The sequence below is a fragment of the Malaya genurostris genome, chromosome 2 (genome assembly GCF_030247185.1).
Source record: "Malaya genurostris strain Urasoe2022 chromosome 2, Malgen_1.1, whole genome shotgun sequence".
In the NCBI taxonomy this organism is placed as follows: Eukaryota; Metazoa; Arthropoda; class Insecta; order Diptera; family Culicidae; genus Malaya; species Malaya genurostris.
Genome location: NC_080571.1, coordinates 26,181,091 through 26,424,883, shown reverse-complemented (window position 1 = coordinate 26,424,883; position 243,793 = coordinate 26,181,091). Strand labels below are relative to the sequence as shown.

The 243,793-nt window shown below is 38.2% G+C and overlaps 11 protein-coding genes and 2 long non-coding RNA genes across 19 annotated transcripts in view; 7 read left to right on the top strand and 6 right to left on the bottom strand.

Moving 5' to 3' along the window:
- The first annotated feature begins 448 nt into the window (after positions 1-448).
- LOC131432587 (transport and Golgi organization protein 2) lies at positions 449-131,049 on the top strand. Of its 7 annotated transcripts, XM_058598940.1 has the most exons (5): positions 104,883-105,075; positions 105,135-105,375; positions 105,435-105,903; positions 122,108-122,286; positions 130,665-131,049. In XM_058598940.1, the coding sequence occupies exons 2-5, from the start codon at positions 105,228-105,230 to the stop codon at positions 130,685-130,687; spliced, it is 819 nt and encodes a 272-aa protein (XP_058454923.1). In that variant the 5' UTR covers positions 104,883-105,075; positions 105,135-105,227; the 3' UTR covers positions 130,688-131,049. The 7 variants fall into 7 exon arrangements, with proteins under 7 accessions (XP_058454922.1, XP_058454918.1, XP_058454920.1 ...); XM_058598939.1 differs by lacking the exons at positions 104,883-105,075; positions 130,665-131,049 and adding an exon at positions 449-766 and having other exon boundaries at positions 122,108-122,324; XM_058598935.1 differs by lacking the exons at positions 104,883-105,075; positions 130,665-131,049 and adding an exon at positions 449-775 and having other exon boundaries at positions 122,108-122,324.
- Positions 14,211-48,431, bottom strand: LOC131432586 (uncharacterized). The gene is made up of 4 exons (XM_058598933.1): positions 47,992-48,431; positions 24,498-25,146; positions 15,127-15,379; positions 14,211-15,062 (listed from the first exon to the last, which is right to left on the bottom strand). The coding sequence occupies exons 1-4, from the start codon at positions 48,180-48,182 to the stop codon at positions 14,875-14,877; spliced, it is 1,281 nt and encodes a 426-aa protein (XP_058454916.1). The 5' UTR covers positions 48,183-48,431; the 3' UTR covers positions 14,211-14,874.
- LOC131432588 (uncharacterized) lies at positions 20,263-20,885 on the bottom strand. The gene is made up of 3 exons (XR_009229903.1): positions 20,746-20,885; positions 20,606-20,675; positions 20,263-20,396 (listed from the first exon to the last, which is right to left on the bottom strand). It is a non-coding gene; the product is annotated as an uncharacterized LOC131432588 (long non-coding RNA).
- LOC131432585 (uncharacterized protein K02A2.6-like) lies at positions 108,664-111,165 on the top strand. Its single transcript, XM_058598931.1, has one exon. It carries the CDS (start codon positions 109,840-109,842, stop codon positions 111,163-111,165), a length of 1,326 nt encoding a protein of 441 aa, XP_058454914.1. The 5' UTR covers positions 108,664-109,839.
- On the bottom strand, positions 122,354-140,381 carry LOC131432584 (RRP12-like protein). The gene is made up of 8 exons (XM_058598930.1): positions 138,308-140,381; positions 136,063-138,239; positions 135,841-136,000; positions 135,499-135,771; positions 135,153-135,445; positions 134,942-135,093; positions 122,653-123,181; positions 122,354-122,591 (listed from the first exon to the last, which is right to left on the bottom strand). Exons 1-8 carry the CDS (start codon positions 138,791-138,793, stop codon positions 122,477-122,479), a joined length of 4,185 nt encoding a protein of 1,394 aa, XP_058454913.1. The 5' UTR covers positions 138,794-140,381; the 3' UTR covers positions 122,354-122,476.
- A 7,760-nt stretch (positions 140,382-148,141) lies between these two features.
- LOC131430798 (uncharacterized) lies at positions 148,142-149,668 on the bottom strand. The gene is made up of 2 exons (XM_058596010.1): positions 149,510-149,668; positions 148,142-149,446 (listed from the first exon to the last, which is right to left on the bottom strand). Exons 1-2 carry the CDS (start codon positions 149,526-149,528, stop codon positions 148,230-148,232), a joined length of 1,236 nt encoding a protein of 411 aa, XP_058451993.1. The 5' UTR covers positions 149,529-149,668; the 3' UTR covers positions 148,142-148,229.
- A 13,447-nt stretch (positions 149,669-163,115) lies between these two features.
- On the top strand, positions 163,116-163,518 carry LOC131427876 (uncharacterized). Its single transcript, XR_009229317.1, has 3 exons — positions 163,116-163,165; positions 163,299-163,394; positions 163,462-163,518. It is a non-coding gene; the product is annotated as an uncharacterized LOC131427876 (long non-coding RNA).
- Positions 163,519-167,776: 4,258 nt separating this feature from the next.
- Positions 167,777-169,238, top strand: LOC131432044 (uncharacterized). The gene is made up of 3 exons (XM_058598084.1): positions 167,777-167,833; positions 167,909-167,958; positions 168,019-169,238. The coding sequence occupies exons 2-3, from the start codon at positions 167,940-167,942 to the stop codon at positions 169,176-169,178; spliced, it is 1,179 nt and encodes a 392-aa protein (XP_058454067.1). The 5' UTR covers positions 167,777-167,833; positions 167,909-167,939; the 3' UTR covers positions 169,179-169,238.
- Positions 169,239-180,316: 11,078 nt separating this feature from the next.
- On the top strand, positions 180,317-183,666 carry LOC131429480 (squamous cell carcinoma antigen recognized by T-cells 3). The gene is made up of 5 exons (XM_058593620.1): positions 180,317-180,549; positions 180,609-180,826; positions 180,902-181,240; positions 181,301-183,241; positions 183,310-183,666. The coding sequence occupies exons 1-5, from the start codon at positions 180,511-180,513 to the stop codon at positions 183,455-183,457; spliced, it is 2,685 nt and encodes an 894-aa protein (XP_058449603.1). The 5' UTR covers positions 180,317-180,510; the 3' UTR covers positions 183,458-183,666.
- Positions 183,658-185,154, bottom strand: LOC131429481 (something about silencing protein 10). Its single transcript, XM_058593621.1, has one exon. The coding sequence runs from the start codon at positions 185,064-185,066 to the stop codon at positions 183,672-183,674; it is 1,395 nt and encodes a 464-aa protein (XP_058449604.1). The 5' UTR covers positions 185,067-185,154; the 3' UTR covers positions 183,658-183,671.
- A 4,555-nt stretch (positions 185,155-189,709) lies between these two features.
- On the top strand, positions 189,710-191,718 carry LOC131431989 (zinc finger protein 429-like). Its single transcript, XM_058597996.1, has 2 exons — positions 189,710-189,921; positions 189,984-191,718. The coding sequence occupies exons 1-2, from the start codon at positions 189,805-189,807 to the stop codon at positions 191,196-191,198; spliced, it is 1,332 nt and encodes a 443-aa protein (XP_058453979.1). The 5' UTR covers positions 189,710-189,804; the 3' UTR covers positions 191,199-191,718.
- A 28,508-nt stretch (positions 191,719-220,226) lies between these two features.
- Positions 220,227-220,862, bottom strand: LOC131427212 (uncharacterized). Its single transcript, XM_058590200.1, has one exon. It carries the CDS (start codon positions 220,860-220,862, stop codon positions 220,227-220,229), a length of 636 nt encoding a protein of 211 aa, XP_058446183.1.
- Positions 220,863-227,040: 6,178 nt separating this feature from the next.
- Positions 227,041-243,793, top strand: part of LOC131427529 (cryptochrome-1-like) — a 23,863-nt gene continuing 7,110 nt past the window's right edge. The window contains exons 1-3 of the mRNA XM_058590794.1: positions 227,041-227,194; positions 227,475-228,412; positions 235,551-235,819. Of these exons, the coding sequence (XP_058446777.1) occupies positions 235,641-235,819 (179 nt within the window). The 5' untranslated portion in view covers positions 227,041-227,194; positions 227,475-228,412; positions 235,551-235,640. The remainder of the gene's footprint in view (positions 227,195-227,474; positions 228,413-235,550; positions 235,820-243,793) is intronic.

The following is a 243,793-nucleotide window of genomic DNA, read 5'->3' as shown; positions in this document are numbered from 1 at the left end:
AACATACGTACTGTAGAAAACCGCTAATCGACATCAAAAAACGTCGACAAACAATTTAAATTCATGATTGTGTATGCCTGTGTGTGTACGCGCGAAAACGAGACAGCTAGGGAAAGAAAAAGAATGTAAATACTTGTGTATCGAAGTAGCCGATACTGGAGCGGACTCCGATAGAACGACAAGCACACACACCGTCGGATGCGTACTCATGCGATCATGACGGTATGCGTGGACCCCCCCCTCGCCAGTGGCAAATTACTGACCCAACCGTCGCGCAACAGTTGCACCCATCGGCTACCATTTCTATCGGATTGCAACTACCACCTGCAACCCGCACGGCATAACAAAGCGAATGAACCACGATGAACCGAGCCCCGAATGTCACGAACACAACAGAGAGCGCCAAGCAACGCGAACGCTTTGGCCTGGTCCCGACGGTCATTCAGTCCACTATAGCAACTAACCGACTTTGATCCGGTTGACGGCCGACTTTGATCCGGTTAAGGTGTGTACGGATCGTAGTGTTGACCAGAAGTTACGGTAATCTCACGTGCGCTTCTTTGTACAGCCCATTCATTTATTGTTATTCCGCGAGTGGCAGTGTGCGTGGATTGAAAAGCTTTCCTCCCGAGATTCATCGGAAAAGGGAAAACAAGCATAACCGACGGTGTGTGCGTGTGTTGAAGTACTCGTTTGGGTTGCTTTGTTTTTTTTTCTCCAACGCCTCAGTCAGTGGAACCCATCGCCACAACCGCTTCCATACAGTGTAAGTGAGGTAAGTACACGTGGTATGCTACAAGGTTGTGTGTTGGAACGATTCTATGCTCGCTTGGTTTTTGGGCGGGATGGGGGAGGTGATTCCGCAAAAATTACGATTGAAAAACATCGTGCTGCGATAACGTCATGACGCGAGTCATGGTGTATGTGTGCTCTTTTTGTGATCTACCTTATGCAAGTCAAGTTTCACCACTCGCAATTCGCAATGTAGCACTTTCAGGGACAACCGGTACCGCAATCGTTGCTTATTTATGTTGAGAAATGATGGTCATCGAGTTTTCCCCGGTTTATGTCTGTGTTGCTGGTGGTGGTGGTGGTGCCTTGCGTTAGCTGATTCGCAAGAAAAAGGGCGTCCGTGTGCCGTCGTGATAAACCATCGGATGTGAATATTGTGGTAAACTTGAACAATAAGCAGGAAACGGTTGTGGTACATTTATGTTGGATCTTGCATGCGATGCTTTTGAAGGTTGTGTAAACTTCATATTGCATTACATAGAGACATATTAATTATCTTTTTCTATACTTATTAACTGTACTGTTGCATATGAATATGAATAATATTTATATTTTGGAAAGATTTGAACATAAATTAAATGGACACAAAATAGTAGCATCATATTTGCGTTACTATTGCTACTATAGTATGTGACAGTTTAGAGAACTAGCTTGTGAACTAGAATGCCCAATTAGGATCTTCACTTACTTTGCGGCAGTCATCGCAATATTTTTTTGTGTAATATTTGCAAGCAACAGTTTCAGTTTACTTAACATTAGCACGCATAAATCGTCGAGTTTTGGTTGAGTCATGAGCGAAATGTGTTCATTGGCTTGTCAAGCCCATAAATAAACAAACCAACAGCTGACGTACAGAAAAGAGAGCGAAAACGAGCAAGTTCATTTCAGTGAGAATCATTTCGGAAGCTTATGCTATAACGTAATATAAATAAGCTCTCAGCGCTTGGAATATATTATAGCAGAATGGAAACTTTTCACTCGTACGTATCTGAGCTTGAAAACTGCGGTTGCCAGTTATACAGCTTTTCATAAGCACACGTAGATTCGATGAGGATTTTAGATTCATTACAGATACAGGGTGGGCCATTTAAAGTGGAAGCATTTGTTTCTGAACAAAATGTACGAAACAAACATTTTTATTTATTTTCATTTCAATTACAATTCATTTTGATTCCTGGAGATATTTAACAGCTATTTTTTTAAAATGGAAATCTTTCGAATTTCGGACGTAAATTCAGAAAGTTAATTCTGCACCTGGGTTCTGCAGGATTTCGCGGATTTCGCGATTTTCGCGGATTTAGCGCGGTTTCTGCTAAGATTTTGATGCTTTGGTGCGGATGTCGCGCGAATTTCAAAAAAACATCATTCCACATTCTTTGCAAATGATTTAAGCTTGTGAGTTTTATGAAACCCTAAAAATTGAAGATGGGCGAACGTTTCAGCAATTGGTCGAGCTGGCCGAATTGATGAATTTTCACCTTGATAAAACTGAAATTTACTAGAAGGCGGTTCTAGCAAATGTTTTCTTCAGTGGACAAAATTTCGATTTTATGCTTTTCGATCTCGAGTGATACAAGTTACTATTTCAACAGAGCTGTTATGAGGAATTACAAAAACTTTTCAATATACACTAAGGTCTCTTTTTACACGGTTTCTTTTCGCACGGTTTTTTTATACACGGCTTTTTTACACGGATTCCGGAATTAACACGGTTTTTATTTACAGTTTAGTTGAAAATGACTATTAAGATCGCTAGTGTTTACTACACATCACACCTTCGGAATTGAAAACTTATTCTCAAGCTTTATTTGCAGTGAAAGTTTTTATGGGTAATACCACCCATACCCTACCTTCGACTAAAGAAGTGCTGATAATACCATCAGCACTTCTTTAGTCGAACGTTATAAATTGTACGTACTATCGTTCTTTTGAACACGAATTCATTAAACAGAAAGTATGAGTCATTTAGATTAATTTGCTTATCGTACAACGTGTTTCCTGAGTGTTCTAATTTTAATTTGTCATCCAATGTGTTTTATCAAGTATGACTAGCCTCTTCTCGTAACCTCAGGCTGGTTTTCAGATTTCCTTTTTTATTGTGAAAAAACAGTTACATTTTATCAAAAACAAAACAAACAAATAATCAAATCTACGGTTTTTGGAATTATTACGTCAAATTTTCCACGCAATTTTTTTTGCACGGTTTCCGCAATTAACACGGTTTTATTTACACGGATTTTTTTTAACACGGTACGTAACCCCCTTGTAAAAAGAGACCTTAGTGTACGTTGTTGCGTTTTCCCATTCCATTGCGGAAATCGAAAGAAGATTTTCGCACTCAAGGATATTGATGTCTGGAATTTTTCCTGAAATATGAAAGAAATCCAATGTGAACAAGGGTATAGTATCCAACTACCGTGGAATTGATGCTTTGGGCGCTGTATCGAAGCTGTTTTAAATTATAGTTCTGGATTTTATAACACACAGTTGCTCTGACTACATATCTGAGACTCAGCTTGGATCCATGCCAAAGGTTTCAACTTCCTCTGCTGCGTTCGACGAAATCAATCATCGCATATCATAAGTTAAGTATACTGGGATTAAACGGATCATTTTTTAATTGGCTTCGATCATATCTAACTGGTAATGAAATGATAGTGAAAATAGGAGTCTGTACAACCTCACCTTCCTCAACCTTCCATTTATCACGTAATGTTATCAATAAATCGTTTCTTATATTACTGTCTCATTAGATTTAGTTACCAGAGAAGCACTAGATTTAAGGAAATGTATCATTTGGATGGTTTTAATCTATTGATGCAAAAGATGAGGAGGTTTTATGCCTGCTGGAGAACAAGTTTGACAGAAACTAATTCCAGTGGGCTTTTCCCTGATCTAAATAAAAGAATAAAAGATGAGGAGGAAAAGAAAGACATTTAGAGTAAAATCTGATAACATAAGAAGGCGCTATTATTATAGAAACTGAATTTGAAAAGAGTGAATCAGATCATCCTGATGTGGTCTATCTTAAAATTCTTCTTACCAAGAAGGGAATGTTTGCCGAGCAAAAAGATGTCGAAGCAAAAAAAAAATCTTCGGTGAAATCTGTTTAACTTCTTTCAAAATCACAAGTGTAAGCATTTTTATTTCTACTGTAACATTTTCCGTACATCAGAGAGTATTAATTAAGAATCAAGAGTAAACTAAGTTAACTTGTGTTGGTAATTTGTGTTTTACGTACATTTTATTTGGTACGTATGTCATAGATCTATGTATTCATATATGCAGTGCAACGAGTTTATCAAAATAACTTGCAGGATTGAGTTTCAAACAATCTTTTTTGACAATAATTCATTCTCAAATAAATGTTAAGCCTGACATTTTGTATGAAATATCAGTTTCGAACAATTTTTCACCAACGTTCGATGGAAAATTGCTTACATTTTATGAGTGTAGATTTTATTCCCTAATAAAAAGTTAGCAACACTGCTTCAATGCATTTGTATTAGATTGGCACATTGTCGCAAAGCTGATGTACCGGCAGCGACACCTGCCAATGAGAAATGGAACCAATAAAAGGAGGATTCTTTCGGAAATTTTCATATCGGCATTAGTGATTTGCAACATTTTTATTGTTTATTCAATAGTACAAATAGATATCAGCAATAAAAGTACACTCGGAGTAGAAGAAAATCGATTTCAAAGTGATTGCTAGTACTTTTTTTAGTGTAAACTACGATTGAACATGGAAAATCTTCAGAAATATGTGGAATTGGGTAAGGTTAGGTGTTTTCGGATCAACATTTTTCAAACAGAAACCAGTGTAATGTTGATTCTTCAATGAACTAAGATCAACATTACCACCTCAGAGTAAAAACATTTTCTTCAACTCCTACTATGATTTTTAAATGAATTTGCCCGTTTTCATAAGAAATCGTTGAAAAGATGGAATAATTAGAAATTTTCCTACCGATTTGACAGCTCTTGCTGAAAGTATCATCTCTAAATAAGCAGCGCCTCTACATTTCAGTTTTGCGACAATATGCCAATTGCGCTACACAAATAAGCAAAACTAAACATTTTCTGTTACAAAAGCAGTTTTCCGGAAAAAAAATAGTGTTATGACAACATTCCATATCCATTGCCTTTCGCGTGTTAAATTAAAGGTTCCTATTTTACGGGTTTACTTATTGAAGCTACGAAAATCTTTATATCGCAATAATTTCTGCAAGAGGAAATCCATATAGAAATGTGTTTGTTGCTAATCAAATGTGTCAGTGGAAGTAAGCTAAAACTAATTTTTTTTTTCGAGCAATTTTAAGAAAAACCGAATAGTCTTAGACTAAGACACTTTTCTTGAATTGCAATTTTAAGCAGAATGAACTGATTGGTTTATTTTTCAACCATATGGAAGATTTATTGATTATAATCAGGAAAAGAAGCGCCGGAATTTGTTTTTACGCACACATTGTTGACATTACTCATACGCTTGCAAAGAGTCTTGCTCCTTAACTAAGGACATCGAAAAAGATGGAGAATAAAAATGGAATCGTTTTCATGGTGTTTCTCGAAGTGACGTGCTGTATGCGGACTTATTTATTGTGTTCATATGACAAACTTATGCAGATTTTTAAATTATATTTAAGTGAATTTTCAAGTACTGCGGAAGGTATCACCTGCATAAAAACAGTTGTCTAACGCTTCGCTCGAATATCGCGCGTTTTAGTTTTTAACTTCGCGCGGATTTCACGCGTTTTGATTGTGGAATTTTTCGTAACAACCCTGGTTCTGGACCTTGAATCTGGATTTGAATTCAGGACCTGAATTCTAAACATGTACAAGAAATTCGGATCGGAATTCTGCACTCGGAACAGGATTCTGGATCTAAATTTCGGACCTGGGTTCTGAATTTGAGTGATGGACCTAGATTGCGGACCTGAAGTCTGAACCAATATTCTGGAACTGGATTCTGGATCATGGCTCAGGACTAAAATTCTGGAACTGAACTCAGGGCCCAAATGCAGATCCTGAATTTTGAATATGAGAAAAATTTTTGAATCAGAATTTCAGATCCGGATCTGCATTCTGGACCTGAAAGAATGGAGCTGAGTTCTGGAACTGAATTCAGAGCCTAAATTTTGGACCTGAAATTTTAGTATGTGCATAAATTTTGGATCAAAATTTCAGATCCGGATCTGCATACGGAATCTGAAAATGGAGCTGAATTCCGGAATTGAATTCTGGATCCACATTCTAAATCCAATTTCATGAGTGAGTTTTGATTGTGCGCCTTGATTTTTAGTATGGACTTGGATTTCGGAAATTTTTGACATGAACTCTGAATCTAGATTCTGGACTTAGATTCCGGATGTGATTTCTGCATCTAGATTCTAGATCGGATTTCTACAGTTGACAAGAGAAACTGAATCCTGCTGGATTCTGTATTTGGTTCTAAATCACGATTCTGTACCCGAATTCTGCACCTAGATTCTGGAAATTAATTCTGGATTGTGGTTCAAGACCAAAATTAAAAGCAAAGCAAAGTCCTGGCATTACATTCCTTTTGTGAAATTTGGCCTTTCTGTTTCAACAGACTTCGCAGCCGATTCTTAGTGTGCAGAATCATTGCATGGCTGGTACTATGGATCCTACTGACACTACCCAAGTAACAATTTTTGTTACGCTAGCTTGTTTGTGACTAGTTTGCAACCAGATATTTGAGTGATTGTTACTAACATCTAACCACTTGCATGACTCAAAAAGCGCAGTTTCTACTAGTTGTTAAGTCAGCTAAAAATAAGTTGTCGTTACGTTGTAATGCCATACTGAAATAACTTATCTTTTCATAACTTGAAAATAACTTGTTTTCAAGTAAACTAGTTGAATTTTAGTCACCATCGACATTATAAACATTGAATCCAGAAAACTTTTCTATCATCAATAAAAAAGCAGAAGAGTACTTTAAGTCACAAATTTAATACAAGGTACAAATTTCACAACGATCCAAAAACTGTCGAGCGGAATTTAATTTTACTTAACTGTTTTTTATGCGCCTTCAATCAAAATTTGTTTATAAAGATATAAAAAATAAATAACAAAATAACCCTATGGTCAGAATGCTCAAAATTATTCCAAGTAGAGTGATTTCTCATCATTTTAAATTCATATATCATGAGAATTATAATATTATCACAATCGATGTTCAATCCCTATATTATTTTCTTCGTGTTTATGAGAGTGCATAGAACAAAAATGACTATTCTGCCTTTCACTATTTTCGGCAAAAAGTAGTTTTGAAAAAAGTAATATCCTGGTTTTATTTACGTTTCATACACTTCTTGAGACTCCATATTGTGTTCACCATATTCAAGCCAAGAAAGGTTGTTTTGTTTGCATTTTCGTTATCATAACGTTGGGAAAACCTACCGATAACTATCTGAATCAATGAAGAAATTATGTTATAATCTTATAATATCTAAGTTATCGCTATATCAATTCACAGTAACGATTCACATATACGTTAACGTATTTATAATGGTTTCACAACGGAAAATAAACCTTTTTTCAACTAGTAGCTAAAAACATAGCTGTGATTAAAGATATGTTAGAATCAAGTAATTATAACTTATAATTGATAGTTAGTTCAATGTTTACGTTATAAAGAAACACTGCTGTCACCTTGTTTTAACCAGTATAACATAAAAAACATGTTCGTGCTCTTGTTGCAACACAGTTGGGCTAAGTGGTATCAAAACTTATTACGGGTTGCTACTATTGAAATCAAATAAACTTATTTTCAACTAGTAGCTAGAATCATAGTTGTGATTAAAGATATGTTTGGATTAAGTAACGATAGCTTATAAATTATATTCAATTCAATATGACACAAAGATTTTATGATTGGAAACCTAAATAACTATTTCGTAACTAGTTATGTTATGATGAAACATTACTGTCACCATGTTTTAACCAGTATAACATAAAAAACATATTCGTGCTCTTGGTGCAACATAGTTTGGACTTTGTCGTATCAGAACTAGTTGCGAATTGTTACTTGGGTAAGAATCCTTCCAGGTCGTGGCTCGAACATACGACCAAAATTCCAGAACTAAATTCAGGGCTCAAATTCTGAACCTGGACTTTGAATATGTGCATCAATTGATCAGAATTTCGGATCTGAATTCAGGGCCCAAATTCTGAACTTGAACTTTGAATATGTGCCTAAATTTTGGATAAAAATTTCGGATCCGGATCTGAGTTCAGAACCAGAATTCGGAACCTAAATACTGGAGCTGAAATCTGGAATTGAATTCTGGATCTGGATTCTAAATCCAAATTCAGGACCTGGGTTTCAATTGTGCGCCTTGATTCTTGATATGGACCTGAATTACGGAAATTTTGGGCATGAACTCTGAATCTCGCTTCTGAACTTGAATTTTGGAAGTGATTTTCGCATCTAAATTCTGGATCGAAATTCTACAATTGACATGAAAAACTGGACCTAGCTTCTGAGACCTGGTATCTTCGTTTGGATTCTGAATATGGATTCTGTATTTGTATTCTATGTTTGATTCTAAATCAAGATTCCGTACTCGAATTCTGCACCTAGATTCTGGAAAAGAGTTCTGGATCTAAATTCTGCACCTAGATTTTAGATCAGGATTGTTAACTTCGACTCAGGACCTGTATTCTACACCTGGACTCTGATTTCTGCAGCTAAATTTGGAATATGAATTCTGGACTTGAATCCTGGTTCTGAATTCTGTACTTGAGTTCTGGGAGTAAACTCAGGGTCTGCGTTTTGGATCTGCATTTTGAACAATATTTCTAGATTTGGTCCCAGATTTTTTAGGCTTGGATTCTGGGCATGAATTCTGAAACTGCTTTCTGCACCAGGATTCTGAATGTGAATTCTGGACCTGGATTTCGGGTCTGATTTCTGTATTGGGATCTAGATTCTAAGATCAGAATTCCAGATTTAGATTGAGAAAAGGATTTTGGCTCCTGGATCAGGATTTTGGATCCTGGATCTGGATTTGGAATTGAATTGAATGGACCTAAATTCTAAACTGGATTACGAGAAAAGACCAGTATTCGAGATTGAAATTCTAGACCGGGGTTCTGTATCTAAGTTATGAACTTGAATTCTGGACCTATATTCTGAACCTGAATTGTGAGCCTCTAAATTCTGTATCAGAACCTGAACTTAATCCTGGATCTAGATTCAGGATCCGAATTCTGAGCCTAAGACTTGAATTCGAGGCCAGAATGATAGATTTGAATGTTGGGCTTGGATTCCGAACCTGTGTTCTAGAAATAAATTCTAGACTCAGATCTGAGTTCAGAAACCGAGAGTCTGAACTTGGATCTGGATATAGGACCTGAATCATGGATCATAATTCTATACTGGGGTTCATGTTCTGAACTTTGATACTAGACTTAGGAACTGAACTAGAACTCTGCACCTGATTTCTGAACTGCAATTCTGGGCCTGTGTTCAAGACCCTAATTTAGGAAATGAATTTTGAATCTGGATTACGGATCAGAATTCTGGGTCTATATTTTGAATTTGAACTCTGGTCCTGATTCTGTATTTTAGGACCTAGATACTGGATTGGCCCTCGGGATACGATCCTTAATTCCGAGCCAGAATTCTGTAATAAAGTTTTGTACCTGGATTCTGGTACTGGTTCCATAATCCAGGTCTAGAAATCAGTTTCAGATTCCAGGATCTAAATCTAGTTCAGGACCAGCTTGAACCTGAATACTTGACCTGGATTCTAGACCAACCAAGACCTTCAAGACCTCAATTTAGAAAATAAATTTTGAATCTGGATTCTGGAATTATATTTTGGATTTGAATTCCTGTTCTGATTCAGTAGGTTGGGTTTATTCTGGATTGGCATTCTGGATTTTGCACCTAGATTCTGGATTGGCATTCTGGATAAAATCCTTAATTCTGAACCAGAATTTTGGTACATCATTTTGTATCTGGATTCTGTTACTAGTCCTGAACTTAATTCTGGACCTGCGTACTGAAACTGATTTCTAGACCTGAGTTTTGGATCTGCAATTGAAGATCTGAGTTCTGGAAATGAATCCACGCCACGCATCCTGGAACTGGATCTGAATTCTGCAATCGTACTCTGAACCGAGATTCTGAACATGGATCTTGATTTTGGGTCTGAATTCTGAATCTGAATCTGCAATTTGAACTGTAATTCTGTACTGGGATTCTGTACTGGGATTCTGAATTGGAGTTCTGAACCTGAATATTTGACCTGGATTCTAGACCAGGATCTGAACCTTGATTTTGAACCTGGGTTCAAGATCTCAATTTAGGAAATGAACTGAATTTGGATTATGGACCTGAATTCTGGGATTATATTTTGGATTTGAAATCTGGTCCTGATTCTATACTTTGGGACCTAGTTTCTGGATTGGCATTCTGTATACGATTCTTAATTCTGAACTAGAATCTCAAAACAGAATTTTTTGGCCTGGATTCTGCTACTGGTCCTAAACCAAATTCTGGATCTGGATGGTGAAACTGATTTCTAGACCTGAATTCTAGAATTGAATTCTGGATTCGAATTTCATATTTAGATTTAAGAAGAAATAAATTCTGGACCCGCTTTCTGGAATTGGATCTGAATCCTGGAATCGTATTCTGGACCGAGATTCTGAACATGGATCTTGATTTCGGATCTGAATAGTGTACCGAGATTCTGAACTGAAATTACATACCTGAATACTTGATCTGGATTCCTAGACCTGAATTCTGGGGTGGAATCATGTAAGGTGATTATCACCAAGTGATTATCACTTTTGAAAATTTGGAATCATGTAAGGTGATAATCACTAAGTTCTGTCACCACTGCTGAAAGGCTAACATCACTATCAAATGTTGGCATTACGTAAGGTGATAGTCACCACGATTTAATCACCTTCATGTCAAAATGAAGGTGATAGCAATTTAGTTATCACTTTTAGTAGTGATTTGATTTTTCGAGAAGTGGCTTTATAAATTATTGTCCGTTAGGTGAATTTTAAGCCACTGATATAAACATAGCCTACCAAAATTGGTCGGAGAGGATAATTTTTCAATAAAATTCGTACTGATATTGTGTCAAAATTAAATACCAAAATAAAAAGTAACTTAGTTTGTATAGTTTAAAGAATTCATTGAATGAGCGGTAGTATTTATCAATTAAATCAATTCATTTATGTTAGTATTATTATTTGATGGAATATAATTGGGGTATTCGTAGAGTCAAAGATTAATTGCTTTCTGGAAAAGAGATAAGTTTATGAATGTAGACATCTCCTGTTGCACATAATGTAACAACATAAAAATTCTATGCTAACATTTTCAGTAGAATTAGATGGTCGTGACTTAGTGAGCGACATATCCGTCTCGTTCAACTGAACGAGTAAAAAAGATTAAACTGCGTTCTTAATTTTCTTCTTGTGAGTTGAACTAAATAAGGCAATATTTTTGGACAATTAGTTGCTGCTAATCATAGTGGATGTCCGGTGGGTAAAATTTCCAAAATGGAACTAGCAATTGAAAGCTCTGTGAAATGCCATTATCGTAAAGTGAATGAAAACTATACACAAAATTATTTAACGGATCTTTCTCATTGGAGAGGAATGCCATCCGTTGTGAAACATCAAGAAGATCTAACAATTCGTGTCATTTCAAAGCTAGCAAATTAATCCCAAAGAACTGACTGTGACATTGATTTCCATTGATAAATAAAAATCGGTACTGAATTAAACCAACAAGTGAATTTTTTATTTGTTTGTGCGCAGTTTGCCATACTCGTCGGGCAATTTTTTTCAACGTTACTCTTCGATCCATACAAATCATCATTGATAAACATGACTCGAATTAATGAAAGGGATTGAAAACTATAGGAATGAAAATTTAGATTTTAAAATATTATATGGGTATACGCCACTTTCATATGTTACTTCTCCTAATATCAATGGTATACGCCACATTCATATTTTACTCCTGAAAAATTGACGTTTCTTGACAGGTGATAAATGGAGTGAAGTTGGCTCAATCACCGGTGATGGTGATAGTAAAAGTGATCACCTTCGGTGATTCCAAACATTCTGGTGATCACCTCTTTATCACCAGGAGGTGATAGTCACTTATCACCTTACATGATTCCACCCCTGGGTTTGAATTTGGGATCTAGGTTCATGATACGAGTACTGGAAATTAATTCTGGATTGTGATTCGGGATTCTTTACCGTGATTCATGTCCGGGACTTGAATATAATATCTGGATCTAGATTCTGAACTAGAATTTTGTACCGGGATTCTGAACTGGAGCTCTGAACCTGAATACTTGACCTGGACTCAGGATCTGAACTTTGACTCTGGACCTGGGATCAATACCTCAATTTAGAAAATGAATTTAGAATCTGGATTCTGGACTTGTATTCTGGAACTGGATCTGCAATTGAAGATCTGAGTTCTAGAAATGACTTTTGGACACGCATCCTGGAACTGGGTCTGAATTCTGCAATCGTTTTCTAAACCGAGATTCTGAACATGGATATTGATTTAGGATCTGAATTCTGGATCTGGACCTGAAATTTGAACTAGAATTCTGTACCGGGATTCTGAACTGGAGTTCTGAACCTGAATATTTGACCCGGGTTCTAGACCAGGATCTGAACCATTATTTTGAACTTGGGTTCAAATTTAAAAAATGCATTTTGTGTCTGGATTATAAGCCTGCATTCTGGGACTATATTTTGCATTTGAAATTCGGTAATGATTCTGTATTTCGTTACCTAGATTAACGATTCTGGATTTGCATTCGGGATACGACCCTCAATTCTGAACCAGAATCCCGGAGCATAATTTTGCACCTGTATTCTGGTACTGGTTCTGAACTGAATTTTGGATATTGATTCTGAAACTGATTTCTTGACCTGAATTGAGGATTTGAATTTGGGATCTAGGTTTATGATACGAGTACTGGAAATTAATTCTGGAACCTTCTGGAATTGATTCTTGGAATCTGGATCTGACCTGGAATCTGGATCTGACCTGGAATCTGAACTAGAATTCTGTACCGGGATTCTGAATCTGAACCTGAATACTTGACCTGGAATCTAGTCCAGGATTCAGAATCTAAACCTTGATTTTGAACCTGGATTCAAGACCTCAGTTTATAAAATGAATTTTGAATCTGTACTTAATTCTGAACCAGAATTTCGGAACAGAAATTCATACCTGGACACTAGTTCTGGTTCTGAACTGAATTCTGAACCTTTATTCTGAAACTGATTTCTAGACTTAAATTTTGGATTTGAATTTGGGATCTGAATCTGAATTGTGGATCGGAATTCTTTACCGCGATTCATGTTCGGGACTTAAATACTGGATCTGGAGCTGGAATCTGAACTAGAATTCTAAACCGGAGTTCTGAACCTGATTACTTGACCTGGACTCTGCACCTGGATTCCAGATCTCAATTTAGGAAATGAATCACGAATCTGGATTCTGGACCTGAATTCTGCTGGATGCTATTCATGATCAAAAACTTAACGCTTTCCTTCAGGATTGATTCTGAGAAGGCACCCTAAGCAGTGGCGTAGCAAAGGTGGTGGCGAAAAAGGCACTCGCCCCGGGCGCAACGTTTTTAGGGGGCGGCAAACTAATCCTTGGGACCTTTTTTTTTTGATCGACCAAGTCATCTTTCCGGAGATGGAGTTCAGATGAAGTGTTTTCTTTGCTCACTAACCAAAGATGGGGGCGGCAAATCTATTATTTTGTCCCGGGCGTCAAATTTCCTCGATACGCCACTGACCCTCAGGCAAAGCAAGGTGTATTTGTCGCACATAGAAAAGACACGTCTGTTTCGATCACAGAATGGAAAGAATTCTTGTTTGCACCAACAAAACCCTCACATGTTCGTGTCCATATCAACGAAATGCAATTGTTTATCATGGAAATAACGGTTTCCATAGTTACGCTAACTTTGATTTTCAGTGGTATCAGTTTCATCAAAATAAACTATAGTAAACTTTGATAGTATAGAATCTAAAAATTATAAATTTAGTTTCATCAGGGGACGGGTATAGCGTGATGGGTAATTCGATGCCTTTCACGCAGCCCACCTGGGTTCGATTCCCAACCCCGCACATAGGGTCAGAAAGTTTTACTGGCCCGAAGAGGCGAATGACCTTAAGGTTAAAACCTCTATAATCTAAACAAAACAAAACAAACAATAGTTTCATCAAACAAACAGTTTCCATTAATCTGAGTTGGGTGCGCACTTAGCAACGGAAGTGTTGACAAACCCGATAAATGAATCAGGTTCAAAACTGACTCAAATTTCACAAAGTTTCATTTTCTCATTATTGACAAAATGTTAATTAAAAAGCAAAAGTTTGCGCCTAAAACTATCTTTATTTCGGCAGTCGTGTTTTACTACTCGATATAATTCTATCATCCGATAGGCACCGAATACTGGTGAGATACACGCCGTCATTGTAACATGGTGTCTGCTTAGAATCTAATAAAAATAAAGTAAAATATAGTAGTACCAATGCGGGAGTTGAGTATATAAGTGCTTTGTAAATGGTGGTGGTGGTGCTGTAAGCTATGCTAGTACAGTTTTTCAATATCCGCATTCTAATTTGTTTTGTTTTGTTTTTTCGTTTTTAGTTTATTCCAAATTGTACAATCCAATCACTAAAATGTGATGATAAATGCCGATTACGATTCGTAATTTTCCGTTTCTAACGTTTGGTTCTGTCTTAGACACTAATTGTAATCCCTGCATCAGAAGTTCCTTTCTTCATTGAGAGCTTTGCTCTCCGAGGAAAATGTAAAATGTTTTGTTTTTTTTTGTTCAAACACAATCGATTTAAAAAAAAGCTGCCGGTTTAAAATACTGCTTTCAAGTGGTTTGCTTTTTTTTATAAAAAACGATATAATCTAAGTACGGTTGGACCCCATTCTGGTTTTGGAAGGCCTCCTACAGTAGCTTATGGTGAATAATAAAAACTCAAACACTTTGTGTCGCGTTTTTTTGGTATGCGCGGTTTCGCCTAAAGGTAGCCTAGTCTAACCATATCTCGACAGACGCCGGTCATCCGCTTGATGTAGGCTGGGTTGTACAGCAAATCTTTGGCGTACTTATCCAGATCAACCAGTTCGGAACTCTCCAGGGCGGCCGATATGTCCGGCAGGTCCTTCTCCACGCAGCAAGTGGTGTGTAGGGTCATCAGTGCCATTCCTGCAATGCAAGTGGGTATTCGATTAGCTTGCTTCCGCTGGGGTTGGGTTTCTGCCAAACTTACCGAATCCAAACCGGGCAAACTTTTTCAAATGCAGCTGCAGTGTCTCGAAGGGGAACAACTTTCGGCCATCGCTGCCCAGTTCATCGATTCGCTCGAGCAGAGCGGTGTGATATTTCCGCAGTAACTCTGGCAACCGGGTCCGTAGGTCCGTGTCTGTGCAGCAGAACAGGAAGTAGGATAAATCGATCACCGGAGTGCCGCAGCGCGATACCTGCCAATCCAGGAATTTCAGCTCGTTCGGGATTTGTTTGTTCTGCAAGAATAGAGAATGGTTTTGCTATTAACGATATAAATAATAGATAAGAAAGGTCAGATTTGATTGAATTACGTTTAGAGTGTAAAATCACAGTAGGCAGCTGTTGTTAGGACAAGCAGCGATGTCAGATCTACGGAAATCTCCGTAGATCTACGGATCTGGACATTTTCTACGGATCTACGGATCCGTAGACAAAATCTACGTAAATTGGATTTTTTCTATGGAAATCTACGGAAATTTAAATTTATCAACGGAGAACTACGGAAACTAGTTTTGTCTGACGAGAAAAAAAAATTAAAATTAATAAATCGGAAAAAGAGCTTCCGAGAAAAATGCCAATCTACGGAAATGACACTACTACTATCTAGCATCGCTGAGGACAAGCCAGTTTGATTACATAATGCGATCGGATTGTGGCGAATCGATTTTACACGATTCTTCTGTAATGCAGTTCTCGGACTCACGAAACCAGGAGTTGGTTCAACTATAAATGATCCATTTACACGGAGTATTATTTCTTGAAACGATTTGGAGATCATTTTGGGAAATAATAACCAGAGGAATTAGTTTAAAAAAGCATTAAAGCTCGATTCAATTAATCTCTGGACGAACGAAATCAGCTCTATATAGAAATATAAAAATTGAAATATAACATATATGTTTTTATGCACTAATCGCATCTGAAATAAATTATCTAGACATTGTTAGGATAGATTTTTGATCCATGCTTTTGAAGGCGCGGTATTCAATGAACAAGTTGAAAGACGGCGTTTTCAGCTATACAATTATTCCTTCAGAAAAAGGACTTTCCCGACCGCTAAAGTCAATGGATCATTCTTTCATTTTTCATTTCACTTTCATTTCATTTTTCATTTTTCATTTCATTTTCACCGAATAATCTAAACTAATTTTCTAAGAGATTGTCAGTTGGCTTTTTGATATTCGTCACCAATTCTGAACAAATCAGATGTAAAGTGTGAAAATAGCCCTCAAGAACAGCCTAAAACACACTGGCCTCAGACCTTAAGCGAATAAGACATTGGTTTGGTGTTGTTTGCAGGCCAATAAAACTTTTACCGACTATCGTAAAAATGTTTTCAATCTGAGTGTAAAATTCAGATCACGATTGGAACATCGGAATATCGATCGAGGAATCGATTAATAATCCTGATTATCGACTAATATTTAATAATTAGTTTGAAATTTAATTTGATTATTGAATAATAAAAAAAATCCAAAAATCCAACACCCGCTTGTGAGAAATTCTGGCAGCCGGCAGAAGCCTGGCAAGATTCCGGCAGCTGTCAATGTTTTGCAGGCGACATTGCGTCATTCTCTCGCCACGTCACGTTACGCAAGATCGCTCTTCCTTCTTTTTTTCTGTTCGACTTCATTTGATATTCGTCAATACTGCAAGCAAATCCAAATGCAAATTGTATGGCAAAAATCCGACCAAAACCGAACCGTTAATAACCGCTAGAAGAAATTCTCTGCCGGAAACGGTCGTTGCATTGTTACCAGACTCTTGTCAGAATTCTGCCAGCATTCGCTGGCAGGCGACGGGGGGAAATCTACCTGGCACAAGCAGGCAATTTCAATGTGTACCAGTGCTGTCAACTGTTTTTTTCAAAAATCTGTATTTGGCGAAAAAATCTATCTGTACAATATCTTTCTCGAAAAATCAACAATCGAAACTGGTTTTGCGACCAAAAAAAAGGTCGCTCGACCTGGTTTACCCCTATGGAATCCAACACAAAAACTGAAAATCGGTATTTATCTGTATGAAAATTGAAATATCGGTATTTTGAGAGAGTCCAAAAATCGGTATAAATACCGAGAAATCGGTATAGTTGGCAGCGCTGATGTGTACACTTCCTATCATGACGCCATCTTGATGAGATCTTAACCGGAACATCAAAACTAGTGATGGGCAATACGGCTCATTTCAATGAGCGGCTCTGAACCGAACGCTCTTTCGTAAGAGCCGGTTCAATTGAACGGCTCATCGGTTCTTTCTCAATAAATGTCAATGTGGAGAAGCGGTTCGAGAGAGTGAGTGTAAGAGCCACGAAATACACGAGCGGAATGGGCGATCTAACGTTGTGTTTCACAAAGTGTACGTGTGCGAGGATGATGATTGCAAGTTTATCTTTCAAAACGCAAGAAAAAAAAATTTCCACTTATAAAATCATCTATACATCTTGTATTTACAAAATTATTCACTTATGCGAACCGTTAATTTTCGTGTGAGAATTTCATCCATTTTCTACCTCTGTTATTTTTTCAGCACCCAAGGTTCTGTTTGAAACAATAAAAGTTAGAACAGAAACTTTTCAAATAAATAAAAAATTACGGAAGAATAAATTTTCCTGTGTATTTTGACAGCTCCATTAGAAAACATCATCGTTAGAAAGCTAATATTTTAAGGCTGACTGACATGGATCTTTTTGAAAGCCGCAGATCTTTTGAACGACTCGTGAGCATTCGCCCATCCCTAGCTCAGACTACACGAACCATGGTTGTTAAATTTGAGCGGGAGCACGGATGAACCGACGACACGACCTGACACTCCGAAGAAAAGTCAGCATTAAAAATGTTCGTAAACGATTTACCACCAGTTACCATAAATTGAGTGACCCCTTACTAATGTTAAAAATGATTTTCTTGAGCAACACTGTTCTAGTTGCTATGAACTAGTTACCAAGGTGTCCTTATTCAAATAAACAAAGTCTTTAAATGTATCGGAATCGTTCTGAATCGTAATTTTGAATTCCGGCCCAATACACAATTTCAGAGCAAAAGTAAGTTCTGAAATTATTGAGTTGCTAATAAAGACCTATTTCTATTCATTTTCATTCAGCTTTTTGCCATTGTTACTAAAACGCAACCTTCATCTACATCAAGGGAAAATAATTTTGTCATACCCAGGATATACCGGAATATGCCATCACTGTAAAACACACTCAGATATCAGTAATGACGTACTATCAATTATGAATTAAGAAAAGCATCCTAAAAACCCAATAATTGAGTATCAAGTCTATACCTGAGTTCGTGATACACAGGGCTGGACTTTCTAGAGCACTTATTGACTCTTAGCGTGGTATCGGGTTCATTGCAAACATTTGCAGCTTAAGAATAATTTGATTCTATAAAATCACTTACAAATTAGTTTCCTGATAAAAATTGTCAGAATATTATGAATGGTATGATGATGTGATTTTTTGGATGGTACTTTTAAATGCATAGTGAAAAGTTGTAGGATATGCGCGCAAAAAAATGCTAATCGTCATTCAAATAATAATTACTCAAAAAAGGTTCAAAAACTTTAAAATTATGTTGAATACAATCTCTTGTTATTTGATGGTCAAACAAACTAACCTCCGGGTCCTCGGTTTTCGATTCCCGAAGCATCAAAAGTATTGTTCAAAACACTCCACATACAAATTGAATCGATGTCTCATGTATACGATAATAAAGTAAGGAATCGGTGTTATGGATCCGATTTACCTGGTTTTTGTTTTTAATATAATTAACTCATTGTAGTTCGCTTTCTTTTCCTAACATTCGTTTTTTAATATCATTCGTCATTAGGGGTTCAGTTATTATTATCTCAAAAAAAAAACTTCGGAGCAGTCATCGATAGGAGAGGTTCTAGAATAATGTCTCGATCGTTCGGGCTTGCTCTAACTGGTTTAATGCGACAGCGGATGGAAACTTTATTGGTAGACAAGTACAAGACGCAATGCAGCAAATTTTAAAAACGAATTTTCATCTGCCATCATCACTTGTTACAGGATTTCCCTCTGGCATTTGTTCAAATTTTCGGCGTGTAAAACGAATTCAAAATTTGTTTTGTTTACATTCCAAAATCTAGTTGAAAAGCAGTAACCAAGGTTACGGTAACTGTTATTCAAAATCAATAATTTATCAACAAGTGTAGCCAGTTTAATTTTTTTTTCAGGAAATTTAATTTTGACATTCCCAGTTACTGAGGGGTAGTTAAATTTGCGATACAGATTCGATAGGCGAGTGGCAGGTCGTGTCGTCGGATGAACCGACGACACGACCTGCCACTCGTCTATCGAAACTGTATCGCAAATTTAACTACCCCTCAGTAACTGGTAATGTCAAAATGAATCTCTTGAAAAACTATTGAAACTGGCAACACAGGTTTATGAATTATTGATTTTGAATAACAATTACCAAAACCTTGGTTACTGCATATTGAAGACTTGAAGAATGTAAACAAAATAAACGACCTCGAGTGGAAGATCTCATTTTGCGGCAAATAACAAGTTCTGCAGCATCACCACGCGTAAGAGCAGTGGATCGATTAGTTCAGCTGGGGCTCGAACTTACGAAAAATTTCTTGTAGAACCGATGTATGTGCCAAAATCTTTTGTATTGGATAATTTTATTGCGTTGTCGGTATCGCATAGCGTTCCAATATCCGTCGATGTTTGGTAAATAATTTAACATAATCAAACTTCAGATCAAATCTTTGGGGGCTGTCTGCTATGTAAATGAGTTTTAAGATGGTAGTAAACTGCAAAAGTCAATAAACCGTTAGTGCGAATCCTTTTATCAATCTGATCATCAAAATTTAGTATCAAATAATGAATGATAAAGCTGAGTCGATCAGATAAATCAACACTATTCTACTAGATGCAAGTAAATCGTTTGCAACAAATGCTTAAATATTTGAGGTTTATTTCTAATCCATTCCAGAATCGCACTTCATATGCAGATACGAATAGACTTATAAACAGAATTCAAATTTGTTCTTTCATAATGACTTTCTAAAATATTCGTCATATTTTTGTATTTCCATTACTTCTGATTTTCTACCAAATCATTGAATCCTAATTGCTAATCAACGTACATGTAAAACATTACGTCGTCATATTTTGGACATTCCAGGTACTCCTTTACTTCGGAAAACGGGTGTAGAATTTGATGAACCTGAGACAGTTGAGAACACGGGAATCCAGTTTCTGATCAGAATTATGACCTGTAAAAATAAATTTCCTTAAAATAATTTGATACACATCATGAATGAGTTTCATGACTACGATACAGATTGAGCTCCTTGATAGCCCTTGAAGATGATATAGCATGACGCCTGTTTATCGCAGCAATACATCTAATGTCAAATTCGCATATTGTGCACCCAGTTCCGGTTGGCGCAAATACAAAAGGAACGTTGTAACATTAACTTACAAATTTCTAGTTCTTTCTGGTACATGTTCAACTATTGAACCTGACTCTGGTGCAAGATAATTCTGTAATTCTAGATAAATAAAAATGTTCAGTTAGCCAAATTTTGTTCTTCGTAATTAGGTATTGTGAAAGCGTCTTACTTCGTCGTATTGATAATATCATTTTTCAGGGGTACCAGTTCCCGGCCTCGCGCTTCCTCGATCTTGATTTCTCCAGAACTATTTAGAGTTTTTAATTTTGGCACTGATGGCAAAAAATTTCAATTGAACTGTTTCAAAACCTTTTCAAGTGGTTTGTTTATTTATTATGGGGTTCCTTGGTTACCAGTTCGTAGCAACTTAAGCAGTGTTGCTCAAGAACATTATTTTCATCTCCATCAAGGGGTCGCTATATTTGTGGTAACTGGCGGTAAATCGCTCACGAACACTTTTTATTTTGATTTTCCTTCGAAGTGTCTGGTCGTGTCGTCGGATGAACCATGGTTCGTAGCTTGGCTATCTTTTAATGTTGAGAGCCGCGGCTCAATTTTGAAGAGCCGTGGTTCGTTCGCTCATTCTTACGAGTCGGTTCAAATGAACGGCTCGTGAGCGCTCGCGCATCACTAATCAAAACCAGCTAATTGCAACGTAAATAAACAATCAGTAATGCAATCGTTTTATGGTTTACCTTGTTTATTGCACGAAAATTTGAGATTTTTTGACCGATTCTCTAACAATAACTTGTCGGTTTACCTAAAATACAACAGATAGTGTTTTATGACATCGAATGAAGGTAATTTTTACAATTTGAGAGTCGCGACCAGTACCAAAACATCGCAGTGGGGCTCAACGTAATTAATGTACTTTCAAATAGCTGGTGCTAACATACCGGTTTCAGATGGCTGGTACACTCAGATAAAGTCATAAGAACGAATTATGACTTTCACGCATAAAGAATAAGGATTGTAAATGAATTGATAATTTTTCATTTCATAATATCCGAAATTTCGCTCAGTAATTTAATTCAGAACATTATTTTTTTACATTTCATGAACCAACTATTCAAAAGTATTCTGAAGATATTTTCATTTTAAACCAATCCATACTGAAAACGAATCACAACACATACATTTGTTGTTTTGACGACTTGTGATGACTACGGTAAACAAATTAAATTTCGACAACCATTTTCGTTTTGTTATGACACATACAGATCTCCAAAAAAATCATCTCCAAAATGAATTTCAACACTTGGTTTCAAGGCTGGAATTATAAAATTTGCAAGATACGCTCACAAACGAATTTCCAGACATGACAGTCACGATCTTTTTTTGGCGCACATCTACGGTCCTCCATGAAATTGGCAACAATGGTAATAAACTGGTTACACTGTTGAGTTCCCATCATCACATTTATAACACAAATGTCAAATCGTGAGAACCTTTCGATTTGTTAGCTCATTTTTTTATATTGAGATTTTATGGTACACTTAATATTTTGTTTGTTTTGATGTAATCAGCTATCATATCGTGTATTTAAATTAATAGTGAGTGGACAGTTTACAGCAGATATGAATCATAGCAGTTATATGGAAGTTACATCACAAACGAATTTCCAGACATGACAGTCACGATCTTTTTTTGGCGCACATCTACGGTCCTCCGTGAAACTGGCACCAATGGTGATAAAATTGTTGCACTGCTGAGTTCCCATCATCGCATTCATAATGCAAATGTCAAACCGTGAGAACCCTTTCGATACGTTAGCTCATTTGTATAAATTGAGATTTCATGGCACACTTTGGTCGAAATGATAACAATGCAATTAATCTCGCGCTCCACCAAGCGGTGAGTGCGGTCATTTTAGAAGGTACCGGGAACGGACCACATTTTTTTTAAATATTTGTAAGCACATACATGTCTTTATTATTCATCTTTGGTTACATTGTATACTTTTCGCGTTGGAAGTAAAGGTAGCTCGGAAAGCTCGGAATTCCAAGTGCTAACACAGTAGATTTCCGACATACCATTATGTACTACAAAAAAGTCAGAGTAGATTGCATAAATGTTAAAAAATCAAAATCTACGGTTCACGAGTATATGGAAAAAATGAGCATGATGACCTGGCTTTGGATGCCCATTTTTCGTGCTTTTCCGTTTATTTTCCTTTTGCGATTTGTTTTGCTTATCTTGTTGGTTATTTTTAACAATTGTCTTTTAATATTATGGTATCGAAATAAGTGACAATGTTGACATTTGATGATGACTACTCATGGCACACTTTAATCGAAATGATAACAATGCAATTAATCTCGCGCTCCACCAAGCGGTGAGTGTGGTCATTTTAGAAAGTACCGGGTACGAACCAGATTATTTTAAATTACTGTAGGCACATACATGTCTTTATTATTTATCTTTGATACGCTCATTTATTAATTTTGACTGTCTTGAAGTAACAGCAAAACTAGGATTCGAAGTTTCTTTTTCGTTCGCTTTTTTTCAATGTTGTAATCATAAGACATGATTACGGACTGTTTATGAAATATTTAAAGCGAATAATTCTACCATACATAGATAACAATTTGGAAAATCATAAGATTGTTTATGAAAATCTCTACCTCCTAATCAAATTGATTTCCACTTGCCAGTCCCAGTCTTATGAAACTCTTAATTGCTTCAGTGTATATCTTGCTGAAGGAAGTAAAAAAGATCGATCGTAGTAGTCGTGCTCTTTCGGTCCTCTTCCGTCAAGCATAAAAATTGAAATTTGTTTTTTCGACGAATTTCGCTTTGCTTCGCTGAAAAGTCGATGTTTTAAATTCGAATGTTTTTTTTATAGAGCCGCGAAAATGTGTGTATAAAGTCCCGTTCGGACTGGACGACTGTAGTGGGAAAGCAGTGCTACGAAATGAAGAATTCCTATGGTAAAGTGCAGTGCTAGAAAATTATGACTATAATTCCGGTTGACAGATCATAACGGTGAGTTTGTTCTTATTTTCATTTTTGAACGATATTGTACATGCTTCTTTTCGTTTTCAATTGTTTGGTGTTCAGACTCCGAGCTTAATCTATTGGAAATTGAGCTCAAATACTTCTGGCATCTCAGAGATAGTCAAAAGAATATCTGAATGGCGTTTCTAGAACAGATAGTTTAAGGCGAAGTTGCTCGTATTTCACAAAAAATTTCTTTGTCTTTTTGCTTGTAAGTATAATGACGACATCTCGACGACATTTGAAAACAATTGGCCCAAAAGCCAATGACTGTTTCTCTTTGTTTACATTCTCTTTCGATCATTTCTGCGTTATTACCCCTAAGAAAAAAAAGACGTCCAATGGAAGTCCTCCGTTGGTCCAACGAATGTCCAATAATTCGTCCAACGGGAGACTGATACGGGACTTTTGTATGCCGACTTTAAAACAGACCATTGAACCGGGTGCCACTTTTTTCGTTCAACAAACCCGGCAAACAGAGGTCCATTGTTGAGGCCATGTTTAATATGAGAAGTTGGAACCCAGTTGAACTAATTTTTCTGGTGAATTTTGAAAGTTTTTAACTTTCGACAATTCGATTGTACAGAGTGTCGTGCTTCTCATGGTCAATATACATCGGCATGTGGTTGCTGATAACCAAATAATAGTTTTAGGAAAACCGGTTAAACTATCCCTGGAAAATCGAAGTCCGTACGAAAAACATACTCCAAAATCATGCGCATAGGCAAGAATCCGACGGTAACTGTCCGAATTTCGATTTCAGGTTTACAGGGTGACGGTAATTAGTTCTATAGACACCTTGTGCATTCCAAAATAATTAAAACCGCGAACTAGTCCGTAAACAAAATCTTGAACATCTGAGTCATATTAATAATGTATGATACACTAAAGAAAATCATACACATCAAAAAGGATAAATCTTACCCGCTGTCTGAACAGAATATTGCTGATCCAGCAATCACCGTGGCAAATGACCACATCCGCTCGATTCTCCACACACTCGACCATCGACGGACCGTACTCATCCCGGAACTGGAACAACCGTCGGCCCACATCGGCATCGCCCTTGGCCGGACAGTGTTCCAGTGTTTTCATCGCATAGTCGACCTGCCGCTTGAGGAATCCCTCGAACGAACTGTGCAACGGTGCCACGAAAATAGTCTCCCTCAGTTGATCGATTATCTTTTCGAATATCTCCGGTGCCTGGTCCTTCATGGCAAACGAAACGGCATGAAACTGAGCCAAATAAACCAGAATTTGCGACACACTGTCATAGTCCAGTGGTTCCGTCCGCTGGAAGTTGTGGAAACCTTGTCCGGACAGATCTTCGAGCAGGATAAACTCTCGTCCTTCGCTGCAGTCGGAAGCGATCACCGTCGGGTAGTGGTTGAACATCCGCGACGGTTTGAGGCCACGGGTTTCCTGAAACTTTTCGAAAGTTGGCAACACGATATCGAAGATGTACTTTTCCCGCTGGAAGTGAGCCGAACTGTTGTACAAACTCCTCCGAAGCTGGCTCGTTGGCGCTACCTTGGCAATAACGCTAATAACCTTTGGAAGTTCGGTGATGGCGCTGAAAAGACAAGCAAAAACAAAAGAAAAACCATTAAATCAACAAACACTCATTAGCTCAGCACCCAAGCGGTTGCAACAAAGCAACCAGGAACAACGAAAAAATCAGGAATCGCACGCTTGTTTGTAAATAATGTACCAAATTTGCCCATGCCGCAGTAGCTTCAAACATCTGTTCACAACCCGCCGAATAAGCAGAAACCGATATGCCGAGTGGACAGAACGGGTAGCCAACCGGTGCCCTAAGAGAGGTGAATCTACGTAATCGAAAAAGCTTCCTTGACGAAATGCCGACTAAAGTACAAAAACAAAAAAAAAACCGCATGGAAGTTTCGGTGGCTCTTCCGAAATTTGATCGCGTTTGTCGTAAGTCTGTTTGTTTGTTTGTTTGCTTTCGACCTGTTGGGTAATAATAAACCACACAACGCCGGGTGCCGGTAACAAAAAAAAAAGTGCAAAATTGAAATTCTACCGGTGATTTCCGCACTGATTGTCACCCGTTCTTGGGCAACTTGGGTGATCCACTACCTAATCAAACACAACCCAGTTTGACCGGGTTGTCCAACGAGGCGTGGGCACCGGGTGCTAGGGGGAAACATTGGATTTTAAATCACTAACGAGCATATGAAGTTTGAATCGATACGGATTGCGTGATTGCGATTCAGATGGTCCAAACTTTAAGAGAGTTAATTTTTTTGAGCTTGTGAATTGATTTTTAGATGATGTTATAAGACAACTAGCGATGACAGTTTGCTGTTGTGTAAAATTCACAGATTTTCGTATTCTTATTTCCAGTTGAACAATGTTCTTTACTCGAACAACCAGAATCATTTTTAGATCGTTTTATACCGAGGATAGAGAAACATGTTAAACCTGTCATGAAGAGCATCTGTCCGAACAGTAAAAGCAGGAATCACAGTGTTCCGATAGAAAGGTGAAATATCGTTCGGGATCGAGGTCACATAAAGCGGAAACCGTTTGAAATTAAACCGACTAGACTGAATTTGACAACATTATCATGGTCTCGACGATATTTTTATTTAATATATACCATAATTTTCGTTTTGAACGTTAAAACTAATGCTTTACAGATTCCAAACAATTTTGATAATGTTTTGAGACTTATTAAATACTAATGAGAAATTGATTGAAATTAAAAATAAACTTATTTTGCAAGCAATTAGAGACTGTGGTAAGAAAAGTTTGTCTTTTGTCTCAACAGGCAAAATCAACAATGGAAAACGCTTGCGAAAGCAGTTTATCTTGTCCCATAAATACTGTGAAAAATTGTTTGTTTGTTTGTTCTTGTCTCTTGTTTCATCCGTAATTGTGCTGGTAGTAAGGCAAAGCAAATTAACTTCGAACTAGGAAGTACAGTTTAACCCGGATTATTCAAAGTTATACTCTAGCATAGAGTGCAATATTTGTAGTACTCCCAAGAAACCAGAAAAGGGAATGATTTGGCTTGAGCAAGTTGAAGTACAGAAAGTGTACTTTCAAGCTGTGAGGAAATTCACACAAAGCTTGTTCTGTAAGTTGCCAAAATATCCACGTGTACTTTAAAGCAAGAATTCAATCAGTTATTACGTGAACTAGAGTTAGCAGATAGAATAATGCATTCCATCAATTTTAAATAAAATGAAGCTCAGATAACACGTCTTAACTTAAAAATTGTGGAGATTCCGATGAAATCAATTTTCAAACCTTTTTACAATTCATAGTTTTGCCATTACAATTAGCACTACTCGTTTTACTGTATGTACTCTTTCTAATTTCTACTCGCTTTACTGTCTCTACTCTATTTATTGTTCTACTCTTCCTTCTGTCTCCACTTGTTTTACTGTTTCCACTTAATGTATTCTCTCTACTCAATTTATTGTCTCTACTCATTTTCTTTTTTATACGCGTTTTGCTGTCTCTACTCAATATACTCTCTGTTCATTTTGGTTTTCTATACTCTCTTTTTATTGTCTCTACTATTTTACTCAATATACTCTTAACTATCTGCATTTTTTTACGATCTCAACTTTCTTTTTATTGAATTTACCCTATTTACTGCTTCTACTCTTTTTTTTTCTACTACTCCTTCACTGTTTTTAGTTTTTTTTCAATGTTTACTCTTTTTACTAACTTCATTCTCTCTACTGTATCTACTCTTTTCACTGTCTGTATTCTTTTTACCGTCTACTTTTTTCATTGTCTCTACTTATTTTGCTGTCGCTACATTTTTTACTGTCTTTTCTTTTACTACTGTGTCTCTTTTTTCTACTATCTCTACTTGTTTTACTGTCTCTATTCATTTTATTATATCTACCAGTTAAATATCTCTACTCTTCTTACTATCCCTATTTTTGTCTATTCTTTTCAATGTGCCTGTACATAGGGTAGGTATTTATTTTTTATACTCTTTTTTCTGTTTCTTCTAGTTTTATTGTCTTTCCTTTTTTTACTGTCTTTACTCAATTTACTGTCTCTACTCTATTTATTGTCTCCAATCTTTCTTCCGTCTCTACTCGTTTTACTGCCTCTACTCATCTCTCATTTGTTTCCTATACTCTTTGATGTTTCAACTCTTTTTATTCTTTCTATTTATTTTACTGTCTCTACTTTTTTACCTGTCTGTAATATTTTACGGTCTTAACTTTTTTTAACTGATTTTACTCTCTTTTATTACTATGAGCTTTTTTACTGTATCTATTTTTCCTGTCTATTTTTTCACTTTTTCTACTCTTCAAGATCTTTACTCTTTTACTGACTTTATTATTTATTTTATTCTTTACTCGTTTCATTGTTTAAACTCTTCTTACTGTTTCTACTAAATGTATTGTCTCTACTCATTTTCTTTTCTATACACGTTTTGCTGTCTCTATTCAATTTGCTCTCTACTCATTTTGTTTTCCATACTCTCTTTACTGTTTCAATACTTTTTATTGTCTACTATTTTACTATATGTACTCTTTTTACTATCTGCATTTTCCACTATCTCAACTTTCTTGTTATTGATTTAACCCTATTTACTACTTCTACCCCTTTGACTGTATCCATTTTTTCTGTTTGTTCTGTCACTTTTTCTACTTTTTTCAAAGTCTACTTTTTTTTACTAACTTTATTCTCTCTACTGTATCTACTCGTTTTAGAATCTCTACTTTTTTTGTTCACTTTTTTTACTGTCTGCATTCTTTATTGTCGCTGCTCTTTTTACTGTCTTTATTCTTTTTACCGTCTACTCTTTTCATTGTCTCTTACTTTTACTGTTTCTTTTCGCTATTGCTACTTTTTTGACTGCCTCTACTCTTTCTACTGTATCTTCGGTTACTACTGTGTCTCTTCTTTTTACTGTCTTTACTTGTTTTACTGCCTCTACTCATTTTATTGTCTCTACTCGTTGAATGTCTACTCTTCTTGCTGTCCCCATTTTTCGTTTATTTTTTCAATGTCTCTACCCTATTTATCACTGTTTCAACTCGTTTTACTGCCTCTACTCTTTTTAATGTCTGTGTTATTTTGTCTACTAATTTCAATGTCTACTCTTTCTATTGTCTTTTTTTTATTTACATATAAGTCCTTTAACGACTGGTTTTGAATTATTGTATTGTAATGGGCGGCTTTTGTCAGTCTAAAAAGTGTGGTAGACGATTTGTTTTTTTAATTTGCCCGACGGCCGTTTTTGATGGTCTTTTTCAAGGGAAAACTACGGAAGTAAAGCTTATTTAAGATTTGGTTGTTAAAGAAAACATATTTTTATAATAGAAATTTTGCATTTTGGGAACTCACTTAGTCTTGTCGTCTTTGTCAGTCTCGTTTATTGCAAACGGTAAGAAGTTTGTTGTAGTCTGTTTTTTTCTTCAAAATAATGGAACGGATTCTGTATTTTATTTATTTATTTCTCTACTCTTTTTACGTTCTCTACTGTATCTACTCTTTGCTGTCTACTCTTTCTACTGTCTTTGCCATTTTTACTGCGTCTAATAATTTTAATTTCACTTTTCTTTTATAAGTCGCTACATTTTTTACTGTTCCCACCCTTTTTCTGCGTCTACTCTTTTGTCGTGAATACGACTTACTTTACTATGGAGCGCCTTTTCAAAATTAGCCATATGGAAGAATGGGCAGAACTTAATCGTGAATATCTCGACTTGTATTAAAGGCAGCAACATAATTCTTTCACTATTTCATCAAATATATGATCAGGAACTTAGCATAATATTTTGAACAGTGTGAGATAACCACAAACAACTCAAAAATTAAGTTTTCTGAAAATTTTAAAACAACGCGGAAAACTCTTTACTTTTGCTTGGGTTTTTCGCGCAAGGACGACGATTTTGAGGTAGTCAGGTACATATCTTCAACTGAACGTTATAAAAGGAGAACCGTGGTCGAAAATCGATCATTTCTTCTTGTGCGTTGGATGAAAGCAGACGTTGGGGCGAGAAGATGCATTCAAACAGCGGCATCGGAGAGCGCACCTTGTTTGTGGTTAGAAACCTCAAAAGCTCAGGTCGTAGTTCTCATTTGCCTTCCGGTCGTCAAGGCGAGAAGACGCATTAAACCCAGGCCTTCCGAATGCTCATGCGTGCAAAAATGCGACAGCGAGAGCGCACCGAAAATGTGTGTGTCGCATATTTATCCTGTGAGCGTGAGCACCGACTCAAAGAGCAAACCAAAAGCAAGTAAGAGACGCGTAGCGGGCACATAGAAACGGGATGTGCTGCTTGAAATTTCAGAGCATCGCATTTTCTTCTGCGCGCGACTCGTGCGCTTTGGTCTCAAGAGACAGCACACGAGATTTTTTATGAGCGCAGCTTGTGTGCTATGTGAGCCACAGTAAAAGCTGCTGTTATTATTATTTGTTCGTGCCTAGAGCGGTTCGTGCGACTTGTGTCCTATCCTAATGGAAGAGATGAAGAGGATGAAAATAACGTACAAACCACTCGTAGATCGCATGAAGCGAGCGCGCCGCGCTATCTCATGCGACGAAAGCGCTTGAGCCTCGCTCTTGGCAGAATGCGATGAGACTTTACAACGAAGCGTGCATCAGTTTCTGGTGCGGTACGTAAATGTGCCAAAGAGTTCTCTTGAGAGCGGCAAAAGTACGTCGCATGCGCGTGGTTGCTTATGAGAATCAGAATTTATTTGTCTCAGCGCAAAATAAAGAGCGCGCGTGCATAAGGCCTGATTAAACCAGTTTTGCATCATTTGGCACTGCGAGCGGATGTGTCGGTTTGTACGCAAAGCTAGTTTCAATTCAAGCAAGAAAGATTGCATCAGCTGCTGGTGCTTTGCATTGGAGAGAAAGAAAACAAGAAACAAAAAGTGGACAACATTATATAAAATCAGCCGTTCTAATGGCTTTAAATGTTATCTAAAGAACTATTAAGATTACTTCTTTGCAAATCAAAGGTAGAAATCATCAGTTTAGTGAAAATCCAAAACAATTTGATTTGCTTCGTGCACTTTTCGCTGTGCGAAAATCGTTCGAGAAAACGGTTCCGAACTGTGCTAAATATCGTAGAGAATTCCACAATTTGGTCCTTTCTAAAGGCAGAAATGAATCCTGTACTGCACCTTAATAGTTTCTTTCATTGAAATATGCAAATCCGAAATGAGATAATCGACGTCAAAAATCGTTGGAAATTTTAGTAGTGAAAAGGGGGAAAGTTTCGCAATTCACACAATCAACTATCAATTCGAATTCGAAAAGGTAAAGAAATCTTGTCAGTTTTATTCGTATTCACGACATCCAGTTATGTCTTCGACATTACATACCCGTACTTTTTATTGTCTCTACACATTCTACTGTCCTTATTCTTCTTTTGAATCTACTCTTCTTATTCCCTCTACCCATTTTACTGTCACTACTTATTTTATTGTATCTACCTTAATTACTATCTTTACACTTTTTGCTATCTCAACTTATTTAATTGTCTCTGCTCATTTTGTTTTCTATACTATTCTTATTATCTCTATTCTTTTTGCGGTCTCTACTCATTTCACTGTATGTACTCTTTTTACTGTTTTTTCTCTTTACAGTATTTCTATTATTTCTGCTGTCTCTACTCATTTTTTTATATCTGTTCTCTTTCTACTATCTCTGCTGTATTTACTATCTCTTCTCTTTTCAATGATCCTATTATTTTTACTGTCTACTCATTCTACTTCCCTTACTCATCTTTCTGTCTCTACTCTTTTCTGACTTCTTTTTTGAATATCTACATATTTTAATGTCTACATAATGTTTCTGTCATCTTCACTCTTTTCACTATGTGTATTATTTTTGCATTTTTTTTTATTTTTTCTACTCTTTTTACTGTTACTGCTCGTTATATCCGGTTAATTCTTTTTACTTTATCTTGTTTTTTTTTACTGTCATTACATTTATTGCTGTTTCTAGTTTCTAGCCACTTAGAAGACGTAAAGCTCAAACTCAACGCCGAAGCGCATTGTCTTTACTGACGTTCCTAATGTAAACTTATAGTACAATCACCCTTATTCTGAATAACGACGTATCGTCTTTTCGATCGTATTTCATTCGTATTCCTAATAACGCTAGCAAAATCAAAAGTAGCTAGGATTCGACCGAACCATATTCGATCGAAAAACCAATACGTCGTTATTCAGAATAAGGACGAGTATTTCTTACGTTTCGTCTTCAGCTGTCACTGCTAAACAGCATAAACGTTATGCACTGATGAGACGAAGACGAAACGTGAACAAAACTGAACTATTACTTTACCAAAACACGAAAAATTTACCTCTCCACTCTTTGTACTTACTTCACTCTTTTTATTCACTCTTTTTTACTCTGTTCTTTTATTCTTTAAATTATTTACACTCTTTAGTCTCTTTGCTCTTTTTATTTTTTCCATTCTCTATTTATTAACTGCATCTCTTCTTTATTCCACACTGTTTATTCTTTACTCATTAGTCATTTGTTTCTTTTAATGATTTTCCACGCTTTAGTGATTAATTTTTATCCATTTAAAACACTAAACACAGAGCCTGTGTAGCAAACAAAATTTTGAGTAATTTTTTTCACTACTGGATCTCGTTGAAACCTTTTCACGTGGGGAAAGTCAATCTTATTATTACCCAGTGACGGTAAGGGAGCTATTGGTTCACTATTCGCCTCATCTTCCTTTGATTCGCCGTCGGCACTATAGCGATGTGCTTTCCTTGTCTTGTTTTTGTCTTGTTGAACATTGGTCTGGGATTAATCGTGACTTGCATAGACGAAGTTTCACTGTCTTTGGGACCAGACATTTTTTGTCCATTTTCTCATGAGGCTTGCCATAATGAACGATTTGCTGATAATATTGATAGTAGGTGATCAGCGATCTGCATGGCCACTTTCTGTCGTGATCGAAATTAGAACAACGTTTCGTTTCGACAACTGGGAAAAAAATTTCCCCTGTTCACTTTCGATGGAGAGGATCTTTCCGTAAGGCGATAAATTCTTTTAAATAAATATCAGTTCAGCTATTGGAGGAGATCACAAAAGCGCAATTCGATAGGACCATCTTTCACACATACTGGGATGCTTTAACTATGTTCATGCTGCTATTGTCAGCAGAGAATTGAATGTATATTGCACTATCACCTTCGTTCAACTGAATCTCAATAATTTGCTTTAGGTCAACATATGACAATTCTATTCCTTCTTCATGTCTGCTCTCTATTTAATGAATGTTAATTTTCACTGTTCAATCGTTACTTTTTACTGTTTGATCTTAACGCTTTATTTTACTCTTTACTGTTTGTCCTTTACTCTTCACATTTTTGTTTCAATTACAGTTTTTTCATTATTTCGATCGGTTCAGAAAATCTCAGAGATTTGTGTTTTTTAATTTAATCACTCAAGCAACATTGATATTTTCTGATAAAATCATGAACGAGTAGTCATATCTCGATTTCCTCGGTTTCGTAATATGGAAACCATCAAATTGATTACTTATTTATGTTTACTATAAATAGTAAGTACAAATAATTACCGCTTTACCATGTATCGCTGGTGACAGGCGATCGCAGCTTTGCATATTGCATATCGTTATTAACTTTACGCGACAGAAAGCTGCTTGACCAGTACGAGTCAGACGAAATGAAACAGCCGATTTCGCGTACAATTTTGGGCTTAACGAAATTCGTCCACTGACTGGGGTTCACCGACCGCCCTTCTTTCCGGCCGTATGTGTGGTATGTACGAAGTTTAGTTATCTCGCACTGACGACGCAAACTGAGCCCCTGTACACCCTGGCTGCTGCTGGGCATTGTCGCGAATGCGATTAAGTAACCTCGAGAAATCAGAAAAACAAAAAACAAAAAAAAAAGAACAATATACGAAATCGATGCACGAAATAGTAGTACCCAATTGTACCCACACTTGCAAGAGCATTGCTTTCACACCGCACGTCGGAGTTGGAGGTGGGCTCCCACTTTGTTTTGGGTAGGTGACTGACCAACCACGTGACGAAGCGTCTGGACCTGCTGGCACGTCCCAGAAAAACAAAAACCGATGGACTTGTTAATTCACAGTTGAGTGAAAATTGATTATTGTCGTCGAGTAGCTGCCAAACTTAACGAACTGGACTGGAATAAAAAAATCACAACATAGAATAAGAATGTTTCCGATGAATATTTCGGACGACGATCGATTCAAGAATAAACGAGATCCTCAAATAGACAAATGACAAGATAATCTTGAAAATAATGACAGATAAATGTGAAAATAATGTGTTTTTAACAGAAGAGAAAATAAACAAAGAGAAACACTCGTTTGTTTATATGACCTTATGAAATGTTCACGGCAATTTGATTAAAGGAAGAAACCCACTTTCAAAAAGGTTTTATCATAATTCATCAAAGTATTAAAAAATCTTAAAATATTGACTAACTTTCTTTAGTGTCGTCTAAAAAAGTCAATCTAGCCAAGACACAAGTTCCATCGAATCTTTGCATGCTATGCTTTATTCGCACGGTATGAGATTTATGTTTATTATTGTTTAGAGCAAATTCAGCAGCTGGAAGTTTAATATGGGCGATCTATGATAGAACTGAAACTGAAACAAACGTATCCCCAGCAAGCCGTTCTAGTTATATTTATTCGAACAGTTCTACTGTCAAATTTAAAACTGGTATACGTTGCCGTTCTATTTTTTCTATATCTTGGTTGATTTTTCAAAAGGCCGTAAGAGAGCGGTTTTCACGATTATCACTTAACTCTTTGTATAAAATGATACTCAAAACCTTCAACTTTAGAACAGAATTGTAAAATCCATGAAAAATTTTATAATCACGTCACAATAATCGAAAGAGCAAGTGAACAAAGACTTAGTCGGTGTTGAACAGTCGTTCGCACCGCACGCGAATAGCTCTTGGCTCCTGGAAAATATTTCTGGATACCTAGAGTTTCATTGATTCAAGGCTTCAGTCTTTTTCAAGGCTACCTGAATCACTAACAGTCTGTTTTGAAGACTAACAATTAGTCAGCCTTTCTTAAGACTATACAAAGAGTGATATTCTAACATAATCAGTCTTTTTCTAGACTAAGAAATTAATCAGCCTTTTTTAAGGCAAGCCATCCAGAGAATTACTATTCGAACTAATCCGTCTTTATTAAGAATACTACACGGAACGACCGAAATTAGCTCTGCGCCTAATTCGTATTACTATTTTTGAATTAGTTGATTTTAACAACAAAATTTCCAAAATAACTATAAAATTAGTTAAAATGTAGAATTTACTGTGCTGAAAAAAACTCTTATTTTTAGAGAAAGTGTTTAGTTGGCGAATATTCTGGACACAAACCAGCAATATTTCAATCCAACACGAAATTCTCATTGACAACTAATTTCGTTATTAAAATCAGAAACTTTGATTCTATTTATCTATCACCGTCATTACTGAAGGACAGCAGTGTCAAAGCAAAACAATCCATTAAAAAGCTAAAAGGGACAGTCTTGTTGAAACTGCTCGCAAATTGTTTAGATGTTTTTCGCATGTGTTACGATATATCCCTATATAATTTTCTAAACCGATATGTAAAAATGACGTAAACTGTTAGTGGAAAGTGTATTTATTCAGAATTTGTGCGCAGTTAAAGCGATTGTGCGTAATAATGTTTTTACGCGAAACAGTGAAGTGAGTTTCGAATGTTGCACTCTGATTGTACACGTCAAATGATTTTTTTTTTGTATCTTCTCATTCCGGGCTACGCCGTCCGGTGTACTACTTGTATTCGGTTTTTGTTTTCCGAGTGCTCAAAGTTTTCAGTAAGAGAGTCGATTTCGCGAAGTCGAATGAAGAAAACAGCGATTTAGAAGTAAAATTTTCAAAAAGAAGTTTATGTCTCGCTTATGTCTTTTTCTCCCATACAACATCGTATTTATACCTGCAAATATAGAAAAGATAACCGCGACTGAAATTTTTTTCGGTAGTAGTGTGCCATCTAGTGGCTAGTAGTCATTACAGTGCTAACGTTATTTCGGTGACAGAGCGCCATATAGCTGCGAATTGCAGAAACCAATTCAACCATTTATGTTGGTTGAAAACAACGTTTTATTTCTCTAATTCAACTAAAAAATTAGTTGAATGGATATGAAGCGTGCCTTAGCTAAGAAATGACAGCACGTTTCATTGGTGAATTCAACTAAAAAAAGAGCCATTTCAACAAATATTTTATTATTATTAAGAAAATTAGAATTAAAAAATCTAAATTAGCAAAAGTAAGATTTTTTTAGTTGTCTCAAAAAATAACTAACTAAAATCAGAAAATCAACTAATTTTTTCGCCAAAATGCTAATTTCGGTCTTTCCGTGTACAAAATCAGTCTTTATCAAGACTTAACCAAACTAGGAGTCTATTCGAAGACTAATTTAGCCTAGTTAATTTATATTCTTCAAAAATGCCTGCGTACAACCGGAAAGGCAATAAGCCTAAGGCTAAAAATAATTCAACACGGAAGAAATCTCAATCTCTCAGTGGTACTTCTAAACCACGCTCTGGAATTTCCCATGAACTTTGCCTAATACACTTCAATTGAAGTGATGTAAACAATTTTAAAACTTTAGAAAAAGTACGTTTCATTTCCCCAATCTTAAAATTCATTGGGAACATTATAAACGGCATAATCCTATTGCAAACTTAACGCAATGTCGTCGTTGCCAAGGCTTCGGCCATGGAACATAAAATTGTCATATACGGATATACGGTGTTTGAATTGTGATAAATCGCATTCGAAAGACCAATTGTCCAATAAATGAAACCACTGATAAATTTTCATATTCTAATTGTGATGGAAATCTTAAATCCAATTATTCGAAATGTCCTGTCAGGGAAAAAATTTAAACGCTCGTTCGCTTAAACAACAAATCAAATCAACTACCATAAATTTACAGAACATACCTAAAAATAAAAAAACGATACAAATGCCACGCCTAAGCCTTCTGTAGCACTTATTTCTTCGGAAGAAAAACAGGTACGCCTTCCAATTCGTCTTCTAACGAAAACAATTTATTAACAGGTACTTCGGTTACGTCATCTTCTTCAAATGACAGTTACGCTAGCGTATCAGGTAGACAACTACCACTTAATTCTTTTAATGTAAACAAACAAAAAACAGAAATGTCTTCCAATTCGTCTTCTAACGAAAACAATTTATTTACTTGGAAAATCCATTGTGAAACTCATACATCCGCCACGTTACAAATGCAGCATTAAAAACAAATAAATAAACCTTTTCCAATTCATCTAGTGGTCTAATGATGTCTTTCTCATATTACTTATATTTTCACAAACATCGCTAGAATATTCTGTCTACATTTTTTTTCAAACTTGAACGAAATGAAATGAAAAACTTTCTTGGGGTATAGACTTTCATAACCATTTCAATGTTTAAACATCTATGTCAAGATAAAATAGATTTAAATGTTTAATTTGAATCATGATATGTTGCTGAGAAATCGAAGTGAGTTCCGTTTGTAGAGCTTTTTTCAATATTATCAGTGCTTTCGGAAATGGAAACCGGGACTAGTGGTCCCAAAGTAGACTTATAACTAATAACTAGATGAATTTTCCAGAAATTTTTATAAAAATTAGCACCTCTTTTCGCCATCACTCGTGCAAAAATACACAGGCAAATGAAAATTTTTCACTTTAAGATCTAAGATCTTTCATTTGCATCTTAATTTGTAGACATCGTCCGAGAAAATCGAGTTCGCATTTTCTCATAGATTTTGACATATTGCCTTGTGATTCCGGAAGCGAAAGTTGGATAAAAATAAAATTCAATAACAAGCTATAGGACCATAACACCTTTCGTTTGAATCTAAGTTTGTGAGAATCTGTTAAGCCAAAAAAAAGTGAAAAAAAGAAAAAGTGAGTGACAATTTTTTTTTTTTCAATTTTTTTGGTGCATATCACTTCGTCATTCAAGATCCGGAAGTCGCATCGGGATAATAGCAGTATATGGGACCATAAGACCTTTCTTTTGAACCTGAGTTTCTAAAAATCGGTTCACCCATCTCTAAGAAAATGACATACACACAGACGTTTTGTGATCTCGACGAACTAAGTCGAATGGTATATGACTCTCGGCCCTCCGGGCTTCAGTTCAAAACTCGGTTTTCACCGTGATTGCATAGACTTCCTATATGAGAAAAGCAAGTCTTCTTTTTCTTGCAATCGATTTGCCGGTGTTTGTCTACTGTAAACAAGTACATTTCGTTAAATTGTATCTTCTCACCAAAAAAAACTTTTATGTTTGAAAAATCACCACTTTTGAAAACTAAAATCATTTCATTCAGACAAAACAATGCGTATCTCCCCGGCAATTGTGACCATTAGATAATTTCATTAGTAGCCTGCTTATCAAACACCAGAGAAATATTTCATTTGTTTGCTACAATATCATCTCATATATGTCGTTTTCGCTTGAGAAAACTGAAACTGACCCAGGATAGTTTCATCAAACAAACTTTCCTGTGATGTTGCTGGTGCGAGCCGAAATGGAGAGATTGTGGAGCTATATTATGTTCTAGTAGTAAGATCTGTTCCAGATCAGAACTCAAAAATCAGGCTACCACCGACCCAACCAATTTTAACGAACCCAATGTACTAACATTTTCAAGCTGACCACCGGAAAACTGCGCAGACGGTACCCCGTCAGCAAATTCCTCATGCCCACACCCGCACGATTGTCCGCGGTGAAGTCAGCATTAAACAAGTGTCTCAAATTTACATTTGTCTCGGTAGGTACCATTTATTTATTTGTTGTCCCACCGATACTGGGGGCACAACAACAACAACAATAACAACGAACAACAAAAAAACCGTCGCATCCAGTAAGCAAACGAAAGGCCATTAAACTTCGAATCCTTCTCAGGCACTTTCATTCGATTCGGGTCCCTCCCACCAACCAACGTGACGGCGACGTGACGCGGAGAAACTTCGAACCGTTTGGCGTAGGTCAGTTAAAGTCATACAAGCAGTCACCGTCGTCAGCTGGTGAACTCCAAGCGAACCGACCGACTGCCGGCTCCTCATATTACTTGCCGGAAGGTTCGCCTACTGCGTTATGTTTGGGGTTTGTTGTCGTGTGTACAAAATCAAATACCATTACTCATTTTCGCGTTTTTTTGTTTGCGGTGCAGTGCGTTGGTTACTGTCTTTCTCGATTTTTTCTTTCGATGTGATATGAGGGAATTTTTTTATTCGATGTAAGCATATTTCGGTTCGGGAGAGAAATTCTAAATTATTGGAGCACGCACTCCAGAACCTTGTTCCTAACCAAGAAAAATGGCAAAAGTGAATACATAAAAATCAATGAATTATAACGAATCAATTTTTAGTAGTTGATGTGTGCAATTAGCACAAAATTAATTTAAACTGTGAGTTCAGTTAACTTTTAGGCTGTTTAAAAAACATCGATGCCTAAAAGTGTATGAAATTATTTGTCACAACGAATCACTTGATCTCTCAGAATCAAAACTAATTTATTCGTTGTTTTCTAATGCTTGAAATCAATAATGATCAAACTAGGTTGCGAGAACTTCAATTCATCATTAGGTTCAATGATCACGAAATCGAAATATCACACCCTTTATCCTTGTCTTGACCATTCCCATCATAAGCGGTTGTCCATCGTAAGTTGATCATAATTAATTCCAATTGTATATCTTCTCTTAGGACTTCCTTCTTCATGGTAGTAGTAAAATGACCTTGGACACTATGGCTTTCCCTATGCTGGATACTAGTTGTAGGGGCAAGTTGTGTAAAATGACGAAAATTGAAGACCATTTCTTCAATTGTTGCATCATTGACGTACAGTGCGCATTCAAAACGAGCACGATATAGACAAAGAAGCATCCTCCGCTCGTCTGGAATGGACTACAGTTATAATTAAATTATCGAATTAATAATAAAAATTAACGACCTATCTTGACTAGATTTTCGATACCAGACCAAATTATTTGCATGACGTCAGTATTGTTTTTACCTATCAACCTCTCTTTGCAGTGGCGTGCCGAGAAATTTTGGAACCCACAACGTTGGTATAGGGAGCAAAAAAAGTTTGAACTTTATCTGCGGGGAAATCGTTTGAACGAGCAAAGTTTTTATCGTTCAGTAAAGAATTGTAAAATTCTCTGTTAAATTGATTCTTCTAATTCTTTTCAAATATCCTTGCCCTTGACAATTGCTGCGATAAGGTTCATTGTATGTCAGTTCAGATTTCAGTATATATTGAACTTTTAGGGGGATTAATAACATGAATGAAATTTACCAAAAGATGGTGTCTATAATTCTAAGCAAGTTTGCTGAAAATACTGTACCTCGAAAATCACGTTTTCAATGAGTTATCAATTAAGAGCGTGAAATTTGGCGTTTGAACCACTGTGCACTATGTCATTTTTTGTTCTGAAAATTCAAACAGTTTTACATAACATATCCCAAAAATTAGCAATGCGTGTTTTGATTTGTTTTCGAGTTCAATTTTTTTGAAAATTTCACGTTTTCGTTGTCTCTGTATTTTTTTCAATTTTCTTTAAAAAAGATGTTGATAAATGCAAAATTGAAAACCGATTGCGCTATTACGTGGATATTTTGTCAAGAAATGTATGCAGTTTTTGTGAAAAATATGTGAATATTAAAAAGTTGGAGTTTTGTGTTTCAGAACGTGATTTGTATACCCTTTTAACGTCCATTTATTTATGGTGATTATGATATGAACACATTTGTACCTCTTTTAGATTGTCAAACAGGCTATTTAATATAAACCTTTATGCTTTACAGCTTTGGCTAGGGCAATTTCCAAGATTGATTCAAAATGCACTATGGATATTTCTCAGAATTAGATTATAAGGAAGTATAAAGATAAAATAAGTGAAACAAATCATAGTTTTAAGCCAGAAAATGCAAATCATATCATATTGAAACGATTCTCATCTCGGAAGAAAAACATTCTGTGAAATTTTAAAAGTATTTTTAAACATGTTGTATACCTCTAATAAAAAAGTGTACTAAAAATAACAAAAAAAAGTATAAAAATTACTATGTTTCACAATCTAAAAGAGGTAAGAATGTGTTCATACCATAATCACCATAAATAAATGGAGGCGTATCGTCGCAAACAATGAAAACTTTAAATGAAAAAAAATATATCAAAAACAAAAAAACAACGCATCCCTAATTTTTGGATATGTTATGTAAAACTGTTTCAGTTTTAAGAAAAAAAAAGAAATTGCATAGTGCCCATTGATCGCAAACCATGAAAACCGTTAAAAAGTTATGCAATAGACTTTGTCAAACAGAAAACTTCAACTTTACAATATTCGCATATTTTTCCTAAAAGTATCAGCATTTTTTTGGCAACATATAAAAAAATTGACGGAAGTCGAGTGGTTCAAAAGTTATGATTTTTGTATTAAATATCTTTTTTGAAGCAAATAGAAGAAGAGAATATTCTCGATATTCACAAATTTGGGTTAACACAAAAGGTTTAATGGTCCCATAAAAAAGGGATCAGGGTCATTTCGCCGAAAGCCGTTTCGTCGAAAGCCATTTCGTCGAAAGAGTCATTTCGCCGAATCCTGAAATTGTCTTAATATCGTAATTGGAATTGATTTAATATAAAGACAGATTAGAGATAACAGCATCAACGCCCGTTTCGTTGGCATACAATTAAAATAAAGGTAGATGATTTTGGTTCGTGTGCTGTCCGACCTCGTTCAAATCTAACTAAGAAGCAAAGAAACAGGTTTGTATGCGAGAGGCCACCGTCTCCGAAATGAGCTATTCGGCGAAACGACTTTCGGCGAAATGGTTTTGGCGAATCGACTTTCGGCGAAATGGCTTTCGGCGAAACGACTTTCGGTGGAATGGCTTTCGACGAAATAACCCGCTTCCATAAAAAAGTACTGAATTGTTTTTCCGGTGCGATAAAATTTATCGTCGATACCATCGTATCAAACCTTTTGAGTTTGATGAAAAACCAGTAGATTTTAAAGGTCATGTTAGTTGATGGTTGAACTGACTTCGATTATACCGGTTTCGCTTGTACTTGCAATAGTTGGACTCATTTCGTTTTCTCATGGGCAGGCGATCTGAGAACTGTTTCATTTTGTAGGTTATACTAGCTGATTAACGAACAAACCTTTTTTTTCAAAAATCTAAAAAAAATATTTTGAAGAATACCAAAATATCATGTATGAGAATTTTCATTAGTAGCTTTCAAATAAGCCTAGGCTTGTTGAAATCGGCTCAGCCATCTTTGAGAAACTTGAGCGGTAAAAAAAAATGTGTTATGTCAGTAATTTTGTTCCTGGTGGTTTCAGAAAATGAGTTCAGTTCCAGAACTCTAGAACTAAATTCATGAACTGAATTCTCGATCTGGATTCCGAACCTGAATTTTGCAACTGAATTCGGAGCAAGCCCTAGGTTTCGAGTTGAGCTCTTTAATTCCATTCCTGTTCCTGGATGTCCAGCAATATGATATAATGGTAATTTGATCAGTATCTGACGGGGATACCAGATTAGAAAAAATGACATGTGAATGCAACTATGTAATGAAAACAGTGAAAATGTTACCGCAGCTCCTAACCAGGGAACTTGTTTTGCCAATTGAACTACTGACCATAGAAATAGGACTATACTTGAATGCTGTGGTGGCCAAGTAAAGCGAAGCATGCTTGGTTCCTCTAGTCAATTATGTTTTCTCCTCATGTGTTTTCATTTGCAGGGTAGTTGCAATTGGTAAAACAAATAGGGACTAACTACGGGCTCGAGTCCCGTCTCCGCGGTAACATTCTCGCGGGTTTCATTACATACCTTATGATAAAAAAAGAACCGGAATTTTCATTTTAAAATTCCCGCGCTTGTCCAATCGGTAAACTTTTATTCTCTCAACGTTGGCAACACTTTTATACACATTCTGTCAAATTTTGACGCATATCGTACGATTAGTTTTTGTTTGGCGTCTATACAAAGAAGTTGAAAAATTTTTGTGTGGCGATTTTTAGAATGGATGAAAATTTAGAACAACGTGCGTGCATCAAATTTTGTGTTGCAAAGGCCTTTGGTGAATCGTGTCTAGGAAAAACACAGGCATACGAGTGGTATAAACGCTTCAAAGGTGGTCGTACAAGCTTAAACTGAAATAAATTTATTTGGTAATCGACTATCCAAATTTGCAAACCCGATAAACCTGATTAATTTATGTGAAATGGACATTTTTATACTAATCACCCTGTATCTCCTAAACCAGAAATCGGATCTGACTAATTTTTAAAGGATTTTAAGACCTCTCATTTGAATCATAGATGATTCTTAGATTTCATTTGAATCTTAGATTCGTTCAGCCATCTACGAGAAAAATGAATTGCATTATTTTAATTTCGTTTCACATGTCATCCTGTGGTTCCGAAATCAGAAGTCGGATCCAAATTTGGAAGTATACTAGTTTTCATTTGAATCTGAGTTTGTAGAAAACGGTTTAGCCATCTCCGAAAAAATTGAGTGAAATTATTTGTCACACACGCATTTGCTGATCTCGACGAACTGAGTCGTATGGTATATGGAAGTTATGTTCTTCCAGCTTTTATTGCTGTAAGTAGTTTAAATCAATATAATTATGGAATTACTTTCAACTCGAAAATGCTGATATCATCTGGTTTATAAATGCCGTATTCGAACGATTATGTTGCCAAAAACGAACCGTGCTTAAATCGGTCCAAGGCAAATTGTCATGAAAAAGGATGTTGTACACAGTCTTTTGGGCACTTAGAAACAATTGTATGTCACAGTATAAAAATCGTGTTTTCCGTTGCTCCCAAGCATTTCTTTGTCATACAGTGCTCAAAACTTCTACTGCTGGAATAAGGGGAAAAGTCGTTTACACAAAAATATTGATATCTCCGTTAAAAATGGACGGATTTTAACAAACTATGGCTTGTTGGATAGCTATTACCGTGCGGAATCTAAGTCTAAAAACATATTCTGTTTTCAAGGTCAATTGTGACAGATACTGTCAAAAAACAAATTTTGACATAAAACTCCGTATAACTCAAAAAGTAAACATCCGATCTCAAAACCATTCAATAGCGTTTTGGGTGACGGGGAGACCTTTCATTTGCGACTAGTTTGATCAAAATCGGTCCAGCCATCTCTGAGATCTCGACCTCTTAGTTGACAACACACATACAGACACACACATACACACACACACACACACACACACACACACACACACACAGACATTTGCTCAGTTCGTCGAGCTGAATCGATTGGTATATGACATTCGGCCCTCCGGGCCTCGGAAAATTTTTCGAAAGTTTGAGCGAATTCTATACCTATTTTTTAAAAACCCTTCTTAATCCACCTAGTGGTGTGATAATGCCTTTCTCTTCTTTCATAACAGTCTCATGAAAATATGTTTCATACTTTTATTAAATAATTTTGGATACTAATTTTGACACCAATTGATTCAGATTGATTCGAGTAGTTCACAAAAGCATGCTTCAGAGTTTATGTCACACAGTCAGCATCATTTTTCCAAACTAGTGCTTGACATTTGCGTTGCCTATTTGTATGAGAACAGTGATGCTAATCTAAAAAATCGAAAAAAATCCACCTAGTGGTGTGATAATGCCTTTCTCTTCTTTCATAACAGTATCATGAAAATATGTTTCATACTTTTATTAAATAATTTTGGACACTAATTTTGACAACAATTGATGCAGATTGATTCGAATAGTTCACAAAAGCATGCTTCAGTGTTTATGTCACACAGTCAGCATCATTTTTCCAAACTAGTGCTTGACATTTGCGTTGCCTATGTGTAATCAGTGATGCTAATCTAAACTAGCCTTCTTAGTCCACTTAGTGGAATTTTCATATATCTTGAAAAATCACCATAGGGGGGAGTACATGAAATTTTCGAAATCGAAAAAAAATTTTTGATGCCAAAAGGCTTAGAATTGCATGAAACGTCGAGATTTAGTGTCATCTCGAAAAAAAATTTTTTTGAAAAAATCGACTTTTTGGGACTTAGAAAAAGTATGAAAATTTTTCTAAGTCCCAGAAAGTTGATTTTTTCAAAAAAATTTTTTTTGGAGATGACACTAAATTTCGATGTTTTATGCAGTTTTAAGAGTTTTGGCATCAAAACAAATTTTCGATTTTGGAAATTTCATGTACTCTCCTCTATGGTGCTTTTTCAAGATCGAAAATTGCCAAACCTTTACCACCGGGCAGCACCCCTTAAGCATGTCCGATTTAGGTCAAATTTTGCATGAAGACTTTTTTCGAGAACTTTACGAAAATAGAGTTGATCCCAAAATTTTGGCACCCTTATATATATAAGAGCGGTAAAAATCAACGTGTTTTGTCGGTTACGTCACTTATACCATCATATATCTGGAACCAAAAGTCACAACCATTTGATCTTCGAACTTGATCAACGGCCTGACAGTAGCTTTCAAACGAGCCCAAGTTTGTTAAAATCGGATCAGCCATCTCTGAGAAAATTGAGCGCGTTCAAATACAACGCTTTTTGTCGGTTACGTCACTTATACGATCATATCTCCGGAACCAAAACTCACAACCATTTGATCTTCGAACTTGATCAATAGCCCGACAGTAGCTTTCAAACGAGCCCAGGTTTGTTAAAATCGGTTCAGCCATCTCTGAGAAAATTGAGCGCGTTCAAATAGCACGATTTTTGTCGGTTACGTCACTTATACAATCATATCTCCGGAACCAAAAGTCACAGCCATTTGATCTTCGAACTTGATCAATGGCCCGATAGTAGCTTTCAAACGAGTCCAAGTTTGTTCAAATCGGTTCAGCCATCTCTGAGAAAATTGAGCGCGTTCAAATACAACGCTTTTTGTCGGTTACGTCACTTATACAATCATATCTCCGGAACCAAAAGTCACAGCCATTTTATCTTCGAACTTGATCAATGCCTCGATAGTAGCTTTCAAACGAGCCCAAGTTTGTTAAAATCGGTTGAGCCATCTCTGAGAAAATTGAGCGCGTTCAAATATCTTCGAAAAGTGCACATACATACACACACACATACACACACACACAGACATTTTCCGATCTCGTCGAGCTGAGTCGAATGGTATATAACACTATGGGTCTCCGAGGCTCCGTTCGAAAGTCGGTTTTTCCAGCAATTCTAATACCTTTCTATAGAGAAAGGCAAAAAAGGTAAAAATAGGGAAGTTTTTATGCTTTACGCGATAGTATTGCAAATTTTTCTTTAGTTTCCTCGGATAAGATCTGTGAATCAAGACTTGTTGAAACGTTCACTCGGGATGTCAGTGAGTTTAGTGGTACATCCGAGCATCTTGAAACCGAAACATACTGAGTCGCGCGCGAAACCAATACTAAAATTTGTACTAACAAATATCCTTCTCCCGTGACACTTGTGGAGTGCGCAGTAGTATATACGGCCTCTAGTAACAACAAGTGTTGGACTAACATCCCTTCCCATTTCTTAGACGATCTACGTTCGGGCCTGGCCGGCGCCGGTACTGATCAAAGAATTCTGGGATTACCAGAAGATGTACATTGAAGGATGATTTACCAGTCCCAGGTCGGATCATCTAAAAACTCCCTGCACAATTTCAGCTAATCCCGATCAGTAACGGAGTAGCAACCAGGGGTGGTCGCTCAAGCTCAAGCTCAAGCTCACAGCACCGATCATTACCAGACTGTAATTTTTGTTTAGGGACCGTGAAAGATTCAGAGTATGAAACGGAGCGGAAAAATGTAGAAAAATTCACTCACGGTTAATGCATTGAGCGACACGAGTTCTTGTAGAGTCTTCTACCGGATTGAAAAGTTTATATACAATGTAGAGAAATATCGAGCAGCTTCTGTCAAATTATCGGCAATCACCAACGCTGGCTCTGCTTCATATCTGCCAACCAAAACTTTATTTGTGTTTTTGGTCAAAAACTGAACCCACTTTCACATATTTTTCCTCGAAAAAGGTTCTGTGTGTAATATTTTTTTTTGTATTAGTTAATAGAGACAAATCAAGATTCGAATACCTAAGCAGTCGATAATTTAACTTGTTCCAGTTCTGCCGGTATGGCTGCTTCGAATCAAATTAAATGATTTACAATCCCTTGGATGAATTTCCGAGTTCCAGTTCCGAAAATATCGGGAATATCCATCATTTTCTCAAAGAAGCAGTTTGGAAAATTAAAATGTAAGAAAGTAATAGCTGCAATATTTTTTAGACCTTTTTCCAGCTTTAGGTTTCTGATGAAAAAGAAAAAAATATTGAAACAATAGAATTTGATCCTACATATAAAAAGCAATGATTTTACTCATAGCTGTAAAATACTAAATTTCAGATTTCTTAATCGATATTGAAATGAATCCATCGAAACTGTGGATACGAACTACTTCGGCACTGTTATAGAAAAAATTAAAAATAATTTTGATGAAAGCTTTCAGCGATTCAAAGCCGACATTTTCAGTAAATCCTACCAACACAAATAGTAGCAGTAACTTAAGAACTATTTATTGTTGATAAGAACATATTTGAGGGCTCTTTAAGTTGTTAGAAATTTTGAAAATAGCGTTCTTTCAAATTCTGAAAAAAAAACTGAAACTAGTTTGTCAAGCAAATTAAAAATATATGCTCGAAAAAACTAGACTATACTTCAGTATTTCGATTGACATGTTTCCGTCGGAGGTGTAAAGTTGATCAGTCAATATAAAAAAAATCAACGTTGCCAAAGGCCTAACAATATTTTCCAAGTGGGAAGAACTTCACTACCAGTGGTATGAGATCAAAGAAAGCTATGGAAACGCATGGTAATTCAGTTACACGAATATAGACCGTTGTTTTTTTTATTCACTGCGTCACATCACAGAACCACCATAGAAGAAACGTAAAAAAAATTAGCCTACTTCATTAGCCTTACGCGTGACGTTCGTGAACGACGGTATGGCGTTTTTGGATTGAAGTCAACTTTATTGATTACCAAACACTTTAATTTTATTGGTGCGATTTAAAAACACATTTCTGCGTATAACAATTATTTGTTTGACACATAAAGAGAAGCTGATGAAACACATTCCCCAAAAATCCAAAAATCGTTCACCTGTTATCTTCTGTGACGATTTTTTTGTTTGTTATTTCGTCGCATCGTTCTTCTAGCTCAGAAATTTCCAACCGATAAGACCGACCGACACCTGTGGCCAGTCGTGATTGAGTTCACACGAACTCAACCAATGAGTCTCGCTGGGCTGATCGAAATCAAACTCAATGCGGAAACCAGTTCACTTCAAACTCACAAAAAACAACCCCGAAAACAAAAATTTATCCACTTACCCGTCAACGTTATTGTTGCGACAATCCTCGACTTCCTTTTCGTCCGGCGAAACTACAATACGATACACATCTCCCGAGTAGCTGTCTCCGTTTCGGGATCCGCTTGAGATATCAAACTTAGGATCTTTCATCCCCAGAGCAGCCACATGCTCCTTAATGGCTTCGATCACATTGCCCGGTAGAACCGACATGTTCAGTAATCGTCACTTTCGGAAATTTGTCACTTCAAAAACACCAAACTGAACGACCAGCCACTTGTCATCGACAAACACACAACAACAGAAAGAAAGAAAGAACAAAAAAAAACAGCGACTGATTTCGACCTGACTGCTTATGGATACCTGTCCTGCGTTCGACTGACTGACTGACTGCCCAGCTGAACTGTCAAACCCTCACGACATAGCTCAAGCGGCTCGCGTTGCTCTACTGACTGAAATCGCGTGAATTCGCCGATATTTAATATGTGTACATAAACAAGCACCCGGAATGTGATCAAGCGCCTCCATCAACGAGTCGTCACTGGTGCTGTGCGGTGCGGTGCGGTACGATGCGGGGAGCGGTGGTGTGTTGTGCTGAGCGCTTGGATACGATGCGATGGGCTATGCGCTCTTCTAAGCACAACCCTTTTGCTCGCGGTTTCCGACCGAAGGAGAGCGCACCGCCGCGCGCTCGTTTGCTACTTCTGTTTGAAGCTAGAGCAGGCGGCGGTCGGTCGTCTCTCGTCTATTTACCTACCTGACCTGATCCTCCGCGCACTATCCTATCCACTCACGAAAGCGGCCGAAATCTTGCGCACTCACATAAGCGCATCTTTTTTGGGGCCAACCGCACTCGTGAGTGGATTTGCTCGACTTCGCTGTGGCATCCAACCAAGCCAAGACATCATGGTAGGCTATGTGCGCGACTACGGCTAGTGTTCGTTCAGGCAGGATAGCTGGCTGTAGGTAACAAGGCGCCGACTTTGATGCGCAAGCTGTGATCAGGATACAGACCGCGTGGTCGAGAAAGCTTCAAACCGAGGGGGGGGGGGGGGGGGGGGTGATATCGGAAACTCATTCAATTATGTCGATAAAAATGTCAAAAATATGCTAACGTGTTGGTTCAGAGCCCGGTTTGACCTTGAACACTTTGATTTCGGACTGGTAAACCATTCGAATTCCCGAGAGAAGTAGCGATGGTAGCATACGAACTACGTTGAATCACGTGGTTTTTTTTCTGCGATGCGAAATAAATATGTGTTCATTGATGATTTTCCATTAGTTGTGGAATGCGTACCTTGCGTAAGGGGTTCGTTCTACCTGTTCGGCAAACGCACCAATTATGGAGCCAATTCATCTTGCTATGACGTAAAAAAATGGATACGCAATGTTTTTTTTTTGCTTTAACATGTTCGGGTTATGAGCAATTTCGCATTTATTTTACGAACTGTGGTATTTTATAATGGTTGCGTTTGGTGGTTTCTGAACTCATAATTTTGCTTACTCAGTTAGCTTACTATTTAGTTCTGAAGGATCCGTTTCACTTAATCAGGGATGGGTTTCGATACTGCGCATTGTTGAATCGTTCAATCCGAAAACAACACTTGCTCAGCAAGAGGGGAAATTCAGTGAATAACAAGCACTGCTTCCTTACACCTGTTTTATCGCAAAGACAGTATAATTTTCTTATTTTTCGATCTGGACCCACGTTCCTTAGGAAGTAAGTGAACTATCAGACACCCATTTCAGCTGAATAAGTATAAAAGTTCTGGTTCACCTTAAAGCCGTTCAGTATTGAGCAATTCCAGGAATGAGTAGACGAAAATGTGACAAAATCAGAATCGACCTTCTCCGATTTAGATGAAACTTTGCACATGGCTTCAGTATGGCAAACCATAAATTTTGAACCGATGGAGAGGTCAATCCGACTCACGACTGATTTTTAAAAAGGGCGTATGTATTTCTTCAGTTCACAAAAATTGCCTATTTCAAATCGGAAACCGGTAATTGTACAAAAATGGCGTTCAGGAAAAAGTTGTAGGAAATCGACTGAACACTCTAAAAAAATATACACTGAAAAAAAAAATGTTGGATTTTTTTCTCAATAATTACAAAATAATCCGAAAAAGTTAAATAAAAAAAATCAGGGTTTTAAATTTTGTTTGATAATTTTTTATTTTAAAGCTGTTATTAAAACCTACAGATTGATGGCTATTTCATCCGCGCATTTTAAAAAATGAAGAAAAAGCAAAGTTTTACTGAAGTATCAGGATTTCTTTCAAACTTCTAGAATCATGATCAATTTCTCCAACTTCTGTAGCAAACATACCAAATAGTTTTGCAAACTGTTGTTCGATGGATCCCGAAATGGAGAAGAAATGTAATTATTGTAAGTGTTAACTTTGCTGTATTTATTTCATTCATGCTCATTAAAAGATGTCAAACTAAAAACGGTAAGATTAGATAAGATGCAAGATAAATTGACTGATAGTATTGATTGTACTCTTCTTAACATGTTCAAATATGTAGGTACCTCAGACTACGTACAAACTGAGCATAAGAAGCAGAGTCTGACTGAAAGCTGACATTAGCAAGCGCAAAGCAAGACAAGTAGGTACTAGTCGTTTTTTATTCACACACTAAACTTTATTCGGTAATTTTTTCATCTTTCAACGAGTTTAGAACAACCGAATTACCGAACATTCTCATTCAACCTGATATATCAGCACAAATAAACATTTGTTGACAGCAGTACCTTAAGATGAAATGTTAATTTTACTGGAAAAATCATCGAGGTTTGAACAACTGAGATCGGTAATCCAATTTAAGTGTGCACTCTGTACGCAGCATAAAGTGATTCACTGATGTGATATCTGCCGATTGAAGGAAGGAGTCAAGTTTTGCGAAACCATCCCAAGTAACAATTTGAATGCCTTATGGTTTTGACTATAATTTATAGGAGTTTTGTAATTGATTTTTCAATCACTACCTGTTTTATGACAACTATAATAAGTGTCTCGTCTAACCAGTAATATCATAGTTTTCAAAGCTTCTATAAAACCCACAATACTTTACTGTCGTCGTTGAAGAGAATGTGAGCGATGCGGACAGGTCGATTCAAGTGGAGAAATTTGGTCGAAAGGTACTGGTATGACAAGCAATATGTTCCTGTGGTTTGAAGTCAACCATTTTTTACACTACCGGAACTATAAATGCAGAAATCTATCGATCTGAGTGTTTCCAGAAGAGATTGCTGCCTTTATATAAGAAGCATAGTACACCTCCACTGTTTTGGCTGGATTTGGCGTCGGCTCACTATGCCAAAACCACTCTCAATTGGCTTGCGGAAAAGGGTATACATTTAACAGGGCTGAAAAGTCACCACTTGTGGCTGAACACCCAATTTAAATCTTAATAATTTAATTTTAACTCATATTCCAATAAATAGTTATTTTAAAAAAAAAAAAAAAAAAAGGGTATACATTTTGTTGAGAAAAATATCAATCCACCAAATTGGCCTCAGCTTCGACCCATCGAACGTTACTGGGCAATCGTGACACGGGCTTTAAGAACATGGGCTGGGAACATGCAGGAGTTCAACAAAATTTGGGCTTGAGCATCCAAAAAATGCGATGCAACACTTGTCCGGAACTTGATGAAGAGCGTTCGATCAAAAGTTCGAAAATTCGTGAAGGAATAGCTTAAATTTCATCCTGTTTTCATTATGCTCAAATTTAACCTCATACAATAAAGGATCAATTTTTAGTTCGAATAAAATATCGTTTTTTATCATAATTTTAAAGAATAATTTGTGAGTAGCTTATTTCCGATACTCTCCTTATGAAACCATAAGAAGAATTTGGCCTTTCTGTTTCAACAGACTTCGCAGCCGATTCTTAGTGTACAGAATCATTGCATGGCTAGTACTATGGATCCTACTGACACTAAGAATCCTTCCAGGTCGGGGCTCGAGCATACGACAACTGGCTTGTAAGACCAGCGTCCTATGCATTGAACCGCCAACCCGGGACAAATGAAGAAGTTACATCTAAAACAATTTACAGATATATTCGAAATTTCAAGTTCTCGTTGAAAGATAATAATTTAAACAGTAGAACTAACGTAACTACGGCAAAACGAATAAACACATTTAGAATCAAAGAGGTGTGCCAGTTGACTACTTACTGTTTACAACCAACGTATGTACCGGTGAATTGCTTACCTAAATTCACCTAAAACCTGTTTCACATATAAATAGCTATGCATCGTAGAACAGATATCAGTTTATAACAAATCTCTTTCGAAACAGTTACAATACTACACTATGGTTTTCCCAAAGTGTTGTAAACCTTTTTCTGGTTTTGTGTGTTCCGGAAAATTTTTCCAATTAACAGAAACCATAATTGGAAAATTAGAAGCTCAAAAGTGCAAGGTTAAATTGAATACCACGTTAAGCATTTGTGATCGCTGTCGTAGGCGGGCTTATAAGGAAAGTCATACGTCGAAAACAGAAGGGCAGTCAACAACGGAACCACAACCATCCACATCGCAATACGATTTAGAGGAAGTACCTTCAGCAGCTTCAATCAATTCAGCATCTTTTGAAGCATCAGTCGCGGTGGAGTATTCAAAAGCACACAACATTGAACTCTTCAACAAGGGCATCGCAGGAATCAACGTGTCTCCGATATCAACGAAGAAAACCCGACATGTTAATTATCCTCGAGAAAAATATTTGGATATTTCAAAAGGGTATAAAAAAGCAAATATTCGGGTTCCCGGCGGATGAAAAAGATCCAGAATTACTCAAAACGAAAGCTGCAGAGTTGGATGAAGTGATTACTAAAATGATAGTGCAGTTTGCTAAGTCTGATTGCACTAGGAATGAAAAAGTACGTTTGTTGTCAGTCTTGCCAAACTCGTGGTCAAAGGAGAAAATAGCCACCCAATTCAAGGCGAACAAATACATTGTGTCGGAGGCAAGAGAATCAACGGACGAAAAAAAAGCCAAGAAACAAACGGGACGCAGCAGGAACGATACGATAGAAAACGAGGTGCTGCAATATTTCAACAGCGATGACGTCAGCAGAGTAATGCCGGGAACAAGAGATTGCGTCACAGTCAAAATGAATGGTAAGTGTGAACGCAAACAAAAACGATTGCTTTGTTCATAATTGAAAGAAATTTATTAGGATTATAAGGAGGAGTTTCCATATCGAAATATTGGATTTAGTACATTTGCAGCATTAAGATCAAAACACTGCAAGTTGCTTGGAAGTTCTGGTTCACATTATATATGTGTTTGCACAATCCATGAGAATGTTTCATTAATGATTCATGCTGTTGAAAAATATTTCAAGTATGATGATAAGAATTATTATTTAAAAAATCTATTATGTGACTCATCAAAAAGATCATGCTACCTCCGTGAATGCAAAAGTTGTCCAGCGACACAAGATCTGGAGAGAAGCGTTTTAGACAATTTCGAGGAACGTGATTTGACTGAGATTAGATTAGAATAATATTCTACTGTTTGAATGATTATCTTTCAACAAGAACTTGAAATTTCGAATATATCTGTAAATTGTTTTAGCTGTAACATCTTCATTTTTCAAAAGACACGGATGGGATAGCCATCAATCTGTAGGTTTTAATTACAGCTTTAAAATTAAATTAATTAAAACCCTGATTTTTTTTATTTAACTTTTTCGGATTATTTTGTAATTATTGAGAAAAAAATCAATTTTTTTTCAGTGTATATTTCAATCGATTCCCTACAACTTCTTCCTGGACGCCATTTTTGTACAATTAACGATTTCCGAGTTACAACAATTTGAAAAAGGCAATTTTTGTGAAATGCAGAAATACATACGCCCTTTTTAAAAAATAGGCGTGAGTCGAATTGACCTCTCCATCGCACAGTGGTTTGAATCAATAAAAACGTGGACATAAATCAGTAGCTGCCAAACCGTTCTTTTAATGCATATAGTTGCTTTTAAGAAATTATTTACAAATATATACCGCGTAATTTGATTCTATCCCTAATTGTTTATGGCCTACTTCGACAAAAAATATAACCATAACTTTTTATTCTGAAGAGATAGAATTTTTTTTTCTTCTACTAAGTTTTAGAACTATTGAAAATAATTTACTTTGTCAAATATACCAAAAGTCTAGGTCGCACCGTTTCGGATATACAAAGCGTTTTTATGGCAACCCCCTTAAAATCAGTTTTTTTTATTTATAACTTGTTTCGAGTTATTTTTTATGCATATTTTCTTTGGAATAATCGAAGAAAATAAAAAATTCCATATTTTTGTTGAAGGTAGTGCATAGGTTTGTTGTTTCCTGGCAAAGTTATACAACATTTTACCTTTTTTTACTTATCATAAAACCTCGCACCCAAGCGCAGCTTATTTTTACAACATTTATAGGAAAAGATATACCCAATACTATAAAAAAAATCTAAGTGGAACTCGATGGAACTTTTTATTGAATTATGACAACCCCCTAAAACTAGTTTTCTAATCATAATGTGTTTCAAGTTTTTTTTAATCCTTACTTTGTTTGGATTAGTTGTATAAAATATAAAATTCCATAATTTTGTAGAAGATAATGCATAGGTTTATGTTTTTCTGGAAAAGTTATACATCATTTTACCTATTTTTACCTAAGAAACCTTGTGCCGAAGCGAAATATGCAACTTAATGCAGCAAACTTTTACAATACTTATAGGAAAATATATTCCTAATCCAATTTTTTTTCCAATGAAAATATCCTGAGTACTATTAGTGTGATTCTTTTTCACTATGGCCATGCTGAAACCATGAATGGTTAAGAAACGGAGGGCGTCACGCGTCTGCTATTTCTGTAACTCACTTTTGCAGTGAGCGTAGAGATGGGCAATTCGCTCCTGAGCTATTCCAGTGAATCGAATCTTTAAAGTGAGCTGATAGCTCACAGCTATTTTTAAAAGAACCGCAGCTTACCAGTTTTCCGCACCGGTAAGCAGGGATGCCAGGTTCAGAGATTAATCTGTGTTTCACAGATTTTCAACCTTTTGCACAGATTTAAAAAATGTCACAGATTTTCACAGATATCTGAAAATGGTCGCAGATTTACACAGATTCTGAAATCGATCACAGATTTTTTAAATTGATCAAAGTTCAGCATAAAAAAATACAGAGCGCTAGAAAATAGTGAGACCTTTTTTTTGCTCACCAAAATGATTCCGATCAGCTATTATGGAAACGAGGAAACGTGCACAGATTTTGCACAGACAGGTTTTTGGCTTGATTACAGATTTTTGAAAAATGATCTGGCATCCCTGCTGGTAAGGTGGAAACAAACTACGAGCTGAACGAATCTTCGGCTCTTGGAGAGAGAGTTATAAATAAGAAGAAATGTGTGCATGAGCTCTTGTCAGTTCTTCAAAATGTGCATCTATCCTTCTTTAACAGATTAAATGAGCCATTGACAATAAGAAATCTTACCTCTCACTCAGTAGGCTAAGGTACATTCAGGGATGCCACTTTTGCAGACATTCTCAAATATGTTAGTTCGCGTAGCATTTTTTTTTTTGTGCATCAATGATTTCGATCATGCATATGAAAGAAAAACGGTGCAAAAAAACGGCGCTCAAAACAAACCTTCAGTTCTATCTAAATGACCTGATGAGCTGATATATTGAATCGATTCCCTTTAGTGAGCTGATCGGTTTGGAGCTGCTTCGCACATCTCTAAGTGAGCGTCGCACGATCAACATATCGTCTTAAAAAACGTGTTACTTTGCAATAACTCAATTTATTTACACGTTTAAAAATGAAATCTCTTCGTAAGGGATTGTATTTTTACAATACTTTTTCATATTTTGTTTGCAAAACATTTTTCCATTTTATTAATATGTGTTGAACTTTTGATAATTTTTCGAATTTTCAATATTTAAAACTAACTTTGCTTGTTTTGCGTGTTTACGCGCACTTTGTAGTAGTAGTAGATAGGTAATAAAGGGAGATTCTTCGTAGATAAATTAAAAAGTTAAAAAGTTAAAAAGTTAAAAAGTTAAAAAGTTAAAAAGTTAAAAAGTTAAAAAGTTAAAAAGTTAAAAAGTTAAAAAGTTAAAAAGTTAAAAAGTTAAAAAGTTAAAAAGTTAAAAAGTTAAAAAGTTAAAAAGTTAAAAAGTTAAAAAGTTAAAAAGTTAAAAAGTTAAAAAGTTAAAAAGTTAAAAAGTTAAAAAGTTAAAAAGTTAAAAAGTTAAAAAGTTAAAAAGTTAAAAAGTTAAAAAGTTAAAAAGTTAAAAAGTTAAAAAGTTAAAAAGTTAAAAAGTTAAAAAGTTAAAAAGTTAAAAAGTTAAAAAGTTAAAAAGTTAAAAAGTTAAAAAGTTAAAAAGTTAAAAAGTTAAAAAGTTAAAAAGTTAAAAAGTTAAAAAGTTAAAAAGTTAAAAAGTTAAAAAGTTAAAAAGTTAAAAAGTTAAAAAGTTAAAAAGTTAAAAAGTTAAAAAGTTAAAAAGTTAAAAAGTTAAAAAGTTAAAAAGTTAAAAAGTTAAAAAGTTAAAAAGTTAAAAAGTTAAAAAGTTAAAAAGTTAAAAAGTTAGAAAGTTAAAAAGTTAAAAAGTTAAAAAGTTAAAAAGTTAAAAAGTTAAAAAGTTAAAAAGTTAAAAAGTTAAAAAGTTAAAAAGTTAAAAAGTTAAAAAGTTAAAAAGTTAAAAAGTTAAAAAGTTAAAAAGTTGACTCTTTGACTCTTTGGCTCTTTGACTCTTTGGCTCTTTGGCTCTTTGACTCTTTGACTCTTTGACTCTTTGACTCTTTGACTCTTTGACTCTTTGACTCTTTGACTCTTTGACTCTTTGACTCTTTGACTCTTTGACTCTTTGACTCTTTGACTCTTTGACTCTTTGACTCTTTGAAACGATTCTTAAGGTCAGTAAGGTCTTAGTACTAGCCATGCAATGATTCTGTACTCTATGAATCCGCTGCGAAGTCTGTTGAAACAGGAAGGCCAAATTCCACAAAAAAAATGCAATGCCAAAACTTTGCTTGCTTTAGCAATTGACGAAAAAAAATTTAAATGTTTGACTTCATGATCATCGACAGAGTGTAAAAATACCCAACAAATAGGAAACTTTACTGATTCTGGAAACTGTAGAGCACATGTTTGACTGCGATTGCACCATCGAAACCAGAAATTACGCATTATGAGACCTGTTGCATAATTAAAAAAACAGGATCCAAAGAACTAACGAAACACCTCGCTTGTCAGCACATTTGTAGCCAAAATATGCAAATCGATCACCGCACTAAACCGGCTCCAAAAGAATGCATCCCCAAGAAACCGAACGATTCAACGAAGATAAACATGACAAAAAAAAAACAACAAAACATCTCTCGCTATTCCCACGAAAAGCCAACGTACGACACAGGAAAGAAGTAACGCGTAAAATATTAGAATCATTAAAGAGCGGCTCACAGAAACGAACGGAGAAGAAAAAAAAAACTAGATGACCTTGAACAATAAGCTGAATCCACGAGCGCGGCCCCTCCTGCCAAAACCCGCAACCATCCATTCATCGCAGAAAGCCAATCTGAATCACATACTCTATCAGTGAGCGGCGGTGTGTTTTGTATATCGCAACGCATGTATGCACGTAAATATTTACTAACAAACATGTTGAAGCAACGCGAGCATGAACTGCACTGACATATTTATCACTCTCTGCCTACTTGCACACATTTTCATAATACCCGGCAGAAGCGAAGAAATAATAATAAGACGAAAAAAAACACATGTGTGCAGCAGACCCGGCAACATGTTGCTTGACTCTCACTGCTCTCACTGTTTTCTTCGTACTCACACTCTCTCCAATTTCTATTTCGCGGGGTGAACGTTACTTTCCGTTATATAACTCGAGATCGAGTGCAAAAAAAAATAAAACAACAAAGAATATTCAATAATTGTTTACCGAAAGACAACGATTACTAACCATTGTGATTGTGATGATTGAAGATCATGCTTTTTTATGTTTGCGGCACGTGGTGATCCTCGGCATGCGATGCTTGCGGTCCAAAGCTTTCTCAAGCTTTTGTGAGCGTAAAAGGGCCACTCATCCATCGCAGTAGCCGGTGCTCTTTTTCTAGTTCTCTTTGGTTACCGTTTCGGATGCTTTACATAGGACGGGGCGCTTCATGGAAACACGTCCCTACCCTTACCGTTTCCGAACCGAGCCCACGAGCGGTGAGCACTAGCGGCCGGGACATTGTTCCGCTGGGGGTCACATTGATTGTGAGCCCCCCAATCTTCGATGTCTCGGGCGGTCGTTCACTTTCGGCATATATTTTCAGTTTCGGCATTGAGCCGGTATGGTAATTTGACGGCATTCCTCTCAAGTGTGTGCGCCGGCCGTTAGTTAGTTTGCTAGCTAGCTAGCTAGCTGGCTGGCTGGCTGGCTGGCTGGCTAGCTTACTTTGCCACCGAATGGAACCATAATACAGATAGATACCTAGAGTGCCGTGCGTTGGCTAGACGACGAGAGAAAAGGTTAACGGTATTCGTTGTAGGTTCGGTTTGGGTTTAACTGAAAAGATGCCGTAATACCAGGTGACCGCCTAACCAGGCCCTTGGACTTATGAAACTGTAGTTTATGATGCCACCTTAGGATTTGTCAGTTCGTTTGATTAATTGTTCTTTTTTTTGTTTTGTTCCGATAAGGTCACCAGTGACCCGTATAAGGCCAGTGACCACAAATTCGGATGCCAGTGATCTGAAGGGTAGATCTGTGCGTCGTTTTAATAATATGACCAGTGAATGAGCAGGAATCAACAGTTATGTTCTCTGCATGCAAACCGAATTTTTCGATAACCATTTCTAGATTCCAAGATTCGACATATAAATAAAAATGATGAATTTTCAAAAAAGCTGCGGTTCTCAATTTTTAAATTACCTATTCTTATTTACAGACATTAGTTTTACCAACAGATTTGTTTAAAATTAACCTTTTAAATTTCAATGCCAAAGTTTGACGAATAAAAGATTATTTTGGCAGTGTTGTTTCTAACTGATTTCTATTTTTGAATCTCGAGATCTAAAATGGTAAATTTGTCAAAATTCTAAATGAATCTACAATCATTTTAGGCAACACGTATCGATTGAATCAGTAAACATGTTGTTTTGTTCAAGCAACGTCAATTCTAGAGCATATGATAAGAATTACGGTGCCCTTAAGACTAAGGCTTACCGTTTTATTTCGGATATTATGATTGAGTTTATTGATCTACTAGTGTTAGGTAACATTAAACATCTTTAAAGACTGTCCCAGAAAGTATGGACGCAACCAAAAACCGCTGCCATTTCGCAATGGTTCAGAATCTGTCAATTTTTATGGCTGCGTCCTGTTGTTTACACTCTTCTCTAACCACTTGTGCAGTTGTTTATTCGTTTTCATTAGTTTGTTTCGAAATGCGTGGACTTTCAGCAGAACAACGTCGAAAAATTGTGTACAAATGGTGCACAGAACGCGGACTGTCACTGAGAAAGATAGCAAAAATGGAAGGAGTAAGTGAAGAAGCCGTGCGATATGCAATCAGGAAGTTCGGTGAGGATAAACCGAAAACGGGTCTAAAAAAAGGTCCTGCTAACCCTCAGTTGGATAAACTCATACTGAAGGCGTTCGAGCAAAAGAAGGAGGTTTCAGTTCGGGAAGTGGCCAAAAAAGTGGCCACTTCAAAGTCAAATGTTCTTCGTGTTAAAGAACGTTTGAATCTTCGCACCTATAAGAAGCAGAAACAACCAAAACGTAGTCCAAAACAAGAAGCATCGATCAGGCCGAGGGTTCGAAAGCTGTACAATACGATTCTTGCTGGAAATTTGAACTGCATAATCATGGACGACGAAACCTACGTGAAACTCGATTACAAATCCTTGCCGGAACCACAATATTATACGCTGCTAGAAGAGCAAGTGTTAAACCAATCCGAGACATCGATTGAAGTCGAAAAATTTGGTAAGAAAGCTATGGTCTGGCAAGCAATTTGTAGCTGCGGTAAGATTTCGAAACCCTTTTATCACCACTGCTTCAATGAACAGCGAAATATACATCAAGGAATGTTTACAAAAACGACTTCTACCCATGATTCGAAGCCACAAGGATCGTGTTGTCTTCTGACCAGATCCTGCTTCTTGTCACTACTCAAAATCAACGGTAGAATGGTATACTACCAAAAATGTCACTTTCATCCCAAAAGGACATGAATCCACCAAATTGCCCACAACTTCGACCAATTGAGGAATTTTAGGCATTGACGAAGGCACATCTTAGGAAACATGTCTCGGCAGCCGAAACCATTCAACAGTTCGAAAAAGATTGGAAAAAAGTGTTAAAACTTGTCGCCACGAAGTCTGTACGGAATTTAATGAGGAACGTTCGCAAGAAGGTGCGCCAGCTATTCTACAATGGCTAAGTAGCAAATGTAGAAAATAATATTCTGTTGTTGTAGTCTAATATTATCAGTATATCGAATAAAATTTGAATATTTAACACTTGTGAATTATTTACAGTGAAATCAAAGTGCGTCCATACTTTCTGGGACAGTCTTTACACAGTAAAAGTAACCTACGCCGAATGATGCCGCCGTCGCTAGAAGAAATTTCTAGAGAAGTTTCGAAATTTTCAGTGAACTGTGACTTTTTTTTCCCATAAATACGTTTATTTCTTAAGGCAGTTTACATAAGTTTTTCTTCGCCGTAGCATCACTTTTACATAATATTCTTATCCTAATTTAATTCTAACATAGTCACAACGTTTTGAATTTATTAAAACATATTCTCTTATAGCTTAAATATCATCTTAGGTAACTCGTCATTAATTATGAAATCTACTCGGAAATATTATTTGAACCAAACGATTACCTTCTATAAATTATAAAATAAGCTGTTATTTTCAGACATATTGTTGACAATTTCATAAACTGTTTCGAGTTTGTTTGTATCATTACATAATTTTTATTCTAATTTAGCTATTGGTTGAACTCATGGACGCAGCTGGGATCAGAACTAAGTCTTAAAAGGGGCCTTTATTAAATTGAAACTCCAATTTTCTTTATGAAATGATAAATAAGTTTCATGTATGAAAGGTCACGACAAGCAAGAATGTCTCGAACTGGGATATTGGATAGTTTACCTTGGGTACGCAAAGAATTTATTAGTTGAGATCTGACATCACGATACTCCACGCATGTCCAAACGACATGATCAATATCCCGATAACCTTCTCCGCAAGCACAATGATTAGTCTCGGAGAGCCCAATTCGAAGGAGATGTGCATCTAACGTGTAGTGATTGGACATGAGTCTGGACATCACACGAATGAAATCCCTACTCACATCCAGTCCCCTGAACCATGCCTTTGTCGATATTTTCGGAATAATTGAGTGCATCCACCGACCCAGATCATCTCTATCCCAAGATGCTTGCCAGCTGGCAAGTGTTCTTTGGCGAGACGAACTATAGAATTCGTTGAAAGCAATCGGTCGCTCATAAATTTCACCCTCAATAGCACCACGTTTGGCTAAATTATCGGCTCTTTCATTGCCTGGAATGGAGCAATGAGCCGGGACCCAGACTATAGTGATTAGATAATTATTATTCAATATGTCGTTCAGACACTGTTTTATTTTACCCAAGAAAAACGGTTCATTTTTGCCAGCAGCGATTGAGCGAATGGCTTCAATTGCACTTAGACTATCTGTGAAGAGGAAATAATGGTTTGGAGATAATGTGACGATTACACTCAAACTATAATGAACTGCTGCTAGCTCTGCTATATAAACAGATGCAGGTTCTTGAAGCCTAAATGAGGCCGAAACATTATTGTTGAACATACCAAACCCTGTCGCTTCTTCAATTCGCGATCCGTCCGTGTAAAACATTTTCTCAGAGTCAATATGCCTGAACTTACTTGAAAATATTTTTGGGATTTCCGTCGAGCGTAGATGATCCGGGATTCCACGCATTTCACGCTGCATGGATGTATCGAAAAATAAAGTTGAGTCAGGGGCACTTAGGATGCTGACACGGATAGGAATATATCTTGAAGGGTTGATTTCCTGTGACATATGGTTAAAATATACTGTCATAAATTTTGTTTGAGATCGAAGCTCGACTAGTCGTTCGAAATTATTAATTACCATGGGATTCAGCACCTCACATCTTATTAGCAGGCGTGATGAAAGCTCCCAAAATCGATCTTTTAATGGAAGAACTCCCGCCAGAACTTCAAGACTCATTGTATGTGTCGAGTGCATGCAGCCTAAGGCAATTCGCAAACAACGGTACTGAATTCGCTCAAGTTTGATAAAATGAGAGTTTGCAGCGGAACGAAAACAAACGCATCCATATTCCATCACTGAAAGTATCGTTGTTTGATACAATTTTATTAGATCTTGCGGATGAGAACCCCACCAAGATCCTGTTATTGTTCGAAGAAAATTTACTCTTTGTTGGCATTTCGTTATCAGATACCTAATGTGTCCTCCCCACGTGCATTTGGAATCGAACCACACCCCGAGGTATTTAAAAGTTAAAACCTGTTGGATCATTCTTCCCATTATATGGAGCTGAAGCTGCGCGGGATCATGCTTTCTTGAAAAGACGACTAACTCTGTTTTCTCCGCAGAGAATTCGATACCAAGATGAACAGCCCAAACGGACAAGTTATCTAAGGTATCTTGCAATGGTTTATGCAGATCAATAGCTTTGGGCCCAGTAACTGAAACCACGCCATCATCTGCCAATTGCCTTAGTGTACATGGGGTTACTAGACAGCTGTCAATGTCATTCACGTAAAAATTATAAAGGAGCGGACTGAGGCATGAGCCTTGCGGTAGACCCATGTAGCTAATTCTGAATGTTGCCAAATCGCCATGTGAAAAATACATGCACTTCTCTGAAAAAAGGTTGTGCAAATAATTATTTATAACCGCTGGAAGTCCATGTTGGTGGAGCTTGTCTGAAAGAACATCAATGGAAACTGAATCAAATGCTCCTTTAATGTCTAAAAATACAGATGCCATTTGTTGCTTTTGAGCGAAGGCAATTTGGATGTCAGACGAAAGTAATGCAAGGCAATCATTCGTCCCTTTATTTCTACGGAAGCCAAACTGAGTATCTGACAACAAACCGTTCGTCTCGACCCAAGTGTCGAGACGTCGTAGAATAATTTTTTCGAACAATTTTCTGATGCAGGACAACATCGCAATGGGTCTATATGAGTTGTGATTGGAAGCTGGTTTCCCCGGCTTTTGAATGGCGATAACTTTCACTTGTCTCCAGTCAGGCGGAACAATATTTTGCTCAAGAAACTTGTTGAACAATTCCAACAAACGTCTTTTTGCGAGGTCGGGCAGATTCTTCACCAAGTTGAATTTAATTCTGTCCAACCCAGGGGCGTTATTGTTACAAGACAAGAGTGCTATAGAAAATTCCATCATTGAAAATGGGTTATTAATAAAACCATTATTTGGAGGAGATTCCCGTATAATGCTCTGCGTAGGAACAGAATCTGGGCAAACTTTCCTAGCAAAGTCAAATATCCATCGGTTCGAGTATTCATCACTCTCATTGCCCACGTTACGATTCCTCATTCGTCTGGCCGTATTCCAAAGAGTGCTCATTGAGTTTTCTCTTGACAAACCTTCGACAAAATGTCTCCAATAGCTACATTTTTTGGCTCGAAGTATGCTCTTGTACTTGGTTTCTAAAACCATAAGTTTTTCAAAATTCTGAGGAGTTCCTCCTCCCCGTTTTAGAAACGACTTGCAAGCATTTTGTTTTGCGAGTTTAGCCTCTGAGCACTCTTTGTCCCACCAGGGGTTGGGAGGCCTTCTGTTAGTCGTTGGCCCAGGAAAGCGTTTATTTTTATTCAATAATATAATATAATATTAAGGCACACTGCTTAAGCTCTAAGATGCCAAGGGTATTTACTAATCTTAATTATCGTCTAACTTAAAACTAGAGTAGTATCATTATGTAATATAGTATCTGGCGATCGGTAGTGGCCGGTGAATTGAATTTAGGATGAGATGATTCCAGATGGCGATGGTAATTTTCTATGTTGGCCGCATTCTTCGGTCCGTGAGGGTCCGCGGGAAACACCCCCAGGCTACGAAGGCCCGGCGGGTGGCCCGCATGCTGGTCAATGACTGGAGCGGTCTTCCGGTGATGGTGATGTTACGGAAGAGAATGAAAAAAAGAAGTAAATATTGTGGGAAACGGGGTAAAAAAGGGGTGTGGGAACAAAATGTTTGAAAACGACAGAGATCTAATTAGTTGCCATCGAGATGGTGAAAAAACAGGGAAAGGGGAACGAAAAAGTTAGTGACAAAAAAAAAAGATCTTGTTAATTCCAATGAAGATGGTGGACAGGGACGGGGATCGAGAGAATCGGGCGGATGTTAGTGTCGAACCTGTAGGTAGAGATTATATTTTCTGAGCGAGGAATAACACATTACACTTGTATATCAATGTGTTTAAGGTACTGGTATATGAGAAGCATATATGAACTATCCCGACTCGCCAACACATCCCGAACCGGCACCTCAGGCGGTCTACCTCGGGCCCTGAGGGATTCCAGTAGCTTCGACCTGGCGTCACGATACTCTACGCACGACCACACGACATGCTCGATGTCCTGATAACCGTCGCCACAGGTGCAGAGCCCGTTCTCCACGATCCCGATACGCCGGAGATGTGCGTTGAATGTATAGTGATTTGACATGAGCCGTGACATAACGCGAATGAAATCACGACTCATGTTCATCCCCTTGAACCAAGGTTTCGTCGATACCTTAGGGATAATGGAGTGTAGCCATCGTCCCAGTTCGTCATTCGTCCATGAAGTTTGCCAACTTTCGAGAGTTTTCTGACGAGAAATACTGAAAAATTCATTGAAGCAGATTGGTCTTTCATAAATATCACCTTCCAATGCGCCCACTTTAGCCAATAAGTCTGCCTTTTCATTGCCCGGAATGGAACAATGCGAAGGGACCCAGACTAACGATATTAAATAAGACCGTTCAGATAAAGTTCTCAAATGTTCCCGTATTTTCCCCAGGAAATATGGGGGATACTTTCCTGGCTTCATTGCCCGGAGAGCTTCTATTGAACTTAGACTGTCCGTGACAATGAAGTAATGGTCTTTGGGCATGGTTTCAATGATCTCGAGGGTGTACTGAATAGCAGCTAATTCTGCGACGTAAACTGAAGCCGGATCACTGAGTTTGTAAGAAGCGGTGATGTTTTGATTGAATATGCCGAAGCCTGTGGACTCGTTGATGTTTGATCCGTCAGTGTAAAACACCTTTTCACAGTTGACTGTTCTAAATTTATTATAAAAAATATTTGGGGCCACTTGAGGGCGCACGTGATCCGGAATTCCATGAATTTCTTCTCTCATGGATGTGTCGAAAAACACAGTAGAATCAGAAGTATCCAAGAAATGAGCACGGTTGGAAACAAACGAAGAAGGATTAATATTCTGAGCCATGTAATCAAAATACAAGGACATAAAACGGGTTTGAGAGTTAAGCTCAACTAACCTTTCGAAGTTTTCAATCACCAGAGGATTCAAAATGTCGCATCGAATGAGCAAACGATATGAGAGATCCCAGAACCGGTTTTTCAGTGGAAGAACGCCCGCCAGCACTTCGAGGCTCATCGTATGAGTCGATTGCATGCAACCCAAGGCAATACGCAAACAACGATACTGAATTCTTTCCAGCTTGATGAAATGAGTGTTCGCCACTGATCGGAAGCAGAAGCATCCATATTCCATAACGGACAATATCGTTGTTTGGTACAACCTGATCAGGTCTCCTGGGTGAGCACCCCACCAAGTTCCGGTTATTGTACGAAGAAAGTTGATTCTCTGCTGGCATTTTTGTTTCAGATACCTAATGTGACATCCCCAGGTGCCTTTGGAGTCGAACCAGACCCCGAGATATTTAAATGTGAAGGCCTGAGCTATGGTTTCACCCCCTAGTTGAAGCTGTAATTGTGCTGGTTCTCGCTTCCTCGAAAATACAACCAGCTCAGTTTTCTCCGTAGAGAACTCGATACCCATTTGAAGAGCCCATGTCGACAAGTTGTCGAGGGTATCTTGCAATGGTTCTTGGAGATCGGCAGCTTTGGGTCCTATAATAGACACAACGCTGTCGTCGGCAAGTTGTCTTAGCGTGCAAGATGTGTTGATACATTCATCGATATTACTTACGTAAAAATTGTATAAAAGGGGGCTTAAGCATGAGCCCTGAGGAAGACCCATGTAGCTGAATCGTATTGTCGACAAATCACCATGCGCAAAGTACATGTGTTTCTCAGACAATAGATTATGTAAAAAGTTGTTCAAAACTGGCGAAAGACCATGCTGATGCAACTTCTCAGATAGGATATTTATAGAAACTGAGTCAAAAGCCCCCTTAATGTCTAGGAAAACTGATGCCATTTGTTCTTTACGAGCAAATGCCATTTGAATTTCTGTTGAGAGCAACGCAAGACAATCGTTCGTTCCTTTGCCCCTGCGGAAACCAAATTGTGTATCTGAAAGTAAACCATTAGTTTCGACCCAATTGTCTAGACGAAACAGAATCATTTTTTCGAACAATTTCCGGATACAGGAAAGCATAGCAATCGGCCGATACGAATTGTGATCGGAGGCTGGTTTCCCTGGTTTTTGAATGGCGATAACTCTGACTTGTCTCCAGTCGTGTGGGACAATATTACCCGTGAGGAACTTGTTGAATAAATTCAGCAAGCGCCTTTTGGCGGGGTCAGGCAGATTTTTCAACAAGTTGAATTTTATTCTGTCTAATCCCGGGGCTTTATTGTTACATGACAAAAGTGCAAGTGAGAGCTCTACCATCGAAAACGGTGATTCGTTTGTATTTGGTGTCGCGGCGCGGGTGATCTTCTGTTCCGGAACAGAGTCTGGGCATACTTTTTTAGCGAAATCGAATATCCAGCGGTTGGAGTATTCCTCGCTTTCATTCGTGGTGTTATGATTGCGCATTCGTCGGGCTGTGTTCCAAAGAGTGCTCATAGATGTTTCTTTCGTTAAGCCGTCTATAAACCGACGCCAGTAACCGCGTTTCTTGGCTCTAATCAAGTTCTTAGTTTTAACGTCTAACGCCGCGTAATTCCGGTAATTATCAGGTGTTCCATTTTTTCTGAATTTTTTATACGCGGAGGCTCTCTCCGCGTTTAAATTTGTGCACTCTTTGTCCCACCACGGGTTGGGAGGACGGATGTTAGTTTTTGCGCCGGGTACACGTTTCGTCTGAGCTTGAATCGCAGTATCGAGAATCAAGCCAGCCAAAAACGTGTACTCTTCCTCCGGAGGAAGTTGTTGAGTTCTTTCAAGTTTCTCAGATATCGAGGTCGCATAGCTATTCCAATCAATATTTCGTGTGAGGTCATACGAAACATTGATTGTCTTCGATGGTTTTAAGCCGCTGGTGATTGATATTACGATCGGTAGATGATCACTACCGTGGGGATCAGGAATTACCTCCCATGTGCAATCCAACCGTAGCGATGTCGAGCAAAGGGATAAATCCAGCGCACTTGGTCTTGCTGGTGGTGCAGGAATCCGTGTCATTTCTCCCGTATTCAAGATTGTCATATTGAAGTTGTCGCAAATATCATGGATCATAGCTGATCTGTTATCGTCGTGAAGACAGCCCCATCCCGTACCGTGTGAGTTAAAGTCTCCTAAAACCAACGTCGGTGCGGGAAGGAGCTCTATGATATTACTGAGCCGCCGATGCCCAACCAAGGCTCTAGGGGGAATGTAGATGGAAGCAATACAAAGGTCCTTACCTTTGATTGTAACATGACATGCGACAACTTCAATACCTGGTATCGAGGGGAGGTTAATTCGATAAAAAGAATAGCACTTTTTGATCCCTAAAAGTACTCCTCCATAGGGATCATCTCGATCCAGGCGAATAATGTTAAAATCGTGGAAGTTTAAGGATATTTCAGAAGTTAGCCAAGTTTCGCACAATGCAAATGCGTCACATTTCAGATTATTTACTAGAAATTTAAAAGAATCTATTTTTGGGATGATACTTCTGCAATTCCACTGTAAAACAGTGATTAGATCCGTGACCTCGGTGGATGATTTAGCCATCGAAGGATACAATCGCTGAGAGAAGGGGCCAATTTGCAGTCAACTGCTTCAAATATGTTTTTACTGTTGGCATGAAAGCAATTAAAATGCTTCTAAGAGGGTCTGAAATATTGAAAGTTGTAAAAATCCAGTCCACAACATCAGAGAACTTGATAAGTCCAGCACCTAGTTGGTTCTCTGGTAGATTTTCTGGGACGCTTGGGGATTTTGTAGTCCCGGGAAGTCGTGGGAATTCCATCTCGGAATTGAGTTTTCCGAGACCAGGAGCTTTTTGCTTCGGTGTTGTGTCCCGATTCCCGTTAGCTGTAACTTTTCGAAGCCCTTCGGAAGACACCTTCGAACCCTTACTAGGTAGCTTATGAGAGGATTTATTTATTCTTTTCCTACAGCTATGAGGGACCGCCGAAGATGGACCTTCCAAAGGGTCGTCAGAATCGCTCTCGTAAGTTGACAAGCAGGCATATGGGTTCGTTGTCTGTTTAGGAGGGGTGGCACTTTTAAGCATCTCTGCGAAAGAACGCTTGGAGTGCTCCTTTAGGGAACGCTTCATTCGATCACCTCGCAGTTTGTAAGCGGGACAATCAGAGAGGTCATGCGGACCCTCCTTACAGTAGAGACACTTTTCAGCATCCTTACCGCAAGAGCCGTCCGCATGAGCTTCCCCACAGTTAGCACAACGTGGCTTATTGCTGCAATGGGTAGCTGTATGCCCCAGTTTTTTGCAATTAGTACAGTTCATTACTCGGGGTACGAATAGGCGAACAGGCAAACGAACCCGGTCCAAGAGGATGTAGTTGGGCAAAGCAGAACCGGCGAAGGTCACACGATAAGAGTCTGATTGGGGATAGGACTTTGTTCCATCCCCGGCGATCGATACTGAATGCAATCGCTTGCAATCCAGTATCTTGACATTCTTAAGTGAGGGGTCTTTAAAACAACCCGCCCCGTACTTAAGAACGTCCTCGCAAGTCAAACTCGAATCGGTGACCACACCGTCGATTTCTACTTCGCGAGCTGGCACGTAGACGCGGTACTCCCGCGTAAAAGGATCATTTTGAACGAGCTCATTAGCCTGTTTTGAACTGGTAAACAGGACCCTGAGCTTGTCTGGACGTATCTTATCAAAACTTTTTATAGTATTGTATCGCGAGGACAGGTCCCGCGATATTTTTAAAATATTTAATTTTTTTTCTTTCGATTTGGTCCGGAAATAGACCGCATAAGGACCGGCCGGTAGTGCGAGCCCATCCGGATAGCTCTTTATGCGAGACTTTTTATAGTCAAGGGAAGTCTCCATTTGATCATCGGGAACGAGGGGGTCAGAATTTAGACTAGACATGTTGCGGAGCTACCTCCGCACAGAATTAAGTGAATCGGGGAGAAATAGAACAGTCGAATGCAGGAAGGAAAAAAAAACTAAATAATGATACTTAACTTAAATCCAACGGGGGCCACCAAGGCCTAGCCCTCGTCGATCGGCGTATCGCCGCTGCGATGGTGTGCAAAAAACCTCCGAGAGGAAAAAACACACTTATTTTTAATCCGCACAGTGATATCACGTACACCGCTGGGCCTGTTTTGATCGATCGAACAATCACCGGCTAACGGTACTGTTTCGATCGTCCGCTCACAACAATACACTGCTTCAGTATATAATGTGCATAAAACCTCTCACAGGAAAAAGCACTATTGTCTATTACACAATAGCGATCTAGTTTTGATCGTCCGGTCACTTTATCACACACGGCACTGGTTTTCAACGCTTTCGCAGTAAACACAAAGCACGTCCGTTCACTCGGAAGGTTGAAACGGCAATGTGGAAAGCGTTTAGTTTGGGATTGTTCTGCTGCCTCCAGAATCGAACAAATGAGGAAGTCATATTCTTCAAGTGGAGGGAGCTCTTCCATTGAATTCAAAATACTAGAGATTCTACTTTGGTATTTAATCCAGTCGATATTTTTTGTCAAATCATATGGAATACTAGCTGAATTAGCAATACATTTGTTACAGCTAATTGAGATGATGATTGGTAAATGATCGCTACCGTGTAAATCAGGCAATATTTTCCAGGTGCAATCTAGTCGAATTGATGTTGAGCAAAGAGATAGATCTAATGCACTTGGGCGTGCAGGAGGTCTTGGGATCCGTGTCATGCTACCCATATTTAATACCGTCATGCTAAAATTGTCACAAATGTTTTGTATTAAAGATGATCTGCTATCATTGTAAACGGAACCCCACATCATTCCGTGCGAATTTAAATCCCCCAGAATCAATCGTGGAGCAGGAAGGGCTTCAACCATTTCATTAAGCTGTCGCTGTCCAACTTGTGCTTTTGGAGGAATATAAACCGAAGCTATGCAAATATCTTTGCCTTTAATGTTTATTTGGCAAGCAACAACTTCTATACTAGAAGTTGAAGGGATGTTTAATCTATAAAAGGAATAGCATTTCTTTATTCCCAAAAGCACTCCACCATACGGAGAGTCTCTATCGAGACGTATAATGTTAAAATCATTAAAATTTAAAGCTATGTTTGAAGTAAGCCATGTTTCGCATAAAGCAAATACATCACATTTTTGACTATGCAATAAAATTTTAAATGAATCAAGTTTTGGCATGATGCTTCGACAATTTCACTGCAGGACAGTGATTGTATCATTTGCGGCGGGTGATAAATTATCCATCAAAAGATACAAAACCTGAGACAATTGGCCATTGAGCTGATAACTGCTTCAAAAAATTTCTAGCTATTGGAAGGAATGCCATTATGAGGGTCTTTAAGGGTTCAGATATATTGAATGCTGAGAAAATCCATTCAACAATTTCCGAAAACTTCAGTAATCCTGTTGGTGGCTGTGAAATGGAGCCCACAGGATTATTACCTTTTTCTGTGCTAGATCCTGGATTGGTTTGTGAATTTGACAAACCAGGAGGCACAGTCTTTGGTTTTGATTTTTTTTTGTTTAACACGGGGATCTTTTTTTGAAGATGAAACTTTAGGTGTCTTTTTTGGTAATTTGGAAGAAGACTTCTTTCTCTTAACTGACCCTTGGGTAGTGATAAACGAATTACCTTCACTATTTTCGTCAGAGTCAGAGTCCTCTGTTTCCTCTAGATTTGAAAACCCGTTTTCGGTTTCCAAAGGGGGGACATCAATGACCGTTTTAAGCATTTCTGCATATGTGCGCTTAGATCGTGCTTTTAAAGAAAGCTTAATTTTGTCTTTGTGCACTTTAAATGCAGTGCATACTGAAATATCCTCATGAGGACTTTCCCCACAATAAATACATTTTTCAATTTCCTTGTTGCAATCATTATCTTTATGAGGTCCTTCACACTTAATACATTTTGGTTTATTACTACAGTAAGTAGCTGTGTGGCCGAATTTTTTGCAGTTCGTACAATTCATTACATTTGGAACAAAAAGCCGAACAGGGAGGCGAATTTTATCGACATAGACATGGGACGGCAACGCAGACCCGGCAAATGTCACTCGAAACGAGTCTGATGGGCGATAAACTTTTTTTTCCTCTTCATGAACTACTGAGTACAGTTGTTTGCACTCCAGTATTTTCACACCCTCAAGCATAGAGTTCTTGAAACGACCAACACCATGCTTGAGTAAATCATCTACCGAAAGACTCGCTTCGGTAACAACACCGTCAATTTCGACATCTTTGGAGGGTATGTAAACTTTATACTCTTTAATGAAATGTTCCGAAGAGACAATATCATTCGCGTGTTTCAAATTATTTACCACAACACGAATTTTATCGTTATTTACTTTTATGATCTCTTTGATTGAAGAGTATCGTGATGTCAAACCTTTAGAAATTTGGTAAATGTTTAATGGCTTTGATATACGTCTAAAAAAGACTATCCAAGGCCCAGAAGAGCTCTCCTGATATTTTTTCGTTCGTGGGGGTATAGGATTCATGCTAGGATTTACGTCCATGGATTCATCCATCACATTAAAATTTTTTTAATCAAACTTTAAAATAACAAATGAAACCAACACTACACAGTACTCAATCAAAAGGAAAAGAAAAAACTTCTACCTTGAAATTGTTGTCTATCTCCGTTGCACTGCCGTGTAGATCCTCGTTGCTCTAGATGTTCTTGTTGGATGCTGATTGTTGGATGTGATGCTACTGCTACCTGACATCCAGCACCACTCGATTTCCGATTTACTTTTGTCTTCGCCAGCTGCAACCAGCGCAGGTCACCGGTGTATACCTGCGTGTTGTATGGCAGTGGAAAGACCGAGTTGTCTTGTCTCCTTCTTCCTTGTGCTCCGCACCGATATGCTTCTGCACCGAAGTGCCTTCGCACCGGTGTGCTTTTGCACTCTCCTGCTTCTGTGTGCCTTTGCACTCTTCTTCTTCAATGTGCCTTTGCACTCTCCTGCTCAGCACTTGTGGCTGTATATTGTGGCCTGGGTAGAGCTTGGGAAACGCCCTTTGTTGTTTCCTTCACCAGCTTGGCCCAGCACTAGGGCTCTCTTATGCAGCACGATTTTACGTTTTAACGGCTGCTGCCAACAGGTCTCTACCTGTAGTTCAACCGTTGTCGTATTTAACGCGTGTAAACTAACCAGCGTTATTAAACTGTACGCTTCTATACACAACCTTCTCGGTTGAACGGCTATTACTGAATCTAAAGAGAACACGTTGTTTTGGTTCAAAATTAACTTTATTCATCAATGTAATCGCAATCAAGAGCAACGCAATCATCCCGGTGCCGCTCTAACATTTCAATACCACTTTCGTAGAACGATTTATCTGTTGCCTCAAAATAGGCCTTAGTTTCAGCGATAACCTCTTCGTTCATGCGAAATTTCTTTGCAATTTGCAAACAGCCAGTAGGAGCCAAATCTGGGTAACACAGTGGATGTGGGAGCAATTCAAAGTTCAATTCATGTAGTTTTGCCATTGTTTTGATTGACTTGTGACACGGTGGGTTCTCTTGTTGAAACAAAATTTTTATCTTTGCCATATGCGGCCGTTTCTTTGCAATTTCAGTCTTCAAACGCTCTGTTAATGGTATTTCCTTTCTCAAGGTAGTCGCCAAATATTACACCACGCACATCCCAAAATACCGAAGCCATAACTTTTACAGCCGATTGTTGTGCTTTCAGGCGGTTCGGACGAGGTTTACCAGTTGCTGTTCACTCCGATAACTATCGTTTTGATTCCGGAGTGGAGTGATGAATCCATGTTTCATCCATTGTCACATATCGACGCAAAAATTCCGATTTGTTACGTTCAAACATGGCCAAACACTGTCCAGAATTGTCAACACGTTCTAATTTTCGGTCAACAGTAAGCAAACGCTTCACCCACTTTGAACAATGCTTTCTCATAGTCAAACGCTCATGCAATATAAAGCCAACACGTTTTTTTGATATCTTTACGATGTCTCACACCACTTCACTTTTCGATCATTCAAAACGATTTTGTGGATTTTTTTATGTTTTCTGGTTTTATCGTCTCATTTTGGACGTCGACTGAGTTCTGCATCATCGGTTTCTCTACGACCACGTTTGAAGTCAGCAAACCATTGTTGTTTCTGAAGGAACGAAGTCTCCATAACACTTTTCAATCCATTGATTTGCTTGAACGATATTTTTTCCCATCAAGAAGCTGTGTAAAATTGAAACACAAAAATGTTTTTCATCCATTGTTCTGAAAATAACAAAAGTGGCGTCACTCTTAGCACAATTACTCACAAGCTAATGAATAGAATATCATGACATTTTAACAGCTGTCTTTTACAGATTAGTATTAACTGAAAAAAAAAACGCTTCGCCGAAAGTCGTTTCGCCGAAAGTCGTTTCGAGGAAAGTCGTTTCGCCGAAAGGGTCATTTCGCCGAAAGGGTCATTTCGAATACATCATATTATTATTTTTTGTGTTATCATGTCTTCTATCATATTAATATTTTTGGGGTGCTCATCCGGAAATGCTTTTAAATGTCCCTGACTCAACTCTATTTTTCGACACATCCATGCAGCGTGAAGTGCGCGGATTCCCGGAACACCTAACACATGGATCAATAAGTCCCGAGACTAACAATGGAAACAACATTTTTTTGCACCTTTTAGGGTGATACAATGGTTCCAACGTTTTTCCAATTTTTCAATACCATGTTTATAAAAAAATTATATTTCGCTTCAAAATAAGCTTCAGTTTCAGTGATTTCAGTTACCCCATTTGAGCCAAATCTTTTTCCCTGGAGCATTTTTTTAAGATCAGCATCAGTTCTTACCCATTAAAAAACAATGTTATATCAAAACACGAAACACGGTTTTTTCCATTTTTTAAACAAACTACAAAACGACTTTACTACTTACTTTACTTTACTCGATAACTCAGCTGTTTCTGGTCGGATCGACTTAAAATTTGACCCGTTTCAAGCAAAGGTTAGTACTGTAGAAAGTTAGTAGTACTCTAGAAGGTTTCTGGTTTACTACGAGCGCCATCTCTGCTTTAGTCTCGAGACTTATTGATCCATGTGTTACGCTCGATGGAAATCCCAAAAATATTTACAAGTAAGTTCAGGCATATTGACTCGGAGAAAATATTTTACACGGACGGATCACGAATTGAAGAGGCTACTGGATTTGGTATATTCAACAATAATGTTTCGGCTACATTTAGGCTTCAAGAACCTGCATCCTGCAATATATAGCAGAGCTAGCAGCAGTTCATTATAGTTTGAGTGTAATCGTCCAAACCACAATTTTCTCTTCACAGATAGTCTGAGTGCAATTGAAGCCATTCGCTCAAACGCTGCTGGCGAAAATGAACCGTTTTTCTTGGGCAAAATAAAACAATACATGAACGACATATTGAATAATAATTATCAAATCACAATAGTTTGGGTCCCGGCTCATTGCTCCATTCCAAGCAATGCAAGAGCCGATATTTTAGCCAAACGTGGTGCTATTGAGGGTGAAATTTATGAGAGACCGATTGCTTTCAACGAATTCTATAGCGCGTCTCGCCAACGAACACTTGCCAGCTAGCAAGCTTCTTGGGATAAAGATGATCTGGGTCGGTGGATGCACTCAATTATTCCTAAAATATCGACAAAAACATGGTTCAGGGGACTGGATGTGAGTGGAGATTTCATTCATGTCATGTCCAGACTCATGTCCAATCACTACAAGTTAGATGCATATCTTCTTCGAATTGAACTTTCCGAGACTAATCATTGCGCTTGTGGCGAAGGTTATCGCGATCATGTCGTTTGGACATGCGTGGAGTATCGTGATGTCAGATCTCAACTAATAAATTCCTTGCGTACCCAAGGTAGACTATCCAATGTACCAGTTCACGATATTCTTGCTTGTCGTTACCTTCCTTTCATGAAACTTCTTTATCATTTCATTAAGTCCATTGGAGTTCCAATTTAAATTTTATGTTAGACCCCTTTCTCTTCCATGAGTTCAACCAATAGCCAGCTTTATTATATGAATAAAAGTGATGAACTGATACAAACAAACCTGAATAGTTATAAGACCATATACAAAATAAATGTATTTTGTTTAATATAATTTATAATAGCAAATCGTTTGATAAAAACAACGTTTAGATTAACTAATGAATACCATCATACTAATATGATATTCGGAATGTATTAGGTTTAAAGTACTATGTATTGTGGATGCCACGGCGAAGAAAAACTTATGTATATTGTCTATGAAATAAACGTATTTATGAAAAAAAAACTCAAAATTTGTGTTAGGAGTAGCTATAGAACATAAAGTTTCACTGTGAGACAAACCAAGGATCACTAAACTAGAACGATAGTTGTTCGTAAGACTCGGATCATTCGAAAATAATCGAATATAAATTTAAATAAGCTAATTATCATCTTCTTTTATTATTATCATAGCACCTCAATTTAAAACAAATTGGCCGTTAATTAAAATAACTACATGTTTCTCTTCCGGTTACCGGCTGCTTAGAGATTGAAGGAAAGAAAACTATAAAGCAGACCTCGCAAACGTTCGATGCTGGATCTTCACCGCTTTGTGCACCAAGTTCCAGTAATGCAAAGCGCGTTGCACTAATTGCTTATTTTAAAATAGTCTTAGAAATTGAACTCAGCTGTTTTTCAAAGAAAGGCGAATCTTACAAAAATAAACAAATCGAGTTTCTTTTTCATGCGTATAAATGCTTTAAAGTCCTACAATTTTGGCTAAAAATTCGAATTCTACCAAAATCTCAATCTTAGTAATACAAAGTAGTAAAAAGGGCGAAACTGTCATTGCATTTGTTTACGTAAGTTTCGCCCTCCATGTTTCATGCCAACAAACAGGGTGATACTTCAATTGCTAGAAAGGAAGAACGGAACTATTTATTTTCGTTTCTTTAGATGGCTTACGAACTTTTTACTGCTGGAAATAGTAAATCAGACGATAAAATTACCCATTTCATAATTCACATAGGGAGCATCGAAAAAAGGGCGAAACTCTTTCTATGTTGATTTATTCAGTGGATATAGCGGAAAAGTGCATACCTTTTGAAGAAAAACCAACATCATATCGATTTATCAAAAATTGATCTGAGAATATACGATAATTTCTAAATAGTAATTGAAACCAAAGTCAAAACTTCATCGATTTTTTTCTCCCTTTACTGTCAATGTTAGATTCACCCATCTTTAAAAAAAAACCCGCTGAACTTACACCTTTCCCAATCAGTAAATGTAATCAGCATGGATTGAACTTCTCCGTAACAAACTCATCGAAGTAGACCACGCTTTTCTCGAACGGCAAGAGAAATTGAAAAAAACCAATGCCGCTGGAACTATTTAGTTTACTAATTACTATCCTATAGATTAATAGATAAAGCGCCTAATTGACTTGTTCCTCAGTTGATAGAGCACTAGAGAAATTAGCAATAAATGACGCACAGAAAACCCCATCCCTTATTGTGATCAAACAGAACGATGACACTGGCGGTAACTAATATTGACCAAAGCTCTCGAGCAACCGAAGCAAGCCCTGGGAGCGATGAACTCGTTGAAGTTCAAGTTCTATGCCACCCCTATTAAATCTAATCACGCTAGTCGGTGCATTTAGCTGAATTGTTCGAGGCGCGTGCAGTGCCAAACAAGGAAATGCAACTCGTCATACTGCGTGAAAACTTCGCGCCCCAAACGTTGCGGGGTGGTTTGTAGATGACGTCCACCCCTGCAGCACTTTCGGCAGGATGAATCAATGATTGAAGGGGAGTGTCGTCATTCCGGGATGATCCCCGCAGAAGTGGGACTAGTACGACAATGTTGCAATATTTACCATTTAGCTAGGTTTATTTCACGTCAATTATAGATACCGCCTTAGGTAAGTACGATGAATTTGGAACGCATTCCCAATGGGGCTGGCCGGGAATTGGCAAGCACTGTGCAGTTCATATATCAATGTAGCGCTGCACACCGCTGGCCAAGGTTAGTGTGTCACGTGCACATCGCCAGGGCATTCAACGCGCATGACGAATTTTCTATTATTAATGTGTGTGGATATAAATGTGTCTATTGCTATTACCTCTATGACTTAGAACGCGATCAAACATTTGTTCACAGCTGATATATAGGCCTGTTAAATAAATAAAACGAACCGGTCGCGTTCGTTGAACCCGCCTCGAGTCCGAGCAGGCGGTGACGGCAACGCTATTGCATAGTTCTATAGATATTAACAGCATGGGAAATGTAACTATTATCTATCGCTCGGACATCGAAGCAGGCCTAGGCCAAACACAAAGGGGTCATTTGTCGAACGGTCATCCGATCAGAGAATATCGAGTTGTGGTATTCGAAGCTTGATCAATAGTTGGTTCTCCAAACTCCGTGCACATTTTTTGCATTTCCGAGAATGTCACTAATTGAACAATGCGATTTAGCTGTGCGCTGCGATTCATTTTGTTTCTAATCGTAGGAGAATTTATCGTACGTATCTTTTGTTTCTGTATAGCAAGTGTGTCTAATAATACGTTGATTGTAAATAATAACATGAAGATACTCTAATCAAAGTAGTTGTCTTCGGAAGCTATAAAATATTTGTACACCTTTCCTTTGACTCACGAACTTTCCAAAAGAAATAAACTTTTAAAGCAATTCAGCCGTGAAATCATTTTCTCATATTGCCATAACTAATGAAGCTCTGCTCAGCAAGTGCATGAGACATCGAGGTAAATAAATAATAGTCGAAAGGGGCCAAATTTGGGGAGTATGGCGAGAGTAACACAAGTTCCCATTTGAGACCAGAAATGATATGTTAGATCACTTTCTAAGTGTGTGCGGGGGCGGCTTCTTGCTGCACCCATGTCTGGTGAAGTATTCTGGTCGTATTTCGAGCAATGCTTGATTCAACTTCATCACTCTGGTTAGATAAGAGAAGGTGCTGCTAACATTTGCACCATTCGTCACATTCGTTCGAATCTCATCTTCTAGTACAAGAGTAGTATAGAATCCTCAATTCAAATGTAATCAAGCATATTAAATTCAGATGTGCTTGGCAAAAATTCGAAATGGGTAAAAATGTTTTCGAACTGAATAAGACAAGCAGAACCCAATGTCCTTCATACGCGCCGCACTTTCGGGAAAACGAGAATCGCAAAAATATAATGAAAGGGAAGCACATGAAACCAGATCGCTTTTTTTGGCGGTACTCCCCAGTAGTAACCCTTTCAAAACTATACAGCTGCCAAAAAAGAGGTTTAAGTTGCAGGCAAACAACCGAGGAAAAAAAAATAACATAATAATTCGGGGTTCAATGACCGCCAGGTGTCAGGTTTTGCACGAGATTTCTGCTGTCGCTATCTCAAAGGGGACCTACATTACTTAATAGCTATTGTTACCTACGAGCGAATCTACGAGAGAGCATGTGCTTCACACATATGCAAGTCGTTTATGTAAAAATTTGCGAATGTCAGCTAACCCCTCCGTGACGAAGGGTGATTGGTTCTCATTGTCGTTGGTCGTTGACCCTCGGCGGCGTAGTAGCAGAGATTTAGGAGGTAAATTTTGGCAATGAATAGACAGGCACTTCTTTTGCTTCTTCGCCTGCATCTAGCGAGAGAGGCTTGAACGAAACGAAACTAGTCGAGAGAAGAAAGGAAAGATCGGTCGGTCATAGCGAAATTGAAATTTCCGGCTAGCCGACTAACCTTTTGGTCCTTTCATTTGTCATTTGAGAGCGCTGGTATTTATTGCTTCGTTACTCCACCGCAAGAGGCAGAACTAGGCAACTATAAATTGGGGGCAGAGGCGATTGTCGGCTCTACCAGCTGGACGTGCGCGCAACATCAAAAGACTTTACCATGCAATTATTGATGCAAACAAAAAAAAATTGGCCCCGGTGTAGATCGTGGGAATGCACTAGATTTGAAGCGTGATAGAAACTACCACGTCGCTCCACTGTAAGTATTAGTCTTATGTTTTTGTGATTTCTAGGCTGTTTGATTGAGACTCAGAATGTTATTGATGATAAATTAGAACAATTATTGTAGAATAAAAATATAAAAAAGCCGGCTTTTTGTTGTTTTCAAAATTATAGAGATACCCGATATCCCGATATCGATCGATAACATATTCTTTCTCTCTAGATGTTCGACTACCTAGTATTTTTAAACCATTGTGAAAAATCGGTTCTAAATTTCGAAAGAATAATTTATATTAAATACTCTCATTCTGTATTTAGTTCAAACGATGGACAAAATGGATCTGAAATATCTATTCGGAGTAGGGCCGGTGAAACATGTCAAGCCCAGGTGGGTAATTTTTCGTACCAAAGGGAAATACCCACTATTTCGAAGTATTCCTTAACTCTAAATGGTATTCATCCCTTATAATCTTTTTAGGTCTTTTTTATAATATTTTGTTTTGATAGAACTTTGCATACAACGCGTATATTCGAAGTTTGGTTTAAGACAAAACTGTGCATTTAAGGGTTAACTGCGACATAAAACTACTGTGGGATTGTTCGAATTGTTGACGTAGGAACCTCCTGGGATGAACTAGTTTCAAAATGACTGCTAATTATTGTGTCGAATCGGTTTTTTGTGTCTTCAATTCTTTGAGAATTTCGGATACCCTGACTATACCTTATGATCAAAAAAGAACCGGAATTTTCATTTTAAAATTCCCGCGCTTGTTTAATTGGTAAACTTTTATTCTCTCAACGTTGGCAACACTTTTATTCACATTCTGTCAAATTTTGACGCATATCGTACGATTAGTTTTTGTTTGGCGTCTATACAAAGAAGTTGAAAAATTTTCGTGTGGCGATTTTTATAATGGACGAAAATTTAAACAACGGCTCGCCTTCGAAGCGCCATTCGGTCGATTGTTGTGCGGTTTCGACGTCATATTCATAGATCCACACCTCATCACCAGTTATGATGCATTCGATGAATGTGGGGTCACTATCTGCGTTGGAAATCATTTCTTTGGCCACATCAACACGACGCTGTTTTTGAATTAAATTCAGCTTTTTTTCACCAGCCGAGAAGCGACGCGTTTCGAACCCAAAACATCAGTTAAAATGTGTTCGGCTGATCCATAAGAGATACCCAACAACACAGCAATCTCTCTAATCGGTACAGAACGATTTTGCAACACGATTTGCTTCGCCGATTCAATGTTTTCTCCAGTAACAGATGTTGTTGGGCGGCCAGGGATCTCATCATGATCCAAGCTTGTACGACCACCTTTGAAGCGTTTATACCACTCGTATGCCTGTGTTTTTCCTAGACACGTTTTCTAACATTTTCAACGTTTCGGAACACTTAAATCCATTTACAACACAAAATTTGATGCACGCACGTTGTTCTAAATTTTCATCCATTATAAAAATCGCCACACGAAAATTTTTCATCTTCTTTGTATAGACGCCAAACAAAAACTAATCGTACGATATGCGTCAAAATTTGACAGAATGTATATAAAAGTGTTGCCAACGTTGAGAGAATAAAAGTTTACCCATTGGACAAGCGCAATTTTAAAATGAAAATTCCGGTTCGGCTGAAAAGTTCGTATCGTTTCTATGAGAGGGCGCCACTAGAATTAAATCCATACCATTTTCAGTTAGTACCAACCTTCAAAAGATACGCGTATAAATTTGACAGCTGTCTGATTATTAGTTTGTGAGATATTGCATTTTGAGTGAAGCTACTTTTGTTATTGTGAAAAAAATGGAAAAAAAGGAATTTCGTGTGTTGATAAAACACTACATCCATGTGATTCCTTATTTCGAACTACGTGCTTAATTGGGATTAAAAATTATTGCTTACTAAATGGCAATGCATATGACTATGCGGAATGCATATGACTATGACTCAATTTTTGCTTAACAGATGTATTTCACAACTTCACATTAATTTTTGGTGATATTTCTATTTGGGCTAAAGCGAATGTGTGTCGAATTCCGTTGATTGTAGGTTAAGTAATCAGAAAATTAATAGAGAAAAACGTTAGCCACTTAGCCGTTTGACTATTTTGCTGTCCGAAAACATAAATTCGAACTTATAATTTTTGGTCGAGACGAAGTTCGACGGGTCAGCTAGTAATGCATGAAATTGTACTGGACGACCGGAAAGAGAAAGTGCGCGAGCATACCTTAGTTAAGCAAGATTCTGCAGTTGAGAAAGATATCCTGCCGCTGGATCCCGCACATACTTATTCAGGGCTAGAAAAACGAATGCAAGTGCACTTCGAGTACATGTTTGGCTGAATCCATTATTGTACTTCAGAGAACAGAATTTATTACCCGACAATAGCCTTACATGAAGCACATGAGCATCGCGACTATGGTTAAAATCAACGTTTTAGCTTTCAATTACTTGGGCATCACCTTCGCTCACCTGATTTGGCTTCCTCGTACTATTATCAAAGCTTGTATGACCAGGACTAATATGACCTATAAATTAAGAAGATGTTTTCCGTTATCAGCGAATCAGCTGTGCTACTCTATGCAGTGAATTGTTGTCATTTTGAAGTAGGAATACAAATGATCTCAGAATATATGGCATCTCACAAGTCTTATGGATTGTTGCGCTATATAAATATTTCGAAAGTCCTAGACATTTTTCAATGGAATAACATGACAGTAAATGTAAAGACATGTAATACAATAACCTTCTCTCGGGCATAGTCACTAATTTTATTTGAATACTTCATAATGACAGTTCCAGTTTCCTAAGCTTTGTTTCTTAAGCTTCCGCTTCATTATTACCGAAAAACTCTTGATGGGCCGGAACTGCGGGTATTTGAGTGGATTTATGTGTTTATCGATGAAATCTACGTTATTATCGCGATACCACTGGATGACTTCCCGGTTGTAGTGGAAACTCGCCAAAACTTCACGGGACCTTTATGGGCTTCAATGAAAGGTAGTACGCGGTTTTTGAGGCATTCTGCCTTGTACAGCTTCTAGTCCATCGTCTTATTGGTCACGAACACTTTGGTCTTTGCTTCGCAGCTGCATATCCCTTGCCAAATCATCAGTTTTTTTGTCAAATTCGTCCATAAAAGCAAACCTAAACTTCGCCGGAACATCTCTTCGTGCCGAATTTTTGGCCAGGAAGCTGTCCGAAATCCATTTTATCTAGATTTCAACGTCAACTTCCGAGCTCGAGTTTTGGTGACGAAACTTTGCTTCAATGTTCTGCTTTGTTGCTTGCTGGCTTGATAAGAACGATAACCTGCTCGCGAATAATTCCTTTAAGGCTATGATTGGTAGCTCCAAATAGAATAAAATTATAATTAAATTGTTAAATTTATCGATCATTTCGTTTCAATTACTTCATGAGAGACGGGTTCACTGGTATAGTCTTACGATCATTTATGAGATGCTCTAAGTGTTGAAATGAGCTGTCATCATTCGTACTGCATTCGTGTATAACTATAACACATAACTTTCTCGGGAATCGAACAAATCCTTCCATGATTGGGATTTGTGGTTTTGTTCCACGAAAAAGCAATCAAATGCACAAATTTTCCTATACTCATTCCGGAGTCTTCTTTCCAACTTATCTGTTTCGCAGGAATACAGTAGAAAAAAGTGCTCACGCTGTGCAATCTGCTCCAAACAAAGCCTCTTTCTGCGACGAATTGGATATCCTCTTTCCTAGTGGCAAAACGATGCCAAAACAGAATAGAGCTGCACTCTCCGCTATCTCCACCCGGCCCGACCCACTCCGGTTCCTGCTCGCATCCTGTGCGGTTCGTATTTTGAAGCTGTTCCCAGGCGGTTGATTTCTAAACAAATGAGCGTTCGTTTATTATTTAGGCATCAAACGAGTTCAACGTACCCTAAATAATCTGAATAGCGAATGACCTTCTAGCTGCGTTTTTTTGTTGTTGCCGCACGGTACTGCCTAGCAAACCTCTCCTATCGACTATAATTCATTCAAGCACATGCACACACACACACACACATGCGCCGGAGAGTTCCGTTGCAGTCAACCTACCCTGCGCTGTTAGAGTTGTCCGTGTGGCTAACTTGGAAGCACAAAGACACCGAATTAGGAGCAGAATCTGTTCAATACTATAAAAAAGCAACATTTGATCGAGAATTTCTAGTAGCCAGTCATGCACAAACTACAAACTTTATAATAAAATTCTGACAAAAATCGAATGGTACAAATTTCTCTCACCGATCCTGGCAAATCATAGCAACCATATAGATTTTTTTCTTATTAAATATTTAACTCTGTTCTGACCAGTGTCTGCCAGAGCACTGCGACTGGGTAAAGTTAAACAGACTGCGTAACCCATTATAACCCGGGGGTTTTAAAATTTGAATCAAATGAACTGATATCATCAGTTCCATCATATTATGTGTTGAAGATTATGGAAAACGCAATCTGTTCTAAACGAAATTACCCCACCGCACAGTGGTTCAAATGCGCAATTTCACGCTCTTAATTGATAACTCATAGGATCGTGGTTTATGAGGTACAGTATCTTCAGCAAAGTTGCTCAGAATGATAGACGCCATCTTTTGGCAAATTTTATTTATGTGATTAATCCCCCTAAAAGTGAGATAAAAATATTATTTTAGCTCAGGGCCAACATAGGGGCTAAGTTGCTTCGACAAAGTTGTGCAGAAAGTTATTTCAAACAAGTTTGCTGAAGGTACAATTCCCGTAACTTGAGTGTAATTCATGATATAATGTATTTTCTGAAAAGGGTGTCCAAAAACCACTTTTTGTAAGAAAGCATATATATTTTCAATTTATATGCAATTTTTCATGTTTTTTTAAATAAAATTCTAACTTGTCTATTATCAAAAGGCGCAGGAAGGTGCAGATGAGACTACTTACATATTAAACTACTTCCAAAGAGCTTTCATACCGTGGTTGAATTACTCGTCTGCGATCGTTTGCAGGCGAGATATGTTCTTTTCAAATATCTTTGTCCTTGACATTTGCAATGATAAAGTGCATTGTATATCAGATCAGGTTTCAGTATATATTCGTTACCATGGAAACTCTCACAATAAAAGGTGTTTATGGACATCGAAGTCTACAAATAGAAAAGTTTAGTTATAATTACAGACGTTTTTTGAAAGTAACTGTCCGACGTTTTTTGCAAGTGAGATAAAAAGCCACGACTTTGAAAAAAGGCAATCATCATGTCGAATTACGTTATGTCATTTTTTAGTAAGTTTTTTTTATAGAAAAGCTCTGCGGATAAATATCCTCTATTCATCAATTAAAATGGAGATCGATAAACGCTTGCTATATTGTATTGTTCATAATGATTAAGAAGTTTCTTTTATACAGATGTCGGGAATATTATACACGCGAGCAATCCAGATACATACAAATCGGGATGCCATGAATTGGTAGTTTCATTGGATCCTTTGTTTACAAATATTTGTGAATGGCCAAAACAGTCTCAGAAGAATTTGTCGAACGATGCTAAGAGTCTTTTAGCTAGTAGAGAACATGATCAGCTATCATAAAATGAATACAAATAATCAAAATTTGAGTTTTGATAATACTTTTTTCTACCAGAAGATGACATAACTTAATTCGATTTGATGATGGCTTTTTTAAAAGTCGTGTCAAAACTTGTTACTAAACTAATCAATTTCTAGACTTCCATGTGCACAAAAAAAATCATATTTTGTGGCAAGTACCATAGTAATGAATATATACTGAAATCTGATCTGAAATACAATGAACCTTATCATTGCAAATGTCAATGACAAGGATATTTGAAAAGAATATATCTCGCCTGCAGACGACCGCAGACGAGTAACTCAACCACGGTATGAAAGCTCTTTTGAAGTAGTTTAATATGTAAGTAGTCTCATCTGCACCTTCCTGCGCCTTTTGATAATAGACAAGTTAGAATTTTATTTAAAAAAACATGAAAAATTGCTCTATTTCAATAAATTGAAATGATAGCAGCATAGTATGTTTGCGAAAGTTGTGTAGTTTTTAGAGATGGAAAACTTTGTATAACATGAAAAACTCATATAAATTGAAAATTTATATGTTTACTTACAAAAACTGGTTTTTGGACACCCTTTTAGAAAATACATTATATCATGAATTACACTCAAGTTACGGGAATAATACCTTTAGCAAACTTGTTTGAAATAACTTTATGCACAACTTTGTCGAAGTAACTTAGGCCCTATGTTGGCCCTGAGATAAAATAATTTTTTTTCTCTCTTTTGGGGGGATTAATTACCTAAATAAAATTTGCCAAACGATGGCGTCTATCATTCTGAGCAACTTTGCTGAAGACACTGTACCTCGAAAACCGCGTTTTTAATGAGCTATCAATTAAGAGCGTGAAATTGCGCTTTTGAACCACTGTGCACCGTATGAAATATCATGCACACAAGTTAGCACATAATTCGACCAAAAAATACAGAGCAATTTAGTTTCTGATAGTTAGTAGGTCAAGGGTCACTCGATCAAAATACATTAAAATGTAAAAAACAAACAGCAGTTTTAACACACAAAGAAGTTGCGTACTACAGTAATTTAAAATAATGTTGGAAATAGTATGTGTAGCTAATCAATAATTTAATTAAACTAATGTCACGGATACCAAAAAAACCATTTGTTGATGATAATTTGAAAAAAAAATTTTTTTTATCATTATGAGAAAACTTGGCAACTTAGCGAAACCAAATTAAATGAAAACAAAGCGCATTCAAGTGAACTAAGTGAAAAACTTTCATCTCATATTTTTGAAGACTTCTATTGCTGTCGTGTAATTTCTGAAGAATTATGAAGTCACCCAGCATTCAATAGTAGTGTAATTGTGTGAAATAGTAATCATGGTTTGAGACGAATCGATTAGTAGATATTCAGAAACATGACGAACTGTATATTTTGATACGAAAATGTGTCCTGAATTGAAAAGTGAGTTTGTTTTAAATGAAAAAAAAAAACGATCGCCGAATTTAAATCCATTTCTTCCAATGGCAAAATGTGACAATAGCTTAAATAATCATTTTAAAACATTTCACAGTTTGGTTCAGGTACGTTGTAAGATATTATTCATGTTCAAAGTAATGAGATGAATGAATGAGATGGAAATAGGAGCCCAGATGAAATATGGAGCCGTTACCCTATCAGACTTTTAAAATAATCAAATGGAAAACCATGCGTCTCCATTAAGGTGACCGTGGACAGAAGCCAATAATGTAAATGTAAAAGTATTGGTGAAACAGTACTTTTTCATATAGTAATAGTATTTGTGAGTAGAGAGGAATGAAATAATAATATTTGTGTGCTGAAAGGAATACAGGTGCAAGAAAAAAATGTAAACATTGAAACTATTCGAATCACCTAGCAGAACGGAGTGGACTAATCTCATTTTCATGCTCATTCTGGAGTTAACAAATTGCAATCATGCGACCAAAAGATTTGTGCCAAATAAGATAGTTTACTGTTTGCCCTCGCTTCGTTCTTGGGCTTTTTCTCACATTACAAAGTAAAAAGGAAGCTGCTACATTGATGGATTAAGTATAATAACACGAAATCAGAACAAACTCTGTTGCAATGGCTTTTTATATTACTTTTAATTTTTTAATATGAAGCTCCCATATTCAAAAAATACAAACCAACAAATTCTACATTTTCCGTTTTGTCGACAACATCATCGTTTTCGGATAGGAAAGCAACCTCACCCAGAGAACAGTCAAGTGGCACTTGACGAGAGGACTTAATGACAAATCGGCTATTTGCTCTGAAAAGATTTATCATGCAAATTTGAAGATATAATTTCATATATTGACGAAAATATTTTAGAACTTTACCTATTGATACCAAATTATTGGATCCAGTACAGTTTATAAATTCCGTGGTATTGTTTTGAACCGGCATATCTGGCAGTTCTTCCACTGTTTGAACTGATGAGTCCCGCACATACTGACTACCCAAAACACACTCTATCAACGTGTTCTATCTATTTTTCTATTGATTTTCGCGAATGAGCGCTGTTTTCCTCTTCTTATATGAACGAGGCATTTTGAAAAGATTGCAATACTTGAACTGTTTGTTTATTTTTTGCATTCCATAGCGACGGTAAATAAGACAACAGGGTTGCGGATAACTTGGAGGGGAAGCAATGTTTGAAATGGAAATAAGGGTAATGTTATAGCTTAAAAAAAATTGAAATTTTAGATGGTGACGTACGAAAGTTTTGATACGTAATTTTAACTATATCAATGTGCGACTAATTGAAAATAATCTCATTTTTAGTGCATTGCAAGGTTTTTTTTCTCTAATTATGAATGGCATCACTGCCAATATAAAAGGGTGGTATTACCAATACTAAAGCAGGCCGGCAAACTAATTATCGTGAATTTTTGTAAAATTTTCAAAACCAGAACTGTGAGTAATTCAAAGGTTTTATAATAAAATGTTTAGATCAGAGGATAAGTTTACCGGTGAAGAACAACTCAAAAGTGTTTCATAAAGCTTACTTATGTCACAGAGCTATAAACAGCAGTTGAAATCTTGAGGTGAGTGAAAAATAATAACATTCTAAGAAGAAACCTTCTAATGAAGGTCCGAAAAAGTTTTGCACAAATCATTCTTCAGAGTTGATAGTTTATCATAAACATATATCAATACGATGAATGATTATGTTATCAAACTGCAGTAGCAATTCTACGCAACATATTTGCCCCTACGCGTAGAAAAAATGTGTTTCATGGTTTGTTTACATCAAGAGCAGGGCAAAATAGCGGAAGGTGGAGTGGGAGGGTAGGTGGTTTCTTGGTTGCCATTTGTGGCTCGCTTCCATGGTCACCATAAATTACCATCAGATGGAGACGCATGGTATTTTGTTTTGAAAATTATACACATACATGCCTTTAGAACTAAATACCATGCGCTTCCATCTACTAGTTGAGTTCGAGGCTTGGGTATTAATAAATAATAATAACGAGAGAATTTCATCCCTTATGTTATTTACACACGCACGAACGCCTGGCGGGATTCACATAATAATAATATAAAGAATCAGCTCCGTTTACTCATTAGTGCAAACAGATTAATGAACATGTGTATCAGTGGACGGTTGTGATTCATAAGGGAGAATCAGTGAGGGAAGCTTGAATCAGAACTAATAAATTGAAGAACATTTAGTTTGTAGTTTGCACGGTTTATAGATGTTATTTAGGCACTGATAAGACATTTTTTAATTTTCTTGAATTTATTGTATTCAAATCAAATTAAATAAGCCGTAGTCGACTTTGATCGTTCGTTTTAGCTTTATTTAGTAAATATTAATATTTTGCTTCATTTTTGGAAAAAGCAAATCTGTATACTTTTTATTTGGCGACCATATCTAATTGAATACGTCGAAATAAAGAAACACGTGAATCAAGTAGGCTCAGTAAAATTTAAACACAAATCAGCTCGTTTGGAGCCAAACGATTTTATTAATAATCTAGTATTCATATTTTGTTTTCTAGCGGGCAAGCATTGCACAACTCGATACGCGCCAAACAATCATCGAATATCTAGCATGCGCTGAATGGAAAATTTCCAATTCCATTCAAAACAATTTTCTAGATTTTCTCCACTTTCCCGCAAGAATTTCCTCATGTAATATAGCCTAAAACATCCGCAAAAACGTCACCTTTCGAACAAAAAAAATTAGAGGGTTGTTTGCAAGACACGACCGAGCACAATAACATTAAAAATGAAACGTTTCTAGGGTCTCCATGATAAATACAAAAATCAAGATGATAATGATAATGATACACTAAACTAAGAACTTATTCAATTGACTAATTACAAACTTGCTCTAGTTTAAGCGCTTAGATTGTTAGCGAATGATAAAATTGACAATTAGATTCTTTCTTGATAATCGATTCTATTCAATTTTGATCCCTTTCCACAAATTTTTACATTGTTAAGTTTTTGAATAACGTCCTTTGACTAGAAGTCAATTATGATGAATTCAAAGTTTCAAGTAAGCTCAATTTTAGATACAAACAACCTAAAGATTAAAACCTGGACAAATTAAACGATTTTATTTTATGATGATAATTTTCGAAAAACTTACAAACTTATTAATTTTATAAACGATTAATCGATCCGAGGAAGAAAATATGTGAAACAGTCCGCATAAAATATTCAGTTACATTGATTTTCGATTTGGCATATTAGGAATATACGGAATGGATACGCAACAAAATTCTCAAATTTTGTTCATATTGTAACTTGATGTTATTAACACATGAATGATCGTTGTCATAGTTACAACGCGTGTAGCCATCAGACGCTTATTGTTTTGAAGCAAATAATAATTGAACTGAAACTGGCGGTTAACAAAATTCTACGAGGGTTTCTATTCAAACGATACATGTAAAATCACAGGTAAACTTACCTTGAGTTTATCTTTGATACTATATGATATTGCATCTAGTTGTACTTTATATGTGAGCCTGTGGAACTCATTTATACTACTAAACCGAGGAGGCCGCTTTTAGACACGTTTAAGAATTTAATTTTGAATCTTTTGAAGCGTTTAATTTCTGGTGGGACAAAACTTGTTCAGCCATATTCAATGAAAAAGATGAATACAACTTTATACTGAATCCATTCGCGCTCCACCATTTTGTTCGTATGGGAATAGAGATTTAAGTATGCAACCGATCCGTTGACAAATTAAAACATTTTTAAGCGTACAATATTGAAGATTTCGAATTATTTAAATGCGTAAAATCCATCAACAAATCATCGAGGAACAAGCGCTGCAAATTAGATCCGAAAAAACTATCGCCGATAATTATAAATTGGCCTGATAGTTACCAGAGAACCAAAATAAAATACTCAATTCAAACCAATTTTTCAATGGTATGCAATTGAAATATTCAAATGAAGTTAGCTCATAAGTTTAAGTTAAATGTTTCCGAATCGATTGGTTGTTGAATTATATAAAACCATCAACAAATGACTGAGTTATAAGCGTTCAAAATTATAACAGAAAAATGTTACGCGATTAGTTTTGCATGTTTTCAATTGACACCCAGCCTCGTGTAGCGAAGAGTAAGGCATTTTTAATGGCAACATCGACCAAAAATTTGCTAAATACATGGGATATTTCAAAAGAATCGGTAACCACGCTGAATCGGGGTCTCAATAGCTAGATGATATATAAGATACTCAAGCGAAAACGGTGTTGCGCTGATAGCAGGAAATTTCATCAACACATAATGCAAAAGCGACAATCCAGCAAGTGAACGCATATACAATCCAGTCATCAGCTCACTGGACGAGCTACTTGTTTCATTCACAGTCAAACATCAACTAGGCAAAGAAATATTGTGCAGCCTACATTTATAGATTTCTCTTCATACTACGCAGAACGATACGGTGTTTTTTTATGCATGACGCAAAGCCTACTATGCCGAACAAGAAGTTGACGTCATTTTGTACAACAGGGATTGGTGGATGAAAGCATAGGTCCACTCTAACCATTTTTCAATAGTATGCGTTTCAGTACGTTGTCGTACATGTTTAAGTTAAAAGTTTCCGATTCGATTGATTGTTGAATTATATCAATCCGTCAACAAATGACTGAGCTATTAACGTTCAAAATTATGACACGGCTCCGTAGATTAAGGCTTTTTTAATGCCAAAAATTTGATTGTGGAAAAAATCGCTTCAAATATTACGAATTTTTACTGAAACACATTTTAGTTAACATAGAAAACATGTTATTTCCCTTCAGCGTAGGACAGCTTCATGCACTGAACCAATTTTAAGTAGTTCAAAGATTGTGGCCGCGCTAGTGCCCGCGACGGCCGAATTGGGCAGCGGTTGTTCGGCCTAGTATAACAATACCCACCTCGGTCTACGGTGGTGGTTATGCAACCTTGCAGCCAGATACGGTTTCAAATGCACTGAAAAGTAACTTACTACTGCTAATGAGCGTTGTTCGTAACCGACAGCTAATTGAGATTTATTATTAGTCACCGCAGAAAACACACGGAAAAAGTGTATTCGGAGTGTTCTGGCTGAACCGCAGCTCTCTCGGCTGCCTGATGCCTAAGTCTAAGTCTTGACTGACTAACCTTGGGCGGGTTTGTTCAACTGCTGGCAACTATTTTACAACCAGAAGAGTAGTGCATCAAGTGAAAAATTAATTTGCATTCTAATCGAGCATGGTTGCTGTATATTTATTAAACACGAACCGTACGAGAACTTTCATGTATTGGAATTTATTATTAAACGTCTACGGGCATTAATTTAGTCATCGGTTCTGGAGCTTAGATCGGCCGAATGCAGCACTTTAGATCCGCTCAAAGTTGCTCTCACTGAACCAGAATAGAAGTTGCTCTCACTGAGCTAGAACGACAATGTCAAGTTGAACAAGAATAACACTTTTTTTCTTGTACGAAGCCTCTACACATTTAATTACTGAAACTCATTTCTAACATGTTCCCTCTGCCATTTCACTAGAACATCTCTAAACGATGGAGACGGACGGTTATTTGAGGACGTTTGTTGTAGAAATTAATCGATTTAATAATTCATTCAAATTACACGATAAAAAACTATTCTAAAGTTTGTCACTAGAGGGAAACAGACGTGCTGAAGCTGTAACCAGTTCGAGATAAGTAATCAACCTACGCCAACAATAAAACATGTTTGTTCAGTTAGTTAGTATAATTTGTTCTTGTTGTTCTATACGACCATGAGACGTGCATGTAGAAAATCTCAAATGCGGATTAAAATAGAGGGAATATTGAGTTCTTCTCCTTGGCATCATAGAGCCATTATGCCTTAATAAACATATCTTTAAAAAAAACTTGCGTCGTTTTGACAAATCGGGTCAGACTCAACAATTATTTCCATGGCATGCCTAGATCATCGCAGCAATCCAATTCATGCTGTTCATACGATAGATTATCCTCAAGCAGCTATGACAGTCTGTTACATAAGAGCGTGGTCACTGTTGAGAGAATATGGAAAAATTCAACACAAGAATACTTTTGAAAATATTTTTTATTGGATCAAAAACTTACATGCAAATACATTAATAGCAAGTCCAATCCTCTTTAGCTTTAATAATGGCTTGACGCCTTTGAGGCATACTTTGAGCGAGATTTTGCGCTTATTCTTCTGAAAACGTCCTCCAAATTTTGTTAATTCAACGAACAAGCTGCTTCAAATTGTGTGGTCGGTTTTTCCCATCGATCGTGAAACAACCAAAATATTAGTTGTTTTTCTGAATTTGATTGGTTAAAATTTGGTACAACTGATCGATTGTTGTTTTTTCTAAACTGTCATTTTTGTTTTTCGATCAACAGAAACGATGGTTGAAATAAAAAAATTTTTGGTTGAAAAAAAGATGCTGTCAGTTACTCAAGACCTTTCAATTTCAATAAAGATTTCAGTTACAACAACCGACCTTGTTTTTGATTTAACAGTTATGTGAGTTGAAAAACAAATCGGTTTTAGTTGTTTTAGATATTACGATTAGTTATTTCAACTTAAGCAAAATTATTGATTTTGACTGACAATAAAATATTCCTTATTGATATACGTTCTGATTTTTTAAATGAAAATTCGGTATGTTAAGTGCTGGTGTCAACGAAACTTTCTAACTATGACCACTATATTACTTACGAACAAAAAGGCGAACCGAATGCACTGATTTTTATTTGTTGAGCCATTGCAACTTACAGTTTCAACAAATTATATGAATGAATATTAAACATTTTCAATTTAATCACTTTGTTCATACAATTTTTGTACATGACTTGAGGATAACATAATGCTCATTCATTAACATGCATTTCACGATAGAGAATCAAGTTGATTTTAAAACCAAAATTCAAATGTATACAATTCACTGGGTTGACATTAGACAGCATTAAAAGCAACATATTTTTCAACTACTTCAATATGTGCAAATCAAATAGCAAATTGGTGGAATCAACTAATTATTAGTTAAAGCAACAACTGCAAAAATCAAAAATTGCGAGATCGTAATTTTTTGATTGGAGGGTTTTCCGTGCAAGCTTCATTTTCATTTGAGCCCAAACGTTCTCAATTGGATTGGCATTGGGCGACTGAGCGGGCCAATCCAAAATCACGACACCAGTTTTATCGCTGGCCCATTCAAGACGTTTTTGAAAATGTTTTTCATTCAACATCGGTTTTTGAAAAGTACGTCGAAATTTCAAATTATTTGCGATCAAATGTCTACGAACAGTTCCGTACAATATATATTTAAACCTTTTTTGGTCAATTTGGAAGCACCTTCGCACAAAGTTGATCTCGGATTCTTCAAAAACAGGTCACAAATCACTTTTTCGTCTTTTATCGACAATACGCCGAATCACAAGAATCGCGATTTGGAAAGTCGTCGACGTTTTTCACCACTTTAAAACGATTGATCCTCTTACTCACAAACTGTTTTGACTTTTGCATATATTTCGTCGCGGCTGCTTGGGTCATTTTGGGACCTTTCGGGTGCGAGCACAAAAAAACTGCTGAAATTGAATTGTAAACAATAGTCAGCTGAGTTATTCTCGCGTTGCATGAACGACACTACTGCCCTCTGTGTTCAAAAAAATAATCACGCCATTCCACTTCACCGATCGCGAGTAACAGACTGTATGCACCCTCTCTACGGTCCATCTCCCGGTTGGTCATCTGCCAACCGAGTCCAGGTCGTGTGACCATAGAGAACAGCTGGTGTAAGGAGCAGGATGCTATCTGTCGGCGACGGGAGACCTCATCACTCTGTCATCACAAACTAATCTGTCAAACAAAGAACTCTCAGTCAAACAAGTGATCTAAATTTTAAAATTTTTTCTCAGATGTTCAATTAAATATTCAGACATACTTAAAAAAAAGTGTTTTGGTTCCACTAATGGTCATTCGATACATAAATGATGACAATTTGTCAGTGCTGTTCTGACATGGGAAGTAAGAACAAAAATGACAGAGGCAAAACCAGGTAATTAAATACGAATAAAAAGATTATTTAAATTCTTCGATGTTAGACACTGTTCAATGAAATTACTTGCATGCATGTTCCCAGTTGGCGGTTTAATGCATAGAGCGCTGATCTTACAAGCAAGTTGTCGTATGTTCGAACCTGGAAGGATTCTTAGTGACAAATGGATCGTAGTACTAGCCATACAATAATTGTATACGCTAAGAGTCGGCTGCAAAGTCTATTACAACAGAATTATCAAATTGCACAAAATAAGTGTATTTCCAAGACTTTGTTTTTTTTAACATGCAAAAGTGCAGTTTAGCCTAAACTTAGAGGGTGATTTTGTTGCTAGTAGCTCCGCAGATCACGCGTAAATCGTGTCTTGTGTCATTGTCAAACTTGTGTCATTATTTAATTTTACTTTTAAAATTCATAGTCGGTTAAGAGATCAAGAGACCCACTTTTTTATCAAAAATTGTGTTCAGGGACGAAGCTCATTTCTGGTTGAATGGATACGTCAACAAGCAGAATAATTGCCGCATCTGGAGTGAGGATCAGCCAGAAGCATTGCAAGTTAGGTGTGGATTATGGGCCGGTGGCATGATCGGGCCGTATTTCTGGGCGGAACGTAACTGTGAATGGCGAGCGTTATCGTGCGACGATTTTTTTGCCCAAAATGGAAGAATTGGATATGCCTGACATGTGGTTTCAACAAGATGGTGCCACATCCCACACGGCACGCGAAACAATGATCAAACTGAGAGTCGCCTTCGGTGAACAGTTTATCTCACGTTTTGGGCCCATGAATCGTGTGATGTAACGCCTTTGGACTGTTTCTAATGGGGCCATGTCAAGGCTGATGTCTACAAGGATAAACCAGCAACGAATGACACATTGGAAGCCAATATTGAAGCATTTATTCGTGAAATACTGGCCGATGTGTTGAAGAGAGTGTGCCAAAATTGAACCGTGCGCATGGGCCATCTAAAGCGGAGCCGTGGTCAACATTTACATGAAATCATCTTCAAACATTAAATTATATTGATCGTTCTATCGATTCCAATAAAAATTTTATCAATTTTCACAATTTTTTGTGTCTTTTTTCAAATTCCTCTTGAAAAACCACCCGTTATTAGTTTAGAGGTTAATCAAATGTTGTGCATAGATTCGTCTTCGATGCGTCAGTGCATAAGTATCAGAAACTTTATGTCTACTTGGCGGTTTATGCTGAACATTTAGTTTGTATAACAGTTCAACATAAACTGTTATGCACTGATGAGTCGAAAACGTAACATAAAGTATATACTGAACTTATTATATTACTGGTCTAAATTCAGATCGAGACTCTGGAACTGATCTTACGATATTACCTGTAGATCTGAACCCGTAATACAGTAAGTCCACGTAGAGATCCGGTTTCAGTTTCAGGGTCTGGACCTGCTAAGTATATGTTTATGTTCAGGCCCTAGATTTGGATACAAACCAGAAAGTGGACTAAACATAAAGTCCAGGTTCAGGTGGAAATGGATTTCTAGAATTTTAGTTCCAGTGCACAGTGGTTCCGATCAGTGTTGGTTATTGCCGATAATTTGACAGAAGCTGCTCGATATTGTTCTATATTGTATACAACATTTTCAATCCGGTAGAAGATGCTACAATAACTCGTGTCTCTCAATGCATGAACCGTGAGAGAATTTTTCTACATTTCTTCGCTTCACTTCATACTCTGAGTATTTTACGGTTCTTAAAAAAAATTACAGTCGGATAATGACTGGTGCTGTGTGGAATTTACCAAGAGAGAATCGCAAGTTAACATTTATCGCAGAAAATCGAATCGATGATTCGACTTATACCGTTTTCGTTTTTGAACCTAGACGCGGGCTACTCTGACTCCGAGTAAAGCGAACACGTGGTACGCGCCCTAAACAACAACTCATGAAAAAAAGAAAAAATAAACAAACTCGGCTGGATGCGTGGTGCGACCCGAGAAAATTTTCAGAGCGAAACTACGCGATTGGAGTCCGATATAGAGCGACCTCAGGTAGCTAAAACAAACATATGAAACGTTGTTTGGGCGACTCTGGGTCAGCTTTCGGGCTGCTCTGATCAATAAACAAAAACGGTATTAATGATTCTCATACTAGGTTGCAATATTTCTAAACCCTTGTGTGAAGCATTCGCATACATTTTCATATACACAACTAATACAAAGGTTATATGCACAAAGTTGTTTAGTTGCCTACTGATAATGACTATCGATTTGTGTAGTTTTGAGACCAGTTTAGAAAATTTTTTGCGTTTTTTGTTTCGCCGGTTTAAGTGACGGTGTACAATATTGAACACACTTTACCCTATAACTCTGGAACCGGAAGTCGGATCCGGATGAAATTCAGGAATTCCGCATGTGACCGGAAGACCTTTCATTTGAATCTAAGTTTGTGGAAATCGGTCAAACCATCGCTGAGAAAAGTGAGTGAAATCCATTTTGGGTTATATGACCACTATTTCCGGTACTTCCGGAACCGGATACCGGGAACCAGCATAGCCGGAATCGGTTTGTTTAAGCGTTCAAATTAAAATTGTGGACACTCTCGAACTGCTGAGCAAGTTTTTGAGCTTTTTCGCCATTTGTAAGCAGAAATTGATTTCTAAGGTTTCTTAAGAACCTTAGAAAGTTTCCAGAAAGGTTTAGAATATGGTTTAATATGTTCAACTTCTTTAGCGAAATTTTCATTTCGCAAAAGAGTAAATCTATGTTTAATTTCTTTTTGTAAATCCTTAACTATGTTTTTCATAGCAGGTTCACGAGAACGTTGATGTTGTCGTCGACGAACATTCTTCAGCCGAATGAGCAGTTGAGAATTTAATTTAGTTTGAGCTTTGGGAACTGAAAGATTTCTAGCTTCGATAATGTAATGATTCAAACTGTCAATTGCTGTGTCGATGTCCGCAGAATTTTTTGAAAATAGTTTCATGATCCACATGATTTTCAATGTGAGATCTGTAATCCAACCAATTAGCTCTATGATAGTTGAATATAGAACTAATTGGATTAATTATAGCTTCGTTGGAAAGTCTGAATGTTACTGGAAGATGATCTGAGTCAAAGTCAACATGTGTAATCGGTTCACTACAAATGTGACTTTGATCTGTTAGAACCAGATCAATTGTAGAGCGGTTTTTCACTGAAGAGAAACAAGTCGGATTACTCGGATGAAGAACTGCGAAGTAACCAGCTGAGAGTTGATTATGAAGTATTTTACCATTACTGTTATTTTGCCTACAAATTGTAACAATATTTTAGAACAACTCTGGGTTCATATAGGTAGTCGCGATTATAATGTCTGCGTGGGTGTGGTCTACATTCCACCTGATATGGCAAGCAACGCAACCGTGATACAACAGCATATTGATTCTGCATTGAATATTGCAAGTGGACTGGATCCTTCTACTTCTCATTTGCTATTTGGAGATTTCAATCAACCTGGTCTTGTATGGAAGAATACTTCCTACGGTTATGCTTCCATCGATCCGTCATCTTCCTCTCTTTCGGGAGCAAATTGCACTCTAATAGACGGGATGTCTCTTTTAAATATGTTCCAAATTAGTATGGTGACAAACAGATTGAATCGTACTCTAGATCTTCTGTTCATAAACGAGGAAGCATTAGCGAATTGTCACGTGCGTCAAGCTGTCGAGCCTCTCGTTGGGATTGATCCTCATCATCCACCTCTTCTGGCTGAATTGACATGCTACCAAAAAGTTTGCTTCAACAATACTGTCGAAGACTCGAAATTTAACTTCTCGAAAACCGATTTCACCGGATTAAATAGCTCATTAGAGTCAATTGATTGGGCATCTCTTTTGGATAATGTAACTGATGTCAATGTAGCGGTAGAAAAGCTTACACATGCGCTGAAATATTTGTTTAATCTACATGTACCAACGTCACGACCTCGCCCAAAACCACCTTGGTCAAATTGGCACCTTCGTGCACTGAAACGCGTAAGAGCAGCTGCACTTCGGCATTATACAAATCGACGCAACCCTATAACTAAGCACGAATTCACTCTCGCTAGTAACAACTACAAGGTCTATAACCGCATGCTTTATTCTAGACATGTTTTACAAACACAAGCCGATCTTAAACAACATCCAAAACGTTTCTGGTCTTTCGTGAATAGTAAACGCAAGGAGGTAGGCCTCCCTTCTACTATGACTCTTGGAAATGAATGTTCAAATTCATCTACTGGAATTTGCAACTTGTTCGCTAAACATTTCTTAAGTGTCTTCGAAACAGTTTCATTTGATCCTGCTCAGATGGAATTCGGGCTCAGAGATGTTCCTTGCGATATTATAAGTTTTGGTAACATTCAATTCACATGCGAAGAAATCATTTTTGCGTTGCAAAAACTGAAGTCATCAACATCAACTGGCCCAGATGGCATTCCTGCCATCATACTCAAACGATGCGCGAATGCACTGTGTGTTCCTCTAAAGATAATCTTCAATAAGTCTCTGTCGCAAGGAATATTTCCACAATGCTGGAAAAAATCGTAAATGTTCCCTGTGTTCCAGAAAGGAAATAAGCAAGACGTAGCCAATTACCGCGGTATAACTTCTCTTTGTGCTGGTTCTAAGTTATTCGAAATTCTCGTTAGCAATGTTCTGTTTGAAAAAACCAAATCATACATATCGACCGATCAACATGGTTTTTTCCCCGGTAGATCAACAGCTACGAATTTAGTTCAACTTACGTCACACTGCATCAGAAACATTGAAGATGGAGCACAGGTTGATACAGTTTATACAGACCTTAAAGCAGCGTTCGATCGTGTTGACCATACTCTGCTACTTGCAAAAATTCGAAAACTAGGTGCATCGGAAACATTCACAGATTGGCTCAAATCGTATCTTGTTGGCCGTTCACTTTCTGTTAAGCTTGGGAATTGTGAATCAAATAGCTTCTCGAATCTGTCGGGTGTGCCTCAAGGTAGCAATCTCGGACCTATGCTATTTTCTTTGTTCTACAACGACATCTGTTTTGCCTTGCCACCAGGGTGTAGGCTTGTTTATGCAGACGATCTCAAGCTATTTCATATCATTAGATCTGAAGAAGACTGCATGGCTTTACAACGACAAGTTGATGTCTTCAGCGACTGGTGTACGCGTAACCGATTGACGCTTAGTATATCGAAATGCTCCGTTATTTCATTCACACGCAAGAAAGAACCTATTCTCTGGAGATACACTATTTTTGGAGAATTCCTTGAGAGAGTATCAATTGTAAGGGACTTAGGTGTAGTACTTGATTCTCAGCTGTCGTTCAGAGACCACTACTCCCATATCATTGCACAAGCTAACCGAAATCTTGGATTTATCTTTAAAATAGCAAAAGAATTCAGTGACCCTTACTGTCTCAGATCATTGTATTTCACCCTTGTCCGATCTGTTCTTGAAGCTTCATCGGTAATATGGTGTCCTTACGCGGACGTTTGGATTAACCGAATTGAATCAATACAAGCTAGATTCCTCCGCTACGCCCTCAGATCTTTACCTTGGCGCAACCCGACAGAATTACCACCTTATACTGATCGTTGTCGATTACTGGGTATGGACACACTTTCAAAAAGGAGAAATATTTCCAGAGCTGTATTTATAGGAAAACTATTGATGGGACAAATTGACGCTCCTAATATCCTTTCTCAAGTAAATATCAATGTACCACCTAGAACTTTAAGATCGCGGAACTTTTTAAGACTTGACTATCAACGTACTGACTATGGACAAAACGAACCCATTAGGGGAATGTGTAATTGTGTAATTTTCTGTGCAAACTACAGGGCAATCACAGTGTCAAATGCCGCCTACAAAGTGTTATCCCAGATCCTGTTCCGGCGCCTATCACCACTGGTAAATGGATTTGTCGGGAGTTATCAGGCCGGGTTCATCAACGGCAGATCAACAAACGACCAAATCTTCACTATACGGCAAATCCTCCAAAAATGCCGTGAATACCGGGTCCCGACGCATCATCTGTTCATCGACTTCAAAGCCGCATACGACACGGTTGACCGTGTAGAGCTATGGAAAATTATGGACGAGAACGGCTTCCCTGGGAAGCTGACAAGACTGATTAAGGCTACGATGGATGGTGTACAGTGTTGTGTCAAGATTGCGGGCGGTTTCTCTGAACCGTTCGAATCACGTAGGGTATTAAGACAAGGTGATGGGTTGTCCTGCCTGCTGTTCAACATCGCACTTGAAGGAGTTATGCGAAGAGCGCGGTTCAACATGCGGGGCACGATTTTCACGAGGTCCGGACAATTCGTGTGCTTCGCTGATGACGTGGATATAATCGGTAGAAACAAGGAGACGGTAGCAGATCTGTATACCCGACTAAAGCGCGAAGCGGCACGAGTAGGACTGAGGATAAATGTGTCTAAGACAAAGTACATGCTGGCTGGCGGAACTGAACGCGATAGGCAACGTCTGGGCAGCAGTATTACGATCGACGGCGACGAGTTCGAGGTGGTTGACGAGTTCATCTATCTTGGCTCAATGGTGACTGCGGACAACGACACCAGCCGGGAGATCAGGAGGCGCATTATATCCGGAAGTCGTGCCTACTATGGACTCCACAAAACATTGAGATCCAGGAAACTTCACCCCCGCACGAAGTGCACCATGTACAAATCACTGGTAAGACCGGTGGTTCTCTACGGGCACGAAACGTGGACAATGCTCGAGGAGGACCTGCAAGCACTCGAAGTCTTCGAAAGGAGGGTGCTGAGAACGATCTTCGGTGGTGTGCAGGAGAATGGAGTGTGGAGGAGAAGATTGAACCACGAACTAGCGCAACTCTACGGTGAGCCAAGTATCCGGAAAGTAGCCCAGGCTGGAAGGGTACGGTGGGCGGGGCATGTCGTGAGAATGCCGGACAACAGCCCCACCAAGTTGGTGTTCACCTCTAATCCGGCAGGTACAAGACAAAGAGGAGCGCAGCGTTCACGGTGGCTGGACCAAGTGGAGCGAAACCTGGATAGTATCGGGCGCCGACGTGGTTGGAGGCAAGCAGCCATGGATCGAGTTACATGGAGAAGAATTGTTGATCAGATAAAATCTTAAAAGATGTAATATCAGAAATATATAGGGGAATGTGTAATAGTTTTAATAGTGCTTATGAATGTTTTGATTTTTCCATTTCATGTGATGTTTTTAAAAATAGACTAACAAGATTATTGTAATGTATAAGTGTAAGCCCACAATGTAATATGAAAATGTATGTAGAACTGTATTATTGTCAACCGTCAGAAAAGATGAAGGGGTTTTTACACCCAATTGGACGATTGAATTATTTTCAATTGGGCTTTTCCCCTTCCAATGCTTCATGGAGACTATAACAGGTCAGATGAAGGTATAAGAAATAAATAAATTCCACTGGACATGCTTAGCATTTAAGTCCCCTATTACGAAAAATTTCGTTCGATATCTTGTAAGTTTTTGCAAATCGCCTTTAAAGAAATTCAATTGTTCGCCGGTGCATTGGAATGGCAAATATGCTCCAGCGATGAAATAAATTCCATGAATGGTTTCAACTTCGATTCCCAAGCTTTCAATAACTTTAGTATTGAAAGAAGGTAAAATTCGATGTTTAATTTGCCGTTGGACAAAAATGGAAACTCCACCACACATTCCAGGAAACCTGTCAAATCGATGAACCACATAATGTGGATTACTTTTCAATTTGATATTTGGTTTAAGAATAGTTTCTGTCACAATGGCAATATGAATTTTGTGAACTTTGAGAAAATTATAAAATTCATCTTCACTCGATTTCAAAGATCGAGCATTCCAATTTAAAATATTCAAATAATTATTTAACATCACTGTTAAAGTTTAAATTCATTATAATATTATTTGCAAATTGCCATCCGATTTGAAATGCTTCAAAAAGTGATGAAGTCGAATTCATTCGGATGATCATTTGAAAAAGTTGATCTTGTAGGTAGATCATTTTATTTTCAGTTATATCGCCTAAATCAACTTCATTTAAAGAAGCGAATGGCATTGAAGGAATATTTGTAGGTAGACTGCCATTAGAAGAGAATGATATGGCCGATCTACCTATTTATAAATTGTTTTCGTTAGAAGATGAACTGCAAGGCGGTCCTGTGTTTTGATTATTCACATTAGAAGAATTAAGTGGTAGTTTTCTACCTGTTGCCAAAGCGTAACTGTCATTAGAAGAAGATGATGACGAGGTCGATCTACCTGTCAATAAATTGTTTTCGTTAGAAGACGAATTGGAAGGCGTACCTGTTTTTTGTTTTAAATTCGAAGAAGTAAGTGCCTTAGAAGAATTAGCGTGGCATTTGTAAGGGTTTTTTGATTTTCAGGTATGTTCTGTAAATTTAAGGTCGTTGATTTGACTTGTTGTCCAAGCGAACGAGCGTTTAAATTTTTTTCCCTGACAGGACATTTCAAATAATTGGACTTATGATTTCCATTGCAATTTGAACATGAAAATTTATCAGTGGTTTCATTCATTGGACAAACGTCTTTCGAATGCGCTTTACCACAATTCAAAAACCGTATATCCATATGACAATTTTTGGTTCCATGGCCGAAGCCTTGGCAACGACGACATTGCGTTAAGTTTGCAATACGATTATGCTGTTTATAATGTTCCCAATGAATTTTAATGTGGGAATGAAACGTACTTTTTCTAAAGTTTTCAAATTGTTTACATCACTTCGATTGAAGTGTATTAGGTAAAGTTCATGGGAAATTCCAGAGCGTGGTTGAGAAGTACCATTCGCTCTTTTTTTCATAAGTATTACTTGGGAAGGGGCAAAACCAAGCAATTCTTTTAGTTCATTTTTAATTTCATCAGTACTATGATAATTTGATAAGCCTTTCAAGACAGCCTTGAAGGGTCTGTCTGATTTTATATCATATGAATAAAATTTATGAAGTTTCTCGGACAAATATCGAATAAGACGTTCGTAATCTTCCAATCCATCAACCAAGACTTCTCCTCTTCGTCCGATTTGAAATGAGACTTTTACTTCCGGGAAAGAAGTAGAAAGCTCAGTACGGAATGCTTTGAAGTCGGAAATCATCACCGTCACTGGTGGCATAGATTGTTGTTTCTTCCCAGAACGACAAGCGTCCATTTTGGGAATTTTTGAAGAATTTTCTTCTATGTCGCTACAATCGGATTCAGGAAGAATCTCGTAAATATTGTTAGTCGGCATAGGATCAACGGAAGGGAAATCTATCCGTTGTCTTTTATTTTTACATTCAGATTCTATAAGATCGTGAATGTTATTATAAAAATGTTGAATAACGTATTGTGATTTATTCCGTATTGAATTATTTTTAGCCTTAGGCTCGTTGCCTTTCTGGTTGGACGCAGGCATTTTTGAAATGAATGAAATTTAAATTTAATTAACTAGGCTAAATTAGTCTTCGATTAGACTCCTAGTTTGGAAAAGTCTTGAAAAAGACTGATTTTGTGGTAGTCTTAATAAAGACCGATTAGTTCGAAGAATAGTTCTTTGAATAGCTAGCCTTAAAAAAGGCTGATTCATTTCTTAGTCACGCTAATATCACTCTTTGTATAGCCTTGAGAAAGGCTGACTAATTGTTAGTCTTTAAAAAGACTATTAGTGATTCAGGTAGCCTTGAAAAAGACTGAAGCCTTGAATCAATGAAACTCTAGGTAGCCAGAAAAAAATTCCAGGAGCCAAGAGCTATACGCGTGCGGTGCGAACGACTGTTCAACACCGACGAGAGACACGAGTTATTGTAGCATCTTCTACCGGATTGAAAATGTTGTATACATATTGGTAAATGTCGAGCAGCTTCTGTCAAATTTTCGGCAATCACCAAAACTGGTTACTAGTTCTTTGCAGCCAAATCGTTGGGAGTGAAAAAGTAATATTTTCACCCTTTTAATATTGTGCGATAATATTCCTATATAAATCAGATACTGAATTGCAACTATACATTTGATTACATACATCGAACAACATCGTAACAACGCAATGAATAATTTGTATATTAAATTATAATCAGATTTAACCGATCTTGTCCAATTATCTGCCACCATGGCGATGTGTGAAACGTGCACCCATTCTTCTAAATCTCTTCCCCCATAAATTTGTCACATCCAGCTGTTGACAGTGCAGACGTTATCAGTACTAGCTAATGGTCCACCAAACAAAATTCCATTTTGCTTTAGATATAAAACAAAACCAAGAAACACAACGCACAAATCAGTGACTGAACAACCACAATCGGTACGGAACCACTTTTAGTAACTGAGAAAGAGAGAGAAGTTTGACCCGCATTCAATCTTGTTTAGCTGATTTAGAGCAAATTATCGCCAGCAAAATGTGAAGTGCAGTTAAAAGAAAATAAGCCACCACACCACCAGCGAAGCTTATCAATAGCACTCCCAACAGTACCATATGTTCGGTTTTAAGCTCGATATGGCGAGGTAATAATCAACGATTGAATTTCTATTTTCAGACAACGTGAGACACTTCAAAGGTCGAACGGAAAAGCAACAGAGCGTTCGAAAATTTCCAGTTTTGGATACTCATTGGCTCAGTAGTGAAAAAAATGTGCATTTTGTTCGTCTACGTGAATACCAACGGAAAACCGATTTCCGGTGAGTACAAGCTAATTCTAGCGTCCAACCGAGACGAACACTTTAACAGACCGGCTAAAGCTGCTGCCCCCTGGGAGGAGAATCCACATGTTATTGGAGGTAAAACATTTTGCTAAAATGTAGAAGTAATAACTTTATTAATTTCTACCGACTTACAGGACGTGATATGGAGCCTGGCCGAGAAGGAGGAACCTGGCTAGCGCTGGGATCACGTGATGGCGTAATTCGTGTCGGTGCTCTGCTGAACGTAAGCGGCGAAAATAAACCGAACAGCACAACCGGACGGGGTCCGATAGTGTCCGGGTATGTTGCCGGAAGCAGTTCAAATGAGAACTATTCGAAGCAACTGCTGGCGAACGATACCTACGGGCCGTTCAATTTCGTTTCGGTCGAACTGGATCGTACCGGAGGAGCTTCCGTTCTACATGCCAGCAATGCTCCGCTCAAAATTGACCAATGTGATCTGCGGGAACCGTTGGGTTTCGGTAACAGTCCGCTGGATAATCCCCTGGAGAAAGTGAAACATGGCCGCAAACGTTTCGGCGATATCGTTGATAAACGGCTGAAGGTCGGCTGTAAGGACGAGTTGGTGAACGAACTGCTGGGACTGCTTCGCAGTAACGAAAAGTGAGTACATGAGGGCTGTCTTTATAATTTTTATCGGATAAGCTCTCCACATCCAATCAGCTGGAAACCGGTGAAATAAACATAACTCGTTTGTGCGAATGAAATTAACAAGTAAAACTAAAAATCACGTGCTTACTACTGTCACACCGTTCGAACTAGTTGGCGTTGAATCAAAGCATGCTTATTTTAAATGTATGCCGTCGTACCAAAGTTTTGGTTACCAACGCATCTACATCGGTACACTTTGTTTTTGACATTGCTGTTGTCGATGAGCTTCCTTATGTCGTTTTCGCTTGATACCAAACCTAACCCAGTTTCCACCCTAACTGCTGTCAAACCATTTGTTTGAAGCTGGTTTCGAACTTAGTTTCAACGTTTCAAAGTTTACAGTTTCGAACCTGATTTTGCTGATTTCAGGTTTGCTCAAACCTCCGTTACTAAGTGCGACCCCAACACAGTTTCGTGAAAAGTGTTTGTTTAATGAAACTACCCTGGGTCAGTTTCAGTTTTCTCAAGCGAAAACGACATTACAAAGTGTCCTTAACATAGCAAGTTCAAAGAAAAATGCGCACAGCTCGAAACGGTTATGCCTTTCTATATGCTGCGCTTCGTGTGAACTTGTCCAATCGATCATATCATTTTCAGCAATTATAAAAAATGACATAACAAAAATATCCATAAAACAGAATATTTAATTTTGTAACCACAAATGCCGAGTCGTCATTTTGAAATTTCTGAATATTCAACAAGCACGAAATCAACACTAATACGACATAAATGTCGAATTATAAACTCAATTATAAACATTGCCATATGTTATAAATTTCAATACGTTAAACCACTGCAGTTTTTTAGCATCAGATTTATCTTGAAGTAATTATAAAAAGTACGGTAACCTTGACATGATGATGAAAACATACATCGGACTGGAAGTCGAAACTAGACTAATCGGATTGGCTGTAAGTGAGCAATTATCAGCAGAAAAGGTGGTAAAATGGTTACCGATCAGTTCCGATTTGGATAAAACTTCGCACACATCTTCACATATGCCAAACCATTTGTTTTGCATGGATCGGGTTCTGTTGACGAATTTCGCGCTAAATCATATTCGGGGTTGGCAGCACCCTCTTAAATTTTATTTAAACTTTTTGTGCATGAAAACTTTGTCAAAAAGAGCCGTTTTGCATTTGCAATAATTAATTAATTAAATTTTGAAAAGGGCCAAACATTTTTACAATTTTTTTTCAAGTGGTTGTTGGATCATAGCAACCAACGATCATATAACAGCTGACATGAATCTCATTTTATTCATTCTTTGATTGACTTCCAATAAACTAACAGCTAGAAGTATTTAATCCGAAGTTTCATTCCGGGAGTTTCCGGATACAACAATTGGCGACGAGGATTAAGAACCTGAAGCAATGGCGGACCTCGAAGAAGCAATTCTCCAGATGGCCAACGCAGAGCAAACACTTGAGGCCTTAGCAACCAACATCAGCGAATTTTCTTTCGATCCAGAAAATGGAGTTACTTTCGAAAAATGGTACAGCCGATACGCGGACCTTTTCGATTCGGACGCCAAGAACCTGGAAGATGCCGCAAAAGTTCGTTTGCTGCTGAGGAAGTTGGATACACCATCACATACACGGTATACCAACTACATTCTGCCAAAGCTTCCCAAAGATATCAACTTTACTGACACCGTCGAAATCATCAAGAAGATTTTCGGATCGCAAACGTCTGTCTTCAACAAGCGCTACCAGTGTCTGCAGTTGATGAAATCAGAAGTCGAAGACATTATCAGTTACGGCGGAAAGGTAAACCGTGCATGCGAAGATTTCGATTTCAAGAACATGAAAATTGACCAGTTCAAGTGCTTGGTTTTTGTCTGTGGCCTTAAAGCGCACTGCTACACAGACATACGAGCCAGGTTAGTTTCTCGCATTGAGTCTGAAACAGCAGAAGCTCCCGGTACACTCCAAAATCTGATCGACGACTATCAACGGCTCGACAATCTCAAGGCGGACACATCCATGATCGAGCGTCAATCATGCTCGAAACCAACTGTGCACGCAGTCCAGGAGAAGGGAAAAACTCATCAGCAGCAGTCTTCAAAATCGGAAGGTAAAACACCTCGCAAACCTTGTTGGCAATGCGGCCAAATGCACTTCGTTCGAGATTGTCCTTTCTCGAACCACCAATGCAAACAGTGCAACCGCAGTGGTCACAAGGAAGGATACTGTAATTGTTTTTCCAAGACGAAATCAGTTTATTCTGGTGAAGAGAAGAAGTTACCGAACAGACCAAGAAAATCTGGTAAAGCCAAATCCCGAAGAATCTTTATTGTGAACCACATCGCTCAACACTCAAGCAAGCGAAAGTACGTGACTACCATCATTAACGGCGTGGAAGTCAAGCTGCAGTTAGACACAGCAAGCGACATCACAGTGATATCTAAGCGAACCTGGAACTCTCTAGGTAAACCTTCTATCAAGAAACCAACGATTCAAGCCATGAACGCATCGGGAAAGCCGCTTCATTTGTTTGGTGAGTTTCATTGCTACGTCACCATCAACGGGACAACAAAAAAAGGAAGATGTTTCGTGACAACGTCTATCAATCTCAATATCCTTGGTATCGATTGGATCGAACTTTTCAAGTTGTGGTCAGTTCCCATCGATTCGGTCTGCAATCAAGTAAAAACAGAATCGGTAGAGCAGCGAATTTGTAAATTCAAAACGCAGCACGCAGAAGTGTTCAACGATTCCTTGGGACATTGCAGGAAAACGAAGGTAAAGCTCTTTTTGAAACCAAATTCCAAACCAATTTTCTGTCCCAAGCGACCGGTTCCCTTTAATACCATTTCATTGGTGGACGCCGAACTAACACGGTTGGAAACGTCTGGTATAATACAGCCAGTCGACTTTTCCGAATGGGCTGCTCCTATTGTGGCGGTACGCAAGCCAAACGGACGGGTTCGCATTTGTGCGGATTACTCGACGGGACTTAACGAAGCACTGGAGGCAAACCACTATCCGCTTCCAACTCCTGACGAAATTTTTGCTCAACTCAATGATAGCACAGTGTTCAGCATCATTGATCTGTCCGATGCGTATCTACAACTCGAAGTTGATGATAGTTCCAAGAAGTTACTCACCATCAACACGCTCCAGGAGCTTTCCAGCGTTTGGTGGATGAAATGATTTCAGATATTCCTGGTGTCCGCTCTTTCATCGACGATGTTATCGTATTCTCAAAGGACATGAAGTCGCATCTAGTATCACTCAACTTACTGTTCCAGCGACTGAAGGAGTATGGTTTCCACGTCAAAGCTGAGAAGTGCCATCTCTTTCAAACACAACTTGCCTATTTGGGACACATCGTAGATAAAGAAGGCATTCGTCCTAATCCCGAGAAGTTGAAGAGCATTGCTGAACTTCCTGCCCCGACAAACGTTCCCGAATTACGGTCATACCTAGGAGCGGTCAACTTCTATGCAAGATTCGTTCGCAGCATGCACGAGTTACGTCATCCAATGGACCAGCTGCTGAAGAAGGAAACAAAGTGGCAATGGACTCCACAGTGTCAACGCGCTTTTAATCAATTCAAGACAGCACTTCAGTCAAATTTGCTGCTAACTCACTACGATCATAAGCTACCCATCATCGTAGCAGCAGACGCATCAAATACTGGAATCGGTGCAGTAGTTTTTCATCAGTTTTCCGATGGAAAGATGGAAGGCCGTTCAACATGCTTCAAGAACGCTCGCCCCCCCAGAGAGGAACTATGGGCAACCTGAAAAAGAAGCACTCGCGTTAGTCTATGCAGTAACAAAGTTTTTGCTAGGACGTCATTTCACATTGCTGACTGACCACAAGCCGCTACTGTCTATTTTCGGCAAACACGGCAAACAGGCTTTTACGTTGGGCACTTACGATGCTAAATTACGATTTTGAGATTCAACATGTATCCACGAGCGATTTTGGATGCGCAGATATCTTTTCCAAGCAGATCGACCGAACCAACCAACCAGAAGAAGAATATGTCATCGCAGCACTCACTCTAGAGGAAGACTTATCCAGTATTCTTTCCGATGCTACAGAAAAGGTTCCGGTTTCATTTGCAGCATTGCAGAAAGCAACATCAACAAATGTCACACTTCAAACTGTTATCAAGCACATTCGTGACGGATGGCCTTCCTGCTCCAAGAATCTTTCCACTGCAGCTCAACCATATTACAACAGACGAGAATCGCTCAGCCTAGTTGACGGTTGTGTAATGTTTGGCGACAGAGTCATAGTTCCTGGGATGTTCCGACGAAGGATTCTGCAACAGTTTCATCGAGGTCATTCCGGAATGGTACGCATGAAGGCAATAGCTAGAAGCTTTGTTTTTTGGCCCAGTATCGACAATGACATTGAAGACTTCGTCAAACACTGCACGCCATGTTTATTAGCAGCTAAGACTCCTACAAAGAGGACATTAAAGTCGTGGCCGATTCCTGCCAAACCCTGGTCCAGAATACATATCGATTACGCAGGTCCCGTAGATGGTGTCTATTTTCTAATAATAGTTGATCCCTTCTCTAAGTGGCCTGAAATACATCCAACAAAATCCACGACAACAAAAACCACCATCAAACTACTGATTCAAACTTTTGCAACATTCGGCAATCCAGAGATAATAGTGTCCGACAATGGAACTCAATTTTCCAGCCACAAATTTCAAGATTTTTGTACAGCTCAAGGAATACGTCATATTCGTATCGCTCCGTACCATCCGCAATCCAACGGTTTAGCCGAAAGATTCGTGGATACTTTGAAGAGAAGCCTTCGAAAAATGCGCACGGGAGGAGAATCACTCGAAGAAGCACTGTACACCTTCTTGAATGTTTACCGCTCTACTCCAACCAGTGACTTGAACGGCAAAGCTCCCGCTGAATTGATGTTCGGCAGACCAATACGTACCGTATCGTCATTGCTCAAACCGACTGAACGTTCCACTGACTCCACAGTCAGAAACAGAAATAATCAGAATAACTCATTCAACAAAAAGCACGGCGCAGTCAAAAGGGCATTTCAGCACGGAGATACCGTCTACGTAAAGGTACATCGAGCGAATTCATGGCAGTGGCAACCAGCAACCGTGATCGAGAAAATCGGAACCGTGAACTACAATGTCTTCCTGGAGGATCTGACGCAGAACGGAGGTTATGGCGGAGAAAAAGTAAAACGCGTGCGTGTCTTACAAGTGACTACTTAGGAATGAGTTTTATTCGTACTGTGTAATACAATGTATGTGTGTTAGAAATATAATGCACTGAAGGAAATTATTTAGTAGAAATGACGGCGGTGTCTTAATGCTGCGTAGCCCAACACTCCTCCTCACCGTTGTCAGTTCGAAGAATGAATTGCCTCTTTGATGCCGATAGCAAATCGGTGCCGCTCCAGCTTCACTCGGTCTAACGGTTTCGTCATGAGGTCTGCTATCATGCTTTCTGTAGGCATATATCGAAGTTCGATTATCTGTTTCTGGTGTAGATCCTTAGTGTAGGCGTACTTTGTATCGATTTGCTTAGAACGCCTTTCGAGACGATCTGACTCCACAATCCTGATGCATGACTGATTATCTTCCCAGATAACAACAGGGTTGGTTTGTGCGTGCTGTAAATCATTTAGCAATTTCCGGTACCACATTAATTGTTGACAGCCGTCTGCTAATGCTACAAATTCCGCTTCCGTCGAAGACAAAGCAACGCAAGATTGCTTCCGTGTGCCCCAGTCGATGAGACCTCCACCAAATTTTAAAAGAAAACCAGAATGTGATTTTCTGTCACTTTCGTCGCCAGCCCAATCAGCGTCGACGAAACATTCCAAATCACCAGATCCATTGCCGAGATGCAAGCGAAAATTCTTCGTAGATTTGAGATATCGAAGAACTCTCTTTGCTTCAGTCCAATCACGGTTTGTTGGATTTGTGACTTTTCTTCCCAATAGTGACACGGCCACGCTGATATCAGGCCTTGTGTTTACCGCTACATAAAGCAAACTTCCTACCAAACTGCGATACGATGTGTTTGTAGGCAATTTGTCCTCCTCCTTTTGCTTGAGGTACGCGGGATCGATTGGTATTTTTGATGGTTTGGCTTCTTCGTGCCCAAACCGACATATCATCTTCTCAATGTAGTTTGTTTGATCAAGAGTGAAGTGACCATCAACTTTTTCTACATGTATTCCGAGAAAATGCTTTAGTTCACCGAGACAAGAGAGCTTGAATTGGTGTTGCAGGTGTCGCCGAATTTCCTCAAATTCGTCTTCTGAACTACATACGACGACCATATCGTCAACGTATAATAAAATATAAGATTTCTTACCGTTAACATTCCGAATGTACAAGCAGGAGTCGCTCTCAGCTTGTTTAAAATGTATGCTTTTGAATACTCTATCAATCTTTTTATTCCATGCTCTAGCAGATTGTTTAAGTCCATAAATGCTCCGTTTGAGATGACATACCAATCCGTCACTGTGGTCAAAACCTGGAGGCTGTTTCATGTACATGTCTTCTTGCAGTTCTGCGTTTAAGTATGCACTTTTTATATCTAGATGTTTAACTAACATTTGATGTTTGCTAGCTAGTACCAAAATTGTTCGAAGAGTAGTTTGACGAACGACAGGGGCGAAAACCTCATCATAATCTTGTCCAAATTTCTGCGAAAATCCTTGGGCAACTAGCCTTGCCTTGTATCGTACTGTTTGTCCGTGTTCATCTTTCTTCTGTTTATATATCCACTTACATCCAATGGCTTTTCGACCTAGTGGTAGGGGAACAAGCTCCCATGTACCGCTAGCTTGGAGTGATTCCATCTCCTCCTGCATCGAAACTTGCCAAAACGCTGTATCTGGACTTTCCATTGCTTGTGAGTAGCTTTGTGGTTCATCGCTTACATGTTTCGTCACGCCAGTTACGTCACGGTAACGCGGAGGTGGGAGACCTTTCGTTTGACGAGTGGATCGTCTTGGTTCTTCAAACTCGTTTTCTCCTAGAAGCGGGGGTTCTTCATCGCTAAAACCTTCGAACTCACCATTCGACTGAGTCACATCCTCGACGACTGAATCGAAATCCTCAAATTCTTCCGCTTCGGGTTGAACTTGGGGTGCCGCTCGAGTGCTTCGTGGAGTACTATCGAAAGTAACTTCGTTTTCTTGGTACACGTCAATTGCATTATCATTCGCGTCACTTTCGATAAACGTAGCATCGCGACTCACGTATATCTTTCGTGTTGCTCTGTCTAAAAATCGATAAGCTTTATGTTCTGATGAGTAACCGACGAAAGTTAACTTTTGTGCTGTGGCATCCAACTTCTTCCTTTTAACTTTCGGAATGTGGACCCATGCATAGCAACCAAAAACTTTAAGATGGTCAACTTTAGGTTTACATCCGGTCCAACGCTCAAAAGGTGTAATGTCAAGCGGTTTCGTTGGGAGTACGTTCTGCAGGTAGACTGCTGCATTTAATGCTTACGCCCAATAGTTTTGCTCTAGCTTTGCATCAAACAACATGCAGCGCACCATTTCAATGAGTGAGCGATTTTTCCTCTCTGCAATTCCGTTTTGTTGCGGACTGTATCCCGCCGTGTATTGAGCGGAAATTCCTTCACGTTTATAAAATGATCGTAATTGCTTTCCACTATACTCACCACCTTGATCGGACCGTATTGCTTTTGGTTTTCGACCGAAGAGTGTGTTTACGTGTGCAACGTATTCTTCAATTTTTGTAGGTACTTCTGATTTTTCTTTTAACAGGTAAAGAACGCAATATCGACTATAATCATCAATCATGGTCATGAAGTATCGATATCCACTAACGGACGAGGTGGACGATATCCACCGGTCCACAAACATCTGTGTGCACTAAATCCATCAACGCATTTGACATGGAATAAGATTTAGTTGGGAAAGGTGTACGAGGAGTTTTAGCTTTCAGAAAGCAGTCGCATTTGTCAATCACTTTGCACTCTTGAATCGACAGACCATCCACTAGCTTTCTGTTCAACAGATACTCGATTGCCTTCGGGTCACGATGCCCGAACCTGCGATGCCACAAGTGCTGACAATTTTTGTTCTGATGACCGTTTGCCACCAACACAACATCAATTGGTTGCTTAACCTGGTACAGACCCTCTTTCAAACATGCTACGGCTATGACGGTATTATTTCGAATAATTTTACAACCTACCGCATCGAAAACAACTGTAGCTTGCTTTTTAACTAATGCAGGCACCGACAGTAAATTCATAGAAAGGCTTGGAGTATAGAGTGCACAACTGAGATTCATTTCATGACGACGACCTTGCTCATTGACGCATTCAACGACGCAGGATCCTTCACCTAAAACATTCGCTCTCTGCCCATTCGCCAAGTTGACGAACTTAACCTTACTCGTTTGTAACTTCAAAAAACATTTCCGATCCGCAACTGTGTGTCTAGTTGCCCCGGAATCAACAATCCACGGTTTGATCGCACTGCTGTTCGTGTGCTCCACTGTGGTTAGCGCAAATGAAACTGTTTCCTTTTTACTGGTTGCCTTTTCGTGAGGTCTTGATTGCTTTTCCGAATCACGCACAAACTTTCGACATTCCTTTTGTTTATGTCCAGCTCGCTTGCAGCAGTGACAGACAATTTGATTTTTCTTCTTCTTGTCGTTACTAACTCTCAATGCCGTGTCAGATCCAGCGATCTGTCGTTTCGCAGCTTCATCTAGCAATTTTCTTTTGACTAGCTCCAAGGTAAGGTCATCGTCAGATCGACTTTCCAGAGCAGTTGTAAGTGTATCGTACGAGCTAGGGAGGCTTCTTAATATCATCGCAACAGTAAGATTTTCCTCAAGCTCTTGTCCGGCGTTAGCTAAGCGTGAAAACAGCTCTTCCCTATCAAACAGATGTTCAGCCATGTCGTCGCCATCGGTAAAACGTTTGTCACAAATCCGTTTTAATAGCGATACTTTCGACGTAAGGCTCGTCTTTTGATGATGATTTTCAAGTGCAGTCCAGGCATCTCTCGCCGTCCGTGATACGCGAACAAGTCCGTGCTGATTGTCTTCGATTAATAGTCCAATCGTGGCTCTTGCTTTAGCGTCACCAGCGTTCCACACTTCATCGTCTTCATCTTCAGGCTTCTCACCAGGGCTTACATAGCGCCAGAGCTCTTCTCGAACGAACAGCAATTCGACCTTGATTCGCCAAGTCGGATAATTGCTATTATTCAATTTTTGCAACGAAAAATGATTTCCTTCCATTTCGTACGCGGTACATCAGTCGAATGACGAATAAAAACGCGTATATACTACGATTTCGCGACGAATTTAAATACGAAATAGAATATACATCCGATTTTCCAAAATGGCGTTACTTTTTCTATGTACTGGGCCCATAACCTGACGCAGAACGGAGGTTATGGCGGAGAAAAAGTAAAACGCGTGCGTGTCTTACAAGTCACTACTTAGGAATGAGTTTTATTCGTACTGTGTAATACAATGTATGTGTGTTAGAAATATAATGCACTGAAGGAAATTATTTAGTAGAAATGACGGCGGTGTCTTAATGCTGCGTAGCCCAACAGGATCAACATCGCCTGATACGGTCACATGCAAACCAACTCAACGCTCGAGTTCCTGAACCCAGTACAGGTACAGGTAACCCAACACCGCTTTCAGCATTTTTCGATGGTTTCGGATTAACGGCTCCAAAAGCTCTCAATGTTCGTGTTGACAACCCAGACCCACAGTTGTTAAAAGAACCCGTGTTGGATGAGTCCAATGAGTTGTGGGAAATGAAGAATCCGTACCTGTACAATCATCAGCACCAATCCTAGAGAGAGGTCGACGAATGATTCAACTTCCAGCCCGGTTCAAGCCATACTGGATGATGAAACCTTGAAGGGGGAAATGTTGGATCATAGCAACCAACGATCATATAACAGCTGACATGAATCTCATTTTATTCATTCTTTGATTGACTTCCAATAAACTAACAGCTAGAAGTATTCAATCCGAAGTTTCATTCCGGGAGTTTCCAGATACAACAGTGGTTATAGTTGAATAATGACACATCTTGATTAGTGAAGCTTTCGAACAAATATATTGAAAGATTTATCAATAAATTTTGTCCCAATATAGATGATTATGTTCATACATTGCAAGATGGACACTTTTGAAGGTTAGAACTGAATTTTTTATCCAGTGTTTTTTTTTATAGAAAACTAAACTAAACTAACTTATCATCCAAGATTCCATTGAAACTCAACTTGTGAGTAAATTTTACCAATACACTGTTGCTAGTTTCCCTATATTTGCAGAAAGTATCAGAACTGGGTAAGAAAAAAGTTTTGTAAGAAAAACTTATTTAGAATAAAAGAAATGGATTTGGAAAATTTATTTTCATCACCCTTTTTTTGAAACAAGGATGGAATTTCAAGGCTGTGCTGCATAGTATTGCTATCGTGAATTTGAATAAAATAAGAAAAAGAACTAAGGAAAAAATAATTTTTTATTCTCCTAACTGCCTGAACATGTACAGAGTTTTGTTTAATCAGATAGCCATCTAAGTTGTGTTTCACTTCATTCAGAGTATTTCAAGCAGCAGGACAATTTCTGCAATCAATGGAATGGAGGCGCAGTGTTTCTTCTCTAGAGCCTCTTCCTCTCATGTATTTTGTTTTTGACGCATTTATGGCCAGTCCGATACGCCTAGCTTCAGCTTTCAGTCCAATGTGGGTTTCCGTCATCTTCTCGTCATCGAAGCCAAAAAGTTGTACGAACTTTCGGAAGATCGTGCCACTCGTGTCGATACTCGCTCTTTGAATCACACCTTCTCCGAGATTCGAAGGGACTCGAGATCGTCCCAGATACTCGGACGTAACACATCACTCTATCCATCATTGCTTTGACCAATCGCGTCAGTTTATCCGGGAAACCGTATTCGTGCATGATCTGCCATAGCTGTTCTCGATCGATTGTGTCGTATGCCGCTTTGAAGTCAATGAATAGGTGATGCGTGGGTACGTTGTATTCACGACACTTCTGGAGTACTTGTCTTATCGCGAATATGTGATCCGTAGTGGCGCGGGCTTCAGTAAATCCCGCTTGGTACGGCCCTACGAATTCCTTAGCTATTGGTGATAGACGACGGCAAAGGATTTGGGAGAGTACCTTGTAGGTGGCGTTCAGCAATGTGATTGCGCGGTAATTGCAACAGTCGAGCTTACCACCCTTTTTGTAGACGGGACATACCACTCCATCCATCCATTTCTGCGGTAGAATCTCATCCTCCCAAATCTTAGAAATCATCCAGTGCAGCGCTCTAGCCAGTGCCTCTCCTCCATGTTTGAGCAGCTCGCCTGGTAACTGGCCATTGCCCGCGGCTTTGTTGTTCCTCAGCTTGCCGATCTCCTCACTTATCTCCGGGCTGGGAATCTGTCGTCGGCTGAGCGTGCACCCAGATTGATTTCTGTACCGTTCTCTGTATCTTGTGCTTCGCCATTCAGATTCTCGTCATAGTACTGCTTCCACCTGTCGATCACCTCACGTTCGTTCGTGAGAAGGTTACCACTGGTATCTCTGCACATTTCGGTCTGTGGCGTGTAGCCTCTACGTGAGCGGTTCACCTTCTCATCGAATTTCCGTGTATCATTTGCGCGGTAAAGCTGTTCCATCACTTCGCGATCTTGGTCTTCCTGGTGGCGCTTTTTCCTCCGGAAAACCGTATTCTGTCTGTTCCGTGCCTGTCTGTATTGATCCTCGTTCGCTCTAGTGCGGTGTTGCAGCATCCTCGCCCCTGCTACATTCTTCTCTTCGACCAACTACTGACATTCGCCGTCAAACCAGTCATTTCTTCGATTCGATAACATCGTACCTAAAACGGTTGTAGCAGTGCTACTCACGGCGGACCTTATGTTCCTCCAGCCGTCTTCAAGAGTCGCCGCGCCAAACTGCTCTTCCGTTGGTAGCACTAGCTCCAGTTGTTGCGCGTATTCCTCTGCAGTACGAATGCTACGTAGCTGCTTGAGATTGAATCCCGGCGTTCCTGTGCGACGAGTATTGTGCACCGTCGATAGTTTTGAGCGCATACAAACCGCGACAAGGTAGTGGTCAGAATCAGTGCGGTAAGTGCGGCCATTGATGACGTCGGAGAAGAATCGCCCGTCGATGAGAACGTGATTTTCCGTATGTTGATCAGGTGATCACCAGGTGGCTTTGTGGATATCTTTGCGGGGGAAGAAGGTTGTCGTTTGATGCCGCGTGCAGGCTCTTCAGCCCGTTTACGGTCCTGTACATTGCTTCCCGGCCTAACTAAGCATTCATGTCGCCGATGACGAGTTTTACATCTCGCCGTGGACAGCTGTCGTAGACTCGTTCCAGCTGCGCGTAAAATGCTTCCTTCCCGTCATCGGGTCTTGTCTCATGTGAACAATGCACGTTGATGATTCTTTAATTGACGATTAGTATGCAGGAAAATACACGATTACAAACCCGTCCTTTGACTCTCGGTCTACCCAAAAGGTACGGTCGCCGATAGTTGAAAAGTACTTAATTCTCAAAAAAAGATTCGTGTCTACTTTAGTATCTAGCTCAGGACTAGAAATCATAGTTCCAAAAGTGCTACAATATCGAAGCTCTACAGTGCTAGTTTTCTACTCTTCATGCAGTGTTCGATATTTCCTTCATTCCTTGTTTATTTATATAAATATTCCTTGTTTATTTATTTATTTAGGTATAATCAACAGACACAATATGGTCCTAATGATAATTTCTAGTAATATATAAAAAATTCCAAGTATCCTACTGCGTGATAGATTGAAGTCAAATCCTGATGAAACGCGGTTGAATGATCTCTGCAAGCCAATAATAGCATTGTTAGCACCGTAGTTAGTTCGTCATAAAGGAAGTCGAAGAAATGCACTGTTGCGAAGAGCCCGGGGTCGGACGTTGATATTAATTTCGCGGAGCAAAGCAGGGCAGTCAATCCTATCGGTCAGAACATCTGCTATCAATAAAGCACGTGCAACATCTCGACGAACTTGTAGTGTATCGAGACCGATTAATAACCCGCGACTTACGTAGCTTGGTAGTTGGTGAGGATTGTTCCACGGTAAGCGCCGTAGGGCGAAACGAATGAATCTGCGTTGTATCGATTCGATTCTATGAGCTCCGTTTATGTAGTGAGGGTTCCAAACGACAGAACAGTACTCCAAGGATGAACGAACAAGCGAGCAAAACAGAGATTTTAAACAGTGCACGTCTGTAAAATGTTTAGCCATCCTCATTACAAATCCTAGGTTGCGAGAAGCTTTAGAAACGATATAGCTAATGTGTTGCTTGAATGTCAGTTGCTCATCGAGAAAGACACCAAGGTCTTTAACACACGTCGTTCTGACTATCGGGGATCCTTCTAGAAAGTAATCAAAATGAAATGGCTCTTTCTTCTTCGAGAACGTGATGGTCGAGCATTTGTCAGGATTCAATTTCATACGGTTTACTTTACACCACTCGGCGAAGCTCAACAACTGTCGTTGAAGAAAACCTGCATCTTCTGGGCTTCGAATGTAATAGTAGATCTTAACGTCATCGGCAAACGATAGACGAGGGCCCTCTAGAGTAAAGTTGACGTCGTTGAAGTACAGTAAAAATATTAAAGGCCCGAGATGACTACCCTGCGGAATTCCGGACGAAGCGATAAACTCATTGGAAACGTGATCGTCGATTTTCACTGCTAAACGACGATCTACAAGATATGACTGCAGCCACCGAAGGATGTTAGAGCCGAATCCAAGTCTTTCCAATTTAGCAATTGTTATATTGTGATTTATTATATCAAAGGCAGCAGAGAGATCGGTGTAAATAGCATCTGTTTGTAAGCCTTTTGACATACCATCAGTCACGTAGCACATGAATGACAATAGGTTCGTGGTTGTGGAGCGCTTGGGCATAAAACCATGTTGAGTGTCAACAATATATTGCTTGCAGTGGTTGAAAATCGGTGCCAGAATAACCTTTTCAAACAGTTTAGGAACTGCACTAAGCGATGTGATGCCACGGTAATTGTTCACGTCTTTTTTGTCACCTTTCTTATACACTGGGAACATAAAAGAAGATTTCCATAAGTTGGGAAAAACTTCTTTAGAGAGTGACATCCGAAATAGTCGACAAAGGGGAGCAATTACACCAGTCGAGGAATTTTTCAATATAACTGCCGGTAAGCCGTCAGGGCCAGAGGAGGTAGACGACTTCATGCAAGCGATTGCCGTCCGAATCGAATCCTCGTCAATATGAATGAGATTCAAAGAATTATTAGATTCTGGAACGTTGAGCGCGGCGAGTGTAATTTGTTGCGGGTTTAAGGTTTCGTTTGTAAAGGCACGAGAAAATTTTTCCGAAAAAAGCTGGCAGATTTCCCGCTTACACGAACCAGTAAACTCTCCAAACTTCATTATAGAAGGTAACTCAGACTCCTTCCTTTGCTCGTTCACGTGTTTCCAAAAAGACTTCGGATTGGATTTCAATATCCGTTGTACATTTTTCAAGTAGTTGACATGACAACGCTTGACAGTTTTCTTATATAATTGATTGATCTGGACATATTGATTACGCAGTGTGTATCCTCCATGTTTTGAATACCGTTTTAGGGCGGCTCTTTTAGTCGTTTTCAGTTGTCTCACTACGGTGGTCTGCCATGGTGGATGCAGGGAAAGCCGTTTGGATCGTTTTGGTACAAAGAAGTCAATCGCGTAGCTCATGACGTTAGAGAACGTTTGTACAGCAGCGTTGACATCATCATTGTCGAGAATTTCCTCCCAGTCAATATGTATTAGAAAGTCGGTCATTTTAGTGTAGTCAGCTTTATTAAAATTATAGCTGATGATGTCGGTCGTGTTGTAGCCATCTGGTGGAAGATTAGAGTTGAGCACAATATGAAGTGGCGGGTGATGTCGAACAGATTTGACCAAAGGAAACGGTGAGGCACTAATTATAGGTGCAACATCTGCTCTGCTCGAGAAGCATAGATCCAGCATTCGGTCGTTTTCGTTGGTAACAGGATTCGATTGGCGAAGTAAGTTCACACTATAACCGTCGAGCAAGGTCGTAATACCAACATGGAATGTTGAAAGCGTCGGATCAGCGAAAAAGAATCCACCGGAAGTTTCTTGCCATTTGATTCCGGGAAAATTGAAGTCTCCAACGATTAAAATTTCGTCGTTTGGACGCGCGTGAGTTGAAAAAATTTCATGAAGGGACTCTAAGTGAGCATTGATTAGAGCAAGATCGCGACATCGATCAGGTGGAAGATACACTACGCAGAGGAAGAGTGTGAACTCGGCGAGCTTGACACTGATCCACAATTGCTCGACACGACTACCAGGCGTAGATTCGATCAACTGCGCTTCGAAACGTCTATGTACCGCAACGAGCACTCCGCCTCCGATAGATTTGGGACTGTTAAGAGTACTGCGATCGGTTCGAAAAACTTCGTAACTGGCACCAAACCCCTGGACAGACAGCGTGTTTTCTCGGAGCCAAGTTTCGGTAAGAGCGATAATGTCAAAACAATCGTCTGAACTTGCTAACAAATACTCGTCGACACATGAGTTCATACCACCGACGTTTTGGTAGTAAATCTGCAGATTGGAGTTACTTGATCGGACTTGCGATGGAAGGCTGGAAACTGGGATCGGATCAGTGCTAGAACCGTTCAATGCAGATGAGTACTTGCCATTTGTGGTGGTTTGGAAGACCCCCTTTTCGTTTCCGCACACAGGACCGGGACGGCTGACGATCGCTGGCGGCAGTGGCTCGACTGTGGGGAACGTATCGGGGGCTTCCATGATGCTAACTATGTTGCGTCCCAGTCCAACCTCAAACGATAAATCATGCGCATCAATGGTGCTGGGCAGCAAGAGGTTTCCAACGAGGGGCAGACATCTACAAACGCGAGCAAGATCAGGACTTGGATGCAAAGAAAAAAGACAATACTTGCCGTGGAGAAATGATATAGCAAAGTTATTGCGCTTCTAATTCTGCTATTTACTACAGCATCCAGTTGAGCTCTGTGGCAGTACCATTCCAAATTGGCGACACAAACTGTTGCCTTGATGATACTTTTAATACACGAAGAGACGAGTTTTAATTCAAAACAAATTATTCTATTTTTCAGATACTTTCCCGATGCAGAACTGTCCCGACGGGTGCCCGTCAGTGCGGAGAAGCTTTCCAGTATAAATGTACGTGTCCCGGAGTATGGGTACGGCAGTAGAACCCGCACCATCATTTTGGTTGACCACGAAAATCACATGGAACTAATCGAAGAAACGATGGCCAGCACCGATCCGGACGGTGAGTGGCAGCGAACCAACATCGAACGACAGTTTTGATGGATGGTTTTAGTAGATTGAATAACTGATTCTTGATTCTGATAGACTTTGAATGTTAATTTATTTACATTTGATAATGTGTAGATGTATTTTTAGTTGATTTAGATTTTTTTCGTAGAAAAATCACTAGCTTACTGAAAGAAATTCCCAGCTCATTTTCGCTTGTTGATGGATTTTTTAATCGATCTATTTTTAGCACCTGCCGCAGCACCCTTTCGGGCTCCTTTTACAATGCTCTTGAATTGACCAGCATGTTTGGCTCGTTTTCTGCGAAACAAAAAGGGTAACGATTGCAGCTGTGTGAAACAAACGAATCAATTTAACTTACCTTCTATTCAACGAATTTCTACTCAACGGAACATAGGCAAACGGTTCGTGTTTGCCTTTTTTCAACATATCACCTTGTGCTTTCTTCGACCTGTAATCCGTTCCGGTCGAAGCGTACGTCTTGCTACTTTTGTTCGACTTTGTCGATCGGTTGGTGTAGCCGGATTTAACGGATGCCGCTACCGGCCGATGAATACCTTTACCGCCGGCAATGTACCGACTGCTGCCGGCAGTCATACCGGATCGAACGCTCATCGCTTCCATTGCTTTGCGCTTTCGGGACGATGGTCCCGCTTCGGCATCATCGGTTGCTACCTCTTCGCCACTGTCGCTATCCTCGTCGTATACACGCTTTTTGGCCTTCTCCTTGTAGCCAACGTTACTGTCGGGGTCCTCGTCCGAGTCGGAGTAGTCCTCGATGTCTTCGATGACCAGACGACCATCCGGAGCGGTGGCGAATCCCCGGTTGGGATCTTTCTTCTTTCTCGTTTGAGACCCCGAGGGCTCCGAATATTTCGATGGTTCCGATGCTGGAACGAAATAATTTGTTTTATAGTGGTTAATGTTTTATTTGACCTATTGAAACTGTAAGACGTTCATCGCAATTCTATATTTTTTTAGTTAATAATTTAGTTACATACAAAACTTAAATAGATCTCCCTCATGATCGACCATATTCAATTTTACTTAATTGGATGGATATAGATATTTTGCTCGCGCATTGCGAAAATCCTAACTGCTCGTCCGTCAAGTTGGCGAAATTGTTGAAATTGACCAAATCAATGGGAATCAACGCAATAAAAGTGTTCGGAGGTTAAAATGAAAGGTCTTATATTTGTTCTCATAAATATGACTAGAAGATACTTCAAAAAACTTTTTATTGAATCTTGAAGAAAAAACGTGCCTAATCCACCTAGCAGTGATATGATACCATTTTATCCACCCGCATTCCTATTCCTTCGAACCTAAACGTGTGACAATCGATTAACATGCGATATCGAAGTGAGTTGGAAATCACTTTTAAAGGTTTCACTTTCAGAACCGGTATTCAGCTATCAGCATAACCCAAAACGGTTCTTAAGGCCATGAATTAATATTAAGAATAAATAAGGACAGTTTTGAGCTTAATTTTGAAGATTTTAAAATCGAAGCTGTAATTCCAGAATCGGAAGTCGGAATCGGATACAATTCACTAATTTTGTGTGGGACCACGAGTATTTCAATTTGAATTTTTGTTTATGAAATTAATTTGGGCCATCTTTGCGAAAATGATTGAGCTTCTCTATTCCCGATACTTTCGGAACCTGAATTCGGAAATCGATGTAGTCGACTCCAGTTAACTTCACCTAAGGGTTTGTAAATCATTTCATTTGAATCTAATGATTAAAAAAATTGTATAGCCATCTTTGACAAATCGTAGTGCGTTCCAAATAAAATTTTTAAGTAACTTTCGAAAACCGAACACCGGTAAAATTGAAACAAGTTTACAAACCCCATTAATTTATGCGGAGTTGACATTTTTACACTAATCACCGTGTATCTCCTGAACCGGAAGTCGGATCTGATTACAAAAACAGAAGTTTTTATGGGATCGTAAGATCTTTCATTTGAATCTTAGACGAAGCAAATGGAAAAATAAGTGATATTATTTTAATCTCGTTACACATATCATTTCGTAGTTCCGGAGTCAAAAATCGAATCCCAATGAAATTCAGGAACCACATGTATGGACATGCACAAGACTTTTTTCGGTTATGCCATCTCCGAGAAAATTGAGTGAAATAATTTGTCACACACACACATTTGCTGATCTCGACGAACTTATTGGAATGATATATGTAGTTATGTTCTTCCAACAATTATAGCTGTAAGCAGTTTAAAATAAACATAAGCCATATTCGGATGATTATGTTGCCAAAAAAGGAACCGTGCTAAAATCGAAATGAGGCAAAATGTCATTAAAAAGATGCTCTACACAGTATATTTAGTGCGTAGAAACAATTGCATACAACAGTATTAAAAATCTTCACTTTGGTCCAAAACATCACTTTATCATACAGCGCTCAAAACTGCTACTGCTGGAATAGGAGGAAAAGTTGCTTACACAAAAATATCGATTTCCCCGTTAAAAATCCGTGTGAAATCAAACTTTCAAAACATATTTTGTTTACAAAGACAATTGGGACAAATATTGTCAAAAAAAAACTAAAATTTCGACTTAAAGGTAGCGCTTCGCCGTGGTCACGGGAGTTCGCTGCCTATCCCGGGGTTTCACGCACTTTACCCAAAATTGTGAGAAAACGGGGAAGAAAACAGAAATTCCAAGAACATACGATTCTAGATAATTAATTTTTCTATCGATTCGTATATAAATTGTGCCTGATAAACGTTTTTATCGAAAGATTTCGTGCGAGATTTGAAAATTAAATGAGTTTTTCCTTATTCTTTCGCACGCACACAATGTCAACGCATGCATTGGGGTGTGTAAAATGCCACATGCGGTAGACGCTAAGAACATTTCTTTTTCATTCGTATCCGAGCAGTCGTCCGCGATACACTTGTTTTTTTTCTGCTCCGTATCAGGACGGTATTAATTACAAAATCTCGAGTGCGAAGGTGTTTCCCTAGCAAGGGCTAGCGGAAACATTTCTGTTGTGAGATCTTTCTTAGATCTAATAAGTGATCGGCAGTGATACACACCGGCAGCAGACAGTTGTGTGCTTCAGCGTTTCTACCTGTCGCTTGAATAGCATCGGCACCAGCAGTGGTTGATTCATCAAGGTCACGCGAGGGAAACAATCGAAGCGAACTCATCTATCGGCTCAACAAACCATACCGGTGAAGTAGTTTTTTCCTTATTTTTATCTTTCTATTTCTTACTACCCTATCTATTTGCTCTATTTATCTTGTTGTTGTGGGAGATATGTCTTCCGATGGGGGGAACCCCGGGGAAGATGATGATGTACCTGAAGAGGTGGAACATTTAGATGAATACTCTTATGGTGACACATCTTACATGGATATCCCCGCAACCCCTTTGGAAAAACCACCCCTCCGTCGGAAGGTCTATCAGGATGACGGATCGGTTGGCCCGTGGGTGGTATACTTCCGGCCCATAGCTAAATCTCTTAGAGTCCTTAATATAGCTCGAGATCTGTATAAGTACTACTCGGCAGTGAAACACATTGACAAGGTGTCACCAAATAGACTGCGCGTCGTCGTGACTGATCTGAAACAAGCAAACGATATTGCTAGCAATGAGATCTTCACGAGGGAGTATCGCGTCTACGTACCTTCTCGGATGGTGGAGATCGACGGTGTGGTTCGCGAGGAGAGTTTAACGGTTGAAGATCTTATGAAGGATGGGATTGGCCGCTTCAAGAATGTCGATCTTCAACCAGTGAAGATATTGGAGTGCAAGCAATTGCACTCTAAATCGGCACAAGATGGGAAGTACTACCCATCAGACTCTTTTCGTGTGACCTTCGCCGGTTCTGCACTTCCGAATTACGTTTTAGTGGGAGGGGTTCGTCTACCTGTCCGGTTGTATGTACCGAGGGTAATGCACTGTTCGAACTGCAAAAAGATGGGACATACGGCACCATACTGTTGTAACAAACCACGGTGTGGTAAATGTGGCGAGGGACACGGGGATGACTCATGCAGGAAAACGACCGAAAAGTGTATTTACTGTGGCGAGAATCCGCATGATCTTTTTGAATGCTCCAAGTACAAACAACGCGAGGAAAAGCTTAAGCGAACCGTAAGGGAGCATTCTAAACGATCTTACGCGGAAATCCTCAAACGAGCCACTCCCCCTACCCCTAACAATCCGTTTGCTCTTTTGTCGACTGACGCTGATGCTTCTTATGACCCCGGCGTAGGACCTTCTTCTCTTCAGCTAGGAACAAATAGGAAAAGACCAATTATGTCCTCTCCTAACCTTCCTCGCAAAGGTCTAAAAGTACTACATCAAAATGAAAATAAAACATTAAAGTTCAACCAGAAAAATTCCGTTGAACCCAAGCCAATACCGCCTGGATTTCTAAAATACAACCAGGAATTTCCTGCGCTTCCAGGGACACCGAAAAACCCAGGTGATCCCAAAACACAACCAGAAAATCCGACAAACTCTGGATTACTAAAATTCTCTGATATCGTGGACTGGATATTAACAGCCTTCAATATAACTGATCCTCTTAAAAGTATTCTAACGGCTTTATTACCAACAGTAAGAACATTTTTAAAACAGTTGACAGAACAATGGCCCCTCCTTGCAGCGATCGTATCTATCGATGGCTGAAATACCTACAGAAATCGAGAATATGATCACTATACTGCAGTGGAATTGCAGAAGTATCATCCCAAAATTAGATTCTTTCAAATTTTTGATAAATTCGCGTAACTGCGACGTATTTTCATTGTGTGAAACATGGCTCACTTCAAATATAAACTTTGACTTCCACAATTTCAACATTATACGCCTGGATCGAGGAGACTCCTATGGAGGGGTTCTTTTAGGGATCAAAAAGTGCTATTCGTTTTATAGAATTAACCTCCCCTCGATCCCGGGCATTGAAGTTGTTGCTTGCCAAATCAGAATTAGAGGCAAAGATCTTTGTATAGCTTCTATCTACATACCTCCCAGAGTCTCGATAGGGCATCGACGACTGGCAGACATCATTGAGCTTCTTCCCACCCCGCGGTTAGTTTTAGGAGACTTTAACTCGCATGGTACGGGGTGGGGCTGCCTATATGATGATAACCGTTCTTCGTTAATTTATGATCTGTGCGACAACTTCAATATGACAATTTTAAATACGGGTGAAATGACACGCAATCCAAGACCGCCAGGCCGCTCTAGTGCGCTGGACTTATCCCTTTGCTCGACATCACTACAGCTAGATTGCAAGTGGAAGGTAATCCCTGATCCCCACGGTAGTGATCACTTGCCGATTTTGGTTTCAATATCCACTGGTGCACAAACACCGACATCAGTCGATATGACATATGATCTCACGAAAAACATCGACTGGAGTTCCTACTCGACCGCGATATCCCAAGCTCTCGAAACGAAACAACCAGATTCGCTAGAAGAAGAATACAAATCCCTAGCTGACTTGATCCTCAACGCCGCGATTCAAGCCCAGACCAAACGAGTACCCAAAACTACAATCACTACGCGACCCTCAACCCCATGGTGGGATAAAGAGTGCTCGGAAATATATAAAACAAAATCATCCGCGTATAAAAAATTCGGGAACAGTGGCAAGCGCGAAGACTACGAGAAATATGCATCACTAGAAAAGACCCTGAAAAATCTGATTAAAGCAAAAAAAAAAGGTTACTGGCGTCGGTTCGTCAATGGCCTATCTAGGGAAACATCGATGACCACTCTGTGGAATACAGCCCGTCGTATGAGAAATGCAACCACTAATAACGAATCCGTAGAATATTCAAATCGCTGGATATTTGACTTCGCCAAGAAAGTTTGCCCGGATTTTGTTCGCGAATCGAATGTCTATCGCGTCGCGTCCTCTCGATACAGTGAAAACGATTCCCCCTTTACGATGACGGAGTTTTCTCTAGCCCTCTTATCGTGCAACAACAATGCCCCAGGGTGTGATAAAATTAAATTCAACTTGCTTAAAAATCTTCCCGATATCGCGAAAAAACGTCTGTTAAACTTGTTCAACAAGTTCGTCGAACAGAACTTTGTTCCTCAAGACTGGAGACAAGTGAGGGTTATCGCTATTCAGAAACCGGACAAACCAGCCTCCAACCACAACTCGTATCGGCCGATTTCAATGCTTTCCTGTATTCGGAAACTGCTGGAAAAAATGATTCTGTTTCGTCTCGATGAATGGATGGAAACAAGTGGCTTGCTTTCAGATACACAATTTGGCTTCCGTAAAGGCAAAGGAACGAACGATTGCCTTGCGCTGCTTTCTACAGAAATTCAAATGGCATTCGCTCACAAGAAGCAAATGGCATCAGTATTCTTGGACATAAAGGGGGCTTTTGATTCAGTTTCCATAAAAATTCTCTCGGAGAAGCTGCACAAGCATGGTCTTTCCCCACATTTGAACAATTTTTTGCACAACTTATTATCGGAAAAGCACATGTTTTTTACACATGAAGACTTGACGACCTCACGAATTAGTTACATGGGCCTTCCCCAGGGCTCATGCCTCAGCCCCCTTCTTTATAACTTTTACGTCAATGACATCGATGAATGTCTTGAAAATTCTTGCACGTTAAGGCAACTTGCAGATGATGGCGTGGTGTCTATTACAGGATCCAAGTCTACCGACCTGCAAGGACCATTACAAACTACCTTAGACGCTTTGTCTACATGGGCTCTACAGCTAGGTATCGAATTCTCCACGGAGAAAACTGAGTTGGTAGTATTTTCCAGGAAGCGTGAACCTGCACAACTACAGCTTCAACTAATGGGTCAAACCATAGCTCAGGCCTTCACATTCAAATACCTCGGAGTCTGGTTCGATTCCAAAGGTACCTGGGGATGTCACATTAGGTATCTGAAACGAAAATGCCAAAAAAGAATCAACTTTCTCCGTACAGTGACCGGGACTTGGTGGGGAGCTCACCCAACAGATCTTATAAGGCTGTACCAAACAACGATATTGTCAGTGATGGAGTATGGATGTTTCTGTTTCCGTTCAGCCGCGAAGATACACTTTATCAAGCTGGAGAGAGTCCAGTATCGTTGCTTGCGTATTGCCTTGGGTTGTATGCAGTCGACTCATACGGGGAGTCTCGAGGTACTAGCGGGAATTCTACCGCTGAAAAACCGTTTGTGGGATCTCTCATATCGACAACTCATTCGATGTAGCGTCTTAAACCCGTTGGTTATCGATAACTTTGAACGGCTAGTCGAGCTTAATTCTCAGACCCGATTTATGACATTGTACTTTGATTTCATGTCACGTAACAATTATTCTTCTTCATATAATCCTCACAGTGTTCGTTTCTATGATACTTCTAATTCTACGGTGTTTTTCGACACATCCATGAAAGAAGATATTTATGGAATCCCGGATCACGTATGCCCTCAAGTGATCCCAAATATTTTTAATGACAAATTTAGAGAAGTCGACTGTAATAAAATGTTTTACACTGACGGATCACATCTCGACGGGTCCACTGGCTTCGGTATTTTTAATGAAAATTTCACCGCCTCCTATAAACTCAGTGATCCGGCTTCAGTTTACGTCGCAGAACTAGCTGCAATTCAGTATACCCTTGAGATCATTGAAACTTTGCCCACAGACCACTACTTCATTGTATCGGACAGTCTCAGCTCTATCGAGGCTCTTCGCTCAGTGAAGCCTGGAAAGTACTCGCCGTATTTCCTGGGGAAAATACGGGAACAACTGAGTGCTTTATCTGCAAAATCATATCGGATTACCTTGGTTTGGGTCCCATCACATTGTTCCGTAAGGGGCAATGAGATGGCGGACTCACTGGCCAAGGTGGGCGCATTACAAGGTGAAACCTATGAAAGACCAATCTGCTTCAATGAATTTTTCAGTCGTTCTCGTCAAGAGGCACTCGTCAGCTGGCAAACCTCCTGGAATGATGGATATCTAGGACGGTGGTTACATTCCATTATACCGCAGGTATCGACGAAAGCTTGGTTCCGAGGGTTGGACGTGAACCGGGACTTTATTCGCACAATGTCAAGACTTATGTCCAACCACTCTTTGCTCAAAGCGCATCTTCATCGTGTTGGCCTTAGTGAGAGTAATCATTGCGTTTGCGGAGACGGTTATCATGACATCGAGCATGTTGTTTGGGTGTGCTCCGAGTATTGCGACGTCAGACTCCAGCTAATTGATTCCCTTCGGGCCCGAGGTAGACCACCTTATGTTCCAGTCCGTGACGTTTTGGCAACCCGAGATCTCCTTTACATGACCTACCTCTATAACTTCCTCAAAGCTATAAACGTGCAAATCTAGTGCCCTCTCTTTCTCTTTCTTTCTTCTACAGTGGTCCTACCCCAAATGAACTAAACACTGGTCAAGCTGAATTGCTGGAAACCATCCATAAATGACACACCGACATCAAAGTACACCAACAAAGCATCCGAGTCTAGTACAGTCTCTTCCTCGTTACAATCTGGAGAACGTCAAGAACTCGGAAATGAAAAGTGTGTTAAGAAGATGCAAGCTATTAATGAATGATTTGTAATACCAAAATATGTTCAAAATCAATACAGTATAGGTCCCACCCTCCTGACACTCCTTTACTAACTTTAGGGGAGCAGGTCGCCCCATAATACGGCTTCCACTCATATCCACCTAACAACAAGATAATCGGCCACGTTAAGCTAACGCAAATGAGCCCAATAAAAATTTTATTATAAAAAAAAAAAAAAAAACATTTCTTTTGTTTTCGTTGTCCGTTTTCTCTGCGTAAACGTTGAATATAGATGAGTAGAAAATGTAACTAAGTGTTACTACTTTGTAAAATAATTTCTATTCATGTTTCAGTAGAACCAGAAATCAGTAATGATTTTCATCGCTACTAGCTTTGACGCTTTGTTGAAAACGTAGCACATCCCTACATATGCGAGTTGTTTAGAGCGAGAAAAGGAAAAAAGAAAACAAAATGTTTAATAAAACTCGCACGGAATCTCGCGAAAGAAAAGCTTTCTAGCTGGTATTTTTCTCCAAATGCATAGTAAGATCATTTACCTACAATCGTATGTTTTTGATTTTTCGTGAATCGGGCTAGTATTGGAGAAATTTGCAATTTTGCGTGAAATTTCGGCGACAAAGCAAGAGGAAGCAGTGAGTTGTCTCGCTTCGACCTGACCACGGCGAAGCGCTACCTTAAAAAGTAAGCCTCTGGTCTCAAAAATTTAAATATCGTTCAGGACGACGAGATTTTTCACTATTTTCGGTACTTTCGGAAACGAAAACCGACATTGCCGAAATAGGTTCGTTTGGCCAGCAACCAACATAAACTACAATTTGAAACAGCTTTGAGGTAAAATTTTTGAAAAGTTTTCTCTTTTTTTGCATGGTCACTTCAATGATGGTTTTAAATTTGAAACACACTTCAATTCCTGAACCAATTCAATAACAACTTATTGGGCTGTAAGACCTACTATTTCTGGTACTTTCGGAGCCGTAATTTAAGTACCGATATAGCCGAAATCGGCTCATTGAGTAATTGAGACAAACTTCAAAATTAGTTTCTTTGGGCCAATTTTCGAGACTTTTTTCCGTACTTATCATCGTCGCTCCAAATGACGGTATGAGCTTATGAACACATTTCATACTGTAATTCCGGAACTTTAATGAAATTCAACAGTAGTTTATAAAGACTGTCCCAGAAAGTATCAACGCAACCAAAAACCGCTGCCATTTCGCAATGGTTCAGAATCTGTCAATTTTAATGACTGCGTCCTGTTGTTTACACTCTTCTCTAACCACTTGTGCAGTTGTTTATTCGTTTTCATTAGTTTGTTTCGAAAGGCGTGGACTTTCAGCAGAACAACGTCGAAAAATTGTGTACAAATGATGCACAGAACGCGGACTGTCACTGAGAAAGATAGCAAAAATGGAAGGAGTAAGTGAAAAAGCCGTGCGAAATGCAACCAGGAAGTTCGGTGAGGATAACACCTTTGAGGATAAACCGAAAACGGGTCGAAAAAAAGGTCCTGCTAATCCTCAGTTGGATAAACGTATACTGAAGACGTTTGAGCAAAAGAAGGAGGTTTCAGTTCGGGATGTGGCCAAAAAAGTGGGCACTTCGAAGTCAAATGTTCTTCGTGCTGAAGAACGTTTGAATCTTCGAACCTATAAGAAGAAGAAACAACCAAAACGTAGTCCGAAACAAGAAGCATCGATCACGCCGAGGGTTCAAAAGCTGTACTATTCGATTCTTGTTGGAAATTTGAACTGCATAATCATGGACGACGAAACCTTCGTAAAACTCGATTACAAATCCTAGCCGGGACCACAATATTATACGGTGCGATAAGGGCAAGTGTTGAACCAGTCCGAGACATCGATTGAAGTCGAAAAAATTGGTAAGAAAGCTATGGTCTGGCAAGCAATTTGTAGCTGCGGTAAGATTTCGAAACCCTTCATCACCACTGCTTCAATGAACAGCGAAAAATACATCAAGGAATGTTTACAAAAACGACTTCTACCCATGATTCGAAGCTACAAGGATCCTGTTGTCTTCTGGCCAGATCGTGCTTCTTGCCACTACTCGAAATCAACGGTAGAATTGTATACTACCAAAAATGTCGCTTTCGTCCCAAAACACATGAATCCACCAAATTGCCCACAACTTCGACCAATTGAGGAATTTTGGGCATTAAGGAAGGCACATCTTAGGAATCATGTCTCGGCAGCCGAAACCATTCAACAGCTCGAAAAAGATTGAAAAAATGTGTCAAAACTTGTCGCCACGGAATTTAATGAGGAACGTTCGCAAGAAGGTGCGCCAGCTAGTCTACAATGGCTAAGTAGCAAATGTTGAGAATAATATTCTGTTGTTGTAGTCTAATATTATCAGTATATCGAATAAAATTTGAATATCTAACACTGAATTATTTACAGCGAAATCAAAGTGCGTCCATACTTTCTGGGACAGTCTTTAAGACCGTAAGACCTTTCATTCTAACTTCAGTTTGTGAAAATCCGTTTAGACATCTCGGAGAAATGGAGTAAGTTCCGGTTTAGAGTTTTTGACCATTAGCTCCGGTATTTTCGGAATCGGGAATTAAGAATTGATATATCGGAAATCGATTTTTTTTTTGGTAATCAACCAACGATTCTATAACATTTCCCCGAAACCATTTCGTTGGAAAATTTCTTGCAGAACGAACCATTCCCCAGAAAGCACTTCCCAAAGTGTACCTCATTCCAGAATACTGTTTCCCAGAAAATCATTCTCCAGAATATAAAAAGTCGAAGCTTATTCCCCAGAAATTTATTGCTCAGAAACGGGGCTACCACGTTTATCCAAAAATCGTTTGGCATAATGATCTTTTGGCATAACAGTCATTTGGCATAGCAAATCAACATGCTGCTTAATAGAATTTGTTCCAATTTAAGCACTATTTACACTAGGCCGTGACGTATCCGCAACGTACCGGGATTTATTTGTAAAATATTATCATCATACCGTGCACTTTCCGTGTCGCTGTCGTTGCTATTAGTAACATACGCAATCGTTGCGTTTGATGTTTTTCTGTTCTTCACGATGATGGTACATTTTTCCAACGAAGAATCGATCGTTATTGCAATTGCTCTGGATGACGAAGATATCAGCAGATATTTAGCAACAGGAGACACAATGGAAGAGCTCTGTTCGTTTCTGGAGGCCGCAGAACAAGCCCAAACCAAACGACTTCTTGGTCCATCGTCTAACAGAAGGCCCCCAAACCCTTGGTGGGACAAAGAGTGCTCAGATGCTTAACACGTGAAACAAAATGATTTCAAGACGTTTTTAAAACGAGGAGGAGGAAGTCCACAGAATTTTGAAAAATTCTTGATTTTAGAAACCAAGTACAAGAATTTTGAAAATTCTTGATTTTAGAAACCAAGTACAAGAGCATACTTCGGGCCAAGAAATGTAGCTATTGGAGACATTTTGTCGAAGGTTTGTCAAGAGAAACCTCAATGAGCACTCTTTGGAATACGGCCAGACGAATGAGGAATCGTAACGTAGGAAATGAGATGGCGGTTTAATTTGAACTGCTTTAAGCACTGATGAACAATACATGCACAATATATTTTTATAAAAAGTTATTTTCCCCATACAAACTTTAAACCTCGGACGCGAAGATATAGTTTCACCGATCGAACTAAAATTTTACTCAGTTCTAATGGCACCCGAAACAAACACAAAGAGTTTGGTGGAGCGAGAAAATAAACCTTTTCTTGTACTTTTCATTCTAAGGTTTTCAAAAGTACAACAAGAAAACTTGGGGTAAAATAAGTATGATAGCGTTTCATGCGGTCCTCCTAAATACGTCACATTTCGTATCCATTTATAGCGCAGGTCAAACCGGTGGATATGGCACTACAATGAATAAGTTAGCTGTGAGCTGCTATCCGTCACGCTGCTTCTAGGGATAACTTTTGAATGCCCTAAATGGCAATTGATAACCGATAAGCAATTGATTGTTTCAATAAAAATATTTGATCATAAACTATTTGAAACAACTTGGATCCCGTCGCCTATTTTCCACATCAACAATTCGAACAACCCCACAGAGCTTTCCCTTTGTTTCAATTACTCACTTGTAACCTTGCTAATGGCATCCAAATCCGCCAGGTCGACAATGTTGTCCGGAGATTCCTTGATGTAAGTGTTCATCTTTCTCCGTGCCTTCTTTTCGTCTTCCACGCCGGAATCCGAATCGGACTCCGAATCAGCCAATATGTCATCGATTCTGTTGATGAACAAAACAAACGATGAACAACGGTTTTCTCCAAAACACGACAAACCTACGTTAAACTCTTCTTCTCCAAATGACCAGCCAAATCATCTTCCTCGTCAGTTTCGTCCTCGTTGGTAGCGCCCTGTTTCTTCTGTTTCTGCTGCTCCAGAAGTTTGTTCCGTTTGGCACGGGCAAGCTCCTTACGAATTTTCTTCAGTCGTTTGTGTGTTACTTCGTCGTTACCCGGAACGAGCTTGACGATTTCCTCGGCACCGAACCGTTTGGCGAGCCGCTTCAACGTGTACCCGATCAGTAACCGACAGTGACGTTTCGTGTCCGGCACCATCGACGAGAGGGCCTTCATCTGTAGCGAAAAAATATTGTATTTTTTCATCGAAAAATAGAAACAAGACTTACAATCATCTGCAAATAGTTGGTGACCATCGGAACCGGCAGTATTTTGATGTACAACAGCAGAAAGTTAAGTGCAGCGTCCACCTCGGATCGGTTGTGTCCCATCATTATGGTTAGCACTTGTTCCAGCATAAACTTCAACGAATCCACCGTCAGCGAACCGGTGAAGGTTTGCAAAATGTTCTTCAGAACCCATATGGTGTTGGTGATCAGAGTGCTGTCTCCGATCAGACCGGCGATGGCCAGGTTTTCGAACTCATTCAGTTTATTTTCGTTCTGTAATGAGAGGTTCGTATGAGCTCAAAAAACAGCGGCATTTGATTGTGAATCAAGAAAGTAGATTACATTGTACATTGTTCCAATCATTTCGATTAAATCGTTGGATAGATTTTCCTGCTTGACGGCTTCCACGTTGTACGAGGCGATCGCTTCCGGTACGGTTCGGGTGATGATTTTATTGGTGATTTTTATGTCCGGATTCTTTTCGATAAGTAACTTAAGACACCTAGAATTGAGAAAAAAAAAACAGTTGAAAAATCGATAGATGTTTCTTCTGTTGAAACTTACGCCAAACGCGGTGCCTGAATTCCATCGAAGGTTGAGTGTAGCGTTCCCAGCAACAGCTTTTCCACGTTGCCCCGTTTGTTTGCAACAAACTCCTGACAACCGGCGTTCTCGGAGGCAAGGATCTCTCGCAGCAGTTTGAAGGCTTTCTTCATCTGTCGCCGTACGTTGGCATTGGATTTGGCTACCGTGTCCTGAGTCTTGTCACGCTTTAGAATTGCAACGATATAGCGCTGGTAGATCTCGTCCAGCTTATCGGACGACTGATGGAGCGACAGTTGCTCTACCACATCGAAAAGCATATCGTAGAGGAACGTACCGGGAGCTTTGGTGGTCAGTTGCTCCAGTGCCGTAGAGTGCATTTCATCCAGCACGGGTTTCGGGGTGATAGCGAGATAGACGCGAATGGTTTCGAACGCGGCCTGACGAACTTCGTTCTCGTAACTTCCCTTCGGTTTGGTAGTGTAGATGTTGAACAGCCGAGGCAGGAAATTTTTCGCAAATCTGCCCACTTCCGCTTTATCCGAATCCGATTCCAGATGCGTGATTAATTCTTTCAAACCGTCCAATATGGCAGAACGCAGAGGTGGATTCTCGTTCAGGACGGTACCGAGAGTTTTCGCGATGTGACGGAAGTTTTCCACATCCTTCGGGCGACGACAGAAACCGGGGAAAAGACCCCACAGTTGACAGCACAACAACTCAAAAATGTGAGCCTGTTGTTTGTTCTCCGATTCTTTGAACTTATTCCACAGCACGAAACATTGGTAGGCTAGTTTCAGGATGACATTGTTGAAAATTTCCAACCGAGATTGGTTGAGGCCTTCGCGGAACAACGGCAACATCCAAGTCTTATCCAGTTCAATTTTTCCGGACCCGTCGGCCAATGGAATGCACTCCAAAACCACACCGGTATCCATCGAACCGATTGCTTGAAGGACGGCGTGTTCGATTTGAATTCGACTTGACGATTGCGGATCGTAGCGATTGCCCAAGGACTTCAAAGCGGGTGCCAGAGTCGATCCGAAATGACCTCCGGCGATATCGAACGCTATTGCCAGGATGACGAGCACCTGATTCGCTGCATGCCCAAAAGGTGCCGAATTGAGCACATCGTTTATGGATTTCAACACCCGTTCGATCGGAATCCGGTGCTTTTCGACTTCGTCATCTTCGCAGCAGGGCTGAACACATTCGTACAGAATGTCCTTCAGTGCGTTCGAAGCACACGACACGACTTCCATTTTCTCCGATCTCCAGAAATCGTTAGTGCAAATGTCCACAAATCTTGGCAGAGCACTGCTGCACATTGTCAGATTGTATTTGGCCAAGAAAAGATGACCTTCCTTCAGCACAGTCAACCAGGCTATTGTTTGTTTCGTGTCGGACTTATCCGGACGATAGTCGTACAGGGCAGCTATGAGCTTACCGGCCAACACTGGAGTTAAATTTTCCGATTTCGACGAAAACAGTGAATGGAACGTTTGGAAGCAGTTGGTTCTTATTAGCACATTGGTAGCTGTCATAATCGACAGTAAATTTTCCGCAGTCAACTTGATATCGTCTTTGGAAAAACCGGGCAATGCGTTGTGAAGCAGTCCCAGTGTGTGAAGGACCAACGTTTGATTGTTACCAATATTCTCCGGTTTGAATTGTCCGACACAGAATTTCGCCACACGACTACCAACCGGATGACATTTTACTACCGGTTTCGGTGCCACACCTCCGTCCATGTTGTCGTCTGCTTCTTCCTCAATTTTAGGCGGAAGCATGAAGCAACTTCCATGAATAATGGCCACCACCGCATGCTGAGCTGCCTTTCTAATTTTTGGTTTGGTGTGAATAACAAACGACAAAAGGGCATCAAAAAATTTCAACGTTGACGAAAGCTTCCACTGCGAATACTCCTGCGCCCGCAACAACACCGACAGGCATCCTATAATGCTTCGGACGATGTTCTGATTGTCTGCATCAGCATACCGTTCTAGCAGATTCAATAGTGTTTGACCGGTTTCGGAAAACTTTTTTCTTAACACACCTTCCGGAACTGACTTTATGCCCATCGACAGCAGTGAAATGACAGCCACGGTATCGGTTTCTTCTTTGGTCGCCTCTAGTGTTTCCATCAGTCCAAGGAAATACTCTGTACTACTTTGACCCCCTCCTTTTTCCTTAATGACCTGTAAAAACCAACAAGTTTTTAATCCTTTCCAAACGAGCACACACACACACACCGTGCTGAACCTACCTCGGTCAAAGCGGCCAATATTGCTAGCATATCCTTTTGCAGCTGTGAATCCGCTCGGAAACTATTCAACAGCTTTTTAAAGCTCATGTTGCTGCACGCACTCCAGTTTGAGGCGAACGTCTGAAAAGTTTTGAACGTTCCAAGCTGTGACTCGGTCATGCCGTCTCCATCGGCCAGGGATTCGTTCATGCTGAACGATCGCAAACTGACGGTGAGATCATTAACCGTTGGGCCACCACCTTGTTTCGGGGTGTTGTACGATTGCACAGCGTCATGTTTCAACACTGCCTCCAGCGTAAGCTTGCTGGGTTCGGTTCCGACGGTCGCCGACGATGAGGTCGGTTTCAAGCTAAGATTCGACTGGAAAAAGCTACTCCTCGCTTTTGCTCTATGCTTGTTCGATTCCGGGTTCGAGTTGGAAGCTTGACCTCGAGCCCATCTTTTGGTTCCAACTTTTTTCTTCAATTTGGAACGAAATTTTCCCATTCTCAACCCAGGTTGCCTTCTTTTTCACCAAAATGAACGCACAAACTACCGAAACGACACACCGCATGGAAAACAAAACAAACGTGCTCACGCGAGAACTGTCAAAAATTATCCTGATGAAAATGTCATACACGGTTAAATGGAAGTACCGAAAATGAGGTTTAGTTGGCCCAGATTTTCAATCTGCAAGAAATTTTTTCCGGCATAATTTCGCCTAACGATTATTATTGTCTTTTTTCTTTTTGCGATATTGACCTAACCAGAGACCATTTTTTTCGTAGAAACAGAAAATGAAAATTATAGAATGATAGTATTCAAGGGAGAGCAAGGATGTGAATATATAGAACGGAAAGGTGAGACCGACGACACGACCTGCCACTCGTCTATCAAAACTGTATCGTAAATTTAACTACCCCTCAGTAACTGGAAATGTCAAATCGGAAACGCTAGTGAATTTTTTTAAACTGGCAGCACAAGTTGATATGTTTATTGATTTTGAATAACAGTCACCATATCCTTGGTTACTGCATATCGAAGGTAAGGTGAATGTAAACAAAATAAATTTCAGATCGGTTATTATATTACGGAACATTTTAATGGATTTATCTGACTCTAGCGGAATGTAAAAATAGAGGAGTATGAGTTATGTCTTTTATAAAGCCAAGTTCAAAATTCAGGTCTTGACTTGAAACCGTTGTGTGAGAAGGAAGACATGGAAATGACCGACAACGAGCTGAGCGAGGCTAGTGCTCTGCGGTACCTGCATAACGTACGGTAAAATGATTTCATTGTGGAATTTCACTAGTAATCCTCGAATAGTGGCCAACAAGATGAAATACTGTTTCTACTGCTGCGCAATCAACCGACACAAAACAATTTTGACACCGGCGTATTACACCGAATCCTACTGTCCAGAAAAGCTAGCAGTTGAAGTGTACGGATGAATCGCTGGAAGCAGATCATTGTCCTCGTTCGTTGGTTTCATCCATAGTTTTGATTAAATTCCGAAAATCGAGTTCATTTAAATGCATTTCTGCTTAATTTGGACAAAGTTTAACACTAATAAAACTATTCCACCGCTTTCAAAACATGTTTATTTGTTTTGGGGTTCCTTGGTAACTAGTCCATAGCAACTTAAACAGTGTTGCTCGAGAAGATTATTTTTATCATTTACAAGGGGTCGCTAGATTTGTGGTAACTGGCGGTGAATCGTTAGCGAACAGTTTTAATGCTGATTTTTCTTCGGAGTGCCTGGTCGTGTCGTCGGTGAGACGTAACAGAGGGTCATTTAAGCAAGCAGAGACCCACATTACCAGATCCGAATGGATTCCGAATCAATTCCGAATCGACGAGAAATTTTCATTCGGAATTTCATGTGGAAATCATAATGAATTCCGAATCAATTCCAACTCCAGTGCAACAACCGATTCCGAATGAATTTCGCCTACAACCGGTTGATTCGGAAATCAGTCGGAATTGAGTGAGAAGATGCGGACTGAATTGTCAATTTGTCTTTTTCTTCTTTCCCGATTTTGCACGTTTTCGTGCTGATTTTCAATTTATTTTTAAATGAAAACATTAAATAACTGAATATACAAATTTAAATCTTCAAGTTTTACGGATATACAAAACTAGTAAATTAACAGTTCTTCTTAGAATTCCTACATAAACTGTTGAAATTCGCTGGAAATTAACAAAACGGCCTACCTTAGTCAGCATCATCCATTCCTCTAGCTGGAGTGTAGTGAAATGGCTTAAGTCGCCTAAATTTTACACTAACACATTCATAAAATGAGTGAATAATCAATGACATTTATAATGTCACTGTTAATCGGGTTGATCGAGCAGCCAACTCAGGCGAAAATTCAAGCACTAAACCAATCAAGCACTGAAAAATCATGCAGTCGAGTAAGAATTCATTACGCATTCCGTCATTTCGACAATGCCCACATTATCCGTTATTTCGATAATGCCCACATTATCGGAATGACGGAATGCGTAATGAATTCTTACTCGACCGCATGAATTTTAATTTCTTTTTCTCTTGAAAGAGATTATCAGTTTTTCACATGAAATTTGTCCATTCCTTAGTAATGTTTAGCTCTATTCGACTGAGAACATAATCGAAAGTTTCAATTGACATTCTAGTGTAGGCGAATAATATTTTCGTTAATCATATTACAAATGATGAAACTCACTCTTTTTACGTTTTTACAGATTTATTGGGTAAATTACTTCCAATTACTTTCAATAAAAATATTGTGAATAATTTGAGAAACGAAAAAAGAAACGAAATTCTTCACCAGACGAATCCATGATTATTTATGATTGTCAGATTCCAAACAAATTTTTATTACATACAGACTGTGAATCTTTCGCGGTTAATTTTAACTTTTGGTTAAAATCTGACACATGAGTGGTTATCTTGTGTCGACTAGTTAAATTTAACTTAAACTGCGGCCCATTTCAAAGTTTGACGGATGGAAAGTTATTTGAGTTTATTTTGCTATGGAAATAAATTTGCCTAAAGAATTAATATTAGAATTTTCTTTGCAAGATTTTTTTTCTGTGTCGGAAAATAACCATCGATGTCAGTTCGCTTTCACATCTCATCCAAGTCAGTCGATATAACAAAACCGCTTACGTTCGGGACGGAAGATGTTGGGAACAAATGTCTATACACGCTTTTAATTTGTTCTATGTTAAGTCAACAAAGTTTTATTTCATTATGAACGTTCGCGTTAATTCATATAACCGTATTATCACGGCCACCCCGTCAGACCGAACGTAAAAGAAGAAACCAAGTACAGTATTGTATAGTGAACAATAGATCGACCTCGAAATGACTGAACCAAACGAACAAAAGCTACCGCCGAAGTGCAAAATTCGACCTTCGATGCGAGAACTTGAAGGTCTGCTTAAGGAGCAAATGCACACACTTAGAAAATTTCGCAGAATTCGGTAATTTTTTACCGAATTTTCAACAGCTGAACGTTCGGTAATCAGTTCGGTAATTAAATTGATTACCGATCATACGGTAATTGCTGAACTGTCAAACAACTACCGTAAACTGTAAAACAAATGAATCTAACTGATTGTTCGGTAATTTTTTGTTTGTTTGTTTTCCTTTGGTTAAAATTCTGGATTTTCGGATTTAAAAAAACAACACAAATTCACAAATAAGAATGAAGTAAATTCCTGTTGTGGCTATGGTTTTATTCCACAAAAAAAGGGTCAAATGTTCCGGCTGACCGGAATTATGAGTGCCTTCCAAAACACTGCACAATCCTTCGAGTCAACCAGAAATTACCCTCGAACGATTTGTGTAGGCAGCAAGTGGACAAGTGATACAAAATTTTTTTCCGCCTATAAGTAAACAAAAAGCTTTTAGTGGTTCAAATGTTTTAAAAATTTTAGCACCTGTATCTCAATCCATTCGATGAACTCTTCGAAATTTTTTTCGTTTGGTTAATAAAAAGACACTGAAAATTTTAATAACTGTTTGACAGTTAGTTTCACGACAATCAGTTTTCACAGAAGTTCGGTTATTGGAAGATAATTTTACCATACGGACGGTATGGTTTTTACCGTACTCGGCGACTATTCAGATTTACCGTATGAATTGTATATCTATTTACAGAATTCTGTAATGAAAACTTGCGTAAAACTGATCGCCCGGTAAAAATTTGCATTATTGTTGTAAAATGAAGTTCATGTACCGAAATATCGGTAATTTTCGTTGATTACCGAAAGTTTTCGTTAAAAAAATTACCGAACAACGGAATCGAATCTTAGTGTGCATATTGACATTACACGTGTGTATTTACTTCAATGCAATAAGACAAATAATGTTGTTTACATCCAGTTTTATGAAGAGTTGGATGCAATTCAATTCGCAAAAGACAATAACAATGTGCACTATGTGGAGCACGAGAACATTTAGTACAACATTCCAGTATATATGGAAGATAGTGCTATAGAAGTGCGTGTGCATGATCTTCACTCAAGGTTCATATATTCGCAAAACTATGTCCCAATACGGAGAGATTCTCTCTATCGAAAAAGAAAAATGGAAAAAATTTTCCCTGGTATTCTAAATGGCGTACGTTTGTTACGCATGCGCTTGAAGAGGCCTATGCATTCTTATGTGACTTGTTATCACTTGTTACCTATGACAATCAGATGGCCACATGTCAATATTGCCAAAAAACTGTTCATTGCGGTAAGCCATGTGATAAACTGGACAAGGAGACAACTATACCAAAGGACAACGGTGCTTCCTTCACACCAACCCCAAGCAACCCTAGTACACCTGTGACAGCCACCAACAACAATGAAGCATCCCTTTCAACGAATCCAAAATCATCCTCTATAGAACAAAGTACACCAGCTGCAGTTTGTTAACAACTTACCCTCCAACCAACCAGCAACTGCAACCAATGTACAACAAGGTGCATCTACAGCAACTAGCAACGAAAAGAAGACGGGAATCGACAACAATACCATCGATGCGGCAATGGATGACGAAACGAACCACGAATGAAGTGCCCCTCAATCCTCGTAGGAGGGAAATGCAAGCTCCTCTCTCCCTAGAAAAAGGGTGACAACGAGATCCAACTAAAAAAAATTATTTAAAAAATCGACTCAATCGGCCACGTAAAGCTTGTACACAAATAGGCCTGAATAAAAATATCTTTTAAATAAAAAAAAACATCGATCTGTGAATTACTTGAATTTTTACGTGAACTTTGTGTTACGTGAATTTTTAAGTGAACTTTCCCTCTGGGAGAGTGATAAGTTTTTGATCGTGAATATCTATTGCTGTATCTAACTCATCAACATAACTTTTTCTACATTCCATCGGAAATATGATCAACAATTAATAATAATACTTTTGGCAGCGTGACATAACCATGAACAACTAAATTAAATCGCGAACTAAATTAAGTTATTGCAAACTTTTCGTCGCTTGCAGGAAAAATAGTATTGTTATTCACATTACACCAGAGCTAAAAATTGTCACGCACACTCAGAAAAATATTATGGTAACAGTTACTATGTAGAGGGCCAACGTGACCATGCGAGTATAGTGGTTTTCAGCCGACTATTAAATCAGATGATTTCAACAATAGTCAAGTTCATGTTTACTATAAATGGTATCGGCTCTAGAATAGTAATATTGAACAGTATATTGTATGAATAACTAATACGATTGAGATGGTTAGGCTAACCATGACCGAATCTTTATTTACATTGTAATTTTCGCTATAACCAGAGCCATGGTATTTTTGACATTTCACTTCTAGTTATTTCGAAACTGAAGGCAGTGGTTGATTCAACAATGCTGAAGATTAGCAAAACATGAGCTAATGTTAAAAAGTTTTATGAATTTAAATTCTAAAATAAGAACAACAAAATAATTTCATTAAACTCTATTTTATTTTCGCATCAAATCAAATAATAATATACCTGGTGAAATATAGCTTAGCATTGCTTGATAGCATCAGTTGATTCAAGGTTCTGTCCGGTGGAGTTTTTCCTGAAGCAGGAAAGAAATTATTAGCCAAGTCCAGATGCAAACCTCGATACTCACCTGCGACTTTCCGTGGGATTCGAGCGAATTGAATCCGGGAATTAAATGATAATCTTCCTTTTCATCAATCGCTTGATGTTGTTTCTACAGCGACCGATAATGAATAATAAACCGTATACGAGATGTTGATTTCACTGGAAAACATAACAGTTGCCGGAAAAACTGTTGAAAATTGAATTTCAACCTCGGAAACTAGTAAGGCTACAAACTTTACATACCTGCAAGACCTACCAAAGTACACAGTCACAATATAGAATATTTTGTTCAAATCCATCACTGATGTGTTACCCAGGTACGACATTTTCTGCTAAATTGTAACTTTATGTGACAATAACAGTACACCCGTTCATTGACAATTTGTATAGTCAGCACAAATGTAATACATAGTAGGTTGAAAAACACTATACGATAATGTGCTTACTACATAAATTCTGTTGATATGGACTACATGAATAGTGTTTTCAAACTTCATACTCGTCTTTTAAACCATGTATCTAATTATGGTAACATTATTAAACTGTGGACATATTTACATGGTAGCGATAACTATTTAGCACCTCATATATACAAGGCTCGAGAGCAATTTCACCTTACTAGAAATTGTGATTTTAACTATCTATTCTTATATTTGAGATGACTACCATTGTCAGGATGACCATGCCAGAAAAGTCATAAATACAAATAGTTTAGTCAAGTCGTAGTCTTTGTTGTCTAGTAATTTATACAATACAGATGGTGAATAGTCATATATCATGGTTGTTGCTACTATTTAAGCGTATAGTTGAAATGACAATGGAAAACAGGTTACGGTTACTATGGTATTTTGCTCAGTGCATTCTCAATACACGCTTAGAAAAAGTTACTCAAAGTTTGAGTACTAGTTACCCATTTTCAAATGATACATGGAAACGTCAAAAATTGAGTAGTTATCATCAATGATATTGAGTAACTCCTACTCTAAATTTGAGTTTAACTCAAGAACTCGTTTTTTTATTACTATTCGCAAGATCAGTCTAAAAGTTATAATAACCATATGTAGCAATAGGTTGTATTTTTTGTTAGTGAGATCGCGTATTTCGAGGGTGAGTCGCTCAACGCAAACGGTGTTGTGTCTTCAAAAACCGGAATGATAAACTCCGTGTTGTGCTTTAGAATGGAAACGAATATGCTCAAATGTCATTTATGAGGAATAAGTGTATGATTGGTGCCTGAGCATAACTGACATGTATGTTAATTTGCGATTGACACACTACTCCAAGCGACCACCACTTGATATAGTATTGTGTTCAATTACTTAATATTTTAATACAATACACTCAGAAAAGGAGCAATTTTTTTGCAAATTTGGTATATGATAAATAAAATTTTACTCAAAATTTGAGTGATAGTTACTCTATTTTTGGTACATGTACCAGTAAAGTGTTACTCAGTGAATGAGTAGATTTTACCCAAATATCGTTTCCAGTGGAAGAACTCAAATTTGAGTAACTTCGGAGTTACTCTAAATTAGAGTTGTTCCACTTTTTCTGTAGATGAGTGAGATCTTACTCATTTTTGAGTAACTATTTTTAAGCGTGTAGCGGCCCTTACACAGCCCGGTGGCAACAATAATGGTCAAACCGCATTCGGCCGACATTTCCATCGCCGATCTTTTTTTTGCTCTTCGGTTATGACTGAGCTGCCGGCGTGCACATGTATAGGTACGCCGGACCCGACATAAAATTCATATCTTTGGCAACGATATTCTTCACCGAGCTTTTCGCACCGTAGCAACTGTGTCGGGTCCGGCGTACCTATACATGCGCACGCCCGTGCTCAGCCATAGCCGAAGTCAACGCCGGAGAGCTCGGATCGGTTGGCTCGGCCGAATGCGGAGTGCCCTTAAGGCGCTCCTGCTAGTGCTATCGCAACCAGAGATGCCAGGTCTGCAGATTTGTCTGTAAATCTGCAGATTTGGGGTATAGTGCTGCAGACATTTTTTGTTGTGCAGACTTTTACAGACTTTTGAAATTCTCGCAGACTTTTGCAGATTTTTTAAATTCTCACAGACTTTCGTCTATATTTACAGATTTTTGAAATTTACGCGACCTTTTTTTTTTTTTTTTTGCTCGCCAAGTCAGTTTTGCGTGTCATACTTTATAGAGAAATTGCTGCCAGCAAGACATACTTCTGACTGCAGATTTTTTTTCAGATTTACAGACCCTGTCTGCAGATATTTGAAATTTTTACCTGGCATCTCTGATCGCAACCAACATCTCAGTCCTTCGGGGCCATCAAAGCTAGCAAGTCAGTGAGAGCAAAGTAAACAAAATGAAGTAAAACACAACACTTCATTGATTATGAAAGTCAGTATTACAATTTGGCACCGCACGTTTCATAACGATGTCACATTGATAATCAAACATAAAAAAATCAACTTTCACAGCTAAATATCACAGATATTTAGCAACAACGAACTTATATACTTCTTCGTTGTTTTCGTCTTTGCGGAAAAGATGATGGTCACGAAAACATGGCCTAGCAGGGACTTGCCCTTACACGTTCATTAAAAGTGTCAGTCAGTAATGTAATTTTTTATAAACGTGTAAGAGCTTTTTCATCATTACTGAATTCTCCATACAAATTTGGAATGACATTACTTAGTAATCATTAAAACTGACATTATTTCTCTATTAAGAATAACACCCTTACACGAGAATTATTTTTGTCATTTTTAAAGATGACTAAGTAATGATATTTCAAATTTGCATAAAAAATTCGTCATTACTGCACCATACACGTTCATTAGCGGCCCTTACACGAGTCATTAAAAATGTCATTAGTAAAAAAAAATATCATTTTAATGAACGTGTAGTGGTGCACTAATGACGAAATTTCAAACAAATTTGAATTACATCATTTAAATGACATCATTTAAAATGACATTTTTAATGCTCGTGTAAGGGCCGCTATTGAAATGATATTTTTTAGTAATGACACTTTTAATGATCGTGTAAGGTGTGCTTATGTGTCATTAGCGCCCCTTACGCGAGAATTATTTTTGTCATTTTTAATGATGGCTAAGTAATGATGTATTTCAAATTTGATAGAAATCTCGTCATTACTGCACCATACACGTTCATTAAAATGATATTTTTTAGTAATGACACTTTTAATGATCGTGTATGGGCCGCTATTCGTGAATGACAAGGAGAGTAAACCTAAACTACTACAGATTCGCACACCAAGAGGTAAAAATCATTGTAAATGGTTTTGTCATTACCGATTCTCAATGCTTCGGTTGAATATCGAAACTGCACAGTATGTAATTTTCACAGAGAGCCGAAAATGACTGAAAGGGCAAATGAAAGAAAGAACACAATTTTGAACCTACTGTTCCGTTTATGTCGTTGACTGGACATGGATCTCGTTCTCAGAATTTACAAGCGGAGCTGAGAGTGACATTTATTGCTCGTCATTTCGAGTCAATGAAATTGACTTATTAGCTCTGCATTAGACAGCTGACCTTCGTGACCTTCATTGCGTAACTAAAAACCGCCAAGGGCAACTTGGCAACTTAGAACTAACAACGCAATGTACCTTAATTTACATACCTTTGAAAATAAGATGACATAGTATGACACGGTAAAGAAAGGCTCCCACTTAAGCCCTACATTATTCCCCAACCAATTCTATCTTATCTTATGATATTTGCAATTCCAAAAACAAAGATTCTGTTTAAAAAAAGACTTCGTATTTTTATTAGTTCAATTAATTCAAAGAAGAGTTCCAATGCTATGTTATTATTGGTTATACATTTTCTCGACATTTTCAGACTGCCGAAATATTTTTGATTGGCAAATTTTATATTGTCAAATACTTTAAATATTTATTCTTAATTTTGAATTTCTTTTGCTTTTTCTTTTTGTTGGCAATTGCGTTAGCCTGCTTTTTTGTGCGGATCTTATCGAGAAATCGTTTTTTGTTTTGTTTTATTATTTCTTGGGTCGTTAGCGGTATCTTTTTCATGGTAGAATTTGCAATAGGCTGTCCTGAAGTCGAAGGACTCGACTGAACAGAATTTTGATTTCCTAGGCTTAGATTTTTAGCTCTAGATATCAATCTCCTTTGTATTTTTCTTCGATCAATCAGTTGTTTTGTTTCCTGGTAAATTTTTGCATTTTCGGAAGGTACGGGAACATCATGATTCTTCCATGACATATCAATCAAAGGCCGTTTGCCTTCGATAAGATACTGAAGTGTTTCTGGTTCCGGTTTCATCTCCATGAAAAGAGGATAAATTTTCATTATCGACATGATATGTTTCATGGCTTCAAATTCAATTATTCGCTGTTTCATAACCTGTTTCTTTTTTATTCTGACCGGTGTGTATGAAGTTTGTTTGGCAATAGCATTCAACATTGACTTTTTTGTGGAAAATTCTACGAATGCTTTCTGTACCGAACACTTCATTACATACACCACTTTTCCAAATTCAGACAGCGCATTTTCAATGAAGGTTTCAGAGTCACAATTCGTTATTTTATCTGGCAAACATATTTTTACAGATCTAAGGCTATCGAAATATAACGGCCTGCGTCCTGAAAGTACGTTTAGTTTATGTCCGTAGTACGAATCACCATGGCAACATTCAATCGCTTTACGTGCATTACCGGGAGAAGCAAAATAAACAAGCATGTCTATCAACCGGTTAGCCTCCTGAAACCTTACGAAAGGATCTCCCGAAAGCTGTGGGAAGTACACCATCCTGGTGAGCAATCCTTTGTAGGCAAAGTATTCAGAAACTTGTTTGTACCAAACATGTTGATCCCATGCAAGGATCTTAAAGTTTCCAACATATATCGGGTGATATAATTCGAGAGGCCAAGATGGTATGTAGTCGGGATTGCGTGCTTTCGGGTAAAGATCGTCGGGTTTATAACACTTGTCCAACGGTACACAGTCGTCGTCGATGGAGACATCTGTACAGAGTTCCATCGTATAATTACCATTAGTAAAGTCCGGTTCTTCTTCATCACTGTCCAGTTGACTAAGAGTTGCTCTTCTCTTATCCAGTAAACCTGTTGAGAACAATATGCGGAAAAGGAACAGTAAAGAAAAAAGCGAAAAAATAATACATTTACCCTTTTGAAATATATTCATTTTGCTATGAACTCAATATAAATTGTATATACTCTCCAGTGAAACAAAATACTTTATTTGCTAAACAATTTGAAGTTTTCATTCCAATTTCCACTCGGAGACCGTCTCAACGGTCGGAACAAAATTTTTCATGCACGTAAAAAAATTATAGAAACTACACGCAGAGAAATGTGGCATGTTTAAAATAACAAAATTGATATAGGGATTTTCACTGTCGGCTAGAAAAGATTGCGATGCGATAAGATAGCGATAAAATGCCGCAAAGATAGCGAAACTGTCATTCGCATCGATTCAACCTCTTCAAGACCACAAGCCAGAAAAAATATTTTTTAAATTGATCGTTATAATGACTAATTTTTTATTTATTATTAGGAAAACTTCAGTCATAATGAATTCATATTGATAATGCGTATGTGGCAGATTACGGCTACAACTTGCACGGATTTTTTAAGCGTGTGCTATTTAAGGACTATTCACACATATCCGGTCCGGTTCAGTGCCGGCACGACACCGTGCACGAATACTGATATTATTTCATTCGTTTTCTATGTGCGCATTCACACCTATCCGGTACCGTGCCGTGTCAGTGTAGCTCGCCGTCAGGGTAGCGTCCGTCCGGCAAATTCAAATTCGTCGTCACCGATATTTTTTATTTTCACTGAAGTCGGTATGTCATTGCATTGGCTGTACCGGAACGAAAACAGCACGGAAACGGAACGGAAGGGTTCCGATAAAAAAGAACACTGACGGCGCCCTGAAGGCACTTTCACTGAACCGTCACGGAACTGAAATGTGTGAATAGTCCTTTATTTAACATAATGTTCGATTCAGACGATCCGCCTCCTTCCGTCACCGTCACCGTTCCGTCAAGATTAGTTTAATACTTTCTTTACCGGAACGTTCACACGCTCCGTCCGTCAAGACGTTCCGTTACGGTGACGTTACGTGTGAATGGCTCCATAAAAATGCATGTAATTATTGTTGACGGTGCCGGTGACGGAGATTGACTGTGGCAAAAGAAGACGGATCGTCTGAATCGTACATAATGGTTATTTTGTGCTTAGTATCTAAGACAAGACCTAACATCTGGGGGGCTGCTTTTGTTCCAAAATGGACCAGTTTCTGATTGGCTAATTTTGATGTTGCCGCCTGCACATTGTGAAAAGAAAAAACTTTTGCAGGGTACGCGAGCAATGATGCCAAGTATAAAGAAAATCAGAAAACAAATTTATTAAAATGTATAATTTTAGCTCACCAATGAAAATGAAAATTTTCGGAGAATGTTTCACTTTTTTTTCGATCTCATTGGTAATAAATGTTTATAGTGGCAGGACTGTGTAATTAAAATAGGCATCAAGCCGTTTTTCTTTTTAGTGAATTAAAGTGTAACCAAAAAAGATTTGTTAAATTAGTGTAAACTCGAAAGTGTGTTTAGTTTTACGAGAAGAATGAACTGTTGTGTTCCACACTGTGGTCGCATTAAGCATTTCTATCCAAACCTGAATTTTTCCGGTTTCCTAAAGATCCGGTAATACGTCAACAATGGATCCGATTTTTCATTTAACTTGAGATATTTCGTGTTTTGTCATCAAAGCTCAATTTATTGTTTTTAAGCATTAATATATAATAAAGAAATGCATTCACCAAAACATGTTTTATGTTTATTTCAAATCAAAAACCTAAAGTCTAAAAATTTAAATGTAATATTTTTTTCCAAGAATAGTTAAAAAAATCTGTAAATATGGCTACACTGTAGCCGATACGTTGGTATTTATTCCACAGGGCGAAAATGACGAGAAGGATGATTCGGAAGGAAGAATAAGAAGCCAGTTGTCAGGTCTTGTCTTACACGCTCATTCAATGTTACTCTCAAGTGAGTCATTTGTACTCACTTTTGCTTATTTGGTTCAAATGTCAAAAAGTGAGTAATATTGATTTATAAGAATGAGTAACTTCGACTCAGTTTCTAAATTGACAACAAGTTTTACTCACAGAGCTTTGAAAACGTTGTGTGAAAATTTACGTGCACTGAACTTTTCCCTTTGTCGGAAGGCGGAACTTTTCCCTCTGTCGGAGGTGGAACGGAGGAAGGCAGACGGATCCTTTCCAATGAGCGATGAACAGGTAACGGCTTCCTTCATTCGTTGGAAGTAAGTCAGCAAAGCATTCCTTATTCGAATCCCTTATTCAATTCGCTTGATATTGAGTAATATTTACTCACTCGAGCTAATTTTACCATTTGTAGCACTGAGTAAATGTTACTCAGAATTTGACAAATACCATATTTACTCAAAAGTGAGTAAACAAGCTTTGCTCACTATAGAGTAGTTCCACTTTTAACGAAAGTGAGTGAAATTGTACTCACTTTAGAGTAACATTGAACGAGCGTGTAGGTCTCAACGGTCGGAACAAAATTTTTCATGCACGTAAAAAAATTATAGAAACTACACGCAGAGAAATGTGGCATGTTTAAAATAACAAAATTGATAGTAGATTTTTAAAGTTGATATCACGCGTTTTTTTAAACGGCCAATAAGCCATCCATCAACAATGTTGATGGATGGTTTATTGGCCGTTTGATTCAACATTCACTTTGAAGAGTAATTTCGAATGACTCGGCACTCGCTGAGAGTAAGTCATAACCCAAGTAACAATTCGAATGCCTTATGGTTTTGATTATAATTTATAGGAGTTTTGTAATTGATTTTTCAATCACTACCTGTTTTATGACAACTATAATAAGTATCTCTTTTAACCAGTAATATCATAGTTTTCGAAGCTTCTATAAAACCCTTTACCTACACTAACAACAGAATTAAAAATAAAACAATTTGTACTAGGATAAAACCATGCAAACACTCTTAATATTGCTTTCAAATATTTTCTTTAAAACATTATTGTCTGTTAAATTCTTTCATAAATCTAGTTTTGTGTGTGTGCGTGTTCATTGGATGACAGTTGCACACAGAGCAAATTTGAGGGTTTTAAAGTACATTTAGGGGCTGTCCATAAAAGACGTCACGCTTTTTTTGACGATTTTTGACTCCCCATCCCCCCTTTGTCACAAATTGTCACAGAATGAAAGACCCCCCACCCCCCCTATGTCACATATCACGAATTCAAAATAAATAAAATTCATCTCAATATGTATGACAAACCATACAAATATGAGGGGAAAATCGATTTATTACATGCTGTCATTAGATTAAAAAATATCCCTAAAACTACAAAATCATCGGAATTATTTTATTAATATCATTTATATAAATTAACAAAAGTATTTGGTTGGAATTGATGAAACATTAAAATCATCTGTTTTATTCCTCCTAGGGGTACACAGATATATTATCGTTTTAGGTAAAGAATAATATTTCCTTAATGTAGCATACAGGGCTGAGAAAATAAAGACCAAAACCTCATCAAAACTAGATCACTGTCGGAGAATCGTTTCATGATCAGTCGATCAGTGAATTTTAAATCACATCGATCAATATCGGTACTGATCTTCCGTCACACAATGGGTAGTGATTTTGAGCTAAAATGATTCTTGATTTATGTAAGTTCAATCATTGGATGATTCGATAAGCTTTGATGTTGGTGGAGGAAAATCACATATGATCAAGATAAGACATGACATGATCTACGTCTGAAATCGTTGATCTCCCGCCCTTTTTCAAATGGAGTACAATTGAATAAACTGCATCAGAACCAGATAAGAGAAATTCTTATGATATACTATTATCAATGCTAGAAAATCAAATTACTGAAAAAATTGTCAGTGAATAACTTAAGTTATACCGTTTGAATGCTTCTTTTTTTTACTCATATTAGGCAAAATTTATTAATTTCACTGATTTACTCGCTCCGTGCACTTTTGCTGATCACAACAGAAATGATTTTCAGCATCATTCATTTCCGAATTTACAAGAAGAAGCTTTTACATCAACAAATACACTTTTTCATATAGAATGTAAACGTTTATTGTGGAGATTTTTTCAGGATATAGGGCAAAGCAGTAATATAATTAGATATTTCAAAAATGCGCTCATTGAAAATATTGGACGTCACATTCCAAAAAACTCTCCCCCTTCCCCCTGTCACAAAAGGTCACGTTTTATAATACACCCCCCTCCCCCTTGCGGCGTGATGTCTTTTATGGACAGCCCCTTATGACACATTAGTTGTAGGCTATTTGATTTATTGCTTCTTAGGTTAAGTATAATTTGCATTAAAGGAAATTTCATGGCCGCCATTATGATGTTCTATACCGTAGCATTTTCTGACATCAAATAAACTTCGAAATGTAAAAACGAGGAAATATGATGGACTTTCATGATTCGTTTTCAGAATGTATGCACAAGATTTAACGCCACGAAATAGTTTTATACAAAAATGACGATGAATCACGAAAAATAATTTTCATAAATCATGAAGACTTTCGCAAAAACCGCATTTATTTCAAGGCGATTAGTTATAATTCTTATTTTTATCCTTACATTCACGATAAAAATAAAAGCGCATGAAGTTTTTACGTTCGGAAATAGCCTCAAACTCGCAAAAAAATCTAATATATTCTTACTGGTTGCATTCAAAGTAGACATGACACACACATAGTCAAGAAAAATATTATCAAAACGTCAGTTTATTCAAAGCGGAATTCATTCCATTGAAAATAAATTTAATGTTGATCGTGAAGCTGGTTTCAAAATTTTCTTGAATTTGGAGTTTTAAGGCAGGTTTATGCTGATTCTTCATTTTGATTTATAAACATTATGAAGAATGGTCCACTTGGCAGGAACATGCTCTTATATAGGTTTTCAGTAGGCTTTCGTGGAGTTTAAAGTTTTATTGCAAGATTTATTATGTAGCATTGAAGACAGCTACAAGTATTTATTAATATTAAAAATGTTACTTGGGAACAGTAAACGGCAGAGAAAAGTTTTCTCTTTCGTCTGGTGTTAAATTTAATACTTTATCTTTCATAGCTCGCTTGCAATTTCTTTGGAAAGTAGAAGTTGACAGGTGGCTTATTGGCCGTTCTAAAAATACGCGTGATATATGATGACTGACTTTATTGTGAAAATAAACTTTTTATTGCATGTCAACCAATGTTGAATTGATGTTATTGACAATGTCTATGGTTCAATTTAATTAGGATATCATTTGTGTAATGATATAACTAAGTTTACTGTTTAAGGTAGAGCTTCGCCGTGGTCAGGTCGAAGTGAGACAATTCAATGCTTCCACTTGCTTTGTCGCCGAAATTGCTAATTTCTCCAAAACTAACCCGATTCATGAAAAATCAGAAACATACGATTGTAGATAAAGGATTTTACTATGCATTTGGCGAAAAATATCAAATAGAAAGCATTTCTTTCGTGAGATTTCGTGCGAGTTTTGTTTTCTTGTTTATCAGGCACAATTTATATACGAATTGATAGAAAAATTAATTATCTACACACTTAAAAAATTTCGCAGTATTCGGTAATTTTTTACCGAATTTTCAACAGCTGAACGTTCGGTAATCAGTTCGGTAATTGAATTGATTACCGATCGTTCGGTAATTGCGGAACTGTCACACAACTACCGTAAACTGTAAACCAAATGGATCTAACAGATTGTTCGGTAATTTTTGTTCGTTTGTTTGCCTTTTGTTAAAATTCTGGATTTTCGGATTTCAAAAAACAACACATATTCACAAAAACAATGAATGAAGAAACTGGTTTTATTCCACGAGAAATTTAAAAAGTGTCAGATGTTCCGACTGACCGGAATTATGAGCGACTTCCAAAACACTGCACAACCCGTCGAGTCCAACAAAAATTACCCTTGAACGATTTGTGTTGGCAGCAAGTGGACAAGTGAAACAAAATTATTTTCTGCCTATAAGTAAACAAAAAGCTGTTAGTGGTTCTATTGTCTTAAAAACATTTATCACCTGTACCTCAATCCATTCGATGAACCCTTCAACATTTTTTTTTCATTTGGTTAATAAAAAGACACTCACTGAATACTTTAATAACTGTTTGACAGTTAGTTTCATGACAATTAGTTTTCACATAAGTTCGGTTATTGGAATATAACTTTACCAAACGGACGGTATGATTTTTACCGTATTCGGCGACTGTTCAGGTTTACCGTATCAATTGTATATCTAATACAGAATTCTGTAATGAAAATTAACGTTAAACTGATCGTTCGGTGAAAATTTGCATAAATGTTGTAAAATAAAACCCATGTACCGAAACATCGGTTATTTCTATAGATTACCGAAAGCTCTCGTCAAAAATATTACCGAACAAAGGAATTAAATCTTATTGTGTAGAATCGTATGTTCTCCGAATTTCCGTTTTCTTCCCCGTTCTTTTGAGTAAAGTGCGTGAAACCTCGGGATAGGCAGCGAACTTCACCTGACCACTGCGAAGCGCTATCTTAAATGAATCGAATTATTTCCTTATAAACAAGAGCAATTTTTTCTCGCGCAAATAAAAAAAAATAAAAAAGTTAGTTCACGTTTTATTAGTAAAATTTTATCTTTTCTTTCAATTCGCAGGGTGTTTTCTACAATTCAAATGTATGTATTGATAGTTAATATTTTTGAACATTGAATATCATTAGTTAACACTTTTTTGACTGAATTGGAAGAAGTTTTTAAACACTTATGAAATATATTGTCATTCAAATCATAATAACGTCCTTTTGAAATGTAATAAATCGTTTTGCCAGAACCAAAGAATCAAAAAATCAAAGAACAATGGGAGCTGTCAAGTTGTTACCCGGTTGGATTGAATTGAAATTTTACTTCACATGATTTCGGGTCAGTTCACACTAGGCCGACCCGACCGAATCGAACCCGACAATTCACGCCTTTTTTTTTAGAACGGCCAATAAGCCATCCATCAACATTCACTTTGAAGAGTAATTTCGAATGACTCGGCACTCATTCATTCACACGTAACGTCACCGTCACGGAACGACGGAGCATGTGAAGTTCCGGTAAGAAACTTAAACTTAAATTAGCGGCTTAGTATTGGAAAATTAATGAGAAAAATTATGATCATACACCAGCAATCAAAAGAGGAACCAAACCAAGAAAAACAGTTTGATGAAGCACCTTTTTAATAAATCACCAGATATATTTTTTTTCTAATTTGTATGAATCAAATGTTTGTTTTTTTTCTGAAAATGGGATCATCAAACAAAATAGCTTAATTCATTCGGGGGATTTGTGTCAGCCAACGATAGTGATAGTAAAACTTTTACAATATATAGATTATAGAATTAAATCGAATAACTTCAACGCAATAAAGTATGTTTAGCAAATTATTTTAGCCTTTATATCCAAATGACATCAGAATAAGGTAAAAAAACAACTAAAATTTAAGTATTTCATCAGTTTAAATGCACTTATCTGACATTCCAACTGTAAGTGTCATACCAATTGCATATTAAGCATAGACTGACAGGACACTCAAATTAAATTCTTTAATCATTTTAACGGTCATTTCGAATATTCCTTTAGTTGGGACAGTATTCGCATATGTCATGATGGCGCCACGTTACCTTACCAAAAACAATCAGTCTGTCATCTAGACTGTGTTTTTTAAATTTACCATTATTGTTTATTTTTTTTAACAGAGTTGCCATTCATACAGAACTATCTGTAATGTACTGATTTTTATACGTCCATGCGGATTTCATGCAGGATACAGATTTAATACAAATTGCCAAAACTAAATACAGATTTCTGCCTACTTCTCATTCTCCAACGCAATACAAAATCGAACCCATGTTCTGTTACGATATGAAAATGAGTGAACCAAACGAACAAAAGCTACCGCCAGTACGAAAGAATACAATTATTGTTGACTTCAGGCAGTGCAAAATTCGACCTTCGATACGAGAACTTGAAGGTTTGCTTAAGGAGCAAATGCATTAAACAATTGACATTAAACGTGTGCATTTACTTCAATGCAATAAGACAAATAATGTTGTTAACATCCAGTTTTATAAAGAGTTAGATGCAATTTAATTCGCAAAAGGCAACAATGATATGCACTATGAGGAGCACGAAAACATTAAGTACAACATTCCAGTATATATGGAAGATAGTGCTATAGAAGTGCGTGTGCATGATCTTCCCTCAAGCGTCATCGATCCTTATATTCGTAAAACTATGTCCCAATACGAAGAGATTATCTCTATCGAAAAAGAAAAGTGAAAGAACTTTTTCCCTGGTATTCTAAATGGTGTACGTTTGTTACGCATGCGCTTGAAAATGCCTATACCTTCTTATGTAACTTTCGGTCAGGATACAAGAATCCCGTGCAAATCACTTGTTACCTATGACAATCAGATGGCCACGGTAAGCCATGTGATAAACTGGACAAGAAGACAACCACACCAAAGGACAACGGTGCTTCCTTCACACCAACCCCAAGCAACCCCAGGACACCTGTGACAGTCACCAACAATAGTGAAGTATCCCCTTCAACGAAACCATCCAACGTAACCCCTATAGAACAAAGTACACCAGCTGCAGTTAACAGCTTACCATCCAACAAACCTGCAACTGCAAACAATGTACAACAAGGCGCATCTACAGCAACTAGCAACGAAATCAACAACAATACCACGGCATTGGATGACAAGACGAACCACGAACAAATTGCCCCCCAATCCTCGCAGGAGGGAAATGGAAGCTCCTATCACCCTAGAAAAAGGATGACAACGAGATCCAATACAAAAAAATCTTTAGCTAAAAACTCAGCTCAATCGGCCATGTAAAGCTTGTACGGAAATAGGCCTGAATAAGAATATCTTTTATAAAAAAAAAAGTTTTACCCACCTGAGAAGTAATTTTTCTGAACTACGTTACGAAAAATGAACCGTTTCTTTCAAACATCGCTAGAAAAGTTAAATATATAAACGTAATCCCATAATATGTAGCAACGATTTTTTTTTCAAATATTATACAAAAGCTGATGAAATCTGGCATCCCTGTGAGCAGCTGATCTATGTAGATAAACGGGGGGAAGATAACGAGTAATAAAAGTTTACATAACACTAGGGGTGTACCGATACTAAATAGTTCGCGCAGTTCAATATAGGTGGAACTAGTGTCCCACGAAAATTTATTTTTAGAAGAATTTACTCATAGTGCCATGTCTGTTAGTCTGTGTATTGTCATATAATTAAAGTTGATGTGCTGTTTGGTAGATGGAATGTAGTTGTTTTATCTGTATTTTTCGCTGGGATTACATTTGAATAAGATTTAAAGTGATTTACATTTGCAATGTATGTGTCAAATCAAATGCGCAAATTTAAGTATAAAACACTCTAGACTAACGTGTCGATTTCATCAGTGATATCATTGTATAATTCTCGGTTGATTTTTCAATAGGGCGTATAAGCAAGTGACAGTTTCTCTTTAATCACTCTCTCTTTCGATTATTGTGATGTGATTTAAAAGATTTTCTTTGATATCACTATTCTGTTTGAAAGTCGAAAGTTTCGGGTATCATTTCACGCAAAGAGTTGAGTGATAAACGTGGAAACCGCTTGGTAATTAATAGAAGAGAGAGTAAACAAAGAGAAACTGTCACTTGCTTATACGCCCTTTTGAAAAATTAACCGTGAATTATTCTGGTTATAAGAGAACAGATTACGCATTCATTCGGTTGACATCAAGCAAATTTTACGTGTATCATTGCGGATTACAAAAAGTTAATAATAAAAAAACTGAAAAAACAGACAGATTACCATTTAAGAAGTATAAAAAACATTTATTCGGATCTGAGTAGAGTGAAATGAGTACGAGTGGCGGTGTCCCAGGTGGGACACCGATGGAAACTGGAAACGGAGAAACATCACACGGAAAAATGTCGAAGGAAGATGATGAACAAAATGGCGCTGGAGGAAATACCAGCCAAAATGAGCGGAATAGAAAAATTAAAGAACCAGTGAATATGAGCTACAAATACAATGATGAAGGACCTTACAAAGTCATTATAGAGAAAAACATCGACGAAAACAACACTAACGGAATTAACAAAATAGCAGTTGGCTTACTTTTGAAACAAAACGTATTTTCCAAGGCAATCTTGGATATAAAGAAAACCGGGAGAACAAAAGTTTTAGTATACACATCAGATTGGGAAGAAGCAAACAGACTCACTAATTGCAAAAATCTGAACCTAAAACGATATAACGCTTACATCCCCACAGGATTCGTATCAGTAATAGGAGTACTAAGCGGCATCCCAGAGGATATTACTATGACAGAGTTAATTTCGGACATTGAAGCGGACAAAGAAGTGATAGAGATATTTAGAATGACTAGATGGAAGATAGAACATGAACAACGAATCAGAGTACCAACAAGTAAGGTAGGAATAATCTTCAGGAGTAATAAATTACCGGCCTTTGTAAAAGTATTTTCGGTTAATATGAAAATAACACCATATATCATGAAAACTATTATGTGCAACCAATGCCTCAGATACGGACATACAACAGAGAGCTGTAAAGGAAAGATAAGATGTATAAATTGCGGAGAAAACCATAAAGCAAGTGAGTGTAAAAATGAATTAAAATGTGCCAACTGCAAAGGAGCACACAAAGCAACTGAAAAACACTGCCCAATCAGAGAAAAACAAAAAGAAATCAAAACGTTGATGGCATACAAAAATTTAACATACTACGAAGCACAACAAGAAACGAGAATTCCTGTACAAAACGGATACAGCATTCTTGAACACGAAAGCGAATTCATGACGATCAAAGAAAGTTACTTGGAGGTACTGAAAAGCAAAAAAAATCAAAAAGAAGGATCTAACAACAAAACATCAGAGAATAAGAAACATCACAAAGAAAAAACAAAAAACGAAACAGATAGAGTTGATGAGAGAAAGAAAGAGGAAATTAATCGAGGTACAAAACGAAGAGCGTTAAATGATATGACAATAGAAATGGAAAAGATTACGATGGAAAAACATCTTGAACTACGAAGAAAGTGGGAGGAAAAGATGAAGGAGATGGCCACACAAAGAAAAACATATAAACAAACGACGAACGAAATTTTCAAACAATTATCAACGGCACTAACAAAAAACAATGGTCAAGCTTACTGTCAACTAATAGAAAGTTTAAAAAATATGGCAATAACATTAGGATATATAGAAGAAGAAAAACAGCCGCAATGTTCGGCAAATAATGAGCACATTCAAGATACTTCAGAATAATGTACAGAGTTTACCAAAAAACAAAATCGAAATAACACATGAGTTGCATAGTAACAGCTACGATGCTGCTATCTTAGCGGAGATATGGGTAGATGATGGAAAAATGAAAACATTGAATATAACAGGATTCCATAAAATATTACAACCCAGACAAACCGATATAGGAGGAGGAGTGGGAATATACCTAAAAGACATATACAACTACCAATTATTGAAATTAACAACAACCAATATGTTTGAAGTTTTAGGAATAAGCATTAACAGTACCAACTTACATATAGTGGCAGTATATATAAATCCAAGAATAACTATAACTGACTATACTACAGGAATCAATACACTAACAAACGAAATAAAACAACTCCGAAACATTATACTCGGAGGAGATTTCAATAGCCATAATGAAATCTGGGGATGTGAAAAAACAACATCCAAAGGTAAAATACTCCAAAACGCGATGCTAACATCCAACCTTATTCTGGTAAATAATGGCAACAAAACGTACAGACCAGTATCACTCACTCAAAGTACAATGACCAAAAATATTGACTACCGAAACACAAAAGAAAATTGGAGAATAGTAAGAAGTCTTAAAAACTGGCAAAACGATAAAACTAAAAACAACCTGGTCATGGCTTCAAAAAAATTAGCCGAAGAATTCATGACGCAACAACTAGGAACGAGTACAGATCAGCAACCGATTAATAATAAACAAATCACTACAACGAGAACACTGATCACAATAGATCAATGGAACGATATGTTACTAACAAGAAAAAAGCATTCGGCTCCTGGAACTGACAAGATCACGTATGAGATGCTAAGAAAACTCAATAGCGAAACAAAACGAAAAGTAATTGCAGAACTAAACAAAATTTTTATATCGGGAGAGCTTCCCAAACACCTCAAAGAAATAAAGATATTACCGGTACTGAAAGGAGGTAAAGACTCGACAGATATAAAATCATACCGTCCAATAGCAATGATACCAACACTAACGAAATCTATAAATCATGGGGTCCTAAAACTTATACAATCCCATATCAAACAAAACCATTTACTGCCCGAGCTATCGTTCGGTTTCCAAAACAAAAAATCAACAGAAGACTGCCTGGAATATGTTAGTAATTATATAATGGAAGGCAAGCGAACCGGAAAAGTAAGCATTGGTATATTCTTCGACTTTACCAACGCATTTAACACAGTAGAAGTAAAAACATTAATAGACATACTCGAAGAACAAAAGCTAGCAAACGACGTGATTACATGGATTTCAAACTTTCTGTACAACAGAAAGCTCATAATGCATACGGATCAAGGAAAAGTATCAGCTTACACCTCACAAGGGCTTCCACAGGGGGACATCCTCTCCCCAACCCTGTTTAATTTGTATACAACAAGGCTACATACCATAACAAATACAGTCGAAGACGGAGTAACAGTACAGTTTGCGGACGACTTCCTGATTATAGTGAGAGCTAACACGAAAGAACAAGCGATTGAAAAAGCCCAATCAGTCATAGACCAATTCACCGAGAGTGCAAACAAATTAAATCTAACAATCAATGAGGAAAAAACAAAAGCGATATTATTCACCGCTGCAGACGTCGAATTAGGATTGAGAGTTGAGAACAAACAAATCGAAACTGTCCGTAGCTACAAATATCTTGGACTGTACATGGACAAAACGTTTGGTTTCGGAACACATATAAGAATAATGAATAAGAAAATAAGTGAGAGACAAAACATGATAAAAATAATCAGTAGTATAAAAAAGGGGCAACACCCAAAGTGATGGTACACTGAGCAAAATACCATAGTAACCGTAGCCTGTTTTCCATTGTCATTTCAACTATATGCTTAAATAGTAGCAACAATCATGATATATGACTATTCACCATCTGTATTGTATAAATTACTAGACAACAAAGACTACGACTTGACTAAACTATTTGTATTTATGACTTTTCTGGCATGGTCATCCTGACAATGGTAGTCATCTCAAAGATAAGAACAAATATTTAAAATCACAATTTCTAGTAAGGTGAAATTGCTCTTGAGCCTTGGTATATATGAGGAGCTAAATAGTTATTGCTACCATGTAAATATGTCCACAGTATAATAATGTTACCATGAATAGATACATGGTTTAAAAGAAATTATTAAGTTTGAAAACACTATTCATGTAGTCCATATCAACAGAATGTATATAGTAAGCACATTATCGTATAGTGTTTTTAACCGACTATGTTTTTCAAATTGTCAATAAACGGATGTACTTTGTTATTGTCACATAAAGTTACAATACAACAGAAAATGTCGTATCACATCAGTGATTGATTTGAAAAAAATGTATATTGTGACTTATATTGTGCAATTTGGAAGGTCTTGCAGGTGAGTAAATTTTGTAGCCTTACTAGTTTCCGTCGTTGAAATTAAATTTTTCAACAATTTTACCGGTAACGGCTGTTTTCTAGTGAAATCGACGTTCTGTATAATTTTTATTATTCGTTATCGGTCGCTGTAGAAACAACATCAAGCGATTGATGAAAACGACGAACATCATCCGATTCCCGGATTCAAATCGCTCGAATCCGACGGAAAAAATAACAATATATGGCAGGTGGGTATTGAGGTTTGCATCTGGACTTGGCAATTAATTTATTCCATGCTGCCCATTCCTGCTTCAGGAAAAACTTCACCGAACAGAGCCTGGGATCAACAGTTGCAACCAAGCAATGCTGCTCCTGTCTACGTTGATAATCAATATTTTACCAGGCACATTATCATTTGATTTGATGCAAAAATGAAATAGAATTCAATGAAACTATTTTGTTGTTCTTGTTCTAGAATTCAAATTCATAAAACTTTTTAACATTAGCTCATGTTCTGCTGATCTTGAGCATTGTTGAATCAACCACTGCCTTTAGTTTCGAAATAACTAGAAGTGAAATGTCAAAAATACCATGGCTTTGGTTATAGCGAAGACTACAATGTAAATAAAGATTCGGTCATGGTTAGCCTAACCATCTCAATTGTATTAGTTATTCATACAATATACTGTTCAATATTACTATTCTAGAGCCGATACCATTTATAGTAAACATGAACTTGACTATTGTTGAAATCATCTGATTTAATAGTCGGCTGAAAACCACTATACTCGCATGGTCACGTTGGCCCTCTATATAGTAACTGTTACCATAATATTTTTCTGAGTGTACTGTTTAATAAAGCACTTTTCGGAAATCTTCTCGTGTATGGCTCATCAGTTTACGGTGGAGCAAAACAAACGTACAAAAATCAATTAGAAATATGTAACAGACAATGCCAACGAATGGTTACAGGTTGTTCGAAAACAACACCTATCAACACACTAGCAGCCCTAAGCAACGAAGAACCGTTAGACCTTAAAAGAGAATACACAACCCAAAAAAGGATAATTCTGCACTTAACAAGAAACACTCCCATTTGCAAACAACCTCTTCTATTGGACCGAGAATCCCGATTAGAAGACAATAGATACACTTATCTAGAAAGAATCTATTTGGATAATGCAGAAGAACTGGAAAAGGCGATTAAAGATACACAAGTACCAAAACACCATCAGAAGATTGAAATATTCACACAAATAGAAGGATTACCGATTAACAAGAAAAACATGACAAATACAACTATGCACTCGATAGTATTGGAATTATTAAACACAAACTATGGGAACAGACGACAAATTTATACGGATGCTTCAAAATCAATAAACGGATGTGGTATAGGAATCTATGACAGAGACACCGGATTAGAGCTAAGCTTTAAACTAGAACAGGATTGCACCATTATGACGGCGGAATTAATAGCAATGTTGACAGCGTTAAAGGAGCTAGAAGAAATGGAATGCCGACCGACAGTAATACTAACAGATTCACAAGCAGCATGCTGGTTCCTAGAAAGTTACAATCATAAAGAAGAAGTAGATGAAATCACGGCAGAGATTGGTGACAAACTACTTACCACAGATACAATACTACAATGGATACCAGCACACATCGGAATAAGTGGAAACGAAAAAGCCGATAAACTTGCAAAACAAGGATCAGAAAGCTCAGCAATAGTACACAACAAACTATTGGTACACGATATGAAGTATAATCTAAAACTACAGCTGAAAACACAAACAAATACATGGTATCGAAGAATAGCACTAGAAGAAAAGAAAGGCCTGAAATTTTTTGAGATGGTTCCAAATATCCCACTAGTACCATGGTACTGGAATATCCAACTGGAAGGCACAGAAATAAGACTACTGAACAGAATATTAGCAGGACACGATTACTCCAACTACTGGCTTGCGAAAATGCAAATTTATCAAAACGAAGAATGCGAACTCTGCGATGAAAAAGATACAACGGAACACGCACTACTGAGCTGCGTAAAATACACACATATTAGAAACCATTTTGAGTGGGATGAATCGAGGGGGACGACAGATCTGGTTTTTTCAAATAAAATACAAAAAGTCAATGGAAAGTGAAAAAAACTACATCTATCCAAACATCTAGATCGATCCGTTTGAAAGCGTTTCTAACCGTGTAAAAGAAAGTCAAAGAACATGTGATCTCTTAAAAAGTTTCTGTTACTGGTCTTGACATTCACTGAGTGTCAACATTGATTCGTCAGCAGATTGGTAAAATGAAATTAGGGTTAAACAACATTGAAAATTTGTTTTCTTGGTAGCTGGGAGCATGAAGATGGAATATATTTCAATTTATTGTAGCCGTTTGAAGGTTTACCCAAAGATATCTCTGTCTGTGATATTAAACTGGTTTTATATTTTGTTAGATGCTAAGACTTGCAATTTTTATGTTTAGAAACGTTTTTCATTAATACTGAAGCCAAAACTGAATAAAGCTGTGTTTAATATGTTATTGAAAATCTTATAGAAAGGATAACAATTCATTTTTTTTACTTTAATACATATTAACAGCAAACTACATAACTGCTTACTTCACGATTTCCCTTCTAGCATATTTTGAAGGTTCGCAGACGTTAAAAAAAATCAGACAATGGAACGTCTCTACAAGAGAAACCCTACAGTGTACGATGTAAAGGGTGATTTTTTAAGAGCTTGAGAACTTTTTTAAACAATAAAACGCATAAAATTTGCAAAATCTCATCGGTTCTTTATTTTAAACGTTAGATTGGTACATGACATTTACTTTTTGAAGATAATTTCATTTAAATGTTGACCGCGGCTGCGTCTTAGGTGGTCCATTCGGAAAGTCCAATTTTAGGCAACTTTTTCGAGCATTTCGGCCGGAATAGCCCGAATTTCTTCGGAAATGTTGTCTTCCAAAGCTGGAATAGTTACTGGCTTATTTCTGTAGACTTTAGACTTGACGTAGCCCCACAAAAAATAGTCTAAAGGCGTCAAATCGCATGATCTTGGTGGCCAACTTACCGGTCCATTTCTTGAGATGAATTGTTCTCCGAAGTTTTCCCTCAAAATGGCCATAGAATCGCGAGCTGTGTGGCATGTAGCGCCATCTTGTTGAAACCACATGTCAACCAAGTTCAGTTCTTCCATTTTTGGCAACAAAAAGTTTGTTAGCATCGAACGATAGCGATCGCCATTCACTGTAACGTTGCGTCCAACAGCATCTTTGAAAAAATACGGTCCAATGATTCCACCAGCGTACAAACCACACCAAACAGTGCATTTTTCGGGATGCATGGGCAGTTCTTGAACGGCTTCTGGTTGCTCTTCACTCCAAATGCGGCAATTTTGCTTATTTACGTAGCCATTCAACCAGAAATGAGCCTCATCGCTGAACAAAATTTGTCGATAAAAAAGCGGATTTTCCGAATGGACCACCTAAGACGCAGCCGCGGTCAACATTTAAATGAAATTATCTTCAAAAAGTAAATGTCATGTACCAATCTAACGTTTAAAATAAAGAACCGATGAGATTTTGCAAATTTTATGCGTTTTATTGTTTAAAAAAGTTCTCAAGCTCTTAAAAAATCACCCTTTAGATGAAATTCGGAATAATTTTTGGTTCGAGTTGAATATAGAAACTGTGGAAAATGACGCAGATATTAAACGAGAATGGCCAACATTCCGATAGGATATGGCAGATAATCCGGAGCGTACGCTCTCGGTGTGTGGGTTAGCTATGCACCAGAATATAACAAAACTGATTTTACAGGACGATAGTTCACAACTCTCCGAACTGTCTGCTTCTGGCATCTTCATGTGACATTTGCAACTTTCAGGTTTCATGGCCTATTACGATACATCATATCTCCATGATTATGTTTTTAACCAGCAAAAATCCATGAAAAGACGATCGATCCATATTCAACCGTTACTATGTGTAGCAAAGAGAAGCAAAGTGTGCATAATCGTATGCAGCGTGAAAAAGCCTAATCGAAGCGAAGTGCAGTTTTTTAGTGTCGTCCCCTCGGGATGAATACCGTACCATCAAAGATATTGCACAAGGATTACAGTTAAAAAATGTGAAACAAATACTATTATTTATAAAAATGCAAAACTAAATGCGTAACGATATGTCGTTACATGGGAACTAATATAAGACAGCTATTGGCGGATATGAGGCAATGTTCCTCGAGCCATAATCGAACAAACTAAAACAACAACAACAACAACAATTCTGGTTATAAAAATTTTGTCATTGTAACGGTAATTTGAAATATATTTTTGTGGTTTGTGGTCTTAAAAGGGAGGAATTGATACAAATGACAGTTTCGCTATTTTATAGGCATTCTGTCGCTATCTTGTCAAATTGCAGTTTTTTTCTAACCGCCAGTGAAAATTGCAAAACAGACATTTATGCCCCGTTTACACTTTTGCTGCCTGCCAGTGTACTGCCCTCTTAGGAAAAAACGTTCAACTGTGGTCCAATAATCCAAAGTATTAGACCAACGAAGGACCCCCGTTGAACGTTTTTTTCCTAAGAGGGCAGTACACTGGCACCAGCAATCGTGTAAACGCTACATTAGAAATAATATTTGGCAGCTCTTCTACCAAGTGACAATAATATTATTGTAAGTCCTCAAAGTGGAAATTGCCTCGAAAACCTAAACATTTTTGAATACAAACAGTTTTGTTTCATTGAATAGTATACACAGTTTATTCAGCATTCGTTAAGAAATGAATGTGTTTCGAAAGGGTAAATATATTGCTTTTTCACTTACCAGCGCTTGAAAATAACCCATATTGTTCGCATCAGATAGCGGAAAAGCAACTCTTAGGCAACAGGACGAAGATGAAGAACCGGACTTCACTAATGGTAACTATAGAAAGAACCTCTGGACAGATGGCTCATCGGTCAGGTGTTATAAACCCAAAGATCTTTACCCGAATGCACCTAAACCCGGTTATATACCATCTTGGCCTCTCGAATTATATCACCCGGTGTATGTTGGAAACTTTAAAGTCCTAGCCTGGGATGAACATGTTTGGCACAAACAAGTGTCTGAATACTTTGCCTACAAAGGATTGCTCACAAGGATGATTTACTTTCCCCAGCTTACGGGGGATTCTTTCGTGAGATTCCAAAAGGCCAACCGGTTGATAGACATGCTTGTTTATTTTACTTCTTCTGCTGATGCACGTAAAGCGGTTGTATGTTGTCATCATGATTCGTACTACGGACATAAACTAAACGTACTCTCCGGACGGAAGCCGTCTTATTTCGATAAAGTTAGAACTGTAAAATTATGTTTGCCAGATAAAAATACTAATTTTGAATCGGAAACCTTTATTGAAAAAGCACTGTCTGAATTTGGAAAAGTGGTGTATGTAATGAAGTGTTCGGTCCAAAAAGCATTCGTAGAATTTGAGTCAAAAAAGGCAATGTTTGAAGTTGTATCCAAACAAACCTCATACACACCGTTGGGAATAAAAAAGATTTTGAGACAGAGAATATTGGAACCGAAAATCATAGCAAGCATCAAGTCTGTCATAAAGTTAGACCCGCTTTTCATGCAAATGAAACCCGCGCCGGACATACTTCAGTGTCTTTACGAAGGCAAACGACCTCCGATAGATACGGCATGGATGAATCATGATACTCCCGTCCCATCTAAAGATGCACGAAATAACAATCAAGGCACCTACGGAAATCGACAAGCTCTTCTGCCGACTCCATCGACTTCTGGTCAACATACAAAAACTCGTGTTGAAGAAGAGATAACGCCATCGACACGAGACATAAAGCAAGACATTCAAACGTTCTTCAAAGAGACCAAAAAGCAAAATAAATTGCGCCAAATGAAACGTGCCAGAGTGCAGCAAAAGCAAAGGCAAAAACAATTAAGGAAGAAGGAAAGGAATGATCGTAAGGCTTCCCAATCAAATCAGGTTCGTCAAAGAGAAGAATCGCAATAATAACATTGGATAAGAATTGATTTGAACTAATAAAAATACGGAGTCATTTGTGAAAGAGAATCAGTTTTATTTTTTCAATTATATACCCTGCATATAATTTTGTTAGTTTTTTTTTAAATGAATTAATTTTACATGGTTGTAGCCGGATAGAACTAAAACTATTTGATTGAATATTTCTAGTTGTTACATTATTGACAAAGTAATAATGAAAAGAAAAGTATTTATATTATAAGTATGATCGTTGGTTACTATTGTGGTGACGCTCTTAATGATTACACAGTAAAACGCATTCGAGTACCCCTTGCCGTTTGGCAATGAATAAGAAGAACTGGAATTGCGCAGTTATAAATGAGAACACGAATAAACAAGTTAGAGAGTACGCCGCGCTCGTCTTTTATTTCTCGTCTCGCGGAACTTTCCCACATTGGTGACCCCGACGTGATTCATTTCATTCGATAACGTAATCGTCGCGACTTAATAAAAATGCTCGAGGACAATAACGGAAACAATTCTCAACAAATAGCGGCACTCGCCGCCGGAGTCACGGTAAAGCTACCGGATTTCTGGAGACACGATCCCGCGATGTGGTTCGCCCAAGCGGAAGCACAGTTCGCCCTCGCTAATGTTGTCCGCGATCATACCAAGTTTTACCACATCATCGCGAAAATCGATCAAACCGTTATATGCCACGTAGCGGATTTGATCACAAATCCCCCCAACGAAAACAAATACGAAGCGGTCAAAACAAGATTAATATCCCGCTTTCAAATTTCGGCACAGGCACGTTTGGAACGCCTTCTTGGAGCTTGCGAATTAGGTGATATGCGACCGACACATCTCCTAGCAAAAATGCAGGAACTGGCTGCCGGATTGAACGTCACGGACGATCTGCTGAAAATGTTTTTCCTGCAACGAATGCCTTCGCACGTAAAAGCAATTCTCGCCATCAGCGATGGAACGATGGGGAAGCTCGCTGAAATGGCTGACAAAATGTTAGAAAACACCGGTTCGTCACATATCGTTGCAACTAGTAGCTGTTCGGAAGTCTCACCGATAGATGATCTACAAGGTCAGATCGCAACGCTGACCGCGGAAATTCATCGACTTAAGTCAGAGCGCAGTACTTCCCGGAGCCGGTCTACCTCAAGATCCAGTCGCAACGCTAACGACGACATCTGTTGGTTCCACAGGAAATTCGGTGGCCGAGCCACTAAATGCCACGATCCTTGCAGATTCCATTCAAAAAACTAACGGCTCGTTCATTCGAAACGGCGGAAGTGAACGCTATGCCGGAAAGCCGCCGTATACTTCTTTACGATCGCACCTCAAAAACTAAATATTTAATCGACACTGGTTCCGATGTTTCCATCATTCCAGCCACCAGTAAGGACAGAAAACACGGTGCGGCTTCATTTAATTTACATGCAGCCAACGGGTCCAAGATCCACGTTTACGATAAACGTTTTATTACAACGGACTTGGGTCTAAGACGACGATTCAACTGGCTTTTCTTGGTTGCGGATGTAGGCGTACCGATAATCGGCGCAGATTTTCTTGCTGCTTTCGGGATTTTGGTAGACTTAAAAAACCGTCGTCTGATTGACGGCCTCACCAAGCTGACTTCCACTGGCGGATTAACCAACACACCGATTCACAGTGTTACAGTTGTCGCATCAGATCATCCTTTTCGCGAGTTACTTTCGGAATTCAGAGAAGTCACGCTACCAACATCAATCCAAACAACGGTTCAAAACGACGTCACCCACCATATTCAAACGAAAGGTCCACCGGTAGCAACCAAGTGTCGACGAATGGCACCTGATAAGGTGGATGCGGCTAAATCAGAGTTTCAGGTAATGATGAATCTGGGTATTTGTCGGCCCTCCAGCAGCTGTTGGGCAAGCCCCTTGCATTGCGTTCCCAAGAAAAATGGGAAATGGAGATTTGTAGGGGATTACCGGGCCTTAAATAAAATCACCGTACCAGACCGTTACCCCGTCCCTCACATCCACGATTTGTTAAACGATTTTCAGGGAAAATCTGTATTCACTACCATCGATCTCGAGCGAGCATATCATCAAATTCCGGTGGAGGAGGAAGGCGTACCCAAAACCGCCGTCATAACACCCTTCGGATTGTACGAATTCACTCGTATGCAGTTCGGGCTCTGCAATGCGAGCCACACGTTTCAGCGATTTATGCATAAGGTGTTCGGTGACATGAATTTCGTGATAGTGTTCGTAGATGACATCTGTATAGCATCACGGTCATTGGAGGAACATTACATGCATGTACGAGCGGTATTTGAAAGATTGAAATCCTTCGGTCTGGTTATAAATGTGGAGAAATGTAGGTTTGCTGAAAAATGCGTTGACTTCCTTGGTTATGCGATAAGTGCGGAAGGAATTTCACCACTGGCAGAACGCTTAAAAGCGGTCACTCAGTTTGCAACACCTTCCACCGTAAAAGAACTACGCCGATTTCTCGCACTCATTAATTGCTACAAAAGATTCATCCCGCGTGCCACGGATGTACAGCTAGAGTTGCGCCAGTTAATTCCTGACAATAAAAAGAACGACAACCGGAAGCTGAAATGGTCGGATGAAGCTGAAAAAGCTTTTAATAAGTGCAAGCAAGCTCTAGCAGATGCGACCCTCCTACACTACCCGGACACATCGAAGCAAATGAGCTTGATGGTAGATGCATCCAATTCGGCAGCAGGAGCAGTACTTCAACAGTTCGACAAAAACAAGTGGGTTCCGCTCGGTTTCTATTCGGAAAAATTTTCACCAGCACAGATGAAGTACTCGACGTTCGGGCGAGAACTAACCGCGATGAAGCAGGCAGTACAGTACTTTCGTCACATGTTGGAAGCTCGAAAATTCGTCATCTATACCGACCACAAACCGCTAACCCACGCTCTGTCGTCCAGCCCGAACAGTCGTCTCCCGCACGAAGATCGATATTTGCGATTCATATCACAGTTTACTAGTGACATTCGTCACATCAGTGGACAATCAAATACCGTGGCAGACGTTCTTTCTCGAACAGAGGCTATTTCTACACCGATGCCGATTGACTACGAAGGAATAGCGGTCGCCCAGGAAACTGACGATGAACTTAAAAGTCTACTACATTCTTCGACAGCGTTAAAGTTAATGCTACGCAAAACACCGCTAGCCACACGATCTCTGTACTGCGATACGTCGTACAGCAAAGTAAGACCATACATACCACCTCAGTACAGACAATCAATACTGCAGTACGTTCATGGAATAGCTCATCCCGGACTGCGAACTACTCGGCGACTAGTAACAGATCGTTTTGTGTGGAAAAATATGCATAAGGACATAAAGCTTTACGTCCAGACGTGCATACACTGTCAACGTTCTAAAGTTCAACGCCACACTAAAGCTCCCTTGGCAAATTTCCCCTTACCAGATAGTCGCTTTCGGCACGTTCATATAGACATCGTTGGCCCGCTTCCACCATCCAATGGTTATCGTTATTTGCTGACGATGGTTGACCGTTTCTCTCGTTGGCCTGAGGTGGCTCCTATGCATGACATGTTGGCCGAAACCGTTGCACGCGCTTTGTGTTCGATGTGGATATCACGATTCGGCGTACCCGAGACCATCACTACCGACCAAGGTAGGCAATTCGAGTCCGAACTCTTCAGAGAATTATCAAAAACAATGGGCGCATAGCATATTCGCACAACAGCGTATCACCCACAAGCGAATGGCTTAGTTGAACGATTTCACCGTACCCTTAAAGCTGCAATTATGGCCGTTGATGCAAAGCATTGGAACGACCAACTTCCTATGATAATGTTAGGATTGCGCGCAGCCTTTCGAACGGATTTCGGCTGCTCAGTATCAGAACTCGTCTATGGACAAGCATTGCGGCTACCCGGCGATTACTTCGAGGCGACAAGCCAACAGACTAACAGAAGTGAGTTTGCGGAAAAATTGCGAAATACAATGGGTAAGCTGAAACCAACACCTCCAAACCACCACGCTAAACCAACCATCTTTATGAGCCCTGAACTTTCAACGTGTACCCACGTTTTCGTCAGGATCGATGCAGTTAAGAAACCCTTGGTTCAACCGTATGAGGGACCCTTCAAGGTGATTCTACGACATGCAAAGTATATGGATGTTTTCATCAACTCCAAAGTTCAGCGAATTTCGATTGACCGAATCAAACCAGCGTTCATCTGCGACGAAGAAATTCCAAAACCAGCTCCGAAGACCAAAGTTACACAATCAGGACACAGGGTCAGGTTCCTGGTGTAACTGGGGGGGGGGATTCTGTGGTGACGCTCTTAATGATTACACAGTAAAACGCATTCGAGTACCCCTTGCCGTTTGGCAATGAATAAGAAGAAGAACTGGAATTGCGCAGTTATAAATGAGAACACGAATAAACAAGTTAGAGAGTACGGCGCGCTCGTCTTTTATTTCTCGTCTCTCGGAACTTTCCCACACTATAATCCAACATTTCTCGGTCCAAAACCGGTGACCGGTGATCTACCGTAAAGAAGGCTTTAAATTCATAACTTGGAAATTGAGTTTCGTTGTCGGAATTGAATCAGTAGTCTGATGGAGGTTTTCGATGTCGTCAATTTTAGTGCGAGTACTTCGAGCCACTTCCTGGTTAAATCGCCGGGAATTCATTTGATTACGATTCAGACGTAACTACCGATTCCGGCTTGAATCGGTTCGCAAGCCTGCGTAACCAATATGAATTTTGGACCAGGGTAATCGGCCACGTCTCCAATGTTTTCTTTGGCTGCTAACAAGCGTGGAGTGCAATATTTGACATAGCCGTAGTCGATATCGTATCAATAGACCATCATGTGACCACGAGAACCGTGTCACCAAATATTACACTCTAGACTGAGCGATTCTCGTATGCTGTAATGTGGTTGAACTGCAGTAGAAATATTTTGGGAGCATTCGTCACGAATGTGCTTGATGGTCGTCAGAGGGTGAGATAACTAAGTGCTTACAAGCACAGACTAACAGACAGGACACTCAAATTAGATTCTTTAACCATATAAACGGTCATTTCGAATATTCCTTTAGTTGGGACAGTACTCGCATATGTCATGATGGCGCCACGTTACCCTATCAAATACATCCTGTCTGTCATCTAGACTGTGTTTATTTTTTTCATTTACCAACCGAGTTGCCATTCATACAGAATTACCTGTAATGTATTGATTTGTATACCTCCATGCGAATTTCATGCAGGATACAGATTAATTACATATTGCCAAAACTATATAGAGAATTGTGCCTACTTCTCATCCTACAACGAAATACAAAATCGAACCCGTTTTGTTACAATATTTACTTGCTTCTGGTCTTAATTTCGGATGAAAATTACCAACACAATAAAAAATAGTCTAGATGAACAACGTTGAGTGAAATAAATGTTTACTTTCCAACATCGCTAAAAAAGTTAAATATATTATCAACGTACTCCAATAATTTATTGTGACGATTCATTATCAAATATTTTGATGAAATCAGGCAACCCTGTAAGCAGCTGATCGGTGTTGACAAACGAGGGGAAACCAACTAGTAAAAAACCTTTTACGTAACACAAGGGGTGTACCGATAGTAACTAGTTCGCGCAGTACAATATAGGTGGAACTAGTGCATCACGAAAAATGATTTTTATAACAATTTACTCATACTGTCATGTCTGTTAGTCTGTGTTACAAGTTCCTATCTCATGCCTTCCCGTGTGTCTTTGATGCCATTTGGTCAATAGAACGTCGTTGACTGGGTGCTATCGCCTGTTGCGTTAGTAGCAGAATGAAAAGGTATTTCAGAACAAATTATCAGCTCCGAATGAATTCCGTAGGTTGGTAAACGACTGGACAATAATTAATTCAGGCCCCAAAGTGGTTCTTAGCATCTTGTCCAGTAACTCCTATCCTTACCTCCCCGCGGTGCCGGCTGGAGTACGAGTAACCATAGGAAAGATCGGGTAACCAACCCCGGTGGGGCCTTGGTCGTATACTGACAGGGAAGGGAGGCTTGCCTTCTCTTTACAGAGAATGAGCCTACCCGAGCGTATGTTCCCCGTCTGTTCACCATGTTATGAGAGGCTGATTACCAGAGATGTAAGGTAAAAATTTCAAATATCTGCAGACAGGGTCTGTTAATCTGAATATCTGCAGTCAGCAAGTATGTCTTGCTGGCAGCAATTTCTCCATAAAGTATGACACGCAAAACTGACTTGGCGAAAAAGGTCGGAAATTTCAAAAGCGAAAGTCTGCGAGAATTTCAAAAGTCTGTAAAAGTCTGCGAGAATTTCAAAAGTCTGCACAACAAAAAATGTCTGCAGCACTATACCCCAAATCTGCAGATTTACAGACAAATCTGCAGACCTGGCATCTCAGCTGATTACCGTCCTTGTGTGCTTGTGTCTGTGTGGAACTCTAAACAGTGCTGACAAGATGGCGCTCTGACGAGACAGGAGGTTGAATGCTCAGGTAGGTCGGGAGGCAATGTACAGTCCCGTGATCGGGCTGGATTTTCTGCGGAAAATCAAATTATGTTCTCTACTGTAGATAATATGGAATAAGTGCATCCATTATACGACGTATATGTTTGGCAATGTTTTCTTCATGGAACATTTTTTTCTTAGTTCAACAACCAACATAATGTTTAAATAAATAAATAAATCAATGATAACGAGTTTTAACTGGAATGCTTAAATTATATTTAAACTTTTTTTTTAATTAATTGCTAAAAATCTCGGCATTAGCTCACATGCTTGAACACCGATAATTTTGGTAATTTGTTCCCAAAAGCGACGAAGATCTCGGTAATTTATAGTTTTCTCGAAACCGAAAATCTCGGTAAAAACAAAATACCGAGAATTTCAGTTGTTTTAATGTTTGCCAAGCACTCGGCTGTTCAAATCCAAATCTCGACAAAGTTTTGCCGAGATTCGGGAAAAATCTATGTGTGTATAGTGAACCGTAGTCACGACTGGTTCGAATTTTCTTCACTCGTTTCTATGAAAAATATCCAAATCCGAAAAACCTAATCGTAAGTTTAACATGTGTATTGTTTTTTGAAATCCGAAAGTCTATTAAAATTCAGAATTTAAACCAAAAGTAAGCAAACAAAACAAAATACCGAACCATTCATTAGATCCATTTGGTTTAAAGTTTACGGTAGTTCTTTGACAATTCAGCAATAATCAATTCAATCACCGAACTGATTACCGAACGTTCAGCTGTTGATAATTCGGTAAAAAATTACCTAATTCTGCCATTTTTTCTAAGTTTGTACTGCTGCAAAAATGCCACCTTGTTTGATTTTTCTACTTCACGTTTTACAACTCTCGATCATCCTTATTGTTTACTATAGTTCTTCGGTAGGTAGCTTTAGATGTTGCTACTCGTCTGTTTGCTTATAAAGTGAAGTAGAAAAATTGAAAAACGTGGCATTTTTGCAGCAGTAAGTACGTCTCTTGCTTTGTGCATGCTTATTCCAGGTTTACCGGCTCCGTGCAGTAAATGATGAAAAAATCATCATTTTTGCAAATTTTTTCCAGCATTTTCGATGAACAAAATAATTTCAAATTTTTTGCATGATAAAAAGCATCATTCGATCAACATTTTGTATTTTTTGTGTAAAAATATTGAGAAATAAGTCCGCCATTTTGTAGCTGTAAAATCTCCCCAAAATAACAAACCACTAAAAGCAAAACGTTGAAGTCTGTTTTTTTATGTACAAAGTGTGTGCAAAATTTGAAAAAAATTGGTTCAGTTGTTTTCGAATGACGATGGACACGGACGTTTAGGGTTTTGTTGTCTATATAACCAACGGAAACAATTTATTACTCAAGGGAGCCCGTAGGGTCTAAAATTTTCAGAAAAACCATATATTTTCTTTTATATTTTTTTATTATGAAACATTTCAATAACCTTCTGTCAAGTTTTTAAGTCAATCGAAGCAGAAATCTTAGACCTGTGTGCCGAGCTCTCACTTCTTCGCAGTATAAGATAAGCAAAGATAAAGGCCCATAACTTGCTGAGTTTTGTTCCGATTGGCTTGAAAACGAGATTAGTGTTAGACCGAAGACACGACCTGCCACTCGCTTTAAAAACTTTATCGCAAATTCAACTACCGCTCAGTAATCCGTAATGTCAAAATGAAATCCTTGGAAATATGTTTGATACTGGCAACACAGGCTGAAAAACTGCTTTTTTGGAATAACAGTTAGTAGCGTTGGTGACGAATGTTTTTTAATGTTACAAAACATCAACATGAAGTGCAATAAATTATTATGACTATGAAATCTAATGAATAATGACCTGAAAAGAATCAGAGACGACCACAAAACAGCCAAACACAGAACTGCAGTCTCGAATATCCTTGCAGATCGACTAATCAACGATCATAAAACGAGTTTCTTCCGCTAATATTTATTTTCCTACATTTTATGGTTAACGTGACCTAAGTTCGAACATCAATCGAAGAATTTAAGACATGTAATGGAAAACCACAACAGTAATCTGATGGTGATATGTTACGAGCATAGGTTCTACGAGTGATCGTTCGCACGCTCAGTAACAAGAGAACCCGAAAAATCAGGCGTGAACCTTACAAATAATGGAAAGACTTACAAGTGCGAAGTTTGCAGGTTAATTTGAATATAATTTCTACTGCAAACGAAGATTTCATCACTTCGTGCGATTCTTTAATATGTTTATGTTGCTGAACCATTTTGCGCAAGTTTCTGGTTAAGCCTTTCCATTGTCAATCGAATGCTGATCCTTTGGGTACCTCAAAATAAATACATTCGGGACAACAGCGACAGTTTTATGCTGGCTTGTTTTCTAGGACTTTTCCATTAACGGCTATCAGCAGTAGGACAAAATACTTTGTCAATTTGTTTGTTTATTTATACTTCAAGGATCCCTAGGTAACACACGTATAGCAACCAGAACAGTGTTGCTGAAGAAGATTATTTCCATTAATAACAAGGGGCGCTCAATACTATGGTGGTAAATCACCTACGGACACTTTCTATTTAAATTTTCCTTCGGAGTGCCTGGTCGTGTCGTCGGTTAAACCCTACACTGAGCAAAATACCATAGTAACCGTAACCTGTTTTCCATTGTCATTTCAACTATACGCTTAAATAGTAGCAACAACCATGATATATGACTATTCACCATCTGTATTGTATAAATTACTAGACAACAAAGACTACGACTTGACTAAACTATTTGTTTTTATGACTTTTCTGGCATGGTCATCCTGACAATGGTAGTCATCTCAAATATAAGAATAGATAGTTAAAATCACAATTTCTAGTAAGGTGAAATTGCTCTCGAGCCTTGTATATATGAGGTGCTAAATAGTTATCGCTACCATGTAAATATGTCCACAGTTTAATAATGTTACCATAATTAGATACATGGTTTAAAAGACGAGTATGAAGTTTGAAAACACTATTCATGTAGTCCATATCAACAGAATTTATGTAGTAAGCACATTATCGTATAGTGTTTTTCAACCTACTATGTATTACATTTGTGCTGACTATACAAATTGTCAATGAACGGGTGTACTGTTATTGTCACATAAAGTTACAATTTAGCAGAAAATGTCGTACCTGGGTAACACATCAGTGATGGATTTGAACAAAATATTCTATATTGTGACTGTGTACTTTGGTAGGTCTTGCAGGTATGTAAAGTTTGTAGCCTTACTAGTTTCCGAGGTTGAAATTCAATTTTCAACAGTTTTTCCGGCAACTGTTATGTTTTCCAGTGAAATCAACATCTCGTATACGGTTTATTATTCATTATCGGTCGCGATTGATGAAAAGGAAGATTATCATTTGATTCCCGGATTCAATTCGCTCGAATCCCACGGAAAGTCGCAGGTGAGTATCGAGGTTTGCATCTGGACTTGGCTAATAATTTCTTTCCTGCTTCAGGAAAAACTCCACCGGACAGAACCTTGAATCAACTGATGCTATCAAGCAATGCTAAGCTATATTTCACCAGGTATATTATTATTTGATTTGATGCGAAAATAAAATAGAGTTTAATGAAATTATTTTGTTGTTCTTATTTTAGAATTTAAATTCATAAAACTTTTTAACATTAGCTCATGTTTTGCTAATCTTCAGCATTGTTGAATCAACCACTGCCTTCAGTTTCGAAATAACTAGAAGTGAAATGTCAAAAATACCATGGCTCTGGTTATAGCGAAAATTACAATGTAAATAAAGATTCGGTCATGGTTAGCCTAACCATCTCAATCGTATTAGTTATTCATACAATATACTGTTCAATATTACTATTCTAGAGCCGATACCATTTATAGTAAACATGAACTTGACTATTGTTGAAATCATCTGATTTAATAGTCGGCTGAAAACCACTATACTCGCATGGTCACGTTGGCCCTCTACATAGTAACTGTTACCATAATATTTTTCTGAGTGTACCCGCCCCTTAAGAGCAAATTCAGCAGCTAGAAGTTCCATATGGAAGATCTATAATAGAACAGAAACTGGAACAAACGTATCCCCAGCAAGCCGTTCTAGTTTTATTTATTCGACCAGTTCTTCTGTCAAATTTAGAACTGGTCTACGATGCCGTTCTATTTTTTGTATATTTGAAACACGAGTAAAACACTGCTGGGGCTGCTAGTTTTTCTTGTTATAAGATCCAGATTTAAATTTTGTAACTGACATATATTATGCATCTAGAACTAGAACCAAATACAAATAATAAGAGCAAATTCAGCAGCTGCAAGATTCATATGGGTGGTCTATCATGTAAATGAAACTGAAACAATCCCAGCAATCCGTTTTAGTTTTATATATTCGACCAGTTCTACTGTCAAATTTAAAACTGGTATACATTGCTGTTCTATTTTTTCTATATTTGAAACACAGATAAAACGCTGCTGGGGCTGCCAGTTTATTTTTTTATAATTTCTAGATTTAAATTTTAAAACTGACATAAATTATGCATCTAGAACTAGAACACTCCTATATGCCCTAAATTAAATGGAACTACCTTTACTATTACATCGTGCATCAAACGGTTGAATCTGACAGTTGATGGAAAACAAACACTAACGTAGTGTGTGTGAGAGAAATTTTCAAGTGCACTATTTCTTTCGATTCTCGTTTCGGAATGACTCTGAGCGACATTTCGAAACGAATCGGCAATCCGGTTATTGTCTGATGCGCCCGTTTCTTGTGTACCGCCAACCGAGCAACTTTTTTCTTCTAGCAATATTTTTCTTGGAGTTTCCTCGAAAAATTGTGCAAAATGTCCGATGCTGAAATGAAAGATACCGGCGAAACGAAGGTTGGTATGCGACATTTGTTGTTGGGAGTTATGTTCAATAGAGGATAAATCATTCGCAGGGCGATGAAATGGACACCGCTGGTGTTGAAGAAGACGAACAGGATAGCGATGCTACCTCGAAAGATGATTCGGCATCCAGCGATAGTGACAGTTCGGACGACAATGAAGATGACGATGATGAAGCGAGCCGGATAAAACAGTATCTAGAACTGCTGAGAATGATACAGGAGGACAAGTATAATTACGACAACTACGTGAAACTGTTGGAGATTGCACAGTATGTTTTGTGGATTTAACCTAACGGGTACAAGGGATGAAATTAATTTGATTTTTTTTTGCTCTTGGATTGTAGTCAATTAACCGACCTGGACAAAATTCGTCAGAGCGCAGAAATCTTTGCTTCCGTTTATCCGCTATCGCCCGACATTTGGTTGCGCTGGTTAGCAACCGAACAGGGAATTGCCTCCTCGCCGGAACAACTGCAAGCGTTAGATAAACTCTACCGGCGAGCCTTGGGAGATTACTTTTCGGTTGAAGTCGCAGAACAGTATGGACTGATGGCCGTCCGAGCGGAACGTGAGCTTTCGGAACTTATTTGGGACACATTGATTCCGACGTATGGCCTGCACGTGACCAAGGGTCGTAATATTTGGGCCACCTATCGGGAGGATTTTTTAGAGAAATCTGAACAGTAAATGATTTGTTGCGGGAAATGATCTTTTTTTTCCTCTAAATTCTGTTTTGATTGTAGATCACCGGATCAGTTAAATCAGTTGGCGCGTATCTACGAGCGGGAGCTGAAGATTCCACTTAAAAATATGGAGGACTCTTACATCGAGTACAAGTTGCTGTGTGAGAAGCATAAGGAAGTATTGCAGGATCTGAACCCGGAAAAATTTGAACGACGCTACAAACAGGCAAAAGAACTTCTGCAGCGAATGTTACCGTTCGAGGAAAAACTGACCGCGCTTGAACCGCACTGTCATCAGGAAAGAGCAGAACTTTACCGGCTGTATATCAAGGAATGTCGATCGCAGTTGGCAGATGACGAGCTGCAAGTGCTGTACGAAAGATCCGTAACGGATTGTTGTTTGGACCCAACGATGTGGACGGATTATTTGAAATACTTGGACAAATATCCACCGGATTTGGACGAGAATCCAGTGTCGCCGGTGTTCAGTCAGACACCGGCCGATATCGTGAACCGTGCACTGCGGAACTGCCCCTGGAGCGCTGAGCTTTACGTTGAGAAGATGCGAATTGTGGAACGCGAGAAGCGTCCCAAAGAGGATATTCTGAAGATTATGGAGGAAGTAGCAACCGTGGAATTCCAAGCTCCTGAACCGGCGGTGAAAGTTTGGTTGGAATATCTGACATATTTGCGACGTCATGCCGATTTCGAGGACGAAAAAGAAAGAGACATTTTGCGTTCTAATTTTGAGTTGGCCTGGAATCAGCTTGGCCGAACGTGGGGTGAGTTGGCTGATCCGGAGTGTAAAATTTTACAGTTCTGGGGTCGGTTGGAGTACGGCCAGTTGGGTGATTTGATTAAGGGTCGCGATCTGTGGCAGAACGTGATGGACAGTTCGGACAATTGCACCCGGGCCGGACTTTGGATCGAATATGCCGAGCTGGAGTCGAAACGAGGACTGGATGCGGTTCGAAAGTTGTACCGAAAAGCGATCGGTTCCGTGGCATTGAATGACCCGGAAACCCTAGCAGCGGCTTGGATGCGCTTCGAACGATGCAACGGAACGTTGGAACAGTTGACTGTTTGTCAGGAGATTTGTACTGCCACCGTACAGGCATACTACCGGACACTGAATCAGTCGCGTACCGCAAAAGGTCGCCGTTCGGATCCGAAAAAAGAACCCACCGAGCCAAGCAAGAAGAAGCCTACGAAAAGATCTCTCGATGATGACGATGATGATGCTGGAGAAAGCAAAGAAGGACATTTCAAAAAGCCTAAGACCCCGATAGGACCGTCGCTGCCCAAAAAAGTTGATTCCTCGTTGGAGGAAAATACCAAGCGAATTCGTTTGGAGGAACCACCGGCGGGCAAAGAGAAGGATACCTTTAACGATAATCGTCGTTTGTTTTTCAGCAACCTAAGCTTCGACGCTACGGAAGAACAGATTCGTGCCACATTTCCGGAGTTGGCGTTCAAATCAATCGAACTGGTTCACGGTTCCAGTGGTAAAAGTCGTGGCTTCGGTTACGTAGAATTCGAGAACGAACAGGACGTCCAGAAGGCACTCAGTTTCGATCGTCGTCCACTCGATGGCCGCCCAGTATTTATATCTTCGTTGGCCCGCGATAAATCCAGTCGTCCCCATAAATTCAAATACTCGGAAAAGTTCGAACCGAACAAACTTTTCATCAAGGGCCTACCATTCGAAGCGGGAAACGAAGATGTGCGAAAGTTGTTTGAACCATTCGGGAAGCTCAGGGACGTACGGGTGGTGTTCTATCGCAGTGGCAAATCCAAGGGGTTGGCTTATGTGGAGTACGAAAGTGAGGCTGCAGCCAAAAAAGCCGTTCTGAATATGGATCATCACGAAATGAACGGATTCACGCTAACCGTTGCCCTTTCCGCTCCTCCACCCCGGGGTAATCCGACGGCGGGAGTCGAACCGGAAAATCCTACCGCCGGTAGCAGTCTAGGCGGAGGGAAACGACACGTCACTAAAGGGTAAACCAAAAACACGTTTTTGTTTCTTGTTTTAATTTTGAAATAATTCTTTATTTTCTGTTTTGCAGAGACGTCAAACAAAAACTGTCCACCATGATTCCAACTGCTCTTCTGAGAAAAACCGTTCCTACTACCAATCCACAAGCCGGCGGAAGTAGCTCCAACGGAAACAAACCAAAATCTAACGAAGATTTCCGTAAACTACTTCTAAAGTAGTTTCACTTGAACTTAGCATTAACAACTTTTTTTTTCGTTTTGTATATTCCTGCTATGAACGCTCATGCGGGAAGTTCGTTTTTTTTCTCTCTTTTCTTCTAACTTCTAAACACGTGTGTTCCGTGAATCTTACGATTATTTATATATTCTTCCGGTTAAGACAACCACATGAAAAGTACTAATAAAGTACCAAGCTTACCAAACCTGAACCCGTTTACTTAATTTTAACACTTCGCTTGACGTACGCCTTGATGCCGGTTGCTTCTCCGCCGTAGCGAGTGGTTTCTGTTCGCACCGGACGAATGGTTCCCTTGCGGCGAACCAAAGCCTTCTCAAATTTACGACGATTCTTAACGCGAATGTTACGCTGCTCTTTCTTTTTGTGTGGCGTAAGTCCCTTATTCTTCGCCATTTGATAGGTAATCTTTCGTTTGCCGTCAACGATTTCACCTTCGTCCGCATCGTCCGCTTGTTCTTCCTCGGAAGAGCTATCCATTCGTTGCTTTTTACTTGTTGGCTCGTCAGTTTCTTCCTGGTCCGACTGTTCCGACTCATCTTCTTCTGATTCAGCCCTGTTTTCCAATGATTCCAACATTTTCAATTTCTTTCTCTTTGGCTTATCTGGCGTATCTTGGGCAATCAGCTGGTCATCGATGTTCAATTCTTCACCCGACGCAATGTGTTCCAATATGGTTTCCACCTGGGGTTTGATAGAATTCTCATACTTCTGACTAAGTTCCACCAGAAGCTGCTTCATTTGAACCAACCGCTTGACTACTGGATGATTCTTAATTTTGATTTTTTTTGCCTTCAATAGCAAATAGAAGCTGATGTTGCTGCAGTAACTCAAGCTAAGATCGTACCGTACTTTCAGAAATTTCACGAATGGATGGTCCGTAATCTGTCTTTCGCCGAGATATTCCAACACTGGCTCCAAAACTTCGTGACATTCCAGCAAATTCTTTTCGAAATCTTCCACCAACCCATCAAATTCCGGAGCTTCCTTTCGAAACAGTTCCTGTTTTTGTCTCTCACTCAAATCAGATAAATCCGTTGTCAGTTTAATTTCTGCGACCTCATTTTTCTTATTCTTCTTCTTGCTGCTACGTTTGGTCTCGGTTGCTTCCGTGTCTTGTTCCGGAACGAATATATCCAACGAAAAATCCGCTTCATTTAATTCTTTGGCCAATCTTTGCTGTATCTCTCTTGCTTCGATTTCCTCCAGACGAGCTCGTTCCTCTTCCTGGGCAGTCAAACTGTCGTAGTCCTGATCGACATAATCCGCACCGTAGAAATCTTTTGCCTTCGAACCCCACGCCTTGCGGTCCGGTAAATCGTCGTCATCCTCTTTGTCCTCAATATCACTATCGTGCTCGAACTTACGAATCTCATCAAAATCGCCTTCTTCGTCCTCATACTCGTCATCCTCATCCTCACCATCCTCGTCGAAACCGAGAACTTCCTCTTCATCGGCATCCTCACCAGCAGCAGATTTCTTCCGGTTGCGAATTGTTTTCAACAGCTTTTGCTCTCGCTCATCGTATTCGTCGTCGGACTCGGACGGATCATACCGATCCCCCACATCGTAAAAACTGATTTTATCCGGCATTTTAGCTGCTGGAGAAAAAACTGCAACTAAAGTAGAACGAAAATGGAGCACACGTGTAGTTGGCTTTATTTGTAAACAACAGCACCCATTATAATGTAATGATGGTAACTGCGTTATGCATACACTTATCGCAAAATACTCAAATACAAGTGGCAAAAAACCCTATTCTACACACAGAAAAATCTTGGTTGTTTAGGTAGCGTTTACAGAGACCCTGTCAGCTTGGAGCGATCTCTATCTTCAGTTCAGCAACGCCATCGCACGGCGTCTCATTCAACATGTCATGTCAATTGTATGGGTGCGCAGTGCTGCTATTTTGGCGTGTACGAATTTGACATTTCTCTCCCCTACTTCTATGTACGTGATTCGATGCGGACTCGCCTGAGGGCGCCATGGTCGCAACAAAGGATGTTGCCAAAGATTTGTTCGGGAAATGTGAGAGCTGGATATCTTGTTAATATGATGTCTTTGGTTTACACTACTGATGTTTGCCAGCATCACGCAGAGAAAAATATTGTAAATGTAACTAAATCAGCTGTTTTTCAAAGAACGGCGAATCTAACATTGACAGAAAATGGAGAAAAATATTGATGAATGTTTCGACTTTGGTTTCGAATCGTATTTAGAAATCATCGTATATTCTTGGATCAACTTTTGATTAGTCGATGATCTGTTCGTTTATCTTTAAAAAGTATGCAAATTTTACCAATTTCCTTCTATATCTACTGAAGAAATCAACATGAAAAGAGTTTCGCCCTTTTTCGATTGGTTTACTTTTATGCTTCCTGTGTGAATGCGCATTTTTTTGTGAAATTAGTTGGTTTTCGTGACTAAGATAAATATTCGGGTAATTTTAGCGTCTCATTTACTATTTCCAGTAGTAAAAGGTTCGGAAACCATAAAAAATAAAGAAAACAAATAGTTTCGCCCTTCCTTACTAGGAATTGAAGTATCGCCCTGTTTGTTTGCATGGAACACGGAGGGCGAAACTTACGTAAACAAATGGAATGACAGTTTCGCCATTTATAGTTCTTTGTATTACTAAGATTGAGATTTTTGTAGAATTCGATTTTATAGGCAAAACTGTAGGATTTTGAAGCATTTATTGGTAGGAGAGAGAAATTCGATTTGTTTACTTTTGTAAGATTCGTCCTTCTTTGAAAAACAGCTGAAATCTGGGTTTCACGTAACGATTTATTTTGTTGAAATAGTGACAAAAGAAAAATTGGTTTAATATAGCAAATATTATTGCTTGAAACAACAAAACTAGGTATTTGATTTTGCTCAGTGGATTAGTTTGTTTCTATAAATATTTTGTTAATACCAACAAATATTTTACTTGTGCGTTCCTGTCAATTTTTTGACAAACAATTTCATAGTAAATTCAACTTGCAAAATCAGTTTAAAACGAACTAATTTTGGATAAAGGTAATATTTAGTGTTTTGAAATTATAAACTTGGCAGTTGAAATAAATGATAAGATATCAACTTGAAATGATTAGTATTTCAACTTACGCTTTTGTTTGTAAAAAATATTCATTTTGTTTTGTTTTTACGAGTAAAGTGATTTCTTTCGAAATAATATGAAGGCTTGTTTTTGGTACACTTTTCTTCAATTTATATATTTGTAAGGAATTTCAATTACATTTATATTCAATACATTTATAATATTTATCTACATACCACAATCAATCCAATATTACTTTTTATAGTCTTCAATGATTCGGTACCCTTTTCCCGGTGCCCTTCCGGTGAAGATAGAGATAACCTGCATCAAATATATGTTGTTAAGAAAGCGTGTTATTGTAGTTTCTAATATTATTAACTATCAATACTTACGTTTGGATTGATGAAAAGCCCGATGAAAAATATATAAGCAGATAAAATTTTACTTCTGAAACGCGTAAAAAACTTTTCTGTTCATTCACGATTGAAAAAACGACTCTGGTTTATAAGAAATAGACCTGATACGGTTCTTTTGAACAATAAACTTTGTTGTATCATTACACAAATAAGACAACAGATAGAATGAATAAATTTTGTTCTTAACATAAAGATAAAGCAGACTTGAATCAACATAGATATTGCGAATAAAATCAACTCTGCTTTTGTTGATACGCAATACATTGATGAATTATTTCAACAATAAAATCAGCTGGAACAGTTATTTTTTTTCGTTTGGCAAGACCAAAATATTTATTCACATTGAACAGAGATCTTTGTTGATGTTGAAAAGAGAAAATGGTTTAAAACAATCATATTCTAGATTGAAATTAACATGAATCAGATTTAAAAATCTACTAACCGATTTGTTATTTTAAACAAGCTCCATTTCTCTGCGTGATGCTGGAGCCAGTACACGCTCTATGAACATAACTCATGGTTTGAGTTGCGATTACTCAAATTCATAAACTGGAATAATATGTCAAAATTTGAGTATGGATTTGAATAAAATTAGCTCGTTGCCATGGGTTCTCTTGCATTTATTCATATATTAGAGTAAGCGTTGACTATTTAAATATTTGAGTGTAAAAATACTTCTTGCAGTTCAGTGCGTTTTCATTCTGGGAATATTCTTATCGAAATAAAGAATGTAAGAATACGTCGTTTTCCATTGCCGTTTCTAGATCCGGTTTTAGGAACATGAATCAACGTCAATCATAGATGTTTTGTAGTTTTAATTATGCTCAGTGAAAAGCGCAACATAAGGATATCAAAACAATTCAATTGTTACTCCAAACCGTTCAGAAGGAAACGGTTCTGAATCACTATTTTGCGCATTCAAAAGTAAGAAGAATAACTTTGTATATAAAAATTGACGAAGAAAAATTTCTTCATTTTGAGAGCAAGGAACTCAAATTTTGAGTTGAACTTACTCAAATTTTGAACACAATATTTTTGGTTATTTTTGACAGATCGATGGTTATTTCCCGACACTCCCGAATTCTTGCAATGAAAATTCTAATATTAATTCTTTAGTTGAAATTCTTTCCAGTGGAAAACAAACCCAAACAACTTTCCGTCAGTTAAATTTTAAAATGGGCCGCAGTTTTAGTTAAATTTAACTACTTGACACAAAATAACCACTCTAGTGTAAGATTTCAACCAAAAGTTAAAATTAACCGCGAAATGCCTTAGTGTACAGAATCATTGCATGGCTGATACTATGGATCCTACTGACAATTGGCCTTCTAAAGACAGTTCAACATATAGATGGCGCTGTTGTACAAACGATGAAGTTTTCAAATGAAGCTGTCAAAATACATAGGAATGTTTATTCTCAAGTGAATTTTTATTTATTTTTAGTTAAAATTGGAGTAATCAAAGAATAATCTGTTGTAATTAGGAAACAAACATTGATTCCTATCAATTCGAATTTCAACTAATATTTTTAATATTCCGCTTGAGAATAAAGTTTGTTGCTTTCAGAATGACCTACAGATTGATAATATTGACTTTAATTGTTGACACCGCTCTGAAATAATTGGTCTGGCCGTTTATTCCACCATTCCATTTGTTTAAACCTTTCATTTCGATTACGAAAATTGATGACATAACCTCATTTAGCATTTATATCTAAATATAGTTAAGTATTGAACAAATTAGGGTAACAGGGGTATTTTGGTCCGCTTTAGGATCGATTTTATTTTGGCCCACTTTGTAAAAATATCCACCAAATGTTTTGATATCTTTGAAAAATCCTTTCGCAATAGGTAATTTAATGTGATTAGCTTCAAACTGATGCAACAATGGTTACCTAAGATCGATTGAATCCATATAGTTTGTTAGGTGGGCCAAAATATATGAAGTGGCCAAAATACCTCTGTTACCCTAAAGGTTTATTTTTTATGCACAAGTTGAATGCATGCAAAAGTTTTACCCATTCCGTTGGTTTGTTCAAAGAAAAATTACTATGTTAGTAGCTACTTCCGCATTTAATACTCGATTCATATATGTCGGTTTTTCCCAAACTATTTTGGGTCATGAACCCCTTTACAAAAATTAACTTAGTCCTCAGACCCCCATCAACAAATTCCTTTGAAAATTCAATGGCTTGCATTTTTATTATTGATGTAACTTACCAATTTCTGCGGATGGTCAAATAAACACAACTTTTTAGCATGAATATTTCAAATAACAACATTAGTAGGGATATGATGACGGTCAGCGGCCATAAATTTTATTTTCATCTTATATTATTCAATTGAAAATGAAATTTTACCGCACTGGTAGTAGTAATCTCCGGAACGCAACGTAGACAAACAGCCTCCTGCTATGACGTCATGAAACTGTGACCAACATAATTCTGCAAAAACCAAAACAATGAAGAAGAATGGCTAACAAAAAACTGAATATTACAAACTACTTGTTTATTCAGTACCCTTTACCGCACTTCCCCGCAAATTATCGATCAGAATATAATCACTACGATAAGGAAATTGAGATTTTACTCGAATTGAAATGCTCGAATGTTTGTTTACCATACTCTGAGCGCTCTGATTGCCCACCAAATGCCCCAGATGTTGGCTACGCTAGCACTTGCTGCAGCGCCCTATCTTTGCCACCGTGCTGTAACAAAATGACTAAAAAGTGTAACGTAAAGTAACGCATCTTTGTTGATATGAACAAGAAATGTCAAGCTAGTTTGTTTATTTTATTCGGTTTTTAAAGGTGCTACATTCGTTTACCGAAACTGGTTTCGTTCATATTTAAGAGAAATACTTTAGCTTTTGTTAAGATGCAAGTGTGCAGAGTTTGTCTATGTCAGGAAGATAACATGCTGTTTCATTCGCTGTTTTCAATTCGAGAGGATCGCACGATCGCCAAGACGATAATGTTTTGTACTGGCGTGAAGGTGAGTTAAAAGTATAATAGTAATACATAGCTGTTGTGAATGTCCCTTAAATCTTACCGTAGATTAAACGAACGGACGGCCTATCTCAGCTAGTGTGTGGAACTTGTGCCGATGATTTCCTAAAATTCTTCAAATTGCGCAAACAATGTCTGGAAACGGATGCTTTTTTGAGGAGAAGCATTCTTTTAGAAACACCGATGAATGCAGCACTATATGAAACATCCAACGAAAAGGATGCCCTGGATACAAATACAATTGAAGAAGAGTCTAAATTTATAATTGAAGAAATTCAACATCTTAAAACAGAAAATGAATCAAAACAATCGGTGGTCTCGAGCGAATGGGTAATCGAAAAAATCGAAATATTGAAAGATGAATTTGATGACATCGACGCTTCAGAGAGTAATAAGTACATGGAGATCGAATCAGAAACTGAAAAAGACTCGCAGCCCACTTCTAAGTTGCGACGAAAACGAAGAGCTTCATGCAAGATATCACGCAAAAGGAAGAAAATGTCTACTTTTAACGACGATATTTCATCGAAGTTTGTCTGTTGTAGTTGTCCCTCTGAAATATTTGAGAGTCAAGAGGCCTTGGAAACGCATCGAACAGATCACCATGAAAAATATCGAATTGCGGATAACGTTATTCGGCCTTATGAGTGTGACGTTTGCTTTCAACGTTTTCTAACGGAAAAACATCTTCAACAGCATAAGGCGCGACCCTTCAAGAAACGTGAACATGTTTGCACCTCGTGTGGGAATGCGTTTTTCGCAAGTAGTACCCTCAAAAAACATGAAGAAATTTGCACTGTTACCGACCGAAACTACGCTTGTGACGAGTGTGGCAAACGCTTTACCCAACTCGGATCGTTACGGAATCATTTGAAGCTTCACAATTCAGAGAAAACGCACTCTTGTCCTATTTGCGGGAAAACCTTTCTGAAAAAGTTCGAAGTACCACTCCATATGGTTACACACACGGAAGAGCAGCCGTTTCCGTGTGATCAATGTCCCGCGCGGTTCAAACGAAAGCAAGCATTGAAAAACCACCAGCGGCATCACAGCAATCCAACGCCATACAAGTGTGACCTCTGCGATGAGTGGTTTAACAACTTCAGTGCAAGGAAGTTTCACCGCCAGAAGGTACACGAAGGGATTGAACCTTTCAAATGTGACCAGTGTGGGGCGAGCTACGGACGAAAAAATCGGCTCGATCAGCACGTCAAGCGTGCGCATGTTGAAAACACAAAAGCCTCAAGTGATGATGCTGCCTGAAATATACATGATATCTAATGGCGTTTTCGTTTTTAATTTGCACTACACCGGTGCAGTGCTACACTGAGGCATGAATAAACGAACAAAAATGACGAAAACATAAACAGTAACCATTGACTACAATTAACGATTCCATTGCACAGAGCTACACCAAACTTTTGATGAGTGCTACACCAGTGGTATCGGTGCAGAAACAGTGTAGCACTGGTGTAGTGCAATTGGTAAAAACGAACGGTTTAGGTGCAGCTTTCGCTACACCGGTGTAGTGCAATTTAAAAACGAAAACGACATAAGTACCAAAAATGATTTTTCACTTTGAATTTTTTTACTGTAGAATATTCCATCCATACACGCAGAAAAATAGAACACATTAGATTCTAGTATATTGAGTCTTTAAGTCAGCTTCAAACATTTGTTCGAATCAAATAAAATGCAATAGCAATGCACGTTAGATTAAAATATGTTGAGACATGGATTCAAATTTGAAAATTTCATTGAATCAAATCTTAAATTTATTTGATTTAAATGCTCGTTACAGTACGTTAAATGTATTTGAATCAAATATGTCGTAGTATAAATTCAAATTGAAAATTATGCTTCAACATTTTTTATTATTTCTACATATACGAAGTAATACGATATATTAGAATTAAATATGTTGACTTTTGAATTCAACTGAATCAAATATATTGAGCCTAAGCTTCAAATTTATGGATGTTTAATAAAATTTTCCGTTCTTACATAAAATACCAGAGAGTATTAATTCTAAAATATTGCCATTAAATGAAACTTTTCTATTAGTTGATTTTGAGATATTAAACACTGCTTTTGCATTTTGTTACATCATTCAAAAGGCAAAATGAACGTGTTCGAGGAAGTAATAGCTCAGCACGATTGATATCAATACTATACAATACGTAGACCGATTAAAAAAAAACGGAATGATTTTCAAAAACAACAATAAATATGGTAACCCCACCAGCATGTACGAGATGGATAAAATAATTTTAGATAACAACTAATGTTGATTTGCATTTGCATTGATTCTCATAAGTTCCATGATCATGATCATGGTCATTCGTAGTTAAAACTACCTACCTAGAGGACAATTTTTGTAAAAATAGACAATCTAGAATTAAATTCAAAATATTTTATTATTACTAAGTATTTTTTTAAAATAATTTAAAGATTAGCGATGTTTGTATAAATCTGTTTAGTGTGAGGCGACTTGCAATTTTTAAACTCAAATGATGAACCTCTAATGAACTTTTAAACTGTAAACAAATTCACGCCGACTGTCAAAAAAAGTTCATTCTGTTCATTTCTGTGAGGTTATGTTATGTTCGTGCAAAACCCTTACAGACGGCTATTAGGTTTTGCACGAACATGACATAACCTCACAAAAATTAACAGAATGAACTTTTTTGACAGTCGACGTGTACTTGTTTACAGTTTAAAAGTTCATCAGAAGTTCATCGTTCGAATGTCAAAATTGCAAGTCGCCTCACACTCAACAGATTCATATATGTATCGCTCCGTCCTGCTGGAAACACATACAGGGCAATTTTTTTAGTTATTTTCACTGTGGAATACGTTTTTAACAGGCACTTTTTCGTCATTTTTTCAATTTTTAACTTGCAGTCGCAAAACAAAACAAGTACACGGCAACTGTCAAAGATGAACTTGATTCATCTGCAGTTCATTTGTGTCGTCATCGTGCATTGAAAAGATTGCGCTGTATGTGTTTCCAGCATCAAGGAGCGATTTATGTATGAATCTGTTGAGTGTGAGGCGACTTGCAATTTTTACATTCCAACGATGAACTTCTGATGAACTTTTAAACTGTAAACAAGTACACCTCGACTGTCAAAAAAAGTTGATTCTGTTCATTTTTGTGAGGTTATGTCATGTTCGTGCAAAACCTAATTAGGTTTTTTATCGTGACGACACAAATGAACAAGTATTCATCCTTGACAGTTCAGCGGTACTGTTTACAAACAAGCTTAAACAAAAATCGAAGAGCACATCTAATACAATCATCTTTACAATTTGCAACTAGTCACTTTTATTGAATAAATATCAAAAACGAACCGTATTCAATCGTGAACAAATGTTTTAAAACTTTATTTAGGCGATACGGACCGTAAATGGTCTGATCCAATTTGTCAATAAACAAACAAAAAAATTTCTGTTTACAAACAGTACTGCTGAACTGTCAAAATGTGTTCATCCGATTAGCGGCCCTTACACGAGCATTAAAATGTCATTTTAAATGATGACTAAGTAATGATGTATTTCAAATTTGTTAGAAACTTCGTCATTAGTGCACCATTACACGTTCATTAAAATGTTATTATTTTTTCGTAATGACATTTTTAATGACTCGTGTAAGGGCCGCTATTGAGGTTAGCAGTGACGGTAAAAAACCTAATAGAGCATATTAGGTTTTTTATCGTGACGACACAAATGAACAAGTATTCATCCTTGACAGTTCAGCGGTACTGTTTACAAACAAGCTTAAACAAAAATCGAAGAGCACATCTAAAACAATCATCTTTACACTTTGCAACTAGTCACTTTTATATAATAAATCTCGAAAACAAGCCGTATCCAATTGTGAACAAATGTTTTAAAACTCTATTTAGGCGATATGGACCGTCAGTGGTCTCATCCAATTTGTCAACAGACAAACAGAAAAATCTCTGTTTACAAACAGTACCGCTGAACTGTCAAAATGTGTTCATTCGATTGAGGTTAGCAGTGACGGTAAAAAACCTAATGGTTATTGTTTTGATGCCTACACACTAAATTATTATTGCCGAGTTTAGGCAAAATTTAGCTGAAGTTTGCCGTGCTGAAATTTCATCTAATTCATCCAGTAAAAATTGTTAACTGACGTTTCAGTAACTCGCAACGAGTTGCAAATTCTAACGTTAGCTTAATTTTGGCTGTTAATTTTTGTCGATATTTCGGTTTGATATAGTTTTGTCGAGCATTTTCCGTATCTAGTAATCATAATCCTCCGTTTTATCCTCAAGATAACACCGGAAGATATATCACTATTGAAACGTAGATCTGCAATAGGATTCAAAGTGGGGTAAGATGCTGTACGCCAATATTTGCCCGATTCGAATAACCCAAGGATTCATAATACTAAGGCGCTCAAATATATCTGTCAAAACATAATAATGTCCATCAGTCATCGTTGGGTACAACTTCACGGGGCGCTCCATTGTGCTATAGGACCATGTTTCGACCCTCAGAGAATATGACCTTTATCTAGGGAATCACTTGTTTATTCACACTATCAACAGAATTATTATTTTTTTCATGCATATTTCAAAACTGTTAGCTTTCTTGCAAGTTTTCTGTTGGAACATGCCGGGTTGCGAGCAATCGCATTTTGTTATTGTGAATGAAACTTTTAATTCCACGACAATATTTTGTTTGAACCCAAATGCGGTTGAATTTACATGAGATATAACTTGCTTCTCGAACTTCCTAGACATTTACGAGCATAACGGATATTATATCCCACTCGCTTTAGCGAACCAATCGGTTGTATAAATGGATCCAATTGCGTACATTGTAGTAGGGCAACGGCTCCCTATTTCATCTGAGCTCCTATTTCCATCTCATCTCTTCACCTCACAACTTTGAACTTTAATAATATTTTACAACCTACCGAAAGCAAACTGTGAAATGTTTTAAAATGATTTGAAAAGCTATTGTCACACTTTCCTATTGAAAGAAATGGTTTTAAATTCTTCGGTGATAGTTTTTTTTCATAAAAAATAAACTCACTTTTCAATTTAGGACACATTTTCGTCTCAAGATTTACAGTTCGTCATGTTTCTGATTATCTACTAATCGATTCGTCTCAAAACGTGATCACTATTTCGCACAATTACACTACCATTGAATGCTGGATGACTTCATAATTAGTTATGTTCACTTGCCACTTGTTTATTTAACGATTAAAAACTTCAAAAATTACCCGACAAGCAATAAAAGTCTTCAAAAATATGAGATGAAAGTTTTTCACTTCGTTCACTTGATTGCGCTTTGTTTTCATCTCATTTGGTTTCGCAAAGCTGCCAAGTTATCTCATAATGTTACAAAACAAAAATTGTTTATCTTCTTCAAATTATCATCAAAAAGTATGTTTTTTTTATCCGTGACATTAGTTTAATTATATTATTGATATTAATATTTCAATAAAACTGTTTCAGCTTCGAATATTACCAGAAAGAACGTGTTAAATACTAATGAAATAACCATTGTGGCAAATCTAGTAGCACTGGTTTCATTCCTCTATACGCCAACATAAAGCTGTGAAGTGTGCGTGTGTTTCATCGGCTGTGCACAGAGATGCCAGGTATTTTCATAGAAAATATGTATTACTTTGCATAGAAAGTCTATATCTGTTCTATCTGTTTTCACTAATAAAATGATGTTAAAAGATAGTTCTTTAGATCTCCGTAAGCCATTGCCCCATTAATTAGATAATTCAACGAGTAAATTTTTTACCAATAATAATAATGTGGAAAAATCCTGGTGGGTACGGTTGTATCGTTTGAGTAGTATATCAGGCAGCGGTGAGGCAGTCGGTCACCAGAATGTCTGCCCAGCCATATTTTTGATAGCTGGCAGCGTTTAGTCAGCCATCTGGCAGCCATGCGTATGCGGGTGAAAGTGTAATAGTGGAATATTTTGTTTTGATTGCTGTCGCCATTGCTAATTTATAGGATGAATAAAAGATCAACGATAGGATGAACAAAAATCCATTGAGATGAAATTAGGAGCAGAGTAGTGAAAACATCATTAGTGTTTTTAGCTGTTTTATAAATATTAGTTGAATTTTTAAGAGATGTGAATCAATTTTCAACGTGGAGCAAAGCGAATGAATCAGTAATATGAAATAATTACAGTGATTTTAGTGGCTAAATCGGGGTTTGAAGGCGACGTCCTTACAAATGAGATGAAATAGGGAGCCCTTACCCTATAATCAAAACGAGTGCTCAATCAGAGTCACGTTGAAAGTGGCGTGTCTGAGTGAACTTTCTGTGCACAATACCTGGCACGTTGTTTGGCAGCCCACTCATAGTAAAGTTCGTCTTCATCGTATCAAAACAGAACAAAAAAGAAATAAATATGCACATCTTGTTGCCGCTTTCTTTCTATTACTCTTGGTAGCTTTGGGTAGGGAATAATGGGGATTCATGGCGAATCATAGAACGAGGCCTCCTACAAGTTTTTGATGGCGGTTTGACAAATTTTTCGGAGTAAGATAAATTACACACTACAAAAAAATCATGTAAATTCCCGTCTCAGTAGGTGCACATAAAACGAGCGTCACAATTCACTTCAATTTACAGTCCAAAGCATGTGCAAATGAATGATGTCATTAACTGCACTTATAATTAAGTTGACATTGAAATAGAAAAGCATTTTATGTTTTTAAGTTAACTTAACACTTATGTGAAATGAAATGAAAAGCATTTTTTGAATTGAGTTTTTTTTAAACATTTAACCATTATGTTGAAAGATGATCGATTTATTCCCATGCCACCATCAAATCCATCAAATCCAGGTATATTTAGGGCATATTCAGTAGTGTTTTAGTTCTAGATACATATTTTATGTCAGTTACAAAATTTAAATTTGGATTTTATAACAAGAAAAACTGGCAGCCCCAGCAGTGTTTTACTCGTGTTTCAAATATACAAAAAAATTGACAGAAGAACAGGTCGAATCAGAGATGCCATTTATACAGATTTATCTGTATTATACAGATTCTAACATGCGCATACAGATTTCATACAGAATACAGATTTTATACAGATTTTCTCAACTTAATACAGATTTATACAGATTTCACAATAAAATTGGAAAGAAATTTTTTTTCTTCCATCTGAGCTCTCTTCGGTAGCTCGAGACGAGAAATAAGTTTCGTAATCAATGGACAAATCACAAACTGATCTGAAAATCTTAAAATGGTGTTGGTATTTGAAGTTGAGCGCTTAGATCCAACATCAACTTACCAAGCCAAAATTATGAAAGTATATGAAATCGAAATTGTTTTTAGTTGATTCTGATTGTTGATGAAAATTTAATGAAAATATAATTTTGTCGTATACTATTGAATTTCTCATTATTAAACCAAGAAATGTTGAATAACATTACCTCACCTTATTTTCATCATACAAAATTCGGTTTTTGGTGAATACAGATATATACAGATTTTTCATTCAACGTAATACAGATTTTCTATGAAAATATCTGGCATCTCTGGGTCGAATAAATAAAACTAGAACGGCTTGCTGGGGATACGTTTGTTCCCGTTTCAGTTCTATTATAGATCTTCTATATAGAACTTCTAGCTGCTAAATTTGCTCTTACGGTTTACTGACAAGTTCAGCCAAATATTATACATAGCTTCGGCAAAAAATACACTTTACCAGGATATCAAAATATAACTTTGAGGATCAAGAGTAAACCAAGTTAACTTGTGTTGGTAATTTGTGTATTACGTACATTTTATTTGGTACGCGTGCCATTGATCTGTGTATTCATATATGCAGTGTATCGAGTTTATCAAAGCGGATTGAACGATTGAGATTCAAACAATCTTTTTTTACAATAATTTATTCTCAAATGAATGTTAAGCCTGACATCTTGGATGAAATAGTTTTGATCAATTTTTCACCAACGTTTGATGGAAAATTGCTTACATTTTATGAATGTAGATTTTAATTCCCTAATAAAAAAAGTTAGCAACACTGCTTCAATGCATTTGTATTAGATTGCGCTACACAAAATAAACAAAACTAAATATTTTCTGTTACAAAAAAAGAATGCCGGAAAAATAAATAGTTTTACGACAACATTGTCCATCCATTGTCTTTCGCGTGTTAAATTCAAGGTTCCTTTTTTGCCGGATTACTAATAGAAGGTACGTAAATCTTTATATCGCAAAAATTTCTGCAAGAGGAAATCCATATAGGAATGTGTTTGTTGCTACTCAAATGTGTCAGTAAGGAAGTAAGCTGAAACTGAAATTATTTTTTCTCGAGCAGTTTTAAGGAAAACGGAAGAGTTTTAGACTAAGATTTTCGCTTTTCTTGAATTGCAATTTTAAGCAGTATGAACCGATTGGTTTATTTTTCAACCATATGGAAGATTTATTAATTAAAATCAGGAAAAGAAGCGCCGGAATTTGTTTTAACGCACACATTGTTAGCATTACTCATACGCTTGCAAAGAACGCTTGCTCCTTAACGAATTTCGGGAATGAGGGCGTGTGGAATACAATAATATCAGTAAAATGTCGTGTTGACGATCTAATTTGGCATTTTATTATGCCGAGCTAGTGGATCGGTTTTAAATGTGTAATATTCTGCCTTTATTCAACACGCAGAGAAAAAAAAACTTTTTCTAGCATCCAACGATTCGGTGCTCCATCAGTCCGGTCAAGATAGAGATCCTGCATTAAGTATTGTTTCTAAAAAAATTTGTTATGTAATGTTATGCAATTTTCCAAAATATTCTTAAATTTCAATACATACGATTGAATTGTTGAAACGAGCAGATGAAATTTTTCTTAGAAAACGCGTACAAACTTTTCCGCCGTATAAAAAATGCTGTGATTTATTCACGCGGAAGGAAATTGCTCTAGTTTATAAGAAATAAAACTATTACGGTTCATATAGACAGTAAACTTAGTTGTATCAATACACAAATAAGGGTTTTGATAAATTAAACCTATTTCATATATCAGAATCAAATCAACGTGGGCATTAGGATAATATCAAATCAACTTTGGTTGACACATAATAAATAGTTAGTTTATTTCTACAAAAACTCAGCATGAACAAATACTGTCGAAATTGTTAGCATAAATTTCACTGTTAGATCTGCAAAAGCACCCAGAAACAAGGCGGTTGAGTATGAGTAAAGTATTCATGATTCTTCCACACTTTTGAGTATCGATAATTTTTGACGATGGTTCCAAAAAGAACCGATGGGTGCCATTTTTTTTTACAATTTTTACTTTGTGTCATCATTTATTTTTCTACACAAGAAGCAGTATTTAGCGACTGGAACTGAAATCAAGGAATGAAATTGAGTTCAGAAATCAGTTCTAGAATTCAATCCAAAATCCAACACCCGAATCCGGTTTCAGTATTCAGAAGCTGAATGCGTTCACTGATAATCTGTTGTTGCTGCTGCTGGTTGAAGACGACCGACTAGTTAAGAAGCCTCAAGGAAACAAAAGAAGCAGATAAATTTTCCTATTAATACAAGTGCAAACTTTTTTGACTATCAACGGGAGAGAAAAATTCTCTGATTTATAAGAAATAAAACTGATACAGTTCAATCAAACAACAAACTTGGTTTTCTCATTACACAAATAAGATCATCGATAAAATGTGGCGTTTTTTCATAACGGTTAATAAACCACCTGTCAACATTTACTTTGAAGAGGAATTTAAAAGAATTCTGTACGCTTTGGGAATTAGTTACAACAGTACACGAAAAAGAAAAGTTTTCCCTCTCCTCTGATGTTAAACTCAATACACTATTAGAAATGGTTCGCCTGTAACTCCTCTCAAAAGTGGATATTGTCATTTGGTTTATAGGCGATTATATAAAAAAAATTCTGATATAAAGGTAAAGCATGATTGAATCAACATTGCCAATAAGATGAAATCAACTTCAGAATTTTACTTCAAATCATATATGATTGTTGCTGTTGAAGGGTAAAATTAGTTCAAAGCAATCATACTCTAGTTTTAAATTAACAGAAATCAAATTCTAAAATCTACGCACTGGTTTATTTTAAACACGTTCCATTCGTGTAAATTCGGTATTGTTTTGGGCTGATTTGGCGTCTTGCCATTATGAAAAAGTGGATCAGAAGTGGTATAAAGGAAATAACATCATACTAGAGGGCTGCAAAATACCTTTGTTGTAAGAAGTAAAACACACCATTACAGGAGCATATGGTAATATTTCTTTTTAATACTATCTATGCCGCTTCAAGGGCACACAACCGCGCCCCACAACACTCTACGCGAATCGATCCGGAGTCCTGAATCGAACGGTACGCAGCAGTTATGATGCAAACTGTTCGATGCAGTGTGTGCGTGCACCGGAAAACTGTGGTAGTGTTTTTCGACTGGCAGCCAATAATGGCTTTGTCCACGATGGCTTCAGTAATTCAGTTTTATTTGGAGTGTCATTCGGTTCACACCGAAAAGTTGCACAGCCAGTAGTCGTAGCGTTATCGAAACAAAAATTATGTTTCTGAAAAATTTCTAAAGCATGGTTACATTGACTGTTGAGAAATTAGATTGTGGCACGTAGTTCAAATTAAATTTATACAAAAAAAAAACAGAATTAAATGACTATATAACGATACGTTTTTTTAATGTTTAAATTCGTCATTGTGACTATAAACTGGCGGAATAACTAATCAATTATTGATATAAATATTAGCAATGTGTGTGATATTCAACAATCTACCAATACGAAGTACAAGAAACATCAGCAGAATCTGAGCAGCTTCGACATATATTTCATATCGGAAGGTATATAATTCAATAGCATGAGACTTGAAGAAAGATTAATATGTGCAGAATTATATTTACAACTTAGTGAACTACCAAGCGCTGCTCGGGAGAATGATTGGCGGTTGATTTAATATTCATGAGTTCCACGTAAACGTGCGCAAATATCTTTATTTCATCGTGCCTAAAACCAGAGTGACGACAGCTGTCAGTTTGGAATGATACACGCTTAGAAAAAGTTACTCAGAGTTTGAGTACTAGTTACTCATTTTCAAATGATACATGGAAACGTCAAAAATTGAGTAGTTATCATCAATGATATTGAGTAACTCCTACTCTAAATTTGAGTTTAATACAATAACTCGTTTTTTTGTTACTATTCGCAAGATCGGTCGAAAAGTTGTAATAACCATTTGAAGCAACAGGTTGTATATTTTGTTAGTGAGATCGCGTAATTCGAGGGTGAGTCGCTCAACACAAACGGTGTTGTGTCTGCAAAAACCGGAATGATAAACTTCGTGTTGTGCTTAAGAATGAAACCGAATATGCTCAAATGTCATTTATGAGAAAAAAGTGTATGATTGGTGCCCAAGCATAACTGACATGTATGTATGCGAAAAACAGTACCCGATCCGACACTGAAAAGAAATCCAACCGATACTCAATGCCCAGTTCAAATAATCGTCGAAAACTTGTTATTGGTTCTACCAGGCGCGTATCCAGAAAAAAATTCGTATGGAATTATGTATATACTGAATGATGAAAATTATCAATTTTATATTTGGCTTAAACAACTAAGGAAAAGAATTATCCTAAATTTCACCTAAACATCTAAAGAAGAGTTTCCACTTTCTGGAAATTGAAAAAAAAACATCATTTACAACAAGGTTTTTACACAAGTTATCTCAACTGTTGTGTAGATTCAACCTTCAGCTACAATACCCAATTTGTGATTTGGAAAAATATGCATTAGTTTTCGTGTCAAGTTGCGCGAAGTCACCAATCAAAAATCCAATATTTCTGGAACCGCAGAGGGTACTGGAACCGGTTACAAAACTTCTGAAAGACTTTTTTTTAAAAGATGCAAAAATGTTATCAGGAAAAACAAATTCTATGTTAGAATACGAAATAATCTGGGATGGTTGGCCAAATGATTAGTTCATTCAAATTTATTGATGCGTTTTAGTAAATCTTGCACATTTCAGATTGTTCCAGAACTGTTCCCATATACATTTTTAGTTTTTTAGATAGAATACCCCAAATGGCAAAACCGACTTACCCCAAGGCGATCTGGAATAACACCGGTGTTTTTGGACCAGATCAACACCGATTAAGGCAGAATGAAATTAAAGAATACCCGGTTTTTCTGACACCAAATGCATCAAGATCGGTCAATTTATTCAGTAGTTACAAATTTTTGGAAAAAAATCGATGAAAATCCCAACCCGAGCGTTTGAGTGTTAATATCAATCTTTCCTGAGATTGACGTCTCCACCTCCAGCTCACTGACGGCTGTCAGTTACATGAAAGCGCGTTTGCAAAGTCAATCCATGTATCGACATATTTGCAGGTTTTAAGATATTTAAGCTGTCCGTTTTAATCCCGTGTCCGGTCTTCCCTAATAATTGCTTGAGTTTCGGGGGGAGAGGTTTGAACCCCAAAAGCCTTCACCCTTGTTTACGCGCCTGGTTTCTACGATCAAGCTTTCGAAAATTATCTCCCACAACATTTTCAAAGCACGGTGAGTAGAATTTGATGCCATTTTTTAAACAGAGTAGAAGTTGCTCTAAATCAATATTACTCATTTTTTGACATTTGAACTAATCAAGCAAACCTGAGCACAAATTGCTTACTTAAGAGTAAGCATCTTAGTGCTATCTTATATTAGTAAACTTCGAAACTTTTCGAAAAACTTCAAAACAACTGAAGACTTTTAGAGGATCTAATTGAAACCTTACATAATACTGCAGAAACTAACATAAGCCTCATTTTTTTTCGAAATTTGGAAATCTTACCGAATTGCTTCAGAAAAGCTGAATGCGCTCCGAAATTAAACTGGGAGCATTCCTGAAACTCGAGGATAATTATTGAATCAGTAACACCTAATCGTTTAGAAATTTTACGGATTTTGAGTAATAAAATTCATATTTTTCATGTAGATACGAGAAACTATAGTACTTGTTAGTAATAATATTGAAATATCCAGGAAGAAAGAAATCAAAGTTAATAAAAACCTATTCTTAATCCACCTAGTGGTGTGATAATGCATTTCTCTTTCACCGAAGCAGTCTCATTAAAATTAAGATGATTCTGATTATTAAGATGATTCTGATTAAGATGATTTTTTATTAAGATGATTCTGATAATAAATTAGGCTCATTTTTGACACAAATTTAGCCAGATTGATTCGAGTAGTTCGCAAATGCATGCTTCAGCGTTTATGGCATCATTTATCAAACCATGCGACATTTGCGTTGTCAAAATAATAAAAAATTGTTGATGCCAAAAGTCTTAGAATTGCATGGAACGTTGATATTTAGTGTCATCTCGAAAAAAAAAATTGTTTTGAAAAATCGACTTTCTGAGACTCAAAGTCACAGAAAGTCGATTTTTTCTAAACAAAAATTTAAGATGATACTAAATCTCGACGTTTCATCCAATTCTAAGACTTTTGGCATCAAAAAAAAAACGATTTCGGAAATCTTATGCGATAAGGTGATCTCAAAATATTATACCATCATATCTCCGGAACCAGAAGTCGCAGTCATTTAATCTTATATCTTGATCAATGGCCCAATACTAACTTTCAAACGTGCCCAAGCTTGTTGAAATCACACACATACATATCCCGATCTCGTCGAGCTGAGTTGATTGGTATATAAGAGTAAATAAGAGTTTCAGACGCGACATCTTTAATTTCATAGTGATCACGTGAAACTCAGCTAATGTGTGAAGTTGCTCTCCGGTTTGTGTACCATTTATAATCCGTACAGAATAAAATTGCTCTAACTTTTGATGTGTAGGATAAAATTAAATTAAATGTTGCATAGACATAGCTTAAAGTGTATTGTTTACACTCTGTGAGTTGGCTTAATCAGGTGCGCAAAAGTTTTCAAAAAGGCGACGAAAGAACAGTGCGAAAAAGGTTTTCACGAGTATTGAATATAGTTTCAAAGTTGGTTCTCTGGTGCATTTCATTAACCACAAAAATTAAGCAAATCTATGAAAAGAAAAATGTTTCAAATATCCACTGGCAACCCTGCTCATAAAATTGACAACGAGGAAAAGAGAAACAGAGCAAAAAAATGTATGATGTTAGCAGGGTTCACAGATTTTCTGTTTTCTGCACAGATTTAAAAAATGACACAGATCTCTGAAATCGATCACAGACTGTGTCTATGAGCACAAAAAGTCTTCAATTTGCTAGAGAAATATGAGAAAATAATTTTCCGACAGGTCGTTTTAAAGTAGCGAAAACTTTTTTCCTTTGATTTCGATGTTACGTGAAACGTGCACAGATTTCGCGGTTCAATAACAGATTTTTGAAAAAATGACCTGACATCCTTGGATGTTAGTTCTGTCAGATCAGAGCAGTTGCATCTATTAGCACACCCCTCTTAGAAAAAAAAAACGTTCAACGGTGGTCCTTCGTTGGTCCAATACGTTGGATCATTGGTCCAATGAACGTCCAATCAATCGTTCAACGGGAGGCCAACACGGGACCTTCGTTTGCCGATTTTGAAACAGACCGTTGAACCGAATGCCATTTTTTCGTTCAACAAACCCGGCAGACAGAGGTCCATTGTTGAGCCATTGTTAAACCATACTTCACGTAGAATAACAACAAAATTTCTTTCTATATGAAGGTAACACTTAATTTTCACACTATTTTTGCAAAAGAAAAAACAACAACAAACCGTTCCAGCAAACTGAACGAATATTTTGTGCAGTATGTCGTTCAACAAGCGCTCAATGACCAAGAAAATAGAACCGCCTGCTAAGAGGGACTTTTCCTTCTGCAGACTTTCATACTGTGCAGTTTGATTTGGTATGAGCTGTGCAATACTTTGAGAATAAGGATCTGTGGCATCGCTCCATCGGGAAATGTTAGGAATCGTGAACCTTCACGCTGTCTGGTATCATCAAACTGTTCGAGTAACAACTGTATGTTGATCGAAAACGAAGATCCGTAAAAAACCGTCAGGTCAACGATAATGATCACAAACGTATGGATGGGGTCCTTAAACGGGAACCGAGCACATCAGCAAAATTTTCGTGCAAAATATCAAAACTCGAGCAGGATTATGTACGTTAAACGGTTCAAAAATCCCCAATCCATGACAATTCACAAATAGTCGTATCAAGAAGTTGTTCGAACAGATGTTGAGCGGAAAGACACATTGCAATCGTATAGGTAATGTCAATAATGTGTGCGTAAAATCATTATTATCAAATTATCAAATTAAACTATCATATTGAGGTTTCTATGCCCGATGAAAAATGAATAGCAGCCCTACTGAAAAATGGGTGGTCAACACGTTTCCTGATGAAAACAAAACAATATATAAAAGCAATTCACACGCAGCATCAAGCGACTATCACCTGCATGTAACGATTCCGGAACAATAACATTAATTGTAAACAATTCATATGAAAGGTCACTACGTCAAGTTCACGAATTATTCTTACGTCGGATACGTGAGTAATATTCTGCTAAAAAAAATAATAAATTAATCTGGACGTCGACCGAAGTTAATTGATCGTCTGAATCGTGTTCAATGCATGCGTTTCCTGATGAAAACAAACCAATCTCATTTGCATTTGTGGTTGTAAGTGAGCTGTCAGAGAGCCTAATAGTTGAAAATGGATTTCCGGTGAAACTCTCAACGGGTGAGCACGTTGCGTCGTGCTAGTCCGGAGAAAATTCGAGTATTTCGCAAGAAAGAAGGGATTTTCAGCCGTACTTTGACGATTCGACGCAGCCACACAGCGAGTTTTCGCTTGAAAAGAAAGTTCACTGGACTATAAACGAAAATTAACTGGCAATATAGTTGCTGTGCCATCAATTCGGCGTCATCTCAAGTGAGGTGACGCCAACCAGAAAAGAAGAAGAAGATAGTTGAAAATGAAACAAATCAATCGTTTCTGTCTAGAATGGCAATTGAAGAAAAGTCGAAAGTTTGAACGAAACATTTTCTAATTTGCTCAAAACTGTTAGTGAAAAATAATTTGGTTTAAGTTTTCTTGCACTGTCACATACTCTTTCAGTAACTAACAAATTTCTATATGGATTTTCTCTCGCAGATTTGGCTTCAAAATAAAGATTTTTATACCTTCTATTAAAATTCCAGCGAAATAGAAACCTTTGCTCGAAGAAACCAAAGGCAATAAATACGGTATGTTGTTGAAAAACTCTTTATTCTTTCGGAAAAATGCTTTTTCACAAAACATGTTCAATTTTGTTTATTTTTTTTACTGCGCAATCCAATACAGATGCACTGAAGCAGTGTAGCTAAACTTTCTAATATATAACAACAAATCAAAAACTTAGAATGTATGTAATTTTCCATCAAACATCGACGAAATATTGATCAAATTAATATTTAAATGTGAAATAATGTTTAACGTTTGTTTGTGAATATATTATCGAAAAAATTGAATGTTTGAATTTAAATTGTAAACGCGCCTTTGATAAACTGGTTACACTGAATATAGGGGAGAGTGTTCGGTAACCGGCACTCTTTCATTTTAAGCCTATAACTTCTGACTAAGTTCACATTATGTGGACATATATGCATCAATGGAAAGCTAAGGTTCCTAGCTAACAACGGATTAAGAAACTAAGTTGATTCATTTGATTGAAAAAACTTTATTATCGATTTAGTAAAGGGATAAATTTTGGCCACTTCAAAAAAGGTGTTCGGTTACCGGCACCCCAAGAAATTTCGCTAAAAATGGTAAAATGGAAAATATAAAATTCTAAAAAAAAAACGGAATTTATTTTTTTCGGAGGCGTGTTGGACAAAAGTATTCATTGCCTGATAGAGACTTCGCCTTGGCTCTCTTGGCCGATGAATTGGATGGTGGCGCCTTTGGTGTTGATTTAGTCGGTCTTCCATCGACTTCGCGGCATTTAATACGTTACTGCAGTCGAATTTATTGGCTTCTTATCCACTAAGCAACGTTTAACGGTATTAATTAGTGCATTAAAATTCATTTTCCTTGACTTGGACGATTTGTTCGAAGTTACCATGGCTAACAGAACCAGAGAACCAAAGTTTTCATTTATATGACGTATTGAAGCTGTCAATTTGTCCACGTGTTGCGTATCACCAGAGATGCCAGTGAATACAATAAGTTTAGCTAGAAAAAAACAAAAGGATCGTTCCAATTTTCAAAAGTATGTAAATTCCGACGAATGTCTGCAAGCAATCGAAGTTTCAAAAGTCTGCAAAAAGTTGTCAGACGGAAAAACGTTTTCAGGTTAACTACGAAATTTGATAATTTACAGACAAATTTGCAGATTTGGCGTCTCTGCATGTCGCTGTCAATTTTTCACGAATTGTCGAAAAAATGGGGTGTCGGTAACCGCAATCGGTTGACATTTTGAGAATTACGAAAAAAACTTTAGTTGCGATGATTTGGATAGCATCCGGTATTAAATCAGGATACCGATCGATTTCACCTTATAAATATTCAATCCACTCACCTTTTCGATTGATGCTCTTCAATTTATGATACTATAAAAAAAGCAAAAACTTTTGTGTTGATTTTCACACAATTATTTGTTTTGAACGCAGCAAAAAGTTCAAGCGTCTGTTTGCTTTGGTATTCGGCACAGAAAGATCGTGTTGCTATTACACACACACATGACATTTGTCGGAATGACGCTATCTGCTTTCTGTCAAAAGTTCTGGTGGGGTGCCAGCAACCGAACACCTTCCCCTATAAATTTGATGGAGTCAGCAGGTGCAGTACCGGTTGCATCACATGAGTGTAAGTGTCCCATTCTATAAAGGAAAAAAAGTATCACACCACCAAAGTTGTCAGCTGGTTGCTGCACCTTTCTTGTCAAATAATTCTCAACGCTTTTCTCCAGGTGTAAGATCATACATTTTGTTTATATATATATAAATTTAGCGATTAAAAAACACTGTGATAGGGTAAAATGATTTCTTATGGTATTTCGTATTTCATATATTCAAAGCAGGGCCATGCTAGAATGCGCAACTTAATACTATTGGCCCAAGGGGAACATTGCAAAATTTATCAATATTTTTTCCAAGAAATAATCTACAATATTTTTTAATTTATCTACGACTATTGTCACCTCTAACCTTCACCTTCATCACTTAGAAAATAACTTTGATTATATCCATTGATATTCATACTACCCATTGCAGAAGCAAGAAACAATTCCGTCTTCTTTTTGTAGTGTGGGGTGTTGATCTATGATATTTATGATATACACAAATTTCTAACACCAGGAAACTTGGTTTCCACTTGATCCTTAACTGAACTGCAATGCTACGTAATGGATGACGAGTCATTTGTAAAAATGAACTTCAACTAGATTTCAGAAAGCCTGAGAGTCCAGACACAGAAGATATCTAAGATCACCAAGAAGTTTTAAATTTGACAGGCGATTTGTACTTGCGGAAAGCGTCCATTTACATTTACCGTTACTGCAAACACCATGAATGGTGTACACTAAGGTCTTTTTTATGTGGTTTTTATGCGACTTTTTTAACGCGAATTTTCAGAGTTATGCGGATTTTTTATGCGAATTTTCAGAGTTATGCGGTTTCCTTTCTGCGGTTTTTTTATGCGAAGTTTCAGAGTTATGCGGTTTTTTATGCGGTACGTAAACTCGCATAAAAATACTTCAGTGTATTTGGAAGAGTGTTCCCAAAAGCGGATTCTCCCTCTCCTGATGATGGCGGGGTTCGGCATCGGATAGTCGAATAAAAATACAAATTTGGAGAATTATTTTTGTGTGTGCAGACTTTAGGCGGTACACCCTTTAATAATTTGGAAATTTCACAAAATGATTCGAACAAAAACTATCAAAATCTACTCATATTTTACAGTCACTAACATTGTCATTAGATTACGATAGATAGATTGTTTCACATAAAAATACAAATGTGATAATTTATTTCACTCGTAAATCTTTGTGATGATCGAAAAAGCTTTGAAATACGCTATTGGAATTCGATAAGATTTTTACTATAATCGAATATTTTATAATTAATGGGAACGCATGGTGTTTTACACCCATAATACAGATAATGTTAATTTCGATTTAGCCATTCATAGAATGGATTCCTACAGTTACCAGAATGAGCCCTACTTCTGAATTCATCTATCGTTATCTCACGATTTATTTCTGGTAGGATATTGTTGAAGAAAATTACGAAACAAATTTGATTGTATTATGACATTCAAGCCGGTCCCAATAAGTTAATCCATCCGAACCAATCATTTGAGTGAGTGGCCATGAACTAAAGTCCATTCACGGCGGATTTATTCCCTTCTCGGTCCGCCTGCCTAGCGTTATTCATCTCTATAAACAATGATTACGAAATTCATTGAGCACAGACAAACAGAAATTACAATCTCGAATATCGTTGAAGTTTATATAACCTGCCCGATGGCTTCGGGCCTCTTCGCTCTTGGATGGAAAGGACAATGATAGAATGAATTATTCACGAGCGAAAATTTCGATGTTAGTCGGTTTACAGAAGAGGGCATTTACGGCTCGATCGGCAGCGATTTGCCACGGTGCATCGATGTTCGTTAGGCGAAATGACAGCACACAATTGTTCATCCTGTTACGTGACCACCTTCTCATAATATCGGCGAACTGTACCGCGTTACGTGTTTGCAAACTTTAACTATGCATAACGATGCGGTTTTATTTGCGCGTTTTATGGAATATTGCATTCCTAACAACTTATTGGGCATCTATTATATGGCTAAATTATTAGCGGATATGGGCTTATGTTGGTCTGGCTAGAGATGATTGATTAGTATGGAAATGATTCGGTGACATGATAGATGAGAATTTTTTGCTAATAAAGAAATATTATTAAGCAGTTTTGCACTACGACTCACATTAAATCTCAGTATTCTGTAGCTTTTATCTATGCAATTCTAATTAAGGTTAAATCATTTCATTTTCGTCGAAAAAATTAGTTGTTCACAATAAACTTTTTTTTTAAAGCGAATAATACAGGTGAAGTGAAGATCTAATCACAAATATTTTGTTACAGTTTTTCACAATTCAAAGCAGGAACATAACAAAGTATAAAATTAAATACAAACATATGTAATTAGTTAAAAATGCAGTTTTGCATCTTTCATGCTCATGTTTAGAGCTGGAATATAAATATTTACTATAAAAACTGAAATCATACACACTTAAATTTTTCCCGAATCTCGGCAAAGCTCTGCCGAGATTCGAACAGCCGAGTGCTCGACAAACATTAAAACAACTGAAATTCTCGGTATTTTGCTTTTACCGAGATTTTCGATTTCGAGAAAACTATAAATTATTGAGATCTTCGTCGCTTTTGGAAACAAATCACCGAAATTATCGGTGTTCAAGCATGTGAGCTAAGGCCGAGATTTTAAGCAATTAATTAAAATAAAATTTTAAATACTCCGTGTACTCTCACGATCGTGAAACAACCAACATATTAGCTGTTTTTCTGAATTTGATTGGTTAAAATTTGATACAACCAATCGATTGATGTTTTTTTAAACTGTCATTTTTGTTTTTCAATCAACAGAAACGATGGTTGAAATAACAAAATTTTTGGTTGAAAGAAGATGCTGTCAGTTAGTCAAGACACACACCTTTCAATTTCAATAAACATAAAAATAATAAGTTACAACAAGCGACCTTGTTTTTGATTTAACAGTTATGTGAGTTGAAAAACATAAATAAAACCCAAAATATAATTAAGAATTAATCATGTACATGTGTTATAATTAAATATCCAAGTATCTCAAGAACAGCTACTTTTAAAAGAAAGGATATCATGAACAAATTTATTGCCTTTAACCTGTAGAATAATATTCTACTGGTTAAATGATTATCTTTTAACGAGAACTTGAAATTTCGAATATATCTGTAAATTGTTTTAGCTGTAACTGCTTCATTTTTCAAAAGGCACGGATGGGATAGCCATCAATCTGTAGGTTTTGATAACAGCTTTAAAATAAAATTTTGATTCCCTACAACTTCTTCCTGAACGCCATTTTTGTACAATTAACGGTTTCCGAGTTACAACGATTTGAAAAAGGTAATTTTTGTGAACTGCAGAAATACATACGCCTTTTTTAAAAGTCAGTCGGGAGTCGGATCGACCTCTCCATCGGTTCAAAACTTATGGTTTGCCATACTGAAGCCATGTGCAAAGTTTCATCCAAATCGGAGAAGGTCGAGTCTGATGATCTGTTAAGCATTTCTGGAATTGCTCACCTCAATTTACAGCGCAGAGCCGGTGGTGCGTATATTGAATAAAACATCGCGTTATTTCGAGTTTTTCGCGTAAAAAGGCGGGTGGGTAATGTCAGAGACAAAACTGGATGTCGTGAATATAAAAAAACAACTGACATGTTCCTTAACACTTCCGAATATCAATTAGTTGATCAATTGTATGAATTATGCAAGCATTCTTCTTTTTCACATTTTTCGCAAAAACAAAGAAGGTTTCACTTGATCCCGATTACTGTGAATTTCACACAGCGAAAAGTGCACAAATCTAACCAAACTGTTCTAGATTTGCACTAAACTGAGGATATTTACCTTCGATTTGCGCGCAAAAAATCCTAATAGTTCTTTAGAAAACTTTTAGAGCCATTAGGACGGCTCTCCACCGTTGTCCTTTTTTCGTTGTTTATTCACCAATGCAAACAACTGGCAGCTGTGACGTAATCGATCTTCTCGGCTGCGAAACTAGGTTTTCCAAACGGCACACAATACATCTGCTCGCATTGGTGATAGAATCCAATCTGATCCAATTTTTGTTAAGAGGTTTCTTTTTACGTGATTGCGTTTGTAGCTTTTCATTAATGGGCGGTCCTAACGGCTATAAAAATAGCAGCATATAGAATTTTAATGTCAATTATTTCATTTTGGATTTGCATAATTCATTGAAAGAAACTATCAAAATGCTGTACGTGATTCATTCCTGCCTTTCAGAAGGACCAAGTTGTGGAACTCACTACGATATTAAGCACTGTTCAGAACATTTTGCTCGAACGACTTGTTGTACAGCAGCAGCTATTTTGTTCTCTTCCTCAGAACGCGTTCTGATTGGCTGGTGTTGACATGGGTCAAATGAGACAGGTTTTTCAATAGTGTTCCTTTCACAGATCATTGAGCTATGAACTTTAAAAATACGAGAAAGGCAAACGCGCCTTATGAATTTTCCTTTTTGATACTCGTTTATACCAAACATTTCAGAAAAGTTTAATTTTGAATTATTTGAGATTATGTCACACAACTGAAAAATTTATTCATGAAAAATTTATCATGCTTTAGCGCTTGATGATCTTCTGAGTATGTTCTGAGACTATGAAAATGCTTAAGAGATGTTCTACGATCCAAGAACTACTTGGAGTATTGTCCTTAGTAAACAGTATATAGTATTAGTGTATACTGAAAGCAACCGCCGCGACTTGAACCGAGAATCATTGGATCGCAAGTACGTCTGTTAATCGGCTGAGCCACAGAAGTATGCAAACTAGTATTAGTGTATAGTTTTAAAATGCTTCTCATAGTCGTAGAGCTACATACTGCTTACTTGTGTATTTTGATCTTTTCTCGGAACATTCTCAGCCGTCCAAGAACTACAGTGAAAACAGGTCTTAAAATCTACACGAGCATTCAGTTGTTTATGTACAGTTTTTCAATTTTGTTCATAATCGTAGAGCGATATACTGCTTACTTTCTGGGTATTTCGATCGTTTCTCGCATGTGATAACACGAATATGGACCGAGAATGATAAGTTCGTTACTGCCCTTATTCTTAAGGCCTGAACTCCAGGTAGGTTTTGGATGGCCTAGGGCAATTACAATTATTCTATTGATCGCATGTGGTATCACGAATGTGGACCGAGAACGATAAGTTCGTTACTGCACTGTGTTACACAGGTAGGTCTTGAGGCCTGACCTCCAAGTAATATCTGGATGAACCAGCACTTCTTAATAATACGTGGCAATTATTCTATAAATTGATTAAAACACAAAAAGTATAGACCACAATAAATAAACTCGCAAAAGTCATCGGTTACATTGGTAGACCTTAAGGCTTATTCCGAGGAGGTTTTTGATGAGCAAGTTCTTCTACAAATCTAATCACAATATGGTCATTTTCCGTAATTAGTCCTACGAGTACATACCACACTCAATAGTCATACAAAAGTTACCCGTTAAGTGATTATATACAATATCTGTTTCCAAAAGAATTCTTGGATGCCCAAGATTTTATTTAGATTCTTCGAAACTAAACAATCTTATAGTACTATACTATTCATATACTATTCACAACCTGAAGGCAGGTTATTTTACATATGTTTATAAATTGAAATTTCCACCATTATGCAAAAATTTTTTTTATGCGATCGCGTAAATTAAATAAAAAATCGCGTTATTTCAAATAAAGCGTGTTAAAAAGTCGCGTAAATTAAATTCGCGTAAAAAAGGATCGCGTAAATTGAGGTTTTAGTGTAATCTTATGAGTGATGTAACCGACAAAACGTATTTCTTTTCCTCAATTTTCTGAGAGATGACTGAACCGATTTCAATATACATACATCAAGATAGGGGGTAAAATGGCAGATACCGCTTGTTCCGAAAATATGATCGTATACGTGACGTCCCCGACACATCTTTTTTATTTTATTCACACATATTTTCAGAAAGTAACCAATGATTAAGTTCAAAAGTGTTATTGCTGATACTTTTGGTTTCGAAAACGTTGTCAAATATGCGACGTTATCGTTGAGTCACGCTTTTGTGAACTAACTGAAACAATCTGAATGATAAATCAGCCTGAGTTTGTGTAAGATAAAAGAAAGATGATGTGTTTTAAACGTAGAGCCGTCTTGAGCTAGTTTTAAATTTGATCAGTATCTAACGGGGAAAATAAATTGTAAAAATGCCATGCGAATGCAAAAACCGTAATAAAAACCGCAAAAATGTTACCTCAGAGACGGGACTCGAAACCGTAGCTAGCTCCAAACCGGGAAAATTGTTTTGCTAATTAAACTACCCTGCATATGAAAGCACATGAAGGGACAGACTAATTGACTAGAAGAACCAAACATGCGAAAGGAAAATGTTTTAATGGAACTGCGTGAATGACAAGAGAATGGCATTATCTCACAACTGCGTGGATTAGGAATAGATTTTTTGAGATAGTTTTAATACATCTGGCGACGGAAAAAAAATAGTTCCTTAGTTTAATTAAATGCGAATTATACTATTATACGGATTATATGCGATTTTTTTGTGCGGTGCATATACCCGGATAAAAAAGACTTGCTTGTATTTCACTTGCAGCCATTCCGATTGTTCTCAAAGTTCTTCTATGTTTACATACCGACATAAAAGATGGATCACCCTGTATTACTTGTCACACAACCACATTTTCTGATCTTGACAAACTGATTCGAATGGTAAAACAAACTCGATTCAAAAGTTTATTTTCACAGTGACTGCATAGCTTCGCTTTATGAGAGAGGCAAGAAGTGAAAATTGGATGTTTTTTAAAATTGTTAATTCAGAGTTGGCTTGCGATTATGTTTGGGTCGAAACTGGAATTTAACATAACAAAAAGCAATTCAATTACGCAGCCAAAATTTTAATTATCTTCTTTTACGAAAGATCCACGTATTGTTATGACTAACGAAACGGCAACCGGAGTTTTACTCCTCAACAGTTTGAAAAGATTCCATCTGCAAATCGGAAAATGCTAGAAAACAGAAAAATTTTCGTCAGCATATCGATCTCCTGTGGAGGCGGACGGCTTGTGTTATGCTGAAAATATCGAATTCCACGTGACAAAAAGACATCTAAATCCATCCCTTTCGATGGAAAGGCTAATGCTAAAACATGTGGAAGTACTGCCAGTAGGGATGAGGAAGAAAAACGTGATCAGTGGTTATTTTAACCCGACTGTACTTTGTTCGGTGAAGCAATATAGATATTTATTAAACTTGCGCTATCACTCTGGGTCGATGAAATTTTTTTTTAAATATCGACTGGGACAAAAATTTTGAGATTCCCCAAATCGATTTTTGATGCCAAATGTCGTAGAAAGGTATGAAACGTTGAAATATGGAGTAACCTCAAAAAACTTTTTTTTGAAAAAATAACGACGAATTTGAGATCGCGTAACTTTGGAAATCCGCGTAGAAAAAACCGCACAATTGAAGAATTTTTTTTTATGCCAAATGTTGTAGAAATGCATGAAACGTCTGGTGTAATTTCAAGAAAACATTTTTTTTGAAATTTTTGAAATACAAGAACATAAAACGGGTCTGTGAAGCTTTTCAAAGTTTTCTATCACCATCGACTTCAAGATGTCGCATCGGTTTAGCAGTCGATATGAGAGATCCCAGAATCTGTTTTTCAACGGTAATACGCCCGCCAGCACTTCAAGACTCATCGTATGAGTTGATTGCAGGCAACCCAAGGCAATACGTAAACAACGATACTGAATTCTTTCCAGTTTAATGAAATGAATATTCGCAGCGGAGCGAAAACAGAAACATCCATATTCCATTACTGACAATATCGTCGTTTTGTACAACCTGATCAGGTCTCCTGGGTGAGAGCCCCACCAAGTTCCGGTTATTGTACGAAGGGAATTGATTCTCTGTAGGCATTTTCGTTTCAGATACCTAATGTGACATCCCCAGGTGCCTTTCGAGTCGAACCAGACCCCGAGATATTTAAATGTGAAGGCTTGAGCTATGGTTTCACCCGTAAGTTGAAGCTGTAGTTGTGCTGGTTCTCGCTTCCTTGAAAATACAACCAGCTCAGTTTTCTCCGTAGAGAACTCGATACCCATTTGAAGAGCCCATGTTGACAAGTTGTCGATGGTATCTTGTAATGGTCCTTTGAGATCGGCAGCTTTGGGTCCTATAATAGACACAACGCTGTCGTCGGCAAGTTGTCTTAGCGTGCAGGATGTGTTGATACGTTTACGTAAAAATTGTATAAAAGGGGGCTTAAGCATGAGCCCTGAGGAAGGCCCATGTAGCTGAATCGTTTTGTCGGCAAATTACCATGTGCGAAATACATGTGTTTTTCAGAAAATAGATTATATAAAAAGTTGTTCAAAACTGGTGAAAGACCATGCTGATGCAACTTCTCAGATAGAACGTTAATGGAAATTGAATCGAATGCCCCCTTGATGTCGAAGAAAACTGATGCCATTTGTTCTTTACGAGCAAATGCCATTTGAATTTCTGTTGACAGCAACGCTAGACAATCGTTCGTTCCTTTGCCCCTGCGGAACCCAAATTGTGTACCTGAAAGCAATCCATTAGTCTCGACCCAATTGTCTAGACGAAAGAGAATCATTTTCTCCAACAATTTCCGAATACAGGAAAGCATAGCAATCGGTCGATACGAATTGTGATCGGAGGCTGGTTTCCCAGGTTTTTGAATGGTGATAACTCTCACTTCTCTCCATTCGTGTGGAACAATATTACCCTCGAGCAACTTGTTGAATAAAGTCAACAAGCGCCTTTTGGCAGAGTCAGGCAGATATTTCAACAAGTTGAGTTTAATTCTGTCTAATCCCGGGGCTCTATTGTTACACGACAAGAGCGCAAGTGAGAACTCTACCATCGAAAACGGTGTTTCGTTTGTATTCGAAGTCGCGGCACGGGATATCTTCTGTTCCGGAACAGAATCAGGACATATTTTTTTAGCGAAATCGAATATCCAGCGGTTGGGATATTCCTCGCTTTCGTTCGCGTGATTTCGATTGCGCATGCGACGGGCCGTATTCCAAAGAGTGCTCATTGCTGTTTCTCTCGTTAATCCGTCAACAAACCTTCGCCAGTAACCGCATTTCTTAGCTTTAATCAGACCTTTCATTTGAAATTCTATCGCCACGTATTTCCAATAATTATTTGGGGTTCCGTTCCTTCTAAACGAGATGAAGGCTGAAGCTTTTTTCGTTTTCAGCTCTGAGCACTCTTTGTCCCACCATGGGTTGGGAGAACGCATACTAGTTTGCGCGCTAGGTACTCGTTTCGTCTGAGCTTGAATTGCGGTGTCAAGAATCAAGCCAGCCAAAAATGTATACTCTTCCTCTGGAGGAAGCTCTTGTGATGTTTCTAGTTTCTCAGATATCGAGCTCGCGTAACGTTTCCAATCAATGTTTCGTGTGAAATCGTACGAAACATTGATTGTTTCCGATGGTCTTACACGGTTGGTGATAGAAACTATGATCGGCAAGTGATCGCTACCGTGAGGATCACAGATTACCTTCCACTTGCAATCTAACTGTTACGAAGTCGAGCAAAGGGATAAATCCAGCGCACTTGGTTGTGCTGGCGGTCTAGGGTTCCGTGTCATTTCTCCCGTGCTTAGAATTGTCATATTCAAGTTGTCACACAGATCTTGGAATAACGAAGAACGGTTATCATCATATAAGCGGCCTCATCCTGTACCATGCGAGTTAAAGTCCCCTAAAACCAACCGCGGTGAAAGAAGAAGTTCTATGATGTCTGCAAGCCGACGATGCCCTATCGAGACTCTGGGAGGAATATAGATGGAAGCTATACATAGATCTTTGCCTTTAATATTAATTTGGCAAGCAACAACTTCAATTCCCGGTGTCGAGGGGAGGTTAATACGATAAAATGACTTTTTGATCCCTAAAAGTACCCCTCCATAAGAGTCTTCTCGATCCAGGCGGATTATGTTGAAATTATGGAAGTCGAGGTTGATGTTGGAAGTCAGCCAAGTTTCACTCAAGGAGAATACATCGCAATTACGAGTATGTATTAAGTGTTTAAAAGAATCAAGTTTTGGGATGATACTTCTGCAATTCCACTGAAGCACAGTGATCATATATTTGATTCTCATTTGTAAATTATCCATCAAAGAATACAATCGCTGCAAGGAGGGGCCATTGTTCAGTCAACTGTTTTAAAAATGTCCTTACTGTTGGCAGTAGAGCAGTTAGGAGGCTTTTTAGAGGATCGGTAATATTGAAGGCTGTTAATATCCAGTCCACGATATTAGAAAATTTCAATAATCCAGCGTTTGTTTGATTTTCTGGTTGTGATTTGGTCATTCGGGTTTTTTGATGACCCTGGAAGTGCTGGGTACTCCTTATCATCTCTAAGTTTTTTGAAACCAGGAGGGGTTTGCTTCGGTTTTGAGTCAGCACTTTTCGTTTTTGTTTGATCATTTTATAACGAAGAGCACATTCTGAGGCCTTTACGAGGAAGCTTAGGAGAAGCCAGATTTTGTCTTTTCCTGCTTCCTTTAACCTGCGTGTAGGAAGGTCCTTCGCCTGGGTCGTCAGAGGTATTCTCTTCAACTGGCAAGAGTGCAAACGGGTTCTCAGGGTTCGATGGAGTGGTTCTTTTTAGGATTTCCGCGTAAGAACGTTTAGAGCGTTCTTTCACGGATCGCTTCAATTTCTCCGCACGCTGTATGTACGTAGGGCACTCCGACAGATCATGAGGATTCTCCCCGCAGTAGCAACACTTTTCCGCTGTTCTTCTGCAGAGATCGTCCTGATGGGTCTCTCCACATTTGCCGCATCGCAGCTTGTTGCAACAATAGGTTTCCGTATGCCCTAGCTGTTTGCAGCTTGTACAGTGCATTACTCGTGGTACATACAGCCGAACAGGTAGACGAACTTCACTCACTACCAAATAATTTGAAAGTGCAGATACGGCAAAAGTCACGCGAAACGAGTCCGTCCGTTTACCGTCTATCGATTTGGAGTGCAATTGCTTGCACTCCAAAATTTTCACTGGTTGAAGGTCGGGGTTTTTGAAACGGCCTACCCCGTCCTTCATCAGATCTTCGATTGTCAGACTTTCGTCACGGACCACACCGTCGATCTCCACCACATGAGACGGGACGTACACGCGGTACTCCTTCGTGAACAACTCGCTGGTAGCAATCCCGTTTGCTTGCTTCAGGTCGGACACAACAACGCGTAACTAGTTTGGCGAAACCTTCTCGATAGATTTTATTGCCGAGTAATGTTTTGTCAGGTCCCGGGCAATATTCAGGACTCTGAGAGGCTTTGATTTGGGTGATTTGGGCCGGAAGTATACCACCCACGGACCTTCCGAGCCATCGTCTTGGTAAACTTTTCGACGAGGTGGCAATATCTCAGAGGGAGATGGAGGCATCGGAGAGGGGGATGGTATCGGAGGGGAGATGGCGGCATATCGGATTCAGACTCGGTTTCTAAACGTTCTATGTTCATTGAAACTTCGCCTTCTTCCGAGACACCCCCATTGTCATCAATATTCATATTTTGAGTACGGGAGAAAAGAGTCTCCCGCACTTGTAATAAGAATTAAAAACAAAAGTGAAAAAGGAAATATATTAATAGAAAAAGTAAAAAGAAAAATCTTTCACTTCTCCGTTGTGGCTCAGTGTGACCTTGACTCAGGATTGTACGGCTGCGATGCGGGTAGCAAACAATGGATGGATGTCCGCTGCTGTCCGAGTATAACACAATAGCTGTCGATACCGTCGGTGCACAGGTAGAACTCACTTGCGGGGATGCTGCTTTTTATCACTAGGGTGTAATGCCTATACTACAGCCTTTGCTGTGATAGGCACCTTCGTTTTGCCGATGTCGATTGTAAGAAAAACGCGTGTGTTCACTTCGAACATTCGGTTACGAATGATATCTTAAGGTTGTTCGTATCCAAAATTGATCTTTTAAGGGCTGAGGCCACTAGGTCGCGTAAAACCACGTGGCTCGCTGTGCATATTCCATTTCTCTCCATGCTCTCTCGCAAATGTGTTAAATGACTCTCGATGTGGCCGGGTGGCCAAGAAAGTTTTGATATTTTCGGTTACAAGTTTGACTACATCACATAAAATCCAAGAAAGCTGCCGCTTGTTTGGCAGCCTTTTTGAGCCGATTTTATTTCTCTCTCATGTTTCGTTACGTTACCAGGGAACTAAAATGGCGCCGCCATTGAAATCGACTTACCTCCACAAAAATAACTTTCCCTTCACTTTTATCGCGACAAAATATATATTTTTATGCACTAATTCTCAGCAGAGCAAAAGAAAAACACGTGTGTTTAATGGAACGAATAACAGAAGTAAATTTATTTAGTTTTTCTCTTGACAGCATCAATACGGTAGATCAGTAGAAGGTGTACACGGTAAATGTAGAGTATGATAATTGCAGTTGTTATCCTCCAGCATCCCGCCTCAATTAACTACTCCTAGCATGTCTCTGAATTTCCGGAACCGCGGCGCCGGCAAACCCTTGGTCATCATATCGGCGAGCTGCTCACCCGTCTCCAGATATTTTAGAACCAGTTTACCCTTCTCGATCAACTCCTTCAGGAAATGATACTGGACTTCGATATGCTTCATCCGTTTCAGCTTGCGTGGATCCAGTACAACCGAGATACATGGCTGATTATCTTCAAAGACTGATATTGGCTCACTGACCTCCCATTGAACAGACCTCAACAAGTTTACGATCCACATCACTTCGCAGCTGGCCTGACAGAGTGCCATGAGTTCCGCTTCTGTCGACGACAAGGCTACGGACGATTGTTTCTTGGTAGACCAAGCCACTGTTTGCCCATAAAGTTTGATCACCAAGCCGGATACCGATTTCCTGTCGTTGACGTCAGTACCCCAATCAGCATCAGCAAACACCACCAGTTGTTCCGATTCTGTACGCCGATATACGAGTTGGTGATCCGCCGTACCTCGAAGATATCGCAATACCCTTTTCAGGTGCACCCAATGCTCCTCAGATGCGCAACATTGAAACCCAGCAAAGTAGTTCACCGCCGCACAGATATCCGGACGAGACGTAACTCTTAGATACATCAAGCATCCGACCAATTCACGATACGGTTTGTCCGTTGGACGCTTCGAGTTCTAAGCTTTCTCAAGACGTAAACGGGGATCCATGGGCACCAACGACGGCTTACAGTCACTCATCCCGAATCGCTCGAGAACTGCTTCGGTGTACGCCTTTTGGTTGATCGTCATTAGTCCTGCCTCACGATTGCGCTGAACGTTCAAGCCGAGGAAGTTCTGTATCTCCTCCAAATCCTTCATCTCGAACTCGGCTGCAAACTTTCTTTTCAAATCCTGAATCGCCTTCAACGAGCTGCTCGCAATCAGGACATCATCCACATAAATCAGAACGTAGATGACCACGCCATTACTATTGTGGAAATAGAAACAGGTATCCTGCTCACTTCGTCGAAATCCAAGCTTATCGATGAATTCATGGAAACGAAGATTCCAGTTCCTGGACGACTGCTTCAATCCGTAAATGGCTTTGTTCAACCGACAGACTCGCTTATTTCCCGCCTCAAAGCCAGGTGGCGGTCGCATGTAGATTTCCTCGTCCAATGAACCGTTCAAGAATGCACTTTTGACGTCCATTTGGTGAACATGCCAACCTTCCTGATTTGCGAGCGCTAGAAGAATCCGTACCGTGGCCATTTTGACCACCGGTGAGTAGGTCTCGACAAAGTCAAACCCCTGCCGCTGCGTGAACCCGCGAGCCACCAACCTTGCTTTGTACTTATCGATCGACCCATCACTATTCCGCTTGATTTTGAACACCCATTTACTATCGACGATTTTCTTTCCAGTGGGCAGCTCTACCAAACTCCAGGTGTCGTTCCTTTCTAGTGAAGCAAGCTCCTCGTGAATCGCCTGCTTCCACAATGGCCAATCTTCCCGCTTTCTCAGCTCGTTAACATCGGATGGTATCCCGTCAACAAATTGTTCGGCACTGAGAGCAAACGCCGATACATTCATGTCGTAATCCTTTTGCCAGATCGGCCGCACTTTTTCCCTCTCACTTCGTCTCGGTTCTGCACTTTCTTCACTATCAGCCAAGTCTTCCGATTCTTCTTGCGAAAAGAATTCATCTTCCGAACCGTGATTGTCCGGTACCACTTCTTTTACCGTTAACTCTTTGATCGGTTTCGACATGCGCTCTTCGATTACAACTGTATCACTTTCATTCCTTTCGTTCTCCTCAACGCACGGTCGAAACACTAGTTCGTTTTCGTTAAGGATTACATCGCGCGCGATGAATACCTTTTTACCGTTCCACACGCGATACCCATTCGGAGCGTACCCAACAAACTTCACCTTTTCTGTCTTCGGGTCTAGTTTCTTACGTAGTTGCTTAGGGATATGAACGTAACAGTCACTACCGAACACGCGCAACTTGGATACATTCGGTTTGTTCCCGCTCCAAGCTTCATACGGAGTAATGTCACCTTCGACCGCGACGCTCGGACTCCGGTTCAACACATACGCACTAGTGTAAACCGCTTCGCCCCACAGTCGTTTCGAAACACCGCTAGCTTCAAGCATAGAACGCACTTTTTCTACTACAGTACGATTTAAACGTTCACTCACCCCGTTTTGTTCCGGTGTATAGGGGACGGTACACTCCAACTGGATACCGCGTTTCTTGCAAAAGTTTTTCATCACTTTACCTGTATACTCGCCTCCGTTGTCGCACCGAAGGCGCGAAATCCGCTTGCCGAAATGAGCTGTCGACATGGCCTCGTACTCCATGAACCGTTCAAGCACCTCGTCTTTGGACTTCATCAGATAGATAACAGCTACATGCGTGAAATCATCCGTGAACGTAACGAAGTATGAACTGCCATCCCATGGGTAACAGGTCCGCATACGTCACTGTGCACAATTTCCAATGGACGACTAGCACGCTTCTCCCCATGGCTCCGGAACGGTTCTCTCGTTTGTTTACCTTGGATGCAGGCCTCGCACAGTATTTTCTCGCCTTCACACTTTGTGCCATCCATCTCCAAACCGTCAACCATGTCCTTCTTCATAAGCTTGAGGAGATTGTCGTTCCCCAAGTGACCAAATCTGTGGTGCCACAGCATCAGTTCACGGTTGACTCTGCCAGTCACCAACACTTTTCCATCCGGCTCGCCCTGGTTGAACCGAAAATCCATCGCATAGAGCCTGCTAGATTGTTTACCAGTTGCCACAATCTCGCCATCAGCCTCTACAGTTACGTTACCGTTCAAGAACACAACCTTCTTTCCGGTACTTTCCAGCCGTCTGAGCGATACCAGGTTTAACGACAACTCTGGTATCAACAGAACTTCGTTCATGATTATCTGGATCTGTTCCCCTTCGACTACGGTGTACGCAACGACTCTCCCTTTGTATCGTGCCAGCAAGTTGGTGCCACTTTTTGCTGTTTGAATCACTACCGGGTCACGTAGCTTTTCAAGACTCTGGAACGACTTATCGTTCGACATATGTTCGGAAGCGCCGCTATCCAGATACCATTTAGATTCCTCTCTGGAACTCACAGCCGCTATCCCTCGAACATCCGTCGCAACGAACGAAACAGCTTTAGTGCCGACATCCGCTTTCTCTCCCTTGTCCGCAGATTCTCGTTCTTGTCCCTTCTTATCCTTCAGCTTGGGACACTGGAACTTTTTGTGTCCGACACCGCCACAGCTGAAACATTTCAGTTTACCTGGCGCACCAGATTTCTCAGAAAAGGCAGCTCCTTCCGATTCCGCTTCAGCTCGCTGTCCCCTGCGTTTTGCTTCAACGTCCAGATAATTTCGTCGTACCAAATCCATGGTCAGTCGTTCCGATACTGCTTCCATGGCCGACGTAACCGCGTCGTACGATTCCGGCATCGTCAGCATCAGATGACATATCACATCTTCTTCTTCCAATCGTGCTCCGGCTCCTTTAACTTCACGTACCAGCCGGTCGAAACGAAGAAAGTGATCCTGCAGCGGCTCATTTTCGTTGTACCGCATCGAAAGCAGCTGCTTTTTCAATAGGAACCGACTCGTGATGCTTTTTCTCTCGAAGATGTTGTGAAGAGCATCCCAGATCTGCTTCGGACTGTTTTTGTCCTTCACATACTCCAGATGACTGTCTGCGATTGTCTGAATCAGCACGGATCGACATTTGTTGTCTTGCCGCACCCGATTTGCACGCTGAACTGTCTTCGCAGCTTTCGTCTCAGCGCTGTCTGCATCCGGAATCACCCAGAAGGGCTCCTCCTCCGCCTCCTTCTCGATGCAATGCAGAATCTCCAACGGCAACAGGTACGCCTGTACCCGGAAGCTCCAATTGTTGAATCCGGTCCCGTCGAAAGGTTTTATCCGGAGGGATTTTGCCTCATCCTCCATTCCGCAGGAAAAAATTTTGACTTTTTTTTTTTTAAACTTCTTCACGTTATTTTGCTGGGCCCATAACCTCTCAGCAGAGCAAAAGAAAAACACGTGTGTGTTTAATGGAACGAATAACAGAAGTAAATTTATTTAGTTTTTCTCTTGACAGCATCAATACGGTAGATCAGTAGAAGGTGTACACATCACAGTACACGGTAAATGTAGAGTATGATAATTGCAGTTGTTATCCTCCAACACTAATCGCATCTAAATTAATGTATCTAGACATTGTCAGGATAGATTTTTGAACCATGCTTTTTAAGGCGAGATATTCAATGAATAAGTTGAATGCTTCCGTTTTCAGCTATGAAATTCTTCCTTCAGAAAAAAGACTTTACCGACCGCTAAAGTCAAACAATCATTCTGAAATTTTCACAGAATAATCTAATCTAATTTTCTAAGAGATTGTCAGTTCTTTGATATTCGTCACCGTTTCTGAGAAAACCAGACTTGAAGCGTGAAAATAGCCCTTTAAAACGCCCTAAAACACACTGGCCTCACCCCTCAAGTAACTTTGAAATCATCATAATTGACTTTCATTTAAAGGATATTTTCCAAAAATTGTCAAATGTAAAAATTTGTTGAAGGCATAAAATAGAGTAGAATCAATTGTTCTGAAAGAATCTAATTGTCATTTTGAACATTCGCCAAAAATGTAAATACTAAAAGTAGAGCAAGTTTGTAATTTGTGAATTTTAGTGCATCCATCATCATCTTTATTTTTGTATTTATTATGGGTACCTAAGAATTATTTCATTTTTAATGTAATCGTGATCGGTCGTGTCTTGCATACAACCCTCTAATTTTTTCTGGAGAAATCTGCCTTCGTATTGAAAGTTGTCTTGAAAATCTGTGTATTTGTGATAATCTGCAATAGTCACATAAAGATATGGAAAAGTGGAATGGAAATTGTAATTAAAAGAGTCAGGTCGACAATTTTTCTTGATCTGACTTTTGTAATGTTGCGATGTTTGTTGTATGAGCGTCTCGCAATGATGATTCGATGATTGTCTGCTTGTAATTTCAGGTGGATTATTACCCACCTTCCAATTTTCTGGGTAGGTAATACTACTCAATGTACCAACTAGAGATGGGCAATCCGTTCGCGAACGGGTCGAAAGAACTAGTTCTTCTGGAAGTTTTGAATATGAGTGAACTTCTTTGCTGAAGAACGATAGTTCTCTAATCTTTTCAAAAGAAATAAAAGTGATTGGATTCTATTAGGAAGTGAATTAATAACTGTACAGGGTTCGCCATGTAACTTTTTTTTAACATGCAATAAAACACAAACGGTTCATCCGATTTCAAAATTTATTTTTTCAGCCTTGCCGTACGCCATACGGTTGGTCCAGATTGTATGCAGCTTTATTTCAGCTATGGCTGCACGAATGTTGTCCTTCAAGGCTTGAATTGTCTCTGGTTTGTCCACATAACACTTATCTTTGACAGCCCCCCAAAGATAATAGTCTAACGGCGTCAAATCACAGCTCCGAGGCGGCCAAACGACATCCGAATTTCGACTGATAATTCGATCTTCGAAGACTGTGCGCAAAAGATCGATCGTAGCGTTGGCTGTGTGGCACGGAGTGCCGTCTTGTTGGAACCAAATGGTGTCCAAGTCTTCCTCTTCAAGTAACGGGAAGAACCAAACGCTAATCATGGCGCGGTAGCGCTCGCCATTGATAGTGGCGGCGGCTGCTGCCTCATTTTCGAAGAAAACTGGCCCAATCATGCCGCCAGACCAAAATCCGCACCAAACCGTCACTCTTTGAGGATGCATCGGCTTCTCCATGATAACGTGCGGGTTTTCCGTCTCCCAGATGCAACAATTTTGTTTATTAACATACCCGCCGAGATGAAAATGTGCCTCATCCGAAAAGATGATTTTTTGGCTAAAATCGGCGTCTTTTTAAAGTTGATCACAAGCCCTATTTCCACACGTTCTCCAAGCGTATACACAACAATTTTCGTTCAGCGGAAGGATAAAACTAAATTTCTGTCAAATCAGAAGTGACATTAAGGTTATCAAAAAAGTTAGATGGCGGACCCGTATATTTTGGAACGGTCGTAATTTTTAAGAATGCATTAGAAATTGAATATATTAGCGACCTCTAAAAATGCACACAATTGAACAATTAACACAATAAATATGTGCAAAAAAGTTACAGCGTTTCCATTAAAGATTGATCTGAACTGTTTTGCCATTCTCTAGTAACCTCCACTTTCACAGGCCCTACATTGAACGGAAAACCGTCCTCTAATCGGAATTCCTTATTCGTCCTATTCGAGAAACGACGAGTTCCAAAAAACAAGCGATGTATTGAATCGTTCATTGATATAATAACTGAAAAGTCTGTCAAACTACAATTGGTTTGAACAATATAGCATATAATTTGATTGTATATGAGAAATGCATCGTTACACCACCCGGTTGAACTTTTCAAATATAGGTATTTCTGTCAAATTGAAATATCCATCCATACAGCTTCTTTTATACTTTGGTTCCAACTACGAAGTGATCAATTTATCCCACCAATAAATTACGTAAATTCTTTCTTTAACTTGCAAGAACCCTTCATTTCCATACAATTGCATAATATCGTCGAGTGCGGTGGAACAGGGTGGTGAGATGTTATATTGAGACAAAATTTTTCTATATAGAGTACATTTGTATAGCTGTGCCCTCACATTGTCACACACACATAAAAAACAGACCTTCCTGGATGGAAGCGTGTTTGGTCGCGAGCGCACAGCAGGCGCCCCCTTCGAAGCCCTATCAGGAAAATATGCGACGCGGGTGGAGGCCAGTTCGGTGAAGCTTATGGCTTGGCCGTGCCGGAGGCCGGAATTCAGTCAGTCAGTCAGTCAATCAGTCGGCATTGGAATGTGCTCACTGAAGGAGTTCCTTCTCATTCGGTCGGCGAACGTTTTTTCTGTTTTACATCAAAAGAGGTAGTATATTTGAAAAGTTCTAAGTTTTTGGGAGCGTTTGAAATTTTGTATTTTGTAAAAGTGAATTATTTTTCTTGAAAAGAAAATGCCATGATGTATCAATCAATTGAATAATTTAGATGTGATTGTTCTATAGTTCTATTAAAGCAAATAAAAACACGAATATTTAACACTTCATATTCATATTATTTAGTACAAAGTTCTGAGTTAGTAATCCACCCATTCACAATCGTTATACCATGAAAAATGTATCAATCTTTTTTTTTCTTTCCCATACAAGGAACTGCAATCATCAAAAGTGGTTATCATCAGCAAAAAAAAATATGCAGCAAAGTGCCGTCAACGCGAGGTGCTTTCCAAGTGTGAACAGAGGCTAGACTAGCTTAGTGTGTCGACTAGTCCACTAGCAATCCCGCAAATCATCACTCCAGCCTACAGGGACAGATCGTAATCATCGATGCACTGGACTCGTGTTTGCAGTAACTGCAGTTCGGAAGTGCAGCTGTGTGAGATAACCGATGCCGGTTATAGTGCAATGAAACGTTTTGAAAACGGTTTAGTACTAGAATAGTAGCATTCTACGGAAGGTGTTTAGAACGTGCAACAAGTACTAAGTGTGGTCTCACCGAAAAACAAAAGTCCCGGAAAAGTGAATTCGTTGCAGAAAATAACCGCATATATATATATTGGTGCAAACGTCGAATAGTTTTGTTCTACGTTGAAACAATTCTTGTGTGTCAGTGCGAAACGAATGACTTTCCGCATACTGTGTTTACTGGTTACTATAACGATTTGTGACGAGGATTACGCAACCAATAATACCGTGTTCTAGTGTGAACTTTGGCTCGAAATTATGGTGTCTAAAAAGTTTTGAAATACCACGAATTTATGACCCGTTAAGAAACCATTATTAAATACGTTAATGTATGTTTTTATTGTAAATTTGATGTGTAATGTGACAGAAAGAGCATCAGCTGCAAATCTTCACTTAACTATATGTAAATTAAACGTTACCAATAAAAACTGAACAGTGAAAAGGTTCCAAATGGATAAAAAATAGTTACAACGTGATCAATCGGCATCCTGTCAGCTCGGAAAGTAGTCAACTATTCGACTAATAGGACTAATGTGTATTGGCCTCCTGAAAATTGTTGACCTTATCGGATTAGGTTGACAATACATATACTTCTGGACAGCAGGCACCATAAACAAGCACAAGTAAGTCGATAATCTGTACAGTCTTTCTTTTAAATCGTTCGAAATTTCTCTCTGTTAACTAGCACTCTAATTAAATGTAATATCGAGTCAGACAATTGAATTTTTTTTTGGATTTTTGAATTAATACAATGCTTCCCCAAATGAACTAAATTTTTATGTACAACTAGCTGACCCGTCGAACTTCGTCTCGCCTAAATTTTTTTTGTGATTCTTTTTTTCGTACGGCAGAGTGGTCTAACGGTTAATGTCGTTAACGTTTCTCTGACTTCTTAACCTACAATGAACAGTTGTAACGAACGCAGGGATAACACTATAGTTTCCAAAATATTTGTCATCTTCGAATGCATTAAGCATAGATAGCAGATGTGCAGGCTCAATTGAACACTAAACACGTTTAAAATTCATTGGCAAATCCTTGGAGATTATCGGAAAGAATTTTTTTCTAAGATCGGTTGTCCAAAAAATGTTTCACCGCTAGTCTGGTTATTCGACAAAGTCATGTTTGATGAATGTTCGTAGAATTGCAATCACAGGATCAATTCTCGAATAAAAGTTTAGCGATAAAATTCTTTTACGTTCAATAGTTAAAACTATCATTTTATCCAATTAGTGTCCATTCACTCATACATGAACACTGAATTCGGCAAATAATCGTATTAATAGTCATATGGCTATGAGTTATGTTCTGAGAATCAATATCAAACAAAATTGTATGAAAAATGTGCAATACTTTTGTTATAATGAATATGTGGAGTGAATATACCAGCTGTCTTTTCTTTTGAGCCAATGCATTAAACAGGGACAATAGATCTCACTACTAACAATTTTAAAGTACCATGTTTTTTCTTTATTTTCTTTATTTATGGAGCAGGGAAAAGCCCAGTGGAGATAAGTTATTATCAATCTATAACTGTCTCCAGTAGGCATAAAACCTCCTCATCTTTTGGACCAACCGATTACAGAATATCGAAATGATACATTTCATGCTATTAACTATTATAATTTAATAACAACCTTTCCAGATATATTTATGATTTGAAATTGGGAATCTGAAAAAGGGAATGATTTGTCTTAAGCTACTTTCAAAGTTAATTAATAGTATCCTAAGCCGCCCGTTTTCAAGTAATTACCCATAACTAAAAATTCATTCAACGCTACTGAACGAACTTTAGTTCAGCGCAGCAAGAAAGCTAGCTCATAACTTGTTCTGCATCCTCAAGTTGCCAAAAATTCCTCTTCTACAGCTGCAAGCACGTAGTTATTTTCTCATACTGTGAAACTTTAGGTTCCTTGGGAACCTCGCTTAAATTTTATTTCGATCTTTATCTTTACCGATCTGAGAATACAAAAAAGTAACATAAAATACCAATATCAAGCTATTACGCTATTCATCATCTAACCCTTGCATTTAATTGTCATTTTTTATCTATGCCTATCTAAATAATTTGTACGCAAAATGTTAGAAACATCTCTTTATTTGTCCTCATTGTTTCAACAGCAGAATCGTATCATTGATTAGTTCAATAATAATTCGCTTAACTCACGCCCACGATGACCAATATTATTCATCTAACTGATTACATGGCACACATTGCATATTAGTTCTGGTAAACGAAATCAAAACTTTTGCTCCTGCTTGCGGTATGGCTTGAAAAGTATATCGACATAGCTAGATTTTCCCATTTTTACGACAATTTTTTCTATTTTTTTATGTACGAATCCGGTGAGAGTAGAAACTAATCAAACAAAAAAAGAATCATGTTCATTCCATAAGTATGAGCTGAAATAAGGGGCCGTTCATGATCCAAGTAAACTGGTCAAAATTAAGTACTATCTACGCCTTTCGTCCCCTTGAAGACATTCGAGTGAATTTTAAAAAATTATCGCATTTTTATTTGCACAAAGACGCTAAAATGAAATGTAGAGGCGCTGCTTGTTTAGAAATGATAGTTCCAGCAAGAGCTGTCAAATCGATAGGAACATTTTCAATTATTTCACCTTTATAACGATTTCTTGTTGAAACGGGAAAATTCATTTGAAAAATTATAGTACAAGTGGAAGAAAAAGTTTCTACTGATCTTAATTTATTGTGTGGGAACTAACATTTATTTAGAATGGAGCATAATGCTTGGTTCAATACCATTTTTTTAATACTCGGAAATAACAAATTAAGTATTCAAAATAAATAGTACTCAATCGCTAAACATTCTAGTACTCGAGGAATCAACATTATTCTGGTTTCTGTTAAAGAAAATGTTGGTCCGAAAAATCCTAACCTTACTCAATTTTTCACATTTCTGAATATTTTCCATGTTTAGTCGTAGTTTGCACTAAAAATGTAATAGTAATCACTTTGAATTTGATTTTCTTCTGTTCCGAGGTTGCTTTTATTGCTGATATCTATTCGTGCTATGGAATAAATGAAAAAATCGTTGCAAATAACTACTGCCGATATGAAAATTTTCGGACGAACCCTCCTTCTCTTGGTTCCATTTTTCATATGCCGTTGTCGCTACCGTTTTTCCAGTTTCGTGGCAATATCGTGAAAAAAAATCAGCTCAAGAGACTTTACAGAAGTCAGTGACTGAAAAATTCTCTTCCGACATTTTCATTCATGAAACAAACATACACAAAACACTGAACCTCGAAGTTCACAAGTGATTTTTTGTGTCAGCGAAACTTGATGACGAAATTTCACCCACAGAAATATCGCTAAAGAGATACTCGAAAGGGAGTCTAAAGTCTCCGATGATATTTCGATGCAGAATTTCTACTACGCTTCTGCACAGAGAACATACAGCCAAGTAGAGATTTCAATTGGTGTAAGAAATTTAACGGTTGTTTTAAAAAGCAATCACCAAATAGCAACTCTCCTGTAGAGACGCTTCGAGCAGCCCAATAATCCCATATGGACTCTTGTGTTCGAGCTTTCATACAATGGTGATTCATGCGCAACGTGGATTTTTAACTGACTTTGGCATGTATGCTTTACACAGTTTTCTTGAAAAAGTTTGTACTAGCTTGGATGTCTGTTCTCTTCTCGGTGGCTTCAGTACGTCACCGAAGTGATTCGTGTAAGATTAAATTATTTTATTTTCATCAATAAAAAAATCTACTGAATAAATTTGCAACTGAGATGACTGCATGACTGCGATATTTTTGATGCACGTAGGGTGATCAATATGAACAACAATATTATTCCCACATTCTAAGTAGTGATAATAGCGACGAAAGGCTGTTTAAATTCCTGCTGGTTGATCACGCTGCATTATTTAACAATAAAACGTTATTTAGCATTAATTTGAATTATAGAAATAACAGGAGCGCAGGACTATGCCTGTCTCGAACAAATGCAGGCGCAGTATTTGACTAACGCGTTTGAATTTGACGTTTTAGCAATAACCTGCACTCCTGTTATTTCGGCGTAAGATATTCAAACTAAATTAGGTTATATTTTTTAATCAGCTGTATAACATGCTTTGTGATTAATTATCACAGAAACTACCGGGGTGGTAGAATATACTATAACACCACGGTAGTACCAAAAAAAAATTCGAATGTATCACCACTATCGATCCACTTATCAACAGATTATCAAATTGCAAGAGTCAAAAATCTAGCATTTATTTTTATTTCAATCACCCTACGCGCATTCACAGCTGGGAGTTGGAAAATTGGTCATGAAAAATCATTTCCCGAATTCTCGGGAATCATATCAGATATATTCAATGTGCGAACTTTTATCTTAAATAACATCAAGAAGAATGTTCGCTAGTGTAGTGAACTGTGTTTCAGTGAGTTTTCTGATATATGATTTTTTTATCTGAGAATCATCTGAAATTTAAGACACAATTTTTGAAATTTGATTTTTTTCCCAAAACTGCTTTTGAGGGATCAGGGTCATTTCGCTGAAAGTCGTTTTTCCAAAAGCCATTTCACCAAAAGGGTCATTTCGCCTAACGAATCATTCATGTGATTATGTGGCTGTGCCACATCAATTATCCAGGAGACATAATAACACTCAAAAATAATAACATGATGCATTGGAAGTGACCCTTTCGGTAAAATGACCTATTCTGCGAAACGACTTTCTGTGAAATGACCCGCTCCCCTTTTGAGTCGAAAATGCCAAAAAAGGCTATTTACGAAATTTCAAAGTTTGTAAAGTGCCTCAAAAAAAGCTTCGTAAAAAACTAATTAACTTCAATTCGCCTAAGGGGGGCACTCTATGAAACGATAGAATTATGATTCATTTTCATTATTTTACTGTACAGAAACCGGTGAAGGTGGGAAAATTCCATTTGAAGCATCTATAGATGCACGTTTGGATAAAAAATTTATTTTGTGCTAAACTATTCAACATGGCGAACATATCGAGCATCGCCAAGGTCGACTTCCCGTTCAAACGATATTTTCCGAAGTTGAACTCTGATATATCTGAATAATGCATCGAATTGATTGACTTGTAATCAAGATGTTTACTTATTGTATTCATTAAAACTAAACATTTGAATTAATTTTTTTATTCATATTAGAGGTTCGCGTACTTTTCTGTGGATCAGGGTCATTTCGCCGAAAGCCGTTTCGCCGAAAGTCATTTCGGCGATTCCTGCAATTGTCTTAATATTATAATTGGAATTGATTTAAAATAAACACAAATTAATGATAATACGTTAACGCCCGTTTTGTTGACACTTCTTGAATAAATATTGATTCTTGTACTCTTGAATATAGATTGATTCATGAACTTCAGAGCGGGGTTCTCAAGGAAACTTGCTGACTATTACCCACTACCCTCTCAGCAGGCCGTTCAATTTTGTTGGTTTTTGAGCGCTTGTTGAACGACATATTGCACGAAATATTCGTTCAATTTGCTGGAACGGTTTGTTGTTGTTTTTTCTCTTGCAAAAATAGTGTGAAAATTAAATGTAAGCTTTACATAGAAAGAAAATTTGTTGTTATTCTACGTGAAGTAGAAGTATTGTGCAGGTATGTATTGTTAGTTTAAACAAATAAGTGGAGAAAACTTCAGAAACTCTGCAGTAAAACTAGTCCAACGTGGTTCCAACTCCTCATGTTAAAAATGGCTCAACAATGGACCTCTGTCTGCCGGGTTTGTTGAACGAAAAAAATGGCATTCGGTTCAACGGTCTGTTTCAAAATCGGCAAACGAAGGTCCCGTTGGACCAATGATCCAACGTATTGGACCAATGAAGGACCACCGTTGAACGTTTTTTTCTAAGTGGGTAAGCATCAAAGCAATTGCATAGGTGTATCTACCAAGCAAAAGTATGTGGTATTTTCCGTTTACTAAGTGAAAAAATATCGAATGCGGCTTTGCCACATCGATTTGATTCGTGTGCTGTCCGAACTCGCTACCGCCTAACTGAAGCAAAGAAACCTAGCTTTGAGTAGACTGGGCAATCGAGGCGGTTACAGGTTTGTATGCAAGAGGCCGCCGCTTCCGGCGGCGGGTCGGCGGCCAACTCAGCCGTCGTCGCCTCGGCAGCTTCGGTTATGTGAATGCGCCACATCAGAAGGCATAATAACTCAAAAAATAATAATATAATGTATTCGAAATTACCCTTTCGGTGGAATGTCTCTTTCGGTGAAATGACCTATTCGGCGAAATGACCCGATCCCCTTTTCTGAACAACGTTTTACAAAAAAAAGGTTCATGTCGAATACATCACGTGTTCAAAGTTCAAAACGATTTTGTTTGCTTTGAATTGTTGAAATTGTCAGCATATTCATCTTCAATTGCCTCCATAACAATAGTTCGCGTCATTATTTGCGCTGGTTTTATCACAATATTGCTTTAGAAAATGAAAATGATGAAAATAAAGTAATTAACCGCTCTGAATGTCTCCTTCAAAATAATTAAATTTTTTTCTAGAAACAAATCAATTCTTGTGGCTGGAAATAGGCCGTTTGTTTTTACTTACAGTTTTATGGCATTTTCGCATCAAGCAAAACCCAAACCAGTTTGATGGATTTGACAGCACCTGACGTTTGAACTGAGCTAGTTTCAGTAAATTTCATGCGAAAACAACATTTGATTCAACTCATTAACTTGTACATTTTGATTTAATTTTGCTGATCTATGGATTTTTTGAACGAAGGTTTTCGGTAAACATAAAGAAAACATTTTGTTTTGCAGAAATTATGCGAGCTTTCACCAACCGATCAGTTTATCAAATGTTTTAAAGAATTTTGTAAATAAAAATATCTAACTGAACAAGTTTGACAATGACACAAGACACGATTCACGCGTGATCTTTCAAAAACAGTGTTGCCAAAAAGATACCAACAAAATTATGACCCTTTATTTTATTGACATTTTTAGTAATAATTTTTTATATAATAACACAACATTTTTATGCCATAACAAGATAAGAATGTCGTTTTTTTTCATTAAAAAAATCGAGTATTCAAGAATTATGGCGAAATATTTTCTATTCAAAGTATTGGCTTTCGCTTCCATCTCTTCGGCATAAGTGGATACCATCTTAAACGATACCTTCACCACCAGCGAACGACCGTAACGAGGTTAAAGCCGGGTATAAATAAACGATATAATCAAATCAAATCTTCACCGTTCACTGACATCCATTCATTCCGAACCTCTTTCGTAGATCCCTGACAATTTAAAAGAGTTACCTTAGCCAGATCATGTTTTTAGGAAACAGTGTATTGTATTGGTGAAACAGTGTTTTTATCTTTGACATACGAGGTTGTTTTCCCTTGATTTTTAAATTCGAACGCAATGCATCAAATCGCTGTTGTAGTCGGTGAAGATTCTACCATGTTTATCCCAAAATACTAAAGCCATAACCTTCCCAGCTGACTGTTGTACTTTGGGATGCTTCAGACGAGGTTTATCAACAGCACCCCACTTAGATAATGATCGTTTTGATTCCGGAGTGAAGTGATGGGTCCATGTTTCATCCATTGTCACATATCGCCGTAAAACATCTGATTTATTATTTGAAAACAAGTCCAAACACTGCTATGAATAAACACAACCCGAAAGATGAACAAAAGCGAAATTTGTTGTACAATAAAATCATCAATCTCATTTTTAGGTCCAATAGAAAGATACAAAACTAAACAATTTCATTCCCTCTCTACTCCACAGTGGGCATGACAAATCAGCAAAACCTGAACCGGCAAATCTGGTGAAGCCGTAGTAAGCTCCGGAGGTATTGGTCCACAGACAGCGACCAACATGAAGCATGAACCCGTGCAACAGCAGAAACATACTGTCCACTGGTTTCGGAAAGGACTTCGCCTGCACGATAATCCTTCCTTGCGCGAGGGTCTCAAGAATGCTACCACGTTTCGGTGTGTGTTCATTATTGACCCGTGGTTCGCCGGCAGCTCCAACGTGGGCATCAACAAATGGAGGTAAGGTTCGAAACAACAAATTGTTTTAGCATTATTCACATTTGCTTGTATAAATTATCGAAATCGTCATGGTTTTTTGTTTGCACCTTTGGGATTCACTAACATTAAAAAAAAGTAAAACAATACTAAAATTTGAGACGACACCCCCGTATCTACGTCTAAAATTATTATTCCTGACCTATGTACATATATTACGAAGATCCCAAGTAGTGTTGTTCGGCTTAGTACATCGCAACTAGTGTATAATCTGTTTGGTACCAATTCAATTAATTCCTCCCACCACCGCCATCAAGTTCCAACAGAGGGAGGAATGGGGGATGGAGGGCTTCACCTACTCTCCCACTTATCACTTTCATTGGTGTTTTTTCTAATAGGTACTGGCTATTTAAAAGCCGGTACGACCAAACGACACACCACGATTGTGCTGTTTATATACCTCAACTACAACCACTAGCGAGGGGAAATCAGTCACGTGCTGGACAATGTGAACAATTTCGTTGGCGCAAACAACTTGTAGATTCTCGCTCCGTTAGGGTGTTCGGCTTCGAGCTACGCTACGTTGGTTGGCTTCTGAGTAATTGGAGTGGCATCGATTGGACACAGATGCTGTCGGGCTGAGTTTTAAATGTTACAATTCTAATAGCAAACAGATGTGTAGAATACATGCAATTACTATGGTACAAATTTTTTTTTTTTTTTATTCAACAATTATATTTTTTAGGCACACTGCTTAAGCTCTAAGATGCCGGCTTTTTCTAATTTTAGTTAACGACTAATATAAAACTGTAATATTGGTGTTGAAATTGTCTATTCTCGAGAAACCAGTCTACAGCTGGCAATCCGTAGTGGTTGATGAACTGAATATAGCGTGTGTCTTCCAGATGACGTTGGTAAATATTTATGCTGGCCGCATCCTTTGGTCCGTATGGGTCCGCGGGAAACACCCCCAGGCTACGAAGACCCGGCGGGTGGCCCGCATGCTGGTCATCGATTGGAACGGTCTTCCATTGGGGTTGATTGTTATGTTACGGAAGAGAATAAAAGAGACATAGACTAGTAAATATTGTAGAAAAACGGGGTAAAAAGGGGATATGGGAACGAAATGCCTAGAAAACGACAGAGATCTAATTAGTTGACAACGAGATGGTGAAGAGACGGGGAAAGGGAGAACAGAAAAGTTAGTGACAACAAAAAGATCTAGTTAGTTCCAATGAAGATGGTGGACAGGACGAGGGGTCGATAGAATCGGGCGGATGTTAGTGTCGAACCTGCAGTTGGAGATTATTCTTAGTCATAGTTAAAATATCGTCGAGGAATGGGAGGAACTTTCTCTGCAAGATATAATAGATTACACTTGTATACGAATGTGTTTAAGGAATTGGTATATGAGAAGCATGTATGAACTATCCCGACTCGCCAACACATCCCGAACCGGAACCTCAGGCGGTCTACCTCGGGCCCTAAGGGATTCCAGTAGCTTCGACCTGGCGTCACGATACTCTACGCACGACCACACGACATGCTCGATGTCCTGGTAACCGTCGCCACAGGTGCAGAGATTGCTCTCCACGAGCCCAATACGCCGGAGATGTGCGTTGAATGTATAATGATTTGACATGAGCCGCGACATAACACGAATGAAATCGCGACTCACGTTCATCCCCTTGAACCAAGGTTTCGTCGATACCTTAGGGATAATGGCGTGTAGCCATCGTCCCAGTTCGTCATTCGTCCATGAAGTTTGCCAACTTTCGAGAGTTTTCTGACGAGAAATGCTGAAAAATTCATTGAAGCAGATTGGTCTTTCATAAATATCACCTTCTAATGCGCCCACTTTAGCCAATGAGTCTGCCTTTTCATTGCCCGGAATGGAACAATGCGAAGGGACCCAGACTAACGATATTGAATAAGACCGTTCAGATAAAGTTCTCAAATGTTCCCGTATTTTCCCCAGGAAATATGGGGGATACTTTTCTGGCTTCATTGCCCGGAGAGCTTCTATTGAGCTTAGACTGTCCGTGACAATGAAGTAATGGTCTTTGGGCAAGGTTTCAATGATCTCGAGGGTGTACTGAATGGCAGCTAATTCTGCGACGTAAACTGAAGCCGGATCACTGAGTTTGTAAGAAGCGGTGATGTTTTGATTGAAGATACCGAAGCCTGTGGACTCGTTGATGTTTGATCCGTCAGTGTAAAACACTTTTTCACAGTTGACTGTTTTTAGTTTATTATAAAAAATATTAGGGGCCACTTGAGGGCGTATGTGATCCGGAATTCCACGAATCTCTTCTCTCATGGATGTGTCGAAAAACACAGTAGAATCAGAAGTATCCAGGAAATGAGCACGGTTGGAAACAAACGAAGAAGGATTAATATTCTGAGCCATGTAATCAAAATACAAGGACATAAAACGGGTTTGAGAATTAAGCTCAACTAACCTTTCGAAGTTTTCAATCACCATCGGATTCAAGATATCGCATCGGATAAGCAATCGGTATGAGAGATCCCAGAATCGATTTTTCAACGGTAAGACGCCCGCGAGCACTTCGAGACTCATCGTATGAGTCGATTGCATGCAACCTAGGGCAATACGCAAACAACGATACTGAATTCTTTCCAGTTTAATGAAATGGGTGTTCGCGGCAGATCGGAAGCAGAAGCATCCATATTCCATTACTGACAATATCGTTGTTTGGTAAAGCCTGATCAGGTCTCCTGGGTGGGCACCCCACCAAGTTCCGGTTATTGTGCGAAGAAAATTGATTCTCTGCTGGCATTTTTGTTTCAGATACCTAATGTGACATCCCCAGGTGCCTTTGGAGTCGAACCAGACCCCGAGATATTTGAATGTGAAGACCTGAGCTATGTTTTCACCCCCTAGTTGAAGCTGTAGTTGTGCTGGTTCTCGCTTCCTTGAAAATACAACCAACTCAGTTTTCTCCGTAGAGAAATCGATACCCATTTGAAGAGCCCATGTTGACAAGTTGTCGAGGGTATCTTGTAACGGCCCTTGCAGATCGCCAGCTTTGGGTCCTATAATAGACACAACGCTGTCGTCGGCAAGTTGTCTTAGCGTGCAAGATGTATTGATACATTTATCGATGTCGTTTACGTAAAAATTGTATAAAAGGGGGCTTAAGCATGAGCCCTGAGGAAGACCCATGTAACTGAATCGTATTGTCGACAAATCACCATGTGTGAAATACATGTGTTTCTCGGACAATAGATTATATAAAAAGGTGTTCAAAACCGGTGAAAGACCATGCTGATGCAACTTCTCAGATAGGATATTTATGGAAACTGAGTCAAAAGCCCCCTTGATGTCTAGGAAAACTGATGTCATTTGTTCCTTACGAGCAAATGCCATTTGAATTTCTGTTGAGAGCAACGCAAGACAATCGTTCGTTCCTTTTCCTCTGCGGAAACCAAATTGTGTATCTGAAAGTAAGCCATTAGTCTCGACCCAATTGTCTAGACGAAACAGAATCATTTTTTCGAACAATTTCCGGATACAGGAAAGCATAGCAATCGGCCGATACGAATTGTGATCGGAGGCTGGTTTCCCTGGTTTTTGAATGGCAATAACTCTTACTTGTCTCCAGTCATGTGGGACAATATTATCCTCAAGAAGCCTATTGAATAAATTCAATAAGCGCCTTTTGGCAGAGTCAGGTAAATTTTTCAACAAGTTGAATTTATGGTACAAATTGTTTTCTATTGTTTTCATATATGCTTAGATGCTTATTTATTACTGTTAAATTTACATTCAATAGTTCCATGGGATGCAGTAATATAGATTTTATTTTAAATTATCATACTTATCAAACAATAATAAATACACAGAAAAAAATTATGAATTTTACAGGTGACAAAATTCTATAAACGATACAATTCACAAATACTTAATTGTTCAAATGACGAAATATTCCACTCGCACAGAATTTTACACGCTCCGAATATAATTTACACTCGGTTATCAAGTGTCGCTGTACTATTTTTTTATGTATTTTTATCAATTGTTCAATGAACATATATGAGCTCTGTGGTTCAGTCTAGTAATCTATGTGCTTGTGATCTAATGTTTCTCGGTTCAAGTCGCGCTGCTGCTGTTGATATTTTGTTTTTTTTTATTTCGTTCCTATTCAAGCCATGTAATTTTCAAATCACACAATATCACATGTTATTGAATAAAATTTTGTGTGAAATACGACGCTCCATTTATGTGCATCTTATAAGATGTAATATCACAAGATTTTTTTCGAACTATGTAGGACATCACAAACTATACTGACGTTTTCCATGCTGTACAAATTATAAAAATCCTTCTATTTATTTATTAAGATATCGAATTTTTTGCCGTTGGTCTGCGATTTCTCATGTATCATTTGAATAGGACCCCTTGATGAACTCAGTTCACTGTCAGTTTCAGTCTTTTGAAGCAAAATAACAAGCGTCTGATCGTTACATGCGTCGTAACTATGACAATGATTGTTTATGTTTGAACCAATATCAAGTTACAGTATGTACGATATTGAGTAATTTTACTGCATATCCAGTATAAAGTAAAAATTACTTAGAATTATCGTTTGAAATGTATTTAGCTTGTCATTGTTTCATCTCGCGAAGCATTAAAATCAATTGAAGCAAGAAATTGTTATGTGCTGAAAGTAAACATATCGACCGTCCCACGACAAAAAGGCCTAACTGCAAATGACAGTTTCTCTTTATTTACTTTTTCTTTCACGATTTAACGAACTGATTTTATATTTGACGCGTCACTCTTGGCAAAACTTTCAAGGTAAAACTACAAGCTTTCGATTTATTTTGGAAACTAGAGAAATTGCAATAATGGCTCGGTAATAATCAAAAGAGAAAGTTTGCAGTTAGGCCCTTTTTTCGTGGGACTATCGACATGTTTGCTTCTTTTCTACACTCAGAAAAATCCTCACTTCAATGCTACGTGGAAACATATGTGATTTTTATCCATATAACTTTTCGTGTAATGCTTATGTGAAGTATAGATAGCACAGAATGAACTCATGAACTCTTAGTCCACATTTGTATCACGTAATATCTACGTCACTTTTTTCGTAGATTCTATTGAATACTTTTGTGAAATTTATACAAAATTGATTTAAATTGTGCTGTAAAATTTATTTCATCTGAACTTACTCTTTACCAGAATTTTACTTAATAGTCACATTATTTTCATGTAATTGTTACTATAAAGTTTTATATTGAATCTCAATAATGTATATTGGTATTAAAAACTAATAGATTACATAGTCTGTTTTACATAACATAACATGTTGAATCACTTGCGAAAATTTTTAAAAATACAGAATGCATTGTCCTAAATCCTTTCTCCGGAGCAGTTAAACTGAAGCAAACATTGTTCTCTTTAAGGAATGCATTCAGCTGGAACTAGTAGTTCAAGATGTGATTGATGTGCTGGAACACAATCTAGAGGTTTTGCTTTTTGAACTCCGCTGTAAAAAAAACAAAATTGAATTGTGTTTCAGTTTCGTATTTTTGGAGCACAGAATTCGCGTAATGCCAATTGGTCATGCAAATAAGTTGTTGAGGATTGGGTTCGCAGAGCCTCACTAAATGGTACATTCGCTTATAAATTATACTTCTGCTTGGTACTAATATTAAATCTGAAAGTGTATTAAAAATTTGCTAGACTTCATAACTGTCGATAAAATCAATGAGCAATTATTTACCCTAAAATCACTGTGATAAATACCGTAGAAGGGTCAAAAGGGATTTGGCCTATGTTATTTGTTCTAGGTTTTTCAACTGACGCCATATTGCGAGCACAAAATGAACATGACAAAATGAATTCAAGTAAGTGCGTGATACATAAAATATATGTGACAACAGCAATAATTATGACATATGGTTCATTTCATATTCAATCATGATCCGCTGGTTGTTAAGAAGATCACGTAAACTCCGATGACAAAGCCATTTTTGGAATCTACGTGTTTTTTCACATAAGGTTAACGTGTGGATTTTTTTGAGTGTATCTTGTTCTGTTTCCATGCACTCAAAAAAATCCACACGTTAATCTTATGTGGAAAAATACATAGATTCCAAAAATGGCTTTCTCATCGGAGTTTAAGTGATCTTCTTAACAACCATCAGATCATGATTGAATATGAAATGAACCGTATGTCAGAATTATTACTGTTGTCACCTATCTTTTATGCGTCGCGTACTTATTTGAACTTCAAATCCTTTTTGACCCTTCTACGGTATTTATTACAGTGATTTTAGGGTAAACAATTGCTCATTAGTTTTATCGACAGTTATGAAGTCTAGCTAATTTCTATTATACTTTCAGATCTAATATTAGTATGAATCAGAAGTAAAATTTATAATTAAATGTACCATTTATTGAGTTTACGAAATGGCTCTACGAAACCAACCATCAACATCTTATTTGCATGACCAATTGGAATTACGTAAATTTGTGCACCAAAACAATACGAAACTGAATCGCAATACTATTTAGTTTTTAAGATTCAATAAAGAACTTAGTAACAATTACATTAAAATAATTTGGCTATTACGTAAAATTCTGGTAAAAAGTAAGTTCAGATGAAATTATTTTACATTACAATTAAAATGAACTTCGTATAAATTTCACCAAACTATTCTTTAGAATCAACGCAAAAGTCACGTAGATATTATGTAATACAAATGTGGACTAAGAGTTCATGAGTTCATTCTGTGCTACCTATACTTCACATAAGTATCACAAGAAAAGTTTTATGAATAAAAATCACATATGTTTTCACGTAGCATTGAAGTGTGGATTTTTCTGAGTGTGGTATTTTGACGTAGCTAACAGAGCTGCCATGTTATTTTTTCAAAAATCTATCTCTGACATAAAAATTTATCTAGACTTGTCTGTGCCTAACTATGTACAAGGAAACTTTGACAGGGTTTCATTTTCAGTGAGCAAAAGAAAAGGTATCACCACCGTGAAGATCTGTTGAGATCTGACAAAATCTGGTGCAATTTGTAAAATCTGTCGAAACGAGAAAAATCTGGCATTTGCTAGATAAATCTTGAGTAATGGCAACGCTGGGAGCTAGTCGACACTTCTCGGTTGATTTTTCAGGAGACAAGAGCAAGAGCAAGTGACAGTTTCTCTTTGAATACTTTCTCGATTATTGATTATAAAGATTTTCTTGGAATTCACAATTCTGTTGAAAGTTTCGGGTTTCATTTTATTCAAAGAGTTGAGTGATAAACGTGGAAACCACTTGGTTATTAGTAGAAGAGAAAGAAAACAAAGACAAACTGTCATTTGCTCTTACGGCCTTCTGAAAAATCAACCGAGACTTATTCACGAAGGGTCAATGAAATTGCATTATTACTGAGGTTCACGACTACTGACCCAACATTTCTCAATTGATCGTATGGGACATTCTAATCTTGAGTTTATCTTCGGTCGAATGTCAATTTAATCATCCCACAGATAACAAATATACAGGCTCGAACATTTTTTTCAAAATTCTGTTTAAATTTCAAGTTTGCTATATAAACACTACTGCCATCTACTCGACTATTCGCCCCGATCTTTCAAAACGTTCCACTACCTTCCGGAACGATAACAAAGTCCTCCTGCCTGTTTTATAAATATTTCAACTACAAAAAATTTAACACTTATCAGGGGCTGGGGTCCACTAGGGGATTGATAGTACCTATTAGCTCTCTCCGGACAGTATCAGCCTAGATGCCGTGTGGAATCCGGTGGAAAAAAAATGAACCAAGAATAGATTCACTGGGTTCCTGCTTCCATGTCGTAAAAGGCGACAATTGCAGGAGTTTCTTTTTCCTTTCAGTTATTAGATGTTTTCAATATCTAACTGCTTGAAATAGTACATTTCTGATTACTCTATTTTACTAAATTATCTCTTCATTCTACCTATCAATTTCCGTCTAGCTTCGGAGAAAAGT

Excerpts from the sequence above, each read along its gene's own strand:
- LOC131432584 (XM_058598930.1), bottom strand. The coding sequence starts at position 138,793 with ATGGGAAAATTTCGTTCCAAATTGAAGAAAAAAGTTGGAACCAAAAGA. Across the intron at positions 136,001-136,062 it reads ATTCAGGCACCGCGTTTGGC|GTGTCTTAAGTTACTTATCG; the intron begins GTAAGTTTCAAC and ends TCTCAATTCTAG. Across the intron at positions 122,592-122,652 it reads AGAAATTCGTTGAATAGAAG|AAAACGAGCCAAACATGCTG; the intron begins GTAAGTTAAATT and ends TTTGTTTCGCAG.
- LOC131432587 (XM_058598939.1), top strand. The coding sequence starts at position 105,228 with ATGTGCATTTTGTTCGTCTACGTGAATACCAACGGAAAACCGATTTCC. Across the intron at positions 105,376-105,434 it reads GAATCCACATGTTATTGGAG|GACGTGATATGGAGCCTGGC; the intron begins GTAAAACATTTT and ends ACCGACTTACAG. Across the intron at positions 105,904-122,107 it reads CTGCTTCGCAGTAACGAAAA|ATACTTTCCCGATGCAGAAC; the intron begins GTGAGTACATGA and ends TCTATTTTTCAG.
- LOC131432586 (XM_058598933.1), bottom strand. The coding sequence starts at position 48,182 with ATGTCGGTTCTACCGGGCAATGTGATCGAAGCCATTAAGGAGCATGTG. Across the intron at positions 15,380-24,497 it reads ATATTCTGTTCAGACAGCGG|AACAAACAAATCCCGAACGA; the intron begins GTAAGATTTATC and ends CTATTCTTGCAG. Across the intron at positions 15,063-15,126 it reads GTTTGCCCGGTTTGGATTCG|GAATGGCACTGATGACCCTA; the intron begins GTAAGTTTGGCA and ends CTTGCATTGCAG.
- LOC131431989 (XM_058597996.1), top strand. The coding sequence starts at position 189,805 with ATGCAAGTGTGCAGAGTTTGTCTATGTCAGGAAGATAACATGCTGTTT. Across the intron at positions 189,922-189,983 it reads TGTTTTGTACTGGCGTGAAG|ATTAAACGAACGGACGGCCT; the intron begins GTGAGTTAAAAG and ends ATCTTACCGTAG.
- LOC131429480 (XM_058593620.1), top strand. The coding sequence starts at position 180,511 with ATGTCCGATGCTGAAATGAAAGATACCGGCGAAACGAAG. Across the intron at positions 180,550-180,608 it reads AAGATACCGGCGAAACGAAG|GGCGATGAAATGGACACCGC; the intron begins GTTGGTATGCGA and ends AATCATTCGCAG. Across the intron at positions 183,242-183,309 it reads AAACGACACGTCACTAAAGG|AGACGTCAAACAAAAACTGT; the intron begins GTAAACCAAAAA and ends TCTGTTTTGCAG.
- LOC131429481 (XM_058593621.1), bottom strand. The coding sequence starts at position 185,066 with ATGCCGGATAAAATCAGTTTTTACGATGTGGGGGATCGGTATGATCCG.
- LOC131432585 (XM_058598931.1), top strand. The coding sequence starts at position 109,840 with ATGCTAAATTACGATTTTGAGATTCAACATGTATCCACGAGCGATTTT.
- LOC131427212 (XM_058590200.1), bottom strand. The coding sequence starts at position 220,862 with ATGTATCTAAGAGTTACGTCTCGTCCGGATATCTGTGCGGCGGTGAAC.